We start from the raw sequence: 236,958 nt of genomic DNA on the forward strand, positions 1-236,958 counted from the left end.
TGCCAAGGCGTGTTTGCAGCAGGAGGCTTGGGGCTTGCGGAAGCACAGCTGGGACAGCGTGTCTTGCCCTGATAGCTAGGGTTTCATGGCAAATGATCAATACATTCCGGGCGGTGTTATTTCCAGACTAGAGAGATGCAGACCTCCCCCTCTGTAGTCCTCATTTCCTGCTAGTTCTCTTTACGGTGTGACCCTGGGCAGGTTCCTCAGCCTGGACCTCTGAGTCCTGATTTGTAGGCTGTAAACATTGGTGGATGTAGCCAGTGTTCAGTGGTCACCTCTAATAGGCTTGATTCCGGGGGCAGCTCGAGCTGTCTAGGGCAGCGTGTTTCCTCACCTTCTTCTAAAGGTTTTCTCAAGATCACGTAGAAATTCATTCCAGTGTCAGCTCATCGAGACCGCCACGCCAGCAAATTCTTCATTCCATCCCGCTGAGACACCCTTCTGCCCCATCCTCTGGGGACAAGGACATTCATTTTCTTTGTAAAAGTCTCATGTGTGTCAAAACAGGAAACAAGACATTCGTTAGCCTCGTGTCCTCCAAAAAAAAAGACAGGACACCACTTCGGAACACGGCTGGCTGGGTAAGGGTGCCAAATCTAGCTAATAAAAATACAGGACACCGGTAAAACTAGAATTTCAGATAAACAAGTAATTTTTTTTTTAGCACAAATATTCCCCAATATTGCATGAACAAATATTGCATAAGACGTATTTGCATTTAAAAAATTATTCATTGTTCACCTGAAATTCAGACTGAAATGTGGGTTCTATATTTTATATGGCAGCCCTATGCTGGGTCGAAACCAGTCCCACAGGTAGGCTAGTTGGGCAAGGTCTGGGAAGCGTGGGTTCTTCTTGGAGAGCTACGGGCACTAACTGCCTTCTTGTTTCAACTGGAGCAACACCAGAAAGCTGTCATTAAATGAGGGGGTCAGGCCCGACAGGGCTTCGTTTTCGGGGTGTCCGTATGGGCCTACTTCGAAGTGATTGATTTATATATTGACAGAGCTTTGGAATGTTTGGTGGCAATGATAGTAATTACTACAAAGCCATGTTTCCTGTCGAGTGAAGTCGTAACCACGGCGTTGGCTCTGTGCTGCGGGGGGCGGCATGATGTTTGGTCATCAGTGTGTGTAGGAAATGCTGGCTACAGTCCGTTCCCTGGCCAGCTTGCCAGAGTGGACGATCTCCATATAAGGCACCAGACTCTCACCATGAGTCGGGCGAAGCGGTCACTACATGCGGGTACTCGGTCGCCGGCCTCTGGTGCCTACCCTAGAGACGAACCCTGGCCACCATCCATTTCTCAAAGCCCAGTGACCACGTTGCCGAGAAATTGTGTCTCATCAGCCTTCCTGGTTCCTGCCTTCCTACCTAATGGGATCTAGGAGGGATTGGCCACAAAGTCTGGCATTGGCCTTCTCAGCCACTGTGGTCCCTCACCCGATCTCTGCCACCCTGTGGGGACTTGGTGGATGGATACAACACAGCTCTGGCCCCAGATGGAGGCAGACAAACCCCCTGTGGCAAATGGACCCTTGCGTATCCAGTCCGCTTCTCTGGCTGCTCTCCAGTGCCGGCCCCCGCCACTCTACCTGGCCCTGGCTGTCAGATCTGGCTCTCGCTCCAGCCTGCTGGGTTCCCAGCTACTCCTCGAGGCCCCTCCAGTGTCGGCCATCTGCCGTTGGTACCACCCACTCACTAGCCCAGGGGATCACGAAGCCCCGCTGCCCGCCTCTCCTGTCCCCTCTGCCAGCCCCTGTCACATCACATCAAACGACACTCTCTGTATCCAGACTCACTTTACCCGTCGTCTCCCTTCGCCTCAGACCCCTGCAGCGTCAGGCAGGGAAGCCGTGGGCATTGGTCTCAGTCGGTTCCCACACCGGCTCCTCCACGGAGCGGCCCCCTGCGCTCGGGCGAGGTTCCTTACCCGCTCTGCACACCCCTTGCTACATCCGTGTTATACACGGTGCGTTATTTTCCACTGCTGCTGTAACAAAATGCTACCGACTTAGTGTCTCGAAACAACACAAATCTGCCGCCGTTCTATAGCTCAGAAGTCTGGGTGGGCTCAGCTGAAATCAGGGTGTCAGCTGAGCTGCGTTCCTTCCTAGAGACTCTGGTGAAGACGCTGCTTCCAGGTTCGTGCAGGTCGTTGGCAGGATTTGGCTCCTTGTGGCTGCAGAGCTCAGGTCCTGCTTCCCGGCTGCCCGTCAGCCAGAGCCCCTCTCGGCCCCCTCCCATCATTTGCAAAGCCAGTGACAATGCATCGAGGTCAGGCACACTCTGAATCTCTGACTCCTCTGCCGCATCTCTTCTGCTTCCAGCCGGAGAAGGTCCTCGGCTTTTAAGGGCTTACGTGACGAGATTGGCTCTACTCCAGGAATCGCCCTATTTTAACGTCCACAACTTTAATTTCACCGGCAAAGTCCTTTTCCCAGATTCTGGGGATCAGAAGACAGACATCCCGGGTTGGGGGTGTTGTTCTGCCTCCCGCAGATGGTGTGAAGATGCTACAGGGTGAAAGGCAAGGCTGTTACAACCCAGGACAAACACGGTGACTTCAAACAACGGGAACATACTGTCTCACAGTTCTGAAGTCCCAAATCAGGTGCCAGCAGGGCCACCCCTCTGAAACCCCAGCGGACGACCTTTTCTTCTCCCGGCTCCCAGTGGCGGCCGGCGGTCCGCGGCACCCCTTCTCCTGTGGCTGCGTCACTCAGCTCCGCCTCGGCCATCACATAACCTTCTCCCTGCATCTCTGTCCAAAGTGTCCTTTTCCTATGAGGACACCATCATGTTGAATGAGGGTCCGCCCTCACAACCTCATCTTCACTTAGTCCATCTGCGAATATCCTGGTTCCAAATAAAGCCGTATTCGCAGATCCTGGGGTTAGGACTTGAATGTATATTTTGGAGGGACATGATTCCACCCAAAACACGAGGTCGTGCCAGAAAAGCACCTCGCAGCGGGCCCGACTTCGGGCCGGTGCTTAATCGTCATTGCACGAGTGTAGTGTCGTATGCTCTTGGTCACAGTGGGCCTGGGCCAGGCTCCCAGTGAGTGTGTGGTAAGAGCGTGGGAAACCGCACCCCTTCCGTCCTGCCTTGCTGTTTCTTTGCCATCTTGAGCTCAGCTTCACCTCCAGCCCCTTGCTCGGCCTCCCCTTTTCCTGCGATGGTCTCTCCCTTCTCTCCCGCTGTTCAAATTCACATCTTGGCCACTCTTCAAGCCCCACCTGTTCTAGAAGGCTGCCCCTCAGGGGCTGAGCCCACTCGCAGGTTGGAGTGATTAAAGATGGAGAACAGAGAAGCTACACTGCCCTGGAAAGCCTGCTGCTAGCTGGGCCCAAAAGAACCTTCTTCTTAGGAAGCATAAATGGACAACTCAACCCTGCCCAGGAGACATGAAGATAAAGCGAGGTGCTGATCAGTGGGTGGAAGGTTCAGAATAGTAAATTCCAGGCAAGACACTGTACCGTCTCTCTGTTCTGGTCTGCTAATCCATCTTGTAAACGTGACCTGCTCTTCCTAGAAAGAAAAAACCACCAAACATTCTTGCCAAGCTAGCCTTCCATGGGTCACAATCCTTTCGGGGTCTGTGTGACATACGAGGGTCAATTACCACCCCTGCGTAGTCATTGCAATTATGTCGGCCTGCTGCCTTCACATGGAAAGGAGGAAGGTGTGACAGATTCCATCGGCAGCCCAGGGAGCTCGCTCCACACTCAGTGGACGAGAACAGGTCCACACCCAGGCAGTCCCCAGCCCCAGGCAGAGCTTCGCGGAGAGCGAAGGCCTCGTTCTGAGACGACCTCCAAGCATGACAGCATCCCGACCTCTCCTCATTTCCGGAAACATGCTTTAGCTCACTTCCCCCAGCCCGGATGGGGGCAGAGCTGGGAGGACAAGGGACGGCTGTCACTGCCGGGGGAATGGGAGAGACAGGCAGCCTCGCTTTGGGTTAAAAGATTCTCCAGAAGGAAGACCATTCCCCCAAAGATGCTGCCCCTCGTGGCTCTCACCTCTGGGGTGAGGGTCCCCCCAGGGGCCGGGCCGATCATCTTTGCATTGCCGGGTTCTAGCACGGGGTCTGGCAAAGATGAATATCGGTTAAGTAAAGGCCTAAAAGTGACTCGAGGCCACCAGACAAGGTTCTGACAGCTGCTCCCACTTGCCGCCGAGACTTGGTGTGAGCGCCACTGGGTCCCAGCATGCAGGCTCCCCGCCTCCCGCAGGCATCACCCCAAGCCTGGCCAAGGGCAGAGCGTGCAAGCGAACGAAGGTGCCTTTTGCCCGCAGAGCATGAGACCCACAGGTCAGAGCCGAGAGCCCCAGCAGCAGAGGGTGTATGTGGGGGTGGGATTTGCAGCTGTTTATACGATGTATATCTGGTAGATAAATAGACTTCATTTTCCAGGGCTGCCAATCTCTAAACATGCAGAAATATACACCCGCTCAGAAAAGCTTTAAAAAAAAAAATAAAAAAGAACATGGTGCTGTTTGACTCTTCCTTGCATCGAGGCCCTGAGTCCCCAGCTACTCACTTTTCCGCTGGGTAATAACTCTAGTTTATGGGTCCCCTCCTGTGGGCCTGTGTGTAAACGCCCGGCTCAGAGGAAATGCTCCCCGTTAGGAAGTGGGGGAGGGGAGACATCCTCCCAGTACCTGCGCCTCCCGGCATAACACACGCAGGTCCACGGCACTCGCCAAGTGACTCTTCAAATGATCCAGGAGGTGGCCGCCAGCGTCCACTGCGGCTGGTCTCCACTCAGCCTAAAGCAGGTGAACCCAGGTAAGCCAGGTGAGAAGCCACCAGAGACTTCGAGGCTGGGACTGCTTCTTCACCGCGACTCCCAAGCACCTTACACAGGTACCTGCCTCCCCTGCCTCTGTCTTCTCGTGCCAGCGCGAGGATGGAGATTGCCGGGCGACACTGATTGGCACCAGGAACTTCACGGCCTGCGGAACGAGAGGTGAATGGCAAGGTCTACAACGGCCCCTTTGGTGCTAATGTTAAAGAATTCACCAACCGCCTGCAGTTTTCATAGGAAATGTATATCCCGACCAAACACTGCATTTTATGAGAAATTCCCAGCCTTCAGAAATCTCGTTAGCGAGCCCACCTTTGGGTTTCTCGGTGACTCATTGTTTCGTAAAGCATCCCAAAACATGGTGGCTCCACACGAGGGACGGTGGTTACCCTCAAGGTCGTGAAGGTCGACCGGGCTCAGCGCGGGCGCCTTCCGCTCTACGGTGGTGCCCAGAGACCGCAGGCATCTGGGCTCCACTGGCTGCAGTGACGACTCTCTTATTCACGCATGGGGCCAGCAATCTGTACTGTGACCTGGGGGCTCAGGCGGGCTGTCCACAGAAGCCCGGCGGTGTCCCTCCAGGCAGCCGCTCCATGGGGCTTGTGCTCCCAGCAGCGCAGCCCTGGGTTCCGAGTGAGCAGGTGAGGGCAGAGCTGCAGGTGTGCTAAGGCCCAGCCTTGGAGGTCACACGCATCACTTCCGTCACCTCCCACCCAGCGCGGCCGGTCAGGCCGGCCCAGATCCCCGGGGAGTGGACGGAGACTTCAGCCCTTCACAGGACGAGTGGCAGAGACTTTGCAGCCATCTTTAACCCACCGCAGGTGGCCACAGGGGATGGAGAAGACACTCCACTTTGGCCGTGTCATTAAGGTGCTAAAGACACCAGTCTACGGGCTGAGGACTTGCAACAGCCTGGGTGGAAAGGTCAGACACACCGCTGTCCTAGATTGACATTGAACTTGCCAGGGGGAGGCCGATGGCTGGAGGCACAGAGTCACGAAACGGGGCCATCTCCCTCTTTCCTTCAGTAGGCGCGAGGTGGCAGAGGAGCGTGGCCCAGCCCCGAAGCCCTCGGCCGTGGCCCAACCACATTTTTTTTTTCCTCCTTTTCAGTTTGGACGTTCCTGATGCAAACAGCAAGGCCTCACTGGTGGCAAACGCCTACTTTATTCTACTGGTGACATCAGGTGACAAAACTCACTTCCTCCAGCACCTTTTAATCCTAGGCTCTGAACATACCTTCCGACATGTGCGTTCCGTGTCAGGGGTACCTGTGTGTGGCCCGTTAGGATCCAGGCCGCACAGCAGGAGGGGAGCAGTGGGGAGTGGCGAAGCTTCACCTGTACCTGCAGCCGCTCCCCAGCGCCAGTCACCGCCTCGGCTCCGCCTCAGGCCATCGGGCGTTGGATCCTCATAAGAGCACAGGTCCCTGGGGCCGAAAAGGCTGGGGACCGCTGCTCTCCATGACAATGATCTAAATAACGTGGAGCTGAAGCCTGGGGTTTAATGCCGCTGTAGCACATTTCAATCTCCACGGATAAGGAGCACGCGGCATGCCTGCCTGCTTCCGTGTTTCCACTCGTCTCTCCCACGCTGCCCGACTCCACACACACAGACCGCAGATGTCACGTTGGCCCAACGGGCTGGGCCTGAGGACCCCCTGCACACCCGGAAGCCCCAGCCAATCAATTCCTGGGAAAAGCAGGGGGCGCGGATGCGGGCGTCGGAAATAGCTTCAAACGCCTCCCAAGTGAGGAATGTGAAAACCAGGCCAGGTTTCCAGAGAGCCGTCTTCTCACCCATAAATAAGGCAGCGCCAGAGTCTGCGGAGGCAAAGCCGTGGACCACAGAGCCAGAAGCCACCGAGCCCACGCGTCCCCTCTCCCCACGGCGACGGCGGCGCGGCCCGGTCAGCTACCTCGACACACTCGCCTTCCTGCTTTTGCAAGGGGCTCCCCCAGCGAATTTAAAATCCACACGAAACAGCAGCCAGGCTGGGTCTTCGCATCACGGCAAACCTGGGAGGCGACCGTGCAATACACAACCAAGAAACTGCGGACAGTTCCACGACGTGTCTGTGTGATCCTTCGGTCACTCGGGTGACGTTTATCGAGCACCCGGGATGCCGGCGAGGGCAGCGAACGGGAGAGTGGTGCCCGCGTCCGCTGGGGACACAGGCGTTCGAAACGCAATGCCGAGCGAGGGCCGCGCCGCAGCTCCTCGATGCCCGAGCGGATCGACGTTCACGCTGCGTGGCAGTAGAAATTCACACTTCCGGTTCTGCAGCTAGATACGAAAGCCCTCTCTGAAAAAGCAATATCTTGCGAACGTATGATCTGAGCTCTAACGCTGCCTGCTGCTGAGTTCTCATCGACAGGGTCCGGTTCCGAACATAGTGAAATGACCCAGCCGGCAAATACCACTCAAAGGTTTGTCTAAATTTCACACCAGTAAATGGACACTTGACCACAGAGAAAAACGAGCCACCCCTTTGTGACTCGCCCCTGAGCCCTGAGCCCACCAATCTCGTGACTTAGTCCGGCTAATACAACAAAAACACCGCAGGTGCTTGGGCCAGCCTCCAGGGGCGCAGGAGGAAGCCCCGCCCCCGGGAACACCTGGGGGGGGACCTTGGGCGGAGTATGACAGTGTCCCCTGATCTGGAACTGTGGGGCCGTGAACACCCCACTCACACGTCATCAAAGTTGGGATTCTGCATCAGGTTTTATTTACAAGTGTTTCTTTAACAGTTACCACGACCCCGCTGGGTAACCGAAGGCTCCTCCTGGCGAGCCCACCCCCGCTACGGCCGATCCCTGCATGTCCCCCATTCTGCTCCGGGCAGTTTTGAGTTTTGTGACAAATAACTTCTCAGGTGAGTGAGGCTGACGAGAGCGGCCAACGCATCAGCCTTTTTTCATCTGCCGTCCTCTCGCTCCATAGTCATTCATTCATTCATTCGTTCATTCACTCACGCAAGCGACGGCCACCCCGCTAATATTGTTTACGTGCCTGCCTTGTGTGGGGCTCTGGGGATCCAGCACCGGATGAGACAAGCCTTGTTTCCCCCACGAAATTTACATTCTGGAGATGGGCAACGAACGCATAACTAAACAAGACAATTACAGATTGCAACGGAGTGAGAAGAAAATTAAGCGATGGACGTTAAGAGCACCCGAGGGCGCGTCCCTAAGGCTTTGGATGTCCCCACTCACGCTTGGCAGGCGGAGGGCCTGTGGGCCTCATGAAAATGCAGAGTCTGAATCAGTAGCTCCGGGCTGGGGCCCGAGGTGCCGCGTGCCTGGCCAGCTTTGCATCATCAGATGCTGCTGCTCCAGGGACCCCGGAACACGGAGCACGCCCTGGTCCCCCACCCAACAGCTTGTCCTTCAGCCGCACCCCACCCCCACGTAGAGAACTTGGAGGAGTCTCGAGCAGGTGCCGGGGTCTTTGGGGGAACTTACGCTAATAAATCTACTTTTGTCTAGAAAAAAAAAAACGTTGTTCTAGCTGTGTGTGGTGTGGATGGACAGCTGACCGACGGAAGGTGGCTTTGTGATGCGCTCTGTGGTGTCGACTGAAGCCGCGAGACACGTCTCTGCAGCAGCCATTTACGCCCCCTTGTCCCTGAGTCTCAGATCGCTGGACTCAGCCCCGGGGGTGCTGTGGAAAGAGCACTCAAGCCCCAGGTACCTCACTGACAATCATCTAACCTCCCGGCCCAGGTGGGCCAGCTATGCACTGGCCAATACCATGCAGCCCGCATTCCGATCAGAGAAAACACACATCGTTGACAGAATGGGCAGTCAGACCTAGAAGCCTGGGGGAGTTCACCCAGCCTTGAGACAGACGGACAAGGACCCTTCGCTGGGGGTTTGAAGGAGGCGTTGAGAGCCATCGTGGGGTGTATTCAACGCAGCAGAAACAAATCTGCAGTTAAAGAGACAGTGACCGGGAGTCAGAGAAGCCTTGCAGAGACGTCGTGTCAAATCGTGTCTAGAACAGTGCCTGACACCCAGGGGCTCCCCTTACATGACTGGAGGTCACCACAAACCTACTCTCCCACTCTCTACCCTCACCTTCCTACAGGATGCCTTATTTTTTTCCCTCGATCTCCAAGTCCCCGTGTGGAGCAATCCAGTTGTACCTGAAAAGGCTGTGCTGTCTCTTTAAGCCCCTCGGAGGGATACCGGATTTTCTTTGGCATCAGGATTGGGTATCTCTGGGAATCTGACCCACATCTGCAGATGATAAAGAACAATTATCAAGCAGAAACATGCCCTGCACCAAACACACCTACTTAATTGGCGCTTTACTTAAGCTAATGTTTCACATTATTTTGGCCTCCCCTAAAGCATCAAGTTAAAAAGGCAAAGCTCATTTATTGCGAGATTCCTTGAGGTCTGGATGTGCCTCGCACACGCCACACGCGCACCGAGGCCTCCCGTGTGTGCCGTGGGCATGGGCCTCATTAATGGCGCTTTTACTTATTAGCAATAACCAACTTCACATGCAGGGCTTTTGAACTTGTTTCTGGAAACCTCTTCTGAACCACAGGACTAGAATAGAATGACAGGCACTCTATAAACATTTGCTGAGTGACTGAACAGTGCCGAGGCAGTGAAGCGTGGTGGCGGAGAGGAATCGAGACGCTGGCTTCACACAGATCCGGGGTTTCGGTCCGAGTCTCTGTTCTGTCACTATTTGCAGGACCTGAAGTACGTTCTCTAAGCTGACATGGTTAAAGTAAAATCAGCAGATGAAATCATACTGATAAAGCACACCGTATCGCAAGCAGTAAGTATTTGAAAAACGTTAACGATTGAAAGTGACCACATACACTATTGCCCAAACAGGGACACGTCGGGAGCAAATAGGGTGTCGTCATTAATTACGCCAGCACAGCAGGCATCAACCAGGACCGTCCCAGGCCGTGGGGCCCTGCGGTCACCCTAGCTATGGCGGTTTAATACACATGAAGCTAGTGAGCCCTGGGGAGGTTAAGGGCGACCTGAAGTCAGGTTGCCTGTTGGAACACAGGTCCAGGGGCACGTTGACTCAGAACCCAGGCTCAAGGTCACACTGCAAGCGCTAAGCTCCCTGTTCCCAACAACACGAGTTCTGCCCAGAGGCGCCGTGCGAACACGGCCTCTGCCACCCTGGCTCTGCCAGGTCCCGTTTTGCAAAAGGATGAGAGTGAAACTCCGAGACGTGAAGAAACTTGCCCGAGGCCACACCGCGGGAAGCGCAGGTGCCGAGGTGGAAGGTGGTTTCCCAGACTCCTCCAGCGCGGTGGCGGTGAGCGCGGCGGCCGCGTGCGTGGGGAGGGGAGGCCCGCGCTTCCTTTGCGCTCACCGTCTTCTCTTCTCGCTGTGCGTTTGCTTCAGGGCTCGCCGGGCCGGCCTGACCATCGGTGCAGGCCGAGGAGCCTGGTCGGAGTTGCCCGCCCCGCGCCCACGTCTCCGCCGTCAGGTAACCTCCGGCTCACGCGCCTGTTCCCAGACGGGGTCCCGCAGGCAGCGCTCGGCGCGGGGGGGGGGGCCGGGAGCCGCCTCTCAAACGCAGGCGCGCCGGCTGGCCGTGCTCCTTCTCGGGATCAGTCGCATTGCCCACTGTCCGGCAGAAACTAACCGCGATCCAGCTCTCCCCGCCCAGACATGGAAATCTCAGGAAGGGCGCCAAATGTCTGTGCCGAGAGGTCCTACGTCCAGGGAGAAATGGGCGGCAGTCATCCTACTAAGTAACTGGGCCTAGCTTATGCCTAGGAGGCTCCTCATCTGGGTTTCTTTCCCTCATGCACATTCTTACTTTTCTCTTATGTCCTGGGGAATCACTCTTTATCTCACACTCACGATGGAGCCAGCTCCTCCCGATCCATAGAAGCCAGCTGTGTGCGTCTCGTGCCAAGGCTAAGTCCACGGAGTTCACAGGGATACCTTGAACTTGGCCATGGTGGGACTTTGCACCCCACAGGAATTGGCAAATGCTATACATCAAGGCTTTTTTTTTTTCTCTTGGAGAAACAGTTGTGAAGCATTGACAGGCGCACCTCGCTGCACGTGGGGCACAGACCTGCCCGATCGCACAGGTCGTGTGCTCTTTACCCAGCCGGCCCTCCCAGTTTCTATCCATTCCCTCGACTCCTCTGCCCTTCCCTGGCAATCGTGGGCAGTCAGCTGTTACAGAAGGTGCAAGCTTCGTCCACAACAGAATCTTTTACAACCAAGTTTTTTCCCCCAAAATGAATCCATTTAGCATGCCGCTTGTAAGATCTGAAAGAATTTCTTCAGATCTATGCCTTACCCATGACTTGACTTGCTCAGAACTTATCCAGTTCCTCCCCACTTCCCCCTCCTGTGCCCCAAACAAAGTGTGATCATCGCTTTTTAATTCCCAGCACACCCTGGGGCTTGTCGGCATCCACATATGGACCGAGTTTCTTTCAAACAGGCTACAGTTTCGCTGCTCTCACTTCAGGCTGTAAGGATCTGACTGGGAGGTGACAGGCACACCCCACTTCCAAGCGAGGCTGGCAGAGCCCCCGGCTAAAAACCTCTCCTTTTGAGGAAGGCTGATTTGCAGAACGGAGTTGCGTCATGTGTAAAGGGATGGCCACAGACTGTGGCCGACCCCTGGGGCTGGAGCGTGAGCCGCTGTTTCTGCAGCACACATGGTGACGTTTAGCAAGCCTGTTGCAAGTGTGCAAGGCTCATCTTTGCACTGTCTTCCTCTTGGTCCGTTTCCATGCACAAGGGCCCTCTGGGTAACAATGCATAAAGGCTGGGCTTCGACCGGCTTCCTCCACGAACCTTTCTTTACGACGGTTTTAAAAAGCAGAGATAGAGATTTTTACCTTGAAGAGAAGTCTTACATAACTCCACCTCCCCCTCCACCCCCCGCCTGTTCCGACTGTTAGAAACAACCGTTTGGGATCCTGAGTGTGTTTCCGTAAGAAATGTATTAAGCTTCTTAAAGCAATGAACTGATCAGTCCTCATTAAATCGGCTGTAACACAATTATTTTGGAAACAAAATGCAGAGACTGGAAAAGCTTACTAAAAATAGTAAGTCACTGCATTGGAGGAGTCGGTTTTAAGACAATTAATTACGCAGCGGTAACATTCATAATCATCTCTAAAGGAAACTATTTGCCCCTAGTTCTAGAAGAAATCAAGCAAGCACCTCACCAATAACTTCCTGTTCTGAACTCATTGTGCGGGGCCAGTTCGGGCTGATTGTTTCTGGAGTCTTGCAAAGGAGGCGCCAGCTGGGACTATGGGAGGCAGAAGCCATATTTCGGCCACCTGGGTATCATCCAGGAGGAAGCATTCGAGCACGCTTCTGCAGATGTTGGCTCCCTTCAGGGAGAAGGAAAACCTCAGTAGCCACCCATGTTCCCCTGCTTGTCACTGAGCAAAGCCTTGAAGAGAATGCACAGGCAGAGAGGTTCCGATTTCAGGAATTACCGTGTGTGAAAACTCGGGGATCCAAAGTGGACACATGTATGCAGATCGGAAGCGTCACCACAGTTCTGCACCGTGGCCCGGTGTGGACCCTTCCTTACGTGGACGGCTTGCGTTTATCCAGCGCTCGCTGCATGCCAGGTGCTCCATGCGCTCCATGTGGGCACGTCCACTCTTGATTATCGTGGTGATATGTACGTAAGTCATGTTAGACACTTTAAGTGTGCGATTCGGCTCGTCCACACCGCCGTGCATCCATCACCACCATCCCCCTCCTGCACTCTCCCCAAACGGCGACGCCAGACGAGTCAAACACGCACTCCAAGACCTCGCCCCCACCCCCGGCCCCTGGCCACCACCCTTCTCCTGTCTGTCCCTACGAATGTGACCACTCTAGGTGCCTCACCTAAGTGGAATCACACGGTATTTATTCTTCTGTGTCTGGCTTATTTCATGTAGCGTAATGTGAATTTCATAAAATTTTTACGTGTCATAAAATACTCTTCTTCTTTTGACTTTTTTGATGATTTAAAAGTGGATAAAAACTTTTTTCCCTCACCAGCTGTAGAAAAGCTACATTTGACCCGTGGGCCATGGTTTGTCAACCCTTAATCGAAAGAAGGTTTTCATATGTGCAAGTTCAACCTTCTGCTCTTTACAAACACTTAAACTAAGACACAGAGAGTCCAAGCGACCTGCCCACGGTAACACAGCTATGAAGTGGCCTTACTCGGATCCCAAGCTGGGAATCAACACCCCGACCCCCAGTTTGGTTTGGGAACAAAGAAGTAGAGTTCAGATCCCTGAGTTTATCACTGAAAAGGGTCCCATGCTGGGTGGCTCAGGTGGAAGTCGCATTGCTGCTGGTGAACACACAGAGGCGTCTCTCCCAGCTCCCATCCTGGACATGGGCTGGCAACGCATTAGACACTCATTCTACTTTGGAAAAAATGTCAAGTACGCACTTGTCCCCCGTCTGTCATTCAAGTCAAACACGCTGGGCCAGACAGTGAACAGTCAGCTTTATTCACTCAAACCTTCCTTTCACTGGGACGTGCATTACTTTTATGTGTGGTGACTTTGCCAGATGCTTAAAAGACACATTTTGAAGAATAACAAACACTCCTCTGTTCCTTTCTAATGGCCGAGGGGGTCTCGGCAAGCCCAGCCTTCTTCTGGCTTCCTTCTGCCCCGTCGGCTGGAGCTTGCACTCTTGTCTTCAGGCTGCTGCTGGTTGTGGGACCCCGGGCAGGATCACCAGAGGGGGCCCTCTGGGAGGGAGGGCGTGGCCTTCCCGGCGACACAGAGCAACACGGTGCACGCTAATCGCTAATCGTTTGGGTCGGGCTGGGAATGCAGTCAGTCCATCGGCCTGCACTTCAGGGTCGGGGAGGCCGAGACGAGCAAGCCGAGCTCATATGAAGGAGAACACAGAGTTCAGGTTCCCTGTCAACAGCTGCCTTTCAAAAGCTGGAAGCAGAAGCCACAGGCAGGGGCAGAGGTGCTGCCGTCTTCCTCCGCCTCTTTCAGGGGGTCCCACAAGTGTCCCTTTACCGCCTCCCACCCGAAGAGTCGGGGCGTCAAGTCTCTAAACAGTCCCTGGGGGCCTGGCCTTGCCTCTGTGATTGTGGGGTACCCTTTCCTTTGCGACATGATAAAGTGGATTCTCAGAGGAATGTGTCCCCTGGCCCTCCACTTAAACAAAACAAAGGTTTCCCATTTTCGTTTAACTATGGCCTCGCCTTTGATTGACAATCTTGGCTGGTCCCGTGGAAATTGATAAGCAAGCACTGCTGTGAGCTCCTGCCTGGCATTCTGGCCTCAGGAAAGACTACAGATAAATACCACTTTGGATCAGTTTTTCATAATGGGTAATCAAGGGTCCTTTTTTATAAAAAACCTTATCTCACAAAAGTGAATGGCTGGGGAAAACTTATTTTTTCAGTGACCCTAGCTAATTAGAACTTCCAAATCGGATGAGCTCTATGAGCAGCCACCTTTTGAGGGGACAAATAAGCCACCATCATTGTCATCATAAAGAAGGAGAAGCAGCAGCTGCTGCTAACTTGACACTATAATGTGGAGATGGGCAAACACTCTGTAAGGCATTCATTCTGCAGGATGCTTGTGCAAGCCGCGTGCTGCGGTGGTCACTCAAGGGGATTCAGAGGGGACACGAGCCCTCGGAGGGGTTGCATGCAGGAAGAACACGATACCTGTACGTTGCTAATCGCAGCACAAAGCGAAGCCCACGGAAGAGCAGGCAGGTAAAGTGCCATGGCGGAAGGTCACATCTCACGGACATCAGTCGTCAGGGCCCTTTCTGGCCACCCTGGTCCTGGACCTGCGTGTTGTCTGCTCCTCGTGACCAAGCTTCTTCAAAGGCCACTTCCAGCAGGAAGGACCCAGCTCGTTCCCTTGGCCTTGGGCTCTCAGCCGACTCCCCAGTTTTTCCACAACTGGCCCATTGCCTCGCCCCACTCAGGTGTCTCGGGGTGGACGCATCCCCTGGGGGCCCACGCCCAAAACGCAGTGGACCGGAGTGCGACGCTGGAGGGGGACATTTGTGAGGCCAAGTGCGTGAGCTTTTCCACTTTCCTCGTAATTAAGTAGAAACACTGTATATTACACTCTATACATCCCTAATGTTTTCAAGGAGAATTTGGAAAAATTTTGTGGCAGAAATAAAAAGTCTGCACAAAGATCATAACGAAAATTTAATGTCAAACCAGGAAAAATATTTATAAAATATATATTCAAGAGTTACTATCTTCACAACATAAATAACTATTCCAAAACAAGAAGAAATAGATGCCCAATTTTTTTTAAATGGCAAAAAATATGAAGAGACGGTTCTTAAAAACGAAATGAAATTACTGATAAGTATAAAAAAAAAACAACCTCCCTAGTAGTCAAAGATTTTCACATTACAGCAACTGTCAGACACAATTTTTCCCCATAAGAAGGTCGAGGAAACCAAAGAGATGCCATTTTTAGCAAGCCATATCCTCCTAGGGGGACTGAAATTTGGTCAGTCTTCCTAAATGGCAGTTTTTGATAAATGTCAAACATCTTTTGAAACTGTGTTTAGGTTTTTGTCCCAGCAGCCTTACAGGGAAAGGGGTTGGGGGGTCCACCAAAACTTACTTACAAAGCACATTCACTGTGTTACGATTATAAGGTTGAAAGACAGGAAACCATCTAAATAGCCAAGAGTGAATGAACTAAAAATAAAGAGCCAAATGATAAAACAGCACATAACCATTAAACTTTAGGGAAAAATTTAAGGATATGGAAAGATGTCCACAGTAAATGAAGTGAAAAAAAAGCACATTGCAAAACAGTGTGGTACTGTAACTTTTTGTTTAAAAAAAAAATTCAAATGGTATTTATATGGAAAAGCATCTGGAAATATAATGTATGCTAAGGTGTTAATGGAAGTTGTGAAGTTGTTTCTGAATAGGTGGAATTGTGCAGGGGTTTTTTTTCTGTTTATTTATATTATCTGATTTTCCGCAATGCTCATGTATTTTTTATAACGAAAAAGGTTATTTTAATAATAAAAACACACACAGAAACAAGGCTAGGAATAATATTTGCAGCAAAGAAGAAACATATTGGAGACAGCAAAGGTAGAGAAAGCACATACAATCTCATATGAAATGGAAAATTATACAAGACATTTCAGCAAAGACTAATATATTGCTAGTTAATAAAGATAGGGAAGAACGGTCAGCACTGTTAGAATGAAAGAAATGCAGAATTAATCAACGAAAGGGAATATTTCCCCGGTTTCCAATTAATTAAAGCATTCAAGTTCTTAAAAATCATACCCATTTTTCATCGAAAAGTGTTACACATGAAAAGAATTTAATCAACATGAAATTTCAAAGACACACCTCAAACTCCAACTCCCAGAAATTTGGTGAAGGTCATTCTGAATTTCCCTAAGCATAGAAGGATGAGTAGAGATAATTTTATAGCATTTTAAAAAATATAGATTATATAATATAAATTTTGTGTATTATATAACTATATTAATGTATGCTGATGTTATAATATGAATGTTAGAGATATGCAACTATTTATATGTAACTATTTTGATCTTTTTTCTGTTCAGTTTCCTCAGTGCCTATAATACTGCCTGGCACACGGGGGCTCAAAATAAATATTTGTTGAATAAATGAACTGAATTGGTGTCATGATGTCATTTTAAAACAAAAAGAATTTTATTTTAATTTTATGGAAGGTGAAAGAGCTGAAGGAATTTCTTAACTTCGAATAAATGTTCGCTGTTCATTGACTTCCCAAAAGAAATATTAGTTCTTATAGATTCGTACACAGTTTTAAAACATGGTGATTAAAAGTCACAAAGGGATTAGTTATTCAGTTTTCTTTTTTTCAAATTTTTGTTTTAATTTTGATTTTTTTTTATCTTAAAAGAACTTGGAAACGTGAACTCGTGTCCTGCCACTCCCTGCTTTTTGTTAAGTGTGTGATAGTCCCAAGTTTTTCATTTGAATTCACCTTTTTCACTGGCTGGGCTCCTTCCCAGAAGGCCATGTGGCTGCTGAGACCCGGAGTCCTTTCCTGCTCCAGTATCTGCCTGCTCCCCTGTGGCTTAAATGACAGCTCACGCAGGTTTGATGTTTTTGGATGTTGCTTTTTTCCCTTCGGAACATTCTAGACATTGCCCCCATTGTCCTCTCTTAATGAGTCTGGGACACCTGACTTTTTCCCCTCGTGGGCTTCTTCTGCCTGAATGTCTAAGAAGTCTTTGTTTATCTTCCAAGTTCAATATCTTATCCAGGATACAGCTTAATGCCAGGACTCACGTACCATTTTTTTCCTGATGCCCTTTTGATCTAAAGGTTGGTACTTTATTTCCGATGATTTATCTCTGAGCTGTTTTTCCCCATTTCCTTCGTCGGGCCCCTCATTCACAGATATCAGTTATCATTCTACTGGATCATCTTTATCCTCTCTTGCTATCATCTTCTCTAACCTAGTCTTCACCTTTTTCCTGTGTATTTCCCAGAATAATCTCGTCAATTCTTTCTTTGGTCAATAATTTGATTTTTCAGTGGTATCTTAATTATTTCTTCTGATGTATCATCTTCAATATTATTGTTTGAACTCAGTGTGTTTCTTTTGCTCTGAAATCTTTTAAAACCTTGTTCTATAATATCATATCATCTCACTTTTGAGGTCTTGTTTTACCAAACTCGGTCTTATTAAGTTCTTCTGTTATCCAAAACGTTCATAGGCAGTTCCTGGAGCATGTTTCCATCCAGCACAGGCCATTCATTCATTCACGCATTCATTCATGCTTATGTCCCCTGTCTTTAGTTTGCTGCTGGTGCTTGCTACCGTGTGTTTGCCATACCATGCCTTTATCTCATTCAAGATTATTCAGTGTGACTCTGTACACATCTATTTAATCCACACAGTGAGGGAATCTACCTCGACTCCCGCTTTCCACATTATCTGGAGCTCACGGTCTTGCAGGCTACAGTGTGGTGGTGGATTTTACTCAGCTCTCCGCTTGTCTACAGTCTAGGGACACAGAGATGGGGCCAGGGAAGGAGATGGGGTGAGGAGCATGGCCAGGGAACTTCTCCGGGGAGCCTGGACTCTGGTCTCCCCTTTGGGGTGCCGCCGAAGATCAGAAACCAAGGTCCGTTCCATCCAGCCATGGCCGTATCGCACTTACGTGGTTTTGGGCTCCCTCCACGATGGCAAGCCTTGGCGACTCCTCCTCTGCCCTAAGGTTTCAAGGTGACATTTAGGGCCTTCCAACCTCACGGGGTCTTTTCGCACGGCTGCCTACTTTGCCCTTCTCTTCTAGAGATTCTGTTTCTCTCTAAAATGAAGAGTATTCATAAAAATGTGGAATTTCATCAACCCTCCTTTCTCTCCTTGGGAAGACAGGTTTGGACTCGAGAGCTGCCCTGTGTCAGAACTTTCTGGTTCTTCACAAGGTCACAACGCTTCTAGACACAAAGGTGATTCCTCGCTTGGTTATTATTTGTATTTATTGGCAGTTGTCTTGCTTTTTAAATTTGTCTGTTTACTCATTTACTTCATTAGGAATTAGGGAGGATGTATATCCATCTATTTTCTCCAGGTGGAAATTCCTCTCCACCCTCTTCAGCAGAATATACAGAACGTGGCTTTTCTGATGATTCGGGGCGTCACTGGGGTCACAATGGCTGCAGCTCCAGGTGCTGATGAAGTTGCTGTGGGAGGCAGAGAAGTGAGGATCCTATGACAGGACCCGATCTCGGATGCTGGCAGTTTCTTGCTCTGGCCTCAAACACCTGAAATTAGCCTGTGAAGCACACGCCCCTCTGACTAGTGGGCAAAAGTGTACTTCATCACACCAACTTCCATGGGGATCCAGAGACAGAGATGTCATCCCGAGGGCTTTTCTCATCACCCCGACTCCTCATTTCACTGATGCTTTCAGGGTCATTTGATGCGTCACCACCATTGAAGAGTGATCGGCGCTGCCGGCATCGCTAAGCCAGACGACAAAAGCCCCACGGCGCTCCCCGGAAGGCGTGCCCCCTCTCCTCCCTGCCACGGCACCAGCAGCCGCGTCCCACCATTTTTAGACTGCGATGGAGGCTCAGTTAGGGTTTCTTGGTGGTCAGCAACAGAGAACAATTCTGGCTAAATAAAGCAGAAGAGAATGTGTGGGAAATTATGGGGTACCCCACATTTTCAAAAGAAAGAGTATTCAACTCTAGAAAAGAGGGGACCAAGGCATTTCTAGGACACAGGGGACAGTTCCTTCTCGGCGCTGCTGTTAAAATAATTGAGCTCCAACCATCTTCATCCTGATGTCATTCTATTCAAGACTTAAATTCATGAAGGGAGAGGGTCTGCTTGGCCCGGCCCTGACTACACAAGAGCAGAGCAGTTCGGGGAGATAGTTCTCCAAAGCAGCCCCACGTTTCTGCTGACAAAAGAAGGGGGCCTAGACACAGGACAGGTGGAGTCCTCAGCTGTTTCTGGAAACGTCACACCGGAAGATGATGTGTCTGCTCCTGGCACAGCGACACGCCACCATATTCCCTGGGGAAAACATTGGATTTCTAATGAAATGTGAGACACACATACAAGCCCAATAAAAATTGTGCCTTCGGTATGACGTTATGGGATGGGTCCATTTTTCTCAGAAAATTCTAAGCTATGATAACATTATACAGTCTGAAGAACATACTCCGGAGTTTGGTTGAAAGCAGGGAGGTGACTTGGAAGGGAGACCTAAGTTTCAAAACCACTAACCTTGCCTCTGTAAGGGCAAAGGCAAAACCACAGTTCAGCACTGGAGTAGCTTGTCGATGCACAGATAAGCCAAAAAATTCTGTAGAAGAAAGAACCAGTGAGCAAAATTTACTTGAGAAGCAAAATAGGTGATCGACGGGCCTTGCTACTCAAAGTGTGGTCCTCAGACGAGCAGCATCCCTCTCGCTTGAGGACTTAGTGAAAATACAGACCCTCGGGTGCCGCCCCACACCCACGGAGTCATTCTAACAAAACCCTTAGGCGATTTCTGCACGCATAAAAAATTGAGAAGTACAGATTCAGGGCACAAACTCTTAAGACAAACGGCCTGTGTCAGCAAGTAGGTGATGTGAGCAGACTCTTGGAGAGGAAGTTACAGACCGAAATGGTTGGGTTAGAAAATCCCCATTTTGCTCTCCTGTATGACATGACAGACCTTCACGGTGCTCGCTGGTGGCCGAGGGCTGCTAAGGCGGATGGAAAGACTGACATGAAGCTGTGTCATCCATTGCCCGGGCTGACACCACCTGAGCCCGTGGGACGGTCTTCACATCATTGAAACTGAGTCCCTAGACAGCCTGCGTGACGAGGGTGGGGGCAGGGGAGTGGCCCCCACGAAAGAGTCTCTCCAAGAAATTAAACCGGAATGAAATTCCACCTCTAGTTCTAAGTCTCAGTTTAAAGAAAACACAAGAGACAGAAAAACATGTTAAACGACAGCAGCAAGATATAAAGAATAAAATCCAGAATATTTTATAAGCAAATGGAATGGGAAATGTAAGTGGGAAACTGTTATAGATCAGAACAGACTAAAAAACTTAACCCGAATGCAGTGTTGAGGGGCTGCACCCCGATTCAAACGTACCCACTGCAAAAAGACAGTTTGGGATAATTGGGGGAAACTGAGCATGGACTAAGTATTAGATGATGCACAGGAATCATTTTGGGGGTGTCATAACACTATGCGGTCATATGAAAGACGAAAAGTCTTTACCTGTGACATGCACGTAATAAGGTATTTGCGGGCAAAATGGTATGATACCCAGGATTCAACCGTCCCAGAAAACACCACCACACGTGCCGTGAAAGCTAAGAAAGAAAGATAAAACGAGATGCAGAATGTCGATCATTCCTCAAAGGAGTGGCGGGCACACGGAGGTTCATTAGGCTACTTTCTCCTCTTCTGTATAGGTTTGACGTGTGCAAAGTAAAATGTTTAAAAAGGAAAACAAACCTCCCTGGGCTCCTGTCTTGGCGACGACACTTCCTGGGAAAGTTACTGACCGAGGGAAAGTTACCAAACCTCTCCGGGCCTCAATGACCTCATCCGTAAATAAGAATAACAACAGTACCTGTTTCATGGGCTCATTGGGAGGCTTCAGGAGGCAATGCTGGTGAAGCACATTCAAAAATATCAGGCATATAGTAAACACTCAACAAACCTTCGCCATCAGCTCGGTGGTTAGGTACTAGCTCAGGCTCGGCAGAGCAACAGGTCATGACGATGCATCTCTGAAAGCTCAGAGTCAATAAAACCCTTTAGAGACAAAGGTCTTACCTACCGGAACATCGGCAAATATAAAAACTGTCACCTCGCCCTGATTCTGCTTGAAAACGCAGGGGACTGGAACCTTCGTCCACAAGAGAATACGCGTTGTCTAAACACACCGATCCTACGCAGTTGCAAACTTCTGTCCCTGAGCCCATGCCCAGATATTAGTTGCCTGAAGAATCCACGGAATGATTCTAGAAGGGCGTCTCGTGCTGACGATTTTTTCCTGTTGAGCTTTCACAGATGCTACGTCTTGGTTTTTAGAGCTGGAATGTCCTTTCTGAAAAAGAGGCCACGGCCACACAGCCCTGGACACGTGGCTTGAGCCACAGACTGGCCTGGAAGGCGTGGTAAGACGCAGACTGCTCACTGCTTACATGCCTGGGGCTTTAAATGACTGCATCCTTCAAGGAGCCTCAGCTTTTGCACCTGTAAAGCAGGCATAACAACATCTCCCTTGGCTGCTCCTGCGCGGAGTAACCGAGTTAGCACGCCTACAAAGCACTCGCTCCGGGGGAGCTTCTCGGTGACAGCTACTTCTTCTCAGAGGCAAGTCTTCCCACCCCGCAGCCTCTGCCCACCTGACCTCTCGCGCTCAGAAGAAACCCCTCCTCTTGCTCCCACCGGCCTTCACTCCGGTGCCTCCTTTTCTATTTCCCACTAACCAAGGAGGCACCCGTGGGGCCAGCGTCACATCCCGGCCCCTCCGCCCGGCCGTCTCCCCGAATCCTTGCACACTGCCAACTGCCCGGGCAGCCGCTCGGCCCTCTGCCCTGAGTTCACAGAACAGGAGCTTTTAAGGATGCTTCGAGCCGGTTGCTTCCGCCACTGACCGCCTGCTCCGCGCACACACTTTCAAGTCTCCAGGGGAGACCCCGTCCCGTCTCATCCTACGAGGTGTGTCTCGTCTTGATTCCTTTTCCAGAAACAGTCCCGTTCCCTTCGAAGAAAAGGGGAAGAACAAAATCTATGATTTCTGGCTCTCCGCCGCACCTCCTAGAGGATGCTGTTGCCCCATCAATCCCTGGGGAGACACTGGGGCCCAAGGCCTGGTGGCTGCTGAGGGCACGGGCCCGGGGGACAGAGAGCAGAGCGCCACGTGGCTTGGGCAGTGAAAAGCTGGCGGCTCATTCCTCGGATGCTCTTGGGATTAGGGTGCATATTCTCTTCTGTTTTTGGAATATTCCAGATGCTTAGTGGACCCCGTATAGTCTCAGCAACGTGCCCATCCTCCGGGAGACACTGGAGCACCAGCTGGAGGACCAGATGGCGCAGGTTCTGGCCCGGGTGGCCCCAGGAGGGGAATTAGCCCCCTCCCCGTCCCCTGCAGCATGGCGCGACCCATGTGGCAGTAATGTGACACCCAAAGTCACACTGAAAGTTGACAGACGACTGAGAGCAGAGCCTAAGGCAAAGCAAAAAGGCCCAAACTCCCACCCTCTGTCCCCCCCCACCCCACCCCAGAGCTGTGCACTTGACCTGCACACCAATGGGCTCAGTGCCACCGGCAGCCTGGCCGTGCCCACGGGGCAAGAGAGGCGGCCTCAGGCTCTGACCAGCAGATTTAGCAGATGACGAAGGCGCCTGCTGCTCCAGGTCATGGGCCGTGCGCACGGCAAGGCCACGGCTGCTCTCGTCAGCCAGGCTGGTGGCAGCTGCCAGGCCTCCCTCTCCTCATGTCATGCAGGATCATGGCTTTTACACCCAAGGAGTGGTGGAGAAGCCGTCAGGGATTTTCTAGAAGCTCCCGTGAAGGCTGAGCCAGCACATCCACAGCCCAGGCGAGAGCACGAAGCGCCCAGGGCCTGGCTACCCCCACGTGGTTGTGGGACGGACAGTTCCGCCTCACCTGGCAGCTTGTCAGAAGCCCAGTTTCAGGCTCCGCCCAGATCGACTAATCAGCCTCTACATTTTAATGTCGGCAAGTGATTTGCAAACCTATTAAAGTTCAAGAAACACTAGCTTGCGAAGCTTGTTGCATTTCAACCAAACCATCCGAGGTGCAGGATGGCACGGAGGAGCCGGCTCTTTCCCCAAAGTCACTGGGAACAGGAAGTGGGCAGGGGACTGCGCAGGAAGTGCTGGCTCTGCTCTGAAACCTCTTAAACACGGGCTGCCCCTGGGTGCACAGCCCGGCCCCGCTTTGCATCTGGGCCAGACAAGGAGGCGGGGAACGCCGTGTCTCATGGCCAGGTGACCGCAGGTGGTGATCTTTAGTTCCACGCAAGACAAGCCCACGGTTCCCAGTTCAAAGCCACACAAGGAAACGGGAAAATTCACCCCACAGACAGGCAAGCCAGCTACATCTTTGTACTGCTTTTTCCGATGCTCTAAATTACAATGTTAATTATTGTAACTATTATCATAGTATTCACACCCGTTACGGCAGGGCGGGAAGGGTGGCAAGGCCACGGGCGTGGCTTCTCGGCTCACTTATTGCTCGTATAACCTTGGGCAGGACATTTAATGTCCCTAAGCCTCAGTTTCCCCCCCTATAGAATGGGGTAATATCGTTACTTCCAGCACTATGTGTGAGAGCGGATTTGCCGTAATGACTGTAGAAGAAAGCCCACAAGAGGTCGGTCCCCAGCACTGCAGGAGGCCCCGAGAAGCCATTCAGCCCACCCCCCAGCCTCCTGAAGTGAATGGCCTTGCCAGGCTATGGGACTGTGACTCATCCACTTATTCAAAAAGAGTTTGGGGTGCCAGTTCTGAGCCAGGCGCTCCTGGAGGTACTGCAGAAACAGAACAAAACGGAGGGAAAGCCCCACCCTCACGGAACGTCCCTTCCGACAGCGGGGGAAAGCAAAGGGCGCAGGCGCAAACGAGGGGCCTCTTCGTTCGCTGCGCTTCCCGCTCACGCCGTCCTCTGGCCGACGTGCAGGAGCGACCTCCATGTGCTGATTACAGAAGGCAGGCCCCGCTGTGGGCGACGCGGGGTGGTGACTATGTGAACACGCGCATAGCCTCATCCGAGCAAGAAGGCCACTCGATCCGCCTGCCCATCTCGCCAAAATGCCACTCTTTTGAGACCGGGTCGATCCCTCGGACTGTCATTTAGAAATGCAGAGGCTCCGGGAAACTGGAGCGGTAGCCTTGGTGTGACCTAGTTTGTCAGACAAAGGGTCGGCCCGAGAAAGTGGGAGGTGGTGGTAGGTGAGGAGCAGGTGTTCACCAGGCGCACGGAGGAGGCGGAGCAGAGAATGGGCAGCTGGGGCCAGGTCGCGCCCATCCGGGGCCATGCGCGCACGGAGGCAGAGCACCTGCTGGGTCCCTAGGAGAGCAGAGGTGCTCGGCCTGAGGAGGAAGGGGGGCACACCCAAAGCCGTGGCACGTCCCCCACCCCCACCCCCAGACCTGAAGCCGCAGGATCAGGGCGAGGAAGAGCCCTGATGAGGCCACCGTGACATTAAGTCAGTGACTCCAGTAGATGCATCGGCCCACATGAGATCAGGCCAGCCAGAGAACTAGTGTGGCAAAGAGATCTTTGGCCCGAGCACCAAGCCGTCCGTCCACGCAGCAGGGCCGTGAGGGCGCTGGGACTCGGGACGGGTAAGTTTTGATGAGGGGAGGGGAGTGGAGGAGGGGAAGCAGAATAGGCAAGGGCTGACCCGAAGACAAGGGGTGTGAGGTGCTAGAGTAGGGGTGCTCCGGAGAGGAGAGCGTGAGGGCTCAGGGCCCTGGCGCGGCAGGGAGGATGGGGAGCAGTAGATGCCTGCTGGACAGGCTGGGAAGCTGCAAATTACAAGAGCGGACGGTGAAGGATGGGAGAAGGGTGGGAGGGAAGGAGGGAGGGAGGCGTGAAGGAGGGAAGGAAGGGAAAGAAAAGAGGGCGTGACTGCAGGACGGAGAAGTCGGGGTGCCGCTCATGGGCCCAGGAGCAGCCTGTGCCAGCCCAGTGCTGTCCGGCTTGGCCCTTGACCTCCTCGGCCTGCCCACAGCCCATCAATGCCTCTTTTGTGATTCAGGTGCAAGCCCCAGCCCGTCCTCTGCTGCCGTTGGAGAGCCGAGGCCTCGCATCTGGTACCCCAGGCGGCAGGGCGCAGGGCAAGGAGGCGGCCTCTCCCGCTGGCACCAGAAGCTGCAAACAACCGACCGATCACTGCCCCTTTGTGTGGGAACAATGGGCCCCCACAATTCCCCCTCCTGCCCCCCCCCCCACTGCAGCCAGAAAGAGGAAGTCTCAGGACAATGACCTCCTTCCCCCCACTTCCTGGTCTGCATGGAAAGGTTGGGACGGAAGGGAAGCTCGTGGTGGGAAGCCTCAGGGACCCAGGGAGGCCCAGTTCTCACCTGCGAGTTGTCCTCACCTCTGAAACTGCACCTGCCAGTGACCTGCTTACCCCGCAGCGGTCCGTTTCCCAGCCCTGCCCACTGCCCCGCCCCTGCAGCTCCCTCGGCTCCGCCCCCTCTCCCTCGGGCCATGTCCCGACTCTCCCATGACCTCAGCCATGCGCCTGTGCTCCCCCTGCCTCCCCTCTCTCCAGGCTCGTTCTACCCCGGGCTTTTCTCCGCCAGCGCCCAACATGGTCTCACTAACAGCGACACGTGGACCAGCCAGCCTGGGCCACCATAACAAGTACCATGGCAGGGTGGGCAGGGGCGGGGGCTTAAAGCTCAGAAATGGACTCTCTCACGGCTCTGGAGGCTGGATGTCCAAGATCAAGGTGTCCGCAGGTGCGCGTCCTCCCGCGGCCTCTCTCCTTGGCTTGCAAGGTGGCGCCTTTACCCTGTGTCCTCCACGTGAGCACATCCCTGCGGTCTCTTCCTCTTCTTAGAGGGACACCAGTCCTATTGGCAACCCCCCCCGCGCCCCCCCATGAGCTCTTTTAACCTTAATTTCCTTTTTAAAGGCCTTATCTCAAATACAGTCATATCGAGGGTTAGAGCGTCAACATAGGCACTTTGGGGAGACACGGTTCAGTCATAGCAACATCTCTCTACATCGCCGGCAGCTCCCGTCACCTCCCCAAGGAGCGTAGCCTACAGCGTCCCCCACACCACGGCCCGAGGGGACACCTCAGCCCGACCTGCTGCTCCACGTTCCTCAGAACTCACCACTGCTGGGCACTGCGGCATGCGCTTGTTTGTGGTCTGTGGTCCACTGAAATGCAAGCTCCTCGGAAACACGGAATCCCGGTCCTTGGAACAAGGCCTGACACTCAGGAGGCGTTCGATGGACATCAGCGGAAGGGAGGAAGGGGTCTCCCGCCGCTTCCCCTACTGCGCTTCGCCCTCCCCTCCCCGCTCTGAAACGCAGAGCTCCGCTCACGCTGTGCCCTGGGTCTGGAACGCACTTCCAGCCCCTCGTTTGTTTGGACAAGTGTGACTTCTCTCCAGCATTCGGGTCAAGGGATGCTCCTGCGGGCGCTTGCTCTGCAGCTTCAGTGTGAGCCCAGGACCTTGGTACAGCCGTCAGACTTGCCGTCCTGCATCGAAACCACCTGCGGACACACGGCTGTTTCCTGTACTAGGGCCTCCTCACGGCAGGGCCGTGCCTTTCCCACCTCATTATGGCTGGCGCCGGGCGCAGAGCCTCCCTTTACAGCAGCAGCAGACGTTTCCGATGGGCACTACACTCAGCTATCACCCCGCCTCTGTTCTAGAACCTCCGTCCCCTCAATCATTTGTTTCTCCATCGAATGACTGTTGAGCACCTACTCCAGAGTGTCTTCACCCTGGTCCGTGGGTTCAGGAAGTCTGGGAGCTCACCTGGGGGGAAAAAAATGACACCTTTAATCTTACCTGAAATTCAGCGTTTCCGTCAGTGATGACCACAGGCCCCGAAGCACAGCAGTGTTCCCAGTACCTGCGACTTCCGTCACCAGAGGAGTCTCCGCTGTTTTCAGATCGCATCGTAACTGTTGCAGACATTGCAAAATAACATTTACCCTCATCATGCCCTTCGAATGTACTCATTACAGTAGTTCTTATACCCATGTAAAGTTTCATTATTTAATGTATTAAAAGAAACATAAACATTGTTATCCTGCCTTTTTAGTATTTTGACAACCATTTCCATTATATTTCAGTATATTTGGTTTCCTTCGTCATCCGACATATTTTATTTTTGCGCACTTTACCGGATGGCAAGGAGGCCCCGCGTCCCCGGCCAGCCCGCCTCCGGGATCTGGATCTCCGACAACGAACAGGACCAGATGGTCCCCTGCCCCACGGAGCTGCAGAATAAACACTTGTACAAAGGGATACGTTGTATAACTGCACATCGGGACAACGACTGTGAAGCAAACCTACGGGACAAAGGGTCGGAGCAGGGGCTGTCCCGATGACGTGGTCGGGACAGGCTCACAGAGGGCGGGGCATCTGGACAGACCAGAATGACAGTGCAGAGAGCTGGGGGATGAGTGGCCTGGGCAGAGGCGACGGGGCATGCAAAGACCCTGAGGTGGGCCCGAGGGGACACGGGGCTCTCTGGCTGGATGAGGATGGAGAAGGGCGGTTGGCTGGGCCAGTCCCGCGGGACTCCGCGAGCTGGGGGTGGAGCCATGGGGGCCACTGCAGCCGTGACGTGGACGAGCAGAGATGCTCCCCAGTCTGCTGCACGGCTGAAAGGGTCACTGCGCTGCCACGGGAAGATGGGGACGGGGGCCAGCGAAGAAGCCATTGTTCTCGCCCCGCCAGAAACAATGGCGCCTGGGACCTGTGTGGGAGTTGGAGGGCGGATGGGAAGTGGTCGGATTTGGAATACGTTTTGAACATAGAGGGCTTCTGGCGGGCTGTAGGGGGCAGACAGCGGCGAGGGGGGCTGAACAAGCAGAATCGAGGCAGCTCCCTGGCTTGGGGCCTTCGCGACTAGGTAGATAGCGGTGCCAAGATGGAGCAGCCCGGGAGAGGAAGTGGGGTGGGCCCCGGGGGCTCTGCTCCCCACCACGCCCAGGGCGAAAGCCCAAACCCTGTCACCTGGCTTTGCACCCCGCACCGCCTGGGCGCAGGCTCCACGTCCATCCCCATCCTGCTGTCCCTTGGGTCACGTGCTTGGCACCAGCCAAGTCCGTCTGCTTACCGTACCCCTCGTAAGCACTCACCGTCTCTGACTCCCCTCTCATCCTGACCCCCCCACCCCCCAGTCTTCCAACTCCCACACCAGGGCCCAGATAAAACCCCACCTCTTCCAAGCAGTCTTCCTGGCTAGTCCTCATTCTTCTGAAACCCTGCGCTGATCTGGTCCTCTCGTTTGGCGCTCGGCACGCCCTGCCCGCATCGCAGGTGACTTTGCTTCCATCCTCCCTCCAAGAGGCGTCAGTCCCTCAGGGCTCGGCCCAGGGTGCTCAGGAGCGAGCAGTGCTCACAGAAGGCGGCCCCGGGGTGAGTCTCGATGCATCTCAGATGCTGCTCCGCAGTTAATCTGTGAGCATCTTTGCATCTGCCAACAGCTGGGACCCTTGTTTTGAAAATCTTTGCTTGGTCGTCTCCCAACTCGAGCACTTACTTAAAAACTACTAATTGAGTTATTATGAAATGCGATATTTTAAAGTATCTGCGAAGTTCTGAAATTCTTTTAAGGACAATCCAGAGCCATTTTAATCAGAAAGCTCATGACCGGGGCTCATTAGTAGCCCAGATGGGTACAAAACCAACGTACAGCTTGGTTGGAAACGCATAATGCGTGTTCAGGTCACGCTGGCGAGGCCACATGGGGACATCTCCTCGCACGGCCGCGGCCCCCACGTCTGCGGTTTCCTGTGGGTAAAGAGCAGGGTTGACGGTTCTCCGTGTTTCTGGAACTGCCGGTTCCTCTTCCTCTCTCCGCCGCAGCACACGGTTCTGGCGCGCGGTCCTGTGCAGCAGTATTTAATCACAATGCGTCTCGGTGCCCCATAAATACTGCAGCGTGCTTTGCTCTCTTGGCATGGGTATTTCTAATCGCCTGCCAGATTGGAAACGTGTGGCTGGCTCTCAACAACCTCTGCTGTGTTTACGGCAAAACGCGACCCGAAAAGTTGGAACACCTTCAAGAGAACCTGTAAGTTCAAGACTACGTTCCGAATCACCTGAAACGAATTTAATATTGTATGCCAAGTATCATTTAAAAAATAAAAATACAAAAATTTAAGAAAAGAGAACTTTTGGGAAAAAAAAAACCCCGACATTCTGATTATATAAGAAAAACAAGCGTCCACCCAGCTCCGAGCCTGCTTTGCACGCACAGATGCGGTGTGGAAATCAAGCAGCTTTCAAGGATTATGGGTGGGATGATATCACAGCCGCTCCGCAGTTATGGTAAACCGAGGCATGCTCCCACCTGGTGACCGGAAATACCTGGTGTTTGGGGCGGGGCAGTTGCAAAAAACACTGGCTTGCACGTTTCTTCAATTTACTCAAACTCTAGTCCAGGAGGTGAGAGATTTGCCAGCCCCTGCCTGCTTCCATGTGCCGCGTGGAGGCACAGACAGCTGCCAGCCTCCGGTCCAGCGATGGATAACACAGACATGAGGAAGGACCCCAGCATAGGACGGAAGCCATGTTTCTCGCTCACCCCGGTGGCTCTGACTGGCCCCTCGGACTCTCTGCTTCTGTCAGGTGACGTCGGCACCAGCTTCCGGAGAAGCTGGAGCCGACTTAGAATCCCGGCTGGGGCGCCAAGCCACGTTTTCACTTGGAAACGTGAATTACCTCTCTGACCCTCAGTTTCCCCATTTGGGAAGCAGGGAGACTGCTCTAAGGGCTGGTATGAGAAAAAAAGGAGAGGAACGGGTGGTTCTAAAGTTCGGAACACTGGCACATAGCGGTTACTCAATGAATGGGAGCTACGCATATTACGGCGCAAGACCCAAGGGGTAATGAGAAGCTGGGGGTCGGCGTTGCAGGGCCGCCCCGAAGGGGAGAAGACGGGGTCCCAGCTCGGGCAGCCGCGGACACAGGCACGTTTACGACGATGCCCGGCCAGAAGCGTCGGGCACCCTGCCACGAGCCCTGTGCTTGTGGCCGTGCGCTCGCTGACCCAGCAGGCCCCGGGGGCCTGTCCCGTGCCCGCCGAGCAGCGCGGGGTGGAGGGAAGTGTGAACACCGCAGAGAGAGAGAGGGGCATTGACGGACCTGAAGGAGACCAAGGAAAATGTCACGGGCCGGAGGGATTTTTGCAGCCTATTGGTTTTGGAAGCCCATTTGCGGGCTGGTCCAGGAGGCCCGTCCACAGCACGGCGCCTGGAAAAACGAAGCAGAAACACTTGTTAATTCTTTCTGTGGCTCTGCGGCCACCGGGCTGTGCCAGCCCCCGCTCCATTGACTCCGGGGCTCGTTTGCTCCACGCCTCTGCTCCTCCAAGCCCTCGGGGGGCCCTGGGTGGGCAGCCAAGTCCCCGCCTGCGGTCCAGAAACAGCGAGTGTGCGAACAGACCGGGGAGGCGGCCGAGGCCAGCGGCACGCATTACAGCTTCCACTTAATTCCATTCTTTGTATCTGCATTTTTCTCTCTGCATAAAAATGTTTCTTATTAGAGTGCCCTAATTTTAGGGGGAAAAGAAAAAACAGTTTCTTAATGTTAAGCCATGAATAGGAGAGCGAGCCTGATGAATCTGATCAACATTCTAGCCTTCCAGGATGTGTGTCGGTCGCAACCCCCGGCAGAGTGGTGATCCACCCGGCTGTGGTCACCCAGAATCCGGACACGTGGCTACGGCCTTCTGGCCGAATGAAGTGGATTCAACCGCGAGGCCCACGCCAGGTTCCGCCTGCAGACGTGAGATCGGTTACGGAGTCCACTCGCCATCTTTAAAGAGGCGTCTTTGTTTTTTAATTCAGTCAACCAGACTGACGGTTGAAGCTCGACCGCGGGATCTTGAGCAGCGAAACCGCCCTACGTCTCGTTGTCGCCATCTGGGGCTGCCATCTACGTCACGGGACTTCCGTGAAGTGTATGTCATCAACCCTAAGGATCATCGTTATTGAACCATTAGTGCACTAAGGGGCGGTGGGGGTCGGGGAACGTGATCGATGAGACCATGATACAGCACTTTCTTGCCGCTTATCCGTAGCAGTTGGCAAACTATTGACCTCCTGTTTATTTTTATATGGCCCATGAGCTAACGACGGCTCGTAGATCTATAAATAGTTTTCCCAAAAGACAATAAAATAAAATTTTGTGGCACATTACATGAACATTCAAATTTTCAATCCATAGATATTATAGGATATTTACGCACGTGTAGGAAGACATATATTGTCTATGCCCATCCATTTACAGACCGCCTATGGCTGCTTTCTTATTAGAGTGCCCTGATTTTAGAAAAAATTACAGCCACAGAGGTGACAAGTTGAGACAGAGGCTGGACCATCTGACCCACACGGCCTAAAATATTTACTATCTGGCCCTTTACAGAAAAAGAATGTTGCCAATTCCTGGTTTAGAGTATTTAGTACTTATGAAGAGAACTTGTCTAAACTTATGTATACAGAGTTATTTTTTTATATAAAAATGGGAAATAGAACTGAATTAAATGGACTGAAATATTCCTAACCCCTCTTCTCATTTGGAACCCTGTTCTCCTCAATCATCTCCACCCAAGAGTTGTCTTTACTGTTTTCTTACACAGTTCTGCCCTGTGGGAGACACAGCATTTCTTAAAATCCTCACTCTGGTAGTAAGCGGCTTTTCTCAAAAGAAGGCTCCTCCTCATCCCTGGGACTTTCGTCTACGCCGCTGACGCCGTGAGCACTGATGTTCACGCACAGGTGGTAACCTCCACGGCCGGCCCTGCGCCTGACAGCCAGGGCAAAGCCACGCTGATCTTTTTTTTTTTTTAATGTTAAAACATGCATGTGTCGGGGGAGCATGCTGGTTCGAATCTGTGAAGTCCAAGGCTCGGCGCACTGCCTGGCCTGGTGGGATATTCAATTCACGTGAGGTTCCCCTCCATCTGCCCTCATCCCACGCTCCACTCCCACATCCCTGTTCTCCGGGAAAAGCCGATGAGATTCTTTGATTACGGGCAACAGCGATCAGATCTGATTGAATTAAGATAGTATTTGGAAGGACGGAGGTGATAAAAGGACTGAAGAAAAGGGCGAAGATTCGAATCTTGGAAAAGACGGGAACCAGAGCAGCGAAGGATCCTGACCTCACGATCTCACCTGAGTCCATTACTTCAGACCCGATGCGGGTCGGAGAGAGGCAGAGCAGCCTTGAGGAGGGACCCTGACTCAGGGCTGAGAGCGGGAAGGAGAGAAGAATGACACCTTTGGGGGTGTGCGCTTTCGGGGTGCCTTGACCTCTTACCGAGGGTGCTCACGAGAGCTTGCAAAACCACTTCTCACTCTCCTTGCCATGGTAAGGAGAAACCTCACTTAGCACATTCAAACAATGGCGACGGGTAGGCTGGCCGCCTTCCACGCATGTCTAGAGCAAGGTAGAAACCAACGTGGGCAACACGACTTGGGCGCAGAAGCTGGAAACGGTCAGTAGATGGGACTATGTGCACCCGGCGTTGCGGGGCTCCACGCAGAGCCCTTGGGGGAGCAAAAAAACCCTCCCCTTGGAAGCCGCTCGTGCCCAGGCAAGGCGGCAGCTGTCCTTCTGGACTCGGCTCGGGGTCCCCTCTGTGCGAAGCCACCCCTGACCCCGCCATGCTCCGAAGGGGCTTTGTGCTTCCCTCACTTTTCACACTGCACCATTTCTGTGGACCGACCCGGCTCCTTCACCGTACCAGTCAGGGCTCTCCAGAGGACCGGTAAGACGTGTATAGATATCTGGAGAGTTATTCTGTGGAGCTGGCTCACATAGTTATGGAGACAGGCAGTCTAAAATCTGCAGAGCGGGCCCTCGGGCAGGAGACTTAGGGAAAAACGGATGTTGCATCTCAAGTCGGAAGTTCAAGTCTGCTGCCAGAACGCTCTCTGCCCTGGGGAGGGCAGTCTTTAGCACTATTCAGGCCTTCAACTGATTGGGCGAGGCCCACCCGCATCGTGGAGGACAATCTGCTTTATCCCAAATCCCCCAATTTAAATATAAAGCTCATCAAAAAAAAAAAAAGAGAGAAAAGTTCTCATTGAAACATCCAAAATAATGTTTGACCGCATATCTGGGCTCTGTGGCCCAACCAAGTCGACAACAAATGAACCGTTACTCTCCTCGTGTTGTGGAGACTTCTCTGAGGGCAGGAACTAGAAGAATTTCCACTTTGTTGTTCTGGTAACGATGGCTGAACACATGTTAGTTAAAAATGATGAATGATGAACAATAGATCAGTGGTTACCAGAGGGTGGGGGAAGGGCGGAGGAGGGAGGTAGATGGGGTGAGGGGGGTTCGAATATGTGGTAATAGAAAGAAATCTAACTCTGAGAGGTGAACACAGTGTAAATATATATGCCTTACTGTTAACACGTACAGCTGAAACTTATTAGATGTCATTAACCGATGTCACCATAAAATTAATTAATTATTTAATTGCTTCATTATTTTAAAAGTGATGAATGAGAAGCAGCGTGTGCTGGACGGCAGACCAGGGCTTCGGACGTCTGCTTCCAGGGTAAAGGGCAGGGAGCAGTTCCTAGGGGAGAGAGACCTTTACGGTGGAGCTGGCCCTGGACTGTGAATGGAGGAGCATGGGGATTTCAGGAGGCAGAGCACGTCCACCCCCCGCTGGGAGGAATGCACGTGCTCGACGGTTATTTATCGGGTGCCCACCTGTGTGCTGTGCACACAGGACCTGTGGGGAGGCTGTCGGGCAGAGTGGTGGGAGACGTGGGCACAGGGTGGGGGCCGGTTTCTGGAAGGTCTTAGTGTAGGTTGGAAAAAGTCCCTAGTTTTCATAAACAGCATCCTGTCCAAAGCTTTGGAAGATCTGTTTGGTGATTCTGGCCTCCGTTTTTCACAAGCCAGGGGTGGCTGGTTCACTGGGACGGCCTCCGGGGGCTGGTCTCGTGGGCTGTCCAGATGGTTCTTAACTTTAGACTTGACTTAGGAGCCTAGAGGAGGGGTGTGTGGGCGCCCGCTCCCACCGCAACCGCTGGGGAAGCAACGGGCTGAGGGCGAGCCCAGGAAGCCCTCCTTCCGGGGCGGAAGGCGCTGTGCTGGGAGGCCCGGCGGGCGGCCAGCCTGCTCGGGGGGATGAAGCAGCCCAGAATTTCCGCAGAGAGAGCCAAGTGTGGAAGCGGTGCTCAAAGTGCCTTCCAGCTGTTTGGGCAGCCGGGGAGCATGGTGCACCACGGACGGAGTGACCCGGAGGCGCATGGGGATCAGCACGCGGCTCGGGGGGCCTGGCCGCAGGTCAGCAGCAACGCGGGCGGAAGCGACGGCGGGAAGGGAGCGGTGGGGTCCCGGGGGGGGGGGGGGAGGAAACCCTCATCCGCTGTGTTCACGCCCTGAGTGCAGCTCACGCAGGCCGAGAGAAAGAGGCTCCCGCTCCCTTCCCTGAGAACACGGCATCTTTCTGCCGCTTCCAGGGTCACGCTGTCCGTCAGCGAGCACAGGCGCCCGCCTTCACCTGCTGTCCCGGGGGAGGGGGCTTATTTTCCAGGGTGAAGTTGTTTCTATGGTACAATTCAGCTGAGAAGTGACCACTTCAGGTGTACGATTTGAACAGATGGATGGACGGACGGGTGGGAGGATGTTTGGATGGATGGATGATGGATGAATGGTCAAGCTCTGACCTTTCCTGAGCAGCAGATCAGCGGAAGGGCAGTGACAAGTACGGTCAGTCCTAGGAGGGGTCCTGACCGAGTTACGTGACTGACCAAAGTCGCCAGAGGTTGTCAGCAGAGCAAAGAGACCCTAATATTCTTGAATTCTAGAATCAGCCCTTTGCCATGCTTCCAACCTAAAGACAGACGCTCCCCCTAGGCCCTCCTGCTGGCGTTACCGAAGGCCTCCCTGCCACTGTATCCAGGCCCAGCCGACCCTTTTTTGTTCAGCCCAAGCCCCACCCCCTCTGGGAAGCTTAACTGATCACCCCTCCTCCTACGGCTGGCCACAGTGGCATTTAGGTCCGTAGCACGTTTCTGAACTTCCACTTGGCACGCAAGACATTGTCACCTTGATTCTATCTACCTGCACATATGTTTTATTTCCTCAGCTAAACAGGGGCCATGTCGTCTGCCCCTCGGCATCTCGCCAGGAACCAGTCGCATACCCTGTTGCCTGCCACCCAAACGAATCTCTGTGACTGAGCTGCAGGACCCTGAAACTGGGGCATCTACAATTAATTACAACACTTAAAAATATATATTTATTTCTCGTTAGTCATCCTTGCTGTCTCAGTTTTCGGCAAAAATTTAGAGCATAAAAGCCAATGTTAACACAGGCTCCCAACTGATGCGCAGATTCAAAGCAGCAACAAAGACTGGGCACTGACCACACGCAAATAAAAGATAAAAGAGATAAAAGGTAATCGCGAGAGCACAATGAGAGTATGTATGAGCGGGAACGCACTTGCAGCGATACCGTATCAGTGGTTGCAGAGAGCTGGGCCGAAACTCACGCCGGGACGCCAAGGGGCCGAGTCGGGTGGTTGGTAACCGGGGCGGCAGGAAGGCCTGAGAATAGCCCTGTTCTTGCTGGCTCTGCACATTTCGGCATCGAAATGTCCCCGCCAAGGGTTCGCCCCTGGGGAGGTTGGCAAAGAGCCAGGTGACTCTCACCTGGAGATCTGCTCAGCTTATGGTGCTTCTCAAGGGCTGGGGAGGGCCCCCCAACCCTGTGGAGAAGGGGGTGGTGCTTGATGGGTTAACATCTGACCCAGAGAGAAAGCAAGAGAAAGCAAAGGAGAGCGAGTGAGAGAGAATTACTCCGAGATCTCCCCCGATGGCTCCCGGATCTCCCAGCCAGGTGCCCCCCCCCCCGCCCCCAGGCCTCCCTCCCTTGGGGACAGGCAGCCGACTCTCCGAAGCACAACCAGGACAGGAGAGGGCAGCAGGTCCACAGATGGGCGCTGGAGAGCCTGCCCATAGGAGGCTGAGCATGGGAGGACGTTTGTTTTGGGTGTGGGGCCCAGATGGGCTGGGGATGGAGGGCGGAGGGGACTGCGAGGCGAGATAAGAAGAGGCTGTGATTTGACTGGAAAGGGAGGGTCGGGGAGCGTTAGATCTCGCCCCGCGCAGCTGCAGAAGCCACCGTCCCTTCTGCCCGCACTATGTGCATATGCTCCCCAGGCACAGAAACAGCATGACTCGGTCTCGATTGGCCCGTGACTACCTTATCCAATGTGGCAGCCACTAGCCGCATGTGGCTATCGGGCGCTTGAGACGTGGCTCGTCCAGACTGCGTACCATCAGTGCGTTAGACACATACCGGATTTCAAAGAGCTAGGATGAAAACAGAGAGAACGGATAACGTCTCATCGCCTTCGTATGGATTACATATGGAAACAAGACCATTTGCTTGGGTGGGCACCGGGGGACCCAAGCATGATATTTTCATTGGTCAGTGCTGATCGATAACCTTATTCACCACCTCCACCTCTGATTTCCAATAATTCTGTTCAATAAATGCAGGAGGTGCAGGATGCCACTGAGGACGTAAAGATGGTCTCAGAACACTGCTGCGCATTAGGATCGCCAGCTGAGCTCTTAAAACTCGGCCTCTCTGCTGCACCCACACTCTGTCGGAACCTCTGGGCGTGGGCCCCAGGCATCGGTGTTCTTCTAAAGCCCCCAGGGAGTTCTGATGTGCACTCGGATTGAGAACCACGCAGGCAGAGAGGATGCCGCAGAAATCCCAGGGCGAGAGCAGACCCCAGGGCGGGAGGACGGCCCAGAGCACAGAGAGCTTCTGGGTCACCTGGAGCTCCAGGAGCTGAGGCCCGTGGAAGGATGACCTTGGGAAAGGCAGGTAGAGCGGGATGCTATGGGTCCTCGGAAACCAGGATGCAGGACTGCGGAGCCTTGCAGAGGCTCCGAGTGAGGGAGTTGGGTGATCAAAACATGAGTTAGAAGCGGCGGATCTGATGACGGATTTGTTGGGACAAGCAGAGGGCCGGGCGGGGTGGAAGGCACACAGACGGCATTTGCTCCCCGCTGCGGTCGCAAAGGCTCCGCCCCGCCTGGCTCTCCCACGACGGCCACCCCCAGAGGGTGGCCCTGCCCACAGCAAGCATCTGCCGAATGAACCAAATCGTGCGGTTTCTGAGACGCTGCTCATGGTCTGCTCCCACCCGGCTGCCGGCGGAGCAGGGGAGGCAAGGGCAGGGCGTTCGCCTCAGTCCTGGGTCGTTTTCCACCATGAAGACACATTTGAAGGCGCTGCCGTTGCCCAGTCTGTGCTGGTCAGCTCGGGGTCCACCGTGGCTCTGAGGAGCAGGACTCACAACGGACCCTCGCCCTCCAAGCCATGCTCGGCCCCGCTGCAGAGCCTTCATTTCCATTTTCCGAGGCCCCCTGCTCTTCCTGCAGGCGACAGACCTGGGCGAGGGTTAATACGACCTTTAATGAAAACTGGCTCCCGTGACCCTTGGGCTGGGTTCAAAGAAATATCTATTAATTGTGACTCTTTCGCTAAAACAACCACACCCCTCTGCAGCAGGCTGTCTGCCAAAGAGGCATTTATCATGTCTTGAATTCCCTGGGAACACCTGGTTTTCTTTCAGAAGGAGCTGAGCCTTTCCCACCCAAGCCGGCCTCCCTGCCAAGCCGACTGTGATCTGCCTGCCGGGTCCCCGGTGCCCAAGCAGAAACCAGCTCCGGGACGCTAATGGGAAGAGAAGCCTTGCTGAGCACACTACCATTGTCTGCCTCTCCTGTCTCCGCTAGTCGGGCTTCTGGCTTTCTCTTCTCTGTCCCTTTAATGCCCGGTCGCTGCAGCAGAGAATGGTCAGGCCCCAGAGAGGAACTGAACTGTACCCCGCTAAGCCATGGATAAGAGTTAAGGAGTCACTGGGGGGAACCGGACTGGCCAGCTAACACAGGGACGGAGGTGATCTGCGTCTCTACATGCTACCAGTGCCAGACACCTAGCAGTAGACGGTGCTAGCCAGCTTGTCCCAGGTGTAAGATCCACCTGATAGGCAATCAATCAGACGCACAGGTTTGTATCACCCTTGTCCCAGGGAAGGAATTCAAAGGCAGATAGAATATGCTTTAGGGAATTTTCCTGGAAAGGAATTACATACAGAGTGGATGCTTCTCGACTTATAGATGGAGAAATAGCTCGAAGAGTTTTATGTGGTAATTGCATTTACACACTACGAAGAGCCCCCCAGCCGTCCCAATCAACACCTACATGCAGGGGGACTTCCGCGATGCAGGATGGGTCCTTCGGTTCCAACGGCCTCGCGTGGGCTTTTTCCTGCCGCACCCCTTCAGCTGACCTCCGTGGGGCATCGGTTATGCTCACCGCTGCTGGGCACAGTGTCTGAAAGACAGCAGTCGCTCAATAAACATTTCCGAAGGAATGAGATGGGGAGACAGAGCCGTCATTCTCGAGGGACCCACAATGAGGAAGGGGCACATAAGCAAACCAGGGCAGCAAAGCACGGACAGGGATGGAGGAGGCGATGGCCACAGCCTCCAGGAGAAGACAGGGCAGGCTGTCCAGGGCAGGGGACAGGAGGTGGGTGTCGAAGGTGCCTTAGTTAAACTTCCAGACTCCTCCCAAGTTTCGGCCATTCTATTTAACATTTTGCATCCTTTTTCTCAAACACCTCCCGCACTGTAAAAGCCTCAGGCCGCAGGGATCGGTCCCACAAAAACGTGTCCAGGGCAGGAAGGGCTGCCTCACAGAGCCCTTAGGGACATGGGCTCCTTCGGTTCTTCTAATATGGAAGATTACAGCTGTCCCCATATGTGACTTTGATCATTAAAGGCACTGTATCATGATTCTGTCCCCATTCAAACAGATTCTCTGAAAGGCCCGTCCAAGCTTATGTCTACACCGTACTGGTCAGAACGGGCTGCCCCCAGCTGCAAGGGAGCCTGGGCCGATAGTTTATTAGCTGGGCTTGTGCCTCCCTGGACAGAACCGGAGAACGAGCTGTGTCTGCCACCGCTCCTCATGCCCGTGGTGTCTGACGGGTCCCCTGCCCGTGTCCCATTTAGCTCTGCTCATTCCCTGGGCAATGTGGGAGCTGTCCTAGAGGGAGAGGTGGCCGGCGGCTGAGAACTGAAGCCTGGACCGCTTGGAGACGTCCGGAGACAGAGGGAAGGACATCGAGGGGGAACGGCATGGAGGCGGGCCGGGACGGGTCAGGGCGGGACCTGCCCAGGGATCGGCATGGTTCCAGCACAGGCTCGTGAGAGAGAAGGCGGGACGAATCGGGAGGCCCCGGCCCTCCGCGAGCCCTGCTCCGGTCGCAGAGCCGACGGCGTCCGGAGCCAGCCTGCCCTGGCCTCTCACGCCACGGTTTGCTTGAAAACTACCTTTCGTTCCGTGACTAAGCCTGACAACTCATTCGCCCTCCCGGCTATTCACTGTGTACAGTGAGAGGACACACCCTGGCTGCGCTCACTACGAAATTCCTCCCGAAGGTGCATTCGGGAGGCAGAGAGGGAACGTGCTATGGAAACAGTCTATCCTGCCGGCCTCTCTCTCTACACATGTGCACACACATATACATACACACGTGTGCACACACACGCACACACGCACCCGCGCACATACGCGCACATACGCGTGCGCACTTTTGGTGACTTTGGAGCAGAGGGCGCCGTCACCAGCCGGGACGCGATGGCCCGCAGACTGACCGCCCACTCCCGCCGGCTTCCTCGGAGCTGAGCCATCTGCAGTAATTTGGTACAGAAGGGCGGTGAGCTAAGATGGACACAGAACACGGCCAGCAGGGCAGGAGCGGGCGCCTGGCGCCATCTCCCCACCCCAGCCCCGGCCGCCCCAGCTCAGGGCGGGCCAGAGCGAGGTGAGCGCTCGGCCCGGCAGCGCCAGGAGAGAGCGAGACAAAAGCTCCAGCGGTCTCCTCCTTGTGGCTGACGCCAGCCTGCGGTAGGCAGGCGAGGTAAGACACATGTCTGAAGGGGCAGACAGGTCTGGGCCAGAGGCACGCACCTACAGTCTCTTGCCCTGGGCTCCTAGGTTGTCCCGGGGGCCAGGAGCCCGTGGCAGAAACAGACCCTCAGTCCAGGGACGTGCCCCATGCCGGGCTGAGTGAAACCTTGAGTCACCATGGGACTTGGGCGGAGTCAGAAAGCCTCCAGGATGTGGCCGAAGGCAGAGGCTGGTGCAGGGGCCCTCCCCCTCCTCCCTGGGAGCTGCTGGCTTCCCTCCCCAAGCGGGCTGCAGGAGAAGGGAGGAATTCACAAGCGGCTTTGGAAGGGCACCAGGAAGCCCGAAGGTTGAAAACAAGCCTGGCTTTATGGGGACCTCTTAACTTTTATAGGACAGCCAAGCTCCCAGCCTGCTCCTGCAAAAACAGGTCTTAGGGAGTGGTGGGATCTGAGCCTTGAGCACACGGGCTTCTCACCATCGTTAATTCAATAGTTTCGCAGTCACAGAGGCACGTGAAGCTGCCCCTTTGAAGGACATCACTGGCAAGGGGGACCGCGACTGTAGAGAAATCGGGATGTTCTGCCTGGCTGAGTTCTTCAAAATGCCCATATTCCAAGGTCGAGGCTACTCTTAGACTCACCAGCCTGAGAAGCTCTCACGAGCCACGTGGAAGGCCATACGGCATGAGAGTTACTTACGGCCTGGGTTCAAACCCCAACCGCTGCTGTGTGACCGCGGACTACTTAGTGACCTCTCTGTGCCTCGGTTTCCTCATCTGTCAAACAGGAACAACGACAGCACTGACCTCACAGGATGCCGTGGGGATCAAAGGAAATAATGCATTCAGTGCGCTTTGCATGCTGCTTGCCACATGGCGGGTCCTCAAAAAACCCAGCAGCTGTTTTTGGTAGTATCATGCGAGGGCATTGAAGAGACGCCCAGGCCAATGGAAATAATTTTCCTCCATGGAACGGCGGCCGCCAGATGTACAGTCCTGCCAGAGGTCACTCCTCCCGGCTCTGAATACTATCTTCTGACCTAGAGGGGTTCTGCCAACCTCCTCAAGCTCTCGTCAACACCGGCCCTGAGCAGCGAGTCTGCAGGGTTAGGCACTGAGTGGCCAGTCCGGGTGTTCCCTTGGCCTGGAGATCCAAAGAGGCGAGACCGAAGACTCACCAGCAAACACACAGAAAACTGCGCACAAACGATGGTACATAAACACACGCTCGCACCAAAAAAAGAACGGCACGCTCTCGAGCCTGCCAGAGACCGTCCTTCACCCTCCAGACCGGCAGGACACAAAACGGCTGGCCACGGCCTGCATGCGCGGTATCAGGAGGCGGGCCGGGGCCGCTGCGGGTCCCGTGCTGCTGGGCAGAGACGGAGCCTGCGCTTCACGGCCTCCCTTTGACCCGGGTAACCCCGAAACAAGGAGCCGCAGACGCAAGCGTCGAAACCCGAGGCTCATCCCCGCCGCTGCTGGCTGACTTCTCGCAGCCTCGGCCTCTGCACCTGTGAAACAGGTATAGAAACACCTTCTCCCACGAGAGTGTGTGAGTTAAACAGCGTAATGTTAAAAAAAAAAATTAAAATTAAAATTAAAAAATAGACAACGAGCAGTGCCTGGCACCTGATAGAGGCTGAGTGGACACTGTACATCTACTAAGTGATCGGCCTAGCAGTTAAGAGCGGCGGCCTTGAGCCAGATGGTGCAGGTTCGAACCCCCTCATGGCTGACTCAGCTTTTGCCGCTCTGGGCCTCAGTTTCCCCGTCTGTAAAATGGGTTTGCAGTGAGGATTAGCCGCGCGCTGGTGCGTAGTTGGCAGCTGGTGTCACCCGACGCGGCGTTGCTGCCGCTGCTGAGTAGCACTGGACAGGGTCGCAGTACCGTGGCTGCCCGGTCGCCGGGGCCGCCGCCTGGCGCCTGCTTATCACTGGGACCGCCGCCTGGCGCCTGCTCGCCCGAAGGCGCAGCAAGGCCCTCACCGCCTCTCCCCACGTCCTAAGCGAAGCTGCGTTGCTTGGATAACGCCCCGCTTCTCCTCTCCTTCAGATTCTGGGGGCCACAGGGCCTGTATTAACCCCGAGTGTCCCCTGGTCCCAGGGGGACGTGGCCAGCCTGTCAGCGTCCTGTGTCCACCAGGACGTGGGGGCGTGTTGGAACAAGGCCTGCGGTGACCAGCTAAGGGCAGTCCCAGATGCAGGCCTGATGGGTGACCCCCTGTCGGGCCAATCCTGCAGCCCCCACACTCAGGGTGCTTCGGCTCAAGACGGGGGACCTCCCGGGGTGGTGGAGTGGGGGGAGACTAACCTTCACCCTCCCACGCACAGCTCAGACTGGAGGCCGGAACCTCCAGTGGAAAGCTGCGGGGCCATCTCTGCGGCGGAATCACAAACCACAGAACCGGCCAGAGATCGGGGTGGAGGAACTGCAGGATGGGTGGATCAAAGAGCCTAGAAATGGCGAAGACAGGGAGACGGGCTGCAAGTGGAGGAGAGAGTGGGCCGCCGGCGTGGGGGATGCCCAGCTGGGGTTCCTTTGGGTAGAGTTACCCTGGCCCCTCAGAAGAAATGGGGATGCAGTCACAGGGACTTGGGGTGTCGGGCTGGTTTTCCAAGACAGCAAGCACTGAATTCTGAAGACTCGTCCGAGGGTGTTGGGAAAGCGGGAATGCCCCCAGGATGTGAGCGGGGCACCCCCCAATCCCCAGCCACACCCCCTTGACCTCTGGGGTGGGGGAGGGCTAACCCGGAAGTGACTGTGACAAACCGCCTCTGTGACAAATCACCTCCGAACGTCGAGGCATCCTTGTCCAGCCTGATTCACACAGGACTAACGCTCTGCGGGTCCAGGGACCTCCTCAGGGGTGTCATTACGAGCCGTCATGTTTCCTGGCGCCTTGAAGGGGCCCAACTCCAAAGGCCAGGACGTGGGCAGAGACATGGATGAGGCCCCAGAGTCTCGAGTGGCGAAAGGCTGCAGGGTTAGGGCGGTGCATAAGCCCCTGAGGCCCGGCCACACAAAGAGAAGATCTTCCACGGTGTCTCAGAACCTGCGGGAGGTGACGGCCCCCTGTGTTTAGAGCTCGAAGACAGACAGACACTCACGCGAGAACTTCATTTCCGCATTCACTATGGGGCCGCTGTCACTCTGGGCCTTCAGTGCCTCACCGTACCTCTGCCCTCCGCATGCGGGTCTGACCTCAGTGTACCCCGAGCCTCTCTGCACGGGTCTTGCTCTGCTGTGCACGCCGCCCACGGGTCCCTTTGCCTCCGCGGTTCCCTCCATCCGGGTGCGCCCTCCCCGCCACAGACACCCACTCTCTCCAGTCAGACCCCTTCCTTGGTGTTGAGGGAATTGAATGAGATAGCACGTGAGAAGCATCCAAGAGAGAGAGAACCGGGGTGGGGTGGGGAGGGGGCCAGGCTGGGTGCTGGTGGGCGTCTCAGGGCTGACTGTGTCTGAGGTTGACGGGTGCGTGCAGCAGGCTCCCTGTGGAGCCCAAAGAAGCAGCTTAAAATGCCCCAGCTCCAGAGCAGAAAAGAGAACCCCCAGTCTAGGGAAAAGGGGGCCAGTGCCAAGAGGGGGCTCACGGCCTCTGAAAGAGACAGGCACAGCCCCGAAACTGACCAGCGGTCCCCCCATAGAAGTCAGCCGCCGGCGAGTGAGCACAGGGAGACAGACAGCAAGGAGCGACAGGTCTCTGGCTTCTTAAACGATGGCATTTTAAAAAGCTTTTTACTCTGAAATAATTATAGGTCCACAGGAAGTTGCAAAAATAGTGCCGAGAGGGCCTTCGCCCAGAGCCCCCACGATAACATCTTGCGTCGCTAAAGTACAACATCAAAACCAGGAAACTGACCTGGGACGATCCACAGGCCTGATTCGGATTCAAACAATGGCACGTTGGGCCCCTCTGGAAATGGCTCTCAGAGTCGGAGTTACCAGGAACTTGAGCGCCGCTCTTAGAAATGATTGACGCTCACGTTTATGGGACGGACGAAGTTCAGGAACTCCCTCCTCCCTGCTGCCATCTACTCCCAGGAGAGGCCCCTGAGGCAGGTGGACCCCTCTCTCGTACCCCAGGTCGCACCCGAGGCCACGGAGAGCAGGCCGACAGGGGGATGGGGAGTTCACGGCGGAGCCAGGCGGCGGGGCTGTTCTTGCCTGTCCTCCCGGGGACTGTCCCAGGCCTTGCACGACGCGCGAACGGGGTGAACGGGCTGCCAACCCTCACGAAGACGGGGCTCCCCGCCCCGCGAGGACGCGTCCTTGCGGTCTGTGCATCTCCTGCAGCGCAGCTTGTGCAGGCGACACAGCCCACTTCACGGGATTATTGGGAGGACCCCATAAAGCAATATTCGTAAAGAGCTTGGAACAGCTCGGCACGTAATAAATCTACACGCTTGTTTAAAAAACTAATAACGAAAATCACAGTAAACGAGACACCTGCCTACGACTTTTCAGGAGCACTAAGCTAGTGCTAAGGTTTTTTTCCCAGACAGCCTAGGGTGCTTGAGGCTTTGGGGCAGCCCAGAAGTCTCTTGGCAGAGCATTTAATTTATAGGGGGATGCTTTGCGCATGTAAAATTGATTTGAGATGCAAATAAACTGGAGTCGATTGGAGAGTATTACCCGCATGCCCTGAACAGTGACTGTATTTGAGAACCATCAACCCCGCCACCCGCCTTGGGGGCCGGTAGCAGTTTTCCGCCCTGGTCTTGGGCCCTGCCCTCCTCTCCAGTGGGATTAGCAAGACCAAACCATGCCAGGGCTATAGAGTCACCACGGGCAATGTTCACAAGGCTGGGGGGTGAGTCTGCATGTTTATTCAACACCTCCTTGTTTCTAGTTAGAAACCCCAGGGGGCCGAGAAAGACACAGGCGGAATGTTACCGGGACCTTTCTGACAACGAAATGAGCACCCCTTTGAGTGGCCCTCACAGGACAATCAGCCAGAACGCTGGTCCTGGGCTGGGGGGGCACAGCTGCTGACTGGGCGGGGCCTCTGCTGGGCTTCCCGCCCCCCCCCCCTGGGGCCCTTCAAAGGAATCCAGAAAAGCTAGAAATTCCCCCCGACCTCCCCCCCGCCCCTGACCCCATAGCATCTGGGGCAGGAGAACAGGAGGCTAAATAGCTCATGTGCTCAACGGAGCTCGTGCTAGACCCAATTCAGGGGGGACCTAAGACTCCCGGATTCCACAACAGAATCTGGCAAACCCACGCTTCTCTGTCTTACTTTACTAGTTGAAAAGGAAAGCTGAGTTTTTGGGTTTTTTTTTTTTTATTGTGGTAAAATAGACGTAACATAAAGTTTACCACATTAAACCATTTTAAATACACGATCCGGCGGCACCGCCTACACCCGCGATGCTGCGCGGACGCCGCCGTTGCCGCCTACGGTTCCTCGCCACCTCGACAGAAACTCTGCGCCCCCCCCCCCCCCCCCCCACCGCGCAGGAACGCCCGGCGCCGCCCCCCGCCGGCCCCTGCTGGTCTCCGGTCCGCTTTCCGTGCCTCTGAACGGCCCGACTCCGGGTATTTGTCCTTGCGTGTCTGGTTGATTTCGATTAGCGCCACATTTCCGAAACTCGTCCACTCGGAAGCATGCATCCAGCACTTCCTTTCGAGGCCGAACAACATGCCGCCCTCCGGATGGACCACGCCGCGTGGCCCATTCATCCGTCGACGGGCAGTAGGTGGTCTCCACCTTTTGCCACTGTGAACAGAATGCTGCTGCGGACGTGAACACAGACGGGCAGGGATCTGTCTGCGTCCCCGTTTCCATGTCCTTTGGGTAGGTGCCTGGCAGCGGGATTGCGGGGCACAGGGTAAGGAAACCTACGCGTTCTCGCCGGAGCTTTGCTCTCTTGGCTGAGGCCCGTCCAGCCCCCCTGGACAGGAGCCAGGTGGGCCACGGGTCACGTGCAGCGCAAGCGCAGGAATTGCCTTCGCCTTTGGTACAGTGAATGGCACATGTGGCTGCAGGGGCACTCGGGACAGTGACCAGCGAGGCAGGAAGTGACGACGTACAGCGAGCAGGCAGCCTCGGGCACAGAGGACCTCGCTCGGGCACTTGGGGGGGGGGCGTGAAGGGGACACAGAGGAGGGTCCCCTGCCGTGGACACATATCTTCTTTAGAAGTTACTAATATTTGTTTTAAAACGATTATTTTCCTACCAGCACCATCGCATGAATCACCTGACGCTTTCTTATTTCCCCATGGGTTTAGGACAGCCTTTTTCACCAAATTCACTCGTTTGTGCACCCCTCCATGAGACGGGTGGGGGGAGGGCCAATTTCTGTCTGTCACTGAGCAGAGACATGGGCACTCCCTGGAAAAGGCGGTTCCTCCAGATACTTGGGGATGATGACGTCGCCTTCGCTTACACGGCGAAGATTAAATGAGTCGATTAATTAGGAGCACCTAGGACCGCGCCCGCACGTGCGTGCTCCATGAATCTCCTTATCCCGAGAATGAAAATTATTTGAGGGATGCAAAGAAAAGGCTAGACCCTGTGTTCAGGGAGCTGATAGTCTGGGAAAGATGGCGACGAGGAGAAAATCCAGAGATGTCCTAAATTAAATTACAGCGGGCCAGAGAACGGAGGCAAGAGACAAAAAAGGGTTAATCTGTTAACAACTGCGGTGCAAAACCAACGAAAGACCGCTCACACCCCTGAGTGAGCGTTGGAAGTATTAAATTAACGTCCAGGTGGCTATTGAGGAAGATTTTGTGACTTATAGGAGCTGCAGCGTTGAGGTGGGGTTTCGGGGGGTTGTAGACAGAGATAAAAGCCAGCATAGAGAGTTGACTAAGAAGTCCTAGGGCTCGGATTTGAAAAAAGTGTGTCAGCCCATGTCACAGACCTGGTGCTCACGGGCATGCACGTCAGAGAGACCGGGGAGCTGGTCGGGCATGCAGGTTCCCTAGCTCTGTCCCCAGAGAGCCTGGCTCAGCAGGGGTGCGGCAGGGCTGGAAAGTAGCCATTTCAACCAGCCCTGTGGGGGCCCCTGGTGCAGGCGGTTCTCTGGAGGGGGCTGCTGGACAGACTGCAGGGGAGCAAGGCAGGAGGAATCAAAGTCTGATGAGTCAAGACCGCAGAAGGTTTTGAACCAGAGTGAAGGTGAAGGTAGGAATAGAAGTTCAAGCGATAGAAAATAACTTCAACCCCCAAACACAGGACAATTTTTCAGCCACTAAATTCTGATACATGCCACGACAGGGCTAAACCCTGGGAACACAGGGCGGAGTGAAGGGACCCAGATATGAAGGGCGCATATTGTCTGATTCCAGTTATGTGAAATACCCAGAATCGGGAAATTCGTAGAGACAGAAAGCTGATTAGCGCTTGCCAGGGGTTGGGAGAGAGGTAATGGGGTGACCGCTGACGGGTACGAGCTTCTTTGAGGAGTGATTAATACGTTCTGGAGCTAAAGCGTGGGAATGGCTGCACGGCCTTGTGCAGGCACCAAATGCCACTGAATTATACAGTTTAAACGGTTAAGGCGAGAAATGTTATAACGTACTATTTTATCACGATAAAATTATGAAAGGTAGCTGACCCTATCTTCCCATGGATGCATCTTCCGATGAGTGAAAGGTGACTTGCCCCCCATTGCAGCATGGAATACGTAGTCGGTGGTCCCAATCAAACAGTGTCACAGTGTGTTTTGAAGGTAGGTGTGCAGGACCTCTGCAGGGGACTTCTGCAAAAAAAAAAAAAAAAAAAAAAAATCAAGAGAAATCCAGCCTAAGGGGTAAAGGGTACGCCGAAGTGCATACGCACGGCCTCTTCCGGCACACACGAAGGTGACGAGAGGGAGGGCCGGCGCCAGAGTCGGTTCGCGGTCTTGTTTGTACTGGCAGGAGCGAGCAGGAGGCGGAAGGAGAAACAGCAGGCCGTGGGGCCTTCCGAGCGGAGCCAGCGCTGGCTGGCAGCAGGGAACGGCATCCCGGGCGACGGAGGCCGGCCCCCAAGCCTCCGGGATGTGGCTTTCAGAGCGTAGCCTTGCCACCTCCCAGAAGTCTCCGGGGCCATGTTCCCGCTCCTTTGAAGGGAGCAGAGCCGCCGAGCCTGACCCAAACCAAGATGTAAGACCGAGGAAACGAAGCGAACGGCCTGGCCAGCTCCAGTGGCAGACGCTCAAGTGCCCGCAGAGCCAAGATAAACAAGTGGGGGCTTTCACAGCGATCTCCAAAAGCCACGGGCACCCAGCACCCCGTTCCTGGGCCCGCCCGAAGGTGTGTGAACTCGACCCACAGCCCGCATAGACGCCACTCCCCACCACCCCCCATTCCCAGGGGTGGGCTTCTTAGGAAGGACATTGTCACAACAAACGGCAGTTTAGCTGCTGGCCCTGAGGGGCAAGAATGCTAGAAAGCTCTGCCGGGTAGGAAGGGCTGGTGTTTTCTTTTTCTCTCCCCACTGTAGGTTACGAGGGTGGACTTTGATCCCGTTCTCACTCAGCCATCCCCGAGAAAGGAAAAGCCAAGGAGAGCCGGCGAAGCCAGGAACCTGCCATGAGTCCCTGCAGAGTCAGCAGAAAGTATCCACATCCCCGGATACGGAAAGAAACTGTTGCCTGCGACTTCCTGAGCCTTTCCAGAAAGTTACATGTGAAACACCATGTCGCCTCGATGCTCCGGAAACCTGCAGAAACCGTGGCTGTGCATTCATTTCAGAGGTTCTCGAGCACTCCTGAAATGGCGTGGTTTAACCCCAATTCATTCATTCATTCATTCATTCATTCAATGTTCCTTGAATATGTTCTCTGTGTGTAGAATTGGCCCAGGTGTAGTGGGGGCCCAAACCCAGCACCAGGCTCAGTGCCACACGAATAGAAGACCCTGAAGAAATGTCTGCTGCACAAATGCATGAATGAATGAAAGAATGAACGAACCTTTGTCTTCAGGAAATTCACAATCCAGTCCAGATGGCAAAACATCTACATGGAAAGTTAATTATATGAAGTAACGTCTGAGGGGGCGCTCAGGCTTAAGAGGCGAAGTGTGCAGGATGGTACGAGCTTGCGGGCAGGACGCCGTTGGTGGACGGAAGGAAGTCTTAGTGGGAAAGCTGGACGTCAAAGGGGCCGAAAAATAAGAACGTGGGGAAGGGACAAGGCAAGGCCTGGGAGGACGCGAACGAGCACAGCACGCTGGGGAGAGAACGCGTAGAATGTTCTGGAAGAACCGGTGCAGAGAGGACCGCGGGAGGGGGACCTAGGAGGGCGGCGAGGACGAGAGCAGACATTATCCCGCAGGTGAGGGGCATCGCGGCAGGCTTTGCTTGTGGTGTGAGACATGAAAATCAGGCCGTCGACAGATGCCGCTGATGTAACACACGGGAGGAACTGGAAAGAGAAGGGAATCGGAGCTAGGAAACCAGCTGGAACTGGCGGGCCTCAGACCCCTCCGAGAACTGTCAGCCCACTCCCCAGCAAGAGAACTCTCCGTGCACACAGAACTGGGCCGATGACCTCCGGGGGCGGTTTGCGGCCCTAAAACCTGTCCCTGGACGTTTGCTCTGAGTCAAGCCCGAGTAGCTCGGGGAGCAGCCCACAGCGGCGGTGGTGGCCGCGCTGGCCCAAACCGTCCAGACCGGAAGACCTTTGCCACGCGACCAGGTGCGTCGCCCGCCACACAGACCCGCCGCAGAGGGCGCCCTCCGCGGGGGACCCAGGAAACACGAAGTATTCTACGAAACGGCAGAGTGCGGCGACGGTTAAGTGTTTTAAAAAGCAAGACTATTGATCGCATTGTCTTCCTGTTATTAAATCAATACCACTCTAGGCATGTACTATTTCTCAAAAGTGATACGTATTTCGGGGGGAGTTGTTTTTGTTTTCCTGAAGAGCCAAAAAAAATCTTTGTGGAGCCCAGGTTACCGACGCCATTCAGGGACTAGTGTGGTATGCCCGGACATTAATTAGTGCAAAAGGATTCATTCTGAAAAGAAAAGCGAAAGGATTTAAAGTCACATGGTTCGTATATTAGCCCACAAAATATGTGATAAGAGAAGACCAATAACCCAGAATTACACACATTTTTTGATCTTTGATTTTTTTTTTCCTCTCTTTTTTCTGTTTCAGAGCCTTGGAGCATATTATCTCATAGGAAAGAAAAATTCGTACAGAGTTTCAATCCATCAGCAAGAATCTATTTGGGTTTCGTCTCCCATGAAAGGCTGTGGGGGCCTCACCCCGCCCGGACGCCTCAGGAAGGAAGCGAGTTGTCAGGGACACACCTGGGAGTCACGGCGAACGAGCAAGCGAGGGAACTCCACACTCCGAGGGGAGGAGGCCGTCGCCAGCTCCCGGTCACGTCACAGGGAATCAGGACAACGCTCGAAGGGGAGGATTGAAAGACAGCTCTTCGGAGAAAGTCCCCTTGGGTAGAGTGTGCACACAATGTGCTCCAAGAGCTGGTTCCGTAGAAGCCCGGCTGCTTTCTGACATGAGGTATTCGGCCAGCCACGCATGGCACAGGAGAAGGCGCAGGAGGCCTTTGAAGTTGGGTGTGTTTCTCGGGGTGGCTTGGATGTTTCCGGGTGACCGATTTCCACATAGCCATCTTCTGGTTCTAACGTGCGGCATCGGAATCGGCATCGGCTCTACCTCGTTGTTCATTAACCAGGAGGAATGCACGTCGGGTTTTTAGGGGCTTTCAAGAACTCTGCCACTGTCGCAGAGCTGATTTATGGTCCCACTTTTACAGCTCCAGCTTGGTTCGATCTGCCCACAGCAGCGGAGGAATGCGCTGATTACTCGTGGACCCCAAACGGGGCACAAAGGCAGGGAAAACTCGGGCGCCATGAGGGCCTCCGCTTTGCCTCCCAGCTCAAGGGTCCTGGATAAAACCCGGACAGCGAACCTGGGGTCTGAGGAGGCGGACACCTCATGAGGGTCTCTCTCCCTCACGCATACCTTGCCCAGGCATTCCCGCACGTGCGTGCATCGCCGGAGGAGCCTGGGGAGGAGCCGCAGGTGATAACGCAGCATTCCGCCCTCTGGAATGGAGCACGATCGACAGGCGTGTGGTTACTGGGAGGATCATCCAAATGTGACGTGAATTCTTAAAAAAAAAAAAAAAAAATTGAAACACGCTCCTCCCCAACAGGAGGAGGTCACTTGACACGTGCTCATCAATATTTTCCTTCTCATGCTGCCTGATACCCAATATTTCCTCTGTTCAATTTCTTAACCAATATTTGCAAAAGGAAAAATAAACATGACCTGATTCTGAGCAGGGAGAGGAGCGAGTCTCATTGTCTGTACTGGATGCTTCCGGGTAACAAGTCAGAAGTCCAAGCGTGGAAATCAAGTGGGAATAAATCAGAAAGGTGTCCCGAAGCTACGTGGGGGGTCGGCTCCGGCCGCACAGGAGGGGGCAGGGGGACACCCACCCTGCTTCCCACACGGCTTACAACTTTTAGCCCGTAACGAAAAGGACTGGATTTTTCCAAGGCGTCCTAAGGAGTCTTGCTCATCCCTTTACTCCAACCAAGGGAGCCGACAAGACAATAACAGCTGCTTCTACTGCTCACTACGACCGCTTACATTATCACGGTCTTCTGCTCCTTCCTATTATTAAACATTTACGCTTGAAACCTTTACATTTATAAGCACACGTGTGCATCTCCTAGCTCGATGTGCTGGCATTATGAGAAACGGCTTCCTCCTCTTTTACTTTTTAGTTTTTACTTTTAATTTTTTAAAACTGTTTAATTAAAAAAATTTTTTTTTTTCCAAGTACAGCATCAATCCTGACCTCTGGCCCTGAAGGAAAAGCCATGGATCCCACACAGAGGGATTCTGCCAGGACCACCTGTCCCCCCCCCACCACCCCTTAGCGGCATGTCAAGAATGGCACTGTTGAGATGGCCTTCGCCTCCGGGCATGAAAGCCACGAACGACCACTCTCGCAGGCGGGTCTGAGACCGGCCTGAGCTGGCCGCGCGTGGACGGGGCAGTGCCCTGGTCAGCACTGAGCCACAGGGACTTGCACCACGCAGGCTTTGCTCGGCGCACAGACCCTGGTTCACTGACGTTCCCGCATAGGTTGTGGACCCCTTGCTAGTTTAGCTTTGTAAAATAAATAGCCTCGAGAAGAAAACTGGCTTTCCATCCACACGTGGAAACTTAGTTCTAACTTCTACGAATGCAAGTATTAACGAGAGGACTCTGTCAGGTAGGAAGGACTTCCAGAGGCAGGGCCCTTGGCTATGTATGACTTGAGCTCACGTGTTTCTAGAACGGTCCACTGTGTGCATCGGAGAGCTTGTGTTTTAAAGAGCGAAATAACACTGCACGTCAAAGTACCTTTTACTTCTCTCTCGAGCTCTCATTCAAAAAAATTCTTTCCAGATCCAATCATCTGCAGTAAGGGACGCACTGAGGTGGAAAATCCCGGTGCTCCACGTGGGGAAGCGTCTGGCCACCAGTGCGGCGGGGGACGATCCCAGGCCGTCACGCTGGGCACTGAGTTCCGATTGGGAGGTGGCGGGCCCTGAAAGTGGACCGCAAGACGATGGGCCGGAAAGTGGCTCCGTGCGCAGCCAGGATGCTGAGTGGTTCTGCACGCGGCCAGGATGCTCAGCAGCTCTGTGCGCGGCCAGGATGCGCGGCCAGGATGCTCGTCCAAATGAAACGACCGCTCAGAGCGGAGTTCGAAGCGGGGGATCTGGCTGAAGTGAGCAGGTTTCGGGGCGACTACAGTGCGTCTGCGGGAAAGGGCACGAGGCATTTGTAAGAAGGCCACACCGCGAGACACACTCTCCCTCAGCTATTATTTTCCTGCAACAATCCGCTACTTGCAATTTTTAAAAAATCCCCGCACGGCTGAAAGCGAATGCCCCTATGATCTTATTGATTCTTTTGCACTTTGTCAAAAATGGTGTTCTTCCAGCAAAGGCTGGTTCCTTGTATGGTGTTCCCCATGTTGCTATCTCCCTTTGCCCCTTTTTAAAAAATGGCTAAGGGAATGATGTCTATTCCATGATCAAAAGTCCTAGGTCTAGTTAAACCTCTAAAATAACATACCCTGAATGGGTTTGAAACGTCACTCGGCCAAGAGAGTGTTCGCTACAGGACACCTGGATGCGATGAACGTGATGCCCAACAGGGCAGAAGAGAGCCCTGATTCGCAGAACGCACCCCGACCATGCTTCTTCCCCTAACGCCAACCAGGACGGGCAGAAAGACTCCGCCGGCGAAGCCAAGGGCTAGGAACCTCACGACTTTCATTCTGATTGGTGGCCTTTCTTTATGAGCTTGGACAAGTTAATGGGCCTCTTTGGGTCCTGACTTAACGTCTCTGTGAAATGGAAGCTTTAGAAGTTTCGGTCACAGCATGAAATGCATATATCACACTTCTTTATAAATCAAGGCCAAGTTTAGGAGCTCGTGAGAATTATTTCCTTGTTTCCCAAACTGCTCAGCTCCCACTCGCCTGCCCCATGCTCCGCCTTAGCAGGAAGCCCTGGTCCTGTCTTTGGGGTTCACAGTGGGCCTCCCTTGTCCTCCTTCCCCTCCGTCCTCATCTTCCCAGGCTGGGACACACCTTCGAATGTCTGACTAACTTGTGTCTGGTATATCACTGGCCCTGCCGTGGCATGGCCATGTCACGACTAAGAAACGACGAAGCTAGACTGCTTATGGCAGATCCTCTGCCTCAGTTTCCCCCTTTGTAAAGATGTAATAACCCCATTTTCATGTGTGTGTGTGCAAGCAGATGCGGCCATGCCTACATTGGTTCTGGATTCCTTAGAAGATGCTAGGCTCTGGCTTATTTTTTAAATTTCTTATTACATGTGTCATTTCAGAAGAAAAGTAGGAGTAATGAGAACAATAAACTTTGGGGGTGACATTATAAGGAAAATGATACCAATTACTGCATACCCAGATCATAACTCCAAAAGAGTAGCAGAGGACAGGAATTAAGGTGATGAAGCTTTTAAAGTCTCCCAAGTACAACTCATTTTAAAACCACTATCTTTCAAAAACATCATAATGATCTTACCATCACGACTTCAAACGATCTTAATGAAACCCACGTAGAAAGGCTTGTACAGTTTCTCAGCGGCGAGGGGCGGAGACTCCTTTAGAAAATTAATAGAAAGTGGACGAGTCATTACACGTAGCCATCCTGTTGCTACAATAAATTATTACATTGTTGAAGAAGGCTTTTATAAAATTAGACACCTCAGGAACAAGAAAAAATGAAACCCTGTCTCATTTATGGGAAGGATCAGTGGCAATTGAAATAACTATATCCTGGGAGAGGATTAAATTCTAACCTTTCAAAAAAAAAGAAGATGTTGAAATGAAAAAGCCCATGTAAGATGGTGGTTCGTGCCGGAGCCTGAACTTGCCCAGGAGATGCATGCTGCCTGCCTGTTCCTGCAGGTCCCGACGAGATGATGTCTTTCTTATCCACCTGCTTGTCTCACGTCAAGGCTGCATGACAGCTACTAGCCAGGAGCTCAGGGCAGGGAGGAGCGTAGCTGGTTTGAACTAGTTTAAAATGACACATGTAGCTTCCCTAGCACACATTTTGATAGGTTCATGGCTCCCCTTACAGATAACTGAGGGAAAATACCTTTGGTATAATTTTAAATGCGTTAAGGAGCATACCAACCACCTTGATCTAATTAAATTCCCAAGAAAACATCTATTCTGATGGTCTCCCCAGACCACTGAGCATCGGGTAACACTGGCTCAAAGGAATTTGGTTCATAGGTTGGTCTTGTCTACAGACTAGAGGGACTGTTCCTTCTGAAATTCTTTGATTTCTGATGTTCCCTCTTGTTCGAAAGAACCCTCGCTGAAGTATCTGCCGTTCGCATCCATTGCATGCAACACATACTTGACCACGAGGCCCACAAACCAGCTTAGAGAACACGCCGAGGACTCTTTCATTAGTGCGTCCGCATCATTTCTCTTAAAGCATCCAGGAAGCCTGCCGCTTCTCCACTGCTCTTCGGGTGACAAGGCGCAGTGGGGAAGGCCCAAATCCAGAAACCGCAGCCGCCGAAGAGCTGACGCTTTTCTGGGAGAACGAGCTGAAAGAGCCCTTCGAGGCAACTGAGTCGGGCCTCTCGTTTTGTGGACAAACGTTAGAGGTACCGAGAGGGTCTGCGGTTGCCCGATCCGAGCGCGTCACACCCCTTTCCGGACGTCTTGGAGGTTTCCGTCCCTCCTGCCAGTCATCTGGAACTGCAGCCAGTTCCAACCGCAGCCGCCATCCCCCACTTCTTAATAACAGAACTTCTGATTTTCGGCTGGGCATGAGGTCACTGAGAACAGAAACTACAGCCCCCTGGTTCCCTTGCAACTGGGTAGAGCTATAAATTAACTTCTGGCAAATAGGATGTTAGAGAAAGTGCAGTGTGCAGCTGTCCCCCTTTTCCAGCTCACTGGGAGGCGACTGCGGTGGCTGGAGCTTCGGCAGCCGTTTTGGACTAGGAGGTGCAGGCGAAGGTTGGCAGAGAGGTAAGATCAAAGGAGCCAAGATGATCATGGGGCCTCTATCTATCTCAGCCCATAATGCCTATGCCTGGACCTTTATAGGAGAAAGAAATAGACTCCTCTCTCCTACGAGTCCACATGACTTTGGGTTTTCTGTCACTCACAGCCAAATCTAATCCTGCCCCATCTTTCTACACATCCTCTACCCAACCTCCTCCGACCGTCCTTACCCCTCTTCTCCTATGTGATTACCGATCTCTGTTTCTGACTTTTTTTTTTTTTAGTCGCACTAATTACATGCCTTTATTTCAAGATGTCAAACTCCAGAAACGGTGCATAAATGGTAAACCCGCATGGCAGAGACACAATCCCTCATCCTGAGTGCACCACGGTAAACTTCTTCAGAGAGTTTCGTGGCTTTAGAAGAAAGCACCATGGAAGGCACGTACGTGAACAAGCAAGTGGAGTCCATCTACCATGTATGACTCTCGGGTACAAGAGCTTAAGCCCTCTCAGCTCAGAGTCTTCCTCGGTCCCTCCAGAATACGTGAATGGACTAGAGCCTGTGAAGAATACTCACCATGCCCCAAGCAGAACCAGCTCACCTCAGCCGAGAAGCTCAGACGCCTGGATTTGCTGTTGGTGCTTTAAGTCCCCTCAGTGTGTCGAATGGTAAATCTTGACGTCTGTCAGATTTCTTGAAAGAATTTTCATCTTTCACCTAGATTTTATAAACTGTACAGAAAACGCTCGCTTGTTGTTTGTGCCACCACTTGAATGAAAGGACATTGACGCGCCAGGTAATTTCACGGGCGGGACTGAGATCCCCAGCTTTGCCCCACCTTCCCCCTTCCTGAGACCTCTTGCAAAACAGCCCTGGAATGGCGCACCTGTGAAAGCCATCGACCTACCTGCGTGCCCCTTTGTTTTCATGTTACTGAAAAAAAAAAAAAGTCTGTACTTTCCAAAGTTTATGCAAACATCAGGGCATTTTTATTTCAGCAAACAGTTTTACCCCTCATCCATCCCCGAAAAAAAAACCCCTCACTGGCCTCACTGTCTCATACGTGGGGACGGGTTGCTTGGCCCTCACCCTGCCATACGCCTAGATTTTTCCTCTTAAGTATTGCCAAGGAGGTGTGCGCAATTTCCCAAAATGTAACCCTGACAGGAATTACCAAAAGACAGTCACCAAAGTAAACGAAATAATAGAAAATAAAGAGCAGAGCTTAAAACACTCCGAGAGCCGTGTCCATTTATCATGAGCTCGCGCTCCTCAGAAGAAACGAGCACACGGACAGCTGCCTGAGCGCACACAGTCTCTCCACCACCTTTTGAACATCCACATGTGTGCGCACACATATGTGTGTGTGTGTGTGTGTGTGAGAGAGAGAGAGAGAGAGAGAGAGAGAGAGAGAGAGAGAGAGAGAGAGATGCTCTCCTCGTTTTGTTGATAACAATCTCGAAGAGCGCTTTCAACAACGACAACAACAAAAAAACTTTCCCGGAAGCCATTACAAGTTTTACCTTGGACTCAAAATTATTTTAGAGTTCAGACCTTAAACTCACAGTCACCCATCTGAGGACAGTGCATACGCCCCAGAGAGTGGAGTCTTGGAAACCCCCTGGAGGAAATGACCAGGCTGACAAAAGGGCAAGAAAACGAGGCCTAGGAAGAAGGCTGAAGGTGCGCTGGCCTGGTTCCGACTGGAAAGACAGAGGAGGAAGGCCGAAGAACAGCCCGCAGGCCTGTGGGGGCTCTCCCACAGCGAGAGTCTTGTGCCTCTCTCCCTTGAGAGAAGGCGTTCACGAGGGAAGGTCCGGAGCAACACAGAAGGCGACGATGTGGACTCTGTTTCCTAAACAACGGAGTCGTTAGTCAAGGCGCAGGCACTGGGAGGAGGGGGCGGCAGCTCATTCTCTGCGCATCTTTGAGGGAACGGAGGCCACTCATCTGGGCACAGAGCCGAGCCACGCTGAGGGTCTTGTAAGGCGTTTCTGCTTGTGGTGTGCCACCAAAAACCAGGGCACCTCCCACACCACGATTTCACAGCCCGCATCGCCTCAGGGTGGGTGGCTTCTTCTTCGGGTGACATTTGTGACGTCTCTGAAAGCACGGGAACAGAGGCGTTGAATGAGCACCCAGCGGTATTTACGGTCTGTGACGCCCCAGCGTTGCCCAAGCCCAGGGCTTTCCGCTACCAGCGCCATGGTGCCGTCAACGGTCAACGCGACAGAGGCGCAGGCCAGGCCTGAGAGCACTCCTCTCCGTGGAAAACAAAGCGCATTTGATAAACTCGAGCAAAGCGCTATGTTAAGGGGGAAAATGTTCCACTTATTCCAATGTCCTTCTGAAAACGGTTGCTTGGAAAATGTGCATAAAGGCCTGTAAACCCCCAAGAGAGCCAGGGCAGTTGCAAGGCCTTGTAAACGGTGGCTTCTGTCCCTTTTATCCTGGTCGTACATACGGTTTGGGCTGTCAGTGTGCACTGGGCCGCTAACGCACAGTAACGGCCGACGCTATTACAAATGCGTAAAAGTGGGGAAAATCACAGTTACGATTCCCATTGCCGCAGTAAGTCAACCACATCATGCGGCCTGTTTGTGGCGTGCACTGCCGAATGCCGTGTTAACTTTTATGGTCTCCGTTACATACATGTGATGCGAAAAGGTTACAGCCGGAGAGGGAGTCATAATTCTGAATTTTCTGATAGTTATGACTTAAAAGTGAGTTTAAAATGGCTACTCTTTTTCATTTGGGTTTTTGTTGTTGTTCTGGTTGAGTCTGTTTTTCATTGTGTCTTGGATTCTCAGAACTGTTTGGCGGATTCTTTATTTCAATACAGAGATTAATTATATACTTCTATTCAAAAAAAAAATATATCCGTTAAGTGCCTATGATGGGAAGAGGGGCTGCAGGAGATACAGAGGTGACTAAACACCCTTCCTGTTCTCCATTTCTCCATCTCGTTGAGGAGGCCCTATATATACAAATAATCTTAACACACAGTAGGGCCACGAAAGCCACAGGAAGCGCAGAAGCAAGTACTTGATGGAGAGGAAAAAGGGAAAGGAATTAAAATATTTTAACCTTACACTACCTAGCGATGTACTAAGCAGCTTATGGACATTTAATAAGAAAGACATCTCATTTTACGGGCATGTATACTGAGGCTCACATAGCTCCTGGGTCGTAGCAGCAGGGTCTGAACTTAGGTTCGCATAGCTAGCTCGAAGCTCACACTCGTTTCTACCAACTCAGGCAGGGTTTTCTAGCATCCCAACCTAGGTCTTGAAGAATATGTAGGTTCTATTTTTTTGAAATCCTTGTTTGATTTTCCCTTCTTAATAAAGCAAAATACATTTGATATTAAAAACTCAGGAAACAGGAAGTAGAAGACAGAAAAAAAGTGCATGCGGGACCCCATGACCTAGAAATCGCCACTCTGAATATTGTAGTGTCTTTCCTTTAAAATCGTCTTCTGAATGAGGGCTCGTTTGTTTATTGTTTATCACACGAAGTTCTTTTCTTTAACATGAATGTGTTCCAGGTGGGGAGAGTCCAACAGGTGAGTGGGAGGTGAGAGGAGAGGTATGCGGGGTGGCAGGCGCAGCGGGGACAGAGCCCTGGACGCCCAGCGCACCGCAGAGCTGGACGGAAGCGCCCGAGAGCCAGGTGGGCCCCGAGCGCGGCGCTCGCTGGACGCCTGGCTTCGGAGCTAGGCCTTTGTTCTCTGAGCCGACTATCTGCACACTCTGCATACAGATGGCGGCCAATAAGTGTTCAAGACACGTGAATGGGAAGACGCTGAAGGCCTCTGATGGAGGCGTGGCACAGTCACAGCTGCGCTTTGGGCCTGTCGTTCAGGCGGCTGTTCCCGGCGGGGTGCCAGAGGGCAGGTGGGTCCCCGGCACATCGGCGATGGAGGGCAGGGGAAGCCTGAGGGACGGAGGGCGTGGGATGGGGGCGGCAGAAGAGAGGACGCGGGTGAGTGAGACACAGACATCCTCCGTGAAGCTGCACAAACGGCCTGACCCCGAACGCTAAGGCAGGAGGCCGGCGACAGCTCCGGGTTGTCGGGGCTGAAAGTAAAACTGGAATGTTTCCCGTTTGGTTTTTGGATTCTCTTTCGAGGCCCATTTCAGGTAAGACAAAAGGACATTACCCTCCTGAGACCGATGTGCGATCTACTTCACGGCCTTGGTGGGTTTCTCTCATCTCTAACGTAGAGGCTGAGTGTCTACATGACCACGCCCTGGCGCCGGATTCTCCTTTCTTCCTCCCGAAAGCTGGGGGCAGAAGTGGCAGGTGACCCTGACGTTGAGGCTGGACTTCACACGCAGTGGGTGTGAGAGAGAGCACAGTGAACCGTAGCCAGGGGGGTACGCGGCTGGCAGACCCACCCTCCCCCGTGGGGCCGCGTGACCCGCCTCCTGTCGGCGCGCATGCGCTGGAACCCCTCATTCCCGCACCTCGCTCCTCTCGCAGACCACGCATTCCTTCAGAGCAGAGCGGAAACCGCGTGCTGCCTTTGTAGTCTAAGCACCTGGCAATCAGAGCGAGCGCTTGATACAACGGGTTCTTGAATGAAGGCGTCGAGTGCAAGAAACCGCATGTGCGTGACGTTATGTATATGTGCACATACATGTATGTGGGTGTATGTACACATCTATTCCCCTAGGCATGAGTATATGGAGATGTGTATGTATGTTCGCGTGGTAGACATAGTCATCCATTAAGTTGTGCTTTCCTCCAGTCTGGCTGTACTGCCCCCACTTCTGACCACGAGCAGCTATCCATTATTGTGCTCTTACTAACAGGTAGGCCTTGCTTCATGCAAATATTCTCAAAGAAACTCCCTACAAATCGGATTTTTCTGCATTAAATCCGATTCTAAACGTACCGGAGAAGTCTCTTATTTGATATCTACTTCACTCGTACCTTTTGCAAAATCGTCAGCCTTACATTGATCTGTCTTCGAGTCCAAGTTGAATACATCAGGTGCGCTTAAAATTGGGCACACGCCTCCGCCCTTCCACTTCCGACTCTGTCCGTCCCCCAGGGCCAACAGGGCGAGGACGTCCCTTGCTCACTTGCACAGGGCGGCAAAGGATCCACGTGAGGGTGTTCCCCGGCCCTCAGCCACTGGGGTCCTCGGGTGCATAACGAGAATGAGTATCATTTTGATGATATTAAGCACAGAAGTTTCACAGAACAATGCTAATAATTGGACGTCTGTGCCGTTAAACCTGCCAACGACACGCAGCCTTGAAGGGGGTGGTAAGACTGGAAAACGGAAGACGAGAGCCACTGGAAGGGAGGCGGCAGGTGCGTGCGGGTCTTCAGTTTGGGACTGCAACATCTGTTTTCCTCCAGAGAGAAAGGGAGGGAGATTTCGGCCTGCGGCCGAGGCTGTCTTTGCAGGATCTCTGTACCTACTTCCGGCACGTGCTTGTGGACATCTCCAGTAGACCTGGAAAGGAGTTTGGGGAGAATCTGCACTTTGCTAGGGGTGTCGTAACAAAATGTCACAGACGAGGCGGCTTAAACCACGGAGGCGGAGTTTTCCACAGTCCCGGAGGCTGGAAGTCTAAAGCGCGGTATCGGCAGGTTTGGTTTCTCCTGAGGCCTCTCTCCTGGGCTCACGCGCAGATGGCTGCCTTCTCGCTGTGTCCTGTGCACATGCATCTCTGGTGATCCTTTGAGTGTCCATCTTATGAGGACATAGGTCAGATTGGACTAGGGCCCACTCTAACAGCCTCATTTGAACTTAATCACCTCTCTCGAGGCCTTATGTCCAAATACAGTCACATGCTGAGATGCTGGCAATTAAGGCTTCCACATATAAAAATTTGGGGGGAAGGGGATGGGGGGGAACACATATCAGCCCATAACACGGGAAGTATGTTCCATAGCCCTGAACACAGCATCCTATCCAAGTTATACAGAGACTGAGGACCAGGAGAAGAAACACCTGCCTCCTCGTTCTCTCTTCCCTGATAATAGCCAACTGGTCAGGAAAAAAAGAGCTGCTCTTCCCGAGTCCCTTGCCCAGGAGCAGGGCCGTGAGCCTGAAACCTGTCTCTAAGATACGGAACGTCCACCCCGGGAGCAAAGCGGCTCCCCTCACCCCGTGTAATTAATTCTCCACGCTGGAGCCATTCCCTGCTGCAGGCTCCCACTGCCTTCCCCTCCACCCACCTCTGGCCCTCAGCGGGCACAGTCGAGACCAGGTTGACGCTGACAGGCGATTATGCAGACCCATGAATTCATAATTCAAAATAAACCCATCAAAACATTCGTTCTTACTTTTAACCCCGTTGATCCCCAAGTGGAAACGTTAAGACACAAGAGATAAATATGGCAGACAAAAGTGTTCCCACAGCCTTTAGCCCCTTAAACATTCTAATCCCATTGAGGATATTTATGCCTGGCCAAACTCTGCCGCTGGGGGCTGGGCTCCCGCCGGCTGCCCCCTGGCAGCGAAGGCCGGCTTTGTAGAGACCAGCTGCCTGTTGCTATGGCGATTTGGTTACGGAAGGGCTGCGCGGGGCACCTAACTCGAGCTCTTTTTAACCAAACCACATGCTTATTAAAAGAAAGGAGAAAGTTTCCATTAAAAAATCTGGGCTGATTACATTTGGAAACTTAATAACATGTCTTGACTCAAATAACTCCCACTGAACTGAACCCCAGCGGGACTTAAGAGTTCACCCAGGGAACAAATATTACTGATGAAACTTGGCATCTTAACCCCGTTTAACATTTTAATTAAGAAGGGAAAATTCGGTGTCACTTGCTTTTCTTCGGTTTCCAGGAGCGGCAGGGGACAGGCTTGAGAATTCCTCTAAGAGTGCGGCGGTGGCGGAAAGAAATACATTAGCTAATTAGGGATGATGCAAAACATCTATATACAAGACATATACGCTGCTTTTTTGTTTTATTGGCCAGCGTTTCTACTGCCCCGCTCTTTCCAGACGGGATCCCTCAGAAGAGGATGCAATAGCATACCTTCTTCCTCTTCCTTAAAAAACAAAACAGAACAAACAAACAAACAAAAAAAAACGGTTACTTGAGAACTAAATAATTGTTGCTTGAGTCTTTTACTCTACACAGCTAGAGAAAGGCGAGGATACAGGCACACGCTGTACAGCCCTGTTTTTGGGAAATGCCCAGAATTTCGCTTTAGAAATTTAATGTTAGAAAAAACTTTTCCCCAAACCCTCGTTTCATAACCATCAAAAACTCATCATCTTTATTAGCATCTCCTTTTTTTTCTTGCCAGGCGGGCACCCTGGGGAAAGTTTCTTAGGATGGCCCGGGTTACCCTGAAAATATTATTGTCACTGATTTGCAAATGAGCTTGTGAAAGGGAGTTTAAAACAGCACCCAGGCCGCGGGCTTCGGGTCAGGCAGTCCTGCCCACGCGCGCTCGGCTGGGCTACCGGTTTGGCCAAAAGCCGAAATAAGAAAAAGTAGTCCAGTTGGTTTCTCCAGAGGATGCGCAGAGATTTTCAGTATCTTTCCAAACTCAAAAAGGAGCTGGCGGAGACCTTTTCTTCGTTTTATTTTGCTTGGCTTTGGAACACTCAATCAACTCTCGCCGGGAGTTTTTTGTTAATTTTCAGCCCGCTCCTTCTTTTGACATCGCTTAATCTTCACCGCAGCTCTGTGCTGCCCAGAGCTCACGTCCTGGGAACGCTCCCTGCCCGGCTCGTCCTGCGGTCTCCCGCGGGCCCCCAGGGAAAGCAGCACCCAGCAGCACCCCCCCACACACACTCTCCACCCCACCTCTTGGGGCCCAAAAGGAATGGGGAACAACTGAACTATGTGTTAATTGCGTTAAGGCGCTTTCGCTAATGAAATAGTGGCATTCTCCATAGCAACGGTGATTAAAAGATGCAGAATGGCGGGCCCTCAGGGCCTGTCTGTCTGGGAGGTGACTGCCACTTTACAGAACAATCCGGTGCAGAGAGGAGTTTATTGTGCACATTCTGCCCGAGCTGACTGCTCAGGTCACACTCCCCAAAGCCGCTTTCAGGCCGATGTGGGGGAGGGAGCCCGAGGTGTTTGCTGCCTGGATAGCGGGTGGGGGATGAGAACTGGAGCTGGGGCCGGGGAGCTGAGGTCGGCTTCAGCTCCGTTCAGGGGATGGGGAGAAAAAAAAAAACCCCAAAGTTTGCAGCTTGAATGTAAGTTGGCTCTAAAGAAGCCCCATGCTTCATTAAACATCTTTAAAAATGCTCGCTGAGATGCCCAGAGGGGGTAAGGTAAATTCCCTTTCCATTTTTTGTGCATTTTTCTGAAGCACACAGCATTCCTGTTTTATGCACTGTAGGGTGGGTGATTTTTGAAGTTGCGGGGAGCGGGGGTAAACATCATCTGGACTAAAACACTGACGGATTGCAGGATCTCAGACGGGCGGGCGGCTGGGCGGCATCCGTTCGTCTGCCTGTCTGTCTTCCTTTCCAGGCCCGCCCCTTTTCTCCTCTCTTCCCCGCAGGTAAATCAAAGGCACAGCAGCTTCGATCCCCACAAACATGCTGAGACCAACCCAAGGTTTGCACAGGGTCCCGCTTCTGACGCACGCACAGGGAAGAGGATGACGACAGCTCCCCGGAGACCGTGAGCCAAAAGTTGCAGGAGGCGCCCCAGGGGTAAAGACACATTGTGGACTATGAGAAGAAACTAAATACCATTGTGATTCAAACATCCAAACTGAAGTCTGGACATGACAGAATCGCATTTAAATGCACCCCGTTTGAGAGCCTCAGCCCTGGAGGCTGGCGGCCTGGGTTGGCTCCGCAGCGCAGGTGTGACCTCAGGTAAGTTACTGAATCTCTTGCGGCCTCCGTTTCTCCCATTGGGAAACAGAGATGAGAATTGTGTAAAGCATTACTTCCTGGCACAAGGTCGATGCTCGAAATTGTCACAAGCATTACTGTTATTTTACAGAGTAAGGCTCCACCATGATCGCTGAGCAGTCCGTGGTCCACGAAGGGCTTCTTCCTCTTACCTTCCCTCTAATCTCCCTCACGACCCTGGGCTATTCTGAGGAGCCCTGGTCGTGCCTAGCTGGAGGGAGATCAAAGCCTCTGCACCAGGCACTGCCAGGTCAAGCAGAAAAGCAGAAAAGGCCAGTTGCTGGGGACAAAATGCACCGAGAAATCCAAACTTCAAAACCCTGCCCTGGGGACCGGAAAAGTTGTGGGCTTCGGGCTGGAGAGGCGAAGAAGGGCCGCAGTCCTGCTGGCCAGGGGCCGACAGGCCAGGGCCTCTCTGCAGAGCTGGACGCGCAGAGCAGGGCAGCCTACCCAGGCCCCAGCAGACAAAGAAAGCCTCTCAGGGATGCTCGCTTCTATTTTTATTAAGAAAACGTAAAAGATAACGTACTTAAAAGGCCTCGAAGTGCTTACATTTCTCTAGGAAATGAAGTGCTATTTATACTGGCATAAAGTATAATTATTCACACTTTTAAAAGTGTTTGAAGAAAACTGGATGAGGGCCACACATCTAAATATTTATAATGCCAAGAAATCTGTGTGCTACTGTGATTTGTTTTCTACTTAGAAAAATAACTCATTTTTATATTATTATGCTAGAATACTATTACTCAGACTTTCTAATCCTCAGGGAAAACTCCAAAATGGAAACAAAAGCTAATATACACATTACTTCAGGCAAAGAGGCTTCTAATTACACTTCGTATGCTGGCCTACTTCTGGGTATTTAATATGAATATGCAACAGCCTCCAAAGATATTTACCCAAATAGCTGGAGGAGCAGCAGAGACAGAAAGAGGAAGAGGACATCTGTTGCCAGACCAGGCCATCCTGACGGCAGACGGTCCCTCCTGTGCGGTCATCTGTACCCGTAAAGTGTGCTACTTGAGTGTGCTCCAAGGACCAGCAGCATCTCCTTCACCTGGGAGTTGGTTGGAGATTCAAAATTTCAACACCCCCGCCCACCCACCCACCCATCCATGTCCGCTGAGCCAGAATCTTCACTTTAACAAGATCCCTAGCTGGGGCTCGGGGAATTAATGGTCCACACAGGGTTTGCACATAGCAGAGTGACAAGGCTCACAGTCACCCAGTTACTGACTATATTTCCCAGCCTCCTTTGTGGCTGGGTGTGGCCATATGACTAAATTATGGCCATTGGCAGGCGATCAGAAGTGATGTGTACAACTCCCAGGGGCTGACCTTAAAGGGCAGGAGGCTGCCTCCTCCCTTGCCCCGTCCCCTTTCGGGCCAGCTGGATATGAGCATCACGGCAAGAGATGGAGCCATCGTCTTAGATCACAAAATGGCATCACCATGCTGAGGACGGCAGCACAAAGCAGAGGCCTAGATACCCGATAGTCATGCAATTTATCACACCAGCGTCACCTCCCATCACTGCAATACAGCTTTATTTCTGTATCTTTTATGATACCACCTTCTAGTTGTAATCTCTATATGTGTTATTTCTCATTAAAGACTATGAGCTTTTTGGAGACAGACAAAATCTTATTGACTTTTATACTCTTTACATCATCTAGTTCTATGTCTTGCCTATAACAGGTCCACGAAACGCTCAGCTGAACGAATGAGCAAACAGAGGAATGAATGAATGAATGATTTATTATCAAGAAGTACCTGCCGACCTCCCACTGGCCAAAGATGGTACTCTAGGAGTTTCAATAAGGATAATAATTGCAATGGAATTAAAACTCATTGAATATGTTCAAATATGTCAAATACGTTTAAAGCCATGAGACCTTTATATATTACACACACAATCCTAATTGATCACCTTCAGAGAATAAGAAACAAAATCATCATCATGAAAACTGGTAAATAAAAGGGAAAAAACCCAAACACTTATCATTCACCATAAGAGTAACCAAGTAGTAGATGAAGAGAAGAATTTCCTCATAATGTTATTCTAGTAAATAAATAAATGATAGAATATCACCACTGTGCACACCTTCCGCTGATGAAGTAGCGGACCCAGGCACAGAGCATGAAAGGCTGCTAACAGCGCAGGAGCGGAAACAGGAAGACTTTATATGCCTCCTGGGGTTGCGCCGGAGTCTCACGAGGCTCCTGGATCCAGCTGCCAGGATGCAGGATCGCGGGGCACAGAGGGACAGGTTGTACTACACGTGTGCAGCTGGCGAAAACCCTGACTTCAGGAAACTACCGACTGTCAAACGAGTCATGTTCTTCAATTGTTAAGAAAAAGAATGAATGAATGAACGTAGGAGGAAATCTGTAGATTAAAGGAAGTAATGGGAAGGTATTCTAAACTACGGCATGAGAAGGCAAGGAAGTGAGTACCGTAAAAGTGGAAATAGTAGTTATTCTTGGGGGAGGAAGAGGCTCGTGACTGGGACAGGAAACAGGAAGGGCTAGGGTCACTGGTAAAGTTCTATGTCTTGGTCTGCGAGGGATTTATGGAAGTGTTTACTTTATTACAGGTTATTGAGCTATGTTTTTAAAAGGTGTACTCGTAAGTGACTTCCCATTCATGGGGATCATGCTGAGGTGTCATGATCGTCACTCCATGGCTGTGCAGCCTATGGAAAGGACACCAAATTGGCCATGTTCTCTTGGCAAATCTCAAACCAGAAGAAAGAAGGAAGTTTAAGGTCTGGACAGAGCCAGCCCAGCCCTATAATTTTACAGATGGGAACACTTGGGTTCAGAACTCCTAAGTTACACATCACCCATATCCTGTATTTCCTGTCTGACCCAGGCTCTCTTCTCCCTGTTGTCCATCGTGCTTGGCCATATTGTCTCTGTCTTACCATAAGAATTAAAATATTAAAATCATCTTGGTTTTCCTGCTTCTTTCTTCACTCAACTCTGCCAGGATACTTATTCGTGATCAAAGAACCCGATTCGATATCAGTTTAAGATAATGTTCATTTACCTTTACTGACTTCTTACTACATAAGGACCTAATCGTCTTTGAAAAAGAGCTGAAATAAAAAATAATGTATGTATGTGGTGAAAGGTCCAAACAGTGAAAAAAGAGAAAAAAATATATAAGATGAAAATTAAAGCTTGTTTCCAGTTTCTCCACTCTCAAATCATAACTATTACTGCTCCATGTGCACCTCCAGAAAACAATTTATGCAAATGCAGCATATATACGTGTAGTCCTTAGAATTGTTTTTACAAAATTACACACTGTCTACAGACTGGCCTTTACTTTGCATTTTTCATGGAATGTATTTTGAGAAAATTTCTATTTTAGCACATATAGCTCACCTCATTCTTTTTAATAGTTGACTAATATTCCATTATACAGCTGCTCCATAATTTATTTAACCAGCTTTTTATTGATACTCATTTAGATTCTTGCAATTTTGTGCAACCACAAACGTGCTGAAGGGAACATCCTAGCACAGATTGTTTTATAATTTTGCACGTATGTGTATAGGGTAGATTTCTTAGCAAAGGAATTGTGGTTAGAAGAATATGTGCATTTTGGCTTTTGAGAGATTATCGCCAAAATACTCTCCACATTTTTGCAATGTTTTTTGCTCCTAGCGATAATCTAGTGCCCATTCTCCAAATCATTCATAACAGTGATTATCACATGGTTACATTTTTGACAATCTAATAGTGAAAAATTGTACATCACTGATGGTTTGATTTGTATTTCTTCAATTGTGAGAGTGAAGCTGCTTATCATTTCATGTGCTTATTGGTAACTATTTTTTTTTTCTGCGAATTACATGTTCAAATCCTTTGTACATTGTTTTTCTATCAGGCTCACATTTTTATTTAAAGGAATCAGAAACACAGAACACTGACTCAGTTGCCTACAGAGATATCGTCCTTTCTTATTATTACCGAAGGATTAACCTCATATGGCATAGCGTTAACTTCTGTACTTTGTGATTTGGTTACTCTGAAATGCTTACTGTCATACAGTGTGGTCAGGTAACATAAGAGAGAACTAGTCATTACACTTTATCAGTTTTCAGAATAATTTCTGACATCTTGTTAGCCATAAAATTTAATCTCTTTCCTAATACAATAATTTTGTCATTATGCATGTTTAGTTAAGCTCGGCCCCTCCCAAATGTAGCAGAAGGTGATCGTATGAGCACTTTCTACTGCTTCGCACATTCATTAAAAATATATCATAAACACACCACACCCTCTGAGACCCTAGTTCCCTATCCATAAAAGGAGGGGATTGAACTCAATGTCCCCAAAACTGCAGTTCCTGTAAGCCTAACCTCCTATGAAGCCATGCCTGCAACCAGAGCTCAAACACAATTAGTTTAGGCCCAAAATGAAGCCCAGCTTCATGGAAGGAGGATCATGTTTAACATGATAATCTGACAACAGGTGACCAAAGATTCTTATCATTAGTCTTATGGTGATGGGACATGTAAGAAAGATACTTGACTCCACGTGACCTTCACAGTTTCCAAAACCTTCTTTGCAGCCATAGGCTATAGCCATTCAAACTCCAGAATTATTCCTTTTTTTGCTGAATCCTAAGTGAGATCCTAATTCCCTGTGTGCATGTAATTGCCCCAAATACCAACTGAAAGTCTAAATCACTCAAGCAAGTTCCCACATAGTGTGCTCTTAAACTGAATAACTATATTCAGGAAATATATTGTTGGTGATAGTGTTAGTACTTTTATTCGGAAACTGTTGTGTGTGCTACAGGATAAAGCAAATTCCACTGGGAACTGGAATTTTTCAACATAGTGAAAAGAGATATAGGTAGATGCAAGATTGATCTGGCTAAGTAAAATCTCAAGAGTTCTAAATTTGAATTGAAAATGTCATTATGAAGTCATGATGTAGTTTATTCAGGGAAGGGGGGAGTATTTCCTAAGTCTGTCTTTTATAAAGGCTTAAGATAATCCCTAGCCCATTAGTAATGCGGCTTCTGAGTATCCACTTTGTAGTCTCTAAACACGATTTCTCAGTAAAAGGAACTAGGACTTCTTAGAGAAGTGGCTGGTTCCAGGAGTGAACAGAAATTTGCAAGAGGAGCTTGGAACAACTCGCCAAAGGCAAAGAAGCTATCGAGGTCTCCTATCATGGGATCCTGTGAAAAGGCCACAGCAGTAAACTTGAAAAGGCTCCCATTGCCCAAAGGTAGGATAATTGAGCAATCAATTTAGGGTAATAACTGCAATGGATTAAAACTCATCAACTCTCGTTTAAATCCATGAGTTCATAAGATATTAAAAAAAAAAACTAATTGGTTACCTTTGGAATATGCTATGAGACCATATGAGAGAGAGAGAGAGAGAGAGAGAAAGTGAGAGAGAGAGATTGGAGGAGGCGGAAGGCAAAATAATAACTGAACCTGGGTAAAAGGTATGCAGTGGTTCTTTGTACCATTTTTGCAATTTTTCCATAAGCCTGAAATTACTTTAAAAATACAGGATTTTAAGCCATGACGAGGAATCTGAGAGCCAGGCCAGCGGGCACTAGAACCCAGCACTTCCGCGTGGAAATCCCCGCGTGGAAGTCCGGCACTGCCTGTGAACCACGCGGAGCATGCGAGCCCAGGAGGGGAACGCATCCCGCGCATCCCGCGCATCCCGCGCATCCGGCGCCGAGGGAGCAGGGATCCCTCCTCCGCGAGGGCGGGGCAGCGGGCGTGGGGTGGCATCAAAACCTGGCGCCGTCAGCACTCTCTGAGGCCAGGCCCCTGGGGACTTTCATTACCAAAACAAAATAACAGCCATTGGAACAAAACAAATATTCTGTACAGTTTAATATTTATTTTTATTGGATTTGGTAGGAGCCGTAAGGTCTGGAACAGTGGCCTTTTGGGGAACTTTTTATTTATTAAAATGGTCTGGACACTGGCTCTTATTATTCTTACCCTCCCTTTGAAATGGGAATGGAAAGTCTGATAAATGGGCGGGGGCGGGGGCACAGTCCAGGTCCCCGTAGCTAACTGCTCTCATATGTATCCTTTTGCGCTCCGATACCGAAATGTCCCGTGATTTACCGTCTTGAGATGCCAGGTTCTCAGCTACCTCTGCTGGCTGAAAACGCTGGGCCAAGTAGAACACATGATCTTTGCTCACACCAATAAAGAGAGCAAAGTTTCTGTTGGAAAGCTTTGTCTAGAACCTTATAAATACTGTAAATTTACTACATGAATCTAATTCATCTTTCTTAGAAGAGAGGTGGATTTCTGCCCTCAGAATTTACGTTTTGTTATTCTGCAGGTTCCACACGGTGTTCTAGGGTGACGTCTTCTAAACACCGAAATGCATCTTCATGCAACAACGGCGCAACCGATGACCAGGCTGCTATGTCCTCGTGTAAGCGTAATTTTAAAAAATTTGTTTAAAAATTTCATTGTGGTAAAATACACATCAAATATACCATCTTAACCAATTTCAAGGGTACAGCTCAGTAGCGTCAGGCTTATTCACATTGTCATGCAAATTGGTGTCCGGAACTTTCCTGAAGCTCTGCGCCCGCAAAACGATTCCCCATTGCCCACTTCCCCTAGCTCCTGACAACCACAGCTTACCCTGTCTCCATGGATCTGACTACTCTAGATATATAGGTGGAATCAAACAGCATTTGTCTTTTGGCGACTGGCTTATTTCATTTAGCGCAATGTCCTCAAGTTTCAAGCATGTTGTAGCACGCGTCAGAATTTCCTTCCTTCCTTTTTAAGGCTGAATAATATTCCATTGTGTGTATTCACACTTTGTTCATCCATTCATCTGTGGACGGACACCTGGGCTGCCCTCACCACCCCCCCCCCCATTGAGAAAAATGCTGCCATGAACACGGGCGTACGAATCTCTCTCTTTGAGACCGCACTTTCGATTCCTTCGGATATATGCCCAGAAGTATAATTGATGAACGATACGGTAATTCTGCTCTTAAGCTTTTGAAGAACCGTCACACCGTTTTGCACAGATGCACCATTTCACATTCCCAGCGATGGTGCACGAGGGGTCTGATCTCTCTACATCCTCCCCAACGCTAGCTACTTTCTCTGTTTTGGTAGTAGCCATCCCAGTGGGTGGGTGTGAGGTTAAAATGTTAAGTTTAGTGCTTAATGGTACAATAAGAGGCTGACTCAGTCAAAGAAATATCAGGAATCGATGAAAAGGTACAGAGGGCATTATCTTATTTTAGGAAGAAATGTCCTTTGCCTGTTATGCACTGGCCGGATCGGAGAGAAAAGACTGGAGCTGCCCGGCCCGGCACGGAGCCCAGTGCGCTAGCTGAGCTGAGAGCTGGCGGCCGGGTGAGCCCGGCCAGTGTCAAGGGAACGGGAGCAGAAAGACGCCAGAATTGCACCGGAAGTGGCATTGATAGGGCTTTTCGAGTGACTCTACGTAGGACAAAAAAGAGCGAGCAGAGTCGGCGGCATCACCAAGGCTGCGAGGCGGACGGCGGCGGGACCGGAAGCCATCCCATCCGCGGGCCCGAGGGAAGGAGCCGGCCGTGGGGCTGCCAGGGGGGAGCTCAGGGATGGCGGAATCGGCAGGCGGAACGGGGAGCAGAGGTGGGCGGATCACAGGTGGCCCCCACGAGTGCGGACGACACCGACGAAGGAGATGAACAGAGCTTTGGGGGCCGGTGCCGGGATAAAGGAATATTTATTCAGCCGTCCCGCAGAGGGTGGCTGCAACTCTTACGCCTTGAGCAGAGCCGCGCGCCGTCCCCCGCGTTGGCCAAAAGTTTCCAGCGAAGGTACGTACGAGGACAGGTGTGAGTCCCGGCTGGCTATGCGTGGCCAGTGCGCGCTGTCGGCTCCCCGGCGGCCACACCCGACACGGGGACTGCCAGCCCTTCGTTTCGCAAGACGAAACCCATGTGCTGGGGCCCCTCTTAGGGAGCAATGCCAGCAGGTCAGCCAGGCAGGGCTCCTCGCTGCGGGCGACAAACGCCCTGCAGCGAAGTGACCGGTCACAGAGGGGAAACGTAGGGGAACGTGAAGTGTATTTGCAACGGCGGAAATCTGCGCCACCTCAGCGGCCTGCGCCACTGCGTCAGCTGATCATGGAACCAGGTGATAACGCCGGTGTTGGCAGGCGAGGCGGTGAGGGAGGAACGGGGTGCGCCGACGTGAGCCCTGAGCACCCTGCCTTCTACGGACCCTCCGACGAGCTTACGTGGCAACCGCAGCAACGTCCCTCGACCTGTCGCACTTAAGGAATGCTTACGAAATGTGCGTGCGTGCGTGCGTGTGTGTTAGCAGATCTATGTGGGCTTGCGTGCAATGCAGGCACATTTAGTTTGCATTGTCCCCGACCCATTCAAGGAGGAGCAAAAGATCTCTTTTTTTTTGCTTCCCCTGGAGATGCGGGTCGGCCCATGCATTTCCCAGGCACGGCATATGGTTTAAGTCGCATGTCTCTTATTAAAGTCCACGGAAGCTGGGGGCGGGGCAGGGGCTGGGGTGTACGGCTCCCTGGGGAAATGGGCCCTAGTGCCAGAGTCAGGAGTGTCTTACTCCGGGCTAGGTCCCTGTAGTCCTTGTGTTGGTGATTGACTAGATTACCCAGCCCCTGAAGACCTTGCCTGTCGATGATACATTTCATGGTAGCACAGAAGGAGACACGGTAAAGCGTGGAGACCACGCCTGTCTCAGTGCGGTAGAGCTAATGGCCCTCGTGGGCAGGGAGACGGAGCAGGGAGAGGCTCGTAACTCCTGACGCCAGCCTCTTCCAAACAGGTTCAGGGACGATTAAGTCCCGGCCTGTAGACAGAAGTTACTTTACACATAAGAAAGGTATACGTAGGGATTTTCCAGTTTTACAAAGGAGAGAAAGAAATCAAAGCCACGATTTAAATTCGACAAATATTTGCTTTCTCTTTATCATTTGAAGCATAAAGCAGTCGCCTTGATTATCAACTTTCTGCACTTCTAATGGAAGAAAAAAAAATGATCTAAAATGCACGTCCATATATAATCAACAGAGAAAAATATGGAGTAACCTTAACGGAGATGCCTATGTTACTCCTGCCAGGTATATGCAGAATCTCAAAATTTCCCTAGTCTTTCCTCATTGTTAGATTTTGGTCCACGCATATAATGGTCCAAGCATGTGACTACTGCAGCGACTGACCCCCATCATGGCGGCTACTGGCCCAGGGGGAGGGACTTGGAGGGCCTGTATCTCTTGCCAGGTGGGAACATGAAGTTGGTGAGGGACACGGCGACTGCCTCTGGGTTTTCTGCGCCTCCTCTAGAGAAAGTGCCCACCCCTCCCTCGCTCCTGGCTGACACTCGGAACTTTCCATTCATTCCACCGGCAAACCTTCCCGGCACTGCAGGGGACGCCGTCAAGCCCACGCAGGCCCCAGCTGCCTCCTTCACCAGAGCGTGGCCCTAGAATGACAGGAAACTGTCTCACCTGTGAGGTGACTGGCCCCCCCCTACCTGAGCCGAGCCCTCGTCCCCAGCCGAGCCCACAGCCTCGCGTGGCCCCTCGCCCTCCTCTGCTTCCTCAGTGCCTCGTTCCTCAGGTAACCACTCACCCGAGGATCTGTGCCTGGCTCTGTGCCTAGGAAACCCCACCTCGGTCAAGCCTGCCCCCCTGCAATACACGCAGTTATTTATGGACATACTAAATACACACACTACTCTCATGAGGCAACGGCAAGCCCCGAGACACACCTAGGGTGAGGTTCGCTGTTAAGGCACGTTAATTATCGTAAAATCTCTGGGTCTTCTTATAGAGCCCATCCCACGAATGAAAGCCACCACGGTCATCTTCTTGCTTGCGTGTGCTTGCACCGTTCACACGTGTGTCTGTGTGTGTGTGTGTGTGTGTGTGCAACTGTTTTCTAAGCCACTTGTCCTTTTGTGAAAGTTCATCTAGTCAAAAGTGTAAATCCACTTACCCTGGGAGCCTCAGAGGCCTCGTGCATGGTGTGTGACCTCTGACAGTCTGCTGTCTCGGCAGAGTGGGGGTGTCAGTGCCCCCCGGTCAGCCTTTACATTAAAAATGAATGAACCTAAATGCTCCCACTTTTCTGGATGCAGATGCGTACGCGCCGTTGTTGTGGGTCCTGGATAAGACCCGAGTCCATCCGCCTTTCCCCCCGTGTGACTCCACTTCAGAACATGTGGTTCTTTCCTTCGACGTGTCTGCTCACGAGTCCTCTGTGCCCATCCTCTTAGGAGGAGCCGACGTTGGAGCAGCGCCCTCGTTAAGGACTGGAACTTGAGGGGTAAAGAGAGCAGGGAGCAGCCTCAAAGGCAGGACGCGCGCGGCCCCATCCCGGGCCCGGGCCCGGGTCCTGCCCTCTGTGCCAGCGCTGAGCTGACTCCTGGGGGCAGGGGGGCTTCCCAGGTGCAAAACCCCCGGGGCGGAGTCCTTAAATCCGCCACCTGGACGCGGGGGAGAGCGAGGCTGGCCTGCCGGCCCCTCGGCCACCTGCGGGGACTTACGCACTCCGCTCCTTCTTCCGATTTTAGCTCGCTCCTTCTGAGGATCTGTCCGAAGGCCATGTCTTTGCTGCACTGCCATCGTCACGGTCATTTGTGTTTTCGTACTTACGATCCAGGAAGCAGCATTTCCGACAGGAAAATGGCATATTACGGAGAAACCAGTGTGGCCCTTGGCAGCAGCTCCTCCGTGGGCTGGGGACGGGCTCTCAAAGCCGATGTTCGTATGAAAACAACCTGTTAGGAATCCTTTAGGAAAACCGGGAAACCACTGATCTCGATGACTTTTAAATCCTTATCTTACAGATTTTTTGTAGCTGTAATTCCGCCGGTCACTGCAGCTGGCCACACAGTGCACTCAGCTGTGACCTCCTGGCTTGTTCCTGCCCCGCCTTCCCCTTATGCTGAGTGTTCCCTAGAGCAGAGCCTTAGGCTTCTCGAATATTCCACCCTAGCCCTCCTCATGAACACAACAAACCAATGTAGCTGATGCTAAGAAATACTCTAGGCCTGTGGATTTTTGCTCTGGGAGTGCTCCGTGCCTGTCCAGGAAGGCGAGAGGCTTTCTGTCCTGTCTGGCAAGGCGACTCCTCGCAGGCCATCTGCCCATCCATCCGGCCACTTTCCCGCCACCGTTCACTGAGGTGAATCCTGGAGCTGCCAGGGAGCACACGCTTGCACCGCCACGTGCCAGCTGTGCGACGCGCCCCCCCCGTGCGACGACCCCCTCCGTGCGACGCCCCCATCCGTGCGACGCCCCCTCCGTGTGACGCCCCCCTCCGTGGGAACCCCCTCTCCGTGCGACGCCCCCTCCGTGCGCCGCCCCCTCCGTGCGACGCCCCCTCCGTGCGACGACCCCCTCCGCGCGACGCCCCCTCCGTGCGAACCCCCCCTCCGTGCGAACCCCCTCTCCGTGCGACGCCCCCCTCGGCCGTCCCTCTGCGGCACCCACGACCGCCTTCCGAGTCCTCTGCGTCCCAGCCGGATCGCACGGAGCTGCCCCTGCCGCACCCCGCCCTGCCGCCCCCCCACGGCCTCCCCCCACGCCTGCAGCGCCCCGCCGCGCCTTTCTGAAACTCGACGGCAGGTCGCAGATCAGCTGTCTCGCGCGACCGCTTCGGGGGTCTTCCATCCGAGGCGAGCGTTTCTCCCTAAAAACCCCCACCGGATTTCGGACCGGCCCGCGCGCCACCCCCCGGTTCTCAGTCCACCCTCCCCGAGAGCAAAGGACGCGGATCCCCGCGGACGCCGCGTGTTCACGCGGTCACAGTTCCAGTCGCGTCCAACACCTTCCTGCCCCGACCACGCTCTCCGCCGCGGCCTGCGCGCCCCCGAGCACACCCGCCTTCCCGTTTGCGCACTTGTACGTCGGTCGCTGTCCTCTCTCCCACTGTCCACCCGACAGCAGGTGACCACGAAGGTGTCCATCGGCCTGGCACAAACGACCACGGAAGTATAACCTCTGCTTCCGGTGCCGTAGGAAACCACGACCCCGAACCTCCCCAGCCCACGCCCGCGCGTCCACCGGTCTCGAATGAACGCCCGAGCGCTGGCGCGGAGGACGCACACGCCACGGGGACGCCCCGGTCGCCGCGTGCTGGAAAGCGACAGACCGGCCTTTTCCTAAGGTTATAAAGAAAAACTCATTGGTGCACGTCAAACTTACAGCTCTCCTTCCTGGGTTATTTCCATCTTCTTCACGTGTTAGGCGCCTGCCAAGGTCCATGTGATCAACCCCCTTTGGGCTGGTGTCTCGGAAATGCTTCTTCAATGTCCCCGCCGAGTGCGTGACACTCGGTCTGAGCGGCAGCCCCAGCCCGGGGGCTCAGACGCCGGGTCTCAGCGTCCACACGGCGCCAGCATGCGCGCCTTCTCGGGGGGCTTCCTCAAAGGGGTCCGGTGTCCGGCTGGCTTTCGGAGAGAAACAGGCACCGGGGCTGTGGGGCTGGCGGTGCCGTGAGGACTGCCGAAGGAAGGGGCAACGTGGCTGCCGCAGACGCAGCGCTCATCAGGAGCCGACGCCTGACCCGGACGCCCTGCACACTCGAACCTGCGGGGCTGGAAGGGGCTGGGTGCCACCGCTGCGGGAAAAGACCAGCGGCGATCAAGGTATGGGCCACGCCGAGACGGAGTTTACGGAGGGAAGAGGTAGGGGGAAAAGGCTGAAGAGGCAGCCGGGACAGGCCAGGCGGGGCAGCTGAGACGTCACTGGTCACTCGGTAGGTGCTGAGCTGCTGTCTCACGCTGGCACCGGGGAGGGACGGAGCGGATGGGGGGTGCGTCGGGGAGAGTAAGCCGGCTGGGGGGCGGGGGTGTCGCCGGGGGCAGACTGGCTTTTGCAATAACCCACGTAAAAGGTACTGAGGGTTGGCACTCGCCCCATGAGGCCGGAAAAAAGGCAGAATAACGCATGAGAGACTGGGCGGCTGTGTCAGGCCTGGGGACTGGGTAGCTGAATCATTAATATAAAATGCCACATACATGCAGTTCCCCACACACACACACACAACTGCCTCTGTTGCGTAAGAATTAATTCAGAGACAACCCAAATCTGAAAATGTCAAAGATACGCGAATTGGGACACGGAATTTATATCAAAAACATCGGCCCGAATGGACCAAAAGAAAGGTTTACCTTTCCACGTGTATTTACTCAGAATTGAAAAAAAAAGAGAGAGAAAGGCAAGGAGGTTTGTTTCTGCCCCCTGGTGGCTTTGGGGAAAATTTCACTGAAAGGGCAGAAAAAGGACAGGGGATCAAAGTCTCCACTTGGCACTCAAGGTCAGCTGAGCAAACACCACTCCAAGTAATAATCAAGACATTTCAGACTTTTCCTGTCACAGCTCAGCCTCTGCCTCAGGTTGGCCAGTGGCTGTCAGGCCACCGCCGGTGGCATCTGCTGAGGGCGCAGGGGGCCCTGCCCACTTCCCAGCCGGCCAGGAGAGCCCGGGCAGAGATGGAGCAGAGAGCTGGCCATGGGCTCTGGGAGCCGCCGCTGGACCGCGGGCTGCGAGCCCAGCGCTTCTGACGACGCCCAGCAAACGGCCCCCCTGGCCTCCGCGCCCCGTTCTGCTGCCCGGGGCTGGGCACACAGCGCCACACGCAGCGGAACTCACTTTTCATCAGGCTGCAGAACCTCAGGACTGATACCTAAATGAATATGTAAATCTTTTTTTTTTTTTTTTTTTTGGTGAAAAGCTACAGATCTATTTCCCAGTCTCATCTTCCACCTCAGCCCCTCCCCGCCCCCACACACACCCCGACTCCAGGCAACGGTCCACGCTCTTACCTAAAAGCACTGCGTTTCCATTCTAAAAGCTGCGCTTTCGATTTCCCGACCCATCAGATAATGCTCTGCTACCCACCGGTGACTCCGTGAAGAGCCAGTTTTAAGATGTGATGCCCCCTCCAGAATTTGCCTTCATGCGGAATGATGCAGGAGGAGGGAGAAGGGGGGGGGCAGATGAAAGGGCCCCGCGACCATCGCTTAGACTGTAGCTGGCCCCGAGGGCCCGCGGCCTGCTGCGGGGGGCCATCAGCCGGCCCAGAAATGCCGCTGGGTTTCCAGATACCCTGTTGTTTAGTTTTGTCTCACACAAAACAAACAGAAATGCGCGTAATTATATCAGACCTCAGAACCCGTTTTATTCCCCCATTATACCATGGAAAGGCTGAATGGCGGCGCCCCTGGAGGGAGGCCCCTATGAATGACTGTTGAGCCACATCCCCTTAGAGCAAGGCAGCCCTTAGGAAGTTCTCGCCCTCCGAAGATCAGAGTCTCGCTTGTGGGCTGGCCGGCTTTTAAAATGGACTCTAATTCCGTGCTCCCACCTCATGACCCTGCTCCGAGACTGTAAACCTGCAGGTAACTGGAATTCACCCGGCAACGGCCTTTTTATGGCTTGAACGAGTCTGAATGGACACATTTAAATGCATTAGACATACCCCTGTATTAGAGTATGCCGAACACACCGCGACTGCTTCCTTGACGACTCGGCACTGTCCCCACCGGTGTCACCTGCGACAGCCCCAAAACTGCCCAGCTGCTGAGCGTTCTATGCCTTGAATTAGCAGAGTTTGCTTTTTGTTTTTTTTTCTTCTTTTAACAGTTTGTTAAAACTTGACTTTCTTTCTGCTGACGCCTGCTTTGGGCCGGAGAAGAGGGGGGTGGCGGGACGCCCCCGACCCCCACCAGAGGGGCCCCACGTGCCCGGGTCACCTCTCCTGAGCGGAAGCTGAAGCCCTCGCCCAAGGTCACGCAATTAGTAAGTGGCCCTGGGACCCGGGGCCCATCCGGCTTGCCCAGAGCCCAGGCTAACGGAAGGGCCAGCAGGCCCCAGCCCACGGCCCGTCTTCCCTCCCGGGGTCCAGGCCGCCCGCACCGCTGTCCAGGGCGCGGTGACGGATGCTGACGAGCCCTCGGCGAGAGCGGGGCCGTGGGGTCCGCCCCGCCACACGCACGTCATCTCCAGTGCGCGTTATCCTTTTGCTTTGGCACCAAAAATCTCTTCGTGCGCCACACGGCCCAAGTGGCTTTCCCACGAGTCGGACATGCGCTTTTCGCGCCTGGACTCGAGCCCATTTTAGCTGCTAAGAGGCCGGCATGTTTCTCCTCTTTTTTTTAAGCCCACTTTTTTGATATTCCACTTACGTTCCAGATGGCGAAGTGGCTAGATAAGCAAACTGCAGATAAGTGAGGCCCACGATTCATCATCACTCACCGATAATGCTGACATCTCACAGTTTCCGTATCTTAACTGAGGCAATAAAGGGGTTCTAGAAATGAATAGCTCGCTTGTTGTAGTAAGTTCAAACAGCTCTCCGGATTTTCCCCCTCTAAACGTGGTTCCTTTATTTCCACGCTTTCCCGACAGAATCTATGGTGACATTGTCAGAAATATTAACTACTTCCAGCATGAACCACCAGGTGCTGTGGACGCAGAACTCGGTCCACGCCGTGGGCCGCGCACTGATGTTTTTCTGGCCTTCTTAATAAAACAGCATATGGAACAGCATTAAGTGAGTCACGTGACTCTAAAGGGCGGGCGACAACCAGGGAGACTGGGGACAGTAGTTCTCAATTTCTGTAGACAGCGTCCCTCCCCCAGTGCAGAGCTCCCAGGGGCCCCTGGACGTCATCAGAGCCCCCTGGGGCTCGGTCTCTCTCTCTCTCCCCCAACCAACTCTGCTCACCGGTGTCTGCGACCAACTTCGGTGACGCAAGGCGAAACTAACGTCTTCCTCGCTGAATCACCGGCCTCTGGAGAACGTGCGTAAGCTCCCCACGTGGAGGGCAGCGACATGCAGTTTGGGCTGGAAGTAGGCTGTACTAGACAAAACAGGTTAACGAAATTACCCTCCAAAATGCAATCAAGGAATAAAAGATCTTTTAAAAGCACAGGTATAAATCGATCGTTCATCTTCCGGACTGACGCCTGAGGTGACCACCAACTTTGTCTGAAACAGTGAGATGCTGTAACGAGGAATTACTTTTCCCGCTTTGCCTTCGCGAAGTCAGGTCACACTGCATATTTCTGGGTAGACTTTCTTTGGGAGACGCATTTAAATCCTTTTATTGCTAAAGATTCAGAAATTTCTGTTGATAAGTGTATTTTTTTTCTATTTGGTGAAAATAAACACGTCACTAGGACTAGAAACCTGAAAGAAAATTCAAGATGCAATGTAAAAATGGAAATCATGGCAGGAATCCCATGTAAATACTTCTGAATTAATCTTTTAGTCATTCCAATTGCTCTTTTAAGAAACCTTTTCTCTGTACATAGTTCAGTTGTCAATCATAACGGCACGGCGGTTATCTCGGGAAAACGACAGCCCCATGGAGATGAGATACCACAAATTCACACGCACACGTAGCTGCACTTAGAGCAGGGATGGATCAAGATGGCACGGTGGAAATTACGAGCAACCCGAAAGTGTCAAAATGCGTTGCCCCAAACGTTGCCATAATCCCACAGTTCTGCCACAGAGAATCCTAAAAAAGTGCTGAACAGCGACACGTTTAAATGTTTTAAAACCACCTCATTGCAGCACGTCCCAACAGAATGTGCTGTTAGTGGCAATGTCCTGTAGCTCCACTGCCCAACGTGGCAGCTCTCATGGGGCGCATCGTGTCCCCCCAAAAGAATACAGGGAGCCCTGACCCCAGGCGTCTGTGAATGTGACGTGACTTGGAATTAGGGTCTCTGCAGATGTGTTAAGCTGAGTTCGTACTGGATTGGAGTGGGCCCTTAAATCCAGTATGACTGGGATCCTTACGAGATGAGAAGATGGCACAGAGCAAGGTACACGCAGAGGGAGAACCTCGGCCACGCGAACACAAAGGCAGAAACCGGGAATGACGCAGCTGCCAGGCAGGAAACCCCGCGGGTTACCGGCCACCGCCAGGAGGACCGGGCAGGGACAGGCTCTGCCCCGGACGCCTCGGCGGGAACATGGCTCTGCCGGTACCTGAATTTCGGACTTTCAGCCTCCAGAACTGAGAGACTAAATTCCTGTCTTCTTAAGCCACCAGGCTGTGGTGATTTCTTACAGCGACCCTAGGAAATTAAAGACAGTGGCCGTGGGCCACGTGGTGGCTACTGAGATTTGACATGCGGCTCGTGAGGCTGAGGAACTGAATTTTAATTTTAAATTTTAACTAGACACATGTAGCCAATCCCAACTTTATTGGACAGGGCTGCTTTATCAGTTTTAATGACTTCTACGACAGTCTTATAAATCCAAATCCCTTATCAAGTTGATTTTTTGAATTAAAACAGAATAAATCACATGGTTACTAGCAAGCTTTAATCAAGCACACTCTGTGTGTATAACACACACACATACATACATATTTTCTTTAATAGTCAATAAAATAACACCAGTGACAGTTAGCTTCCCAATTACAGTCCCTCTCTCAGTACATTAAAACACGCTGGAAAAGTGCATGGAACTGTCCACACGCAACCGAACTAAGGGTCTCAAGCCCTGAATTCACAAACCTAAAACGCTATTTTGTTTCACGCCCCAAAGTTCCATTAGTTAAGAGATGCTATTCAGACTCACTGAATACTGAATTAACTAGTGTCACGAATTGCACTTCATGAAGTATTCATGAGTTCTCAGTTAACGCTAATTAATTTTTTTAAAAGGCCTATGTTAAATGATTGCAAGACCCTGCGTGTACTGAACAAAAGTATGAAAAATTAAGGGGTCAGGAGAAAATATAATCCAAAATCATACAGTTGCATTACACGAGTTAGGAGCAGAACATTTAGCTTTTTGGTCTACGGCTTAAGTTTGTGAACGTTTAAAGAAATAAAATTTAAAAACCACTTTTTGCAAACCAGCTTTAATCAAACTGTTAGGAGCAAAGAGACGATATTTGTGCTGCTCATTTCTGTCTGCTTTTATGCACGTCAGAGGAGCGAGGATGCTTCTCCTCCAAAGGGGCTGAAACATTTACTTTTGAATGACATTTTAAAGGGAGATTATTAACAACCATGAATACCACATAATGCTTTTTTTTTTTTTTTTTTTTAGAACACTTCTATTCGGAATTATTTCTTCATATTGCAGGTGAAGAGATGTGATGAAGAAACCAGGCTATAAAAATTTGCAAGTTATTTTGAAGCTCCAAAAGAAAAAAAGCTGAGCATGCAAAACATATTCAGCAACCTTCATTGTTGGTCTAATTCAAACAGTTAACGGGAAATGTTTTTCTGGATAGGACTGAATTAAAGACAGCAACTGTGACAACCAACTGGATACAAAAAATGCCATTTTACTTAAAATCTCAAAATATTTTTTAAAGTAAAAATACATTCTTAAAGGTAAAAAAAAAAAATAATAATAGTGGTGTGGTTACCTACTCTTTCCAATATTCCCATTTAAAAAGACTTCTGTTCTATAAAGAGTCAATGAATCAGAAGGTTGTTTTAAATAACCTTAAGCTTTTAAGACAAACATTTTCTAACTGGAAATTTCAGAGGTGTGCAAACTGTAAAAATAGTATACATCTCAACTAAATATAGAAAATATTTAGTCACGAGACAGTGAAAGGAAAGGCGTGAAATTTTAAGAGCTACACATTTTCTGAACCTTCAAGGAGAAAATTCCTAATGTCAAGAGCAACCAGGAAATGAGAAGAACATGATCAAGTTTTACAAAGAACTGATAAAAACTAGTAATGTCAGTCAATTACAACTCCTATTACCTATAAGAAGAGGCTAATGTCTTAAGCCTCCTTTCTCAAAATAGACAACATGGAATATTATGTATCCATTAAAATTATATCCTTCCATATGTATTTGCATTTTCATAATATATTAAGACATTTGAAGGTATTAGATAAAAAATTATGGAACAATATACATGGCACAATTCCATTTTTACTTAAAAACAAAACGTAAACATATATGTGGGTAGAAAAAATCTGAATGGATATAAACCAAAATATGAATGGTAGTAGTAGTGATTATAAGTGACTTTTATTTTCTTTGGCACGCTTTTCTATACTGCCTAAATGTTCTCTGGTGAACGCTGTCCATTTCAAATAAAAACAACAAAGCTATTTCCATTCTACGGAAAAAAAGTCAGTGGGACTTATAACTAATATTTAAATCACATGGAAAATAGGACTTATTTGATCATAAACCTACCAGGATTCTCTTTACTGTAAAAAGACAAACACCTGTAAATGTACTGCATAAATATGCTGTAAACTATTATAAACAATTAAAGCACACTTTGCTTCATGAGATACTTATGAAAATTTCTCTGTAAACTAAATTTTCTAAGAGAAATTATATTTGAATGTGTTACTTAAATCGTATTTCAAATCCTTTTGGGTTTGTTCCCTAATTTATCTTGTGAAAATCCAGACTTTTTGCTCAAGGTGAGATTTTACTTATATTTAGCTCTGAGAAAGGAATCCATCATGCTTTAAGTAACTAAATGATCTGGAATTCTACTTACTGAAAATTAAGTATTACGATTCATACAGCCAATGTTTTACCTCTGTTTTCTGCAAACTCACTACAGGTAAGACATATTCAGGAATTTAAAAGATGAAAACATAACGTCTTTTAAGTACTGACCAGCAAGAGCCACTGCAGATAGAAACAGCTTTATTTTTTCCATTTGAGCTTCATCAAATGAACTGTTTAAATAGCACATACAAGAGCAAAAGGTACCACGTGCAAAAAAACTTGTCTTACAGTCACTGGTTTTCTTTTGGAAAAGAATACAAATTCGAACAACTTCTAATTTAAACATTTCCTAATTGTTTCCATTTTATTTCCCTTTGCTTTAAAGTTAGCATCAATAGACACATTTTAGGTAATGGGTCACCAAATTCTTTCTCATCTTTATTCATACTGAGATAATATAAAGCCTATAAAATCAAACCATATATTGTTCCAAAATCTGAAAAGGTTCATTTACATAATAGACCCCTATATGTTGAGAAACCTCACACGACTGATATTATGCAAGTTATAAAAAAAATAGGATAAACTGTTTGAAAGTAAACAATAATTTCTTATCTAAATAATTTTAATCAAATGAATATATTTATCTGATAATAGCCTCTCTCTTTTAGAATATAAAAAAGTGCTCAGATTACACTTTTAAAAATAAGATAATGAAATTCTCATCATAACCAAAATAATTTAAATAAAGACGGTAGCATGGGGAATCTCTAGTATATTCTGATCCCCAAAACAGCAAAGTAGGTACTAATTTATTTGACATCGGAAAACGATTACAGCACTAAGATTATAAATGCAAAGCTTCCAGCCTTGAAAAGATAGAAACTGTCTCTGAAAGGTTCTCATGTGTCTTTCTCTAGATGAAAGCCATTCACATAAAGTCAGATTTCTCAGCCAGATTGCTTGTCAACTGACAAAGCCAGGTCACTCTCCCTGACTGTCCTTTTTTTAGCTCACTGTCAATATTCACTCAGCTAGGACTCAGAAGAATAATTTGTCTTTTGAAAAAATTTTGCTTATTGGGATCAAAACAGGACTCTCAAAAAAAAAACAAAAAAAAAACCACATAGAATTAGCAACTGAGCAGGAGAATCTTTGCACCCGACTCTCTGGCACTCTGCCGGAGCAGACCTAGAAAGCCGCCCTTGAGGCCGGCACCACAGCCCCCAGACAGGGGTGATTAATCATCTTCCTCTGAAGGGCCCCTTTACTGAATTCTGCAGGAAGAAACCGCAGTTGTGGTAAGATTCATTTTCTCCTCACTTGATACTCCAGGGCGGATCGTCGCGGCCACCACCCTACATGCTACTCACTGAGATGAAAGGAGGTGTAAGACGCGGCTGAGGTCAGCCTGGACAACCAAACGTCGAGGGGACCGAGCGCCGGCCCCCTTGCCGACTTCGGCAACACCGGGACAACTCACGACGCTTCTGAAATCCTATCTTGAAATGTCTTTCTAATTGCAGATGTCCATAACTGATTGTTGAGAAAATAGAACGGCATGTAGAGCATAACTCTATTTATGTTAAAATTACATATGTGTGTGTGAGTGTGAGTGTGTGTGTGTGCATGTGTGTGTGTGAGAGAGAGAGAGAGAGAGAACGGCAATTCTCTGGTAATGGCAGGATTTCGGATTATTTTTACTTTCCTATTTATATTTTTCTTAATGTTTGAAATTGCTCAGTTTCATTTTTTGTAATCATAAAAAATTAAACTATCTTCATTTTAGAGGGGAAAAGAAAAAAAATATTCTACCAATTCTGAAGCCAGTTCCAAATAAAAGTCCATTAAATGCTCTTGGGAGAGACTATTCTGAAGGATAAAATTCCAGAAGAATGTAAAATCCACGCTATCGGAGAAAATGGCTCTGTTCACTACTCTAACCCCAGTTAGCACCTGCACACGGCAGGGGTTGTACACACATTCTGAATGAATACGTACAGTTTATTTGGATTGGATGTTCAGTTTCTACATGTTTGACTTTTAAAATCATTGTTTTCTAACGTTTTATTTACATTCGGTGCATTCAGAAGAAGTTTAAAATCAGCAGTGGAACTAAAACTACTAAGCTTTAGAATATGGTTTTTAAAAAGCTCAACCATACAGAATAGACGAATGGGCAAAACGGGGATTGAAAAGGATTCGATGGCTAAGCAGCTGGCAACAGAAGGTGGGGATCAGCTGAGGAAGAGCACAAGACGGTGACTCACCCCTGTCCCTCACCCTGTGCCCAACACAACTCGCCTGTAGCTGTGAACTACCATGTCTGATTCTCCCTCTTCCGCCGAGCACAGTGCCGGCCGCCTTGACGGTGGTGGACACAGGGCATCTGCTGAGTGGGCAAAGGACCAAAGCAAAGGAAGTGAGAAGGAAAGAGGGCCTGCTCTGCTTCCAATTGCGAGAGCAACGTCTCCTCTATGACACCCAAATCGGTGGGCAAGAAACGAATTATTTAGGTCGAAATGATTCCTAATCAAATGTGGCTTGTAGTATAGCTATACGAGTAATCAGATATTAACTAATTTTTAATCGATAACCAATGACAGGTGTCCTGAGTTGTAAGGAATAAAAAACTAGTGCACATTTACTTCTGATGAGGATTAGGTGAAGGCAGGAGCCAACACCTTTCTTAAAAAGCGCCATTTCTTAGAGTTTTAGAAATAGAGCAAATATTATAACTAGGATAAACATATATTTTATTGTCTAAACTGGGATGCTCAGAGTAAAAGGGAGCACTAGCAATAATTATTCTAGGCAAAAAAGAAAATCATGCCAAGACAGCAGACACGAAGAGAACCGTCCTGGGTAAACAGACATGTTTGCATTTTATTTTTCTGAATTCTCTACTGAACTACATAGCATGCGGCAGTAACCGCACAGTGAACGCTGAGTAACAAGCAGCACGGTTCTGCTCTCTTCTCAAGACTTCTAAGTGATGAAATAGACTTTCTACCTTCGTTCCCACACATAAGGTTTTTTTTTTTTTTAGCGTAAACTCACATTTTAACTGGATTTGAGGACAGTGTCTTGATTTGTCTAACAGAACAAAAAAAAGTACGACTGTAATTAAATTACTTAAGATTCGCTTATTAATTTTACTTTCCAAAATATTAACAGTAAGAAAAGCTTACCATTTCTTGTTCATAAAACCAACTTCCAAAATGATAAACCCCAAGTATAAGGCTCGGTTGTAACATTTTAAAAATCTTCATATTAACCATGAGATGCTCACAAATACATCGCCACAAAGTGTTTTAGAAAAGCCATATAACAGTCAAAATAAAAACTCAAGAGTCAAACTTGCGGACGGTTCCGGGACTCCCGGAGCGATGGGTCTGGCCGGCGCCCCTCAGCTCCTGAAAAGCAGCATGCGCTCGGCGCAGGCCTGCCCCACCAGGCTGGCGTACTGCAGCACGCTGGCCTCCTCGCTCGGGTCTCTGCGCTGCTTCTTGTACACCCCGTACGGCAGGATGGCCTTCTTGTGAAACACCTGCAATCGGTCAGGCTCCTTACTGCGACCTTCGTCCACTGCGGTAACAAAAGACACCGATTAAAAAGCAGGCACTCTTTTCATTTTCTAAGTTAAAAATACTTATTTGAAAAATTAAAATTCTCTATTAAGATGTCCTCTCTAAAACTGGGAAGCCGCACGCAAAAGAATGAAACCAGATTGGTATGTTACGTCATACGCGAAAGTTAACACAAAATAGATTTAAGACTTGAATATAAGACCTGAAACAATAAAATACACAGAAGAACACATAGGTACTGAACTTACAGACCTTGGTCTCAGAGGGGTTTTTGTGAACTTGACCCCAAAGCAAGGGAAGTAAAAGCAAAGATAAATGAATGGGACTACATCAAACTAAAAAGCTTCTGCACAGCAAAAGAAGCCATCAACGAACCAAAAAGGTAACTAAGCGAACGCGAGAAGATGTTCGCCAATGATACCTCTCATAAGGGACTAATATGCAAAATACAGAAAAAGCTCATAAAACTCAACAACAAAAGAGCAAACAATCTAATTAAAAAATGGGCAGAGGACCTGAAGAAACGCTTTTCCCAAGAAGATGGATAGAAGACGGTCAACAGGTACGTGCAAAGATACCCGACCTCACTAGCTATAGGGGAAGTGTAAACCAAAAACACGACGAGATACCACCCTGCACCTGTCAGGGTGGTCGTCAGCGATAAGACAAGAAACAACAGGAGGAGGAAGATGCAGAGGAAAGGGGCCTCCTGCCCCGCTGGCGAGGTCGCACCCTGGCGCAGCTACGACGGGAAACAGGATGGAGGTTCCTCAAAACACCAGGACGAGGGCTCCCGCCCGCCCCAGCCGTCTCTCTTCTGGGTTCTCGACCCCCCAAAGTGGAAAACGCTTATTGATAAACATATGTGTACCCCTGCAGTGCTGTTCGCTGCAGCACTAGTCACGGTGGCCAAGACAGGGAAACAGCCTAAGTGTCCCTCGACAGACGGACGGATACAGAAGTTGCACATGTACACACCGGAATATTACTCAGCCGTACCAGTGGTGAAACACTGCCATTTTCGACAACACTGGATGAATCTTGAGAGTATCATGCCAAGTGAAGTAAGTCGGGTGAAAAAGGACAAAAACCATATGATTTCACTGACACATGAAAAATAAAACAGAAAATAACAAGCGAACAAAGCAAACAAACAGACTGAGACACAGACACAGTATCGTGGTCATGGGAGGGAAGGGAGGTGGGAACGAGGGGGGTGGAGAAGGCCACACGTTTGGTGACAGAAGGAGACGACTCTGGATGGTGAGCGACGCGACATACAGATGATGCATTACAGAACCGCACCCCTGAAACGCACGTGCTATGAACCGATGTCACCCCCACGAATATCATTAAATAAAAGGCGTCCTCTCTGAGCAGGCTGTTCACACGAGGCTGAGCGGCACTACACCTCTGATACCTGCAAGAGGGGGACGGATCCCATTCTACGGACTTGTCTCGGGTGGCGGACCTCGACCACCTATGAGTGGGTGAGTTAGGCCATTCTAAAACCGACTGCGTTCTACGCCTCTTCAGAAATTTGGAGTGGGGGATGCCAGCTGATCATGCACACTTAGCCCCCCAAAAGTTATACACTGTCCGAGAAGACCACGTCCTGCCAGCGAGGACTCGGGCTGAGAAGGCACGGAGGAACGAGGAGAGTGGGGACGCCAACGTCGCCAAGGACGCGCGAGCCGGGGGCCCTCACCTCGCAGAACCGGATCTTCACTGCATCCAGGACGTATTCGCAGGGGATCGGGTGAAGTACTGAGTGGCAGGAGGGGGGCCCCCCTCAACGCTGCCGTCCCCGGGCCTGTCTGCCCTCAGCTCCACGGCCCGCCTTCTGCTCCGCTCCGTGCTGCAGGAGGCCAGGGCCGGGGCAGACCGAAACCAGGGCGTCTCGCCCCAAACCTCCCCTTCTCCTCCCCGGCTCTCTGCTCCTGAAGCTGCCGAGGTTCCCGCTTCCACTGGTGGCCCTGGCCCCTGGGCCCGCTCTTCTCCGCACTGAGGGGTGGGGGTGGCTTCCTGCGGTGCCCGGTCGCTAGGTCGCCCTCTGCCTTGCGCAGCCCCCAGCAACACCACCGCCTGTGACCACCGGCCCCCCGCGTTGGCTGTTCTCTGCTGTAAATACTTTGGCGTTCCTGGTTGGATACACCAACTTCAAAATACGTGGTTTCCTACAAATTACTTTATTCAGCTGAAGCAGAAAGCAAACATATACTGAACGTTTACCAGGTTGCCATGTCCCTTACTAGGGTAAGCGACAAGCGAAGGAAAACAGGGCAAGCAACCTGGTTCCTGCGGTCAATCTCGAACACTTACTGCGCGCACACTGCAACACAGACAACTACCCTGTCGCGTGGCTGGCAACGCCACCAGCAGGAAAAGGCGGACCGAGTGTGCTGACCGTCTACTGCAAACAGAGCCAGTCGCCACCCCGAGCACGGCTAAGGGGAGACGCGAGAACATCAGCCAAACTGCACAGAATCTAAATCTAAAACCCTGGGTTTTAAAAAACTGGAATTTTAAAGCATGTTTATATTTAACTATATAGACGGATGTTTAACAGTTTAAACCTTCATCCTAAAATATTTTAGGACAGACATCCTTGGGGATTCGAATGAACGGAACACTCTAACAAATAAAAACGTAAGACTTGATGTGCCATCCTCCTGTTTTATCTAGAACGAAATGCCACCCTCTAATTTTTATTGTTTCCTAGTATGACATATAAAAATAAAAGTAGAAGATTAGGAAAACACTCACCATTGTCTATAATCTATTGTCTACAACAAACTGTTTTAAAGTGTGTCCCTCCTATGGACTAGGAAACTCTGTACTGTTTCATTTATTAAACATATACAGTTAACCCTTGAACAATGGGGTTAGGGGGACCACCCCACCATAGTCAAAAATTCACATATAACTCTTGTCCCCTCCAAAAATAGCCTTCTTTTGACCAGAAGTCTTAAATAACATGAACAGCTGATTATCACATATATTGTATGTTATATGCAATACATACTGTATTCTTACAATAAAGATAAAAATGTTCAGAAAACCATAAGAGAAAAACATTTACAGTATTGTACTGTATCTATTGATACCATAAGTTTATGTCATCTGTTTACAAGATGTTTTATGATATAAAACACTGTAAATGTTATATATGGGTTACTCACACTGGACCTCTAAAATGAAAAGATAATGTGAAAAAGAAATTCGTATTTATTTACAGGTATAATGGAGTCATGCACTGATAACTAAGCAGCATTATGACTGTTTTATGGCGGCCTGGCCTAGGCTATCCACTGATAAATGAATCATTATAAAACCTTTATGGCACAGAGTATTACAGCCATATTCATAATACAGCATTGAAAACACTGTTACATTTTTTAAAAACCTACTTACCTGTGAGGACAGGTTGATACCGTAGCTGCCCCAATGACCAGAGAGAGGGGCGCGCCTACTACACGGGAACGCACTTCTTTGCGAGCAAAGTTATAAAACAGTACGGCAACGAGCACGTTGCTAATTTCACACTAACTGTCACTCACCGTCCGTAAGGAGCGGCTTCCACACGCGTCTTGCACACGATGAGCACTCAGGCGATGACGACGACCCAAAGCATCTCGGACAGTTCCTGCTGTGCTGCCGTTGGATTTTCACACGACACACACACAGGCACGACCACTAGTCGCTCTCGGCAAGTGGCAGCGGGTCATCACGAGGGTCTGCGAGCTGAGCGCGCCGAGAAGGAGGGCTTGGCGGTGCCGTCCCTGGCGGACGGGGTTGGGGGGAGGCAGGCGCCCCCGGTGAACTTTCCAGAAACAGGGTCATTTCAGTCTGACTCCTGTGCTTTTTATGTTTCTGCGCAGTACCGACCCTTCTACTTTTTGCTTTAATCACGAGCAGTTCTGAACACTCGGACCCCGTCCGCCAAGTCTAAGGTCAGCCTCTGCTCCGACACCGCTTCTTCCTCATGCCCCTCCTCATCCTCACCGCCCGGCACCGGTTCGGAAGCACCAGCCATGTTCGCCTCCGCCGAGTCGCCTTCCGTGAATTCCTCCCGTGTGGTGTCTATCAGCTCCAGAATTTCTCCAAGATCTATATCTTGGAAACTTCCACCCCCTCCTTTTTTTTTTTTTTTTTTTTTGCCTTATCCACTATCTCTTTCATGATTTCCTTCATTGGCTCTGCCATAAACCCTGTGAAGTCGCACACGACATCTGGACTCGGTTTCCTCCAGCAGGGATTTACGGCCGGGGCTCGATGGCTTCCATGGCGACGGCACCTGCCGTGGTGTGCTCCCTCCGGCCCTTCGCGACGTTCCATCAGGGGTCTCCTCCGGTGAGCACGGCCCTCTCCAGAGAGCCCACCCTGTGTGACGAGCCCTAAAAGTCCTCATGAGCCTGAGCCAGAGGCTGCATTAGAGACACTGTCTCCGGGGGCAAGCTGACCAATTCAGCGCTTTCGGTGCTGAACTCGTGGGGGTCTGGGCGGCCACAGGCACCATCCAACATCAGAACTTTAAAAGGCAGTCAGTCCCTCACTGGCCATTCCTGATTTCAGAAACGAAGCATCAGTGGAACAAATCCAGAAAAAGGCTTCTCCCTGTCCAGGCTTCTTGGTGTACTACCAGCGTCTGGCAGGTGGCTGTCTTTTCTCTTCAAGGCTCGGGGGCCAGCAGCTTTATAGAGGAGGCCGTCCTGATCACACACCCGGCTGCATCTGCACAAAACAGCGGAGTGAGACTAACCTTCCTGCCTTCAAGCCTGGTGCTTGCTTCTCTTCCTTACCAATCTATGCCCTTTGTGGCTCTTCCCCCCAGCCCCCCGGAACAGGGCACTTTTGTCTGCATTAAAGGCCTGCTCAGGCAGACATCCTTTCTCAGTGATTTTCTCAATGTCGTCTGGGAACTTGTCTGCTGCCCCTTGGTCAGTAGAAGCTGCTACTTCTGTTATCTCGTCTTCATTTTTCAAGCCGAACCTCTTTCTAACATGACCAAACCATCCTTTGCTGGTGTTAAATTCTCCAACTTTAGATCCTTCTCCTACCATTTGCTTTATGTTGCCACATGATGATGTCTTTTTCTTGAACCATATTAGAGTCCAAAGACTGGGCCTTTCCTAGAGCAATCCTGAGCCCACATAAAAGCTACATTTTCAGTAGGCAATAAAAAGGTATTTTGCAAGAAGTGCAAGGTTTTTGCACCTGCTGGTGTAGCGGCCATGATAACTTCACAAATTTCCTCATCCCCCCCGCCCCTCCACAATGGTCCTTATACTGGATTCGTTTATCTTGAAGTGGGCAACTGCGGCTGCGGACCTTGAGCTCCACAACTATCAAGCAACTCAACTTGTAACGTCACGACTTTTCTGTTTCTTGGGAGCACTTCAAGCATTACTACTAGTGGCAATTCGTGTCAGTCCCATGGTGTTACTCAGGGTAGCACACTAAACACGATGAGAAACACTTGAGAACCACAAGATCATTTTGTACTTGGACACACGATTTACTAGAGAGACAAACTGCGCAGATGATGGCTTTTTAAGCAGTAACTCACAACACCTGAGCTCACCATGAGGCAACAGGAGGCGGCCATGACATTAATACAGTACTATAGCATGAGATTATTAGTTAATTTTATGCAGTTATGATTTAATAATGCATCTTTACATTTGTTTATATTTTTCTTGAAAGCAAATGGTGCTACCACATACAGTCTGTGTCTAAGTTTGATATATTTTAACAATATTTTTGTAATAGATTTGTGTACATTTTATGGCAGTAAATGACAAAATAGACAAGTATCTATATATATACATTTTATGCATTCATATATTTTTCTTAATTTCTTTCTATTTCTAGGCTATATGGTTTATCTCCAAGTTTTTCAAATTGTCACAAATCTCTAAAATATTTTCTGATATTTTTATTGAAAAATATCCACATATAAGTGGACCCACACAGTTCAAACCCATGTTGTTTAAGGGTCGAATGCACTTCATTTTTATTTATTAAGATTAGAGAAAGGCTTCAAAATTATATGCAAATCAAATTTTTGGCCAGCACAAGTTTCAAACACCAAATTCCAAATTGGCTTGTGATGCTACTTATGTCCACATATATCTGAGTCACCTGAAATTTCTAAATGAATTTATAGCATTTTCAGAGGCTATAGAAATTAATCAAGTTCAAATTTTCTTTTTATTCTAAATAAAAAGCCTTTGTATCCGGATCAAAGTAATCAAATGCACAACATACTTAAGTAGGTTATCAACCAGCTATTCACATAATTACAAAGTGGCAAGAGTGATTTTCAAAACACTCTCCTCTTTCTCTTCTTCTTAACACATCCTTGCCATTGGAGATGTAAGCATGTTTGGTCTCAGTGTGCAAACGCTTGGGAAGTTCATGAAGTCGTTACTGTTCTTTAATTTTACAAATAATGTGGTGCTGAGTCTATCATCAACTCACCAATTATGCTGAGATTTAACTGAAACTTTGCATTAATTTATTGAAAAACAAATTAGTTTTCTTAATGACCCTATATTCTTAAGTTTCCCATTATCACACGAGGACTTTAGTTGTTTTTTTTTTTAAAAAAAGGCACAGAGATTAAAAAGTAACACTAAAGCATTCTCTCTCCCACCTAAGAAAACTTAAATTGCAATCCAAACTAGGAATATAAATTTCGAATTCTGCCTACCCAAAGATACCAAATTATCAATCTAAAATTGCTAGTACTTTAGAAAAAAGGAAAGAGCTCAACAAGCCATACAATAAGAGGATCAAAGGAAAGATACACTATAAAAATTTTAAAACTTGGTATTTCAATAACTTGAACTAACAACAAAATTTCTGGGAATTAGTCATCTATGAAATTACTGAATACTCAATAATAAGCATATTGATTTTATTTTATATCTTTTAAAATTATAAAACTGTTTGCTACAAAACTCAAATAATAGAAATAAAGAGAAATTAATGTCGACCCCCCATAACAGAATCCTTTCTCCCATCTCTCTCCTTATTGCCCCACCAGACTTCCAACCAAGTTACCAGTGTTTAACAATTTATAAGATGCATTTAAATATTCAAATACAGTATTTTGAATCACATTCTTGCCATACCTTAAATTAAGGCCAGAAAATCAAAGCAATCACCCTTTCAAATGGGTATATTGTATTAAGTTCAGAAACCACTGATTATCATTGTAGGTAAAATAATACATTCTGTTTTCTGGGCTTAGCAGCCTGCAGTTTTATAATCATTAGTTACATTCACAATTAAGGCAGACTCTCATTCTTAGCACACTCTACACAATAATTAATTTTAAAACCAACTTAAAAGTTAAACAACAACGAAAAATTCTACCAGAGACTTAAAAATACTGAAAATAAATTAGTTATGATTTATTTACTAATTCTACCAGAGACTTAAAAATACTGAAAATAAATTAGTTATGATTTATTTACTAAATAAATACTTCCTAAATCCTCACAAAACCCTCTGTAATCATATCATAGCTTGCTTGATGAATGTCCTCGGCCTACAGACAAAAATCCACATGGCTAGACCCGCAGAGCACAGCAGGCCTCCTCCTGAGAGGACCTTCCAGATGACAGAAATATAAGCCATTCTGAGACTAAAGCCCCTTTGCCATCTCAGCTAAGGAAAACTGCCAGCTCATCGAGATGTCTGCGCGGTGTCTGCCGACGAGAACTTCTCCCATCTCCTTTTTCTCTGACGTATCACAATTTAATTTCATGCAGTAAAAAACCAAAGGCAATCCTGCAAACACTCTTCTCTGACATAAGCGTTTGATCACTAGTGATACAAATATGCTGTCAACTCGATGATGTTTTAATCTTCAGGGGAAACTCTGGTGGGAAACAGCTGCTTGATTTTCCGACTTTTTATTCACAGGAGATGAACTGCGCGTTACAGGTACTTTCAAAGGAAAAACTATCTTGAGACCAAAGCTTTACTTCTTATGGGGATTTAACTCATTCGTTATTCTTATGGAGACTTTGTAACTTCTGGGCTTTCCAGAAAAGAATGAAGTAGTCTATTTCCTTAACTTCATTATTTATTACTATAGCCTTAAATAAGCGTGAAAATAAATTACATACTTCACAGTTTCTCATGAAGACAGCTGTATAAATGGCAGACACAGTAAAGTTAAGGAAGCTAAATATACTTGGGCCAAAGTGTGATATGACGAGAATTTGAAATTTTGAAATAAATGCATGATAAAACTAAACTCTGCAATCAAGCTCAACTCTGAAAGATGGAGTCAAATACGATTTAGAGGATTTTACAGAAGGTATTAACAAATGTTTTGAACACCATGGGGGAGAGAGAATGGGGCAGATGGGGAGAAACTGTGACAGGAAGCTCTAGTACGGGACAGCAAAAGGTTGGCAAGGGATGCATAACAGTTATGACGAAGATAACTGAGCTCAATCAGCTAATTCTTCAAGATCATTTACTTTAGGAATCCATCAGGAAGAAGTACTACTCATTTTCCTATTCTATAAGGAATATTTTTGCAAGTAATCTCAGAATATTTTTTGGTAAAAATAAAAACTAAAAAAAATCTAAATTTAGCTCATTTGTAAGATATCATTTAATAACAGTTTTATTGAAATACAATTCTCCTACCACACAATTCATCCACTTAAAGTGTACAAATCTATGGTTTTTAGTGTATACACTGTTGTGCAATCACTACGACAATTTTAGATAACTGTCAGCGTCCCACAGAGACACCCCTTACCTATTTTCAGTTACACCCCATCTCCTCCCAACTTCCTGAGCCCTAAGCAACACCACTCTCCTTTCTATCTCTATGGAATCATATATGTGACTTTTGTGACTGATTTCTTTCACTCAGCCCAATGTTTTCAAGATTCACCCACATTGTAGTATGTATCAGAACTTCATTCCTTTTCATTGCCAAATAATATACCATTGTATGAATATACTGCTATTTAATCATTCAGCAGTTGATGACATTTGGGGTACTTACACCCTTAAACGATTATGAATAATGTAACAACCCTTCATGTACAAGGTTTTGTGTTTTCACTTCTCTTGGATCTATACCCAGAAGTGAAACTGTTGGGTCATATGATGACTCTATGCTGAACCCACCCAGGAACTGCCAGACTGTTTTCTGAAGTGGTGCACCGTTTCAGACTACCGTGGCATGACAGCTTGAATTTCTTCACCTCATCAATGCTACTTATTATGTCTTTTTGATTATAGCCACCCTAGTATGAAGTGGTATCTTACTGTGGTTTCGATTTGTATTTCCCTGACAATTAATGAGTCTCTTTTCATGCTTACTGGCCATTCATATATATATCCTCTGTGGAAAAAAAAGTCTGTTCAAATAATTTGCCCGTTTTCAAACTGGGCTGTCTTTTTATTGAGTTGTAAGAGTTCGTTATATATTCTAGATACTAGATCCTTATCAGATATATGATCTGCAAATGCATTCTCCCATTATCTGGACCGAGTTTTTACTTTTGTTGATGGCATCTTTAGAAGTATAAAACTTAAATTTTGATGAAGTCTAATTTATGTTTTTCTTTTGTTGCTTGTGCTTTTGGTGCCGTATCTGAGAAACCACTGCCTAATCCAAGGTCGTGAAGATTTACTCTTTATTACCTTTTTAAAAAGAGTTTTATGGTTTTAGCTCTTACATTTAGTCCCAATCCATTTGACTTAACTTGTGTACATAGGGTGAAACAGGGAACCAATCTAATTCTTTGCATGTGGATATCCAGTTGATCCAGGACCATTTGTTGAAAAGATTATTCCTCCCCCACTGAATTATCTCAGTATCGTTTTTGAAAACCAAATGACCATAAGTATTAGAGTTTATTTTTGGACTCTCAAATCTAGTCTATCGATATGTCTGTTGTCTACATACCTGAGCAGTCTTAACTTTATTAGTCTTTTTTAGGATTGTTTGGGCTAATTTGGCTTTTAAACTTTTCATGTGAATTTTATGATCAACTGTTGATTTTTGCAAAGAAGCCAGTTTGCATTTTAATAGGGATTGCATTTAATCTGTAGTTCAATTTGAGTATTGCCATCTTAACAATATTAAATCCTTTAACCCATAAACATGCAAGATTTTTACAAATACTTAGGTCATCTATAATTTCTTTTAATATTTTTCATTTTCAGAATAAAAATTTTATACTGATGTTAGAGCTATTCCTAACAATTCTATTCCTTTTGATGCTATTATAAATAAAATTGTTTAATTTTATTTTTAGACTGCTCACTGTAAGTATATCGAAGTAAAATTAATTTTTGTGTATTGATCTCTTACCCAGCAGCCTTGCTGAACCTGTCTATCAATTCTGATAGTTACTTAGCACTTTAGAATTTTCTACATACAAGATAATGCTACCTCCAAATTAAGGTAGGCTTCTTTTTCAATTTGGATGCTTTTAATTTCATTTTCTTGTCAAAATGCCCTGGCAAAAAACATTATTTTTTGAGGGGGAAAAAAACTATGTGATTTTGTTAAATCTGTGACATGATGTTGACCACAAAAACACAACTCTGGGCTCCCAGAAACCATGCAACAAAACATAAGACATAACTCACCAGGATCATTCTACCCAGAAAGAACTTCAGATTCCTTTTAATATTATGGTCATCTGGGATCTAAATCCTATAAAAGGTCAGCAGAGGAAAGCAGGAAAAGCCAGACCCATAGTTGGTTGCACACAAACCACGCGGACTCTACCTCCAGCCTCCGCACACCGCGGAGAGGACTTGTCAATACTGGTTATCTGAGAAAAATGCTACGAAAAACCCTCTTCCGATGATGAAGACGGCTGCAGTCCCTCACACTACTACCCTAGGTGTCTGACCCTTCGGTCCTCTCAGATCCTCCGCACTTCACCATTAACGTTCACCCCGCAGAAGGCTGCATTTAAGAACTGACCGCAACATAATGAAAGGCACGTAAATTCAAACATGCGAAACGCGTCGTTACAAAAGTCCCCAATGGGGAGCTGGCCTGGTCTGCAAGGCTGCGTGGTGTGCAGGGCGCCGGCTGGGGCCACAGCCACGGTGGCTGACGGCTCCCAGGACTCGGCCATTTCTGGCCTGCGTGGCTGAGATCAGTTAAGTACAGGGAACTGACCATACAAATAAACACACCGAGAAAAGTGGGAGTCGGCCTTCTTTCTCAGAGAAGGGAGGGACGAGTGAGAGGGAGAAGACGCAACCAATTCTGCTGTTAGGCTCCAGCTGGAAGCGCGGTGGGAATCATGGCCGTGCACGTCGCACGGGCATGGAGATGCACAAGTAGACGTGAGTGCGTGTGAGCGTGCGTGTGTGTGCGCGCGCGTGTGCAAGCACATGGATTTCCAAATCTGCTAAGAGGTCTTGGGAGCAATGCAGTCTCAGTGACAATGAACACACTTACTGCCCAGGTCTTGTTTTCCAAATATTACTGTACGAAAAGGGGCTCGGGCTCCTTGGAGAAGCGCCTGGTTAGGAGCTGGCTCAGGGAAAGTACAAGATGAGCCTGGAACAGTGTGTGCCAGAAGGGAAGCAAATGCTCAAAGAATGATGGGGCATGTCAAAAGAATACAGGAGTCACCTTGAAAAGGTTCCTACTGGCCAAATCAGAGACAATCTGAGCATTCAAAATAAATCCTGAGAGTAATGGATTATATAATACACTGCTAAGACAGAATTCCACATGTCCACACGGATATAAACGGGGAGAAGGGACTGCTCCTTCTTACGGTAGAATGCCAGCTAACGAACGACAAGGAATGATGGCATTAGAAAATCGTCATTTAGCTACAGTCTCGGTAACAAATGATCCGAACAACTAGTAGATGTGTTTGATAAAATATAATATTTACATTGTCTCAAAGTATCTCTCTATAAAATATTATTAACTTACAAAAACAGTTATTAACTTTACAATAAAGACACTTGGAATATATTACTTTACCTAGTAATACACATTCCAGTCTCTAGCAGTGAGACAAACTGACAGCGTCTTCCTCAGATAATTCGATCAGAACACAGCATCGCTTCTAAGATATTCTTGCTTAAACTATATTATCCAAATGAAATTATAAAGAAACATCTGATGAAATTAAGGAATATCCTGCAAAGTAACTGGGCTGTATTCTTCAAAACATAAAGTCACGAAAGACAAGGACATACTAAGGAGCTGCTCCAGACAAGACAATAAAGGCAACATATGGTCCATCAACTCTGTCTGGATCAGAAAGAAGGGAAAAGGGGTGTGTGTGTGTGTGTGTGTGTGTGAGAGAGAGAGAGAGAGAGAGAGAGGGAGAGAGAGAGAGAGAGAGAGAGAGAGAGAGAGAGGGAGAGAGAGAGAGATGGGGGAGAGAAAGAGAGAGACAGAGAGACAGACAGACAGATACACACACACACACACACACACACACACACACACACGGAGGGAGGGAGGGAGGACATTACTGAGAGAAATCTGTGGCGTTGGAATGGGGTCTGTGGTTAGATGGCAGTAATACGTCAATACTTCTTCCCTGCTTTTGATGCTATACTATGGTTATGTAGGAAAGTGTCCTTGTTTTCAGGCAATACACACTGAAATATTTAAAAATAATGGCACAACATATCTGCGACTTACGTGCACTTGGTTCAGTGAAAAATAGAGTCAAGGGAGAAAACACTAAGGCCAATGTGGCAACGTTAACCAGGAAAGCCTGGTGAAGGGTAGAAGGTCTTTGTGTTACTCTTAGAGTTTTTCCGTAAACTTGAAATTATTTCAAAATAAAAAGCTAACAAATGGTAGACTATTTTCTCCAGTCTCCCTTCAGTTTCCCTCATGCTTGTGTGTTTCTGGAACCCGAGCATTACACCTTCATACTTCTGTCATTGTTAAATTTTGCTCTGACATAATTCCTGTCACTCCAGCCTACTGAGGCATTTTCATAGTGTTTCTTTTCTTCTGACGTGTTAGAGATCCTTACCAGCTTCACGGAATATAGAAATTTAGATATCAAGATAACAATAAAAACCTTGAGTCCCGAAAAAAAAGGCCAAAGAAAAGGTAATATTAACTACAAGTCAGTATTTAACATGGATAACTGATAATTCTTATTATCAAACACACTGAATCAGTTCATCTTAGGATCTATGATGTTCAGTTGGTTTGACAAATTAGTATTTTTTAATCAATAGCTTTAAATTCTCCCATGTGGACCACTCCCGAAAACTATTACCGTGATATAACAGGTAATCTCATTGGTAATGTCACTGAAAATTCCATTTTCAATAAAAGTTAGCCACGATTCTAATTTCCAAATAGTGAATTTGGCATTGGGATGACTTTGATGCCAAGGAAGTTAAACTAGAGAAATCTAAAAGTGCCTTTAAGCAGTAAAACCTTTGAGAATGTCCTGTGGACAAAATCAAATTAGAAATTATAGTATTCACCTGAGAGGCATATACAAATTCACTTTTCTTTGCCAAAGATCTCAGTCCAGAAATCTAGTCTCTTCCCCATTCTTGGCCTCGGCCCACTTTGCATATAATCTCTGCAGATTACCATATCTCCGGTAATCAACTTTTCTCTTTGGTAGTTTCTTTCCACTAACTTTCACAAAGTCTAAGACTGCCATCTGGCACCAACAAACCAAATTCTCTGTGACCGCCTACTTACCCTCCAGTTACCTTACTCTACTTTTCTCTCCTTCTTTAAAGAGTATTTCTTTGAGGGCCTTTCCTCACCGCCTCCCACACACTCCACAATCTAGTTCAATGTGTATCTTGGCTCGGTCACCTTCGCTCTATTCCTAAGGTCAAAGGGTCTCCTTGTTCTTTAATACAATGAGCACATTTCAGTCTTCATCACCCTCGGCAAAATGTAAACTCAGAGGGTCACTTCCTCCTCCTCCAACCCGCTCTGCCTCGGGCTTTCCTGATGCTACTCGTCCTGGCTACGCTCTTAGCACCGGCGCACGTCTGTCCATGACTATCACGCACGGAGGGAGTTGCAGGCTTCTGTTCCAGGCCATCGTCTCTCCTTGCTCTACCCTTTCTCCTTAAGAAATTTCATCCCTGTCTATAGGTTTAATTACCACCTTTAAGCCTGACCTCCAAATGCTCAGGTCCAGCCTGAATCTTGCCCCTGAGCCTCAGGAGATTTGACAACACCTTACGGCTGAGGGCAGGACGCCAGAGCATACGACTTGCCTTTCAGAGGACAAGTTCACATTATCCTGGTTAGAGCAATCCTACTTTGAGGAATCTGTCCTACAGAGATAGATCGTATGCAAAAACATACATTTAGAAGTATGTTGTAGTATTATTTTTAATAGCACAAAAAGAAAACCTAAATGTCCATCAATGGGGGCAGTTATTATATATCATAGCATACCAGAACATTCTCAACCATGTAATTCAGCAATTGTACTTCTTGATATTTACTCAAAGAAGCTGAAAAGTTACGTCCCCACGAAACCCTGCAAACATGTTTATGGTAGCTTTATTAATACCTGCCGAAATGCGGAAGCAATCAAGATGCTGGTGAATGAATAAACAAATTGCGGGACAGTCATATAATGATGATTCGCTGGTGAAGAGAGATGAATTCTCAAGCTATGACAAGACAGGGAGGAACGTTAAATGCATGTCACGAGGGAAAAGGCCGCGTACGCCATGATTCCAGTCACGGTCACGCTGCACAGCTGCGTCTGCTCAGCGATACGCCTCGTATGTGATGTTGGTCCCACAAAATTATAATGGAGCTGAACAATTCCTGTCACCTCGTCACACCGCGGAGCCTTCCTGACATCGTGGCACGACACATAATCACGGGCCGGAGGTGCCGGTGGCGTAAACGAGCCCACTGTGCCGCCAGTCGCGCCAAAGTGGAGCTCGCACAATTAGCGCAGCACATAACGCTCGACGATGACCACGAACACTCCCGTTCCTGGCTCGTGTCGTCACTGTACTTTTTGTCATTACGGTGTATTCTTTGTACCTAGAAAAAACTTTGCTGTAAAACAGTCTACTGAGTTACTTCCACAGTGGCCTCACACATCTGTTCGCTGTGTCTCTTGACTGCACCATTTTTTTCTCCTGGGCTTGATTAATCTTGTGCTGTTTTGTACAGTTCTGGGGCTTTTCCATACGGCCATATGGCCTAGGTGCAGAGTAGGCTCTACGACGGTTGCAAAATGACAAAGCTGCCTAAGGACGCATTTCTCAGAACATACCCCGTTGACCAGTGGTGCCTGACTGTATGTAACATTCTGGAAAAGGCGAAGTTGGAACAGTAAAAAGATCAGTGGCTGCCAGGGGTTGAGGGGTGCAAGGTGAAGCGCAAGGGATTTTAGGCCATGAAACGATTCTGGCTGATACGACAGTGGTAGATACATGTCCACATATATTTGTTAAAACCCACAGAATGTACGACACAAAGAATGGACCCCAATGTAAACGATGGACCTTAGTTAATAATAACAGGTCAATACTGGTGTATCGATTGTAATGAATACATCTCACCGACGTGAGCTGTTAGTAACGGGGCGCAATGGGCGGCAGGGCTTCTGGACACTCTTCGCATCTCCCATTCCATTTTTCTGTGGACTGAAAACTGCTCAAAACAGTTTATTGATAAGAATTTTAAAAATGTACGATATTAACAACAGGCAAAACTGGGTGCGGGGTATATGAGAATGCTCTACACTATCTTTGCAATTCTTCTGTAAATCTGCAACTATTCTAAAATATAGTTTATTTTTAAAAAGAAATTGATTATGTAATATTTTCAAGATACCCTAATTTTAATGTAAAAAATCACAGAATATTTTAGAATGATTTTATATATAAATTATGCTTAAATAACTAAAAATTATGTCACTTTACCAAATTAAATTATACCAAATGAAAAACATACTCCTAGAAAAGGGCCCGAAGCCCCCTTCCCGGGCTTCGACGGCGCTTACCTAACTCCGCAGAGCGGTGTGGATGAGCGAGCTCACGCTCTGAGACGTGTTGTGGGATTTTCACTTTCCACATCAGATTTTTGAATAACGAGCATACAAACAATCATGCTTCTAGTAAAAATAATTTTTAAATTAAAGTATCTCTGGAGAGTTCCAGTGTTGGCAAGTGAACACGAGGCCCCCAGCACAAGTGGGTGTCATCACAGAGCAGCCGTTACCTCTGCTGCACGATCAGGACTCCCCACTGCGGGTCAGTGAGCTGTCTCTAGAGCGCGCGCCCACGGGTGCGCTGCCCTCGCCACCCGCGGCTCCGGGCCTCGGCTGGGCGGGGACGCGGGCTGGGGCGCTGCCCGCCCTGTGCCCCTGGGCGCACCCCTGCTTGGAAACAGACCAGGCAGCTCAGCACTGGGCCCCGCCTCGTCCCTTCATCCACGGCGCCCACCCCTCCTCCCTGCCTCAGGCACCCACAAATCTGTCCTCTAGATCTATGAGCTCAAGGGCTCGTTTCTGTTTGTTAGATTCCATAGAGAAGTAAGATCTCACAGGATTTGTCTTTCTCTGTCTGGCTTATTTTGCTCGGCAAAATGCCCTCAAAGTCCATCCATGCTGTAAATGGCAAGATTTCATTCTTTTCTGTGGCTGAATAACATGCCACTGTGCACATAAATCCCGTCTTCTTTGTCCATTCGTTCATCGATGGACACTGAGGTGGTTCCCATTACTGTAAACGATGCTGCCGTGGCCGTGGGGGAGCAGGTATCTTTTCAAGTTAGTGCTTTCCTTCTCTTTGGATAAATATGCAGCAGCGAAACTGCTGGATCATGTGGTAGTTCTCTGAGGCACCCCCTCACTGGTTTCCACAGTGGCGGCACCAATTCACGCTCCCACCAACCGTTCCTTTTCTCCACATCCTCGCTAACACCTAACACTGGCCTTTCTGACAACAGCCTTTCTACGTGAAGTGACAGCTCCTTGTGGTTCTGGTTTGCACCCTGGCGATCAGTGATGCTGAGCATCTTTCCAGGTACCTGTTGGCCATCTATACGCCTTCTTTGGAAACAGATCTTCTACCATTTCTAAACTGGGTTGTTTTTTTGCAATCGAGTTGTATGAGTTCTTTTATATTTTGGATATTAACCCCTTATCATAGATATGATTTGCAAATGCTTTCTCCCATTCAATAGGTTGTCTGCCACTCTGCTTTATTAAGGTATAACTGACAAATAAAAATAAAAATCTATATTAAAGTATACAATATATTTTGATATATGTATACATTGTGAAATTATCACCGCAATCAAGCTAATGAACACATCCATCAAAAACAGTGCTTACTGTAAAAAACTCTATCACAGGAACAACATTCTGGTTGCTCCTTACTGTCCTACATGCGGACACCTTCCCAACCTGCCTGCACACCGGCTGAGGGTGGGAGCCGCGTCCCACGCGTCTTTGAACTCAGAGCCTAGACACATTCCCTTGACCTGGGAGACACACAGGCCCGTCAGGTGCAGTGCCAGGTGGCGCCCGGCAAGGACTCGTGGTGCGTGGTGATCTTCAGCTCAGGCTCTTCAGAGACACAGCTTCAAAGCAACTATGCAGCTTCTATCGACTTTTTTGTTAATTAGTACCACATGTTTATTACTCAATGTCTGAATTCCCAAATCATTCTTGGATTATTTTCCTTCATTTTTGAATGTGATATAAATGTTGAAATTAATCAGGTCACAAGAGCTTTAAATTGTGCTCTATGTCGATCCATCTTTAGAACAAGAATGGTACCTGAAATCTTCACGAACTCCTGTTAATTAACCACAATGAAATGCAGGAAAATGATGCTACTGCCAACCGCCCATCAAAAACACCCCGGGCTTATCTGGAATGAAAGGCTGTCTCATGCCTCACATCCTGAACCAGCCTGTGTCTGCATCTCCAGAGAGGCTGAGCTCTCCAGAAACAAAGACACTGTGTGGAGAATATCCAAGCTCCAGATCTTTCAGTAACGGGCAAAAGCTCAACTGATGATTTGTATGGAGAGAGGAATGTGGGCCCAAACCCGACAGTGAATCACAGCCAGTATCGACTGCTGGCGCTGAATTACACACACTTTTGAGAAACCCATGAGCTACAAATTGCTTTACTGCTGCTCAAAAGCCCTGCGGTTACTGGCCCCTCATCCGATGCACATAATCACCTGAGTGTTTTGAGTCCATTACCTTTGGGAACTAGAATGGAACCCGCACCCCACTTCCACAAAGCAAACACTCCTCTCCGAGGAGATAAACAAAAAGGACTGAACCGGATAAGCGTTTCCATGTTTCTTCTGGAGTACTGTTCTCTTGCTGAGAGGAAGGATCGTTTTAACCTCTTACAGCTACTCAGGTGTTGGTGTTTTTGCTTAAATCTTTACTAGACCCTCCTATCCCCTCTTCAGGCTACCAGTCCAGTGGAATGTTCCGTGCGCTTCCAGAGTTTCTGCTGTGCTTTCATTAGTTCACGATGGCTAATGATGGAACCCATTTGTTGCTGTCTGCTGGCTCAAATCTCCCCAAATGACATACGCTCGCTCCTGGTTTTCAATTTCATTTCATTACGCCGCACTAAAGATGTCTACTTTGAAGCGAAATGTTTTAACAATGAAAACATGTGGGGGACACAATGACAGGAACAGTAAAACCCCGTTCTTGTTATCAGCAGCAGCCATTATCAGCGCAAGCTGACTGGCAAGACAACCAAGTCAGGTAAGGCAGCATTTTGCCACTGACACACAGAACCTCTGGACAACAACGGCAGAAGTAACGGCTCTGTCCCAGGCCATGCCTACACCCTCTCCTACGCCCCCCATTGGCACTGACGGACTCCGACACCGAAAGCAAGGCCTTGTCTTCATGCTGCTTGGCTATACGGTTTACCCGCAAGTCCTTGGAAGCTGAAACTTTCTAAATTTTTTAATTTAAAATAAATCTTTAAGAACTCTTCCTATACCCAAGTACTTCTTCATAAGTCCTGATCCCATTATAGAGCTTTCCAGAGCAACAAGATTGCAGTACAGGTACAAACGCCTCCTTCAGAGCAGTGCTGCTCAGTCCTTTTAATCCAAACATGTTTGTTACGTGTTTTAAAATTTCAACAACCCTTTTAATGTATGCTGAAAATTAAGTGACTGTGATAAAAACAAATAAAGAAGTATTTCAAGGCATCTGTTTTTAAATCCGCATGCACTCTTCTCTCCTTGAAAATCACAATTTGTTTTCAAAAACACTTTTGAAACTGTGTAGTGACCAAAGAAGTGGCTGCCGTTTATAATTTAAAGCCAGGAATATGCTTCCGAAGCACATTCCAGCTCCACTGGCAAATTTAAAAAGTGAAAATAAACTAAACGGTTCCTTCTGCTTTTTCTGCCTTCCTGAATACAGTTTGAGTGCTTTTATGTTCGAAGTCCTAGTTTTTATAGACAATATAATGGGTGGCTGATCAGCTGCACTGCAAAACACCTTTTGTTTTATCAAGGGATTCACAAGAACGGATTAGACGATAGGGTGATTTTAAAAGACAATGAAAAAAGAGTGCAAATTATAATCACTAGATTCTACATGATTTTTCTGAAAATATTAAAGAACAAAAATTATACAAATTTAGTCAACTAGTTCAAATATATTTTTACAATTAGTCAGTGTATCACAGTGTCTAATCTCTCTCCCTGTAACTTCTAACTTTAATTAACATGCAAAAAAAATTTTTGGTTAATTCAGAGATCTGAGGAATTACCCGCCCTTACTTTAAAAAGAAGATCAAATCTCCCATAAGAGCAATGACTTTCTTTGGACTGATAAACCTGCTTGGGATTCCCCAGATGGCCGGCGAGACGAATGCAGGGGGGGCAGTTCCAACAGCGCTGGTCACTAGAGGGGAGCGGTCAGACAGATGGTGACGGAAAAAGACTGGACTCTGAGTGGTGAACACACAACGCAGCATACGGACGACGTATTACAGAACTGTACCTTTGCAACCTCTATAATTTTATTAACCAATATTACCCCAATATAACAAAACTTAAAAAAATTTTATAGCACTAGCATTACTGCAGAGCTCTACTGAGCACTTTCGCTGTGTCCTTTCGAAGGTAACTGTCACACTTTACGACCTACTCTTTGGCGGGAAGAATGATCTTCTTTAAGAAGGGAACTTAACTAACATTTAAATGTGAAATTAGAACTCAGTTCCCGACACTACTTTACACTACAGGCTCGAACGACTGCACGAAGCGTCTCTGCTGCTGTCTGGTCAAATAAATCAGGCAACTTGACACTGAGAGCTAAAAAAACACGTTATATTCATTTAAATTTTCCCTAACATACTATTTAGAATAAAACATTTTTTAAAAAGCATCTTTGCATAATAAAATCAATGGGCACAGTATGTCTTTCCAGAGTTTGTTCAAGGAGATAAGCCTGTAGGGTCACATTTTTCTCAAAAGTCAAATAAACCTGGAGAATCCAGACGCTTGACAGACAAAGATAGTTACGTTACAAATGACAAAAAAAAAAAAAAAAAAAAAAAAATTGAAGAGTAATTTTTAAAACAAGGCATATGATTGCTTAGCTTGCTAAAATATTTGTGATAAACTGATACTGTATGGATTTTGTTTAGTTTGGGACACTTTTCAGTTAACTATCTAGTTAGGGACACAATCTTTGAAATACTTGATCAATAAACTTATAAAATGAGACCGAGTAAAATGTAATCAGTAGCATTAATCTTGACCAAGATCGATAGTAGACCCCTTTATAAAAAGAACATAAAAATCTGAGCTACAATCCTAGGTTTAAATCTAATGCAGCAGAGAAGAGGAAGAAAAGAACCAATTTGTCATCTCACCAATTTTGAAGTGACATTTCTTACCCAAAGCCGAAGCCCACATATATGTGATACGTAAAAATAAAATACACCGTGAAAACCATGCGCGAAACGGATATCTTGGTTACCAGTGTCATTACGAGAGGAGAGGCCTGTTAGCAACAGCCAAGGGAAGCCCAGAAACGTACGAATGCTGTTACCCAGTACAGCAAGTCCTCACTCAATGTCATCGATAGGTTCTTGGAAACTGCAACTTTACACGACATGACATACAACGAAACCAACTTCGCCACAGGCTAATTGATATAAACAAGAGGTAAGTTCCTCTGGCACATTTCTGGCCACAAAAACATCACCACACTTCTACAGAGAGACCCAAGATGCCTCTAACATGAAACACTGAAATAAATGTGAGCTACACATACATTTAAGAAAGATTAATAAAAACAAGTAAGATCCTTCTTTTCCAACTCACTTATTCCAGTTCAGGGTCAAGGGAAGCCAGAGTCTCTCCCTGCATCACAAGGTGAGACCAACCCTGGACCACTCAGACCGGGTGAATTCAGACATGCCAATTCACCTAAGGCGCACGCCTTTGGGATGTGGGAGGAAACTGGAGTCCCCAGAGGAAGCACACGCAGGCGTGGAGAGGGCATGCAAACTGCACAGAGGCAGTGGCCCTGGCCAGGAATCAGTTTTATTTCTCACCAACACTATAACGGAACGATATTACTCCAGGACCTACTGTACAATTTATGACGTGGCTACAGTCCAGTTCTTGCCTACAGCCAAAACTGCTCAGGCTTTTGATAGTAGGCTTTTGATAAGTGAGTCCATTATTTATTTCAAACACCCAAATTTCATCAAATACTCTCACGATATCTGACCTGAAGCCCTCCACTGAAGCTGTCTAGGGTCGTATGGCCATTCAAACCTGACCAGTTAGGACAGTAACCTGGCCGCGTCGGCAGAGTCCCTTGTCTGGCCTCAGCTCCCCAGGGCCAGGAACTGGATGGGCCCATGACATACACGCAACACCCACCAGCTGGCAAAGGGCTCACGATCACTACTACAGCAGGACGTCAGCTCAGTAACTTGTACAGGTCCGTCCATGACAGAACTACTCTAACACACCCTTCCCCACATCAACCCGTTTCCGGTTCTTAGCCATTGTTTGTCTCACAAATTCCGACTCAGACGGAAGAGTAATAGAGTTCACTGTGAGGATGAAATAAGATGATGCAGGATAAGCATCTGGTGCAGTGCTTAGACCAACAATTATTAATCACAGCAATTACTGCTGCCCCTTCTCCATCTACCAAAGCGGAAGCCGTGGCGTAGCTGGAGTGAGATCCAGTCCCCCAGCTGTCCCCGCCCCGTCTCTCAGCTCTCCCAGACTAGTGTTCTTCTAACTGTAGGTGGTAGTGGTTATGAGAGCAATGTCATGGATCGTGACCAGCATTCCTTAACAAATAAAAAACTAGGACAAATTCGGAAACACCAGAGTACATCATACGCGTGAGGATGAGTACCGTTCAGCACACTGTTTCAGCTGTTCGTGCGTTTGTGAGCAGGTACACATGAAAACGTGCACTGTGTCACAGTGTACAATGCATTTCTTACAGGGGACCACAGTCGAGAGTTTGGAAAACATTGTCTTAAAACTACTTGCCCTCACCTGAAACGAAAACATTAAAAATCTGATCACAATAGTGAGGATGAGAGAGTGAATGAAGGGTCTGGTGTAGTGAAATTTGGCGCGGTTATGGAAGATCACGTGAGTGCTTCAGAATCACATATCTTACATTTGTGTAATGCATTCTAGTTTTTAAGCAGTTTGATCCTCACGAAAAGTCAAAGTCTTAAAGCATACTGCAATCTTAACTTGATGGAGTCTGAATTTCCAACTTCACAGATAACGACACTGAGGCTGAGAAGCTCGTGACCTGCCTAAAGTCACAGAGCTCGTGTGTGGCTGCTATTAAATACCAGTAACAATTAAGTATTAAGTATAAATAAAGTTAATAGCCTGATTTCAGAGGTCGTGAATGAATAGTTAGCGAATGCTATAAAAGATACCTAAAATTCAACTCTTAGTTTGAGTGATCTTTAAAATATCACAGTGCAGGATTCTATCAAGTCCAAAGATCTGCAGAGTGAGACGGAACCGAGGACCGACCTGAAGAACTAAATGCAATGCAAATGCCAGTCGAGACATGACCTTAGGGGCTTACAGGATGCAAACTGGATGAGTGAAAACTTGGTCATGGGCTACGTGACCACCTCTTTGAGATATGGAGTCATACACAAGGCACTGTAAATAGGCTTCAGTGTGTCTTTCAAACGGGAAAAACTAAATTAAGAAGGAAAAGGTTTGAGAATAAATACCATGGTATTAATAATGGTATCGAGGATTCTGAGCATATTTGCTCTTTCTGTGTCTATAATGTCTGACGGAACTGAACCATTAGAATAACAACAGATCATACTCATAACTTCATTTGTCATCTTAATAATATTAAGTCCGCAGTTCATGAACATGGTCGATCTCCCCATTGATTAGGTCTCCAAGTAATGCTTTGTAGTTTCCAGTGTGGTGGTCTAGATAAATATATTTCTAAGAACTATATGCTCTCTTATGCTACTGTGAGTTGATTTTAAAAATTTATTTTCCAACTGTTTGCTGCCAGTATGTAAAAAAACAATTGACTTTTGTATATTTCAAGTGCCTTTGTGACCTTGCTAAAATTCACTTATTAGCTGCAGTAGCTGCTTAGCAGACTTTTGGAAATTTTCTCAGGAAACAATAATTTCTGTCTCCGACAGGAAATACGTAATTAAATAACTGATTTAGACTTGTGATTTCATAACTGGTAAAAATTTAAGTTCATTACAGCTATGAAATTATTTGATTTAAAATAATTTGCTGGGCAATTGAATTAAAAGAGAAATTGAGTACACTCCATTTATAAAAGAAGCTTAAAATGTTCAAAGAAATTTCATTAGTATTTTGTAAATGTAATCAAACATTATTCAAAAACCCCTTAAAATTATGGCAAGATCATACATTGAAAATAAGATTTGTAATCTGAATTCAAATGTTTAAAGAAGCAGATGTCTCTTTAACGGACTGTTACTTTAATGAACTGAATAATAATTACTGAAATTCAAGTGAACCTTGGAGTTGCCTTTCAGGCAAACACAAATCATGCTCATGAGCACCAGAACCTTAATGTTCAGTAGTTAATACCTTACGTGCCCATGAATACGGAAACCTAACATATATGTATATATCTTTAAAAGTCAAGATAAACCAGAGTTTTTAACACTGCGGGTTGTGATCTTTTAGTGGGTTGTAAATTCAATTTATGGGTCAAGACAGCCATTTTCTTTTTGACAGACTAGTAAAGGACACGGAGTGCATCGCATCTAGAGGACAAACAGTATATCATGAAACTGGGTCTAACTTTATGTATACGCACAGTACTTCGGTTACGCAGGACAGAGCTCTCTCTGAACCTAGTTATTTCCACACACAAAGGCAAGGTCAGAGGGGGACTTGTTTTTCCTGGGGCAAATGCAACAGAAACTGCGGAAGTATGGGGGGAAATGCCAGGGAACCATGCCAGGAAGAAAGCAGAATGGAGTAGAAAGAGAAGGAAAGAACCGAATGGAACAACACGGAACAACACAGACGGAGCCCCCGGAGTTTCGGAGGATCAGACCGGGAAACACTCACCGTGTTCGGATTTCCAGTGACAACAGCAAAGAGCTAAGGGACCCTGGAAATTCTCTCCCCTGGGTAAAGGCTTAAGGCACTAAGCCAAAACCAGGTGCTGTTATTTTTTCAATAAATTTAAATTCAATGTCCTTAACTAGTAATTTATGACTTAGTTACATTAAAGACAAATCAGGAAATTTCTTGCAAACATTTCAAAGAACGTACAGAAAAGAGAGTTAACATCCAGACTAGTGTGTGGTAAGTTTATACTACTGCAATTATAAGAAGAAATAGAAATAAAGGTTATTCTAATTTGCTCCTTATTTTAAATAAATTACTGAAAATAAGTAATTACAGAAATTATAGAGCAATATTAAAATTAAAATTATTTTAAATCTCGGATTAGAAACAAATACTAGCTGTGATTTTTACAATAAATAACATCTGAGGGGCCAATGATGAAAAACAGTCAATTAAGTTCTAAGGATAACCTGAGGTTACACGGGGAAGACATATGATGTGCTTACGAAATAGTTTATGGTCAATAAACTTTTAATTTTTTGTAAATCTGGAACTAAAGGATTTTGCTACTAACAATAAATACAAGATTAGTCCAACATTAAGAGTCAAAGCAAATCACAGATTAGCATGGCTCTAAGACCAACGCCAGACATCTGGTTTCCTCTCTCAATGACGCTTGTAACATATTGACAGTAGACACACTGCCTTGGCATCTCCCGAATGGCTAAACTAATGGTCAAGTAGCTCACCTTACTGAAGTAAACACCACAAAGTAATAGTAAAAACAACGAAAGTGCAAAGCATTAATTCTTGTTCCATTTGTTAAAAAATATACACAGATATAGGCACAGAAAAAAATCAGGAGAGCATGAAAATATTAACGATGATTATTGCTGTGTGATGAGAGTATACGTCATTTCGATTTTCCTCTTAGTAACAGATGCATTTGACATATTTTCTACTAATATTCTCAGTAAATATTTTTTTAAATAATTTAAACAAAAAACATAAGATGTAACTGTGATGTAGGATTTTAAAAATCTATACATATCTATCAATTTAAAAGCAATCTAACAGACTTTTACTTAAAAAACACTTGAGAAATTTCTGATATCTTTTCTTTAGAGTAGGCAGAGGTCCTGAATTGAAAAACAAAAGACCTACTTATGAACAAAATGCTTGCTTTAGAATTTTCCAAGTTACTTCAGTTTATCAGCCACACTGACCATAGTACCTTACCCAGTAAATACAATAGTTTGCATTGTTATGCAGACTTCCTAGTTCAGAAATAACCATAGAACCCAAACCTCCAAAATGTGCGTGAGCACGTGCATTTGGGGGCGGGGGGTGGGCTTGAGGGAGGAGAACGGGATTTCTAGAGGCTTACAGCAGTTCAGAATTGGGAAACTGGAACTCCTCTGACAAGCGGCCATTGATGCACCTTGTAGCCCAACTTTGTTTCACAGAGGCCTATGCTGATCCGCTGTTAACTACTGAGCAGCTGGCTGAGAGAAGAAACTAGATGCAGTGAAAAAAGCATCATCCTGACTAACAATACTGCCCATATTAAGCTCTGTATTTTCTGAGTCAGAGTTTGGGTCAGAGAAAAGAACAGTTTCTCACAGATTCCATTTAAATCTCAAATGACCATGTTTCACAGCATGCGCGATACATTCCAGCATGGAACTGCATTTTAATTTCCTAAAACCACAGGATGTAAGTCTGATTTCAAATAGAGTCTGGACTGTGATATTCAATACTGATAAAAAAATGTAGTGCTCTCTTGAAAGTTCCAAAATTCAGCTCATGGAAAAGGATCTTCATTTTCTTCTGTTAAAAATGAGACGACAGGCCCGAAATGGAGTCACTTATGCTAAGCCACGCACCAGCAAACCTAGACTTAATACCTAACTTACTTACAGTTTCAGCCTAACCCAGGATGGAATCAGTCTAGAGTTACCCACCTGGTGAGCCCTAGTGGGGCCACCTGCCTGACGGAGCCCTGCCATCTCCTAAAGAAGGTGACCTTGCCACAAACGATAAGCTCTGGCTGATATTGCCTCCTCTTCTGCCTCCTCTGCCTATAACAGTCTTTCATTTTGTACAGCACTTCGGAGTTCCTTTCTGCCTGCTAGACGGGATGCCGCCCGATTCATGAATCATCAAATAAAGCCAGTAAAATCTTTAAAATTTACTCAGTTGAATTTTGTTGTTTTTAACACTTCGAAGCACTATTTTCAAACAAATTTACCCCTTTGATTTTTGTGGATGAATTCTAAACCATGAATGTTAAGAGCTAAAGGTGCTACCATCGGAAATGTAACTTAGGAGGTCACAGGAAAAGAGCATGCTATGTATTCATCACGCACTTGACAAACAGTCAATATGAGGCTTTACATTTTCTTTGCCATGAAATGCTCATTAGGCCTTACTTTGGAAAATAAATGAAAAATCTCTTAACATGAATCTTTACTTGAACGTCCATTCAGTACATGGAAATTACTCAGATGCCTTTTCAACTTTATAAAACAGAGAGAGCCTGCGATTCCTTTAACATCCAAGAACAAGAAAAAGAGAAGATGAAATTATGTCTGAGTTTGGGAGTCAGAAACCAATTTAGATATTATTATTCAGTTGGAAGGAACTTATAAGGATAAATTTTTATATGTGACATGAAATAATGCAGTGAGATGTTCAGAAGTTTTCAGCATAAGGCACTAGTTCTGACCTGACCTTGAGAAAAGCTAAAAGGAGAAATACCTCTTGAGGAGAGGATGAATAAGTCTATGCTTTCCTCTAAATTACTATTTCCTCCGGCTTTGAACATGACTCCAAAACCAACTGTCAAATTCAATGTTTGTTTTAAGCAACTTATCCGTTTGATCAATAAGGTATAATTTCACTTAGAACGAAATGATGAGATTCTGATCAATAATTTAAGGTCTGGGACACCTAAATATCTAGAAATTCTCGGCGAGCCTGGCCCATGAGGCAGCTGGGCCCCTACGGCCACTTGTCATCAGATTCTAAGGAATCATAATGTGTGAGAAGTGCCTGCTCTTGATTTCATCACAGCTGAAGGTAACGAAATACGACGGTATGTGAACCATTTTTTTTTAGATAAGAAAAAAATGCTGATTTATGGGGCGGGGCGGGGGGACATCTTAGAACAGAAGAAATTGCTGCATTTCCTGCATTTCTTTCCTGGCCCCCTTTGTCTTCCAATTTGATTTTTCCATTTGCTTCCTCCTCCCCTAGGCTTTGCAGTTCTCTGTCCTTCTTTTTCCCCAAACTCAGACTGCAGGTGGCTAGTAGAAAAATGTTTATATTCTTAAGAAGTGTGCATCGGCGTCTCCTGGTGAGGACTCAGAGGTCAACGAGGCGCACATCGGAGCACCCAGGAGCCTCAGCCTGGGGGAAGGCAGCTGAACGCGACCATCCCGAGAGCACGGGGAGCCTCATGGCCCTCGCCTGACTGACAAAGCCGCAGCGGAGCGGTGAGGATGACGAAGGCTACGTGTGCCGAGGAGGGCCTCTGTAAACTGCCAGTGGTACCCAGACCAACGGAGGTGAACAGAGCTGCGCACTTGTTTAGAGAGAGGGATGAGCGCAAATGAAGACAAATGCCAACGGAAGCCTGTGGCATATATGGGGTTGTAGCACCCTAATTTGTGTAACAATCACCAACACAATAATAATAGGGGGTTTGTCTCAGCATGCTCATCTTATTTCAATCCTCGTTACAGCTCAATATGGTAGGTTCTATTATTATTTTAATCTTGAAGGCCAACAATCTGAGGCCAGGGAGACTATTAAATTGCCGAAGGGCACATGGTTTACCAGCTGATGATGGAGCCAGGATCAAAACGTAGGAGTCTAATTCAGGGCTGTGCTTTAGTGTCTGTACAGACAGTCAGTGCACATTGTATCCAAAGGGAAATGATCAGAAAATATTGTCAGAAAACTCATCAGAGCCTGTTGGCTCCCATCCCCTGAAATCACTTTACAACTAACTGGTCAACATTTCTATCTTATTGGCTAAAGAATCTAGTGAACAATTTTTATGTACTGTGACAGCTCTAAAAGTAATGGATAATAGTGTCAGCCCTCAAAGAATGATGTAAAAAATAGTCTAATGAGAGAAGCTCGATCAGTAAGTAGCACTAGCACAACTAATAAAGGATGGTACAAATTACATAAAAATCATTTAGTGAAAATTTGCAGAAATATCAAAGTTAGATAAAATGCAAAATGCAGAAATGAGGTTTCTGCATTTATTTGCAAAACTGTGTTGTGTGCATGTGGTCCCTTCTCTCTCTCTCTCTCTCCCCCCAATACTTAAAGAGGTACCTGGACCACATTAGGAGCCACAGCCACATGAATTCTAAAAACAAAGCCAGCGACTTCCGGCCAAGCTCCGCTCCAAGCGTACCTGCTTCCGGGTCCTGGTTGAAGCGGCAGTATTTGGAGTTCTCGAGAGAAGGCAGGCACTGCTCGATGGGTACCCAGACATACGTCTCAGGACACAACAAATCGGAAGGCCTATAATGACCCTAAAGAAACATGAAGAAAAAAAGGCACAAGTATTACTGACATAGGAACTTCCTAGTTACAAGGCTCCAGAGCTCCGGGAAGGGTTTTAATCACAAATTTAAATGAAGTTAACCAGAAAACAGTTTTCCTGTAAATACCAAATGACTCTATTAGCAACTGCTTTCCCATCTCAAGAATGCACATTTGATTCAAAAGCTCTTCCAAAGTAACACATCACCATCTGGGGTGCCTGCGTTGATCTGGAAGATGTGAGTTTTCACTCTTTTGGAAGGAATATTTAACATGTGATTCTTGATGAGCTGACTGCCCAGAATACACAGATTCAAAATCAAGTTGTCTTTTAAATGCTAGTTAATAACAAAGGGGAATTTCTTTCCACATATGACAGCATTACAATATACATACATGAAGTGAAATGACTTTCCGAAATGAAACTTCACTATCTTTAGTCACGATTTTTTAAATTTATAGACTCAGTAGATAATATTCATTGCATTCTAATATATTAAAAAGTACTATCTTGTCAACATACTTCCATGAGCAATCTATACTAATAAATGTAAAAAAGAGAAGTTTAAAAAATATTAGAGAAATTTCAGAGAATCATCTGATAATGACCCTCTAAAGTTTCTTCGCTCTATTTAGAAAAAAAAAATGATTTATATATTTATAAGCTAATTATGTGCCCCAAATCTAAAACAAAGACTATACAATAGATGCTGAAGAAAAAAAATCATTCACCTAAGGGTAACTCAGTAGACGACTAACAAAGGATGGTACAAATTATGTGAAATCATTTAGTGAAAATTTTCAGAACTATCAAAGTTAGGTAAAATTCAAAATGACTTTTCTCTAAATTTTAAAATTCAAAATTCATTATAGAGGTTAAAATCTAACACTTTTTAAAAAAATTTTTTTACTAAAACACAGTATATCATAACCTGGTAAACATACATGAAACTATAAACCAGAAACAAATGTTTATTACCAAATGCTTACCTGTTATATAATCCTTTATTTTCTATTCTACTTTATTTCATTTTTTTTTTTTTAAACAATGCTCTTAAACCACCAAAACTGCTTTCACAAACGGCAAACGGACTGCAACCTCAAAGTCTGAAAACCACTATCTGGTGCAAAACCCACGGCAATGAATACTGCTGGGCTTAGCGCTGTTCTAGAGCTCTCCATGAGAGACGCACTCTACAACCAGCCTGCTCCGTGCCAGCAGCTACGGGAAGCGTCACTCGGATACAAAATGAGCGCATGTGCTCCCAGTGTCCAAAGCATTCGGAGTCCGTGAGCGAATGAAGACACAAAGTAAAATGTGTCTTGAGAGGCTGGCGGAGAGTTCAAGGAGGCCATGGAGTTTTAATGGGACTTTACAGACTGACTGACTGGACCAAATCTAGGGCAGGACGAAAAGAAATGAGAACGATCTAGATGAAGGGTACTTCATGAAAAAAAAAGACAGGGCTGGGCCTAGCACAACTCTGCGGAACAGGAAATAGCGGGGCACAGCGGGAACGGAAAGGCGGGCTGGAATCAGATTCTGTGGAGCCTCAAATGGCGTGTTTTGGACTTTATTCTGGATGAAATGAGAATGCCTGTGGCTGAGAGAGAAACTGTGACAGGATGAAGACCAGAAGCCAGGCCTATGACTGATTTTCTGGAGTATTTACGGAATTGCTGATGCCTGACTGCCCTAGAGCACTGCGAGTCACCGCGGGGGGGGGGGGGGGGGGGGAGCTGCAGGTGGTCTGCAGACTCATCTATTATTAAAATTCATGACACAGGATTATTTAAATTAACCATTTACACTGGAAGTATAATAAAGCTAGGCGTTCCACTGACGTCATCTTATCAAAAGCAATGCCATTTTCTCCATTAATTCAGAAACTGCTGTATTGGGGGAAAGGGACAGAATTGTTTGAAGCTGTCCATTTTATTAACAAATCTGAACAACTAACTACCCAGCAGTCTAAATCGGTGGTTCTAAATCCCCCCCCCCTTTTCGGTTATAGATCATTCTGACAATCTGATGGGCGTTAAAAACGCTAAATATAAAAGCTAAAGATACAAAACTTCTGGGGGGAATAAAGGAGTAAATTTTCTTGGTGTACATGAAGATTTCTTAGTACACAAAAAGCATTAACCATAAAAAAAAAAAAAAAAGGTGAACTGGACTTCATCACAATAACATAATGTCTTCAAAAAATGATTAGGAGAATAAGCCAAAGACTGGATGAAAATATTAACAAAACATATATTAGAAAACAGATTTGTATCCAAAACATGTAAAGAATTTAACAACTCGATAATAATCGACAATCCAATTTTTAAAAAACCGCAAAAGACAAACACTTTGCCAAAGACATAAGACTAGCTAATAAGCACATGGAAAGCTATCCAACATCAGTTACCAGAAACGCGAATTAAAACCATAATAAGATATCACAGAATATCCACCAGAATGGCTGAATTCGTGAAAAAAAACTGGAAAACAGGTTTTGGCACAGACATGGACTATATAGAACCTGGAAATTGCTGGTTTAAAATACTATAACCATGTGGGGAAAAATAAATATTCTCATATATATATATCATCTGTGATTATGTCTAGGATAAATCTCTTAAACTGGAATTGTTGGGTATAAGCATTTTAAGTTTTATAGCACAAAACTATTTTCTAAAGAAGTCATGCCATTTTACATTTCCATCAGCAATGTTATACATCAAGTGCTAATTTCCCCACATTCCTACCAACACAGTATACTATCAAAACTTCTGATTTTTGCCAGCCTGAGACATGGCAGTTCATTGTGGTATTCATTTACATTATGCATCTTTCCATATGTTTAAAAGAATTTGTATTTCCTTTTCCATAAAGTTGGCCCATTGTGTTGTTAGATTTCTGGTTTTTTCTTACTAATTAAAAATTATATAGTAAGGAAATTAACCCTTAGTTTATAAAATCTGTTGGATTTTTCCTAGTTTATCTGTATTTTGACTCTATATGCCATGTTCTTTTGCCAAGTGGAAATCTGGTAAGTGGTAAGATTTATCATTTTTTTTTAAACAGCCTCTGGGTTTTCCAATATAATTAAAAAGGCCACTATCACTCAAAGATTATAAAAAGATTTTCATGTTTTTTTCTAGTACTTTTATGGTTTCATAATTTTACATTTATATTTATGCTCCATCTGGAATTTATTTTGGCGTAAGGTAGGATCCAACCTAATTTCTTTCAGATGTTTACCAAATGGTCTCAAAATCATTTTTTAAATAACCGTCATTTCCCCCACTGATTCAAAATGTCTTTTTGAAAATTTCCACATATACTTATATCTCTTTCTGTTGTTATACTGATCTGGCTACTCACATACCAGTGCCACATAGTTTTAACTATTAAAGCTTTATATTATATTTGAGTACCTAGTGGGTCTAAAACCCCTCACTGCTTTTTGTTTGTCGAATTTTCTGGTTCTTCTTGCTTAGTCTAGAATTCTGTATTTAGCATACAAAAATATTACCAATATGAACATAGAAACAGTAATAAAATTAGAATGACATATCGTCTCTATTGTAATGGCAGAACATAACGAGAATCCCAAGAATATCTAGTGAAAAGAAAATATATGTATCACCTTAAGTTAAACAAACAAAAAAACCCAAAACATACAAATGACATCATTTTCTAATTTAAGGTAGAACTGAGTTCTGACTGGCTAACATGCACAGATCAAATATTTGGTGGGCGGGGCGGGGGGGGAGCAATCAGGCATCCACTTTGATTCTCGAAGGTTAAAACAGACATATTTCATGCAGATATGCAGATCCACAGACAACCACAAGGACCCAGTACCTGGATTTAACAGTGACGCTAACGAATCAAACACTTCCAGTCAATGAGCATTAACTGAATCCTCACTACAGGACAGGTACCAGATGCTGGAAACAAACAGAACAGTGAGTCCTCTAGATCATTCACGGTCCACTGGGAGTGACAGCCCTGGATGTCGTACGCCTAAGAGTACACTCGTCGTGATCATGCACCACTGCCCAAAGTTCCTAAATTTCCACGATGTTCTTTTAAGGTAATACTTACTCCGAACAATGGGTCAGATATTCTATTTTTCACTCCTTAAATAGTTTATCTCATGGAAAACCCATAAATGTACACATTTTAACTCCTATTCATCATCAAAATTAGATTTTTAGATTAGATTAAAACATTATTTTTCTCCTAAGTATATCCTTATTTCAGTGCTTCGAATATTGTCAAGCCATCAAAGAATGCAGAGTTTTATGTCATAAACCACTTTGAAATGTTATGCTTTCTAAACGGAGCGGGTTGAGAGTTAAGTGACTAAAGCGCTTAAAGCTCAATTTAAAGTCGCCACCACACACATGAAAAACACAGTCTGCGAGGCACCCTGCCTCTTTGGCCAGTGTAAGAAAATGAGAGCTGTCTGTATTAAAAATGTAATTACTTAAGGATTTGGACATACTTTCCCATGTTTGGAAGAAAAACTATTTAATCAACTTCTAAGTACATTCACTCGGATTGGAGCAATGAGGTAAAAGCAGATTAGTTCTTTCCTAGGGTGCTTGACGTTTTGTAAATAAGAAGTCTAAGTTTCCACGGATTTCTTAATTACTCAAAACTTAGAAAATATAAGCAGTCTGGGCTTAACTCACAACGTTTTGGAGCATTCTTTCAATCTGATCTATAATTTTAGAAGATAAACTCTAGATTCCTGCCACACCATCTCCAAATAACAACCCAACAAGGACAGCACCCCAGCGAACCCCTATTACGCAGTACGCAGGGTACTGTCTGCAGGACAAGGTGACATGGTTCAAGGTAAGAAGCCTAGGAAAAGTAAAAGTTACCTTCTAAAAAGCCTAAAGACAGAGAATGTATACTTTTCATTATTAATTCCTAGTGAGGGATAATCACGCCATTCGAAGTCCTCAAAGGGAACTAAGTTTACCAAACTGAGATGCCGAGCATCGCCAAGCGTCCTAACTGCTGTGGCTGCTTACCAACTGTTTCAGAACCGGAGAGCAAAACAAAAACAAACTAAGCGCCTCCGTATTTTGAATTGCCACAGAAGAGTGAATGTTTTGCTCAGTGTTTGACTGTGGCCTTCAACGGTTTTATTTTCTTTAAAGAAAACCACGTAGACTATCTGTGAAACCCAAATTACATGGCATCTCCCCCTACGCCAAGAACAGAGAAGAAACTAAAATACGGTCATAATATTTCAATCAACTTTACTAGGCTGTCACAGAATGAAATTCAAGGAAATGCCACAGTTAAATCTAAAACGCTGGGTGGGGGGAAGGGGGAGGAACCCCAGCTAAATACATTTCCTGCTCTATTTCTATTAAAACTAACTGCTTCTTCTGGAAGAGATCATACAGTTTTGGTTTTTGGTCAATGGAATGAACAAGCATTTTTTTCACTTGTATGCTTTAGACCATAATTTGAAGAACATTATCCATCCTATTGATCTAATTTTCTGCCCTATAAAAGAATCACGAAATAAATTATATGGAGAATATCCTGGTTTAGCAAAATATGATAGTCAAAATTCAGCCTAAAAATTTCATTTTGGTAGCTAGAGGTTAAAAACACCCCTCTATTATTTCCTGAGTGCAGTGAACACAGGTATCTAAAGTGCCTATAAAAAAAAAGGGTGAGCATCTGGAAATTTTTGATTTCACAATCATTAGCAATTTCATTAAGGATATTTTTAAATAAAATGACATCCTTTATTTCCAACGAAAATACAACTAACAAAACTAAGCAACTTCCCTCAGTTAAAGTACAACTAGTTAGAAATCTGGATTTTCAAAGGCAAAAGTTAGTAGCTGGAGGAGGGGCAAAAAAATGGTTCAAGCAAACCTTGGCAATTTATTTTTTTGGTAATGTTTTTAGAGATGTAATTCACGTACCACGAAATTCGCCCTTTTAAAGGGTGCGGTTCAGTGTGTCTAGGGCATTCGCAGGCTGCGCGGCGATACCACCGCTAATCCCACACCGTGTTCCTCCTCCTCGAGGGCCGGCCGGCGCCCACCCCGCGGCAGCACTCCCCACTCCCCGGCTCGCCAAGCCCGGCGCCCACCCCGCGGTCCATGTCAACGGGACACTTGCGGACGCGGCCAACCGCCTAAGTGAGGCAGAGTGAAAGCCAGAGCGTGGCACAGCCCGTGAGGCCCCGAGGGACGCGGCCGTCGCCCTCCTGGCCTGTCCTCTAAGACACTCCCCCCCCCCCGCCCCGCCATCACCCACCCCGCCACGCTGGCTGCCTTGTTGCTCCTGGAACCGCTGGCCTGTCCCCGCCTCACGGTTTCTCGCCCACTCTTCTCTCTTCTGGTCTCACGGATATTCCCAAGGCCAGTTCCGTCATCCGCTTTAAGTTTCTGCTCAAATGTCATCTTCTCAACGAAGCCCACCTACTGTTTTTCAATAGGACTTGTCACCTTCTAACCCTCTATTAACTTACTTACTCGTTGTACAGGAAACTCCTTGCTCCAACGTAGAAATCGGGGAAGTTTTAATCTGATTTCCTCTCTGACGTACCCCAAAGCCGGCTCAGTAAATAACTGCTGGGCGAGTGAACGGTGAGTGAAGGACACGCCACCCACGAGCCTCTACCTCCTTCTCTAAACACACGGGTGTTATTTTATTTCGCTCTCATGGCACACACGAACTAATCAGTATTTGCTGAACTCGTATTTACGATGCAACTCCACCATATTTTTATTGTTTAAGAACAGTACCCAACCTTTAGGAATTCAGTAAATTACCACCAAATACTAAAAAAGTATAAACACATTATCATGACAGGATGTCTAAGAGTTACTGAAATTCTTTTTTAAAGAAATGGAAAATCATCAGATTTGCATGGAAGCACAAAAGACCCGAACTGCCAAAGCCATCCTGAGAAAAACGAATGAGGCTGGAGGCATCACTCTGCCCCGACTTCAAGTTACATTACAAAGCGACAGTAATCAAAACGGCATGATTTTGGCAGAAAAAGGGACACATGGACCAGTGGAACAGAATCGAGAGTCCAGAAATAAACCCATATTTATATGGGCAAATAATTTTTGACAAAACCGCCAAAAACACACAGTGGAGAAAGGAGAGCCTCTTCAATAAGTGGTGCTGGGAAAACTGGGAAGCCGCCCACAAAAGAATGATACTCGACTGCTGTCTATCACCGCACCCCAAAATTAACTCGAAGTGGAGTAAGGACCTGAATGTAAGACCTGAAACAACAAAATGCATAGAAGAAAACATAGGAACTAAACTCAAGGACCTTGGGCTTAAAGAGGATTTTCTGAATTTGACCTCAAAGGTAAGGAAAGTAAAGCAAAAATAAATGCATGGGACTACATCAAACTAAAAAGCTTCTGCTCAGCAAAAGAAACCGTCAACAAGGTAAAGAGACGACCATCTGAATGGGAAAATATATTCGCAAGCAACACCTCCGATAAGGGCCTAATATCCAAAATATACAAAGAACTAATATGACTCAGTAACAACAGAAAAACAAATGATCCAATCAAAAAATGGGCAGAGGACCTGAACAGACATTTCTCCCCTAGAGGACATATAAATGGCCAACACATATATGAAAAGATGCTCAACATCACTAGCTATTAGGGAAATGCAAATCAAAACCACAATGAGATACCATCTCACACCTGTTAGAATCCCTATAATCAACAAGAAAAGTAATAACAAATGTTGGAGAGGATGTGAAGAAATAGGAACCCTCATACACTGCTGGTGGGACTGCAAATTGGTACAGCCACTGTGGAAAACAGTATGGAGGTTCCTCAAAAAACTAAGAATTGATCTACCATGTGATCCAGCAATCCCTCTACTGGGTATTTACCCCAAAGACTTGAAAGCCCATATTCACACTGATGTTCAAAGCAGCATTATCCTCAGTGGCCAGGGCATAGAAGCAACCGAAGTGTCCTACAATAGATGAGTGGCTAAAGAAGCTGTGGTACATATATACAATGGAATATTACTCAGCCATAAGAAAGATGAAATACTGCCATTTGCAACAACATGGATGGACCTTGAAATAATCATACTAAGTGAAATAAGCAAGACGGAAAAGATTGAAAATCACATGACATCACTATGTGGGCTATAAACCTAAAAGCAACGAATGAACAGGACAAACAGAGACTCACGGACATGGGCAATGGACCTAGTGGTTACCAGAAGGGATAGGGAAGTGGGGAGGGGAAAAAATAAAAAAATAAGATGTTAAAATTATGTCTATATACTATGAAAAAAATACATACTGGCATTAAAAAAAAAAGTTACTGACATTTTAAAAAGGGTGCTCTCATACTAAAGAAGGTTAGAATATAACTGGTTCATGCCAATTTAGGTTTTTGTTCCTCAAAGCTGAAAATATTTCACTGGAATAGACTTTTAAAGAAAAGCATAGCTTTTTTTATTGTCTCATTTTTTAAGAGGGAGAAATGCGACTTGAGAAAAGGCCTCTTCATCTGTTCAGAGTTCAGCAGTGTCGTTTTGGCGATGACAATAACAATGAGCTGGCCCTGCGTTTGTTAAGAACGTAGTCCTATAACAATTCTGCGTATCATCCGCACGAACACTCTGAGCTTAAAAAAGTAATGAAAATAGACATGTCGACTGTACAGACAGAACAGTAAGATCATGTAATGGTACTGCTCAACTCCGAACGAGACTCCTGATTCCCAGTCGCTTTCTATACCTAAAGTTTTAAAAACTCACAGTTCTTTAAAGTATTTTTTTAAGTAACTTCCAAAAATCTTAAAAATCACACTCAGTTCAATTAGCCTGAGGACTCTGCCCGGAACCAAGGATAAAAAGACGGAACGAGCCTCGTGAGGCGCTCGCTATCGGCCAGAGGCAGGGGTGGCAGGATGGCGGGGTGGTGGTGGTGGGGTTGTCTGCTCCAACGACTCGCAGACACTGGCGGACGCGGGGCGGTGGGCGCGAGCGGCCATGGAGGCCCAGGGGACGCGGGGCGGTGGGCGCGAGCCACCATGGAGGCCCAGGAGACGCAGGGCAGTGGGCGCGAGCGGCCATGGAGGCCCAGGGGACGCGGGGCGGTGGGCGCGAGCCACCATGGAGGCCCAGGGGCGCCGCGACGGAAGCCCAGCACGCCACGGCCCCGAGAAGAGCGGCAAGAACGACAAGCACGATGCTGGTGAACACGACGGAGACACCGCCGGCCTGCTCTGGAGAGGCCGCAGAACAGCCCCCTCTGCAAAAAACGAGTCTTCGAGTCGGAGCGGCACCATGTTTGGGAAAAAAATCAGGCACCTACCAAAAGCAAATACAGCTCCAAGACCTACATAGCTGTCTCCCTCCTGGGCTCCCAAATACACGTCCATAAAAACCTCACCAAATAGGAAATGAAATGAGAAACAACTGTTTCAACTCCACAGATCAGTATGTGGTCCTGTGTCTACGGTTTGTGGAAGTTTCAAAAATAAATGCATCTTTCGCACTACATTTAAAACGTTAATGCCAGGTTAGTTATAAAGAGTAACTCCATCTTTTCTCTGAACAAATGCCAATCTTCATAAATTCTAATTTAGTTCTAGTAGTATCTTTCTTCTCAATACAGAACGATATATGGGAAGCAACTTTCAAGTTCATGAATGGATCCTTTTGTAACCTAGTATTAGCTGAAGAAATACTATGAAATCCATGGTTTTAAAATGACATTCTGGTTTCTTTTATCTTATTATATCTTCCTAGATTCCCACAGAAGTAATTCTTATGCAACTGATTGTACAACTGATCAAAAAAGAAAGAAAAGCTTATTATTTACATTATAATGGAAAATTTCCTAATAAGAATTCTAAAGAAGGCGCTGAATTAATAACCACCCCTTTACAAAGAAATTCAGTTTTAAAAGGTCCACTCTTTGATTATAATAAATCCTGAAATACATGACTTTTAATTTTGAAAGAGATTTAACATTTTTCTAAAATCTTTTCATTTTTTGGCCTTTATAAAAAGACATATGTGAACTCCTACGTCTTCAGGACTACATATGTTTGCAAATCTGACATGTAAGAATTCTCTTTGAATGTTACATTTTTCTGTCTAAGTTTAAATAATGACATGCAAATGAGAAGTTATTTAATTAAAGTTAAAGAATTTGAGACTGTTACTTTTCTCAGGGGAAAAAAAGAAAATCAGAGAAAAGTACGGAAAGGCTCCCACATGATATTCACCCAAGCTCGCAGTCTTGGCTTTTAACTGGAAACATCTGGGGATGGGCTTGGCCGGTCTCAATAAAGTCACCAATTCACACCCTGCCATTTTGAGGGTATTTTGTTTTTACAGTTTTCAAATTAAAACCAAACGGAGTTTCCTTTGAACTCTGGTCCTGAAGCAAAGATCTTTATGAGATTTCTCTCTCAAGAATACTTTATAAATATTTTGAGAAAAACGAAGGATTTCATGAACATTTCAGAAAAGGATAAAGCAGCAGTTTGTTTTGAAAGTTCTGGTTAAATTAAAATGTAAGGACACTAAAAAGACAGTATTATTTAAACACACACACACACACACACACACACACACACACACACGGTGAACACCAGTAGTACTGAACAAAAGGGAAAGATTAGCTAGACATTTAAGTCTTTTATCAGGTAAAGTTGATATCAGTATCCCATTTTTCCACAATAAACCTGCCGATTTTACTAAAGCCAACTAACTGCTTAAAGAAAAGCTCTAATACTACGTAAACAAAAATAGTTCAAAACAATCCATTAGAGTGGGCTGTGCCTCAGAGAAAGCAAGTAAGAATAAGGGCTTATTAAATCCAGTCTTTCCCCTGAAAGACAAAACCAGTGGAATCCCATCCGCGAAGTACAACGGCAGACCCCTTGCTCCCAGATTTCATTACATAAACAGAGAGTGACTTATCGGTCCCCAAGAGAGCGCCTGAGCAGTAACTCTAGCTGCTCTGTTTGCAGAAACTGTGTTTGGATTGTGCCATGCCCGGTTGGTGAGGTGAGCCGAGACCAGGGAGACAAAGGGCCTAAACATCTGAATCCATTTGTGCTCCCCAAATTCTGAGAGGCAACAGATGTACTCCATGTGCGGCTAGGCTAAACTTTAAAAACTTAAAAATACCATATTTTTCCCGCTGACTAACAAAAGTGATGGTATTCTGTGTTTCTTTAATTAAAATCCAAGGGTTCGCAAAGACTCTGGACTTACTCTAAAGCTTCCTTAAGACCGGGCTATTTATTTTACTATTAGCAAATAACAGAGAATAAAGATTCTAATTCAGTTTTAATCACAATCTTTGCTTTTATTTTGGAAACTCTGGGTTAATCTCTTTTCTTTTAGAAAATACAAAGAAAGCTTGTGAAGAAAAGATTCAGGGAGTCAACTTACAGTCCAAATTTAATTTCAAACTGAAGGGTCATAAGTTGAAAAGGATGAAGAGGAAAAAAAGAAATGAAAAAAGGAACAGAATGAAAGATAAAGAAAATAAAAGAAAATGAAAAGTGAAATGTAGAGTGTCTTTAATATCTGTTAAAGATTAAACGTTTAAATGGATATTCGTGTGTGTACGTGTGTATATAAAATATGGCCTTCGCCATATCGGTAAGAAGAGTCAGTTGAGGGGTTTGCTTTTTTAGGTTATTACATGGAAAACAGCACTTAGAATCACCACCCTCACCTGGGCAGTGGGGGGCTGGTTCCGAGTTCTCCCTCGCGAACCCGTCTTCCTGCCGCCATCAGAGAGAACTCACTGTGTACATTCTCTGTTTAAACCTCTCTCTGGCTCCCCAATATCTAAAATAGGATGACCCTTTTTTTAAGTAAAAAAAAAAAATTATAAGACGGTGATGCAAGTTTAGTTACAGCTGATGAGAAATTATACAAGAATAAAAAGCCACTACAAATTCGTTAATGCTTTTAGGCTGTTTAGATGTTACTAATCACGATAAACCTAATACTACTATACTCACGCCACTTCTTAGTCTATACCCGCGATGTGCATGCGGGTTCACAGAGCGCTTGCTCCTTGGCTTACAGATGCCGCGTGTCCTGCATGTGTGACGCAAGCCTACCTTGTTGCCCCCAGCGCACCCCCCGGGGCCCCCGCTGAAGCCTGGGCTGTTCTCCCTCAGCTGACCACCCATTCGGTCTAAACGGCTACTGCACTTCCGAACCCGAACTAAACGCTGCCTGCTCTTTCTTTACCAAGACTTCCTTGGACCCTGCTTCACCCCCGCCAACTGTCCCCATGCCCAGGCAGAATGGCCCCCTGCGCCCTCGTTCCTGCAAGCCAACGGGCAATTATTAAATGCCAACCGCCCGCGAGGCTTGGGGCTAAGGTCACGGGCAGGCCACAGTGAGCGACGACGCTGCTCGTGTCCATTCTCAGGGACCTCTAGCAGAAGCGGAGACAACTTCAAGGCAATAATCGTATGGAAACGGATCATTACAAAGCATGGCAAATGCCACGAAGGAAACGCACCTCGGACAGTACAAGAGGGAAAGCTACGTGAGCTGGACGGTGAGGGTGGCATCTCTGGGGGACAGCGGGGTTTCCACGGAGATCCGGTCCAGGCCTCAGGCCGGTCTGTGGGAGCTGTGGGTTCACGTGCCAGCTCCCCGGCCCGCCCTCCCCTCCACCGCAGTCCTGGCGTGGGAGCCGCCCGGGAGCTGGGGCACGTCGTTCCTTTGCGTTCCCTGTGCTTACGTGGAACTGTGTGTGGATTAAGTTCTTGAGAAGTAATTACTGAATATTCATTGAATTTAACTAAATTATTTCAATTGTATTCCTTAAAAATTGAGAATCAGGAAATTTTAAAACTAGAAAGGCCTTAGACCTCTCCCGGTAGTACCCAATTTCATTTTAATCTTTAAAAAAGGGTTGCAGGAGACAGAAAAGTTAAGATACTTAAGGCCAACTATGGGCAAAGCCAAGATTGGAAGCTTAATCTCAATATTCTTTTTCTGTTAAAATTCCCAAGCTAAAACCAGACATTAAGTATGAACACCTAAAGTGTACCAGCAATGTCCTGTATCATTATGAGCTCACAAGTTCCTGTTTATGAAGATTTGCCTCATTAGAATTATTCAGGGTCTGGACCTTTAGAAACATACCACTGGCTTTATTTTGCAACATTCTTTTTTAAGTTGATATGCCTTGAGTCAAATCCTCAGAACAGTTCTTAATAAATACACGGCTTTAATAAAGTCATTAAGCTGTCTCTGATTGATCATGTCTCCAACTAAAGCTATTATATTTTTCCAGTAAACATTTTTCAATGCCTGAAAACTTTAATCGTAAAAGTCTGCTTCATTACACCCCTGAGAGAAATAAGAAGTTAGCTATAACCTCGTATTTATCCCAGGGGTGTGATCTTTAGTAATCATTCCTTTTTTTCTGCCTGATGGAAAATTCATCACAAATGACTTAAATGCTTCAAGTTTAAGGACAACCTTTCCCCCCTCAACTGTGCAGCAGCAGGAGTTCTGGAAGAATATACATCCTATGCCCTCAAAGACCATGAGCATTGTGTGTGTTTCTGTAATGAAGAATTCAGTGGAAGGTTAATGTAGCAGTTTTCAGGAGTATCTACACTTCGTGACCTCAAAACATACTTAATAGATTATTTCCTTCCTTTCTAAATGATCGGTTATGTAATTCTGAAGAACACAACCACTTTTAACTTGAAGTTATTCATAGGGTGGGCATATAAAGTCCATTCACAGAATTGTAGATAAATTATTGTGAAGAATTTATTGTTACAGACACCAAATAATCTTGGATGACAGTTTGAGAAACCCTACTTACTTATTTCATCTAACACATCCAGCCTAAAATATCATGTTGGTCCAAAATCATTAACTATGTCTTAGAATAGAATCGAGAATTATAAAGATCCCCAGGATCATGGAAAGCATTCATGTCTCTGTAAACGTTACAATTTTATCCGTTTTTTAGCTCATTACGAAATCACATAGGCTCCGAACACAAAAAATTGTTATGACGTAAGGGTTTTTGGTATTTTCACATATGGTTTAAAAGGCCATAATTTTCCATTTGCATGAAGATAAATGGAAAGTTATCGGTGGCTAAACCATTAAAATATATGGTATCTATCTTTGACTTTACACACACACACACACAAACATTATCCTAAAATTTTAAGGAGCCAATCATCACCTTTCCATCCAATAACGGTTTGGAGAAATCAAAATAGCATAATTATCTTGTCAGTTTGTCATGTCAGAACTCTCTAGAAATACTATAAATAAAATTGAAGCTGAAATCTATAACTTTCAGATGTGGGAAAGTATAATCTTGACAAGTTTCTATTATGCAGAGCCTGAAATTATGGCATTTGTATGGTATGACTGTGAACCTCAGAATGTGAGTATTGCGTGTGTTTGGAAGCTATGGATCTACAGGTCATCTATGGGCTTCTGATACATCATCTAAACAATACAGTGTGGTACACAGCACGAACTCTAGGAATACTCTTCTTTATCATGATGAGCTCACAGGTTTCAATCCACTGCATTACCTTCATGATGCTCAAACTGTTCGTATTTTGGCCAGTGGGAGTCCATTTAAGTTGGCTCCTGAAACCGTCTGACATAATTCCAGTATTTTATGATAGCTTCCATGCTTGCTAACTTCACTTTATCTTCACACAGCTATGTATTAAAGGAGTTTTAACTGTTCTCAAACTTCACTGTGTTTCTGATTAATGGAATTGAAAGTCTATCACTAAATAAAGCATTCGCCGGCCATCTAGCGTCGGCCTTGGGGAACAGTGCAGTCTGAGCGCCGAGGCTCGTCCTACACCAGCAGAGTGAGGTGCTCACGAGACGACTGTAACACTCACACAGGATGCAGTTAGATGTGCGCCTCCCGAAGGAGCGCTGGCGAAATCCCTAGCCTTAGCTGAAGGCATGTAAAAAGCATCCGAAAACGAGAATAAGTCCAATGTACTGGGAGCAAAAAAGGGGAGTTAATTATGTTGTCAAATCAGACCTCAGTAAAAGAAATAAACTGTTTAATTTTTTCTTCCATTAATTTGAAGCCGCTAATTTTTAGTTAAGATTATATCTACATATAATTAAATATTTTGGTATTAGTAAAAATAACAACGATAAGCTAATGGTTATTGAGCTGTTACTGTGAGCTGGGCACTACACTGCCTTCCATGCGTTACCTCACTCACCTTCACGATCCTCCTGGAAGGAGCGGTGATTATTATCCTCACTTTACCAATAAAGACATTGCAGCTTAGAAAGTCCATGTACATTAAAAAAGGCAGGAAACCAAGATCTGAACTCAATTCTTCTGTCTATGGAAGCACAATCTTAACTGATTTCTCCTGATGAAATGGTAATTAATCTTTAAATTCTATAAGGAAATACGTTTATAGTCTAATGTTCAATAACATTTCATTAAGGGGGGTGCATAAATATTTAAATTTTAAATGCTTGCAAACAATTGGAATTATGACACGGTTTTAAAATCCTTATGTTCAGAAGAAATTTGTGAAAAAGAAAAAGATTCTACCATTGGATAAAAAGTTGGGGTCAGGACAGGTGCGTCTCAAAGTACGACCTGAGAGCTTACTCAGTACAAAGGGGAAAAGCAGCTCTGATGGTGGAGAAATCTGGACCAAGGGAGCCAACCTGGCATCGCCTCGAATGAGACGAACTGGCATTAAGGGACTCCAGACACGATGTCACCTGGGTAGTATTCTGACCAAAAAGTTTTACCTGAATAAAATTATGAAGAAATAATCAGACAAATTCAAACTGAGACAGTGACCTCTTCAAAATGTCAAGGTTGTGAAACCAAAAACGGCAAAGTTACCGTTCGAGATTAAGTATTTTAAAAACCCACTAAACTCAACGAACTGGGTAATCTTTGATAAGATCCCAGATTGGGGGGGGGGGGGTTATAAAATGAATTATTTGGGACAACGGGAAAAGTAAAATACTGACTGTATAGTTGCGTGTATGCGTGCGAGAACACTACAGTCTTTAAGAGTGCTAACGCTACTGTGAAGCATGAGGGCATCCTTGTTTCTAGGAGATCCATGCTGCGGTACTTAGGGTGAAACGTCATGATCTCTGAAACTTAGTTTCAAATGATTTAGCAGGAAAAAGCGAGCACACACACATACATAAAGCTGTAGAGGTGTACACACCAAGAGATAAAACAAATGTGGCAAGATGTTGGTAATCGGTGACTCCAGGTGAACGGATATCGGTCGGTGGTCACTGTACTATGCTTTTAACTTTTCCGTAAGTTTAAAATTTTCAAAATTTGAGGCGGGGGGTGGGGGAGATCAGATTCAATAAATACACACTTCTCTCTACCATGCATGTGTGCTCCCACAGTATTCTGTTCCTTTTTCTAGAAGTTACCACATTTGCTCTTACAAGAGTTTTGCGAATGTTTATCCCATCCCAGCGCTCCCTGAAGACAGGGCCTATGTCTGACTCATCAGCACCAGTAGAGTGACTTAGTGACTGCACTGTCCTCAAAGTGCCTCGCTCAGAGTAGGCCTAGTAAACACCGGATGAATTCAATATTTGCTTTTTCCAAGATACCACCATGTAGGTAACAATAAATGTTTTTTTCAACAATACTATAAAACACAACAGAGTTATTTCATGACTGATAAACTATACAATATAATCCTTTAAACTCAGAATAATTCTTAAACTGTTAAGTACCTGGAAAGTTAAATAAAAAAGGAAAAGTAAACAAAAGTAATCAAATAATCACCATTAAGTTTAGTCTGGAAACCACTATGGAACAACTCATGGTTTACTACCTCATATAGCGTAAGTTTAAATTTACGTAGGTAAGAATCCATTTTAAAGTCGGTATCCTAAGTTGGTAATATGTATTATAGCGACAACTGCACAATTTTACCACTGAACTTCACATGGCCAACTGTCCCGACATTTGGGTTTTGTGATTATGGGGAACGGCTACAACGTGCCAGATGAAGACAGTAATATCGTTAACTGAGACGTGTACAGGCCGCTGAGTAGGAGAGTAACGCAGGCCGGCGTCACTCTGCAGAGCAGGGTCCGCAAACGGCCAGGAGCCCAGTGTGGACCGCTGCTCGTGTACATACAGCCCTAAGGATGGTTTTTACATTTTTTAACAGCTGAAAATAAATCAAAAGAAGAAGAATACTTCGTGACATATAAAAACTATATGACGTTCAGATTTCAATGACGTTCAGATTTCAATTCAAGTAAACATTTACTAGAATGCAGCCATGTCCTTTTGCTGACATACATGTTCTACGGCTGCTTCTGCTACAACAGCAGACCATATGGCCTGGAAATCTAAAATATTTACTATCTGGCCCTTTACAGAAGGACTGTCAGGGAAAGAAATTTCAATTTCCAGTGGACAATGAGGACCCGTGAGTATGTTTACCTTGTGACATTCATGAGGCTCTACCCTTCTGTGCCCTTTTCTGTATTTATAGCATGCCTTAAGATTTTTTTAAAAACCTTCCAATTATTGCAAACCTACAGATATATGATATGAAAGGGATAACAGTTCCAGAATGTATCCCATTTTTTATCAAAGCCATTGTCAGACGAGCCTTTGATTTGTGACAAGGAGTCCATAATATGAATGGACAGACGTGGAAACCACGGAGATTAACCTGAGCAAGTCATTTAGAGACGGTTCCAGAAAACCAAAAGCAGCCCAGCAAGTGGCCAGTAACAGAGGATCCAACTCAAGGAAGACATGCCCGCACAGGCTGGGTTCACGGCGAGAGTCCAGGACCCGGGAGACTGGAAAGCGGACGGGTTAATACGGCGGATTCAACACTTAACCGGGGAGCGAGCACAGGGGGCAGCCGTCGGCGGCTCTGCACTCCGGCCAGCGTGCCGAGCCTGGAGGCTTGCGGTCTCCGCGGCAGTCTTCACGTGTTCGAACTATTTAATTACAATTTGGTTGAGTATCTTCAACTGTAAATATTATAGAATAACTGAGAGCAAAAGCCACCTTATCCAAAGTGAACAAGATTAGTGGGGAATTAACTAAAAAAGCTGATAACAGTGGTGTTGGAAAAAATCACACAAACATTCATACCTAAAATTCTTTAGATTAAAATGTATAACTGCCAATTAGCCTTCTCTGACTTAGTACCAAGGCTTTTCTTTGAAACTACATCACTGTGACTTTCAGTTACTAGTTCTTAAACGTGAAGGGAGAACTTAGATACTGAGAAAATTGTAGAATCTTTCCAGATTTTTATGGATTTTATTTTTTTACCCCAAACTCTTGGTTATCTCACTCAACTAATTTGGTAATTTTATGACTCACCTTTAAGCATTCAAATTAAGTTTAATGCAAATAACTATTTTTTAAAACATCATCAGTTCACTTGATATTTAAATTATATCATCATAACAAGTGAAATTGGCATAAAAAATGATGAAAACAGACATGCGTGTATATTAAAGTGTAATCTACCAGCCACGAGCATTCCGACTGTGGCAAGCATCACTAGGTAAGTTTTATGGAGCGCATGGCAGGCATTAACAGATAAACTGAACACAAAAGGAACAGATTCTAGTCCCTGGGGAGGGAGAAGCCAGCCCGAGCACCAGCTACTAAACCAGGTCGTGACGCTGACCTACTGCACCACACGCAGTTCCAGGGTTATGTGCCAGGGGCTGGGGCGGCAGTGAAAAGGTTCATCTTCAGGAAGTCTAGGTGATGCTACTTAGAGGATAAAAGAAAAAGGTAGAATAAAGCTAGGACAAAGCCACTGTTGCACTGTAGATGGCCTAAGATGAAATAAAGTTAAAGGAAAAAAGGAACAAAAATGGCAAAAGACAATTATGTTTTCATATTGTTTGAAATACTCATTTTTCCTGCCAAACTGTCCTCTTAAGAGAAATAAATTTAAATGGAGAATTTTTATTTCCTTTATTACAAAAGGGCCCAACGTCACTGAGTTATTCAATTTTCCTTATAACCCTCTTGAGAACTTGCAAACTAAAGTTGGGAAGTACGGAAAGAACAAAAGTAACCTTTTAGTACTTACACTGAAGTTAAAATAGCCACAAGAGATCATCACTAGAGTCCTAAAAGGCAGTATAAAATGTATCAGTACCTAACTAAATCCAAAAACTGTAGGAACAGGAGGATAAACTTACATTTTATCCATTTATAAAAAGAACTAAGAGTAGGCAAGTAAATTTTTACTGTAAAATGTTAAGAGAAACAGAAAAATTAAAACAGAAAATGAACTAGTTTATTTTTCCGAAAATAGGAAGTAGCCGTTATTACAGGCCCCTGCGTATTTGTACCAGCCTAATTTTAAGTAGCTTCTTCTGTCATATTCCTCTATTCTCTTTGAAAGAAAATCTCCCACGTGACTAGACATACAATACAGATGGATTCCTTACATTCAGTGTGACTACGCAAAAGAACTAATAATGTGATGACATCTCAAAAGGAGACATACGAAAAAGTGTTTGCCATGCGCTACTGATAACGAGAAGTGGAAAAAGCTTAAATGTACAGTAATAGTTTGATAAATTATGCGACATCATTATATAACAACACTTACAGTCGCTTAAAATCAGGGGCACATGAAAGATTTAAGAAAAACAGGAAAACACTCATGAAACAAGTGGAAAAACGTAGAAAAGAAAACCGCATCTACCATCTGATGACAAATGTGAGGAAAAGAGACGCACGTGTTATTTACAGGAGCCTAAAGAAATACAGTGAATACCAACAGTGATCAGCCCTTGGCAAGAGAACCGAACAGTTTCTTTCCTAATACTTTTATTTATTCACTTTCTACAAGAGGCATTTTTAAAATTTAAAAAAACAAAAACAAAAAAGGAGTGGAGGGAGGGCGAAAGGAAGGAAGGAGGAAACAATCCTTCCGAGGAAGGCGGGGCTACGGCTGCGCCTGCCAGTCAACCGCTGGACCAGTTCTCACAACCTCCGAAGAAACAGAAATTCAGACAGTGAAGGAGATGCTAGATGTCTCGTCAGAAATATTGACTTTACTTGTGAAAATTCGGCATGTCTGGTCTTCGAGCAAGTCCACGACGTTAAAGGAAATGCAGTAGTCCCTTTGCCCCTTGGCACTAGTCATCCAGAACATCGTTTTCCCTTTCAAGTGAGAAATGAAACACACACGTGCACACGCGTCACACGCACACAGTGGCCACCACTGGTACAGCAGCGAGAGCCTTCGGTTGCTCAAGCATGCCACCAACAACAGCAACCGGCTCTGCACACACACACATGTAACAACTTCATCAGCATCCAATGTAAGGTACATGTCCAGGACCTTAAATGGGAAAACGGGAAGATGCATGTCTTAGGAGAGATGAGGTATGGACTCTCAAGGCCTGGGAGGGCTCGGGGTGCCTGGGGACCCATAGGAAAGCCCTTGGAGTGGAAGTCTCCCCCCGCGAGCAGCCAGAGCTGCAGGCCAAGGGCTTCAGTCCACTGGACGTGAACCCTCCAGCATTAACCCTTCTGTGTTCCAGGCCTGCATCTATACAGTGGTGAAAATGACACCTCGTCTAGCATGGTTATGAGAATTGCCGAGCCAACAATTATCAAACACTTACATACGAAGTGCACCTGGCACATGGTAAGCAAAGTACTTAGGAGGAAACAATCACAATAAACTTTCAAATGATTAAAAATAATAACATGCCTTATGTGTCTGTGTAACTGTATAAACACACACATTCACATAATCTGTGTATTGGGGGGGGGGGGGGGACCGGAGGGGGACGAACAAGAGACAGCGGAAGGGGTAAAACTGTCCCAAGAGGTGAATCTGAGTGAAGGGCCTGCTGTACCGGTATTCTTTGTAACATTTTTATTCCTGCAACTTTTTCTGAAAGCTTGGAAATACTTCCAAATAAACGGTTAAGTAAAAAAGCGTACAATTTGACTATGAATTACAATACAGCAATATGGAACTGAGCCCTCTGGTTTGGCCGTCTCACGCAGAATTCTAACGAGGGCCGGGTGTGGGAACGGCAAGGGAGCCAAAGCAGAGCCGAACCTTTACTCCCCGCTCAGAAAACGCTCGGAAAACGAGCAAAAGTGCCCGCCCGACTCTCATCGGCGGCTCGCCTCGCCGACCAGCCGATGAATTTAACGAAGTCGACGGGAATGAGTTTATGAGATTTAATCTGAGTTAAAGCATTAAAAATACTTAGCATCTCTCTAGATTCTTCTTCCTAGGACTCTGCCTCCAAAAATATGAAAACATCTCATCCTTCTCATGGCGTTTTCCCTGTGAGCCAGGAGCAGGGCAGCCACGTGGGACTGTTCAGGAATACTAGGGCCTGACCACAGAGAGGGCAGAGATCTCTCTTCCTCGAGCTTTACCCCAAATTCTTAACTGAAATATGTCGCTACGGGCTGTGTGACTCTATGACGCTGGAAGCATATAAGCACCCCCAAAGGGAACTTTGTAATTTTACCTCAGTTCACCCAAACTGACAGCAAGAAAACTGAAAAGTAAAAGAAAATCAATAAATAACGAAGGAAGAAAGAGATCTAAAAAAAGAAGGCTTTATTTTCCTCAGTCTCCCTCTGTTCATGATTCCTGGTACAAGGTGGCAGTCAGCAGTTTAGAACTTTTCCAACATTGAAATCAAGAGAGATCCAGCTAGCTAGCTTAACCAGCTGGGCGCCAGGGACACAGCACGGCTGCCGCCCGACAAGCTCAGCGGTCTGGCCCTCGGGCTGAAGGGACGAAGACATTCACCCGGGTGACCCAGTAAGCGGCTGGTGCCTCGCGGTGGAGGGGAACAAACATTTTCAGGGAGACACATAAGAACAGGAGAGCAGGAATATCATCAGCCCTGCGGGGTCAAGCTCCGGAGGATTCTAGGCCATCCAGAGCGGGAAACCCGGGCAGAGGAAGGCTCGCGGGTAACCGCGACGATGCTGCAGAACTGGAAGCAGCTGACGGGAGGCATCTCGCCCCTCGGCGGCAGGGGGCCCTGGCCTCCCTTTCATCTGCTCTTCCCCGCCTCGCTGCTGCCCCCCCACCTCACCCCTCTCTCATCTCGATCGCTTTTGATTCACAGACTCCTTTGAAAAGCACATGAAAGAAATCCATAGACGTTACCCTCAAGATCAAGGTGCATGTGCACAGAAGTCTGCCCACAACCCAAACGTTATGGACCTACATTTGAAGCCCCAGTCTAACCCTCACGTGCTGTCGCTGTTTTTCTGGGCGGCTCCTCTCTATGACTAACCCCATAACTACTGATTCTCCCCACAGACTACAGTCCAAACTTCCTTAAGAGAGAAGACCTGATTGGTTTGGTCCCTCTCTTCAGTGGGCGAAGCTTTCATGTTGAGCTTTATACGACAGTATATCTATCCTAGACTGGCCTCCTTGGGGTCAGGGCCCGACACCTAGCCCAGTTAACGGTGATTCATGTGGCGGGGTCACACGGCGCTAAGTCTGGTGACCTAAACGCGCAGGCCGTGTTTCCTGTGGCAGAGAACGCGCATTCCTTAGAAAGGGCTACGGCACGGCAGACAGCTGAGTGCAAGGACTTCTCTGTACAGGACAAACATAACGGAAAAGAATGGGGGGGAAGAGCAAACCGCTGCCCTCCCCAAGGCCCCAGTCGTGAAAATCAAAAGGGTCTCAAGATATGGGGTGGGGGTGGGAATGGGGCAAAACTGCCCGACAGAGAACCACTGTTTTCGGGCAAGAGGGAACAAGAACTCGGATGCGAAGCCCTTCGCTGGCCCACTTCGGCTAACGTGCTAAGACAATGAAACAAGTTAACGCCAGTGGAAATAGTGTTTACGCTATACATTTACATTATATGCAGTTCTCAAAATTTATAATCGCACTCCCTAGGAAAGGTATTTGTATTACATCCTGTTATTTCACGGGTTTACATAAAATGAACTTTACTCAATTAGATACATTTCTAAATCAATTTATTTCCAAATAAACCTTTAATTCAAATATAAACTACACAGAACATTATTCAGGACTACCGTTTCAGAATCACAAGTGTTCCAAATTAGTTGCCATGCGTTTACAATCTGAAGAAAAATGCAAATGCGAGAGCATCCTCACTGCTCATCTGATGCCACAAACGTAACTTTCTCACCACTCTTAGATCACTACTGCCAAAATCATAAAAGATCCATCCTGCAGAAATGTCAAGTGATGCCACTTTATTTGGCATGGATAACGCACTTTCCCTCTAACCAATGATTACTCATTTTTCTCACATCTCCATCCTTCCAAAGATTTACTGAATATTTACTATAAATCAGGAATTGCTGTTAACATAAGTAATAAATGAGCTCAAACTCTGTCTCGGGAAGCGCAGAGTCTAGGGACAGACAGGAAACCGAGTACTCGCAGTGCCGTGGAGTCACTGGTGGCCAGCGGCATGTCATCTGCAACGAGAACGCACTGTCTTGGGGAGGCAGCCAGGTCTGGGCATGGGAGCAAACCCACGGTGAGTGCTGCGAGGTCGTAAGGAGTAAAGGAAGGCCACCCTGAGTTTTAGTCTGTGGGTAGCGGAGGTCTTTTAGAAGCAGGATACAGTAGCCAGAAGCTATAGAGGACAAGATTTAACAAACTGGCTTATGTCATAAAAAAAAATTAAGCTCCTGTATAATTAAACAAACATATGTACCATAAGTAATAACCTAAGGTAAATGACAAAATGGGATGTGACTGGCAAATACTAAATGATGTCATAACGATTAATAAAGAGCTCTTCCTGGTATTTTAATCATTCTCTTTATGAAACTGCCACAAAACTTATCATCCTTTTTAAAGAGATTTTTTTTTAACTTATTTGGAAGAAATGTGTTAGCACAAGTGACTTATGTGCACACCCTTCAGGACATAAACCAGGCATTCCCTGTAGAACAGACGGCCAATATCATTCTACGGGGAGAAAACGCAAGTCAAACGGATAATCTGCTCATCTAATGGAATCGCTAAGTCTGAAAAACAGAAAGCCAGGACATTTTCCCATAATACAAATATGACACAAATAATTTAATCGAAATATTTATTGGACTGGTATGTGCAGGGCAGTGCCCTTTAAGAAACTAAAAGTAATTATCCATCTGGGGAAAAAAATTTATCCTTGACCACTACAAAAATCAATTTCAAATAGATTATCGCATTGTAAAAGGTAATTGGATACATTAAAATTAGGAATTTCTGCTCACCTGAAGATACCAATAAGAGAATGAAGAGAGAAGCAGTGAGCGGAAGAACGTACCTGTAAAACGTTTATACAACAAAGGACAGTGACCAGAAGGTATAAAGAATTCCTACAAATAACGGACATAGACAACCCAATAAACAAACAGGCAAACACTCGACCACTTTGCAAACTGTTACGGTCAACAGACATAGGACGAGGCACTCAACGCTGTCTGTCGACAACAAAATGCAAATTAAAATCACGCGCCCCCACCCTCGCGAGAAGCCCATCAGAACGGGAAAGGACTGGAACTGTCTTCCGCTGCTGGTGGGAGCATGAATCGGCACGGCCACTCGAAAATTACGGAAAGGATGAACTGCACCTGAACATCCGCATGTCCTACTATCTGGCAATTCCACACCTAGGTCTCGCCCATCAGAAATGTACGCGTGTGTTCACCAAAAAAAAAAAAAAAAAAAAAAAAAAAAAAACAAGAAAAAAAAATGTTCACAGCGGCACTTACATTAGCCCAAACCTAGAAGCAGGCCACCCACGCAGCAGGCGTGTAAGCGACAGGACGAACCCACCGCTGCCACACGCGACCACACGGCAGGATCTCGCCAAGTCCTCGCCGAGCGACCCCACGTACGTGAGAACAAAAGCGGGCCGGGCCAGTCCCGACGGCTGTCTCCGGGGGCGCGGTGCCACCGCGGGGGGGACGCGGCCGGCCCGGGGGGGCTGCACGTGCCTCTCCCACTGGGCGCCTGCTGCACGGGCCTCGTCCCTGCGTGAGAATTTTCCGAGCTGCACACGTAAGCACGGTGCACTCTTCTACGTACACGTCACGCTTCAAAAACAAGTCACTTACAAAACAAAAACCAAAACCTGCATGTAGATAGGAGAGAAAATTCAGGGACAGTGTCAACTGTACTACTGAGATGGGACTTTTAAGTTTCTCCTAAGCCCAATGTTTCCGTTAGCACGATGGGCGAGGAGGACCAGCTCCCGCTGGGCTCTCACCGCCCCCCTCCCGTCCCAGCCTCGTTCGTGCACGAGGGGCCTGCCTTCCACGTGCTCTGCACGTCGACAGACTCACTTGCCGGGCATTGGGGACGGGGCAGGTGAGACGCGGTTAGCTCAAGGACCCGACGAGCAGGGAGCATGGACCGTGTCTGACCACGTTCCTATTGCCTGGACACCTAGCGTGACGTTCTGTACACCTGCGACTAGAGGGCAAGGAGAGCGGAGGCAAAGCACTGGGAAACGAGCGCGCACAGGAAGGAGGCGGCCTCTGCCTGCGGTCGGGGGGAGCCGCTGGGCGGGGGCTGAAGTGGGAGGCACAGAGAACGGGCTCGCTGCAGGACGGTGCATGAGCCTGGTCTGGAAAGGAAGCCAGACCTGCACGTGGCGGGGGGACAGGGGGATGGCCGCTCAGATGTGAGAGACAGCACAAAGCACGGAGGGAGAGAAGACCACGAGGGCATAAACTAGTGCCGGGCAGTCAGAGAGCGAGGCTGGAGAAGCGAACTTTCTCCTTCAGCAGGTCAGGGCAGAGCTCGGGCGTTAACGTCTTTCTAAAAGCCACAAAGATGACTGGTGGTTTTCAAAGGTTAGAAATCATGTAGTATCTCAAGCTTTCTATTTCACTGTGAAAAGAGATGAGGAGGAGGAGGATGGGAAAAATAAGGCACAGAATTAAACATGCTTTTGCTTTCTAGTTAACATTTACCTTTAATTAACATGCAGGTATTTTAGGATTCTCCAAAATTAGAGTTATATACACCTCATCATAAATCTGATAAATAGTGCCATTTATATGCATTTCAACTCTTCAAACTCTCATTCATGTTGCTAAAATTAAAATGTAACTTAATGCAAACTCTGGGCAAATTAACCATATTGAGCTTCAATTTTCTCGTCTGTAATGGGAAGCTTAGAACACAAGACCTTGAAGGAACTGCTTTTGACTCCGATGTGGCAAAATTTAACATGTGACAATTTTAGAAACAAGAATTTGTGATGAGCACGTGAATTCTTTTACCTCCCACTACCAGCAGGAGGTATCAAAAACCCCTTACTAAAATTATTCCGTGGTTAATTTTTCCTACTCGCTATGTCTAATTCATTGGACATTTAACATCAAGAAAAATAGGTTCTGAGCTAAAACTGCGGTGCCGTGTGCTGTGCTGTGGGTAACTCTTGAGATCATCTGTGTTTCTTTCAGACCAGCAAAGTCACTGTCACGTGCACCCAAATGCGTCTCCCTGGGCTGCAAGTTTGTCTGGGCAGGAAACTCTGAAGAGCTTGAAAGCCTGGGGCTTTCGGCAGCTCGTGATTTTGCAGATGCAGCTCTGTACGCTCCACATTTTTTTGTAGATGCTTTTATAACGGTAATGCCAACTGCCCTCTTTTAGGCAAACTCCTGCAGAATTCCAGGGTTTGACCACAGTCACGCTGAGGCCCTGCGTTTAAGAATGATTAATCGCAGATGAATTAGCCTTTTGTTTCTTTTCTGACATTTCCAACCCTTTCTGCTGTTTCAACTATCTGATGTCTGGCCACGTCACGATAGCAAAGCCAACTGCTTGAAATCACTGTTGACTCTGGCCTGCTTGCAGGTTTGGATAAAGAATTCAGTCAGAACACCTCCACTAGATCACGGAGTGACCTTACGGCGGCACTCTTAGACTTTCATGAAGAAATTTTAAGTTATACCTAACACCATTTCTATATATACCATTTTCACTTTCAAAGGAAACTATTCTATTTACATGCAAATATTAAACATTTTGAAAGCATAAAAAATTAATTGAAAAAAGGTCTAGAAAACAAACCGCCAAAAGTCAATTTTTGAAAGCATATATAATAATAATATATAAACTGTGTAACATCTGCAAGCTACATAATATGGATATAAAATAAATATAAACCAACAGCTCAGTTAAAAAAAAAATATACTGGTTATTGGGCAGAAAGACTGCTCCCAGCATAAGCCCCTACAAAAAAACAGTATGGCGGTTTCCAAACAATTAAAAATAAAATTACCACATGATATAGCAACTGTACTTCTGGGTATACAGACGAAAGAACTGAAAACAGGGACCTGAACAGGTATGTGCACACCCGTGATTACAGCAGCACTATTTACGACAGCCAGAAGGTGGGAGCAACCGAAGTGTCCACCAACGGACGAACGCACAAGTGAAATGGGGCAGAGAATATCATTCGGCCTTTAAAAAAGGAAATTCTGACATCTGCTACCACATGGGTGGACCCTAAGTGAAAAAAGCCAGTGACAAAAAGACTGAGACTGTATGATTCCATTTACAGGAGGCACCTGGCGAGGCCACAGTCACAGGGACAGCAAGCAGAATGGTGGCTGCCAGGGTGGGTGTGCGGAGCCACTATTTACTGGGCAGAGGTCCAGTTTTGTAAGATGAAAAGTTTTGGAAATGAATTAACACCTATGAATGGTACACGTAAAAATGGTTAAGATGGCAAATTGTATGTGTATTTTACCCAATTAAGAATAATTTTAAAAAGAAAGAGACACAGAAGAGGACATTATTTCCTGATTCTAGCCACTACCGACAGCCTACGATGCCTGAATGGGCAGTGACCACCTTGGAACTGCGAGAGGAGCAGAGCGAGACCATGGGCGTCGCTGACGGTCGCCAGGACACTGCCCATCCCCATCCCACCCACCAGCGGGACGACTCCCCTGCAGGAGAAATTCTTCCAAGTTAAAAGCATACTTTCCATTCATGTCAGCCAGCTCCTGAGTCCTCACACTGACAAGTGATTTATGCTAAAACAGCACCAAGTCCCATCAAATGGCCACAATTATTATAACACTTAATGTGAGCGATGATAACAACATATTGAGACAATTTCCTTCCATTAACGACTCTCTTTTCCAGCTCTCATTACACTCTTCTGTGACTTTCCCGTGTCTTACAGCTAAGACTATGACCCCAGATTAAACATATCTGGCAATGTAATGTTTATTGTAAATCAACCTTTATTTAACACAGACATACCCAGCAGCGGCAAAACCAAAAGAATTCAGTGAAAATGCATTTCAGGAAGCATGAAGCACAAGGCTGTAACTGCTCTGAACCCGCACACCACGAGCGCTGAGAGGCGAGCGAACTGCACCACAGGCCAGCTGTGGACTAAGACGGCCACACGGCAATTTTCATCTTGCAGTGCTCACCATTAGCAAGACAAGCAAAATCGAAATTTGTCACCATGTTAGGAAATGTCTTGTAGGCTCTAGTGAGGGTATAAAATGCCTATAAGGACGAATTCTCACAAGCCAAGGGGGCACATCTCTAGACATGACTGCATACGGAAATCGGGTGACTTTGCCAAAATTCTCTCACGTTGAGCCATCGGAAACAGCTCAGCTCAGCTCAATTCAGGACATGAGTCTGCACAGCCTAACACAGAATGGCTTCCCTGCACACCGAAATCTCCATCTGAACCCAGTGAATTCTATCCCACGCCACGTGTTTCAGTCATCCACTGCTGAGGAACAAACCACCCCCAAAATTAGCGGGTTAAAACTACTAATTAAAACAATAATTATGATTCCTCGTGATTCTGTGAGTTGGCTACAGCCCAAGATGGCTGCAGGCCTCCCAGGTGGCCTCCCTCTCCAGCAGGGGGACTGGACCTTGTACATGATGGCTGGCTCCAAAGGCAGAGGAAGAGGAAGCTGCCAGCCCTCCTAAGGCCTGAGCCTGAAGTCCATGGCATCCTACTGGTCAGTCAAGTCACGAAGCCGGTCCAACCCGGGGCGAGGGAAAGAATCTACCTCTGCAGGATGGGACAGCGTGCACACACAGGGTCAGAGCAACCGAGGATGGCCACCCTGGAGATTGTCCTCCCTACACATAAAGACGGACTCGTCATTTCAGCATGCCTTTACGATAGCTCATTACAGTAAAAGAGGAGATAAAACCAGCTCCTACGTGTCTCTCAGACCTGCTGTTAAATACTTCAATTTGCTCTACATCACACGATAAATATATTATATTATGAAGATTGTAACTTTAACACGTCTAAATCTGCACAAGGAAGTCCAAATGAAACAGCACCCTAGTTTCAGACAGTCAAGTGTCACTGGGTGCATCACGACTACCTACACAGACCCGAGGCTGTACCCTCCATCAGGGCAGAGCCCGCAAGCGCAGTGCTTACGAAAGCACCCCGTCAAGTGTGGCTGCTCCTTCTCAAGTATTAAAAGTGCTGCTACTTTAAAATACATTCCTTTTTTCCTCAACACCAGGTAGAAAACATTTTTGTAGATTTTCCCATGTAGATTTTTAAGTGTGGAAAAAATATGACATTATTAGTGCTTTAAACAGTTATGCTCTAAAGAAAAATTTTAACTATTATCATTGTTATATGCTAAATTTACCTTCATTCAATCCAAAAAGTGAGAGATTTTAAAATAGTGCGCAGTTCTTTTTCTGTGAGTTACCCCTTTGCTGGTCTCTAGTTCTACAAGTTTTCAGAATTGTCTCTCCCAAGAAGATATGATATGAATACAATATATTGGAAAATTTTAAGTTTTGTTTGAATGGTTACATGAAGTCCCCTCCCTTCCCATTCTGGGCCGTAACCTAATTTTGTAGGTTTCGACGGTGTTTCCCAATTCCCGACAAAGATTAATTTTCAGGATATGGAAATAAGAAATTAGGATTTCTGAAATCTTAAGTTATTCTTAAAATACTTTCAATATTCTTTATACTCTTTATTCATTAATATGAATTAATCTTAAAGCTTGGTCAATAAGAAAGAAAAATCAAGTTTAGTAGTATTAAAAAAGAATTTTAGCCTATAGAGAATATTAAAACACTGGAAAAAGCCAGCAAACATTACTAGGTACCATTTCCAACAACCTAACATTGGACTACATTATACGAAATCTTAAGTTAAAATTAATAATTTATAAACTTATTTTGTTTCCGAAACTTCTTAGAATACCACTCATATACTCTGTATATACACTGATTGCTATTTATATTTACACTGTTATTTACATTATTAATCACAGCCAGGGCCACAAACACACTCATAAACATGCCTACAGCTACACACAAGCCAACCGATTAGACTGCGACCCGACACTCCCGTCTTCTTCCCACGAATGTCAACTTTCTCCTCGTTTTCGACTTTATATTGCGTCCCTTCAAACCAGCAACACTTCTGTGTTGATTATTTAGCTTTAAGTCTTGTGGGAGAATTATAACACTTTCCTCTAATTTCCTGACTTCTGAATTGATTTTCCTCAGGAGTCTTTTGAAAAAACATGTACCTTTACCCAGAATAGCTGGGATTTCTAGATTTTCAGTTGACTACTGCAGATTAACCTGTACTAAACAAACATTAGGTGCCCAAGTGTCAGGCACTATTCAAGGCAGAATCTATGAAAAGTTTAAGACACATTTAAAAATAATTCATGATTTACATTAGAAATGTATAAGCAAGTTAAATTAATGTAAGAAATTGTGAAGGCACTAATTTTCATAACTTGAATCTACAGCAGACACATGTACAAAATCAAGTTTACCTTGTATTTCATCTTGGGACATGAATGAATGTAGAAACCCATATAGTAATAGCTGAGTTGTGATGTTTTTTCATGAAGTTGCCTAGTGAAAGCAATTTCTCTGCCAAAAGAAGAATAAAGATGAAGATACAGTTAAATCTAGTTCAATTTTCAAATTACTATGTAATGATGACAAGTATTTGATAAAATCGGATACCAGACTATCAAAAAAAAAAATCCAAGTGTTGAAAGAAAAACGGTTTAAAAAATACTGTAAAATGATTTTTATTAAAAAGACCAAAAAAAAAAGCATCTGAGTTCAGCTTTTACACTTTCTCAGGCATAACAGTTCATCTAAATTTCAAAGAACATAAAATTAAAGAGATCTATTTAATATGGTTTCTTGTTATTATTCATTAATCAGATCGGGTAACGTAACCAAAAACTTTACCCTCACACTGGGACCTACCAGCCCTGCTCCACCTGCCCCCCAACCAACAGTCCCTGCGTGACACAGTCTACATCTGATCCCACATCCTAGCCTCTAAGGCCTTTTTTTTTATTCCACCCACCTCAGGGCACGTGGACTAGCTCCCCTTTACCTAAATTTCTACCCTCGGATTTTTATGTTGGTTCCTTTTCCTCTTTCTTGGCTCCTCAAATGTCACCTGTTTAAAGAGGGCCTCATGCCTACCATGATTTTATTTTTGTCACAGCACATAGGAGTAGCTAAAATTACGTTGTCGGTTTTCTAATTTACTTAGTCTGTTTTGACAAAGCTAAGAACCACATCTATCGTGTTCACCTCTGTGAATGGTGCCAGGATACACAGAGTGGGCTCGAGTAAACTTCCACTAAATAAATTAATTACATTTCTAAAAATTTATCTTTAAAAAAAGAAAAAAAGAAAAAAGAAATGCCATGCTCGAGATCTTCAACTCAAACCTTTTTTAAATCCGCAGACTAGATTACATTAAAGTGTGCATTTATTAGATGACAGCTTAAGAAACTGAAGAAATGGGGGGGAAACTACATTAACATCCGTAGTGGAACTGGCTCCTTGTAACCGTCTCTCCCAATTCTGCTCTGAGACGCTGCTCTCCCGGCTGCCTTGCCCTCTGCAATGCGCAGTCTCAAGGACACTAAGAGGAAGTGACAAGGCTGCAGAGCGGTGGCACCATCTCACTCACGCCTCATGCTCTCTGGGTCCTCTGCGACTTCCTCGAAGCTCTCCAGCTCCAGAATTGTCAGGAGATAAACCAGACAATAGCTAGAACTCTTTCTAATTTTGTTGGGAATTGATTATTTGCTATCTCAAATGCAGTAGGATGTCTATGTTTCTTAGTTATTGAGACATGAAATGATATTGCAACATAGGATAGGATTTATTATGTAGGAGTATTACTTAATATTTATCTGATGAGTCTACACAAGTCCATAGCTACACATTGTCAAGCGAACGATACACAATTAAAACGTGAAAATGGCAGTCGTTTCCAAGTATTAACTGATTACAGTACAAAGAAAAGAGTATCTTTTCTAAAATAAATAGAAAACGCTCTAGAGTTATAAAATGAGAATGCTTCAAGTCATCAGTTCCACACTCAGTGATACCATCAAGAGTCATGAAGATGTTTAGTTCTATACAAAAATGCAATGAAATACATAAGAAAAATATAAGACTGTTAGAGATCAGCTGTGGACATTGTGTCACTGGGAATTTGCTGTAACTTGGCATTAAGAGACAGACTGGGCTGAAAATACCAAGATGGGAACGTCTTTATACTGTGGGTCATTGAAACACACGAAAAGAATCAATTATGGATCAGATTGTATGTAAGTCGAATGGGGATTAAAGAAAAATATCAACTCTTCTACTTTCATAATTCGAAAAAGCACATACACAATAGAAAATATAATCTCTAAGTACTTTTTACCATAATGTGAAAACATCACGCAGAGGGACTGCGAAAAGTAAAGAGAAAAAACCCGACACGATGATAAAGAGGGAGAAAGAGAGAGACCTGACCTCCCAGACAGAAAAACTACGCACAATGCTCCCCCTCCTCCTCATATACACACAAACAAGCAGGAAAACGAATGGAATCAAATGTTTTCATGGAATAAGCCCTCATCCCTCTACATTAGGATAACCTTAAAGCATTTGTGCTGTGTTGCATATATTCATGGCCATAAACATAAAAGGGAAATCACCCTCTGATGAGGGTCCGAGTCAAGCAGAGTCCGGGACCCCCTGGTTCTGTACTACATGCTGTATATAACTGCATCTTTCTTCCAACAGGCTCACACTGCTCTAATTCATTTATACCTGATTCATTTTACGTTTATGAAAAAAATATATACATCAGTGTTGACAAAAAATATATAAACAGTAAAACATTTAAGGAATATTAAGTGGTTCTGACAGGGGAGCCTAAATAAATGCATGAGGTAAACAACAAACACATCCCACACAGAGGAATCACTTCCCCAATACATTAGACTAGATGGATACAGCTAGGGAATTACCATCGGACCCTGGCCTCAAGTCTGAAAGTGGTACTTCCAAATACCACATTATAAGACTACTAAAATAGCAACAAATCATTATGTACTATTGAATAGGACTTCCACTGTCATATGAAGAAATATAATCAAATGAGGAATTACTGGAAGTTCTATGTGAACCATTACAACTGTCGAAAGCAATCTTACCGTAGTGCAGAGTAGACACCCAAAGACAAAAATGAATAATCAGGATCGTAGTACAAATATACAGATGATACACAGTATGGAAGGATGTCAATCACCCCCACGGCAATGATCTTCCCATCGAGCCAATACTGCTGGTGAAAGGAGCCATAACCACAGTCTGGTCCATTAGGGGGATTCTCCGCCTATGAAAGAGTGGGCACACAAACAGGAACGGTTTGTCATTTTTCCCTTTTATTAAAAAAATCTTAATAATTAATCTATTATACTTTTATTTTACTCAGGTTAGCAAGTCCTAATATTTCCTCCTTGTTGCCATCATCTTCTGTAGCCACATCCTACAAAACATTTTACTTGCAGAAACACTGACCAAACAAAAGAATGAAAAAGAGAAATTAACTGAAGTTTTCAACTTGTTTTAGCATCTGCCAGTAGGCAAATGAGTTTGCAGGATAAGTAAAATATCAAACTTTATATTTTGTGTTCCACGCAAACGCTGGGAAAGAAATGGTGTATGAGAAAAGATGGAGAATATAAAAGAAAAGGATTTGTTGAGAACGGAACTGTCCCCACACTGCCAGCCAGGCCTGCTCTGTGACCACCCCCACACCAATAAGGGATCTGATCCCATTACTTTTTCTAGATAAGAGTTCCTTTTTTCCTAGCCAAAGGAAAAAAGTTATTTCCTTATCATTATCTTTATATAATGACAATCTCGCAGAAGATATTTAGAGATTTCAAAGTATAACCATTTTTTTGGTAAATAGTTAAGTGATATTTCTCATTTTAAAATTTAATATGATTTTAACTGTAACTTACTGAATGAAAACTATGAAGCAGCATAAATAAATCATCTAAAAGGATGTTAGAGACTAACAATTCAAGTGAACAAATACAACAAAACATGTATCGTTTTCACATAGTTAAAATCCCAGAGAATGTATATGGACAAAATCTGGGGACAATAAAGAAAATGAAAAAAGTAGGTGTTCTAATACCAGAACTAGAAAAAACTATTACAAGGTAGAGAATCCACAGATCAATACCTGTCATGAACATAGATGCGAAAATATGCACTGAAATATTAGCAAATAAAATCCAACAGCCTATAAATAGTACGTATGCCATAATAAAGTGGAATTTATTCCAGGTATGCAAGGCTAGTTCAACATTAGAAAAGCAAGTTTAAAAAAAAAAGCTATTAACGTATACCACCATGACGAGCTAAAAGAAAAATCACATGATCATATTAATTAATGCAGAAAATACATTTGACAAAATCCAACACCCTTCATGACTAAAAACTCTCAACAAACCTGGAACAGGGAGAAACTTCCATCAACATAATAAAGAATATATACAAAAATTCTACAGCTACCATTACACTTAATAAAAGAATCCGGATGCTTTTTCTCTTAAAATCAGGAACAAAGCAATGATAGATATTTTCTCTTATCACTCCTATTAAACAACATATTGGAACTCCTACCTAGTGTAAATAAGGTAAGAAAAGGAACTTAAAGGTACACATACACATTGAGAAAGAAAAAATAAAACTTCAAAAATGACATGACTTACTATGTAGAAAATCCCAAAGAAACAACGCAAACTATAATAAGCAATTATAGCAAGGTCACAGGCTACAAGGTTAATAAATAAAAGTTAACCGCTTTCCTATATACCAGCAATGACTGTAATTTGAAATTAAAAACAAGATACCATTTATAAAACCACAAAATTACATGATGTAAATAAACGGGAAAATATTACATGTGCATAGAAGACTCAATATTGTTTAAATATCCATTCTTCCCAAACTGATCTACAGATTTAATGCAATCCCACTCAAAATCCAACCAAACTATTTTGTGGACATACAAAATTGATCCTAATGCTTATACGGAAAAGTGAACGACCCAGAATAGCCAACACGATATTGAAGAACAACAAAGCTAGACGATTCATACTGCCCAACGTCGATGCTTACTATACGGCTACGATAGACAAGGTGGTGTGATACTCGTGAAAGAACAGACAGCACTGGAACAGAATAAAGAGCCCAGAAAGGGATCCACAGAAACACAGTCAGCTGACCTTTGTTTGACAAAGGAGCAAAGACAATTCAATAGAGAAAGTGACAGCCTTTACAACAAATGGTGCTATAACAACTAGACATCCAAATGCAAAAAACAAAAAACCGAAATCTAGACAAAGACCCTCTATCTTGTAATCAAAATTAATGCAAAACAGATCATAGGCCTAAATACAAAAGACAAAGCTATAAAACTTATAGATGATAGCATAGGAGAAAATCTAAGTGACCTTGGGTTTGGGGATGACTTTGGATACAACACCAAGAGCACAATCCATGAAATATGTAAGCTGGACTTCATTAAAACGAGAAGCTTCCACTCTGTGAAACACACTGTTAAAAGAATAAAAAACCAAGCCACTGGGGAAGATCTTGCAAACTACATACCTGATAAAGGACCAGTAAGTATGCAAAAATACGAAGACCCTTAAAATTCAACAATAAGAAAACAAACAACCCAATTTTAAAAAGGGCGAAATATCTGAGCAGGCACCTCACCAAAGATGTGCAACTGGCAAATAAGCGTACGAAAAGCTGCTCAGCATCACCTGTTGTTAGGGAACTGAAATGAAGAAAACCATGAGGAAGCACACAAAACTGTGAGAGTGGCGGAAATTCCAGACCTGAAGAGCAAATGCCGGCAGGGGCGGAGCGGCAGGCACCCTCGTCCGTGATGGAGGAAATAGACAATGGAACAGACTCTTTAGAGGACCGCGTGGGAGTTTCTCACAAAGCTAAACATGGTCTTAAGCTACAAAACAGCAAATCAGCCACTTTTTTTTTCAAGAATTTATCCAATTAGTTTGAAAACTTAGGTCACACAAAAACCCAAAGGCCTGAATGAAATGTTTATAATAGTTTTATTCATAACTGATAAAAACTGGAAGCAACCATGATATTCTTTAATGGGTAATAAACAAATTGTGATACATCCATACAATGGAATATTATTCATTAATAAAAAATAACCTTAGCAAGCCACAATGGAGAAACCTTAAATGCATGTTGCTAAGAGAAAAGAGCCAGTCTGAAAATGCTACATACGTACTGTATGATTTCAATTATAGTAACTGAATTTTAATTCGGTAAAAGGCAAAACTACAGAAACAGTAAAAAAAATCAGCGGCTGCCAAGAATTTGGAGGGCTCAAGGAAGGGATGAAGCGATGAAGCACAGGGGACTTTTGGGATGAAGCTATTCTGTACGCCATAGACATGTATTTGTCAAAACTCACAGAACTTTATAACACAGGAGTGAACCTTAATGTGTGCGAATTAAAAGAAAATCATTTAGGAAGTTATGGGATGCCAGGAAGGAATGCAGACGGTGACAAGGGAATCTGGGTTATAAACGTATAACACAACCTTACCGGAAGAGGCAGGGGAGGGGACAGGTGCTGACCTCAGTGACCTCTGGGGTCTGTAAGAATGACTGCGACAGGAAATCTCTCCGTACCTAAGGGCTGTAGGTCACCTGGCACAGCTGCTCCCCATAAGCACTACCGGCTGACAACCCTAACACTGATCCAGGTGTAGACCAGGTCAGTGGCTAGAGGACGACGGGAGCCAGATGTCTCACTGCCAGAGCGGGAATTCACAGATGAGAAAGGGGAGGAGGCGACGCAATGGATTGGAACTGGAGACTGGAGTAGGACTCACTCATGTTCGGCTTAATACACAGATACACACAGAAATGTTTATGGGTATGTGTACACCACCCGTATGTTCACACGAGGGTCAGGGCACACACACACTTCTTTGTTCTGTCAGAGGAGAAGGCCTAAAAGATGTGAGCCCCAGCAGCAGGCAGCACACCTAGCACCATGCCTCTAAAGCACAAGGGCTCTCTGGAGAAACGGCTCCTTCCAGGACTGGAGCAGGAAATGTGCGAGACGAGCCTAAAGTTTCCAGTAGTGCCCAAAAGTAAGAAAGCGCTCGAAAAACAAACCCGCATTGATGGGCGTGTCAAGGGGCACGGGAGTCAAGTGAAAGCGCTCCCAAGGGCCAAAGGCAAAATAACTTGGGCAACGACATGAAGTAGTACTGGGTTATAACCCAAAGTTAAAATAAGTATTCAAGTCCATATTGATACATATGATTGAATAAATTAATAAGTGAAGAAGGCAATTCTCCTGTGCATAAGAACTTCAAAAGTTTATGCATATACTCTGCCCTAAAGGCGGGGGAGCATAAGTCCCTACTACATAAGTGTGGGCTGCACACAGTGACTCCCTTCCAAAGAGTACTGTACGGGAAGAAAAAAGAGTAACCGTACAGGCGATCAAGGTCAACAACAAAAAGAGAGGATTTACTACGGTGATACAAGCAGCAATGATTTCTAAACCTGCCATTGCTGTAGTTCTGCCAATAAAATACATCTTTAAACTTTTAAGCGCTTCCATCAACTGTAATAATAAATTATGCCAAACCCAGGTTTTAGCATTCGCTGTCACATACAGCTTTGCTCTTTTAAAAAGGTCATTATCACTTCTCCTGAAACAGATATAGTTTGAAGTGTACAACGGGTAAACAAACAGAAGATTAACCAAAAGGAAATAGGAAAGGATGTTAACTTATAATTACGACACCTGAATTAACACCAATACTCTACATAGCTAATAGTCTTGAAGCATAATCACCTATCTCAGAAACTAGAATGTTCCACCTATGTAATAAGAAACAAATGCCTATATATTATGGAATTCTATGAAAACCATCTTTAAATGTAAGTCCATAGGCTCACAGGAATGCAGCTTCCAGTCTTCAAAAATAATTGTGCCTGTCAAATGTCGGAAAACCTCCAAGTCAAAAGCTAACTAGGTGACTCCGAAATGAATCTAAATTCTTCCATGATTTCAGTTCAGTACATCATCCTAGGTCATTAAATCTAAAATGTGTATTCATTCATTCATTCATTCATTTAAAAATGTATTTCTTGAGGACATTGTAAGTATGGACTCGATGAGCATATTCTCAGTAGAGAATCAATACATTCTCTTAACCCTAACTATAAATCAGCCCTAGCTGTTGTACCAGCTTGAAATGTTTTGTTACCATCTCAGGCTCCACTTTTCATCCCTCCCCTTTTAGCGACCGGCTTCCATTTACCTCACTGGCTCGTCCTCCTGCGAGACCAGCCACGACCAGCTGGTCCTACCGGAGGCACTATTCTCACCTCTCGATGCAAGTCAGGCGCCTTCCCCATCTGCAAAGCGCCGTACAGAGATACGGGCCACCTTATAATCACTTAGGAAAGAATAAGCCACGTGACTATCTACTCTGACCCCCATCATGTCACAGATGAAGAAACCTAAAACCCAGAAATCAATTAAACAATGCGATGATCATGAAACCATCGAGTTATAAACCGACTCACAAACCGGCATCCTAGCCTCTAGGTCAATGCTATTTTTATGTTATTATAAGAAAATCAGCCACTCACATGTTACAATATAGTAACATGTTCTAGAGACATAATGAATTAAGATACTTTAGCAATTTACTAAACCAAGGACGAATCAAGAAATTATTTCCCAATAACATTCTTCTTAGAAACTGAAATGCTTCAAAGGAAGCAAAAAAGTTTGCCCTCATATTTGTAACTAAAAACTAGAAGCACTGTGATGACAAAAGTTTGAACTTTACAAAGCCTAAGTAATTGAGGAAAGATTCACGGTAAATGTTTTTAGTAAGTGTGACAGGAATAAGAAAGGACTTTATTTCTGCATTTTCACTACAGAAGAAACAGATAAAAACTGAGATGTTAATATGTTAACTGCTCACTTTGAAATTTCCTTATATTTTAAATCCTAATTATCCAACAAAAAGACTTTCAGTAACGCATTAATCAAATGCTCACAAGGAAAAGTAAAGAATCCCAAACTTCTCATTTCCACAGATTAGTTAATATTTATTGAACACTGCAAGGGTCATTTCAGAATCAAGAGTTTCTATCTTAATGTGAGCCCTTACTTAATGTCAATTCAATCTGAGACTCCTGCGTTTCCAATCTTTCTTACTGGAGGGAGGGAGGACTGGTCCACTGTGACAACCCAAACTGACATTTTTATTTAGAACTCAATGACTGCCAACATCAAACAGGCTGACATTCCCATGGAAACTAATCCACCCCAGGATTTACCATTCAAACACTTTCTGAAGCATTCATGCACATCTAATGGGTAATGAAAATCGTCAAGGCAGATGACCCTAATTTTGAACACAGTTGAAAGATCCCTAGAGTAAGGATGAATACCACTACTCACTAGAGGAAGACTGATCTGGCACAAAGATATCTTAAATTTGGCCTTCAAGATGCCTGAAAAAATCAAAGCCCATGTAGAAAAATCTTGAGCAAGGAAATTTATGGCATTTTTCTATTTAATATTTGGTTTTCTATTCTAGTGTACTCTTTCATTCTCAGAAAATTTTTTGAAATTTTTGTCATATGAGATAGGCTTCCAGGGAAAGACCTCCAGTTAATATAACTTCACTATGAAATATAAAGCTCTGTCTATAGCCATGACACCCCGAAAGTACTCGATCTAGTCTGATCTTGGAAGCTAAGCAGGGCCGGGCCTGGTTAGTACTTGGATGGGAGACCACCCAGGAATACCAGGTGCTGTAGGCGTAAAAAATAAATTTAAAAATATATATATATACATATACATACATGTGTGTGTGTGTGTGTGTGTGTGTATAAAGTTTCAATGTCCACTGGTTCAACAATCATGTGATTTCCAGGAGTAAGTTCATTCATCTCCTCGACCAGCACTTTCTGAGTGCCTCTGTGGGACCAAGGACTACTTCTTCAACTACCACACGACAGATGTTCACGTACTACTTACCGAAGTGAACTGAGGGCAAAGGGCAACGTTTTCAGTTCAACTGAGTCTTTGTCAGCGGCCTTCGTAGCAGCACTAGCCCAGCGAGAACTGCCCAACGAGCCCTAGGACACACTGGAGGGGGCAGCAGTCAAATGCCAATCCCAAACGACCTGGGGGATGTGGCTCCAGGCCTTTGCGTGGTGCCTCTGGCGAACACGCTACCTTGCCTGGCTGACCCCTGCTTCTCCAGGAGGGGCGCAGCCCGAACACCACGTGCCTCTCTCCCAGCTCATGCGACTAGGGAGAGAGCAGCCCTCCCTCGCAGCCCCGCCTTGGCCCTGCGCACCGAGCCGCAGCCTGGCTTTCTACTTCTGGTTATTTAGCACCAATGGCGGCGTGACGACTCTCCTCCGATTAGAGCTGGCCCCGCTTTCGACACCTCTGCCCGGCCCGGGCCTGGCTCGTTGGCCACAGCTGGCCGTCCCACGCCCCGCACTAAGTGGGTAAGGCTGCCCCAGGGCACCCGCTCAGGCCTGCTCTCTGCACAGCTGACGCCTGGCGTTCTCCTTGCCCAGTGGAATTGTTTGAACGCCCTCCCCAAGTTAAGCAGCCCAACCTTCTGCCCACCTCGCCCTTCCACGCCTCCTCTGCAAGCTCCCTTCATCTCCACAGCACCCAGTTTGGGTGACGGCCATTCCCTCTTTCAAATTCTGGCTTCCAGAAATATCCTGGTGTCTACCAGAGCCACCCCAAGCAATGACAGCTCTTATGCTGACAGACTGAAGAGATGGTTTAGGTTCCTAGGGTCCTTTTTTTCCCCTAATAGTGGCATGAATGCTACCACTTGCTACAAAGCCAGTGACTAAGGCAGACTCCGCCCCTGCCACCTGAGGCTTGTAGTCTGTGCACAAACTAACACACACACGCACACAACCAAAAAGGCACATATTAATTTTCCCAGGCTATCACAGTGCTCCAAGTGAGAAGCAAAGAAGTTCCCAACTCTAAAAGAGGCTTGGAAAGCTGGTTTTACAAGTTTTACAAGCTATCAAAAAATTAATGGCTGACATTAGTTAACATTAAGAGTACTGACTAAAGAGTTAACATGGAGGTATCAGCTTAATCACATCTCTTCAGTACACAGCGCTCTCAGGGAACACGACGACTGTGAACGCCTACAGCACAAGCAGAGACCCAGCGCAGGAGCAAGGATGAGTCAGATCTTCTCCACCGTTTGGGAAATTAAAGAATGAAGAAATGACATATGCTTTAAAAAAAAAAAACCACACGGTTTTATTGAGGTATACTATAGATATGATAAAATTCGCCCACTTTAAGTGTAGGAGTCTATGATTTTTAGCACATTTATGGAACTGTGAAACTATGATAGCACAATCCAATTTGGGCACATTTCTGGGATTCCCCGCAATTCCCGCCGGCCCACTGCGGGCAGTCCTCCTCACCTCCCTCTAGCCCCAGGCGACCGCCTCTGCTTTCTGACTGTAAATGTCCTGTTCGGATACTTTACATAAATGGAAACACAACATGTGGTCTCCTGCGCCTGACTTCTTTCACTGAGCATAATATTTAAAGGTTTATCCATGTAGCATGTGGCATGGTTTGTTCTTTTCCATTAGCATAATGAGGACACATCACAAGGTGCTTACCCATTCACCAGCTGATGGTCACTGAAATTATTTCCAGCTTGTGGCCATTATAAATAACGCTACCATGAACATTCACACATAAGTCTGTTTGGATGTGTTACTTGCATTTCGCCTGGATGCATTCCTAGGAGTAGAATGAACTTCTGGGTCACAAAGTAACCTTACCTTTAAAATTCTGAGGAACCACAAACTGTGGCTATACCATTTTACATTCCTACGAGCAGTGTATGAGGGTTCCAATTTCTCCACATCTTGCCGACACTTGTTATTATCTTTCGATTATAGCCATTCCAGCAGGTTTAGAGCAGTGCCTCGTTGTGGTTTTAATTTGCATTTCTCTAATGATGGTGAGCATCTTTTCATGTGCTTACTTAGCCATCTGTATGTTTTCTCCAGTGAAATATATATAAGCAAGTCTTTGGCCCATTTCTTAACTAGGTTGTTTGTCTTATTATTATTAAGCTATGAGTTCTTTTTGTTACTGGTTCTAATTTAATTAGATTTTGATCAGAGATCGTTTTAATCCTTTTCAGTTACTGAGGTCGTGTACGTGGTACAGCATATGGTATGTCCGTCTTAGTGAATGCTCCCTGTGTATGTGAAAAAGTATGTACTTTGTTGTTGTTGGGTACAGTGTTCGACAGATGTCCACTAAGTGAAACTGTGTGGCAGTGTAGTTTAAATCTTCTATAGTCCTTCTAATTTTCTAATTGTTCTACCAGTTGTGGAGAAAGTTGTCCTAAAGTGCCCAACCATGACTGTGGATCAGACGATTTCGGTTCCATTAGCTTTTGCTTCATGCACTCTGAGCTTGTGATTAAGTATATCACGTTCCCTTACCGTGTCTTCACATGATGAGCTGACCATCTGATCATTCCTAAACAGCCGTCTTCTTTCCGGTGACAGCCTTTGCCTGAAGTCTATTTCGCAGATGTGGATATGGCTACTCCGGTTTTCTTATGTTTTGAATAGTGAAGATACAGAACATTTCCACAGAGCAGAGTGTTGGTTTAGATCATTTGTATTTAGTGTGATGACAAATACAGGGAGATTTAAGTGGACCATCTTGTTATCTTCTATTTGTCTCGCTTGTTCTGTGTGTTCGCCTTTTCTTCTTTTTCCTGCCTTTTAAAAATATGTTACCTCTGCTATTATCTTCACTGTTGGCTTATTAACTGTATCTCTTTGTTTTTGTTTTTTAAGGCTGCTCTGGGGCTGTGGTATTCAACAGGGAGCCAATTTTCCCACTAAGGACACTTGGCCAAGTCTGGAGGCATTTTGTTTCAACTCCGGGGGGGTGGGCACTACTGGCATCTATTGGGAAGAAGCCAGAAACGTTGCTAAGCATCACACAATGCACAGGACAGCACCCACAGACGAGATTTCACGCCTCAAAATGTCAACAGTGCCAAAGCTGAGAAACCTTGCTCTAGTGTTTACAAAATACCTCTCGAACTTCTGTCTTCCTTCAGATGTTGTTATGTCACTGCATGTAACTAAGAGTCTTTCTGGCAGTATCATTCCATTTCTTCTTTCCTAGCTTGTTACTGTTGCCACATATGAACCAGTAGCTATAATATCGAGTTTAACAACCTCTCCAGGCTCAATTTTCTTCATAAAATTGGGACGATCTACCTAACAGACATTCTGTGATAATCAAAACAATGGAAGCAAAGAGCTTAGCACAGTACCCATACACTACAGGTGCTAACTTCTCAAAAACTTAATTTCTGTTACTGAAGATTTTAATTGCTATGAAGTGCACAAACAGGACAGATATGAAGAGAAATCTAAGTGACCTACATTCACACATGGTTTAACTTTTCTTACAAATGCCTCTCCTGTAGCTCTCTGCCTCCAAAATGACAATGCAACCGCACCCCACAAGACTGGCTGGCAAAGTCTGACTCGGGAGAGAATTTCAAGAATCTTTTAGCCTCTGATATATAATCCCTTTTATTTACCTACATTTAATTGAAGACATCTGTAAGTGGTGCCACACAAAATGTAATTCAGACTTAGAAATGTCAATAAAAATGTGCGTGAGGGAGAGGTCCTAGCAGGGGCCTGCACATCAGTGCTACAGAGCCCCACGAAATTAGGAATATAATGGAAATACGCTGCCTGACTTGACGAGGTGATAAAAGCTCTCTTCCCATAAAGCTTAATGAGCTCTATTAGTCTTCAGCTTACAGGAATGTAAAAGGGTCAGCCCCCACAGAGGGAAGTAACTGACTCTCCACACATGGCTCTATTCAAGTGACAGCAGATCAAATTACTGATGTAATTACTATAACCTGACAATTTTGCTGGATTCATGTGGCAGTTAACTGTTTAAGACTTACAACAAAGGGACACGGTTCCTTCATAATTTTTTTTTTTTTTTTTGTGAATAGTAAATTTTGTGAAATTTAAAGTCTCCTTCATCGTCAACTCCAAGTTTCATGTATTTTATTGTCTTAACTAGAATTATTTTTCTTTCATTCAAAATTAGGGAAGGCGTTTGGGTAGTTAACTCTATTTATAATTTTCCTTTTCCAGCTAAAACTTAAGTTTAATGGCAAAATTAAACATTAAAAGACTCCCACCGTTCTCCTGCCTTGGCTTACTTTGACTCTCGGGCTCTGAGTGGGGGCAAAGGAACAAAGTCCTGAGTTCAGTGCTGCTGGAAGCGTCGGGGAGAAGCCTCTAAGCGATCGGGCAGCCCTATGAGATTCCAGGCCAGAAAAATATCAACAGAAAGCCTTCGAGGATTCCCCAAATACTTCAAGAAAAGAAAAGCACGCCGATCACCTTTAATTTTGATTTTTTTACTCTCCCATATGCGTAAGTCCAATAAGAAATAGATCGATTTAGTCGACGTGAAATACAACTCCAGATTATTAAGTGGATCAGAGAGAAAATTACAGAAAGCACCACTAAGCTTCGATCATACCTTCCCCCTCTGACTTTTCACTAAAGATTTAAAACTTCCACACACACGTTCTCAGTATTAACCAGAGTGGCAAGACGTAATTCAAAACGTTGGTACGACTCTAGGTGTATGATGAGTACACACCACGCCCTGTCCACACCTGGGAGAATGAGAAGGTGAAGACAGTGGTCCTCATCCGGAGCAGCTACAATCCAGCTGGGAAGGCAGACTGCCAACCACACTGCAATGTAAGTATCAGCCTCGTGTGCTTTTAGCTGAGTCCTGCCAAACTGCGGGCTGAAGCCTGCTACTCTCAGCCTCGGCCTCACCTAACTTGCTCATTCATTCATTCAACAACTATTTACTCAGTGCCTCCCATGTACTACGTACTATCCTAAGAATGGAATAGGGAGACAAGAAAAAGAGGCTCGTCTCTCACTGACCTTACATTTGAGCGTCTGGAAGTGAGGACGATTTACAAACCTTTGCCGTTGCTTAGTAACCTCTTCAAACTGCTACTTGCCCCAGTGAGGTGGACGTCAAGCTCCAGCCCCTCAATTTACTCCATGTGCAGGTAAGAATCTAGCCTAACTGCCTTCTGCTCACAACTCTTATTCTTCGTTATGCCTCTAAGCTTTTGTTAAAATGAGAATCCAGACTCAAACATTATCAAGATTGCCCCTAAGCTAAGTTCCTGCCAGTCCCTTTTTCTTTTGAAGACTAGACCATACATCACTTGACTGCTCCACATCATCCGGAGACGTTCCCTGGTGTACGTCACAGTCAGACACCGGCTACAGGAAGCATCACCGGAAACCTGCCATGCTACCTCTACTCCCCAGTGCAGCTCCTCACGGAAGAGCAAAGGGTAAGACGACGTAACATTTTATAGTTAATATTAACATTTTGTGTATTTCCTTCCTAATTTCTGAATGCTTAATTTTTTTTCTAAATTTAGATCTGTGGCGTAATTTTACACCCTGTTTTTACCTTAATCTAGCAAAAGTATTGTTCATCGATATGTACTCATGAACATATACGCATAATCCCCATTTTAATGGCTGTGGGGTGTTCTATCACATGGCTGGCTGTACCAAGATTTATCTGACATTTCCTCCTGTTGGACACTCAGGTTATTTATAAATTTATAAATTTTCTGCATCATAAATAACACTGTAATAAACATACTTATGCAAGTTTTGTCCCATCTTTGTTTCTCTAGCAGTGATTCTTAGACTAGAATTACTCAACTACAAGATATAAATTTACATAAGCTCTTTAATGTACATGACCAAACTGACTTCTACAAAGAATAAGGCTTAATAACATCTCATCACATCTTCCCAAGCATTCGCTTAAAAAAAAAAAAAAATATCCAGATAGGTAAAAAAGCTGTATTATCACTGTTTTTTAAAACCGTATTTCTCTGATTACTCATAAAGTTGAACTTTTAAAACATACTTATTACCATTTATATTTCATCTCATCAACAACTACCTGATAAAATCCAACCAAATATTATGCAGAATAGGACATTTTAAAAATTGGTCCTAAGAGATCATTATACTAACCTTTTTATCACTTTCCATAAATTGCCTTTTAACTATGTTTTCATGAACAAATTAAGGATTTTTTACAGAATGAAATCTAATGTTCCCGTCTTTTCCTTTGACACTTCCCATTCTTCTAAGCTTGGAAAGTGCTTCGTCCACTAAAGATTATATAATTTATACTGTGAAGTTTTTTATTGTTTTTGTTTTTGCTTTTATACCAAACTATAAAATTCTGCGTGACAGGCACTGAGCTCGGTGTCCGCCTCACATTACCTCATTTCATTTAATAACCCTGTATTATCTCTGTTTTCAGACTGATCAACAGATGAATGGTTTGTTCGAGGGATTCCCCAGTGGCTCTCACTCCAGAGCCCAGACCCCTTCCACTGCACAGTGTTGTTTCTCACTGGATCCCGGACACTAAGAAACCGTAACAAGTCCGGGCGGTCCCGGCCACTCTGGTGCCATCGGTTTCCCCTGGCAGTCACTCGGACTGGCCACCAGGAGTTTCAATGCGCCGGGCTGAGCCAAACCACACAGGAGCTTCGACAACCGCACGCACACAATGGTACAGAAGCACGATGGGAACCAACGCCTCTGTGTGCAGAGGTCCAAGAGGGTCTCGCCAGGGACACAGCATCCAGGCTCACCCTAAGAAGGACATGATTCAAACAGGCTGGGAATCGGGGAAGGGAGCACAAAGTGACACAAACAACAGAGGCAAAAGGACACGTGAAAGGCCGGAAGGCGCGTGTTACTGCGTGGGGCTGAAGCAGAGCCTGGGGGAACAGAAAACAGTAACTAAGATGTGAACGGCACTTTACACCTGCTCCCACGTCCGCGGCTTCGCTTGAGAGGTGAGAATTATCAAAACGCCGAGGCCCGGGGAAGCTGTGATTTGCCCACGCGGCTAGTAGTGAAGACAGGATCTCAGACCCGTGTCCGGCCCAGAGCCCAGTCATCTCTCCACACGCCCCGCCGCCTCCCTGCCCTACGCCTTCTCAAAGCCTCACCCACCTGCCCGTCATTCCTTACCAACTGCAGCTCACGACGATTTCTGGTTCTATGAATATCTAACGGTTTTTCTTCATCTCACAATTTTATCACTGGAGTTTCAGTTCTACATTGCAGAATCATTATGAGGATTAAATGAGAAAGAGAATGAAGCGCCCAGAACAGTGCCTATTACAGGAAAAGTTCAATTAAAGGTAAGTCCTTTGCTCTTCCCTAATCAGCTCATGGATTTTAAAAAGCTCTCTCGAACCAAATGAAACTTCCTTGATGGCGGCCTCTGCCTATGACTGCTCCGGCTCTCTTTTAACACCAGGGCAGTTAAGAGAGAATAAGGCTGATGTTAAACAGTCATGGGAGTAGGAGATACAATACGGCTCTTTAAATAAAGAACTGATTTCGCTCTACTTATTAAAAAAGAAAATACATTCAAAAAGAGGCAACGACCTTCACCTGTTATGAAGGTTAACAGCTCAAAAACTTACAGGAATTTTTATCAAAAAAAGGTCTACATTCATCTCGTTACTGTTACTGAAGAATGCATGTGTAACAACAAAATGATCATTCCTAAGTTTATCAATAAATGCCCAAAAAAAGATACCAACAGTGATGTTCAACAAGCAGTTCCAGTATTAAGGTCAGTGAATAAACTTACCTCCAGAGGTGAGCTGCAAAGGAATCTTGTGAACTGCAGAATCACATTTGAATAGAATCAATTTCATCCAATAAATGGGCAGAAAAAGAAAAAAAAGGAAAAATTATTATACAATTTTTCAATATGAGCATCTAAGTAAACCTAAAAGTCTGTATAAAATTAATGCTTTCATACATCAAATAACTCATCCAGAATAAAATTCGATCTAGCCCATGAGTAGGTATCTGACTCTTTGAAATAATTTTAATAAACATTTAAAAAATCTGTATAAAAACAAATAAAGCACAAATTAATCCTAAACTATTACATTTTCAAAAGTTTTATCTCGCAACCCCTGTATAATAAAACTAAGAAGGGAATCAGCAAACTTGTGACCATAAATGTCACAGGCAGAGCTAAGTAAATGCTGAGTGAAGAAAAAGCTATAAACTAAAGGGGGAGCCAAGAAAAGAGAGAAAGCCAAGACCGAGAGCAGAGGCTGGGGCCAGAGTGGAAGCGAGCGGGTCACTTTCTCCGCAACCTGGACCTGGGCTGCTGCATTGACCCTGCTCTGCCCTTCGCCTTGTCCTCGGCCCCACGTGCGAATCTCTTCTCTCTGCTCTTTCTCTGACACACAGAGAGGCCTACAGAATTTCATCTGAAACTATGTATGCTGTCTCTCTGCATTTAAATAAAGAAACATAAATTGGTGGGTGGGGAGGGCCATGAACAAACAACAAAATAAATTGCAGGTTAGCTCTGAAACTGCAGACTGTCACAGAGCTTCATACATATTCATGACTGTAATTCATGTTTTCTTACATATTATTTACAAAATCAACATTTCAAATCCTTTGAGATGTACTATAATGATAAAATACCTAAGTAGTCAAACTCTTGATCTTTCCAAATGCAAATTTACTACAAAAATGGCAATGGCAGGCCTGTTTCCAGGCACTTTTGGACTTCCTCTCCACAACAAAGCTAGCTGGTAATGTGAATCTCTTTTAGAGACACACACAGAAATACTTCTCCATGAAATTACACGACGTCTAGGATTTCCTTCAAAATCACTGGGGGGGTCACAAGGAAAGTAATGGGGTGAGTGTGTCAGATAAAACAAGACTGGCCATTATATTATAATAGTGGGGCCAGGAGATGAATACATGAGAATTCATTATATAATTCTCTCTACTGAGTGAATGTTTAAAGTTTTCCACGATAAAGTTCAAAAAAGATGGCAGACACTTCCTCCCCCAAATACTAAAGTGAAGACATTCCTAAAATATTACTAGTACATGCCAAAGCCACATAATTAACTAGTATCATCTAGGTTCTAGATAGGGTGTACTTAAATACAGACTATAAGAATTTTTTCTTAAATAAGAGCAATATGCAATGCAATTATATAAACTGTTAAGAGAACTTTCTGAAAGTGCAAGGTATATCAAAATTTTAAGTTTTCATAAAGCTGATAGGAAACAAATAACTTTGTTGAAATTTATAGTGCAACCTTCGTGGCCTTAGATTCTTTTAATAGTAGCCAAAGTAAGACAATCCTGACCTTTCCTTCCAACAGTAAAGAGTTGAAAGACTAATTTTTAACAGTGGAGAAAAATAAGGCATGATGAATTTTTTATTTTTAAAATGAGAAATCAGCTATTGTGGGGTGTCCGTTAAATATATTATACATATTAAACTTTAAAATTTAGAAGTGGTTCTGGTTTGGTAATTACGTCACTTTATTTTTTTATTTCTGTGTGTGTGTTTACTTTTATTGTATATTTTTCTGAACTGTTAGGCACGATTTTCTGGGGGTGTTCAGACTGCCACAATACATGTCAGCAGAGAAGTGTGCTGCCAATTCTGAACATTTCAATTTTGGTTTGTTTGAGTTGTTGGCTTTCTTTATTTTTGAAGTCAGCATTCTTTATTTGTATCAACTGCACTTTTTTTCTCTATCTCTGAGAACTCCAGTTGTCTTTTTCTCCCTCCTCCCCGACTCTACACTCAGATGAACCATATGATGTGGAAAGGTGTCCTGATGAAAAGATGAGGATGGGAGCTCTGAACACTTGTCAGTGTTTCCCCTAGAATTAAAAAAACTAAGAAATCTCTTTCCTTTCCCCACCCCCTCCCCAATCTCTTGTGCTGCATCAGTAGAAAGAGCTCTGGTTAGTTTTATGAAATGCAATATCTAACCCCTTTTTCTCTGGGAAAAAGAAACTGCAGTGACTTGAAGCTGAGAATGTGGACAGCACCTCGCTCACACACACTCATCCTCCGGCTGCAGGGAATCTCTCGCCCTCCTCTTAGCTGCATGCATTCAGTGCAGTGTAGTAAACACACACCAGAGGTGGGTTTGAGACCCAGGCTAAGGACAGAAGTCACTTTAGCTAACAATAAAGAGAAGCATATAAATATACTCTCCAAGAAAACTGATGTCTCCTTGAAGCTCCAATAATGTACATGCATCTTTGTCAGGTGTACGTGTAACATTCTCATCACAGCTTTTTCAAAATAGATCTACACACTCTTGTCCTGCTTGATTGAAGCTGCCAAATCGTGAAATATATAAATAAAAGTTCTCAGTCCCCAAAAGAATAAATACAGAATAAATCGCAAGATACACGTGAAAAAGCCCCAAAATGCTGCTCCTCGATTAGTATACCAGAAAAACTCATTGCTATTTCCTTTCAGTTAATTATTTAAATTCTTTCATAATGAAATTACATATATTATATTCAGTACAAATGGTAATACTTTGAAAAAGAACAATTATAAAAAATCAAAAATAATGCAAAATACGTTTTGTATATACACTGAAATTGACAGTAGAAATAGACACCTTTTAACAAATACCACCATGATATCTAATAGGTATAAAAAAAAACTGCTCAATTTTGCTGTGAATCTAAAATTTCTTGAAAAGGGCTATTTTAACAATAACAACAAAGACTATGACTACCACTGGCAGCCCACAGTAGGACCATTTTTCTAACACAGTCATACTAATATCGCTATTCAAAACATATTGTGTCATGGGTATAGTTAGCTAATAGGTCTAAGAGAAAGATCCTATTCTAGTTATTTAGGCATAATGTTGACAAAAAAAACTTTAACATGTTTTACAAAATCTTACTGACTTTACAAACAGGAATACACTTCATTCTAGAAACTGTAGGTAAACACAACCATCGTCTCTATGACCTATTTTAAAGATTGCTTCTAAGAAATACTTTGATTAAAATAGTTGAAAACAGAACAACCTGCCTGACATCTGGCTTTTCAAATTTATATAGGTAAGTTTCTTGTCAATAACATTATCAATAACATTATCAATCTGATTCACTTGATACAATACGTAAAATTTTGTCAACTGTTCTGTCAACTCTTGAATTCTTTTAAACATAAAGATTATGCTCAAAAAAAAAGGATTATGGTCTACACTTAGAATCCAAGCAAAAAGGCAGCATTTGAAAGATCTCTTTGGCCTTCCAAAAAGAGAGACACACACAGGTCGGAGTCCTTGTTCCCGTCTACCCTGCGACCTCGCTTCTCCCGAGGCACCCTTCCCCACCGCCCCGACTGCCTCGCTATCTGCCCTTGCAGCCTGTCTCATAACATGTGCTCATGCCCTCCGGAGAAGGACTTAATGCTCACCAAAACCTTCTGAAGTTTTCCAAGCACACGAAATTGAAGTTAGACCCCCTGTCAGTTATGATTTAGTAAATTTTTCCCCCCAGACTTTTTATGAACCATGCCAGTCATGTGGGGGTGGGAGGGTGCAATAAGGAGGAGAGAAGACGACACAATGGCAATTTCGTCAAACTCTTCCGGTAAAACGATACTCGATCGTTTATCTTTGTAATATAAAATATTCAACGTATAAGTAATTAAAGCTATGTTCCTGAAATGCCTTTTCTATTTAATAAGGAATCATGTTAAATTCCTTTAAAGAAAAAAAACATTGAACCGTAATTTTTACGAGACAAGCTACAATTTTTTCTAAACCAAGGAAAATCAGTGAGGTGTACCTGTTTAAGTGGAATTCCAAGTCTTTTTTTCCCCTCTTTAATTCCACCCCCAATTCCACCCCCAACCTATGGATGCTGCCACTCCCCTCAAGAGCTGGATCGCTGAGGGCCGGGCGTCTCCCCCAATGCACTCGCGCGTGCACCCAGGGCCTGGCGCCCCTGGAGTCTGGTCCGTGGCTCCACCTGGGGTGCAAACCCAGGACTTTCTGCATGGAAAGCAGACGTGCTAACCACTACACTGGGAGCCCCCCGGAGAATTCCAAGTCTTTAGCTGCTCATATAGATTATCCGAAATTTCCTTGCATAAACAAAACACTTCCGGTGGTCCTATTTCCTTGGCCTTTCACCCTAGTACATGCTACTTGCTATCTTACAAATTGTCAGAGACAATCTCAATAAAGTCAGAAGAACAGAAGCAGAAATCCTTCAACTTCATTTAATCTATTGCTTTCCATCTTCATTTAATCTAGTTACATGACCAGCGAGTTTTCTTCGTTTTTTTTTGGTTTGTTTTTAATTTCATGCAACATTTATACATTCCACAGGACTAATATTCCAGAAAACTCACCCTAGAAACACTGGCCCCTGTGAGTTCTCATTTCCCCCAACCTGTACTGAATAGAAATATTCACGGAAAATACCCTGTAAGGCTGTTTAGTGCCAGAAAACTCTCATACAAACTATCAAAGAATCAGTGACCCTTTTTTCCTCCCGTTTAAGAGTTATGGTTCCTACCCAATAATATCGGTCAAGGGGGTCCTTGCAAGATTTAGCACCTTGGATTGAGGAATGGGCTCATGCTCAAATCAGCACCATGGAAGGAACTATAACAAAATGCCTCTTGAAAGAGTCTAATATCTGCCCAGAATCACAAAAGCCCATGATACTAACACACAGAGCTATCTGTCAATGTTTTACTCTAAGTGCTGATTCCACAGTTTGCTAATATATATCCTAATTAGTGAGCTACTTCAATCCATATTCTTTAATTTCTAAGAGCAACAGGGCTTTGGGCTATAATCAAATTATTCACTGATACCTCATGTGTTCCTCATTATAACAGTTCTGTGTGTTACAAACAGTAGCTTTATATCTATTAACACAAATAGTATACATTTGAACTTATTAAAAACTCATTATTTACTACCTCCAACTTTAGTATTTGTTTCTAAAATTAAAAGGTTACATTTGCAATATAAATCTACAAATACAGGTAGGAATATAGTAATTCTATAGCTTGAAGAGCTACATTCAAAGACAACGGCATCTAAAAGAATCCTGTTGTGCTTCGACATCGCCAGCAGCAAACAAAATCGCCATAAATACAGTTCGCGTCAAACGCAAAGGAAAAGAAGTTCTTGGCAAAGTCACCAAAAGGACACCCACTGAAGAAAGAGCCAAGTGCTGGAGACTTCGTGTGCTGAGCCCAGGACCATCCTCTTCCCATGGGAGAGCCCTTCTTCCCCAGGACCCGAACCACCCAAAGACCTACTTGTTCACGACATTAAATGGAGGACTTGTGCACAAAATATTACTATATCTCATAAAAGTGTGGGAAAATTATAAAAGTGTGTGTAAGGGAAAATGTATCTTTTTTTAAGTCAACATTGGGACCAAAGTTTTATATAAATAAGAGAACCCATTAAATCTGTTGCTTTCTTAGTCTGTAAACTGAGTGCTCAGAAATGCATCAAAACTGAGAAGTTTTAAAAACTGCATCTTCTTTTTGCCTTTCTGGGTTCTCTTTCTGGTGGCCTTTTGTGGCCCTTTTGGGCCCTTTGTGTTGGTTATTGTGCTGGGACCATGTGCCTCCTTGGGGCATACTCTGTCTTTCTAAAATATATTTTTAATGAAACTATTAAATCTCAAAAAAATAAAAATAAAATAAAAAAATAAAAACTGCATTATTCTAAAAACAATATTTTCCTAGTATCAGTGTAGGTATTTCCAGATTGGGAAAAAATATTCAGAATATACATATACGTGAAAGAACTCATGACCAGAGAATAGAGAAAAAAAAACCTCTCACGATCAATAAAGACAGGAGAGCCCAGTTTTTACAAGTGGAACAAACTCTTAACAGACACTCTGCAAAAATTAGTATATTCGAATAGCCAATAAATTTATGAAAAGGTGCTCACTGAGTCATCAGCAAAAGGCAAATTAAAACCCCAATACGGTACGACGAGGTACTCAGCAGAAAGACTAAATAAAGTGAAAACGTCAGACAGTAACAAGAGCTGGCGAGCGGGGAGACCTCTCGCACGGCACGCCCACCGCGGCAAACGCGCCGCGTGCACAAACGATGTTCGCCCGCGAGCCAGCAGTGCAGCTCCCGGGCAGGCAGATGCACCCGAGAGAAGCGAGGGTTATGGTCATCAAAACACATACCCAAAAACGTTCGCAGCGGCTTTATTCACAATAGTCAAAAACTGGGAACGAGACACATGCCCATCGACAGCGGCACGGACTAAGCCACCGGGCAGCGCCCACGGGGCGGGTGCCACGCACCGCTGCAAGAGAACACTGCGGTGCCCTGGAGAGGAGCACGCAAGAGAGGGGGAGAGAGAAGGAGGGGGAGAAGGAGGGAGAGGGAGGGGGGAGAGAGGGGGGGGAGAGAGAGAGAGAGAAAGGGAGGGGGGAGGGAGGGAGAGGGAGAGAGGGGCGGGGGGGGAGAGGGAGAGAGAGACAGACAGAGAGAGGGAGAGAAGGCTGAGTTAAAAAAAAAAAAAAAAAGGGAGCCACAGAAGAGTGAATGACCCTCGATCACATTCACATGCAGCTCGAGCACAGGCCAGAGGACGGCCACAGAAGTCAGAACAGAAGTCACAACGGCGGGACGCTGAGCAGGAGGGGCCGAGGGAGCCGCTGGCTGGAAATGCGCTCTCAGTCTGCCGGGTGATACAGAGAACGCACGTATGTAAAACCTCGGCAACTGAACACCTACGATTTATACACTTAATTGTATATAAATTTTAAAAATAATTTCAAAAAAGGAAACAGAAAGAACCACTGAGTTCCTCCTGAAGATTTTCCCTCAAAAATCATTGAAACCGCAGAATCTACAGTTAGAGGTTATCCTGGCCATTATCCAGTCCAACTTTTTATTTTACATCTTGATAAACTGAGTTCCAGAAAGGTTACATGACTTTACAATAACATTTAGCAAAACCAGGGTTAGAACCTAGGAACTGGAGCCAGCCTACGGTTCCGTCACTATGCCAAGGGCTAAACGCCGCCACTGCTCAGAACTCACTAGCAGGCAATGAGAGGCAGAGGCGCTAACCACGAAACTGTGGCCATCAACAGGTGTTCCACAAGAAAACGAAGCACTAACAAGTCTACGACAAATTCTGCCAACGAAGGACAAAAGGAATGAGGGGACTGAAAATGTTGACAAGCGACCCCGATAGGGAGGCGCCCCATGCCTTGCGCTCCGGCCTCGCCAGGGTCCCCGCTGTTCTGCGAACAGGTCCCGCGCTCGCGCGCCAACCTGAGCAGCGGCCCCTGCAGACGCGCACGCGCACTTCGTCCCGGTGTCGCCGGGGAGCCGCTGCGACAGCGCCCGCTCCCGACACCCTGGTCCCACGTCGCCTGCACGACTCTATCCCTCACCTCTTCTCGCTTCCCGTTAGCGCGAACCACTGTCGCTTCGCCGCATGCTGTACGTGTCGCGCACTTCCTCACCAGCTTCTGTCTTGTTAACTGGGCTGCACCCCCAGCATCTAAGCCATGCCTGGCACAGAGAAGGAGCTCAACAAATATTTGCTGTTTAAATGCCTACGAATTAATCGATTCATAAACAAATAAATGTTCACACTCTGTTCTTTGTCCCTGTCGCCCCACGGCCCCCTGGCTACTTTGCAGAATTGGGTCATCGGGAAAAGGAGAGGTGCGCAGAGCAGCAGTCACCAAAACCACGAGCTGGGGTCCCTGCAGAAGCAACCCATGGCCCCCTTGTTACGTCTTGTTAGGAACACCGTCAGTCCTTTAATTTCCTGCAGGTAAACTTGGCAGAGAGTGAGGACAAAACTAGGTTATCATTTAAATGACACTAAAAGACTTCAAATTGACCTTGAAAAACCGGGGGTCCTCCAAAATCTGAATGACATGAATTAGGGATAAGCAGAAAATGCCACGAAGCCAGACATAAAAATTAGAAGAAACCCACAAGACAAAACTTATTTCAAAAGCCCTCTGTTCGAAATACTTCAAAATACAAAATAGAATATCTTATCAACTATTAAAAACTAAAACCTGATTATATTAACAATGGTTATTGATACTGCTTGCATACTTAATCAGACCAACTGGCTCCAAGCAAGATCAAATATTTCCACATGATGACGGCTTCATTTATTTCCAGTAACTTTTATTATTAGTAGTACTTTAACATTTTTAACATTAATGCAAACTTATGAAGTTTTTGAATATATTTTAAAATTTATTTTACTTGTTAGCTAAAATGTACAACAGACCAGGACATACTCATCTGTGCATCCCTAAAATCTCCCACAGAGACTGGAACACGCCAGGAATTAAATGTTTATACGTCTGGTTGCAGCGAAGAATCACGGCCAAAGAGAAAGAAACATGGGAGCCATTCTCAGTATAAAACTTTGAACTATTTCTAGAATGACTGTCTCAGAGAAGCTTGTGTGTACGTGTGTGTATCATATTTACAGACCTACACAAATATATTCCCTACTTTCACACATCCTTAAAAGAAGAATTATGCTCTGGATAAATAATAGAGTATATAATTTTTTACTTTTATAACTAACTAGAAGAAAACCAACTACTTATTAATCTTGCAAACAGTTACCTAAAATTATTTGGCATATTACATGAATTACCACAGCAAAAACACAAATTTTCCTTGTTTAGATCAGTCATCAATAGGTAGTATTGTTCCCTTGTCAAGCCATTACTAGAAGGTCATAAAACTCGAAGCTCCTCAGATTTAATGGGAAACGCAGACCTAAAACACAACTAGAGACAAATGGCGCTCACAAGGTTATTCCCATCACATGAGCTTCGCAATCACTGAAACGTGGTTAACCCACGGTAGGTAAATTTCTCAATACTCAGAAAACTAAAAGCAGCTTTTACTTATGACAGAAAAACAACGGTCAAGAGCTTTTGACATCATTTGAATTTTCCCTTTGCTTAGCATCACAAGTTTCAAGAACACTATTTTCTTTTGGGCAGTTTTCCGTTTGGCGACAAGTCCTCTCTCTCCAGCTGTTTCTTAAGAACAGTCAACTCAGCTGCTCATTCATTCAGCGAGGGCTCCCTGGGCCTCTGCCATCCCGGGCGCTCTGCTGTGCACTGTGTGATTCTCCCGACTCTGGCACAGTATTTTTATAAGTCGGTGTAAGAGCACAAAGTATACTATAGATTATGGGTGTCCAATAAAGCTAATTTTTCAAAAAGCGAGATCTGCTCTAAGAATAAGCAAAGAAGCTTAATCACCAGGGTAAAAAACCAGAAACATCCATCATCCCTTTGTCTCCAGTTCTGAGTAAAGTAGCTAAGAAATACATGTGTCTTTACCAAATTATACCTTTTATAGGATTTGTGACTGAAAAGTAATTTAGAAACTAAAATTACAAACTTATGAACCAAACTGAACAGTTTTGAATATTATTACTTTTCTCCTTTGAAAGGACTAATTCTAACTTAATATTAAAATTTAAAACATGTGACACATTTTAACTGGATGGCTAGAAGTGTCACCAATTTGCCCTCAGTGTCTCTGATGACTCCTAATGGTTGAGCATCATGTGCACCCCAGCAAACAAAGTTTGGTCAATGACTATTTAGCTAAGCACCTTTGCCTTTATTTAATCCTCACAACAAACCCCAATGTACTAGTCCCTGCCCTTGTTTACAAATGAGGAACCTGAGGTGAAGAAAGCTGAACAATAAGGAACTTGCTCAAAGCCACTCAGGTAATACAGGTGGGGAAGCTGAGACTTAAGGCAGGAAAATCTGATCAGACCTCACACGGTCACCACGGATGCCACTCGGCCTTCGTGTTATCTATATTCTCACCCAAAATGTATGGATCTCTGAGCGTAACAAGCACCGTGTGGCAGGACTGGTGTCATCATCACACCACTCGACCTCAGTCATTTATCACTGTGCACATCGGTCCTCATGCAGGTGGTCAATCAAGAATCGACACCCGTTGCATGCCAAACATTCCATTTGACACCTAACATTCCACTTCATTCTCTCATTCCTCGGCTTTTGGAAAACAATGTAAGTATGTACACATTAACTGTAATAGTTACTGTTATACTTGTATTAAGTTGTAACTTACCTAGAAGTCAATTATCAAGCTACTCTAGAATTTCAGACATTCAAATCAGGGATAAAACCCTCAAAGAAAGCAATACAAGTCACAATGAAAATTAAAGAGGCATTTTCCAGTGCTTATGTCCCCAGCTCACAGCAGAATCCCTCAAGTTCCTTTGGCCATTTTCCCCTTGACTGTTACTTTACTAGCAATAAACTTGGCGTTCTAGTTTCCAAGACACTTACGAACACTTCCACGCCTCCCTTACACCTGGCTCTACCTTCCCGCTGGCCCGACACTGTAATTTACTCACTTATCACGCTTCCTGTTTAATGCCTGTCTCTGACTCTCCCTCCCCTGGAAAGTGAGCTCCACGGGAGCGAGGGATCCTAATCTCATTTCCTCATTCGCTAACTGTGCCAAATGCCTCTCAAACAGTACCTGGCACGTACTATGTGCTCAATAAATATTTTAAGACACACATCAAGAAACCACAAATCAGAAATGGAAAGAATGTTAAAACTAGACAAACTAACACAGCAAGAATTGACAGCAAAAATAGGAAAAAAGATTAAAACAGAGTCACTTTAGAGGGGAAAGTAGTCATCTGAGGGCATGTGGCACATGGAAATAAAAGACAAGACATTACTAACGGACAAGTCCTGCTCAGCGCTCAGTTTGAGAAGGTGGGAAAGAATGCAATACATCTGGGAAAAACTGTCATTTTACATGATTTGAGTACATGAAGTTTTAGCAATAAAGATGTTTCAATTATCTGGGAAATTTGCTTTTGGTGAACTTTCATTCACTGATATCAGTTATTCGATATGAACTCTTTAGGCTCACTGTATCTTCTTATGGCAATACGTGGTCCAGTGCAAAATGCACTGAAATTTGTAGACATTACTCTGCCACTAGTCACCCAAGTTATCTTGGACAAATTACTTTAATTCTCAACAATCACTAAGATCCTTTTGTCTCTAATGTTGTATAATGGTATGATTTTCTGATGACACAAGTTTTTAGAAATTATTGACCAAAATAAACTTTAAGAAAAAATGTTTCCCAGCGCGAGCTGTAAATCAGCCCCTTGCAGTTCCCCCCAAATTACCATTATGCTGGGGGTACACAGTGACTCTGCTCTAGTTTATTTAAATAAATGATTCAAAAGCTTTGGGATTCAACTACTCAGTCTTACAACACACCCTAAGACAGACTACAATACAAAAGTGCCCTGACTTAGGGGTTGCTCATAAAGGTGGCTTTTTTGATTGAATTGCACAAATAATTTCCTAAGCCCTCTACTTCGTTCAAACAAGTTAGCCCTGGCCTCAAACATAGGAAGAAAAAATTTCGAAATGCTCAGAGCTTGCCTTCATTCAAATTCTGTTAATTATATGACAACAATTCATAAAATAGCACATGGCTGTCCGGTTTGTTTGCATAACTAAAGTGTCAGTCTGATACAGTGACTAATTTTCTAAACATAAGTTATTATTTTCAGATACACAGAGTAAGACTATTAAGAAGGAAAAATGAAGCTGAAAGCTTCTATAAGTTAAGTTCAGGAAAATGCTGAAATCTTTAACAACCGAAGAATCACTTGTTAACGATCATATTCAGTGCCTCAATGGCAAAGGAAAAGCATTTCTCCATATCTCACAGGCTGTGGATACGCAGCTCACACACCCCTCACAGGACCGGGACTGAGCCAGCGTCAAGGCGCAAATCTGTGCTGGACCTAGAGCGCCACCTGGTGGTCGGAGTGAGACCACAACCCAGGGATCTACTGTCTCCTTGGATTTCTCCGTAAGGTCAGAATGGACCCATTGCGACTTTTCCCCCTTTCAAAGGCTACCACGTCTGCTGTCTAACCGTGTATGCCTGAACACAAAACTACTTTCCCCAAAGTAAGCATCCACCAGAAGTGAAGCGCTCCTTACATTTGAGCCTCTCACAGGAAGTTCTCTGAATTTAGGAAATAGCACTTTCCATGAAATAACCTTAATCACTTATTAAATTTAAATGAAATCACCTGATGGAATCAGAAAAAAGCACAGGAAAAAATGGCAATTTCAGGAAGATGCTTTTAGATAATCCAGCAAACAAAAAGTTGGGACCTAAGGCTGTGCTGGCCACACTGAGGCTGAGTGACAGGTGCACTGCGCTCTCTACCCACCCACGACTGCGAAATGTTGCTGGAGATTTCCAATGTTAAAGTTTTTTTAAATTAACATAAAAATGTATCATTCGGATTTAGTTATTAATCCTAAGACTATGACTTTCAAATACTTTCAAATACCTGAACTTTCATAAAAAGCTTTTTAACCTATAACTGCTCTAAAAACCAGTTTGTTAACATTTTGCTCTTTAAGCCTTTTAAAAAATTCCTTTAAAAACTAAATGTAACACTGTGAACATCATGATTACCTACAGGCAAGCAGAGAAAGCCTGGCCTGACGTTACTTAGCTGGGCATCTGTGGCCTGGGAGGGCCCTTCCACCAGCTTGGGCAGCAGGCTCAGCGGGCTCAGCGGGCTCAGCGGGCTGCTGTGCTGCTCTGAACGGACGCGAGCACGATGGGCTCTGCAGTCCACGCCAGACGAGGCTCCAGTGCCGACAAAGACACTAGCAGGTGACAAACTATTTCGCCTGCGATGGCTGTTTTCTTGTTCCTGACGTGTGCTTGTGTGACAGAGCGGAAGGAAAAATGAAAACGTGGAACGGGGTGACCATGAGCCTGAGAACCCCACTCTGTCTAATTGGACAGGGAGCGGTATGCCAGCGAAAGGAAATCCTTCTGCGGTCGGATCTTTAATAGAAGCTCATTTAAAGCAGGCAGGCGTCCACTGCAGATAACAAAGCATGGGGCGAACAGTTTGAGAAGGGTTCTAGTCAACACAAGAGGAGACTGAAATCAGAGGAGCCACCATCCGATGGGGGTGGCTGTCCAACCCTTCACCCCAGCCCCGAGGGTCACAGGCAAGAAAAGGCAGGGTACATAATAATGATGCCACGAGCGAGCCCTCCCTGCTTGACACTGGATACACCCCAACACACGACCACACAGTGACTGATAAGCAAAGCACTCAAGACGAGCTTACCTTCTATCCTCCCCAACTACACTTCAGGTAAAAGACTCAACCTCACAACAGAAGTAGGGATAGGAATATACATCCCTAAAACTTAAATCGAATTTCTTTTCATCCTATAACAATACAACCGTGATATTATATACACACATATATCACAAAATCACGTCACATGCTTGTCCTACAGAGGGGAAATAGGGGCGCACCATTAGCCTGCTTCTGCTGTGCGAATGGAACACTTCTCAGGAACCAGTTGGACGAGGTCTGATTTCTTAATTAAATCGCCATTTTGCAGTCCCTCCCGCCTTCCCATAGCTACTGATTCAGGCAAGGAACATCAAAAGATGCTAAAATGATTAGATGATAGGTTGTCGGGGGAAAAAGTTATTCAATATCTCAACCACATAATCCCACAGACTACTTTTTAAACAGTAAGGGTATAATATGCCTTTACGATGGAAAAATCTAATTACAAAAGTGAAAATGTCACTGAATAAAGAGATCTGATGGCTGCCATCCAATCAAGTGAGCAGGCCTAGCATCACAAATAAGGGACAAGGTGGGGGGGGGACAATTAAGGGACAAGCTGACATTATGTGCTGTCTGACATGATACAACTGGACAAAAAAGCTGGCACAACCCTGGAAAAACTGTTTGGCAGTCTCTAAAAGGCTGGACATCTGCATACCCCAGACACAGCAATTCCGCCTAGACAGACACCCAACAGAAATGAACCCGTGCGTCTGCCAAGACACGTCCAAAGATGTACACGGGGGGCTCTCTTCACAGCAGCCTCAAACCAGGAGCTGCTCAAACTCTCGTCAGCAGCAGAAACTGATGAATTACGGCATCTTCATAAGGTGAACACTATACAGCAGAGACTCACCAATCTACAACATGCGATAACATATATGAACTGCACTAACAATGCTGCGTGAAAAGAAACCACAAGAGAGTACACAAATACGATTCTATTCACATAGAGCATAAAACAAGCAGAGCTTCCACAGTCTTGCACGTCAAGAGAGCACTGGCAGTGACTGGGAAAGGAGGAAAGGGGCCTTCTAGAGACCAGTAGTAGTCGACTTCTTGATCTGTAGCTGACGTCTCGATCTGAGAGCCAGTTTTAAGAGCAAGTTCAATTCATAAAAATTCATGTATCTGAACACTTATGTGTAGTTTTGTATATAAAAATATATTTTATAAAGTTTTTTTTAAGTACACATAACCTACACCTAAAAACATTAAGGCTGCATCTAATCACTAGGAAACACTTGAATCCCAAATATAAGGCAGTCTAAAGACAACTGGCCTACACTCTTGAGAAATATCGGTCATAAGAAAAAAATAAAAAAAGACTAAAGAAAGTTAACAAACCATCTTATAAATATAACATAAGCATAACAGTTCATGCAATGCATGAAACTCCACTGGATACTATATATTTTTAAATGCTATAAAAAGTATTTTTGGTATAATTGGAAACATCTGAATATGAATTCCGCTATTAACAGAGTTTATTAATTTTTTAAGAACAATAAACACTGTGGTTATGTAGAATGTACTTTTTCTTAGGAGAAGCATGCTTAGTATTTACAGGTGGTGTATTATCCACAGGTTCCTACCAAGTGGTTTCAGTAAAAAAAGAAAGATAAAGGGAATGTGACAAACTTAACTGATGAAATTTGGTGACCATCTAAAGGTGTTCATTGTAGTCTTTCAGCTTTTCTGTTCATAAATTTCAAGTTTCCAAGTAAGAAATTGAGGAAAAGAAGTCAGTATCACAAAAAAATAAAACAGAAGCTGTTCTAGAGGTAAACAAAATATAAAATAACAACTAAATCTAATACGTGAACCTAGATCAGATGCTAATTTTTTTAAAATGAGAAAACATACATAAGACAAATACGAACACAAATATATTACATGATATTTATAAATTATTGTTAATTTTCTTATGCTTAAGAATGATAGTACATTTTGAAACGCACATCTTATTTTCAGAGATGGCAGCTAAAGAATTTAGGAGTAAAATGTCATACTGTGCATTGTAAAATAAAATGATTCATACACAAACAAGATAAAGCACACACGGAAACGCTACCCACTGCTGCGCCGAGGCGATGAGTGTATGGGTCATCAGCACACTATTCTTTCCATTTTCCTTTACGTTTGAAAGTCTATAATGAAATGTGGAAAACAATTCAGTCAAATGCTTCCAAAGTGTGAGGAGACTACTGGAGCTCTGACGGCAGGCTGCATTTCAAATTGTTTTAAAGAGCTGAGATCAACTTTCATTATTCTACAGAACAAATGGCACTTAATAAACATTATCAGATAATCGTATGTTCCACACTATCGACAAAATTTCAGCTAAAAATCTCCTGTTTATATCATGTGGAATTACTGGTATTTTCGAAAACAAAGATTCTTAAGTGCAGGTTTCATATTGTATTACCCAAAGATGGGTCACAAATTATTCTCGTTTTCATTTATACCGTATTATTTTCTGATACTCCATCTACCTGCATGATTGAAAATAGTAAGAGAAACAAACATGCTAATTTATGAAGTCCTGTACAAACTCGCCATCTTCAATTATATGCTACTTTTCTAAAGACGTTAGTAAAAAGAACTGACTTCCTATTTTGGATATCATAGCAATCTATATTTATTTATCTTCTCATCAAATCTCTCAGAAAATAACCTACTTTTCGGGATGTGTAAATGATTATTTTACGGTTAGCCACAGAGTCAAAATGGATTTTATGCACTGAAACAGTTGCTTCGAGTCCCCAAGTTTGTACGCTGACTTATTTAAATTTGAATGTTTTATGGGAGCAAAAAATGTATTTTCTTAGACATAATTAAATTGGTTTTGCCTATTATATTAATAAAACCACACCGCAGTGAGCCGCTGCATGGAGCCCCGGAAGCGAGGCAGGAGGACTGCTACACTTTTCACGAAAAGTTTTTTTGGCTTTTCTTTCTGCCTCTGAGCACAGGAACGCTGGCCACTCACTCGTGTGGAAAACTGCCGTCATGTACAAGGCGAAACCACTTTGGTACTCCACGACAAGAATTAGGCTCCTGCGATATGAAACACTCGGAAACTCTTGGCTCTCCGCCCACCCCCAACTCCACAGACGTCCTTCTTCGCGCCACGTCCCAGGCCCTCGTCGCTCCCACCGCCTCAGCATCTGCCGCATCCTCCTCCTACCGCCGATCGCTCGCGTCAAGCTCCATCGCGCACCCCACCTGGCTCTGCCTACGGTCTCATCATTTCCGAATAAAAACCTCCCACGCGACCCGCCGCCAAAGGGACATTTGGTACCAGGGAGGATTCTGGAATGTCCAGCATCGTGGGGACCGCCCTACTCCTTTGAACCCATTTCCCGTTTGTCCCGAGGTTACTCACTGGCAGCGCTTGCAACTCATGACGCATGAATCAGAGCCCTGAACTCGCCCCCAAAGTTTGCCACGAAATACCTCGGCTTTATTATTATTTTCGCCATCACTCTAGTATATCAATAGTCTTTGGAAACAAATGACATTTTATTTATAGCATCCTGGTTTTAGTAGTGATGTTTCCACTTACAAAGTACAGTGATTCTTGATCCCTGAAAAGATCAAATCCTAGAAAACGTAGCATTCCTGTGCATGTTAACAGTTCTCGAACAGTTGATAACCGAAGATTCATTTGATGAATCCAATTTATGTTAGGATTAGAGACAAGCTGCTTAGAAATTACTCCAAGAAGTTTTTATATTTTATTTTCACATTGAGAACCAGTCAGATTTGCTTCAGCCTCAAAGAGCATGTTCGCTGGTGGCGAGCTGCACTTTTTTTATTTCTAAACAGGAAACGGGTTAAAACACGCAGTTGAGATAAAGACCCTCCCTCGACCCAGCACCTGGAAACCTGTAACAACAACTGACAAAAATACAGAAACTTCTATGCACACATGTACTCACTGCAACACCGTGCAAGCGTGAAAGGCTGGAAATAGACAAATGGCCATCAATAAACGTCCAAAAAACATGATGGTAGTTGTGTGAAGACTACGAGCTACGAAACGAAGGTCTCTCCACGGACTGCTGTGCAGTGACCTCCGAGACATACACAAGGCTGGCACGCTCCCTCTGTGCAAGGAAGAGGTGGAGCTGTGTGCACGTACGTGTGAGTGTATGTGTAAGCGATATGGTATGCAGGACAAACGCACACGTATACACACGCCGACACAAAAGCACACGCAGAAACATCTCACATGCACACACGGATACCACATGAATGTTTACTTGTATTTTAAAACAGAATCGATAGAAGGAAACAAAGTTAATTCCAACACAAATGATTCCGTTCCTTTAAAAACTACTATCAAAAATGAGGGAAATTTGTTCTAAATTAAAAGATGTTTCAGAGCATGTCAACCAAGTGTGACTTATAGACCTTACATGAATCCAGAGTCTAACTATAAAAAGACATTTTTAGGACAAGTAAAGAAAATCAAACATGAACTGGGTATTAGATGTATAATTATTAAATTTGCTGAGAGTGGTTATGGTATTGTAGTTATACGTTTTTGAAAGTTTTTAAATCAGAGAATTCTTTTTCAAAAAAAAAAACACTGTTTTCTTTTTATATGAAGAAATTAGGTCATTTGCCTTACAGAAGTGTCCGAGTGTCATTTTAACATATTCCTTTATCCCTCTTATTTTTTGTGAACTGATTGATTATTGTACCTAGAAGCTGATAGATTCAGGTTCAATTTCATAAGAATATTCCACACGTGGCACCTTATTCTTCTTATCTATTGTCCTTCTGCGGAGAATGCTCCTCTCCCTCTCTGGCCTGACAAATGCTCATCATTGCACACCTGGCTCAGATGTCACCTCTTTCAGAAAAACCTCTGTACCCTGTAGTCCCACACTCTGCTGGCTTTCCATACTAACCCAATACCTGACTCTACCAGCACTGTCTTGCTTACCTGCCTCTCCCCAGTTACACTGTGAACATCCTAGGCACTGGGCGAAGTCTGCAGGAACGGACTCCACAGAGGTCTGAAGCCTACTGGAGGGAGTCCTGGCAAAGTGATCTTTATTTTGCTGGTAAACATATCAGATCCGGTCAGACGTTCCGGCTCAACTATCGCACCTGGTATGCCAGCGGGCACGAAGCCAGAACCTCCAAGGTGGAAGGAAGGAGCACTGTTCAGGAAGAAGCGGGGCTCCCTGAGGACATCAAAGAGCGCTTCCTGCACCTGGCAGGACCCCTAGGACCCGTCAGTGCAATCGTCCAGGGCTTCATGTCTCCATGGGGGACTAACGGAAGCACTTCTACAACGGCAGCGTGTGCACGAATAGCCTGGAAACCGAGTTCGAAATGCAGATTCTGGTTCAGGAGGTCTGAGCGGGGGCCTAAGAGTCTGCATTCAAGACGCTGTTGGTCTGCGCGCCACGCTTTAACCAGCAAGGCTCTGGGAGACCGGACGTCGGCCCTCTCAGGAAACGTGCGGCAGTAACTCCCTCCTTGTAATCATTGCTTTTAAGCTAACGCATTGTCATGAAAAAAAAAGACCACCAAACAAATCAAAACTTTAATTCGTCTGCATCCGTTGGCATCTTTCTTCCAACACACGCCACTGTCCCACTGTAACAACTGTGCAATGTCTTATTCTTCTAAATCTCTCCAGGCTAGCGGTTGGGAAGACGGCAGACTAGGGAAAAGCAGGGTTCGTCTCCTCCCAGGTCCTCAGTGAAATTACAACCAATCTTAAAATAATCAACGTGGAGAAACACCTGAAGTCCAGCTGATCATAACACCTACATCTGATAATATAAAGGAGCCATATTGAAGCCGATGTCTCTCCTCAAGCAAGGGACACAAAAGAAAAAAATAAATAAATGGGGCTACATCAAACTAAAAAGTTTTTGTACAGCAAAGGAAACTATCAACAAAGCAAAAAGAAAACCACTGGGAGGAGGTATTCGCTAATGATACATCTGATAAAAGGTTAATATCCAAAATATATAAAGAACTCATACAACTCAACAACAAACAAACAAACAAACAATCCAATTAAAAAGTGGGCAGAAGACCTGAACAGATACTTCTCCAAATAGGAAATAGAGATGGCTAACAGGCATATGAAAAGATGCTCAAGGTCGCTAACCAACAGAGAAAAGCAAATTAAAACCACAATGAGATATTACCTCACACCTGTCAGAAGGGCTGTCATCAACAAATCAAAAAAACAAGTGATGGGCAGGATGCAGAGAAAAGGGAATGCTCATACATTGTTGGTGGGATTGTAAATTGGTACAGCTGCTATGGAAAACAGTATGGAGGTTTCCCAAAAGATTAAAAATGAATATACCTTTTGACCCAGCAACTGCACCTCTAGATATTTATCTAAAGAAAACCCAAACAGTAATTCGTAAAGATCTATGCACTCCAATATTCAAGACAGCACAATTCACAATAGCCAAGGTATGGAAGCAACCTAAATGCCCATTAACAGATGATTGGATAAACAAACTATGGTCCACATATACAATGGAATATTACTCAGCCATTAAAAAAAAAAAATGAAATCCTACCATTTGCAGCGACTTGGATGGACCTAGAGGTTATTATGCTGAGTGAAATAAATCAGACAGAGAAAGATAAATACCATATGATTTCACTTATATGCAGAATCTAAGGAACAAAAAGAACAAACTAATCAAAAACAGACTCACAAATATAGTGAATAATTTGGTGTCGGACAGAGGGCAGGAGGTTTGGGGGGAGGGGAGAATGAGTTGAAGGGTTAAAAAAAGTACAAATTAGTTGTTGATAGTTGGTCACGGGGATGGGGAGCACGGCATAGGGAATACACTTAGCATTAATATGATGGCTAGGTGGAGGGGCAGGGGAGGGAGGGAGCAATTGGAGGGATCGTTTTATGAACTACATAGATGTCTAACCAATGTACTGTATACTTGAAACTAATTTAAATAAATTAAAAACAAATATCTCCAGTCTAAAAAATATAGGCTCTCGATAAATGCTCATTAAATGATGCTCTATATAATCTCAACATATTTAATTCTTTCTCACTTGCTTCTGGTTAATAGCTTGTTGACTGGTTGGTCCTTCTCATTTGATTATCGATTTCTTGAAGCCAGAGACCCTTCCCTTTGTGCTGTGGCACAAAGGCTGGCATATGGCAACCACTCAGTGGTGTCTGCTGACCGAACCCCATGGCTTACAAGACAAACACGCTACATCTGGGGTCCTGGGCAGATCACTGAAAAAGAACACATCCCTTACTCTGAGGACTTAAAATGCTCTCACATATGACTCATTCTCACAAACACTCAGTAATCCACACTTAGAATAGAAAGTAATATACCCTCCACTTAACAGATAAAAAAACAGCATAAGAAAGTTACGTTACGCTTCTTCATACACAATATCATCAACACAGGAAAACATTTAACAAAAGGTACCTCGGTCTTCCCACATTCATCGGGCGGATCCTGGTGTATGGCCATTTGATACTTGACATATAAAGAAAATGACTGGCTGAAGGACGACTTGAACTCTGGGTCCTCAAAGGAGACAGGTACTAACCTCACCTTCAGAGCAAGGAAAATACAAGCAAATGCTATTGAAATACCTCCACCTGCCGACATGCTTCTGAAGGTGAGGCCAGAGTAAGATCTCCGCAAATCCATTCCAAAGCTCAGCACTGGGACTGTCACCAAATAAATGGACCCTGGACCCTGGACCAGGCCGACAGGCACAGCCTGGAGCACTGACTTGCACTAGCGCTGGTGCGAATTTAACCCAGAAGGAACGAGGCGGTCCGCTTCTCTTTTCCTTTGGTGTTTTCTCTACCCGACTACAGTGGTTTTCTGCATGCCTTGGAGTCAATAGTTATAATTCATTGATATCAATGATAATGCTAATGATAATGGCCACCGTTTAGGTCACCACTACATATAAAGTATTTTAAGCCTTTTCTCCGCCCAAGTTTTCCCTGGGTACTCTGATCTGTAACGTCATGAGCAGCTGAGGGCTTCTGCTGAAGCGCTGTGCTGTCTAGATTTCCAGTTCCTCCCGTCGTGTATGGGCAGCACAGCAAAAGAGTAAGTCAGCTGTTACAGACCCTTTTGACACATGACTTTCGAATGGAGATAAAGCATATTAACCATTGACCAGGCAAAGTATGCCTACCATAAAAAGTAAAAGTTATTTTGCTTTTTTCCTAATATATTTACTTAGAGCTCTATTCATCACTTTTAGATAAATGCATCTGAACGTAGTGACTTTAAGTAAAAATAACTCATTTTGTGTGTTACTTTTCCACTTTGCAATTAGACATGATTGGCACTTAATGTGACCCTAGTAAAATTTGCACTTTCAGAATGTCCTCTGATCCATAGTCCTAACTCTTTGCAGATAGGCTGCAAATTGGATATAAATAAAATGCACCAAAAATAAACCAAAGATTCATACAGTGATATCAAATGGAGGGAAAGTTCCATTTGCACAGAAAAATTACACTTGGCCTGCTGACCTGGCTCACAGTTGGTTTATCAGGTGGCTGCTTGTGGATAACCATCTGGTAACGTTTATAGACCTGGAAGGACTCCAGCATTGTGGCTTTGAACTGAGAACTTGGTGGAGATGATCTCACCACCCTCACCTTCAGAAGGAGTTAAAAACAATTTTCATTAATACATTTATTTATTCCATGGAATATGTATTAATAGTTATTCCCACCCGAAAAGAACCAAAAATATTAACACAAATATTAAAGCATAAACATATATTTTAATATTAAAAAATCAACCCATTCGTAAACAAAGTAATTTCTCCAAATGACACTCATTAAGAAGGCAGAGGATCCTGTCCAAATCCTAAGACTAGTCAGATTCTATGACTGAGTTATGTGAGCTGGGCTCTATCATAAAATGACAGAATACTTATGGCACTTGCGACACAAACACAAATACATACTCTTTAATCTTAGTTGTATGCAACCACCTTCAGTATCTCAGTCAGAAAGACTAATAAGGTGAATATATATTTTTGGACACTATTTCATGTGTCATTTCTAACACTAACCTTACAACTTTTTTTTTTAATAAGCATAAGACAACAAAGTGTTCCTATCTCATAGCATAATTAAGAACGAAAACTCTAAAGTCAGGATTTCCTTTACTCAAATCTTAATGTCACCATCTTGGTTGAGTATATAAACTAACCTCTCTGTGCCTTAGATTACTCTTACATAAAATGAAAACGAGTTAAAAACTGTAATCGCACAGAGTAATGGCTAACACTTAACATTAATTATTTACTAACAGTTAAAATGTGTTAGTAAAATGAAAAAGACAGAAAATCAAATGGAATATAATAAGCACAGAAAACTGGAAACTTTTCGTGTCTGCCTTGAGAAGTAATTCTTCCGTCAAGAAAGAGTGACACCCAGTGGACAAGAAATCCCTATCCATCCTGGGTACCGTTACATCCCAGAGCAAAAGCTTCCTACTGTAGACCTGTGACGGTGGGTATGCCCGGTGCCCTGAAGACATTATTATTTATGATCAAAAAATCAAAAACTCATCAGCTATTTTAAGTAGCATTAACTTTAACTGTGTCCAGGTTAATTTTTAATATCAAGTCGAAGTGTTAAGTGATGTTCTTAAATGATACCAAGCTATCAATTCAAAGGCTGGCCAGTTACTAATCAAGTATGAGAATATGATAAAATCATTATGGCTCATGTTTCAGAAAAGAAATTTATAAATACCAAACAAATACTGAAAAATCTAGACTGAATCTGGAATGTAAGTCAATTTGGGAAAAATAATAGGAATATTCTCAAAGTATTCATATGATGCCCAAATCGGTTTGGGAGAATTAATGAAAGAAGTTTACAGTAGTACAATTTTTTTTTTAGTTAATTTCTACCTGATGGCTTGCATATGTAATACTATCTGCTGCCCTGATCAAAATCAGAATATTAGAACAGAAAAAAACAGTGATTTGCCTAGTATGATCTTTTACTATCTAAACCAAAACTGCCCAAAATGAAATTTAAATAATATTTGTTCTTTTTCACTTTTAACTACTAAATTTCAGTCAAGGGATACCAAAAGCCAGAGTACCTGACACATCATAACATGCTAAAATTGCAATTGTTTTCACGACTTTAGTCAAACTACCCATTTTTTTAATCTTAAAAAAAAGTTTCTCTCAAGTAGCAGTTGACTTAGTATACACAAACGCTACTCCATCCCAGCTCACTTTAACTTTTCATTATTTAAACAGCAACACATCAACGAATTAGTATAACCTCAAATGGAAATATATAAGGTACTCGACAGAAAACAAAAAATAAAACAAACTCAAAATATATATATCATTCAAAATACCTCCAGCTTGTGTGATGCATTCTCTGGTAAAGATTCAAAAATTAAGTCTTCCAGTGACTTGGGCTGGTTGGATCTAGCCTTGGGTGGGAACAAAGACCGTGGTTCGCCCTGACTCTGGAAGCCCTGGAGTTCTCCAGCTGGGTTCTGCTGCATGAGTTTTAACCTTTTCCTTTCTTTCCGGATTTCCTTTGCTTTTCGACATGGAGGCTTACTCAAATCTGCCCCTTTGCCTAAAAAAAAAAAAAAAAAAATTAAATATTAGACCAATCACATTTGGTTTTACAAATGTTTTTTCAAAAGTCTCAAAGATTCTACAGAATAAGTCCAAAGAGTTAGCTCTGGGGTAAGCCAAGTTTCAGAGGACCCTGGCGTGGGGCTCTCAGCTGACCTTAAAATTCTATGTCAGAAACAGGAACTGCCCAAGCACGTAAACGAGCACGGAACTTTTCCGGCAGTTCTCATTGAAAGTCTCTCTCCTTTTAAAAAAACATTCACCTTCTTCTCTGCCTTTGTAAGCAGAAAGAACATCATCGAGTGTGTTCTGTTTCAGGACACGGCTGTCGCCAGCCACATTTCTGGGGGACAGGCTCCTGAAAGCACTGGTGACACGGATGTGTGCTTGGCTTCTGACTGTAAATGAGTTCCAATCCCAGCGCACACTCTGGCGGACTTTATCATGGAAGAACACCCTTACTTAGCTGAAAGTATCTGTGTCTCTCTCCACCTAAGTGCGGAGTCTCATTAGTTAGCTCTACTTAATCACAGGGCTGTCTTAACTAAAAGAGCAAGTATCAAGGCCTTTTAAAATATAAAAATGTTAATATTATAAACCACGCATTTTAGTGAGTACCCTTCAATCTAGTAAGTCATCCTCAAAGAATCTATCCTGAGTAAATTATAAGACATACAGACAAAGAACACAAATGAAAATCTCTAAATGATCTAAATGCCCAATCTTAAAGTAATTACGCAATGTTTAAAATAACTAAAAGAAAATCATACGCTCATTAAAAATGCTTTAGAAATTTTAGGGGATTTGTCATTATACAATGTTAAAAAATAATTCCAATTATGTGTAAATATATACAGTAAAAGTATTTAGAAAAAAACCTAGAAATATACGACGTTAACAGTCAATTTACTTGGGTTTTGAAATAAAGGGGTTTCTTCTCTTTTTGGTAGTCCTCTATTTTCTCTAAATATGCTAACAATGAACATTAGTTTGTAATTTTTTAAAGTTATGAAGGAAATTAAAAATATGATACTTTTAAATTACATATTCAAATTATGTAAAAGTCAGTGTAAAGAAGGTTTACAGGAATAGCAAGTTCAATTTTACAGAGAAGAAAAGTAAGACCTAGAGAGTCAAGGGACTTGCCTGAGACCAAAAACTAGTCAAAAGAAACTACTGACGAGAAAGCGAGTTCAGTAATACTGAGACCACATTACAACTTCGTGAACATGTCTTCCACCTAAAAACACAGTTTACCCACAAAAAAAGACTGAGAGTACGTGCAGCAACCAGGTAACAAAAGGCTGATTTTACCCATTCCTCTGCTGCCTCAAAGAACCCATTTTCTTTGGCTAGGGACTGTGTCTTCTCTCAGATTTGTTCTGGGGCACAAGGACACACAGGGTACGAGCATGCACTCCGCCCCAGACCCGCGAGGTCAGCAGCAGGCTGGCTGGAGGCCTTGGGCAAGTCCCCTCATCCGCATGAGAAAGATAACCAGTTCCACCCACGATGCCCCTGGGAGGATTAAATGAGTTAAGGTGTGTGCAGCTCCGTCTAAGGCCATGCCACCCTGAACAAGCCTGATCCTGTCTGATCTCAAAAGCTAAGCAGGGTCGGGCCTGGTTAGTACTTGGATGAGAGACCGCCTAGAAAGACCGGACACTGTAGGCGTAAAAAACAAAAATAAAAAAATTAAGGGATTGTAAAATGACAAGGTCCTTGCAATCTGTGAGGTGGACCAAGGGTTGCCTTGCCTAAGGAAAAAATAATAGATACGTGCAGCTCATAAAATAGTACCTACCCTGCAACTAGGGCTACCTGCTATTATCAGCTATTATGTGTGTCACCAATACCTAAAATAATGTTCTACCTACATAGGCATTCCATCACTGGCAATGACCGAAAAGGCCCCGCATTTCCTACAGTTATTCAAAATTACAGTCCCTAGCAAAGTTTTAAAATTATGAATTATGAAACTATCTAGAGTGAACTAAGAAACAAAATTTCAGTATTTTTACGAAAGACCGCCTATGTTATCTTTACGTCAATTCATTCATTGGACAAAACGATCCTTATCACGGCTGCTTTCCTCTACTTTTATGTGCTATCGAGTCACTCACTACAGTGGATAGCAAATGAGGACTTCTGCTTTTTTAGATATGGATCTTCCCAGATCAATAAAGTCCTCCAGCTGGATGTAAACGGATCAACAACATAAAATCAGCACATCATACCAACCCTGTATCCAGGGATTCAAACCACTCAAGAATCCTCCATTAGTCCCATCTGTTTGGAACAGAGGTCACTTGATCCATACAGCTTCTAATTAAGTCCAAGGGAATATGCTTTTAATATTTTTAAAAATAAAATGGAAATGCAGGTTTCCAGAGAAAACCTAAATTGGCCCTATATGTTTTTTAGAAAAGGTTTCACAGTCTTAGAGATATTGGAAAAACCCCCAAAATGCAATGTTTCAGTAATGACACTGCCGGAGGTAAGGCTGGTGGTCACTCTAAGACCGCGTGCAAGGTAGGGTAAAGCCGGTGGGTAGCCGTGATGCTCTCATCTAACCCTGCCACCCCCAAAGTCCTAGAGAGCCAGGTTTCTCAATGTGGAAGAAAGATGATACAAGTGTGAGAGAAACCGACAAAAAAAAAAGGTAAAAATACTGTGGTACTGAATTTAAATTGGATGTATCAATGTGACCTCAAGATCCCTTAAGCCTGCTCACTGGAAAGGCCTAGAAAACAACGACCAAGCCAGTAGCGACGACAGCGTCTAGACTCATCTGTGATCTCCAAATACCATTTCCCACTCAAACCAACCAGGACTCCTTGGAGAAATGGCTGGACGAGATGATCCAGGAGCATCGTGTCACACCTGATAGCAAGGACACAGTGAAGACAGCCAAGACCGCACCAACAGGGCTCAGAAGCCAACTAAGGGAAGCTCTCACGGGAGCAAAGGATTATAACACAGTGAATGTGTTTAGATCCATGAATTCACAATGACACTCCCTCAAAAATGAACTGAACTGGCCGCTGCAAGATGTTACTTTGAAGAATGAAAAATAAAAGAATTTGTCCCGCCTCAAGCAGATGAGGGGACAGTTCTCTTTGCAGAAGGATTCCAGCTGTAAATGAAGAATGAATGATAGACTATCTAATGAATTTAATGCCTTGAGCATCCATGGCTACTAACACTAACAAGAAGAGAGGAACCCAGACATTAACTGTCTCCTGAAAGAACACCCACCACTCGAGAAGTAACCTTACCCATCCCCAAATAAACACTTTGAACCCAAATCTGATTAAGGTTTATTCCCCTCCAGAAAGTGAAACAGCAATTAAATGCTGAACTCTGATCAAGGCTTGAAAGTAACCACCAATTCACGGGCGGGCGGGGAACGTGCAAAGCCGCACTGCGGACGTTTCTGGTCAGACGCACAGAGCAGAGCCAGCAAACCCACAGGCTGCCCGGTTTCTCTAACGAATGAGCTGCAATGAAAACGCGGGAGCAGCAAGCACATGGTTAAATATTAGAGATTTAAACACTGAATATTCAGTGGCATTAAGAAATTTTATTCGGGGGTAACGACAGTATTATGGACGTAATTTGTAAAGTTATCTTTCAGAGGTACGTTCTGAAATACAGGATGATGTAACATCTGGAAAACGCGTCAACACCGGGCAGGGGAACTAGCTAGGAGAAGAGATGAAACGAGATGGTCATCAGGAGTCGACTATTGTTTCAAATGCACGGAAGCTCATGATGATGTTTAGTCTATATTTTCTATTTGAAATTCTCCAAAATGGCTTTCTAAATCTGATACGCCGTAATTTCTATAATAAAAAAATTAAAAATAAAAAAACTGATTCTATTGACTAAGACACTAAAAGATGAAAGAAATTAGCTAAATCATTCAAAATATTTGATTAGACTATTCGTGTTGGGATGAAATCTAAGACCAACATCAATGTAAACGCCACGGAAGCTTTACATTAAAAAAAAAAAAGCATACAGAAAGCTTTCTGCACTGTGACACACATAACGCATGACAACAGAACCTAAAATAGGCCTAAAATCTCTCCCTTGGATCATTTTGTATAAATAAAGAATTCAAAAATTGAAACATAAAAACCACCCAAACTGACATCCTGTAAAATAATTTTTAAAAGAATCATAAACACACACATGCATGTGCACATACACATGTAATAAACCCGCTTACCACCGAATAAAATTTTTAAACCTAATTCTTTTAGAAGTAAATATATTTTAAAATCTTACCTTATTAAAGGTGAAGTTAAATATCAGAATCGGAACATTTTTAAACTAAAATTTATTTTGACTATAAAAATGTTTAGCATATCTTTTCACTAACAAAAATTTGGTTCTCAAATCTTTTGGGCCCTAAAGTTTTAGGAAAAAATGGAACTCTGTTAAAATATCTGTATTTGGGGATAATAAGGCTATTATTTCAGGCTTTTTAAATCCATCTAAATCCAGAGAATAAGTTGTATAAAACAGGAATCCATTTTACAGATCTTATGAGTAATTCGTTTTTTGTAGCTGATGAGAGGGTCCAGGGCTAATGTCCCAAGCACAAAGAAAATCACTTAAGATGACTCTAGTAACAAACTTTCACTACCTGGCTTAGGAACTGTAAGTACTCCAAGTGAGTGTGATGGTTCACCAGAGCCCAACTTCGCTTCTATATTTTGTGACTGAATTAATTCATTAGATTCTGCTTTCTTTGAGCTTTTCCCTTTCTTCCTCTCTTCACTCTTTAAGCTCTCTTTGAGGTCATCACTGAGCGTTTTCAGGTCACACTGTATATCCAATTTATTGATTAACGCAACATCACCAGCAACAGCGTCCTCCATGGTAGGCTCCATAGGCTCATCTACAAATCAGAAAAAAATCGAAGTCCATCAGCCAGACCATCTCACATAATTAAGAAAAAAAAAATGCCCCTTTAATACAGTGTGACAGAAACCACTGTGTGTTCACCAAATCTATTCTCCTGTGTCCCAACGTGACGGAGCTGCACTTCAGACGGCGGCACCTAAGCCGGGGCATGCACTGCCAGGCCCTGTGCAAGTCCCATCCACGCTCCTGCCCATGAAACATAACCACGACGAGACGCCCGATTTTGCCTCACTTGTTTTAAAGGAAATCTGTGACTCTGAACTTCCACCCTTCCCCCCTCCCCGCAAGTGGCTGGATCCCGTGTTGAGCAGAGTCCCGGAACGGCGGGGAGGGGAAGCAGAGCTGCGGGCCAACCTGGAACACCCCCAGTGGACTGCTGTGTGAGGAGAGAGACGGACTTCTGTCACTGGTTTAGTCCGTGCACTTTAGTGTCCCTTTGTTCAAGCTGTTTGGCCTACGACAAGTCAAATAAAGGACCAAACATAAAAGCTACATAAAAAGACAGACAACCACAAATTTATGAATGGACAGTAGCCTCAAAGCTTAACAGAATATTAATTTTTGAAACTCCAAACATGATTTCGGCTACTGAAAAGAAGTTTAAATTAACTAACCAACAAACGCTACTTAAGCTTTAAGGTTATATATAAATAAAATGCTGATACTCTCAATGTTCCAACTGTCCCTGAGCCTCTATGACCCAGGCCTCCTTATTGTCCCAGCTCGGCCAAGTCTGCTCCAAGTCATCTTGAGCCCTGGTCTGTTAAGGACAGGGCATGAGGGCACTGTCTTGCTGGCTCCTGTCTCTCCAGTGCTAGAACAGGGCCTGGGCCATTGCAGGCATTCGAAACACACATGGGGAAGGAGATAACGAGCTCGGACTAGGGTGGGAGGCTCCCGGGGTTAAGCACTGCCTACGGCAGAAGCGCGCAGAACCAAAGAACGGACGGCATTCCCGGCTTTATGCTCAGATATTAGGCACTGCCCGTAAGCTTTTTTAAAAAGCAGCAATACTAAAAAAAAGTGAAAATTGCGAATTATCTGTAACTAAAGCTCATTAAATGTTAGTAATTATCTCTTAGGAAATTCACTTACAATTCAAAATTTATCAGGCGTGTAAGAAACTGCAGCTCGAGCAACATAATTTACTCAAGTAGGTGCTACTCTCAAACACAGAAACTCTGAACTTTACTCAGTAGTAAAAGTGATTGTGTAATCACGTGTAAATTACATGTAAGTATCTTTGTCCCCAGAGACAATACCACTTTCTGTTTACTTCTTAAGGATATTGTTAGGATCAAGTAAGGTGAGAGTTACCAAAGCACTATGAAAACTAATATTTCAATAAACGTCAGGACATCACATCTTTAAAACGATCCTTAATCTTCTCCCCAAGCTAGACCCTCCCTGGCATACGTTCCCCACATCCTTGATTTGGGGCCAACAAATCAAGGTGACAGCAGCTGCAGTTCCAACGGTAATCACCATCATCATAGTCACAGGGTTTGGCTGTAGTAAGGACTCCTTCCCCCTACCTAACTTAAAAAATGACTGAAAGTGAGAACTTGGAAAGATACTTCATTTTAAAGTAGTTTTTAGACCTCCCCGTCTCATCTTACCCTCACAATTTCCTCTGGAAATTTCCCCTTTAGCCAGAAATTTCAACATTTTTTTCAGAACCTTCTTATGAGATTTTGATGGCTGGAACTGTAAAGGTCGGCACCTAGGAAAACAAAATAAATAATAAATGAACTCAAACTTTGAAGAAGTAAAATCAGCTACGGGTAGTATTCACTACAATGAGGCAAAGCTCATGCCTGGGATTTCTGGAAAAGACAGAGTTTAATGTAGCCTCTAACCCAACCCAAATCTTACAAAAACTACAGTTAAGGGATTAAAAAAGATGAAGAAAAAGAAAAAGACATGAACCACTAGAAAAAAGAGAGTGGGAGAAATGTTGGAAGCTGGAAAGCAGATGTACAAGTGGTAATTGACTCACCAACCAAAGTTGAATCCTAAACCGACAGTGAGAAAAGCCAAATATATTCAATTTTCTCTATATGACCCCTAAAAGTCTGAGAGACTGGCGATACCTGACATCTGAGGAGATATGCAAGAAGGGAGTCTAAAAATAAGAGGATTCCCTAAAAGTTTTGGAAGTAGATGTCAGCCTCCCGACTCTGCAAAGATGACGCCCTATACAACCCAGCAGAAAACTGCATTTTTAGGAATAAGTAAAAAATAGAGCTTCTCACATGAGGGATACAAGCACCGTTGAAAGTAATGGAACTATACTGGAAACAGGAAGCTTAAGTAAAAGTCTACACACTGAATGTTGACACCTCAAACCCACTTCCCCTGCTTACCCCAGAATACCCACAGACACCTTCTCTCCAGAATGTAATCAGACCTAAAAATACTGACATGAGAGATTCCCCCAACAGACAGTCCAGCCAGATCGCCCTACTCAAAAGCCACAGTAAGCAAGACCTGCCTGAGTACACAGAATCTCCAATGGGAAACTGGAAAGTTAGAATCATCAAGCACTTGAGGAGGGTCTATTACAGGGATGGGCGCCAAAAAAAACTGAAGTAACCTGGAGGATGGATAAAGAGAATGCGAGAAGAAGAGAACCTAAAAAAAATAGTCATAAAAATATCCTGAGAGCGCTCTTATTTCTCTTGAGCTATTACAGCCATACAACAGCATGTTACAAAAAAGAAAAAGGGAAAACGGTCTAAGCACAGAAACCCTCAGAAGTAAAAATAGAATAAAAAATTAAATAGATGACTTAGAAAATAAAGTTGAGAAAATTGCCCAAAAGAGTCAGCAAAAAGAGATGAAAAACTGAAAAGAACCAGAGGACCAGTCTAAAAGGTCCAACATCTGAATAAAAACATAGACAGGAAAAGATCTACAAAATAATACAAAAAAAAATTCCTGAACTGAAGGCTACAATGGGAGGAGCTCACAGATAAGAAGGGCCCCTCAAGTCTATATGCAATGAATGAAAACAGACACCCCACCAAACATATTGTGAAATATCAGAACACTAAAGACAAAAAAAAAAAAAAAACTTTCAAAGAGAAAACACGTTTAGACAACAGATCTAAAATCAGAATATCACTGGACTTCTCAGCAGCAATAGGACAACAATGGAGCAAAGCCTTCGAAATCCTAAATGAAAATTATTTCCAATCTACACTTGTATACTCAGGCAAACAAACTGAAAGTTTGAGTAGCGAGTTAAAACATTTTCAGACATACAAAGTCTCGAAGTTTACCTCTCATGCACTTTTTCTCAGGAAGCTATTAGAAGATGTTCTTCACTAAAAGGAAGGAATAATTTAGAAAAAGACAGAGAAGACAGGAGGCAGGGATCCAGCCCGAGAGACAAAGAGAAACCTCAAGATGACAGTAAAGAGATCCCAGGATGACAGTGATGCGTCAGGTGCCCCCTCTCTCGTTCGGTTTTGTTACAAAGAGGGTCTATTAACTTTCATCAAATCGTCAAAACAGTCTGCAATCCAAAAACAAATTAAGATCAACTAAAGCAGATAGCTGTGAGGACCAGTCAAAAAATGATGAATACAACTGTGCCTGCCTTTTTTTATTTAGAGCAGCGGTCCCCAATCTTTCTGGCACCAGGGACCAGTGCTCCTATGAGGTTCTAAAGCCTGATGACCTGAGGTGGAGCTGAGGCGGTGATGCTGGCGCTGGGGAGCGGCTGCAGATACAGGTGAAGCTTTACTCGCTCACCCACCATTCGCCTCCTACTGTGCGGCCTGGTTCCCAACAGGCCAAGAACCAGTACTGTTCTGTGACCCGGGGGTCTGGGACCCCGATTTAGAGTATATATACACACTGAAACTGAAGACGAGTGCTTCACAATTATCATTAAACTTTGCCTATTTTCTCCTAGAAGAAAGGGAGAAGGGGAGAGGAGGGAGAGGGCCATTCTAACCAAAGAAGGGAAAAATCCTTCTGTGTTAGGGTGGGGTGAAGGAAGCAGAGGGCAAACCCAAAAAAATTATGAAAAATTAATCAAATGCTTTGTAGGAAAAGACGTTTTAATTTTTCAAATGAAGAAAACTACTCTGAATATACACGTCAGGTCGCATTTTGGCCCTCCTCCTCCTCTTTCTACAGCAGGGTCTCTGACCCCTGGGCTGCGGACCGGTACCTGTATGTGGCCTCTTAGGAACTGGGCCGCAGAGCAGGAGGTAAGCAGCAAGTGAGTGAAGCTTCATCAGTACTTGAAGCCGCTCCCCAGCACCAGCACCACCTCCTCAGCTCCAACTCAGTTCGGGCGTTAAGAGTCTCAGGAGCACGGGTCCCTGGTGCCAGAAAGGCTGGGGACGGCTGTTCTACAGGATCCTATAGCATTATTTGAACGTTAAGCACTGTGCCAAGTAACATGATAGAACACGGAAAGCCCTAAGCTAAAACCTATAAAAATTTTATATCTAAAAGTAATGCACTTCCCAATATTTGATGGTATCACTGACTAGATTGCCAAATAAAGGTATTTTTTTAATATCGTATTCATATATGGACCAATTAAACATTACTAAAAGCTACTGATTGACATGTGAATATAACATCAGTATGGAAAAAAACATAATTCATTTGCTTTTCCTTATAAAGAATGTCTATGAATGAAAATGAACATTTAAAAAAGCAAGATTCCACTAAAAAATTATATACGATCTTCATATTATAGATCCTCTATCCAGATTCTTACCTTATTGTGTACTGAGGACAACACGTTTGATTCATGACAGGTTTGTACACATATTTCCCGCTTCTAAAATTATAAAATAATTTTGTTAATTTCTTACACATTTCTCGTATGTACCAAAGTAGATGAGTATAGATAGGCGCACAAACTTAATTAGGGTAAAAATCCAATCAATAGTTTAAAAACACATTTAGATTTACTCTTCCTAAGCCAAATAATCTTGCAACGTGGGGACACCCAGGACCAGAGGCCAGCTTTTCCTTTGCTACACCTGCACCTACACACCCCGAGGTTAATCGCCTCATCTGAGATCTCTTTCACGCATGACCGACCACCAACCCTGACGCCCCTGGTGAGCAGAGGAAACCGCCTAGGATGCTGTGTGATGATACATGCTGCTGTGACATCCTCGCGTGGGGGTTCCAAATGCGCCAGCACAAAGTACCCCCAAACCAACTGCGCTTTCTGGGTCTCCGTTAATGGCAGAACCATGACAGGGGCTGAATTTTGTCCCCCTGAATTCATATGTTGAAGTCCTAACAGACAGCACCTCAAAATGTGGCTTTATTCGGAGATAAGGCCTTGAAAGGGGTGCTTGAGTTAAAATGAAGCTGTTAGGATGAGCCCTAATCCAATCCGTCCGGTGTCCTTAAAAGAAAATTGGACAAAGAGACACGAGGTGCCAGGGATGTGCACACAAAGAGAAAGGACTATGTGAGGACGCGGCAAGAAGGCAGCCACATGCAAGCCCAAGAGTGAGGCCTCGGAATAAACCGAAGCTGTGGAAACCTTGATTTTGGGCTTCCAGTCCCCAGGACTATGAGGAAACAAATTTTTGCTGTTTAGGCTGTCCTATCTGCGGTATTTTGTTAGGGCAGCCCCAACGATCACACGCGAGTTCAGTTCCCAAGCCAGGAACCTGGAGGTCATCTCAGACTCCTTCCACTAATGCACCTCTATCCCGTCAGCAAGCTTTCTCCCTCTAAAACATATCTTACATCTGTCCCCTCATATCTATTGCCTTGCTATTGACAGAGACAGCAGTCCTCACCATCCCTGGAACAGGTCTTCTTGCCTCCAGGATCACCTCCTCAAACACCTCTCTGCCATGTCAATGGTCATTTCCAAAACAAGAATTCCATCACACTCCTCTGTCGTAAAAGCCTTGGGCGATTCCCCACTAACTTTAACAAGGTTCCTTACTATGGCATATGAATTCCTTCAACATCTGTCCTATATCTGCTTTTTTGGGACTCATTACTAAGTTCAAGTAAAGTTGTGAAGCTTCATTTGCTGTGCTCAATCCTACATCTCCTGGGGACTACTGGCCCAGGGCGCTTAACACTGCTTGCATTCACGTAAGAAACGTCACCTAGTAAGTCCTTTAAAATCATCCACGTAAAAGTAACTATCAAAAAACTTAGTCATCGAAGGCAATGTGTGGACTTCACTGGAATCCAGATTAATATAAACTAATTATTAAATAAAAGACATTTTGAGACAAGCAGAAAATGTAATCAAAATTAGGTAACAGGTGATATTAAAGAATTATTAATTTTGTTAAGTATAAAAATGGCATTGTGGACGTTATTAAGGAAAAAAGAATCCTTGTCTCTTAGAAACACGTACTTATTACAGGTATATTGACACGACACCTGACATTTGCTTTAAATTACTTAATGGGGAGAGAAGTGGGAGAGTATCTTAGCCCATCTGGGCTGTCATCACAAAATGCCATAGACTGAGTGATTTTAAATATCAGAAATTATTCCCCATAGTCTTGGAGGCTAGATGTCCGAGATCAAGGCACCAGCCAAGGAGTCTCGTGAAGACAAGCTTCCTGGTTGCTCTCTTCATTGTGTCCTCACACGGCAGAAGGGCGAAGGAGCGCTCTGCAGTCTCTTTTATAAGGGCACTAATCCCATTCAGGAGGGCTCCATCTTTGTCACCTAATCACCTCCCAAAGGCTCCACCTCCAGATAGCATCATAATGGGAGTGAGGATTTAACGGTAGGATTTAACAACAACATGCAGTCTATTGCAGGAAGCAAGGAGAACTGATGAAACAAGATTGGCAAAATGTTCGCTGTTGACGCTTGGTGACAGGTGCAGGGGATCCATTATAATATACTCTCTACACTTGTATACAGTTGAAGTTTTCCCAAAAAAACAGCTTCAAAAAGAGAACAAAATCACTACACGAAAGAATTAAAAATTCCTTAAACCTCTTTCCAACAACAGGAAAACATTTTAAAGGCAAACGATATTCTTTTCAATTCTAAGAACCTGAGTAACGAGAGCGGCATCTTTGTAGTAAGGGGCTTTACCTCCTCCAGCCTCGGTCTATGAGATCCTGATAATCCTGCACGGTCATGGTATGTGCCCACATGCCTGAAAAGATAAGGAGCGTGTTAGCTACAGCAAGCTGAACTTTTTACTTTTTTTTAATTCAAAGCATCATTTTAATGTGAATACAGCAGCAAAAAAATCTAGCTTATACTGGAGAAGCGAAAGTTTGTACATGCTTCATACTTGTTAGTTTGACATAATACATAACATAAATAAAAATTATGAGATATTTATCGTAATTTTTAAAAAGCAAACACATCACTGATTACATTTAATTCAGGACTGGTCAACGGTCTCTATGACATCATAAATTTAGATCCTCACTGCAATCAGATTACTTCACACCTTTAAATCATAATATCTCCAATAATTTAAGAAGCTGGTCTCTTCAGAAGAATTAGAAAGCGCACGTGTTCTTAAATTCTCCTGATTTTTATACATTTTACATATATACAGAGAATAGTCTTGATCATTAAAAATAGGACGAATGTGCACAGCACTATTCCTTTGAAGTAAAACAGAGTAACCCAGGTTCTATGTTATCATCATGAGGAAATTACACAACCATAAAAAAATGAAGACTATGAGAAAACATTAAAAGAAATATCTGAATTAACATTAAAAGAAAAATGAATTTTTTTCTTGTAAACAGTAAACTGCATCGGAGGTAAAGACAGTGGCAGGCTCCACAGAGCAGGACGGAGCAGGATGGGGCAGGATACAGTGAAAAAAGCTTGGGCACTGGAGCACAACGGAACTGCCCAGAAGCCGGGGGTGGGGTGGGGCTCATCAACGCCAGGCTCAATTTCATCATCTGTAAACAATGAATAATAAAACCTACCAACCCAATTGGTGGGGTGCCCTATTGTAAAGATTATTATTGGAATTAAAATAAGATGATAAAATAAGATATAGAGATATCTCTATAGGTGAAAAGGTTGAAAGCAGGTTTCTTCCAAAGAACTTGACACACAGGACATCTATGTTAATCAATTTTCTCTTACTAAAACTGATGGAAAAATAAGAATCTATTAATTTTAGACATATATAATATAACCTATTATATAAATATTATAATCACAACACTAAAATTCTGAAAAGGAGACAAGAGGAATCTATAATACCCTAAAGCCTACTACCAGTCACAGTTTACTGTGCTTCTCCTGAGTTTTTTTTTGTTCCCAGGGTTGGAATCATGTCGGGTCATTTGCATCCTGTTCATTTTCACCGTTTAACTGATCCTACACTCTAAACATTTTTCCACTTAGCCCATCTTCATATTCTTCGCTCCTAATGACTGCATTACATTCTACTCCTTCTCACCCACAAGCAGCACCTAATAAACACTTTTAATTAATGAGTAAAAAGACACACTATAATAATAGCCCAAAGCATGCCCCTGTGGGGCATTTATGTTTTTAAAATGGAAACTATCTAAATTTACGTCTTCGAGGATATTTCATTTTCCACAATGCTGGATTATTCTTTAAAATATGACATTCTACATTTGCCAATGTTTATAAATAAAACAAATGAAAAAAATCTTCTGAAAGAAACCTGAACCATGATGGAGGAGAAAACAAAAACAAAAACAAAAACTGTAGGCTGGCCTTATCGTCGTCATTGAGATGGGGGGAGGAATGACATGGCATATAAACACCTGGTAAAAATTTCAGAAACAGCACAAACAAGCCGCCTCCCTCATCAGTAGCGACTACGGTCACCAGTTTCTTGTATATTCTTCCAGAGACATTGTATTCATGGATGCCCATGCACATGTGCGCGCACACACCGTTTTCTACGCAAATGACACCACCTGACATCCACTGCCCTGCGCCTTGCGTTTTGCACTTACTTATGGAGATGCTCCCACATCCGCATCAGCACGTAAAGGTCTGCCTGCCCCAGCCCGAACCGACCACACTACAGTGCTCCCTGGCACAGCCTGCCGTCATCTATTTACCCGTCTCCTACTGGTGATGGACATCTGTCCCCACACTCGGAGGTACTGAGAGACAATCACTATTTCGCATGTCCGAGCACCTGTGTGAAGAATAAACACCTAAAAACTTCCCTGCTCAATCAGCTGAGGTCCGTTTTAAGTTACAACAGCTGTGGCCCCTCTGGGGCAGCTGCGTTCCGCACTTCCTCCAAGAGACAGGGGCCAGGCGGGGACTCCAGCGCCCTGGGTCGCTCGAGCCGACCGGCCCGAGTGGGGGAGCCACGACCCCCGAGGACGCCCGCCAGCCGCGGAGCCCCCAAGACCGCGACGCCCTCCCCCGGCGGCCCGCCGGCCAGCTCACCATTGGAGCGACTTCCCGACTCGTTCTTGCAATAGCCACAGCGGTAAAAGTCCTCGCCCTGGAAATACTCCACGATGCTGGACGACAGAGCGGCCCAGGAAGCCATGGCCCCGGCCCTCTAACGCGACGCAGCCCAGCCTAGCGCTGCCGCCGCCGCCACCCCACAATGCACCGCGCCGCCCGGAGGCGCACGCGAAGCCGCACGGGCGCCGGCGGGCCGGGCCTCGCCGCAGCCCCTCGGCGCTGACGCCGCCCGCGCCATCTTGGCCCAGGGCAGCTTTCCGCTATTTCCGTTCCTTCTAGGGAGAGGGAACTCCATCTTCGGTGAGGATGAGACGCGGTGTGAAAGGAATCGGTCCGCGAAGAAGCGAGTGGGAAAGGGAAGCGGGAAGAAGGGGAGCCGAGCTTGCGGGCTCCCCTGCGAGGGGTTGGCCGGGGCGCGGCGGGCGGTGCGGGGTGGGGACGCGAGGCGCCCGCGCCTAGCCCCGTGGACGGGGACACTCACCGCAGGACACCTTGCCCTCCTCGGATTCGCAGTAGCCGCAGTGGTAGCCGGCCTTGAGGCCCTTGTACTCCACCACCGAAGCCATGGCCGCCGCTGGGGACGCGCAGGCCGGCCACGCCTCTCGGCGGCCGGGGGCCGAGCCGGGGAGAGCGCGGGGGCCCGCCGCGGGGAGGACTGGGGAGCGAGGCCCGGCCGGTGCACCCCGGCTCCCCGGCCGGCCCCCGGAGCGGCGCCTCGGGGCCCGTCGGTGTTGGGGCCGTCCCGAACGTTGGCAGGGACGTTAGCGCGGGTGGCAGTTATGAAAGCGGGTCCCTTCGCCTACTCCATCGCCGATCCTTCCCACCACTTCGCGTTGTCAGCCGCCTTTTGCAGATAAGGAGACTGAGGCACGGAGGTTGTAATCACTGGAAGTTATTTCCTGTCGGTCTGTTTAAAGTTGCCATCTCTGGCTGTCACTGACCACCCTGTAGCCAGCTCAAGCTTCTTCCAAACCAGCAAGCACTCGCTGAAGTACACACGCACACATCCAGTGAATGGCTCGGGTAGTTGAACACTTAACGCTTTTAAAGGAAACTGTCAGACTTTTGCATAGTTTCCTCACAACCTTACGGATTTGTGATCAGACTTTTGAAATTTTGTCAGTCTGTTAAGTGGAAAAGTTTTTTAGGGATATTTCTATTTTAATTTTCTGTTATCTTTAAGTGCACTGAGTATCTCGTCAATATGTTTGAGACTATATGTGAACACTGTTCATAACTTTTGGCCATTATATTCTTTATCATTTTCTAAGCTTTTAGAGGGGTTATTTATCTCCAGTATGAGTTGAAAATTATTTTTCTTTTTCAGTTTTTTTGACTGCTTATAATTTTCATTGCCAAAAATATTAAAATTTTTGTATAATTGAAAAATAAAGGAAACTGTCAGAGCCAGCAGTGGAAGCCCAGTGCCACCATGTCTTACAGCTTTTAGAGAAGCTAGAAATCAGATTTTTTTTTTTTTTAAAGTACAAATTTTTAAACACCTACAGCACCTGGTATTCCTACGTGGTCTCCCATCCAAGTACTAACCAGGCCCGACCCTGCTTAGCTTCCGCGATCAGAAGAGATCAGTCACGGTCAGGGTGACATGGCCATATGCTAAAGTACAATTTTTAAATGTTCCTTTAAAATAATTTTTTTTTAATTGTGCAGGACAAACAAAACATATAGGCTGAATTCAGCCCATGAGTCTCCAACTTGCAACCACTATTTTAAAGAGGATTTCGTAGAGGGTAACAGTCTGAGGCAAAGTACATGTGCACACATAGACTATCCTTACTCAACAATAAAGCTAATTATCTTTTCGCAATGATTAAAAAAGTGAGTAGTGAAACTCGAGGAAACGTAAATTTTGAGGTCAGTTTCAACGGTCTTGACCCCAATGTCCACTGTGCCGGATATGTTCAATTGAACTGGTTTAGTAGTGGCAGAGTGACCTATTATATGCTAAGCATCACTCGAGCCTTACGTAATGAAAAAAAAAAAAAAAAACCCTAAAGGATAGCTACAGAGCATGCAGCAGGTTTTCAGGGTCGCTCTGGGCTTCTCTAGCTCCAACTCCTTAAAGGCTTTACTAGATTTCAGTATCTTGTTCTTAAGACAAATTTCACCCATTTTGTTCATTATGACAAACTGGATTATTCCTTGCCCTTTCTGGGATAGGCCCTCATTTCAAATGAAAGCGAGGGCTTATTAAATGAAACAGCAGGATGCCATGCTTAGTTCAAAGAGTAGGAAACCCGGAGACTTTTCAGTCTTATAGTCTTGTCCCACTTCACTTCTGTTCCTTTGAAGACCCAATTTTATCCCAAGCCCTAGACCAACCTTAGCCAGGGCACTCCAGAACATACCAGCCTTGAACAATGAGAATGTCCAAAGTCCTAGGCATATGTTTTAAAACTCATTTAATCCTCACAGCAATTTCACAATATAGAAAACAAAGACCATAGAGGCTAAATAACTTGCCCAAGATCATACAATTAGTTAAAAAAATAGGGGAAAAGGGTGATAAAAATATATATATATTGAAGAGGAGAAGAGCAACAAATACTAGGTCTGAACTAATGTAGGACTGTGATTCGTAGCTGTCTGTTGATGATCAGAAACAAAGTTCATCTAGGCCCAAATGAGAAGAATAACACAAAGCTTCACTTAGTTTCCTCCTTTTTTGAAGGGGGAGCAATTTCAAAATATCCTTTAATTTATGAAATTGCCAGCAAATGACAGTTATCATTGTTATTCAAGTTATATCAGTAATAATTTTAAGCGTCAATAGATAATACCAATTAAAAGACTGTCAAACAGGATTAAAAAAAATAAGACCAAATTATATGTTATCTACCAAAAAACTCACTTTAAATATAAAAACATTAGATTGAAAGTAAAGGAACAGAGAAAGATGTATTGTTAACACTAATCAAAAGAAAGCTGGAGTAAACTACATTAATTTCAGACAAAGTAAACTTGAGAGCAAGGAAAATTAGGGATAAAAAGGCTTTGCATAATGACAAAAGGGTAAATTCTCCGAGAAGATACGTCTTTTTCGTGTATGCACCAAGCACAGTAGCAAAATGTGTGAGGCAAAAACAGAACTAGAAAAAGAAATAAATGAATCTACTATTAGAGTTCAGTACCCCTCAATCAATAATTGTCATTCAGCAGGCATTAAGTAAGGACATAATTTAACTCAACAATACCATCAATCAACCGGATCTGATATCCACAGAACACTTCCTCCAACAGCAGCAGAATATACATTGTCTAGTTCATGTGGAACATTCACCAAAATAAACCACATTCCGGGTCATAAACACCTTAACAAATTTAAGAGAATAACTATGCTCTCAGACCATAATGGAATAAAACTAGAAATCAATAATAGGTATAGCTGGAGAATTCCAAAACACTTTGAGAGTAAACAACACACTTCTAAATGACACGGGTCAAAGAAGTTTCAAGAGAAATTTAGAAATTTTTTGAACTAATCGTGAAAATACAACTTTCTTAAAGTGTGAAATGCAGCAAAAGAAGTATTTAGAGGGACATTTATAGCACTAAATGCATGTATTGGAAACATCTCAAATTGATATACTAAGTTACCTCAGGAGACTAGAAAAAGAAGAGCAAATTAAATGCAAAATAAGCAGAAAGAAAAAATAACAAATTAAAGCAAAAATAAATGAAATCGAATACAGGAAATTAATAGAAAAAGTCAACAAAACCAAAAGCTGGTTCCTAGAAAAGATCAATAAAATTGATAAAACTCTAGTGAAAGCTAGAGTGAACAATTGCCAATATCAGAAATGAATGAAGGACCATCACTACTGATCCCATGGATATTAAAAGGATAATAAAGGAATAATATGAATAGCTGTATACCCATATATATGATAACATAGAAGAAACTGATTAATTCTTTGAAAGACACAATCTACCAAAACTCAGAAGAAATAGATAATTTAAATAGGCCTTTATTTAAAGAAATAGAATCAATAATTAATGGCCTATGAAAACAGCACCAGGCCCGGATATGTTGATTGATGAATTCTACCAAACATTTAAGAAAGAAATTATATCAACTCTTCTATAGTCTCTTCCAGAAAATAGAAGCAAAGGGAAACTTCTAACTCATTTTATGAGGCCAGCATTACCATAATACCAAAACTGAAGACATTATAAGAAAGAAAAACTACAGAACGTTATCTCATGAACATAGATACAAAAATCCTCAATAAAATATATTAGTAAATGGAATCCAACAATTTAAAGAATTATACACCACTGCCGAGTAAGACTTATTCCATGTAAGCAAACCTGGTTCAGCATTGCAAAAGCAATCAACATTCCGCTATGTAATCAAGTTTCGGTCTTTCATTTTGTCAGCTATGACTTTGAACACATTGTTTAACTCTCTTACCTGCCATTTCCTCATACGAAAAATGGGAAGAATATTACCACATAGGGTGGTTGGAGTGTCAGCTTTTTATATTTAGCTACTATCAGAGGCACGTCTATTTTTTAAGTTTGTTTTCAAACTCCTGCAAAATGGAGACAGCAGGCAAGGTGCTATTTCCAATGCTGAAAGTTAAGCTGTGATTATACTGTTTAGTTTATTTCAAGTTCAGTGACATGAGCAGTGGTTAACAATAATTTAGTTCAGAAACCACCATCGTCTTCCCTAGTTATGACTTCTCATAACTATTTAAACATTACATGATTTTTCACAAAGGATTAAAATTTAGGTATTTAATAAAATATTCTTAGCAGTCTTTTTCTTTTTACATTTGTCATAGAGAAACAACTCAGGCCATCTTTTGCTTATGTTAGGGCCAAGTCTTGTCTTGCTCAGTTTGTTTCAACCTGATTTGCTGTCAAAAATGTTCTTCATCTCCCTGGCTTATATTCTTTATCCTCCCAGTTTTTCTGAGGAAAGAGAAACAATTTACAACATAGTAATTAAAAGTACTTTTACATCCATGTGATTTTCTTTATGTTTTAATTAAGCTGATTCCTTCAAGAGAGGCTCACATTAAGAATTGCCTATTTTTCTTTATCAAAAAAGAGGCTTCTATTGTTTTCATGGGAGGATAACTTAAGATATTGTCTTTTAGCACTTCACATGGTGCCGGACTCATAGTGAATACAGGCAAACCTTGGAGACATGGTGGGTTAGGTTCCAGACCACCACAATAAAGCAAATTGTAATCTCGTCAGTGGAGGGTCTTTCAATTTGTGAAAAAATGCAACACCTGTGTGAGGGCAACAAAACAAGTTATGTCTACATTAGGAACTTGTAGTTTGATGCTGTCATGTCTCAGGCATTATAACGATTTGGGCTGAACTGATGATATCACATGAGTGACATCCAAGTGGCTTGACTTTACCAGTGTTGAAATGGTATCTAGTTTAGGAAGCAAATGAAGATTAAAATGTAAATTGAAATTTAATTGGGTGTTTGGTAAGAAATGGAAAACACTGTCATGACTTGGCGTTTGAAATTCTTTGATTGTTTTTAAGCATAAAATATTTCTGAAAATGAAATAAAACATTTGGGGGTGGGCTACAGTTTCAAGAAGTCATACAAATAGCATATTTTGGAAGGTACAGTTTTTATTCCTAATAAGAAGCCAAGTTGTGATTAATCACTATATTTTTAAGAACTAGAGACATCTTAATAGGCTACATGAAGACTCTGTTTGGACAGATGAGGTCTCCATTATAGCGAAGAGTATCTTGAAGTGAGTATGTGGAATCGTTATCGTTAATTTGTACTTCAACACTGGCGTATTTTCTGCTTGTCTTTAATGACCAGTTATGAACAAAATTAAATAATGTGACAAGTATATTAAATAGTGGTAAAGCACAAAACCTTCGCAGCAGCAACAGTATTTAGCTGAGTGACATGCCTGCTAAGTGAAGATGAGACCACATGACTGGGCCTTTGGCACACTTGTCAGACCCCCACCAACTACTGAGTGTGTGCTCCAAGGTTTTCCATGATTCCATTTCCATGGAAGACAGGCAATGTATATTTAAAAAAAAAAAAAAGACGCTTCTGTTGCCTTGAAAGATGCTTTCTCCAACTGCACCGAGATGAGATGCCAGTGTCTGGGCATCACAACCCCTCCGCCTTGTCTCTGGCCATTCAGTCCAGCTCACAATGAAGTTCCCTGGCAACCAGATGATGTGTTCACCTTCCGCCTCACAGTCGTCTCAATCTAGGATAGTGATGACACAAAAAGCTAGTGACTGCTACTGGTTGCCCTCGGAAGCAGCCCAAGGAAGGCATCCTGAAGGCTCAGTGGTAGATAGCCGAAAGTGTGAAGGAGGGCCAGAAACTTCGTTGGGTGGAAAGCAGTATTTTGCAGAAGAGAGAACAAGAGATTAGAGTGGGGAGAACAGCTCAGGAGACGCAGAAAGAGCGTGAAGAGCAACAATGTTCTTCCTGAAGTTGGAGTGTGATAAGGCAATGGCTGGAAAAAATGACACAAAAGAGAAGCAGTATGAGGCCACAAGAACAGTGGAGGTGACCAAAGGCACCACGAGGAGAGGATGCAGTGGGGGTCTACAGAAGGACTGGCCAGCAGTGCAGACCCCGCCCGCACACCCTCCCTTGGTGACAGACTCGGAATGGCTGGCTCTGAGTCCGGAAGAACAGTAGGTATTACTCTCCTCCCATTTGAAGCAAAGGCAGAATATTCATCTATCTGGGAACAAATATAGCACAGGAATGAAAATTACGTGCTCCTGAGTCACGCAGGCACAAATTCTGCTTCTGAAACTAACCATGGGGCCTTTGGCAAATCACCGAACCTTTGGCCTCAATCCACTCTGCCGTGGTTTGGGGGGTGATGAGTACATACCCCTTAGATTGTTTGGAAGATTAAGTAAAAGAATCCATTTAAGTTCTTAGCACAATGCCTAGTGTAAACTCTATAAATGTTGCTATGGAAATACAAGAACCTCCTAGGGAAAAAAATGTGAAAGCAGATATATGTCTTCTTAAGAAATTAGCTTTACTTAAAAGGCAAATTTTTTTTTCTAGTTTTATGTTATAAAATCCTCCTCTTTTCACTGTTAAGTCAGAGAAACAATATTTATAAACCAGATTGCTAAACATAAAACCTATCTGCTTACTAAGCAGGTAAAGAAATAACAGGTCTTAAGTATGCCTAAAATGTGACTCTGCTCTACCTTAAATGACAGTTTTTTTCCATTAAGTTAAAAAAACTTTCTTGCTATCAAACTTATTATCTAAGTAAACCTTTGATAAGAATCATGAAATGTTATAGTTGGATAGCTGTTGTAAATTAATGATAGCTTATAAATTTATTGTTAATAACTTTATGCATAACAACATAAAATGGACTTACTAACTTTGAGAACTTATTTTCCCATCAAAGGTAAGTTCTTTTTCCAACAGCAATTATACATAAACAGTGCTTTGTGGAATTTGAAATAGCAACTCAGCCTCCCTTTTCCAGTGTTAAAATAAAGGTACTTCTGACAGTCCCAACCTCAAACAATGTGACTCTTTGTTTATGCTTTTATTAGAGCGCATTCCTTCCTTGCTTCAAGGAATAATACAAGAAATTAAATGTGCTGCAGAGTCCTTCCTGTTGACAGAGGAATGCCTTTCACATTATATATATAAGGAAAGTCAGTCCCAAATCAACTCCCTAATACAATTCATACCAGAGCATATTCCCTGAAACCCTTCTGCAAATCCTAGTATCATTTCTCTTTTTGATCTTCTAGATTGGCCTGGGCCCAAAACACTCAAGACCCTCGGATTGCAGTAGGTTCCCAGTCCCCACTAGAAAAGAAGATTAAGGTGAGGAAATACATTTACCGTGAACGTTGGAGCCGGTAATGCAATCACGAAGGGCTTATCACCAGCGTTGCAAGGGAGAGAGCTCCGCCTTTATTATGGTGTAGCTCAACGGATGGTTCACCTCGCAGCGTGGTGCTGGCGGGGTGGGCCCTAGTGAGGGGTGTGGACATTAAACAGACCATTACCACAGATCGTGCTAAGTGGCGTGAAAGGGTGGGATTTTATTTGTATGCGGAAGGTCTGAGGAAGTGACATTAAAGCTGAAACCTAGAAGCTGCATCCGTAAGCACCACAGTCAGAGCGGCTGCAGTGTATGTTTCTGGAGCATATGAAGGAAGAGCCCGTGAAAATACTCAGACGGGAGAGAGAATGTGGTTTTTGAGGAACAGAAAAGTCAGTGTGAGTGCAGCAGTGAGCAAGCAGTCGGGCTGACAAGGTCGTTTGGAGAGGCATCAGCCACCAGGTCGCTGTGCCATACTGGGATCTGGGATTTTCTAAAAGCAACAGGGCCCCATCCCAGGCCTCTCTGCAGGAAAGTGACGGGCTCAGATTTGTGTAATTCAAAGAGCACTCTGGCTCCCGTGTGAGCGGTCCGATGGGGCCGAGCGCAGAAGGAAAGGAGTATGGATTCAGCGAAGCCAGTGAGGCTGCTACCCTAAGGGGTGGGCATTTTGAAGTTAGAAATGACAGGACTGAGAAGGGGGAAATTGAAGAGAACGCTTCAGAGGAATAGTCAGATGTCAAGGACAGTGCCTCAATCTGAAGCCGACAGGCGAGCCCAGCGCAGGCCTCGTGCCTCGACAGTCTTGCTCACCCCTTATTCCCACTCTCTGGAGCAGCGCCTGACTTGTGGAAGGTCACCTGGCTGAATGACTGAGGCTGTCTGTGTCCAAGGAGGCCTAAACGTGACTCTGCTCTCTCTTAAGTGACAATTTCTCTACTGTTTTCCTGCGTTCGATTTAAAAGGTAGAACCAGCAAAGCAGGTGGTAGGAGTGGCCATAAAGGAGGAGGAGAATGAGGGGCTGGTCAGTCATTGGGGATATTCAGCTAACAGCTGGATAAGCCTGGGGAGTCCAAGATAGCCCCAGCCACGTGCTCTTGGCAACAGCCTGGAACCCAGAAGAAAATAAAGTATTTCAAGGAGGATAGAGTGGTCACTTCTGTTGCATGCTGCTGACAGGTCAAGTGTGGCAGGCACGGAGACGGGAGCCCTGAATTTGTCAATGTGGCGATCCCTCGTGCCGCAGACCAAGGCAATCTCGGAGAAGTGGCAGGGTCGGAAATCCAGTTGAAGAGAATCGAGGGGAAAATGTGAGGTGAGGACGTGGAGAGGGGTCATAGGTAACTGCTTCAAGTTGCACTGTGAAGGGGAGCAAAACAGGCAGCAGAAGCTACAGAGATGCAGTAAACAAAGTTTTCCTCTTCCGAAGACTATATCCTGAAGCATACTTTTATGCTGATGGAGTGATCCGGTAGCAGGAAAATTTTGATGAAGCAGGAAAGGGAATTTGATAATTGCACACTGAAGTTCTCGTAGCTCAACAAGCATGAGCGGCAGAACTGGCTTTTGATCAAGGGGCACTGTTTTCATCATAAAGGCAGGTAGGCAGAGCCCGGGATGGATGGATGCCTGACAGGGGAAGAGGGGTGCTCCTGCGTGACTGCTGCTGTTTCCTAAAGGCAGTTTAAGGCGAATCTTCGACGAGGAAGGGACACTGGGGAAGGGAATACAGATTTGAAAAGGACGTGAAACACAGTTAGAGACCCTGCTGGGCGTGGTGGAGGAGGCCGGGCAGGGCTAACAGTCCATTGGGATCTGAGCCAGGCCTGTACTAAAGGACATCCAACTTAAAAAGTTCTAATACTTCCTTCGACAAGAGTTTAGGTGGTGTCCATTCTTCAGAAGTGAGGAGACTGTTAGTCCAAAAGTTTCAGCAGGAGAATGAAACGCTTCATAAACTCAAGGCCACATCTTTTGACTTCTGGTTTGCTAAAACAGAAGAATACTACAGTCAGCAACATCAAAAAATGATGCAGGAAGAGGAATGGGAAGACACGATAGTTCCCAGATGGGATGTGAACATGAAGGAAGAGGAGACAAGATCACAAAGTGAAAAGACACAAGATGCTAAAAAATGGGACTACCTAGTGTCTGAGAGAGAGCTGAAGCAGATCAAGAAACACATACACCGAGCCGAACAGGCTAGAGGCCTCAGAGACCATGAGTACCGACTCGTTCCTCAAAGAATTCCAAGGCCAGTACTTTTCACCGATCCGTCCACCCTGGAGAAGGATGAGAAGGCTGAAAATATCCAGAAAACACCCAAAGCTACAACCAAAACGCACACGGCGGAGTGGACAAAGGAGCAGATAAAGAGACATCAAGACCGGATGATTCGAGGGAGAGAGCTCACAAAGCAAAGAAATGACCAGCACGGTGCTCAGAAACTCGGTACCCAGGCTCCTCCTCTCCTAAAAGCTCAAGTGCAGAAAGAGGAAGTACAAGAATTTGAACAGGTCACAGCCTACCCAATTGTCCAGCCTCACCCTGAAGCACTTATACAAGTGACAATTCTCAGGGAGAAGTCAAAAGAAGAGGGTAAAATTAAAAAACCACTTCGAAGGGAGCTCTTGTGTATACCGCCATTTTTGAAAAGTCAACTAGAGAAAAATAAAGTTAAAAATTATTTTCCAGATTATATTTTTTACACTAGCATACTTTCATAGCTGTTAGTACAGTAAAATCCTATACCCTAATTGTTTCTAAGTCTATCAAACTGAAAAAAAAGTTAAGCCACAAGCACCATTTCATTATATCTCACAGTTCTATATCAGGAATTCAGGCAGAGCTCAGCAAAGCAAGTTTTCTGCCCCAAATGGTACCACTGGAGCCACTTGGGGACATTCAGGCGATGGCTGGGCTTGTCTGGAGGGTCCAAGACCACTTCCCCCGTATGCCCTTGCAGCACGGGCTAGAAGGCTAGGCTTCGCTTGGCTGGTCCCTTCCCCTTCTTGTCCTCCCCATGTAGTTTCAGGTCATGTAGTAGTTGAATTTATTACATGGTGACTGAGGATTCTGAGAGGCCTGCAAACACTACAAGGCTTTTTATGACCTAGCCTCAGAAATCCCAGAACATCACTTCTGCCGTATTCTATTGCTCAAAGAAGTCACCAAGACCAGCCCAGATTCAAAGGGAAGAGGAAACAGACTTCCTCTTTCAAAAATCTAGTCTCTCCAAAACTCTGAAGTCTATCACACACCTCTACCTTTAGATACACTAAAAACTAAACAAGTATCTTTACATAAACAAAGAATACAACAATTTCAGTTTTGAGTTGATCTTGACTAAAGAGGCCTTGCAGAGGTAAATATTGACGGGATGTAAAAGCCTGTTAAAATTATTATGCAGACAACATACTGTCTTGCATTCTCCTATTCACCTGAAATTGAATGGCATATCATGACCCTAGGCCTAAGCCCTAACCTTGTCAGAAATCCAGACTCTAGGCTGTAGCCCCTCAAGGGGGAAGAGAACATAGAAGAAATAAAATAGGACATGTCCCATTCTCTAGTATAAAAAGCTCTATTGAGAATATGGGCTAGAGAATAGGGTGGCAGTTTATGGGCAATGTGGAATCTAAGAATGTACCCCGGATGGCAGCTCCTTAGGTGGCCAGAGCAGTTAGGAGAAAAGCCTGGCTCGTATTCGACACCGGTGCCTACCTCCTGCCGGCCACCGGCAGCCCTGCCGCAGGGTAACCCCACACGAAAAGACGTGCAAATAAACCACGTGCGGAACACAGGCCAGAACAAGGTGCTCCTAAAACACCAAGCTCTGGGGGGAAAGGGGGTGCTGGGGATATGACATGAGTTTGATTTTTAAAAGATAATACGCAGTAGTCTGGTTTTTATTATTGTATTTTCTGCGTGTAGAGCAGACGTGCCAACCGCTGCACTCTGGAACCACGGCCTTGATGTTCTTTTTCAATTCAGAGGTTGAAAGAAGAAAAAGTAGCCCGTAATCGGCCTGTCTCGATCACGTCTGGTGATAATTTTTTAAAATAATGAAAAAGTCCATGGTTAGAAAACCCAGTAGTCCCAGAAAGGTACCAGCTTTTCCGCCTTGGTCTGAAAAAGGTAACCGCTCTGAAATCTCTTACATAAACAGGGTCCGAAACAAGTCAGACAGAGGGGAAGAGGAAGGCAGCGCCCAAACACGCACACTTGAAAAAGCGTATCAAGGACACACGTGATTCCATTTATGTGCGATGCCCAAATTAGCAAATTTGCGGGGCTAGAACTAGGCAAATTTATAGACAAAGTGGTTAGTGGTCAGTTGAGGCTGAGGGGTGGAGGTTAGGTGAGGAAGGTCGAGTGACTGCTAATGGGAACAAGAATGTCCTAAAATTAGATTGTGGCAATGATGGCAGTGATTCACAACCCTGTAAGTAGACCTCCCCCCCCCACAAAAAAAAATGAAATATACTTTAGATGGGTGAATTGCATGGTATGTGAACTGTATCTCAACAAAGCTGATTAACAAAAATGAGAGATAGCTGGAGTTTAGATGGGAGGGAGTAAGCTTAGAAAAGCAGCCAGAGACTGATCATGCGAGGTTTTGAACATCACTGTAGAGCTCAGGTTTTTTAAATCTTAAAGGCAGTGGGGAGTCTCTGAGAAACTGACGTTTTTTGAAGAAGTGGGAGAAATTTGAGATATATAAGAAGCAGAGGACGCCTGATGGGAATCTGGCAGAAACCCGGGCAAGATGGAGAAGCAAGAGACAGGTGAGAATGAGTGACTGATTAAGGTAGGGATTGCGGGGAGTAAAAAAGAAAATAATTCATAGCTTTCTTTCTGAGGAAATAAAGTAGTAAAAGTACTATAGGGAGAAAAAATTGGGGAGCCATTTTATACATGTTTAAAACAGCCCATATGCTGTCCAAGAAGCCATGAGTTCCACGTATCTGTAGCTTTTTAGAGTAGTCCAGCAAAATTTTGGGGACGTTCAGGATATAGATGCAGTATAAACCAGGATAGTAAGACGGCGGAAAGCGAAGCAGGGACCGCATCAGACATAAGCATGTATGGTTTTCAAGAAGTGGATTTTCTAGTGTCAAATGTGTAGCATTTATCCATCCGATTTAACAATTTGGAAAGGCACGCCACTAAACCTGGCATGAAACCGCCTCGGTAGGCTGGTAGGCTGACGGGTCGGGAAGGAGGTGCTACACCGCCGTGGTTTAAGGACTGACAGAATGGGAGAGAGCAAGAGGTTCTTATTTAAAAAAGAGACAGGACAGGAACTTGAGATGGGTGACGACCTAATTTTAAGAGAGATGAGCCTGATTGAAGGGAAAGCACTAGATATGGGGGGGGGGGGTGACAGGTAGAGCAGAGACCCACAGATGCAGGAGGAGCTAGGATCCAGAGCCTTCCACAGAAGAGACACCTCCACCTCTGACGCCAAAGGGCAGGAATGAGAAAGGAGAGATGTGGAAAGTTGGAGAACGGGGAAAAGAAACCAACTAGGGACTCGGAAAACATCAAGGACGGACCTGAATGCCCCCGAAGGTCGGAAGCACAGGAGCAGCATCGCTCACTGGGGCGGGGTCCTCGCCGGCGGCCAGCAGCCCTTGTGAACAACCAGGGCAGCTGGTGGGTGAGGTCAGGGTTGGTTTGCTGGGGGAGTGGTCCAGCCCGGCCTGAACTGAGGGTTGGTTTGCTGGGGGAGTGGTCCAGCCTGGCCTGAACTGAATAGTTTCTTGTGTGTAAATCACAGGCTGAATCACATGACATTGCTGATATCTGACCATGTTTTACCTATAAAAACAATTTCATACGGTACAACCTCTTATTTGCTGAGTAGCTAACTTTACAGATGAAGAACCATAACGATCTACGGGCCATTAACAGCCTGACTAAAACTTTCAATGAGACAGGACTGGAGAAAGAAACCTCCCAATAGCAGAAAATAAAGAGTAACTACAATTATTTGTGAATATGGCAGTGAATTTCCTTTAATCAAAGACAACCATGACAAATTCATTAACTATCAAAAGCTACGTTTTACTAAAAGCAATGTCTTTAAAAATGTTTAATCGTACAATATATACAATACACGCTGCTCTCCTTTTTGGATTTCACTATCCACTTGAGTCCTAAAAAAAAAAAGGGAAAAATAGCTAGTTAATAGTTTATAAATCGAAAGTTAGTTCACTATACATAAATGAAATCTAACAACTAGCCTCTCCTCGGTGGGTGGGGCCCACATTAACCCACAGTATGTGTCTTGTGTCCACCCTCCCCTCTCCCTCAGTTGTCCTGGAACAAAAGAAGCTCAATTAAATGAGGCACATTAGGAAGAGGTTGCAGTAAGTACTAAAAAGCCAATTTTAACTTTCGAAATCAGAGAATTGGGCTCGGAAAAAAAAAAAACTTTAGCAATTATCTAATTCAAAATCCCCATTTTATAGGCAGATTTATAGAGGAGGAAAATGAAGCTGGGTGAGATTAAGAGACTGGCCCAACATCTTAAAGTACGGGGCAGAGCCGGCCGAATCCAGGCCCCGCGATTCCCGCCCACAGCGGCCTGCAGCAAGGTGCCAGGTCAGACCCAGACTTCCTTCTAGCTCTGTTCTCCTTCGTGAAAATGAAGACTTACTTCATAACCAACTCAAATTCCGGAGGTGCCCACTTACTGGCTTCATTCCCACGTAATCCTCCTTTTCTGCTGTGTACACATAAAGTAAGGGAATCTACCGGGACAGTGAACAAAACTGATAGGAGGATTTGATACTCCAATCATCCGATTTATCAGGGGCGGGGAGCCAAACCGAGAACAAACTCCCGCTCCGCCTCCTTCAACTGCCTCCTAAGAACAGCAAAGTAATGAGTCCAAAGGAGGGAGTGGCAGCCATCAGGTCCCGCTCTCTCACCAGCACGCACAGTTCCAAGAACAGGCACTAGGGGGAGGCAGAACCCGAAGTCTATGGGACGTGACAAAAGTAGGAATGGTTTGGAAAGCCAAGTTAATAAAAACGTGCAGCCCTCGCGTAGGAAACGTTACCTGCAGCTGCTGTCAAACACTTAGCCTCTGCTGGCTCTGACTCGACGTAATCACAGGCTCTGAGATCTCAAAGGTCTTCACAATCTCCTGGCAGAGAACAAAGCACATTTGGGCACCGGCTGTACAGCGGTGAGGCCACAGCGACCCAGGACACCCAGCCGCAGCGTGCAGAGCTTTACCTCCCAGTCGCGGTAACTCAAAGCTATGATTCCTTGATTTCTGACTTGGCTGTTCTGGTCGATGACCTCACTTTCTTCATTAATATTGACAGGCTCTGTTTGAAAGACAAAGTTTTCAAAGGTTATCCAAACAGAAGAGGTTATCTGAACAAAAACTGACAAATAAGAATGAAACCAGTATCGGGAAGACACTTATCATATTAAACACATATTAGGATTTCATGCATTGGTGAGTTGTATTATTACAGTAGCAAAGAATCACATTTGCTTCCATTAAAAAAAAAAAGTAGAGTAACACATTCCAATCATTTGAAAACCTCTACATATCTATGTACCAACCAGAGCTAAGCCCTAGTGAGTTCATAAGAAATCGAGTAACATATAAGTGCAATAAAAGTACTTCATTCTCTACAGGAGAACTTGCAAGGAAAAGAGCGGTGAAGAATGTGAAATTATTCAACTAAGAATTAAACACTCTCATCAGGAGAAAAAAATAGAAGCACAAAAAACTGTAATTACAAACATTCTAAATTAAAATTTGAGAGAAATTATATCATTTCTTATTAAACTTTACAATATATATCGAATCAATAATATATAGATGAATCCATCAGTTTTAAACTATGGCCATATTTTCAGTTGAGCAAGATAGAGCATTATAAGTTTGTTACCTAAAGGAAAACTCCTTTACATTTAGTAAAATACATTTGATAAACTCTAGTACCAAACAGATTTTCTCTAAAACTGATTTTTCTGAACATAGTATCATTACCTATAATTGGCAGTCGATCTTGGTCAAGTTTTATCCTTGCAAAACCATCCTGAAACACAAAAATGACATTAGAAGAAGACTAAAACTTAGATCCCAAGCCCATAACTGTTGGATGAAAAAACTTAATTAGGAAATTCTGTCTCAGACGATGAAAACATGTCATAACAATAGTGAAGAGATTACAATGACAAGACTTTGGCGTCTTTCTGTGGACAGGCTCTCTCTCAGGCGTCTGGTCAGCTTTTGTGCCCAGACACAGCCTCCATCCTGAGGGCCTCTTAAATAAAACCATAACTGTCTTGCCTCTTTAACTGATTTATACATGTTTCTGAATATTCCACATTTTATCATGCATAAGTCTGTCATTTACCATTGATAAAATATGCCTGTTACCATTTCTAGGAAAATAACTTTGATCACTACAATATTTTTGTCTGAAGTTAAGAACAAACTCATCTTATAGGTGCAGGAAAGCAACCTGATATAAGACTTAAGACGATCTAAAGTAAATTTCCATAGTACATTTTTTTGTAATCGCTTACAGCACTTGGTATTCCTAGATGCTCTCCCATCCATGTACTAATAACCAGGCCCGACCCTGCTTAGCTTCCGAGATCAGACAGGATCAGGCTTGTTCAGGGTGGCATGGCTGTAGATTGATTTTGTATTTTGAAATAACTTCAAACTTAAAGAGTAATAAGATTACTGTAAAAACTCCTATATATCCTTTATCCAACATCACCAATTGTTCAAGTTTTGCCACATTTACTTTATCACTATCTCTCTATATTATTAATTTTTAGACAACTTGACCCTTGTCCTGAATACATCAGTGTGTATTTCTTGAAAGCAAAGGTATCCTCTTATACAATAAGTATCGAATTAGGAAATTTAACATTTATGCCATACTGTTATCTGAGCTATAGTTTCATGTTCAAATTTTGCCAATTCTTTCACTAAATAATTTATAAAGTGTAAAAACAGGAAGCACAAATTGTGAACTTGTTTCTTGTATTAGCTAGTTTCCTCTGCCTGCAGGTCAGTTTAATACTTTGCTACAGTGGGTCTAACATGCATACTGGTTAATACAAAAATCTTCGCCAGATTCCGTCTATAGCTTTTATTATTTATCCTTTAAAAAGAATATAAAGCAATTAGAGAAATAAATCTTACCCTGATAATGAAGGAGACATGAAAGATGTTTTCCACCGTCCGGGGGAAAGAGTGTGGATCAACCACAAAGTCAAAGAAGGATATAGGAGTATCAGCTATGGAGACAAGAGGAAAAAATTCTTTAAGGCAAGAAAATGAGTTTTACCTGTCAATAAGACCAACACTCCCTAGCGTTAGCCAGAGAAAAGACACAGGCGCTCGCTGTGGGAGTATAAATCGATACAACCCTTCTGGAGGATAATTTGGCATAGCTATTAAAAATATGAATGCCCAGAACCTGGCAGCCCTCCTCTAACAAGCTGTCCTACAGAAATATTAGCATCACGCACAAAGTTGCATGCCGAGATTTTTCACTTCTGTGGTTTACATAAGAGTCAAATGTTATAAAGAACTTACTCATCCACTTATAGAAAATTTGTTAAATGTATTTATGATACAGGCACACAGTGGGGAATCACTGAAAAGAATAAGGGGGAATCTATATGTACTGATATGGAAAAATGCATGGAAAAGTCATATTGCAGAAGAATGTGTTTATTATGATTAGCTTTGGAAAAAAAATCCGAACTACTTGTAATCATATTTAAATGATTCACATAAATCTAAGATAATCTGAAAATATAAACATCATGTTCTACAGTTGGCTACCTCTGGGGGGTGAGGAAAGGTGGGATAGGTACTTGACGTCTTACTTTTCTCAGTTTTATATCATGTTTTATTTTTTTAACAGAAAAAAACCATTTTTAAAAAATTAAGTTATTTCACCAATGTTCTCACATGGAACTTCTAAAGGGGAGCAGTCTCATGAAATACATATGCCAAAAGAAGCAAAAGGATTCAATATATTTTCCTGAAAATACCTTTTTATTTTTTTATTATTATTTACACCTACAGCACCTGGTCTTCCTAGGTGGTCTCCCATCCAAGTACTAACCACGCCCAACCCTGCTTAGCTTCCAAGATCGGACCCTGGGCTTGTTCAGGGTGGTATGGCCGTAGAACACGGACTGCGGCTCTACAGGGGCGCGAACCCAGGACCTTCTGCATATAAAGCAGACGTGCTAACCGCTACACTGTGGAACCATGTCCTGAAAAATACCTTTTAAATAAAAATACCTTCTCATTGAAAGTGGCACATGTCTAACCAGTGCCATTATAAATCGCTCTATTTTGAACTTGGCATCATACTTACGGTCTTCTCGAAAATAGGTTTGCAGTAATCCCAAGATTCTTTCTACTTCTTTTTCTGTTGCTTCTTGATGAGATTCTTCCATTCTCTTTAACTAAAAATATAAAATCATCATCAAGCCGACTGACCTATTTGCCCGCCTATTAACCTTCTCTGCTCTCTTGCACATCCGAGCTCCTCTAAATGTCTTGCTATTGGGGATTGCTAGCAGTTTTTAATCCCCACCTTAAAATATAGTTTTAAAAAATTCTACTTTCAGTAACATTTTATTTTTCCCAGAGTAACATTACCAAATCAATCATTTTCATGTTGGACATAAAACAGCAAAATATAAAAAAGGGCACTTTAGAACGAACAGGAGCTCTCAACTAGGAGTGATTTTACCCACCCCCACCTCCACCCTGGGGTCATATGCCAGTATTTGGTTGTCACAACAAGGAAATATTTGGAGAGGAAAGATGCTATTGGCATCCAGGGGAAAGAGGCCAAGGATGTTGCTAAACATCCTGTAATACACAAGACAGCCTCTCACAACAAAGAGTCATCCAGCCCCAAATGCTGGTGGTGCTGAGGCCGAGAATTCCTGGTTTAGAACGGATGCAAACTACATAAATGAGTTAAAATCAAGACAAATGCCCAATCCAATAAAAAGTCTAAAGGCTTAAATGAAATGATTAGTTAAGTGACCAAACCTGACTCGAGGCCCTAAAGCTTAGAAAAGATGGCCAAATTGCACATATGTTGTATAAGTGGCTGTTTTAACTTTAGGTGTTTTAAAAAGCAACATTTATAGAAACAAACCTCAGCAGGCATCTCCCGCTGCTCTTCTATCATGCGAACTTTTCTGGGACGATCAATTCGTGGCTTTGGCACAGGGCATTCTCCTTGTATTGAACCCAACCTAATGAAAAATACACTTTTATGTCTTGTTTTGTTTTCTAAACAAACTAATTTCACTAAGTGAAAGCTGTTCCCATGGTACAGTCAAATTTGGACATCGGTGAAATTCTAGCCGACATCAGACCAAGCCTCTTGCCAGGTTTGTGACATCCTTTCTGCTACCTTTGTTTCTAAAAGTCTTAGGAGCTTTACTCAAATACTAGCATATTTTGCTCTGAACAGTAAGCCAGTAAATATGCTTTTAGTCTTCCACCTACCCTACTGTTTATATTTCTGCAAAGCCAACTTCAGAAATCAAAGGAAGGACTAACACTTGGGGGGAGGGGAAGTTAAAACCCTTTGGATGAGGTGTGCCAAGTGGAGGCTCACAGCCTGCAACCCCAGAACACACCTGTCTTAGAACAGGACTGGCAGAGGCCATGGGACTCCTTTCCCTATTGAACTTCCTCCACCACCCAAAAAAAGCCCTCCTGCAGACTTAAGCTTCAGTAATAGCTGTATCATGTAGAGACCAAGGCACTAAGAACTTAGACCCATGTGGTCTCTGCTTGAAGAGAGCAAAGTATACTGCATAGACAAGACAGACGTATATTCACGCAGAGAGATTCCAACATAACATGGGAGACCCTGTCGTGCTCTGTCAGAGTGCTACGTGCGTGCTGTGAGGGCATTTGGGCAGAGCTGTCTACCCAGACACGCAAGTAATCCATTTGGGGAACATGATCCTACACTGATACTTCTGTCTGGAGAAGTTATGGAGGCTTCCAAGTGGGATAAATAAACCGTACCAGATGGAAAGATGGGGGAGAGGACATTGCGGGCCAAAGGGACATTAAGTCCAGGGGCACAACGGTGTAAGGAACTCACTGCAGCTGGAAGCCGGGCTGGACGATGAGATAAAGTGTAGGCCACGTCACTAAAGGCTAGCCTTAGGGTCTAGATTTATGACAGAAGCTAGAACTCAACAGATTGGGAATTTACCTCTAACGAAGTTTGATCTTTAAGCTAAAATACAAACAGTGGTTCTGGGCACCTGAGTTACCCCAAGGCTTGTTAAAAAAAGGTGCCTAGTACACCTGCACGTACATAGCCCTGAGACACACCCAGTCTCAGGAAGCTCAGAAGGGCGAATCAGAAGAGACAAACGCCCAAGAGCTATACCACCTAAGGAAGACACAACTTGGGTGGTGACCCCAGAGCAGCGGTCCCCAACCTCTCTGCTACCAGGGTCCAGTGCTCCTGCGAAAATCTAATACCCAATGATCTGAGGCGGAGCTGAGGCAGTGATGCTGGCGCTGGAGAGCAGCTGCAGGTACAGGTGAAGCTTCGCTCGCTCTCCCGCCACCAACCTCCTACCGTGCGGCCTGGTTCCCAACAGGCCACAGACCAGTACTGGTCCACGGCCCAGGAGTTGGAAACCCCTGCCCTAGAAAAAGTATCTCCTGGGGAACAAAAGCAATGTATTTGAACACTATCTCACAAAAGAACCAGGAAGACTGTGCTTAAGTTTCTTCACAGAACTGAGCTAGGAAATTAAGACCAAAAAAAATTTCATTTGCGTATAAAGAAAAATTTTCAAAATTGGAGTTGTTTCCAAAAAATGAACTGGGCGGTTTATGTGACAGAGACTCAAGCAGTCTTCAAATACAGGTTAGGGATTATCCAACAATCGTATAATAAATGGCACTTTACATATATTGTTAGAATCCTAAGATACCCTGCATAGGCACGATCATCCTTCCATAAGGACTCTAAAGATGAAAAAACACAGCTAGACACTGTGCCACAGAACTAAGTACCGCATACGATAAAGCGAAAGGGCCAGCTGAGCGCTCCGGCCAGGAGGCTCCGGCCCAGAGCCTGCCCTGATGAGATTAAGCGGGACCAGGTCCCATCCACATAAAGTTCAGAGTCTCCAAACATTGGGATCATGATCGCCACCTATACAATGTCAAATAACTTTTGTCCCTACAATAAAAAACAAGGTTTACAAATGGCTGGTCTGTCGGATTTTTAAAATAATCTTACAGAAAGTGGAATGTATGGGTTTTATTAAAGGTGTTTTCTGCTGTTTTGCCTGATATTTTCCAGGAGTCATAGACTATGAATTCAAAATCAGAACCATCTTCATCACGGACGAGTTCTTCAGCTTCGAGCGGATTTACACCCATATGTGTCAGCTGCAAAAATGAAGGGAAACAAAAGACGCCAGTTAAGCCACAATCGGTCATTCCCCACACCCCATAATCTGTCCTGCTAAACTTTAAGAGGCCAGAGGCAAAGTCAGTTTCTGTGTCCAAACACTGGCTAAATTTCTTATTATAAAGATAATTTTATATGTAAATTACTATTTTAAAAGGTACTTCCTTTTGGCAGAGGACAATCCTCAATGTACTTAGAACCTTCAGTGAGAAAGTGAGACAATGTAGGCCAATGGTTGTCAAACGGTGATACCGCTCCCCAGGGGTCTTTTGGCATTATCTGGAGACATTTTTGGGAAGGTGCAACTAGCCACCTAGTGGGTGGAGGCCAGGATGCTGCTCCACATCCTACAGTACACAGTACAGCACCCGCAACAAAGACCCACCCAGCCCCAAATGTGCACAGTGCCAAGACTGAGGAACCGTGCTCTAGCCCACGGCAGGCTGCGGGGTTTGGGTATGCCTAAAGAACTAAGCCTGCTGCGAATTTCGGGATCACAGGTAGTTCATTTGTAAAACATCGGTAAAGCTGTACTAGCATAAAAATATGAAATCACATCCCAAATCAAAAGCTCCAAAACAGAACAGGAGTTTAGCTGGCATGCGGATTTTCATTTCTACAAGCTCCCATGGACCTGCATTTAGCGTGTGTCAGCACATCCAGGGCCCTGGCTACGGCCAGCAGGAGGACCACTCATCTGAAAACCGCCTTCGTGGGAAGAGCTGGCAGAAGCCTGCGAATTCTCTTATCTCAAACCACCTCACAGAAAATGTATTATATTCAATTTGCTTTTACGAAAGTACTTTTATTATAAAATGATAAAATGCCTGGAAGTTCTCAAATTAAAACAGTAATATCGTGTAGAAACGATAATCAAAAAGCCCTCACGAGAGCTTAACCCTATCAAAGGCGATCCATTTTTTTTAGAAAAGAGGCTGCGAGAGGCCGAAGAGAGAGCTACGGTCAGCTCCCCTCCACGCTCCTCTGCCCCATCCACCACCACCTGCTTGCCGGAGGACATCTCAATTTTTGTCCAGTCAAATCTACCGATCTTGTCTTTACTGCCTCTATATTTATATATTTATATATATATATATATATATATATAATATATATATGTTTATATTATACTTGTAAAGTTCTTTCCCACACAGACACTAAACAGCTATTAATTTAAGATTTTATAAAGAATGATTTCAGACTTCTGGAATTTATTTTGATATATTAAAGAGCTTACCCTGATAAATAAAAGGAATTTTAAGAAAGATAACCCAACATAGGGCCACTTTATTGGGCCGCACATTACTGTGCATTTTTAAAAATGCATTATACTTCAAAATAAAAAAAAAAAGTTTAAAAAAGTTTGAAATTTAAATAAGTTAAATTTTAAATTTAAAAAGAAAATAAGGTTTTAAAAACAACAGAAACCTCAGACCTTTACAAAATAATTTATCTGGTCAAATCTCATAGTACTAAATCATTTTAATAACCATATAACAAGCATCCAGTAAGAAATTCAGTGTCCTAGCAGAAATGCTAGGACAGAGGTTGGCTCAGGGTAGAATTAAGAAAAAAAGACAACAGAGTAAGATACAAGGACAGTTTCCCTGTGCTTTTTTGGGTAAATCAATCAAGGAAAAGTTTCAAAATTTCAGGTAACAACCATTCAAACTTAAACTTATTAAGAGGCAAAGAAAAGTGAATAAAACAACAATCAAACCCCCCAAAAAGCAAAACCTCAATCATATTTATATGGTTCTGAAACATTCTCAAAGGCAAACCAAAATGTGCCCCTCCATCAGAAGGACTCGAGCTGCCACCTGCAGTGTGGGTTTCTGCCTTCCCCGGGGCAAAGGTCCCAGGTCCCTGAGAATGAGCAGAACACTTATGAACTGATAGGTAACTAAGGGAAAAAAGCGGCCGTTTACAAATAAACAAGGCCCCAGTCTGAGAATGCTAGAGATCTGCACATTGCTCTAAGCCCCTGGCCTAGATTCCCACCACATAGCTCTCTACCAGCATCCGTTTAATTTGGTAAGATCTCTGAAGAAATCTGAGAGAAAAAATTTTAAAAAAGTAAAAACAAAGTGAAAACCATTTGCATATGGATATAAGCAAAGTAGATAAATATACAACATGTGACAGAAGAAACATTTTTTATTAAGATTCTGTAGCTTTGAACTTACTAGAGTTTCAACATATCTTAACATATCAAACGAGTTCAGATCAGAACGCAGTTGCTTTGCTTTTTCTTTGCCCAAATCTGAAGCCAACACAAGAAAGTGGGCATCCAGGACTGCTTCTCTTGCTCGAGACACTATTCGAAAAAAGAAAAATCCACAAATTACAAAATATACATTGTCCACAAGTATTTCTCCTACATTTCCAACTAGCTACTCAGCATTTCCCACTAGACGAAAAAAATCTCAAAACATACCTACGTCTCTCTCAAAGCTGGCTCCCCTGCCCAATTCACCAAGATCTGGAATCAAAGCTGACCGGTCTTCCTAAAAGCTAGCTCTGCCTCCAATTCTCCTACTCCTGGGAATCAATCCACGATCTCTTAAAAACTCTGGTTTAACCTCTATAATCTCTGTCGCAGGCTTTTCTCTTTGACTCCAGTAACCCATCCTAGCCATTATTACCACCTGTGCTGATTCAAGTCAAACTGAGCGCTCACTATGTGCAAGGCGCTGGGCTTGGCGCCATTTGCTGACCAGCAACAAACAGGTAAGCTGTCAAGGAGCTTCAGCTGAAAGGATGGGTAGGTGCTGGGCAGGCAGCAGGAGGTCCCTAAGCACCACACGAACAGTCTGGAGGGAGCAGGGCAGTGACCTCGGAGGACGGGGGAGTCCCAAAAGGTTTGACACAGGACATGGGATTTAAGATTTAAATAAAAAGAGGCCAGAAGACAGGGAAGGGCCCACTGGCGGAACCAGCAGTGCTTGCTGGGGTGTGTGGTCATCGGACCCCTTAGGAAACAGGCAGTGTCTGGGACACCTGCAAAGGCCGAATGAAAAGGAAGCCTGGAAGGGCTAAAGGCAGCAAAGTTTATCCCTAGGCCATTTCACTTGGCCCACCGATTTTCTGAACACCCCTCGGGCTGGTGAACTTGTGGACCCCAGCTCTTGGTTTTATAAGTCATTTTCCCCCCTCAGTTTTATTTCAGGAGAGTCACTGCAAAAGTGACAGTGAGAGAACAAAGCAAAGGCAGATGCAGGTTCCGGGCTTTCTGGGTCTCCCTCACCCATGAGCCTCCCAGCATGTGAGCAAAGTGCTAATCTCTGCGGGGGGTGGCTTTCAGGCCTCCAGGAGTTCAAACTGAGCCCATCAAACCCGTGGATGCTAAGGAATTCTGTGTTTGCTGACCAACTCCGAAGGCCTAGGTGAGTGGATCACCTTGCCTTAAAGAGGGGACCCAGAAGACAAATCCACAGGCGAAGCCACAGGCGAGGCGATGATGTGAGGATCAGAAACTAGTAAGATGCACAGTAAGTATCAAGGGAGCAAATGAGTCAAGAGCAACCTTGGGGAGACTGACTGTGGGTCCCGCCTTGGGAAAGAAGAAAAAGCGACAGAGGGTGGAGGAGGGACTCCACCAGGAGAGAGGCTGGTTCCGGAAGGTTTTCATGAGATTAAGCAAATTGGCAGATCAGGGCGGGGCACGGTAAGGAGGTGTGACCAGAGCAAGACAAACATCTGAGCATGAAGACAAAAAAAAAAAAAAAGGGGGGAAAGGACACAACATTTAAATCATTAACCAAACTAGGGACCGACTAGGAACAAATATTCTGGTCTCCAAAGAACGGGCCCATCTGTGGGGTCACACGGCACAAGTTCTGTTGACTCTTCTTTAGACTGCCTGTGTCCGAATCCTCCCTGCCACAGAAGAGAAGGGCCTGGAGGGAAAGGGGGCTGGGAACTCGTCCTAGGATGCTGGGACCCAGCGTCACTTCAGGGAGCACAGCAGCCTGTCCTCTGTCATTGAGCACACTGCTGCTACCGCTACATTGCTGCTGCTTTTAAGTCAAGCAATGACTATTTTTTAAAGCCTCATGGTTGGTCTGTCTCTCTGTCTCTCTGTCCTTCTCTCTCACACACACACCCTAGAGACCAACAGGTCCACGTGTAGACACAGCCACCCCCACCAGGTTACAGTGGACTGACAGCAAGATGCTGAGGAGAGGCCCTCAGGAGGAGGACAGGAAAAGAAACAGGATGTCAGACGCCAGCTCGGTCCTTTAATTCACCCATTCAATAAATGAATGTGTGTACCCTGGGGACGGACACAGCGGTAAATACGGTAAATACGGCAGAAAGATCGAAGGTAACGCAGGGAAAGTTCTCAGGCAACAGAACCACCTGAGCCACTTGTAAAAAGGCCGCTGGCCTGTGGCCAGGACTTCCTGCGACGCCCTCGGGCTATGCTTGAGGAATGGAAATAGCACTATCATAGAAGTGGTATTACTACGACAGTGACAAGGGTTCCCAAACTGGTGAGGCACTGCTATCTATAAACGTGGGACTTGTTCAATGTCAAAAATGTTGGCGCGCTCTCTCTATATAAAACTAATTAAAATGACCCTAAAACGTGTAACAAAAAGCTTCCATTTTTAAAATAACAAATTACCTTCGTTAAACAGAGTGTTGGCCTCTTCAAGGACCTCTGTTAATTTGTCGCTGGCATTCAGTATGTCCTCCCGGTTTTCTATTTTAAAAAAACACAAGCTTGAGGAAATGTGCTCATATTCACTAGCAAGTGGTTAAAAAGGGGTCACCAGCAGAAAAGCCACGCCCAGCCCCTGGGGAATTACTTCGAACATCTCTATCGTTTTAACCAAAAGGTACGTTAAGAAAAAGGTGACGGTCCCCTTTAAATAACATGAATTTCAAAAGGCGACCATCTCCATCAAACCTTCGCCCAAAAGGCTCGACTCTGCGGCCCGTGAGGAGCGCTCCTTACAGTGGTCCTCCAACTTCGCAAGGGGCACGCGAGCCCCTGCGGGGCCCCACAACGGACTGGCGGGCAACCCCCAGTTTCGGATTGGATTTGCTTTGTGACAGTTTTCAGGTGACGCTACCGCTGCTGGGCAGGCGATCACACCGGGCAACCGCCCCAGTGCCAGAAAAGGAGCCTGGGGTCTGCGCCCCGTCTCTCCCCCCCTGCTTGGCCGTCTGGGCTCAGGCGAGTGACGGCCGGCGACCGGCCTCCGGCTGCGCCGTCCTGCCCAGCGGGGACCTGCGTGCCCCCGCCAAGGTCGTGCAGCTCGATCGGCGTGACGGATGCGGGGGCCCGTGGCGCGCCGCCCCCGGCGCGGCCGAGCCCCCGGCGCCGCCGAGCCGCCGGCTGCGCAGGGCCTGCGTCCCGCACCTGCCCCCGCGCGGCCCGCGCCCCGCCTTACGCTGCACGGAGTTGATGAGCGCCCGGTACTGATGGCGGATCTGGCGGCACAGGCCGTGGTCGGGCTCCTCTTCCAAGCTCGCCGGGTCCACCATCTCGTCCCCGGAGTCCGACGGCTCTTCCTCCTCCAAGCTCGGGCGCTCCGGGGCCTCCCTGCGCTCGGGCGCGGCGCCGCGGCGGGACCCGGACGACAGCGGCGACCGCGAACGCGAGCGGGAGCGGGTGCGATCCCGGTGCGGGTCGCGGCCCCGGCCCCGGCCCTCGGGCCGGCGGCCGCTGCTGTCTCCGGACATCGCGCCAATTCTCCGTGCAACTTCGGCACGGCGGAAGTTCGCGCCAGAAACTGAAACCCCTGCTCGGCGCGAGCGCCTGCTCCCGGCGGACGCGGCTCCCGGGCGGCGCGAGCGCACAGCGACGCCTGTGGCGGGAGGCCGGCGGCGGGGCGCAGGGGTTAGAGCGCCCCCCCACGGCGCCGCCGGCCCCGGCCCGCGCCCGCCGCCGCCCTGACTCTGAGCACTGAGATCCCACCTCCGCGGGCCAGAACCTTGGGTGTCTGGTGGCCCGCGCCCGCCCCACGAGGCCTTAACCTTCCCAGGGTCTCTCTGGCGCCCGAGCCCACAGCCACGGGCTGGCAACGTGCTGGGCGCGCAGCGCATGCTGCACGCTCTGTTAACCGTCTCTTCCAAATATGTCTGCTCCGTGACAGTTTACGGCTATGGTTGGCTCTCAGACTGAAAGAGTCTAAAATATGGCGCGATATTCAGTATAGCTGTAACGATAAATGTATGAACTTCATTCCATGTATTTTGGATTATATCATAACTGTCGTCTTCCCGAAGTTCTCCTTGGTGCTGAGAACACATTTCCTCAAAGGAACAATATTATAAGTTGAGTTACTACACAAGCTTACACAAATGTCACTGTGTGCATCACGTATACTATTCATTGCTGCCAAGGGCGGATACCTCACTCCACCCTACCTGCCTGGATTTCAGGAAAGTTATGCCCTGGCGCCTGCTTCCTGGGATGAATGTAGTGCGATTGGCCTAAATGAGTCGTGGTCCGCTGATCTCCCTTCCCCAGTGACTGCGCTAGGGACAGGCACGTGATCCAGGTCTGGTCAGTGAGCTGTGGCTATTGTTTGAGACTGGATGAAACTCCAGTCTCCCTTCCCCAGTGACTGCGCTAGGGACAGGCACGTGATCCAGGTCTGGTCAGTGAGCTGTGGCTATTGTTTGAGACTGGATGAAACTCCAGTCTCCAGAAAAGAAAGTCTGTGTCCTCACCCCTACTCTTCTTTGAGATGCCGCCATGAGGACACAGTACCCGGCGTGATGGCAGCCATCTACTGTTGGCAAGGTGACAAGCATGAAGAAAGACCAGAATGCTGAGGACAGTAAAGAGGAAGGATGGGCATGGCTGAACTGCTGAATGAACTGCCTCCCTCCCACCTCCTTGGTAAGTAAGCCGTAAATATCCTGTGCTCTAAGCCACTATGCATTGCTTTGTAGTTGCTACTTGCAGCTCAATGCATTGGAACTGAAACAAAATCTTAGCATTCTTCTAGGTGGAAATTATTCCAAGCTCCAGACAAAAAGACCTGGAACATTTCATTTCATTCAACAAGCTCTCGATGTGCGTACAGACGCCCTACAAAGCACAGCAGGTCCCAAAGATGGCTCCGAGACTTGCCTTTGCCTTCCAGGTTCTCACCAGGAGATAAACGTGTAACTGACCCTAAAATTCATATGGAGATACAGGGGGCCCGGAATAGCCAAAACAATCTTGAAAAAGGACAAAGTTGGCAGGATGCACACTTCTCAATTCCAAAATTTACTGCAGAGCTATAGTAATTATTCTGTGTGATACTGCCTCCTCCTTAGCGTGAGGAGACATAAGGATCAATGGAACAGAATTAAAAGTTCAGAAATAAACCCATGCAACTATGGTCATTGGTTTTCTACACAGATTCCGAGACAAGTCAACGAGGAAACAATAGCCTTTGCAACAAATGGCGGTCCGACAATCGAATATTGACATGAAGAAAAATGAAGTTGGGCCCCTCCCTCACACTATATACAAAAAATAACTCAAAACTGATTAGACCTAAATGTAAGAGCTAATACTATGAAACTCTCAAAATAAAACATAAGAAAAACTCTTTGTGACCTTGGATCACCTGATGGTTTCTTAGATATGACATCAAAAGCAAGCACAAGCTACCGAAAAAAAGAATAAATTGGACATCAGGTTTGTAGCACTTTGTCACAGCAGCCATAGGAAACTATCACAGGTACGTGGGATGAGCCAGAGTAGGAAGACATCAGTGCTCCTGGATCTGAAAGATCAGAGGGAAAAGGCAGTGTTACCAGAGTCCCATGAAGGCTGAGCAGTGGAGAAGGACCACCAGCCGAGAGGTGCGGCCCGCGAGGGATGCAGCCATACCAGGAAAAGAAGAAGCGCTAAGAGAAGAGGAAGCGGGGGGCTGAAATGCCCTGGTCCCTCTTTCCCAACATCTCCTCTGCTTTTACCTCCCATTGGGTGAGGCCAACAGGAAGCCAGAGGGCAAGAGAACCTGTGTGATGCAGTCCGTGGATCAGTCTCTAGGTAGAGCCGGGCCATGAAACATCCAGATGGATTCGTGGCAGATATGGGGACGAATGGTGGATAACCAGCACGGTTGGTAAAGGGGGTTTCCAGGTCTATTTAGCTAGTTATAGTAGAAACCCCACTACAGTGCCTTAACCAAAATAGTTACAATATTTCTTGTGAAACCGGAAGTCTAGAGGTAGGCATTCGGGATTGGTGCATTGGCTTAATTGCCTCAACATAGACGTGGCCCATGTCACTGCTGCTCACAGTCTATTGGCCAGAGCTGGTCACATGGCCTCGACCTAACTGCAAGACAGTCTGGGAAACATATTTTCTGTTTCCGTTTCCCGTTCCTTCTTCTTTACTGTTGGAGCTCCGTTTCTACCACAGAGGCCAGAAAACAAAACAAGACAAACAAACAAAAGCCCCAGATACTCGCCATTTTTCCCTCCTTTCCCTGTATCTGTGCCATGGAATGTGGCCCTATCTTGACCACGGACCTAAAGAGAAGAAGTCTATTAGGGTCTTCTAAGAAACATTTTCTCCACAATAAAAATAGACACAATAAAAATAGAGGAAATGCTCCTCTTTAATTAAATTTATTGTCATGTCCACATATGTTGCTCGGAATATGGCAGCCATCTTGTGACCATGTGAGGACGAATGAACAAACTGACATTACAAGGCAGCAAGAACCCAAGTCCTTGATGATGTAGCCAAGCTGCTGAACCAGCACCGCCGCTACCCTCCCTCTGGGCATCTCGTTAGGGGTGGTAATGACTGTCATTGCTTAAACCACTTTTCATCAGAAGCTCTGCTATTTGTAGAAAAGCAAATAATGCATTTCTTTCCTACTGAAGCTGACTTGGCTTAGATTTTCTAGTACCAAAAAAAAAAAAAAAGAAAAAGAAAAAAGAAAGAAAGAATCTTAACTCGTGCAACCAGATGGATCCAGAAAGTAGGCAGAGTACCCCTAACAAGAAAAGACTGATTAACATGGGTGGTCACGCGCAGTAATCAGGAACAGAGCGTTGTTGCAAGATGATGAAGCGGAGTGAGAACGGAGTGATGAAAGCAGCTGATGATGAGTAGGCCCTTTTCCCGGGAGCCGAAGCCTCTGGATCACCCTCCTAATGAACATGACATGACAATGAGGAACTGCAAAGTGAGGCGTCACCCGAAGCGGGCTGTCTGGTCACCAGGACTTAATGAACACCGGGCAGAGAGGAGAGATACAGGAGAAGAGTCTGAGGTAGGGCAGAGTTGGAGAGCAGGGGGCTTCCGGTGTCATGGAGTTTAAGCCAGGCTGTAGCTGGTGACCAGCTCTTGCGAATCGAACGGCAAAACACGTAAAGTATCAAATGGGAAACAAAGTTTGTAGTAGTTCTGACATCATCACCTCCAGGGAAGGCAGCCAACGACAGGTGGGATCCTTCTGGTGAGATCCGATTTGGTGCTAGGAATTCTGGACTCGAGGGGGCCACGTATGTCCAATCCCGTCTGAGTTAGAGCATCAACACCGCGTTTATTATGGCTAGCATCATAGATATGTCCCGTGGTGTAATTTGATATTCGATATGTCTCTTGGTTAGATCTCAGTACTCTTAATCTGCCAGGCTTCCGGGAAAGGCGGGAAGTTAGTAAAAACTTTCAACATCCCACTTCTCTGGGAGCTACTGCTGTGCTAGTGATGATATAAATCTGTGTTGGAAATCTGCCTCTTTACTGGGTGGGTCCTTCATTTATTAATAAATGATGAGCAAGTTCCTACTATGTGCTACACCACATGCTAGGTCCTTGAGATTCTAAGTACTAAAGACAACAGACAAGGCCCTGCACTCAGGGAGCTTACAGTTTTGGGAGAAAGTTAGACATGAAGCTAATGAAAACAAAGATGACCACATAATGGCCACTCTGTTCAGAGCTAGGAAGGAAATGATTGGTAACGAGGCAAGAATTTTGACCCAGATGGCAGAGTCAGGCCATTCAGACGGGAAGGAGCACAGGATGAGAATCTGGGGTCGGGCGAGGTAGCTGGGGACATCAGAGCCCAAAGCCCAGCGCCCCGTGTTTAGAAACTGCTTCATTCAAGGATGAAAAATAATGGCCAATATATTCAGACTAGACACTCTGGAGAGTCTCCTGCTACAAAACAAACAGATACCGTACATGCCACAGCGTGCAGGGCCCTGCCGGACTCAGACAATGAAGGAATTTCCCGCAGGAACATAAAAGGAAGCTTAAACTGGTGAGAGGGGACAGGCCGGGAACTCCAGGTGGGGAGCTGTTGACATGCCATGTGGACGAGCACCCGCTGCCGCCGGGGTTGCGGGGCTGGGCATCAGCAGGTCCGCTATACAGACTCTTGAGTGCGAAGGCGTCATGTGCCCGTTAGGTGCCAGGCTCTGCAGAGTGAGCAAGACAGGCAAGATCTCTGCTGTCACAGGCGGCACCAGCCAGCAAAAGAGACAACAAACAAGGCACAGGTGAACACTTTCAGGTAGTGGGAACGTGAAAAAAAAATTAACAAGCGTGCCGTGGTAAGGGATTATTTGGGATTACTTTGGCTGGAGTGGTCAGGGGAGCCCTCTCGGAAAGCTGACATTTCTTTCAGCGAAGAACCGGATAATGAGAAGGAGCCAGCCATGCACTGTTCTGTGGGGAAGAACTTTCCAGATCTAGAGACTTCTCTTTTTCCCGAGCCTCTACCTCAAGTCTAGACACTGATCCAAAAGCCTGTGCGAGGACACTGAGCCCAGGATTGGGACGTGGCGACCTTTAGGGTGAAGGCCTCTGGGTTCAGGTGCCCAAGACACAGGATGAGGCAAGAGGGACAGGCACACACATCTCAGCTCTCCCCCTCCTGGGCACAGACAGCAAGGGAAGCACCTGCTTTGAGGCAGTTTGGCCAGAGAGCAGAGGGGTTGCTTATATTCAGACACGCGATGTAAACCCGGAGGAAGGCACGTGTGCCGCTCACCGGTGGCGAGCATGGGGCGAGGAGAGCGCGAGAGATTGTTAAATCTGCGCGGCTTCAGTGACGTGTTAACTTTCAGTCTGCACTGTCAAACGCTAAGTGCAAATAATCAAAAAGGACAAATATTTTCAAGACATAATTGTCTTAAGTCCTATCCCCCCGGCCGCACACACACAGGTGTGTCCCGTTTTGTTTTGTTTTGTTTTGTTTTGGAAAAAAACTACAGCCATGTTAGTAAACAGCACTCGTATCAGAAACAGCAGCTGGCCAGTGAGACTTCGGCACCCAGAGTGATTTCCGGCTGGCAGAAAACGAACCAAAAAAAATGGTGTCAGCTCGGGGATACTTTGTAACACGCTTCAGCCCCATGCTTCACACCATCTTCCAAAACTTTCTTCCATTTAAAAACAAACAAACAAAAAAAAACATTAAAGAGAATTTATACATAAAGAAATAAAAAGAGCCACAAATTAAAGTGTTTTTTTCCTAATCTCATATCACAGAACGTGTTAGTCAACATGATTACATGTGCTACGTGTTTGTCGCCCCACACTAGACTGGCCTCAGTAACGCTTCTCGAACTTTAATGTGCCTCTGAATCACCTGGGGTGGGGAGGTCGTTAAAATCACAGATTCCGATCCTGGGAGGGGGCCTTTAATCGTTCATTCCTACCTCCCAGGGGATCATTCCTATCTCCTAGGGGATGCTGGGCATGCTGGCTGACTGTGGTGGATGCTTTGAACTGCCCTTGGGAGGTGCAGGACAATTTAAGTGTGTTTACTCACCTTTGAAGGCTAGAGTGGGATCTTTTTTACTATTATTATTGGGATATAGTTCACTTACCATAAAATTCACACTTTTAAAGTGTGCCAGTCTGCGGTTTTATTTTGCTCACAGATCTGTGCCGCCATCACCACCATCAATTTTAGACCATTTTCATCACCCCAGGAAAAAAAAAAAAACCTTATTCTATTAGCAGTCACTTCCTGTTATCCCAACTCGCCCCCACAGCCCCTGGCAACCACGAACTTATTTTGTTTCTGACCACTCTGGACATTTTACATAAAGGGAATCGTGCAATATGTTGTCTTTTGGGTCTGGCTCCTTACACCTAGCACAATGTTCTCCAGGTTCTCCCATGTTGTAGCATGTGTTGGTACTTCCTTCCTTTTCATGGCTAAATAATATTCCCTTTATAGATATGCCACAGTTTGTTTATCCATTCATCGATTGGTGAACGTTTGAGTCGCTTCTACGTCTCTGCCATCATGAATGATACCTTGGCATTTTTTGGGAGTGCAAAGGGGTCCCTCATCGTGTGTCACAATCACTTGTTCATCCAGGGGGAGTTGCTGGTACCTAGCCCGTGATGTCTGCTTTCAGC

General features: G+C 45.4%; 4 protein-coding genes, 2 long non-coding RNA genes and 4 pseudogenes across 15 annotated transcripts; 3 read left to right on the plus strand and 7 right to left on the minus strand.

Moving 5' to 3' along the window:
* Window positions 1-50,659: 50,659 nt before the first annotated feature.
* On the minus strand, window positions 50,660-54,261 carry LOC118603997. The gene is made up of 3 exons (XR_004951584.1): window positions 54,038-54,261; window positions 52,339-52,739; window positions 50,660-51,091 (listed from the first exon to the last, which is right to left on the minus strand). It is a non-coding gene; the product is annotated as an uncharacterized LOC118603997 (long non-coding RNA).
* Window positions 54,262-69,778: 15,517 nt separating this feature from the next.
* LOC107512996 lies at window positions 69,779-76,321 on the minus strand. Its single transcript, XM_036223321.1, has 2 exons — window positions 76,255-76,321; window positions 69,779-75,187 (listed from the first exon to the last, which is right to left on the minus strand). Exons 1-2 carry the CDS (start codon window positions 76,319-76,321, stop codon window positions 74,598-74,600), a joined length of 657 nt encoding a protein of 218 aa, XP_036079214.1. The 3' UTR covers window positions 69,779-74,597.
* A 6,941-nt stretch (window positions 76,322-83,262) lies between these two features.
* ATE1 (arginyltransferase 1) lies at window positions 83,263-203,876 on the minus strand. 7 transcript variants are annotated; one of them, XM_016149091.2, is made up of 12 exons: window positions 203,747-203,876; window positions 200,917-200,980; window positions 198,593-198,655; window positions 195,468-195,571; window positions 193,568-193,822; window positions 188,682-188,911; window positions 185,745-185,873; window positions 164,841-164,873; window positions 150,127-150,308; window positions 147,433-147,532; window positions 116,448-116,568; window positions 83,263-87,410 (listed from the first exon to the last, which is right to left on the minus strand). In XM_016149091.2, the coding sequence occupies exons 1-12, from the start codon at window positions 203,829-203,831 to the stop codon at window positions 87,232-87,234; spliced, it is 1,545 nt and encodes a 514-aa protein (XP_016004577.1). In that variant the 5' UTR covers window positions 203,832-203,876; the 3' UTR covers window positions 83,263-87,231. The 7 variants fall into 7 exon arrangements, with proteins under 7 accessions (XP_016004577.1, XP_016004576.1, XP_016004575.1 ...); XM_016149090.2 differs by lacking the exon at window positions 185,745-185,873 and adding an exon at window positions 186,818-186,946 and having other exon boundaries at window positions 203,747-203,875; XM_016149089.2 differs by lacking the exon at window positions 203,747-203,876 and adding an exon at window positions 203,242-203,408.
* On the minus strand, window positions 94,009-99,753 carry LOC118603996. The gene is made up of 2 exons (XR_004951583.1): window positions 94,897-99,753; window positions 94,009-94,846 (listed from the first exon to the last, which is right to left on the minus strand). It is a non-coding gene; the product is annotated as an uncharacterized LOC118603996 (long non-coding RNA).
* On the plus strand, window positions 156,726-156,844 carry LOC118604608 (annotated as a pseudogene).
* Window positions 190,469-190,587, plus strand: LOC118604277 (annotated as a pseudogene).
* LOC118603995 (putative uncharacterized protein ZNRD1-AS1) lies at window positions 203,404-213,934 on the plus strand. 4 transcript variants are annotated; one of them, XM_036223646.1, is made up of 3 exons: window positions 203,404-203,565; window positions 211,042-211,117; window positions 213,118-213,934. In XM_036223646.1, the coding sequence occupies exon 3, from the start codon at window positions 213,147-213,149 to the stop codon at window positions 213,843-213,845; it is 699 nt and encodes a 232-aa protein (XP_036079539.1). In that variant the 5' UTR covers window positions 203,404-203,565; window positions 211,042-211,117; window positions 213,118-213,146; the 3' UTR covers window positions 213,846-213,934. The 4 variants fall into 4 exon arrangements, with proteins under 4 accessions (XP_036079539.1, XP_036079535.1, XP_036079537.1 ...); XM_036223642.1 differs by having other exon boundaries at window positions 212,997-213,933; XM_036223644.1 differs by having other exon boundaries at window positions 213,004-213,933.
* On the minus strand, window positions 204,765-204,883 carry LOC118604783 (annotated as a pseudogene).
* Window positions 213,935-217,110: 3,176 nt separating the features above from the next.
* On the minus strand, window positions 217,111-230,344 carry NSMCE4A (NSE4 homolog A, SMC5-SMC6 complex component). The gene is made up of 11 exons (XM_016149093.2): window positions 230,006-230,344; window positions 229,234-229,311; window positions 226,790-226,920; window positions 224,430-224,581; window positions 222,303-222,402; window positions 221,505-221,595; window positions 220,313-220,407; window positions 219,140-219,188; window positions 218,368-218,462; window positions 218,189-218,275; window positions 217,111-217,280 (listed from the first exon to the last, which is right to left on the minus strand). Exons 1-10 carry the CDS (start codon window positions 230,295-230,297, stop codon window positions 218,201-218,203), a joined length of 1,158 nt encoding a protein of 385 aa, XP_016004579.2. The 5' UTR covers window positions 230,298-230,344; the 3' UTR covers window positions 217,111-217,280; window positions 218,189-218,200.
* LOC118604908 lies at window positions 221,198-221,313 on the minus strand (annotated as a pseudogene).
* Window positions 230,345-236,958: the final 6,614 nt, after the last annotated feature.

The sequence above is a fragment of the Rousettus aegyptiacus genome, unplaced genomic scaffold, assembly GCF_014176215.1.
Source record: "Rousettus aegyptiacus isolate mRouAeg1 unplaced genomic scaffold, mRouAeg1.p scaffold_m13_p_6, whole genome shotgun sequence".
Classification (NCBI taxonomy): domain Eukaryota; kingdom Metazoa; phylum Chordata; class Mammalia; order Chiroptera; family Pteropodidae; genus Rousettus; species Rousettus aegyptiacus.

Excerpts from the sequence above, each read along its gene's own strand:
- LOC107512996 (XM_036223321.1), bottom strand. The coding sequence starts at position 76,321 with ATGGACACCTTCGTGGTCACCTGCTGTCGGGTGGACAGTGGGAGAGAG. Across the intron at positions 75,188-76,254 it reads GGACAGCGACCGACGTACAA|GATTTAAAAGTCATCGAGAT; the intron begins GTGCGCAAACGG and ends CTGTAAGATAAG.
- NSMCE4A (XM_016149093.2), bottom strand. The coding sequence starts at position 230,297 with ATGTCCGGAGACAGCAGCGGCCGCCGGCCCGAGGGCCGGGGCCGGGGC. Across the intron at positions 220,408-221,504 it reads AACCTATTTTCGAGAAGACC|CTGATACTCCTATATCCTTC; the intron begins GTAAGTATGATG and ends TTGTCTCCATAG. Across the intron at positions 218,276-218,367 it reads TGAGTTACCGCGACTGGGAG|GAGATTGTGAAGACCTTTGA; the intron begins GTAAAGCTCTGC and ends GTTCTCTGCCAG.
- ATE1 (XM_016149089.2), bottom strand. The coding sequence starts at position 203,347 with ATGGCTTCCTGGGCCGCTCTGTCGTCCAGCATCGTGGAGTATTTCCAG. Across the intron at positions 188,912-193,567 it reads ACTTACAGTTCCTAAGCCAG|GCAAAGGGGCAGATTTGAGT; the intron begins GTAGTGAAAGTT and ends TTTTTTTTTTAG. Across the intron at positions 87,411-116,447 it reads CAACCAGGACCCGGAAGCAG|TGGACGAAGGTCGCAGTAAG; the intron begins GTACGCTTGGAG and ends TTGTTACCGCAG.
- LOC118603995 (XM_036223646.1), top strand. The coding sequence starts at position 213,147 with ATGATGCAGGAAGAGGAATGGGAAGACACGATAGTTCCCAGATGGGAT.